This window comes from Arvicanthis niloticus, chromosome 6, assembly GCF_011762505.2.
Source record: "Arvicanthis niloticus isolate mArvNil1 chromosome 6, mArvNil1.pat.X, whole genome shotgun sequence".
In the NCBI taxonomy this organism is placed as follows: domain Eukaryota; kingdom Metazoa; phylum Chordata; class Mammalia; order Rodentia; family Muridae; genus Arvicanthis; species Arvicanthis niloticus.
The window spans coordinates 14698491-14905456 of NC_047663.1; the positions used below are offsets into that span (position 1 = coordinate 14698491).

The 206966-nt window shown below is 43.9% G+C and overlaps 2 protein-coding genes across 8 annotated transcripts; one reads left to right on the plus strand and one right to left on the minus strand.

Annotated features, from left to right (window-relative positions):
• The first annotated feature begins 18174 nt into the window (after window positions 1-18174).
• Window positions 18175-31121, plus strand: Cacng1 (calcium voltage-gated channel auxiliary subunit gamma 1). Its single transcript, XM_034507084.2, has 5 exons — window positions 18175-18498; window positions 28856-28930; window positions 29923-30060; window positions 30441-30689; window positions 30863-31121. The coding sequence occupies exons 1-4, from the start codon at window positions 18267-18269 to the stop codon at window positions 30665-30667; spliced, it is 672 nt and encodes a 223-aa protein (XP_034362975.1). The 5' UTR covers window positions 18175-18266; the 3' UTR covers window positions 30668-30689; window positions 30863-31121.
• Window positions 31122-45839: 14718 nt separating this feature from the next.
• Helz (helicase with zinc finger) lies at window positions 45840-177116 on the minus strand. Of its 7 annotated transcripts, none has more exons than XM_076935571.1 (33): window positions 177048-177116; window positions 174690-174745; window positions 169609-169665; window positions 150101-150328; window positions 147966-148002; window positions 135870-135994; window positions 133763-133819; window positions 130461-130512; window positions 129289-129364; window positions 127229-127427; window positions 126728-126835; window positions 125356-125653; window positions 117112-117379; window positions 111941-112274; window positions 111049-111179; window positions 105745-105924; window positions 104998-105102; window positions 100293-100471; window positions 97038-97156; window positions 95844-95989; window positions 94213-94360; window positions 85264-85447; window positions 82502-82730; window positions 75522-75726; window positions 70877-70928; window positions 69958-70148; window positions 67706-67913; window positions 65589-65668; window positions 61271-61904; window positions 60661-60895; window positions 58812-59328; window positions 47220-47472; window positions 45840-46397 (listed from the first exon to the last, which is right to left on the minus strand). In XM_076935571.1, exons 4-33 carry the CDS (start codon window positions 150308-150310, stop codon window positions 46063-46065), a joined length of 5895 nt encoding a protein of 1964 aa, XP_076791686.1. In that variant the 5' UTR covers window positions 150311-150328; window positions 169609-169665; window positions 174690-174745; window positions 177048-177116; the 3' UTR covers window positions 45840-46062. The 7 variants fall into 7 exon arrangements, with proteins under 7 accessions (XP_076791686.1, XP_034362538.1, XP_076791685.1 ...); XM_034506647.2 differs by lacking the exon at window positions 177048-177116 and adding an exon at window positions 176108-176187 and having other exon boundaries at window positions 104998-105099; XM_076935570.1 differs by lacking the exon at window positions 177048-177116 and adding an exon at window positions 176108-176187.
• Between the last annotated feature and the right edge of the window lie 29850 nt (window positions 177117-206966).

Below are 206966 nucleotides of genomic sequence, written 5' to 3' on the forward strand. Positions count from 1 at the left end.
AAGATTACTAGTGATTTCCCTCAGTTCTGCCCACTCCACAGCCCAGGGACCTCGCCATCCCGCGGCACCATTCCTGTCTCGTAGGACTGTGATCTGGAATTTTCTTCCCAAGAGTGAAGGCTGGCTCTGCTGGCCTCTCTGAAACCCTATTCTCCTTTCTTCTTCAAGGGCTTTTTGCATCCTGGTCCTAGGGAAGAACACCAAGCTCGAGACTGAGACCTGCTGTTCCTATACCTCTGCCCTCTTGCAGCCTGTCTGAACTCTCTGTCCTGGCTTCTTATCCCTCTTTCATACACACGTCCCCAAGTATGCTGAGCCATCAGGTCTCACAGCCTGGGGAGTTTAGGCTTTTACCAGGTCCCACCAGTGACCATAGTGTAAACTGGCTGTGTTGCTAGCCTGGAGCCAGTTCTGCCTGGAGTTAGCACCTTGTGCCAAAACGCCTGTGTCCACTGTTTATTCTTAGCCTGGAGGAAACCCTGTCTCAGCAGAAGCTGTGCAGTCATCCTGGGCTGACTCTCATGCCAGGCTGCATTTAGGGACTTGCCACCACCTCCTGCAGTCACGTGGTCACGTGTTTAACTGAGCTGAAAGTTCTGCCTCCATAATTTGCAAAGATAGGTCTGTTAGAACCAACACAGAAACCAATGCTGTAGTTCTTTAATGAAAATAAATGTCAGACCAGGCAGGCGGTGGTGGCGCATGCCTTTAATCACTTGGGAAGCAGAGGCAGGCAGATTTCTGAGTTCAAGGACAGGACAGCCAGGGCTACACAGAGAGACCCTGTCTTGAGAAACCAAAAAAAAAAAAAAAAAAAAAAAAAAAAAAAAAAAAAAAAAAAACCAGAAGGAAGGAAGAAGGGAGGGAAGGAAGGAAGGAAAAGAAAGAAAGAAAAAGGAAGGAAGGAAGGAAGGAAGGAAGGAAGGAAGGAAGGAAGGAAAGAAAGAAAGAAAGAAAGAAAGAAAGAAAGAAAGAAAGAAAGAAAGAGTTAGAAAGAAAGAAGAAAAGAAATGAAATGTCAGGGCTGGAGGTGGTGGGTGGCTCAGTCAGTAGAGTGCCTACCTTGAAAGAAAGCATGAGGACCTAAGTCCGATCCCCAGAGCTCACTTAAAGATCTCAAGCCTAAAGTGGTGGGTGTCCACAGTCTCAGTATTGGGAAGGCAGAGACATGAGTATCTCTGGTGCGCTCTCTGACCAATCAGATGCTCTCCAAGGTCAATAAAAGACCCTGCTTCAAAGGGTGGGGACAGGGCTTCTGAGGATGATCTCTATGTATACATGCACACATTTGAACCACTAACGCCCCCATACACACACAGACAGACAGACAGACATTTGTTTTATTTGTCTGTTTCGTTGGCTGGTTGGTTTTTATTTGTGGCTTTTGGAGTCAGGGTTTCTCTGTATAACGGTCCTGGCTATCCTGAAACTCGCTTTGTAGACCCAACTGGCCTCACACTCACAGAGATTCCCCTGCCTCTGCCTGCCACATGCTGGGATTAAAGACGTGTCCCACCATGCCCAGCATGTATCCATTTCTAAGAAGAAGAAAACACGAACACTCCCCGCCCAGCCCTGGGCTAGCTTCCATTCTAGCCTTCGATGTATTACGTAAGAGAAGGCCAACTAGATGCTCAACAGCCCCAAGTGTTAATGGTGAAGATAAAAGAACTTCATTTCCCATATGAAGTCCACCCAGTAGGCTGTGGAGACAGGCCCTTTGCTGTCATGCAGAGACTCATGCCCAGGCTGTGGAGGCTGCCCTATGGCAGTGGACATTGAGAGCAGATGATTTGGGTTTGAATGGAGCAGGAAGCTGTGAGTTCCTTTTCCCACAGTCAGGCAGAATGCAATCACGTCTATATCCAAGCACAAGAGAAAGTAGGGCTGTGACCTACAGGAGGAGGAAATAGTTTGGGGGACAGCTGGCCAGGCTCTACCCCAGGTGGACATCTTTGGAACCTCTTCCTGCATTTCTACTCCCAAACCTTTTAAGGCATGCTCACTTAAACGTAAAGACTTTGCCTGTGATAGTACCAACCTCTTAAGTGTCCGGATCCCCTCCTTGAGTCCCACATGGTATCTGGCCATATCTTTGCTCCGGATATAGGAGCAGAGGACTCTGTTCCAGTCCTTTGTATAAGAAGGGCCCATGTCACCCTCCTCCCAAGTGAGGAACAGGTTTGAGTCCATGCCTTTATCACACTTAGACACAACACCATTGAGCACATGACTAGCTGACCTGCCCTGGCCTAGTCCACCTGTTCATCATAGAGGAATCAATTTCAAAGGTGGGGAGAGTGTGTACAAGAAATGAAAGAAAAGAAGGCAACCTTTTTAATTTCATAACCACTAAAAGGAAGAAAGGCGTCCTGCCCAGTGACTCTCCGGTGGGAAAAGAGATTTTGCACGGTAGCAAGCACTTGCCAACTCCTGAGACATTTCTCCTTGAAGTGGATGCATGTGGGTCTTCTGGGAGCACAAAGGACGCTTCTAAATCTTGTACAGTGCCCAGAATAGCCTCTTACCCTCAGAATGGTCTGTTCTAAACATCAGTAAAGCCAAGGCAAAGAGCCCCACGCTAGCCTGGCTACAGAGAGGAAAACCAAGGCACAGAATGGGACAGTCACTCGTGCGAGACCACCCTACAGCTGCAGGGAACTTGTGTCCAGACAATGAGCCTAAGACATTTACCTTTCTAATTCCCCTTGTTCTTTTTTCCTGCTATGAGGTAGGATTTCTAACACTTTTTTTTTCCTCTTGATTATTGACCCTTGCATTTCCAAAATAGGAATTGGGGGTTAAGAAAGGAAAGGGGAAATGCCTCCTGTCAGGGGATGAAGGATAGTGAGCCTCCTTGAAGTCTTTGTCCCTGGATTTTGGAAACAGAATGCTAGTAAGATTGAACAAGGTCGGAAGCATTGCCCAGCGTGACACATGGGCATACAGCTTGGTGGTGGTGTCTTCCCTGTCTGCCCACATCCAGCAGCTGCAGTGATATGGCCAAGGGCCAGGAAAGGTCATGATAAATCCCAGCCCCTCTCCCTAGGGCAGCAGCAATGGGCAGCCATCAGCCTGTCACAATCCCATCCCTGCTATCAGATGGAGGCTGGCCACCAGGGTCTTTGAGAGAATGAATTAGATTTTAAACAAGGAGGGGCTGGAGAGATGGCCCAGTGGTTATTGAGGACCCAAGTTCAGTCTCCAGCATCCACATCAGGTGGGTCACAGCTAACTGTAACTCCAGCTCTAGGGAGTGGCTGCCTCTGCAGGTACCTGCACTCAGGTATACACACCCATATGCAGACACAAACATCTACTCTGCACATAATTAAGATGCAAATCTTTTGTAAAGATCGAATTTGAATGCTCAAGAGTGTTTACTGAAAGCTTCCAGTGTTGGATTGTTCTAGAACAGCTCTTGAGAGCCAGACCTGCCCATGCTCACTGCTCTTGGACAGCATACCTGCATCTGGTCAAGCCTTCCTATGGCCAGTTCCTTCCGCTGACAACCACTTCACCTTTCCTGTGCCCCAGACTTGTGGATAGTAATGGCTAGAATACTTGCAAGTCCCATCCAGCAGCCTCTCCTCCTCCTGGGGAATTTCTGACTTCATAAAGCTCGTGCACGGGGCTGAAAAAGCCCAGGGGCCCCAGAAGCCTGGTTGTACCAGTAGAGGACCTGTTCTGTGTAACCAAAGTGGAAGCATTGGAGCTGGCTTCAGGGGAGGGAGGAGAGGCCAGGATGGGACACCTGACTTCAGGTCCCTCTGTGAGTCCCAGATATAGCTCCTGGCTGCCCAGCCCTTGAGATAAGAGCCGTGAGACAGGAAGGGTGGGGCCATTCAGGGACTTAGAGTCTGGAGGGGAGTGGAGTACAGACTCTCCATAGAGATATGTCTAAACTTGCAGCTTTCATCAAAACTGCTGAAGGGACCTCAGAAACCGAACACTGAAGTCAAGGAAGGATCCCACCTAGTGCTTCTGCCTCAAGGGGAAGTGTTTGTTCTTTCTGGCCTTTATCCCATGATTAGCATTCCAGGGGACACTCCAGCCCAAGTGGTATTGAAGACCCCCAAACTCGGGAGACCCTTACTCAAGTCTTGGGCAATCACGGCCACCCAAAAATCACAAGACACCATACCTGGATGCAATCAGCAGAGGTTTATTAGGGAGAGTTGGCCAGCCAACGGTCAAATTGCTTGCTCACACAGGAGCTGAATTTGACAAAGACTGTCTGGCTGAGGGGCTTTTTAAAGGGGAAAACCACAAACCAGGGGAGTGAGGAGGGGGTGAAGGTTTGCTAAGGAAATATAACATAAAAATATTGGAGAATTCCAGAGGAATCCAACCTAAGTGAATCAGGGTCATGTGGAAAACACTCTGTATACTCATTCTTCTCAAAATGTGGTCTTGCCCTGTCACTTGCTCAACTATTTCTCAGTTGTTGCCCTGTCATCATGGTTACTAGTTTCTCAGCACCACCTAGGTGACTTGCATTTTTCTTTGTGGTCAGGAATGTGTCTTCCTGCTTTGGGCCTTCCCCACCCACAGGTGGGTTCTCTTCCCTGAGGCTTGAGGAATGTTAATCCAGTAAGTGTCCTCTGACTCAGGGATAATGTACTCCTCCTGGAATGTATCCCGGGGCAGTGAAGGCCTGAAATCTTACATTCAGTTCCGCTTTCTGGAACTAGTGAACCTGCATTCTTTTGCTCAGGTCTAGGGGGTCATAAAAACTTTCTATATTTTTCATGCCCTTTAAAGAGAATCCTAAAGAAAAGCCAGTATATATTTTATAAAATGATCTTTATAATTTTTCACTCTATAGTATACTCTGAATCTACAAATAAAATTATAATAACCAAATCCATATATACATATATTTTGGTTTCAAATTTTCTATGGTTAAGCTGGGCAATGGTGACTTTCTCCTTTAATCCCAGCACCCAGGAGGCAGAGGCAGGTGGATCTTTGTGAGTTCAAGGCCAGCCTGGTCTACAGAGTGAGTCCAGGACAGATAGGGCTACACAGGAAAATCCTGTCTTGAAAAGTCAAAATGAAAACAGCAATAAAAAATGTTTATAGTTAATAATTTGCTTTCAAAGAATAAAAAATTATAAGGGGTTGTCCAGTTAGTAGACCTGAGGTTTTGGATCCCCAAAACTCATATAAAAAGCCAGGCATGCATGGCAACACACATCCATACCCCAGTGCTGAGGTGGGCAGAGTCAGGTAGATTCTTATGGATCTTGACAGCCGGCTACTCTGAATAAATCAATGAGCTTCAGGTTCATCGAGAGACCTTGTCTCAAATGAAGATGGAGCGGGCTAGAGGAAGACACTCAGGGCTGACCTCTGACCTCTGCATACATATGCAAGTACACATACATACATACATGTACACACATGCACACCCGACACACACATACACGAATACACTACACAGAGATTAAAGCACACATACATGTGAGCATGCATGCATACACACCCAGAGAGAGAGAGAGAGAGAGAGAGAGAGAGAGAGAGAGAGAGAGATTCCAGAGCTGTGGCTTGAGGAGATGCCTCTGTCTGTATTTGCTGGTTTTGATCACAGGACTCTTCCCACAGAATTTTTTTTTTTTTTTTTACAAGACCTCAAGTGTCCCTGGCTGGCTTGGAAACTATACATAATAACTTCATGTCTCGGCCCGAGCAAAATGTTGAGGCCCGGGCTGCCCCAAGTTTGGCGGCCACTGTATCCCGGCCCAAGCTGCTGCTCTGGTCTGCGGGTCAGGGTTCAGCAAGAGAGAGAGTGAGGACGGACTCAAAGAATGTAGACCAGACAGAGTGTGATTCAATCCCGTTTATTCTTCAGTCTCTCTTCCTGGTCCAAGTCCCAAGTCTAGCTGTACTCTCTAAAGTGTCTGCCTAAAGAGTATATCTAAAGAGTCTGATTCTCTACCGTCTGCCTCTGCCTTTTATATGTCTCACTTCTAAGCCATGCCTCTAAGTCACACCTTTAATCATGCCCTTAGGTCTTGTCTCTAAATCTGATCTCTACACTTCTAAATCACACTCTTAAGTTACACACCTTTAATCTCACACACCTTTAATCTCACACACCCAAGGTACCTAAACCAAGATTATCAGAGTGTGCTCAGCTGTTATAGGCTATTGTAATCCAAGTCTCATGTCAGGGTATATGGCTCAAGATGGCTGCAAAGCTGATAGCCGCTTTCTGCTAAAAGTCGGCCCCCAACAACTTCAAACTTCTGATTCTCCTGTCTCCACCTCTCAAGTGTTTACATTACAGGTATATACCACCATATCCAAGTTTTATATATATATATATATATATATATATATATATATATATATGTGTGTGTGTGTGTGTGTGTATGTATATACACGTATATATGTGTGTGTGTGTATATATATATATATATATATATATATATATATATGAGTAGGGGTTGAATTCAGAGCTCTATGCATACTATGTAAGTATTCTAGCAACTGAGCTGCATCCCAGCCCCCTAGCTATATCTTTAAGTATTCTTCAAAAATATAGCTTTGCTTTGCTGTGCTGGGAATAAAACCCAAGGCCTCAAGCATGTTAAGCATGACCTTGACCACTGAGCTGTGGGCCCAACATAAAAACCAGTATTTAGTGGCTACAAACAATAGAGAGATAGATATTTGAGTGATGTCCTATTGCTGAACGTTGCTATTTGCTTACCGGCAGATGGCACCTGGGTGGAGCCAAGACCCAGGATTGTCATACTATACTTGGAGGAGATCTGGTGACCTCTCAGTCAGGACTTCCATCCTTAACCCTGAGGCCGATGAAAACCTCAGGCTTCCACACCTGGGGTGTTAGTAATTTTTCCTCCCTGTTATGACAAAAAGACCTGACCAAGGCAACGTAAGGAGGAAAGGTTTTCTTTTAATGCTCAGTTTGAGGATGCGGTCCATCATGACATGGCTGCAGGAGCTTGAGGCAGCTGGCTACCTTACATCCACGATCAGGAAGCAGAGAGAGGTGATGGGGCTTCATGCACTCTCTCCTTTCTGTTCAGCCCAGGCTCCCGGGTTGGATGGTGCCACCCACATTCAGGGTGGGTCTATCTCATCTCAATAAACTAAACTAGACCAGTGGTTCTCAACCTGTGGGACACAGCCCTTTGGATGTCGAAAGGCCCTTTCACAGGGGTCACCTGAGAGCATCAGAAAACAGATATTCACCCTACAATTCGTAACAGTAACAAAATTACAGTTATGAAAGAGCAATGAAAATAGTTTTATGGCTGGAGTTCGGGGGTCACCACATGAGGAACTGCATTAAAGGGTCCTAGCATTAGAAAGGTTGAGACCTACTGAGCTAGATGATCCTTCCCAGACATACTCAGAGACCAACCTAATCCAGATGATGTCTCACAGACACACCCAGTGACTAAGCTGTCTAGAAGATCCTTCCCAGACACGCCTAGAAGCTTTACTCCTAGGTAATTCTATATCCTAAGATGCTTCGGCCCAGCAGACCACACTCTTGCCCGTCCTCAGCCACTCCCAAGTGCATTTCCCCCATCATACAGCCCATCAGTTAACAGAGTTGAGGGGGAAATCACTCCAAACCTAGGAACATCAAACTGCCACTAAATACAGGCTGGAGGACTGACAAGATGGCTCAGTGGGTAGAGGCAGTTGCCACCAAGCCTGAGGGATGACCTGACTTTAATCCCTGGAATTTTACATCAGGTAGGGAAGCAACTCTCAGAAGACACACACACACACACACACACACACACACACGTTAAATACACTAAAAAGTTCTTAGTTTAGTTCAACAGTATCAGAGCCTCGTGGTTTCTCTGTTTCATAGCCTAGATCCCCTACTGGAGGCTCCATGGCTGAATCTAGAGTCACCTGGAAACTTGTTTCCTCAAAGATCTAACAGAGGAATCAGCATGGCAAAGGCCTCTCTCATGGCTAGAAAACCCCTCAGCATAGCATCCGGATCCAAGGACAAGTGTCCTGGTGGCAAGAAAGAAAAATGGAAGTCTCAGAAGATGGAAAAACCCTTTCTGGGCTCAAGAGAAAATATTCCTGTTCTTGACTGAGAACGGAGGTTGCAGAAGATGAGGTAGCAAGGATTCTGTGGTGGTTGCTTTCAAGACGGCCTGTCTCCGGGCATCTGCCATAGCTCTAGCTCCCCTTCCACCTCCTACCCATCCCCATTTCTACAATGCTCTCCAGAACTCCATACGTCTTCAAATCTCTCCACTGAGTTTTTTTTCCATCCACCTGGAGCAAGGGTTCCACTCCTTTCTATAATGACCCCGCCTCCCCCAAGCCTCTCTGAAGAAAGCTATCCACCCTAGAAAGGCTCCTGCCCAGTTTCCCAATGTAGCATGCTTGGCTGCCCAGCCCCAGAAGGTATATGGTAAGGGGAAGGGGAGCTCTGGAGACCCATAGGGTTCGGAAAGATGCTGGAAGAGAGAAGCCTGAGATGTGCAGCTTCCAACAAAACTGGCAAGATGATCTCAGGAACAGAAGACAGGAAAGTGAAGGTCATGCACTCCCAGACTTGGAGTTACAAGAGAAGGCATCCAGTGCCAAGTGTGGATAGCTCCAAAGCCTTCCCTTAGGCAAAAAAAAATCCTTCTCTGCAGGCATGAATGGGCATCCCAATCCTTTCTTATCACTGTCATCCTCTAACTCGTCTCCACTACTCCCGCACGTGAGTCAGAGATGGTACCTCTGGTGACAGACTTCCTTTATGCCCGAGACCCACCCACATCACACGAAAGAGGGTCATGAGGTAAGTCACTCACTCCGAATGACTGACTCTCAGCTCTCTGAGCCTCTCTCCTAGGCTGATACATATATGTACACATAAATGAATAATCCAGTAAATCACTTTTAAAACGTTAAGTACTTTGCGCTGGGGAGATTACCCTGGATTACCCATGTGGTCCTAGCGCTATCACAGAAGTCCTCATAAAGGAAAGAGAGAGACGAAGATCCAGGAATGTGCTGCAAGCAGAGGTCAGAGTGGCAGGGTTGCTGTCTTTGAAGATGAACTGGGCCAGAGGCAGAGGCGCATGCACAGAGTCTTTATCTGCTTCCCACAGAACTTCAGGGGGAGCACGGCCCATGCACACCCTCCTTTTAGCCCGTGAAGCTGCCTGAACTGTGACTCGATGGATGTGGAGTGTTTGAAGCAATGAGTGTGTGACAGTTCTCAAGGCAGCAGAAAATGAGTGCGGAGTCCTGGCCAAGCCCTCAGCACCTCGCTGACTCCCAGCAACCATCTGGGTGCCCCATCTAAGCTGTTATCCAATTCTCACAGCGGCTGCATTGACTTTCCCAGCTCCCTGGACCCTCCCTATACTTCTAGGCCCAGCATTTGACTTGATCTCTTAGATCACCAAGGAAACCGGAGGCGTCAGAAGCTAACAATTCCTATCTCTCTACTGCCTATACACTAATCTGTCCCGTGATGCTCCTCTTCCCTGCCATGGTAGAAGAGGTAATTAGCCCCCCTCCTCCTATCTGATGCCAGCCCTTCCATCTGATCCGGTTGTTTCTATCCCCTCCTCTAGAATCTTTTTTTTTTTCTGGGTTTCCTTTTTTAAAAACTTTTTTATTAATTATTAGTATCATTCTGTGTGTGTACGATGATGGAGATGTGTTAAGGCACTTATGTGGAGGTTATGTGGAGCTCTATGGAGTCAGTTCTTGTCTTCCATCTTTATGTGGGTTCTGGCACTTGAACCCAGGTCCACAGGCTGTACGGTTATGCTGCCAGCACTTTCACCCCCTTCTGAGCCATCTTGCTGGCCCTCCTCTTGAATCTTGATCAATGGTGTAAACACATTCAATTTAGGTCTTAAAACAGCAAATTAATCTTCTAGCCTACAAGCTTTTCAGGTCTTTGCTCCCCCGTGGCCTTTCTTTCTAAGGTAAGCATGTCCTAGGAATGCCCTATGCAAGCTGTCTGTCCTGCCTTGGCTGCCATCTATTCTTCAGCTATAATCATAAACTATTATTTGTGGCATTGCTTTATTGCCTGTTGGTTGTTAAAAATCAGTGGGCACTTTTCCATCTGGACCTTCATCACACCTCATCTTATTGGCTGCTGCCTTCTGGTAACCTTAGGCTTCTATACCTTAAGCTCAAAATTGCTGACTTTCATGGAATTACAATCTGCCTAGTTGTGATTTCCTCCAAATGGAGGGATAGACCTGCCATTCCATTGGCAACAAAGAGTTTAAGTTCTTGCCAATTCAAGAGCGTTGGCCAACTTGTATCTTTACTGTATATTTGGGACATTTGACTTGAACTGGCAAACTCTTTCTTCCTTGAACCTTCTATGACAACAGTGAGCCGGCTTTAGCCTCACAAGTGAGAACAATTTGCATGGCAGAGCAGTAAGAGGGCAGATTCCTGGGTGCATGGTTTCCTGGATGAAAATGATCACCCTACGACCCCACAATCTGGACTGTAACTTGAAAAGGAGACATACTACCAAACAAAGCCATTTCCTTTGAGGCTCCTGATTGTAACAGCAGACTAGACCAAGGAACATAGTATCTGAATCTAAAACCCAGTTTCTTCCTTGGGTATCACATTCTACAACATCACTGCCTACCAAAGCCTCTGTCTTAGATAGGTTTTCCATTGCTTGAAGAGACACCATGACCAAGACAACTCTTATAAAGACAAACATTTAATTGGGGCTGGCTTACAATGTCAGAGGTTCAGTCCACTATCATCATGGTGGGAAGCGTGACATCATGCAGGCAGACTCAGTGATGGAGAAGAAGCCAAGAATTCTACATCTTGATCCAAAGGCAGCCAGGAAGAGACTCTCTTCTGCAGGCAGCCAGGAAGAGGATCTCTTCCACAATGGGTAGAGCCTGAGCATAGGAGGCTTCAAGGCCCATCTACAAAGTGGCATGCTTCCTCCAACAAGACCACACCCCCTCCAATAAGGCCACACCTTCTAATAGTGTCACTTCCTGGGCCAAGCATATTCAAACCATCACAATCTCCATGACCCCAGTCTTCACTCTTTTCCATAGTCAATCTCTCACCAAATCCTTTTGTGTCTACACCTGGGGGGTTTCCAAACAGACCCTTTCCTTCTTGGCACCTTCCTTGGTTCACTTGGTGAACCTGCTGCTCCTACTATTTCACTCTCTTCCTTCACTTGCAGACAAACAGCCTTAATGCAAGTGTGTTGGTTTGAATGCAAATGGCCCCATATGTAGTTCAGACACTGGAACACTTGGTCCCCAATTGGTGGAACTGTTTGGGAAGGATTAGGAGGTATGGCCTTGTTGGAGGAAATATGTCATTGGGGGTGGGCCTTGAGGTTTAAAAAGCTTATGCCATTATGAGTTATCTATCTATCTATCTATCTATCTATCTATCTATCTATCTATCTATCTATCTATCTGTGGGAAGCCATGGCTAAGCCTTACTCTTGGCAAACACTCATCCTTGGCCCTCCTATCTACTATTCTTCTTTCTGGTTACCTTCCATGATTCACTTGTCAGTTCTCAGAACTTCAAACAAGGCCTCATAGCAACCCACCTTAGTAACCCTTCCTCCTGATCTCTAGATTTAGACAACATCCTGCCAGATAGATGTTTTTAGAACCCCTGGTAACAGAAGGCTTTGTAAGAATAACTTAGTTAGACCCCACAGCTGCAGCTAACTTCCTCCACCTGCAAACCCCTCTTTCCTTTCCTACCCCTCCCCATATCCTGTTTTTAGAGTATATAACCAGTGTGAACAATAAAAATTTTGCCAGCTTGATCAGACCTCTTGACTTGCTGTGCCGCCTTATTTTTTCTCGCATCTCAGTCCTCTCCACAGGGTCTAAGGGTCCCACTTGGTTGTCCAGCTGGCCTGGACATCTATCTATCTATCTCTGCCTTGTAGTTGTTGTTTTAAAACATGAACGCTCACCTACTGCTCCAGTGCCATGCCTGCCCACTGCCATGCTCCCCACCATGAAGGTCGTGGACTCTAACCCTCTGCAACTGTAAACCCCAGTAAATTCTTCCTTTTAGAGAAGTGTTTCTCAACCTTCCTAGGGCTATGGCAACCCTTTAATACAGTGACCCCCAACCATAAAATTAATTTCAATGCTACTTCATAGCTGTAATTTTGCTGCTGTTATGAGTTGTAATGTAAATATCTGTGTTTTCCAATGGTCTTGGGCAACACCTGTGAAAAGATCATTCAACCCTCAAAGGAGTCTCTACCCACAGGTTGAGAACCTCTGTTCTGTAAGTTGCCTTGGTCAAGATGTCTCTTTATGGCAATAAAAAAGTAATTAAGACAGTAAGATATATAGTTACTTTGCTCAAAACTCTTTAGTCAAAGCAAGCCTTGTGGCTCAGGCCTGTGACCACAGCTCCTCCAGAAATTATGGCAGGAAGATTACAGATTCAAGGCCTGCCTTGTTACAGAGTGAGTTCAGGGACCATGAATGGGATCCTGTCTTAAAAGAACAAGAGACAAGCTGGAAAGATGGTTGAGCAGGTAAAGCATCTCAAGAGAGCTTGGCCACCTGAGTTTTCCCAGAAGTCACATAACGGATAGAACAAACTGACACAGGTACCTTCTGATCTCCACATGCATGCCATGGCATGAGGCTTCCCCTGCCCCCATCATACATATAGCATAATTAAAAATTTGTGGGGGAGCATCTGGAGAGATGGCTCAGCGGTTAAGAGCACTGACAGCTCTTCTAGAGATCCTGAGTTCAATTCCCAGCAACCACATGGTGGTTCACAACCATCTGTAATGGGATCAAATGCCCTCTTCTGGTGTGTCTGAAGACAGCTACAGTATACTCCTATACATTAAATAAATAAATATTTTTTAAAGTTTTGATGTTGTTGTTTTGGCACGGGGTTTCTCTGTGTAGCCCTGGCTGTCCGGGAACTTGCTCTGTAGACCAGGCTGACCTCAGAATCACAGAGATCCATCCACCTCTGTCTCCCAAGTGTTGGGATTAAAACCATGGGCCACTGTGCTTGGTCCAATTAAAAAATAATAATTAAAAAGTAAATAAACAAGAGGGAAAACATTTCAACCATTCTCAACATTCTTATGACTATGACTCTGGAACATTCTGTCATTTTACATGGTTTCTAGGGCCCTGCAAGCTCTGACCCTGATGACCTCTTTCCCTTTACTTTCCTTTTATAAACTACATGCGATTTTTAAAATCTGGGTCCTTTTCTTCCCAGTGGCCTCCCATCTTTCAATCTACTCTTCAACTCTCTCTTGATCCACCTTGACCAGTGTCGCTATTCCTGCTTTTGTACATCCAAGGTGAGCTGTCCCTCAAATGACCTCCGTGGCTCATAAAGACTCACAGAATGAAAAAGCTTTTACCCTGAGTGTGACTGTTTGCTTCATTTAGTGTTTTAATTTAATTTGCCACTTTATCTTTAAGGATGGAGATTCAAATTAGCAAAAGAAGAGGGTCCACACAGCAGAGTTTAGACAAGACCAGGTGCGGACTTTAGCTGACCTTGCCCAGCAAAGTAATGAGGTCAAGTGTAATGTCGCGTGTCACTACATATACGAACTCCTGCCAGTCAGGACAGCTCCTGTGACTTCATGTTCAGAATTTCTTCTTAAGGTCAAATAAGGCTGTGATGCTAGTGTGAACAGCCTTAGCATTTTAGTATCTAGCTTGAGTTATACTGGCAAGGTCAGGGCATGGCACATATTTTTTCCCATGATGCTGCTGACTTTAATCATATGCGCACTCGTGTGTGCATATTCATAAGATGGTAAATAGGGGCATTTCCCTAGAAGTTCACTCAGAACACAGTCTGCCTTACTGCGCATGCACCCAAGACCAGTCCTGTCAGGATGGGCACCCTGTCTCCCAGTTCCCTGACATACCCTGGAGTACTTTGAATCGAAACCAACCACAAAAGGGGAAGTGAGCAAGAAGTTGCTAAGGGAGTAGAAACTTACTGGTTGATTAGGTCAGGCATACCTATGGTGCAGACCTCAGTGCAGGTGAGGTCCTAGGTTGCAAGGTGCATTGTTAGAACAGGAGTATGTGCATTGTCCAAACCGAGTTCCACCCCAAGTTTCAACACTATCCCCATGCTTGCCTGCTTCCATTGTGTAAAACATCCCTCAGAAACTAGAGGTGAACTATCCAAGAGTTACCAGATCGGCCACTATTGCTATTTCTAAGTCCTTGTGACCTTACACACATGGATTTTTCCTTTGGGCCATCTAGTGGATTAGAGTATATAATCTACTGTCCCTTTCTCTTAGTCCACCCACCCATCCATCCATCCATCCACCCACTCATCCAACAGTCACTTCACTTAGGAAGATGGCTCCATGAGTTAAGGTCTAGATTGAGTCATTGAAGGAGATCTAGAATGAGTACCTACTATTGCCTCAGCACTTGCCTTCTAGAAGTTTCTCACTCGTCCAGGAAAATAGATACATCTGTAGTCTACAAATAGCACTACCCTAAATCAACTGCTTGCTGTGTTAGTCTGCTCTGACCACTATTGATATAACAAAATACCACAGACTGGGTGGCTTAAATAAGCAGAAATGTATTCCCTCACAGTTCTGGTGCCAGCATGGTGGACTTTTCAGAGAGCTCAGATTCCTTGGTTTGCAGACAACTGTCTTCTCTTTGTGTCCTCATGTGACTAAGAGAGAGGCCGAGGCAGCCCTCATCTTACCGTCCCATCAGGGGGACTCTGCCTAAACCTAATTCTCTCCTCAGACCTCATCCATTCAAATATCATCGCCGTCACGCTTAGGACTTCTAGATGTGAATTGTAGGAGCCGTAATTCAGCTCAGAGCATCTGTCATAGGCTAAGCTGGCAAACCCATCATCTTAATCTCTACACCCGCTCCCTCGTTTACAGAGGAGAGAAGGGCAGCTTAAAGAGGCTCAGGTCCTGCTGGAAGCCACACAGCTGGTGTCTGGCCCAGTGGGGTGTGATCCTGGGGCCACTGGCTCTGTCCTCAGTAAACTTCCGCCCACTCTCCTGCTACCCGTGGGAGAAGCTCCCTGCCTGGCACTCCAGGAAGCCCCCAAAGCGGGCAGGCAATGTGGAAGTCAGCCGGCCTGGCTCCCAGCAAAAGTCTAGCTGTTGAGCCCCTTCCTGGCCTAGCAAGGCCTCAAAAGAAAAGGCCATGAATGTTTAATGCCTCCTCTCTCCAGGGCAGAGGACTCAGGCACATACCCACCCCCTGTAGAGGGAAATGCAGAAAGACGTTGCTAAGTGCCTGGCTTCCTTGATGGCTGTACAGTGGCATCCTAGATGACACTAAATGTACCCCTGAGTTCTACCCCATTCTAAGACAACCCCCAGAGGTAGTATGGGAGGGTAAAGGGTCCCCAATACCCAGAAATTTAAAATGTATTTGTACACTTTCACAAGCCCACAATTGCTAAAATAAAGTAATTTTTTTTTCTAGATACTTTGTCTTCAAATACCGGGTGTGTCTAGTTCCCCAAACACTGCTTCGATGGACATCAGACTCATACTGTCTGTATCTGAGGCCACCCTTTGTCCCCTAAGCATGGGACACCTAAAAGGGCTCAAAGGCCCTGCCAAGTCTCAGCCCCTCAGAGATCTCCATGGAAAGGACGGAGCGGGGACAACAGCAAGTGTCCACAAAGCATTCGGCCATAGGTCAGCCACACTTCATACCCAATTGAGAATACAGAGGTGGGGACAGGGAGAAGAAGAAGCAGAGACAGAGCGGTTTGTAAAGGAGCTCTTAGGAGACTATCCCCCAGGAACGGGGCTCTCTTGTAAAAGTGACAGTTCCGATGGAATCACACTAACACAAGCCCTTGCATGCAGATGGCAGGTCTCAATTTACCCCCATAGCCTATTCAGATCGTCTCTGCTCACTACACATCGCTGGGCCACAGATTTCTCATCTACTCCAGGATTCTTTAAAAGTTTCTCCCAGCTCCAGCCATTGGCTCAGAGTGCAGGGTATGAAATTATGACAGCCGGCTTTCCCATTTCCCTGTGGTGTGGACAAATGACACCTTGTGTCTGAGTCTGTGTGCCCTTCTCTGTAAAGTAAGAGCGACAGCTGTACCCATCTTGTGGATTAGTTCGAAGATTAACTTGACAGCCTGGCTTTTGTCTGTGGCAGAAGAGCTCTCAGGAGTGACTGAAGGGAGAAGGATTTCCTTGGCTCACAGTTGAGAGAGCTCAGTCCAACCTGGTGAGGACTGCATGTCAGCTGGGGCTCTGGAAAGGCAACGCAGCCTTTGTGGCCTGACCTGTTGCATTTTAGCATATCAGAAGTCAGAGGACTCGCTGGAAGCAGGCTGAGCCTCCATAGCTTCTCACCATAGCTCTCAAGAGCCTACCTCCAATGACTTCACTAGTCACGCCTTCCATACTCATAGCAACCAGCCGGAAGGCAGGTCTCCAGCAGAGGGCCACTTAGTCAGCAAGCACTCCCTGAGGAGAAGCTACAGTAACTATTCTCAGTGGGGTCGGTACTCCGTGATTTCAGCAACTGAATGCTTCTCCCACCTGTCGAGAGCCTTCCTAAAATGGTCATAAACATGAAGCTGGGATATTGAGGCTCATTGCCCTGCCCAGCTCTAGTTGGCTTCTAGCTCCAGTCATGTGTCAACCCGAAAAGGCTCGCCTGCTGAGCTGAGACAGTAGTAGACAGCAGACCCTCAGGAGCTGGGCTAGGAAACACAAGACCATCAGACAGGGGTCCCAAATCTTCCCATGTTCCCTACTCTATCTGCATCCAGTTTGCTTCTTATGAGTCACCTATGAATCAACCTCCTTCTATCCTTGTTTGAAAATGAAATGGCCCCGCGACATAGTCCAGTTGGTAGTGTGCCCGCCAGGCATGCACAACAAGGTGCTGGCTTGAGCCCCCAGCACCACATGAACTGGGTATGGTGGCACACGGCAGTCATCCCAGAGCTTGGGAGGTGGAGGCAGAGAGGATGAGAATCTGGAGGACTCCTTGGCTACATAGGAAGTTTGAGACCAGCCTGGGCTACATGCGAGGCTACATGTGAGGTGAGAGGGGAACAATCTTTATTGCCTGTCTCTGAAAACAGTGCAAAGCAACAGCTTCAGTCCAGTTAGCTCCTGGCCCCATCACCCTTGAGGCTGTTCACCAATGTCTGAAAAGTTTGAGAATCTCACGAGCAGAGCTGCTCTTCTGGGCCCAGTTGCAGGTAGATGACAGTAGTTTTTTTTTTTTAAAAAAAAAAAAAAAAAAAGTGGCTGGGCGGTGGTGGTGCACGCCTTTAATCCCAGCACTTGGGAGGCAGAGGCAGGCGGATTTCTGAGTTCGAGGCCAGCCTGGTCTACAGAGTGAGTTCCAGGACAGCCAGGGCTACACAGAGAAACCCTGTCTCGAAAAACCAAAAAAAAAAAAAAAAAAAAAAAAAAAAAAAAAAAAAAAAAAAAAAAAAATCATCAAAAAAAAAAAGTGACCTGTTAAGCTAGACTCAGGCCTGGGAACTAGATGGAAAGTTCCTGGGACTCAGGGGATGAGGTAGGACTTGCCACTAAAGTGCTTGCTTGGGAGGTGGGCTCTGTGGGAGCGCCTTCTGCTCTCCGGCAGACATTTTTCCTGAGTTCCTCACATACACTGGTGTTGGTAGCTGCCTTGGCAGTGTGAGACAGGAAAGTTGCGGTCAGGAACTCTTGGGGTTCTCCTTACCTGGTAATGCCTTTTGATTCTGAGCACTCGTACATCTAATGAGCCTGTTGCCTACTGCTCACACCACACACACAGAGAGAGAGAAAGACAGAGAGAGAGAGAGACAGAGAGAGAGAGAGAGAGAGAGAGAGAACCTAAGCCTACTCTGTAGATCTCTCAGGCCACTATCGAGAGCTTGAGAGTGAACCATTGAATGAATACCCACCACTATTCATATCTACTCTCTCTCCCTCTCCCTGAGCAGAGGGTATTTCTAGCCCCCAGATGGGGGGGAAAAGCCCTGAAACCTGAGCAGAAGGAATCTTCAGTGCCACACCTAGTGACAAGCATTAATAGAAGCCTTCCTCAGGCTCATGACACGTCTGAGCAGCTGCTCCGACTGACTGCCCAGTGTCTCTCAGCCCCAAGGCCAGCCCACTCTGGCTCAGTCAGGCACCCTAAACTTAGCTTCCACTCCTGACTCCGTAGTCACTGCCACTGTCGAGACGCCTGGGAGACACTGCTGCTGCCCCTGACCAGAGCACCCACACCTCAGCCACCGCCATGTCACAGACCAAAACAGCGAAGGTTCGTCTGACCCTCTTCTTCATCCTGGTGGGCGGAGTGTTGGCCATGGTGGCCGTGGTGACTGACCACTGGGCCGTGCTGAGTCCACACCTGGAGCACCACAATAAGACGTGTGAGGCAGCCCACTTCGGCCTCTGGAGGATCTGCACCACTCGGGTTGCCGTGCAAAACATAGTCAAGAGTTGTGAACACATCACGCTGTCAGGGGGTAAGGTTCCCATTTTCTCTACTTCTTTCCATTTCTTGTCCTTCCAAGACTCCAAGATAAGTTGCCTGTGGGAACAGAGTTGTTGTCAGACTTTTCTGCAAAGGATCAAGATGGAAACAGCCTGGGCTACTGTGTATGGCCAGAGCTAAGGTAGAAAATGAGGGTATTTGTCTCCAGCTCCATCTTGTAAGGCCTATGTTCTTCATCCAGTGCACGGTGCTGGACCAGTGAGACTCCAGAAACTCCTGGTCTACCAGACCAGGGACTTCTGGCCTCAGCAGCAGACACTCAGAAATACTGAGTGACACCTTAGGGTCATTCTCTCCCTACACAGACAGGCTAGTGACCCTAAGATCTCAGGCTAGAGGAAACTATGGAGCAGGCTGGCTCCTTCCTTAGCCAGCAGTTCTCAGCCTGTGGGTCGCAATCCCTTAGGGGTTCTCATATCAGTTACCCTGCATATCAGATATTTGTATTACAACTCATAACAGCAGCGAAATTACAGTTATGAAATAGCAATGAACTAATTTTATAGTTGGGGGTCACCATGACATGAGGAACTGTATTAGAGGGTCTCATTGTTAGAGAGGTTGAGACCACTGCTCCTGGCAAAAGTACAGGCAGGATGCTTCCTACCGAGTTTGTCAGGCTGTGTAAGAAGAAAGTGTCAGGTTCCTTGTTCTGAGTCCTTAAGTACTGAGAACTTCAAGTTGGTGAAGGCAAAGCATGGACCAAGCATGGGCTCCCTGGGGGTTGGGGCGAGGCAGAGCTGCCACCTGACTATGAAGCAGAGGGTCATTCAGATGCTTTGTTGAGCCTACATTTTCTTCCTTAGTTTACATAGATCAGATTCTCTGCATTTCCCTCTGTAGTGATTGAAAGGTATTCTTCCATTCCCTACCCACGCCTTGCAGGCAGGTTCCTTGCCTAGGAGCTTGGGCATTAGTGTGATGCACCTCTATTCTGCCAGCATAGAGCCCCTGGGATTCAGGGCAAGCAGAGCATACATGGTAGGTAGGAACATGCCAGAGAGAAAAGAGGCCCAGGCTGGAGCCACAGCTATCCATTGCCCTCTTAAAGGACTTTTATCCTTGTTTTGAGACAAGGTCTCCAACTAGCTATGGATCTAGACAGTTTATGCAGTGCTGGGGATTGAACCCAGGGCTTTGTGAATGCTAGGCAAGAACTCTACCAACTGAGCCACACCCTAGGCCTAGGAAGGACTAGTCAGAGAGCGCAAGGTCTATCTCAGCCTCTGTTGCACCTGTGTAAAGTGGTAGGAACATTTCTAGGGCCTCAGTGGGTCACAGCATGTGTGGCCTCCATCCTGACGTGCAGAATGGCGCCTTCTGTCCCCCTGCCTGATGCTTGCAGTTCGAGTGCTCAGTCCTGATCCTTAAAGACCCAGAAGTCTGCATGTGGAGTGCAGAGCAGACCCTCCCACCCTTTCCCTTCCTCCTCTTTCTTAGCTCTTGCTTCAGGAAACCCAGGTGTCACTCACCACTGCTGGGGATCCAGGGATTTGTAAGCACTCAGCTAGCTGTCTTGGGAACAAAGAATCTCAGGATAGAGGGCATGTGCTTGAAGGATATCATATAACCTGATGTCCACACCCCTTGGCTACTCTACACACTTGTAAACAGATGCATCATCTGGCCAATTCCCTGGGCAAGGCAAGGCAGGGCAGGGCAGGGCAGGGCAGAACAGGGCGGGGCAGAACAGGGCAGGGCAGCTTCCCCAGGATCATGTGTGAGGAGGGACATTCTGGTTCAGTCCACCTGTTCTTAGAGCCTTGTGCCTTTTAAAGTCAGAGCAGATGTCTACACAGAGAGAGACAAGCTGGCGAGGGCACCAGCCTCAGGGGACCAACAGGCGAGGCCTGCTTGCCCTTGAGCCTAAGCAGAGTCTGTTTGTCTGCCTTCTCTCCCTCATCAGCTGTGAATCACGGTGCCCACACTTTCGACTCTGACCCTAAGCTCCCCAGTTGTCTTCCAAAGCCTGTTCCTGCATCTAAACGGACATCAGATTCCTTCCACCCCTCCCTTTTCTGTGTTCCCTAGGACCTGTCTTTTCATACAGCGTGCTCGTATTTATCAACAACTGTAGTAACAGCACATCCACATAGGGCTCTGTGCTATGAGGGCTTTGTGTATATAAACTTTGGGCAATACCAGAAAAAAAAATGATTGAGGGAAAAATACACGCCCCCCCCCCCCACACACACACACACACTGAATCTTCTCTCTCATCAACAGCGACGAAAATTCAGGGAGGAAGGAAAAGGAAACAGACTCTTTATTTTCAGAACTCTGGAAATTTACCAAAATCTTATAGCCACCTGGCAAGTGCTTATTCAAGAAAAGCAGGCAAGTTGGGAGAAAGTCAATTTTAAGGTGCTTTAATTTCCTCTGTGAAAGCTACTATCTCAGTAAAACAAGACAAAGCCAAGAGAAGTCTGGCAGACACTAGAGGAAACAGAACAGGTTGGGCCTCTTGCTGAGTCCCTCTCTCAAAACACTGCCATTACGTGGAGCTTTTTTGTCATCTTGCAAAAGTCCCCAACTACAAAGCTGTGACTGGGGGGGGGGGGGGGGGGTAAATAGGTTCCACACATGTTAGACCATTCCTGTCAACTGATGGTCAAGTTAATAGAACAGGGGTCTCATACTCAAGAATGTAGACATCACAAAATTAGCTCAAACACCGCAACAGGAGCAAGCATCAAGAAGGAGGAGCAGGCTTCCTGAGTTGCCATGTTGTGTGTATGTTTAACAAATACAAGCCATTAAGAAGGGCACGGTGGTATCCATCTTTGATCCATCTTTGGTGGTATCCATCTTTGATCCCAGCACTGGGGAGGCAGAGGCAGGTGAATATTTGTGTCTTTGAGGCCAGCCTGGGCTACATTGGGAATTTTAGGACAGTCAAGCTACATCGTGAGACCCTCCCTCAAAAGCAAGCAAAAAAAAAAAAAAACCAAAACAAAACATAAAACAAGCCATGTAAAGAACTAAGATAATTTGTGTGGTACATAGAGAGGGGAGCCAGAAGCAAGAGTGAACTTGAATAAGCCTTTAGGATGTCTAGATGTGGACAAAGAAGTTTTTACATTTCTTTATCTGGGTTTTTCTTTGTTTGTGGAGGACTGTCAGCCGATGACATGAGTCGGTTCTCTCCTTCCACTGTGTGGGTTCTGGAAGACCACACTCAGGTCAGCTGGCCAGCACTTGACCTGCTGAGCCGCCTCACCAGCCCTAGCTAGACGAAGATTTTAAATCAGCCAGAAATCATATCTAAAGAATGAAAGAGGGGGAGGCCGACTCATGAAATAGACACCAATCAAGAGACAGAAATTGATTCTAGAGCATCTAATAGAAATCCTTTCACAGACGCAATAATTAAAGTGGAAAATTCACTAGAGCGATTCAAAGGCAGACCTGAACAGGCAAATGAAAAAGTCTATGACCTTTAAAAAATGTCCGCTGAGGTTCCGCGGGCAGGGTAACAGGCAGGGGAAAGGGGCAATGTCTCAGACACGTGTGAGACACCATCATATACATCGTAGGAGTCTCCGGAAGAAGATAAAGAGGAGAGGGATAATGGCTAAAAGCATCCGAAACTGAATGAAAAGCAAATGAGAAGCAAAAAAAGAAAGAAAAAAAAAAAAAAGAAAGAAAAAGAAAAAAAACCAAATAGCTCAATGAATTCTGAATAGTATAAATTTAAATGAATCCATACCTTCATACATCACATCCAAATTGGTGGAAGGTGAGAGAATGCTCAAAACAGAAACAAAGTTGTCAACTTGATGCAATTTAAAATTACCAGAGTGGCTCAGTGAGGAGTTATCTACATTAGGTTGGTCTCTGGCGTGCTTAGGAAAGATACATTACTTTGTTGCTCTCTGCTCTTGGCTATGGATGTGACCAGCTGTTTCAAATTCCTGCTCCTTCATCTTCCCTGCTATGAACCTGCAATTATAACAGCAACAGGAAATGAAACTAAGATTAGCAACTGTCTTGAGTTGCTTCTCTGTTGCTAGGATAAAACACTGGCCAGAAGCAACTCGGGGAGGAAAGGGTTAATTTCGGCTTCCTGGTTACAGTCCATCGAGGAGGGAAGCCAGGGCAGGAGGAACTCAAGGCAGCAACACAGAAGCAAGAACTGAACAGAGGCCAGTTCACTGCTTACTGGCTTGCTTTCCATGGCTTACTCAGCTTGCTTTCTTATACAACATAGGAGCACATGTCCAGAGGTGGTACCACTCCACAGTAGCCTGGGCCCTGCAACATCCACCATTAATCAAGAAAATGTTCCTGGGGCTGGAGAGACGGTTCAGTGGTTAAGAACATATTCTACTCTTGCTAAAGACCTAAGTTTGGTCCCCAGCATTCACATGGTGGCTCACAACTGTCTAACTATGCTTTCAGAGGATCTGATGCCCTCTCCTGACCTCTTCTGCCACTGAATTCACATGGTGCACATATAAACACTCATGCACACATTCACACACATAAAATACATATTTTAAAAGAAGCTGCCCCACAGACATACAGACAGGTCATTCTGATGGAGGCAATTTCTCAATCAAGATTCCCTCTTTTCTGGTGACCCTAACTTGTGTCAAATTGGCAAAAACCAACCAGCACAGCCTTTCATCACACACATGAGATTCTTGATAAGATAAACAGATTTATTTTCTCCGGAACAGCACAGAAGCTTGGAGATAACGGGAGTCCACACATAGCTGTTTACCATGTATCAATATTTGGGTCAATGATGGACCATGTGTAAAAGAATAGCCTCTTGGTGTTATGTCACCTAATGATGTCATAGTTATCCCAGTTTATGTGTGTATACTCCATAATGTTTACACAATGACAAAATTGCCTAATGGTGCATTGCTCAGAACTATCCACACTGCTAAGTGATACACAACCCCGCCAACTCATCTAATCTCACATAAACCTACAGGAGACTCATACGTTCATCATCCCAAGTCACAGATGAGGGAGGTGACGTCATCCCACATCACAAATGAGGGAAGTGATGCTAAGAAAATGTGAATAATTTGAGTGAGGTTATGTGGTTAGTGAAGAGGAATTTGTCCCTAAACATTTGTTTGCTGACTTGTTTTCCATGGCTTGCTACCCAGGACCACAAGCCCAGGGGTGGTACCACCCACAGTAGTCTGGGCCCTGCAGTATCCACCATTAATGAAGAAATTTTTCCCGAGGCCGGAGAGATGACTCAGTTACTGCATTATACAGGTTTTGATTCGACAAAGAAGAAAACAGAAAGCAAGCAGTGGTTCAACACCCACATCTTACATCCTGATGCTCCTTGCTCTCCAGAGCTCCCCATAACTTCCAATGCACTGTGCTCCTGAAGCATGGTAACTCATGAGGCCACAAGGAACCCCACATAGGATATAACATGGTCCAAGGCACCAGATCAAGAGCCGATACAAGGTGATTTCACTAGAACCCACTCTGCCATCCTCACAGGATGGAAAGGAGCTGCCTCATGTGAATTTTCCACTGTCTACAAAGAGCCATAGAAGGACCACTCTGTCCAAGATCAACACCTAAGCTTGGTTCCAATGCCTCCTGAGTGGGAGGAGGGGCTTCCCCAGTTTATAGGGGAGACTGTGTGTCAGCCAGTAAACCCCAAAAGGAGCATTCTTTCTGCCCTTGTTTCTTTCAGGTCCTGCCTCTCTAGGGCAACCCCAGCATCCCACTTCTCTATGCCCACATCTTACCTCAGTGAAAGGATTGTGGGTGTTAAGAAGAACATGATGTCACTAAGCCTGGGAATCTCTAGGGCTCCCTCCTCTACCCACATGAACTCATGCTGGAGGTTGGAGCTTTAACTAGACTCCCCCACAGAAGAACACCACTATGAAGCTCTACAGAAGGCCTTGGGATGGCCCCAGCTTAGTAATCTTAGGAATTCTGCAGGGGTGGTTAAGAGAGCACACAGCATCTTTATTAGCTTGCCAAAAGCAAATACAAGCATCATATGTGAGACTTTATTCCTAGCTCTAACCCACTAATTCCTGAGAGGTTATACATATCAAGTTATTTTCCATATATCAATTCTGTGCTACCAGTTACCTGCTACCCTGGGGATCTTCTCAGTAATAACTCAGAGCTGTCCCCTGTTACCTCAGCTTCACCTTGGAGTTCCATATGCCTGCTACTCTGGTTCTTTGAAATTGCCACCCTGGATTCTGCATAGTTGGTGACTGAACCATACATACTGTGGGGTTAGCCAGCCATCCCCTGTCCCAGTTTCCAGGCAAGTCTGAACTGAGCTCACTGGTTTTTTTTTTTTGGTTTGTTTGTTTGTTTGTTTCCTTTTAAGACAGGGTTTTACTATGTAGCTCTGGCTGGCCTGAAACTCACTGTGTAGACCAGACTGGCCTGGAATTCACAGAGATCTGTCTGCCTCTGCCTCCCAAGTGCCAGGATAAAAGGCTTGCATCACCACAAGTGACTGTGTATATTTTTAAGAATATATACACAGTACACGTTTTTACATCACTGAGTCTTGTAGAAAGAGAAATGTTAGAATCATTATAAGCCAGTTTCAGAGACAAGAGAGATGGCAGTAACCTCAGAGACTCTAATTATGGTCCTGGGTCCGCTTGGCACTGGAATAGCTGCTTGCTTGCTCTGAAGCTCTGTTGGCATCAGCACAGTAGAGGAACAGAGGGCACCAGGGCAGAGTGTGAGCCTCAAAATCTATGCAAGGGTTTTATACCTAGTATTGGAGACAAGATATGGCATCAGGGAAGCAGAAGCAGGAGGGTTGACAATCTGCAAGCGTGCACAAGACCACCCCATGCTTCACCTCTCCAACTTTACCTGTGACTAAGTGGCCCATCTAGAGCCTGTTTCAGATGATTTGTGTGTGTGTGTGTGTGTGTGCACCCAAGTGCATGCTAACACATATTTGTACACATGTATGTGCAAATTCACATGAAAGACAGAGATCGGCCTGAGGTGCCTCAGTTATTCCTCATCTTAGTGTTTGAGACAGGGTCTCCCATGGAGGCTGGAGCCCCCAGGCCCAGAGATCTGCTTGTCTCTGTCCCTCTAGCCTGGGATCATAAGTGCAGGCCACCACTATCCCACCCCCAGAGGTTCTGAGGATCAACCGTAAGTCCTCAGACTTGCACAGGAAGCACTTCACTGACTGAGACGTCTGTTTTGGGCTTTCCTTGAAGCTCAGTTTCCCAAAATACTACCATCCTTCAAAAGGACAAATATGGAGAAAACTAAGTCACATGAGACGTGCCCATCAGGTAGGACCCTTGCCCTCTGCTAAAGATGCTAGCTTGGTTGGTCTCAAGTGACTACTCCATCTTTGGGGCCAACAGGAACTGTGAAAGGGCTCGTGGTCTCTCCATCAGGCAGCCACATGGGCTGGGAGCAGATATATTTCTCACAGGTTAAAAGCCAAGAATATGGGCCTTCTTCATGTGCCAAATTCAAGAGAGAAAAGAGGGTCAACCTGCCTGTCCTCCCGACCAGAGTTGAGCATATTAGAGAGAAGCTGAAGCTTCCAGCATAGCTAACCTACCTTATCCTCACCCACAGTTGAAGATGCTTCATAGAGAAGGAGACATTATATCTGCTACCCAAGGGAAAGTGTCCCCCAGTGCCACCTGCCTAGTCCCCACAGGAATGCAACCTACTCCATTGTGCCCAAGCTCAGACATCTCTGCCCCGATATCCAGAATGTCTGTCTGTACATTGTTGTCAGCTGTGAGTGAAGCCTGGCACTTATTTGCTGGTAGCTGTCTTCCCAACATTGCCATGCAAGAGTCACCTCTGCAGCCCACCAGGGTCAACTATCTGCGGTCACCAGAGTCTCAAGTCTGCCTGAACCTCACAGTCTTTACTCTGAGGGCTCTTAACGCACAGGGAGTGAGTAGCTGGGAGAGCAGCTGACCATGAAATACACTTGAATCCAGTCAATTCTTTTTGGAGGGTTTTTCAATGGCAACTGAAATTGGCCCTTAAAGAACGAAACAGAAATGTTCCTTTGTCCGGAGGGAGACCCAGGGAGACATGTCACAGAGCGTGAGCCGTTCTGAGGCATTGATTCAAGAGGATCTACGGCTACTGTTCTCATAAATATAAGAGGGTTGCATTATGCTTTAAAATAGCCGAGGACGCTGAAAGAAAAGAGCAGTGTTGAGTCTGACATCACAACCGGTCTCCAGACACCCCAGGTAACTTGGCTCAAAAGAAAAGTGATTTAAATATAGAAGCTTGCTGCGGGGAACAATCACTGCTGCTAGGCCAGACCCCATCTCCAGGCATCCCAGTCCTCGACCCTAGGAGAAGCAGCAATTGAACTTTGGAGGCGTGGGGAGGGACAGGCTTAAGCAGCAGTAACCTGATATGGCCAGATAGAAGGAACCTTCACTCTGTTCAAACACATGATGGTGGCAGTCCCAGGCACATATCTAAAAGAAACTGGGCACCACCAGTCCTTTGGGGATGAACATTCAACTGTGGCCTGAAAGTGAAGCTGTGAATTCACACTCAATGCCACTGAAACTAAAGGCAGAGATGTCTTTTATAATAAGGGAGATGGAAACACAGGAAAGACACCAAGACAGGACCTCACATAAATAAAAAGCAACATAATTTAGTTTTCTTAGGAAGCAGAAGATAGGGCATAGGGTATAGCACAGTTGAGAGAGCATGTGCAAAGCCCAAGGCTCCATCCCCAGACTATCTAAACCAGAAGTAATGGAAGTACTTGTAGTTCCAGTACTTGATTGGTAGAGGTAGGTGGATCAGAATTCTAAGATTATCACTGGCTGTATTTGGATATACAGTGAATTCAAGGCCATCCTGGGCTATGTGAGACCCTGTCTCCAAAAAGTAGAAAAAAAAAAAAAAGAGAGAGAGAGAGAGAGAAAGAAAGAATTAAAAAAAAATCACCATTCTTCTAGTTCTTAGTAATTTATGGATAAAGAATATTGAATGTCTTCCACAAGGATTGCAACTATACTTTGGTGTCATATCTAGTTGTAAAAGAGACCAAGGACTGGGCAGTGGTGGCGCTCGCCTTTAATCTCAGCACTCAGGAGGCAGAGGCAGGTGGATCTCTGAGTTCAAGGCCAGCCTGGTCTACAGAGTGAGTTTCAGAACAGCCAGGGCTACACAGAGAATCTTTGCCTCAAAAAACTAGAGGGATGGGGGGCGGGGGGCGTTGGGAGGAGAGAGACTAAAGAAAGGAGAAAACTAGAAGTGGAAGTAGGTATAAGGTCATCACAACTGTATTTCCTCTCAGCCCCTCTCCTGCTGCCCCATAACATCCAGGTCTCAAGTCTAACTGTCCACAGTTATGATTGTCATGACAACGCCCAGTGGCCAAGAGGCTTGCTAGGGAAGATTTTGTCTGGGGTCCACATGATTCAAGTGCCGAGGGACTGAGGAAGTAGCATACAGAAGAGCCCTTTGCGGGGCAAACCCGGGTTGCCAACCTGGATAAGCATCAGAATCTTCTAAGTCTCTCTCTCTCTCTCTCTCTCTCTCTGTCTCTCTCTCTCTCTCTCTCCCCACTCCCACCCCCACCCCCACCCCCACCCCAGAAGCTCACATCTGAATCTTCCTTGATTGCTTGGTTTTGGAGACCGGGTCCCTCACCGAATTGGAGTTTGGCAATTGGCCAGTCGGCTGGTCAATGAGTTCTAGGGGGTCCACCTCCCTAGTGCTGGGACTACAGACAGCTATCACTGTACCCCACTTTTTACATGGGTGCTGGGAATCCTCATACTGTGTAGCAAACTCTTTAACAGCTGAACCATCTCCCTAGGCCCTAGAAAGCTTTTGAAAAAATGCTGTGAGTGGACCTGGGGTCCGGTTCTGGTTTGATCCAGGTCCTTCAGTCTCATCACTGTTAATATTTTGTACTGGATAACTCTGCTGTGGCAGGCTGTCTTGTGAGCTGAGAGGTTATGGTACAATTCTTAGCCTCTAGGCATCACCCAGGAGATGGATCCATGTACTGAGATCACTGGTTGATTGCTAAGCACATATACCCCCTACTTTGGGAACATGAGCCCGGGTCTCAGTTACCCCAACTGACTAATGGGCTCAGGGTTTGCACACTGTCTGCCCTGAGAATCCTTTACTCCCTGATGCTGTCTCAGCCTCCTTTGTGATTCCTTATCTGCTGAAATGCTGTGCTAAAAGTCAGGGAACAGGTTGGCCCAGATTCAGAATGTGGAAGGAGACAGGTGAGAGCCAGCCAGAGCCAGAGAGCCCCTCCATGCCCTGAGGAGAAACACCTGCCCTTTCTACTGCCTCACAGACCGTCTGCTCCTTTACAGAAAAGAACTGCTCCTACTTCAGGCACTTCAACCCAGGAGAGAGCTCGGAAATCTTTGAATTCACCACTCAGAAGGGTGAGGCCCTTGGAAGCAGGGGCGGTGGGAAGCAATTTCTGTCACAGGCTGCTGAGCCACCGGGAGTCACTTGGCAGATACTTGCTGACTCCTTCTCTGGATGAAAAGCAGCTGCAGGCTGTGTCCTGTCACATCCCTACACACAAGGGGTGGTTCCCTGCCCAGGGTGCAGACCCTCACATGTCCGCACATGCACACCCGGAAGGATCCTCATGCACAAAGCACACATACACACCGAGAGTCTTAATGCAGGGAACGTTCATGCATGTATGTATGCATGCACATGCCAACGGAACCTCATGCATGGGGCACATATACACACTGTGAGCCTTAATGCAGGGAACACTCATGCATGCATGCATGCATGTGTGCATACACCAACAGACCCTCATACATGGAAAATGTATACACACTAAAGGTTTAATAAAATGAACACTTACACGTGCACATACACACACGCACACACACACAAACAGATCCTCATATGTGAGGTACATGCAAGTATATGCACGTATACTGACAGATTCTCTCTCTCCATCTCTCCCTCACACACACATACACACACACACTCATACAAATTCTCACATGCAAAGGCACATACTCTAATAGATTCCTAGGCAGCCCACACACATCCACACATACCCACACACTGTCAATCTTCCAGAGTCCCCATGTCAATCTAAGACAGACCACCTACAGCACAATGCCTCCTTCTGCCTGTCACTCAGGAGGCCTTTGGCTCTAGAAACATCTCCAGCCATGGGATGTCCTAGCTCCTGAGGCCTTTGTTTCAGAGAACCATACACTTTAGTGCCCCGAGAAGATACGGATGAGTCCATCGATAGCACCTGGCCTCACTCATCCCCAGTACCCGGACTTTGAGTGAGTAAGCCTCGCTCAGGTGTGAAGTGGGAATTCTGGGTGTGGAACCTCGCTAAGAACCCTGAAGTGCCTGGAGAGGTTATCTTTCTGAGTCGCCCTCTGTTTTGCAGAGTACAGCATCTCAGCAGCAGCCATTGCCATCTTCAGCCTCGGCTTCATCATTGTGGGCTCCCTCTGTGCCTTTCTGTCCTTCGGGAATAAGCGGGATTACCTGCTGAGGCCAGCATCCATGTTTTATGCCTTCGCAGGTAGAGTGGGGTCCCACAGTGCCTGGGTGGGAGGGTCAGTCAGAACCCAGGTGACTCCCAGGAGGGTTGGGAGAAGCTTGATTTGTTCCTTTCTTTTTTTCCCCTCAATGACACTGATTGAAACTTCCCAGTGATTAACAAAAGAAGGAAGGAAATGTGGCAGCAGGGGTGTGTCTCTGGCTAACCTCCTACAGGAGGTGAGAACTGCAGCAGGGAGGGAGGCAATAGGCGTGGGACTACTTTTGCAGACTCCTAGGTAGAACATTCTAGAAGCAGTTTCCTCTCAGGACCAGGTCAGAGGCAGGGAACAGAGGTTGGAGGAGGACTAAGGTGGCAGCAGGAACATCAACAGTCACTGAGACGCTTGGCTTTGTCCCCAGGGCTGTGCCTCATAGTCTCTGTGGAGGTCATGAGGCAATCGGTGAAGCGTATGATTGACAGTGAGGACACGGTCTGGATTGAGTACTACTATTCGTGGTCTTTCGCCTGTGCGTGTGCCGCGTTCATCTTGCTCTTTCTCGGTGGGCTGTTCCTCCTGCTCTTCTCCCTGCCTCGTATGCCTCAGAACCCCTGGGAATCCTGCATGGATGCTGAGCCAGAGCACTAGGTCAAACCAGAGTCTTTCAGAGGTGAGGAAGGAGTTTCACATCTGCCCTGACCTCTTGTCTATCACGTGTCTCTCCCTCCGAGCTCCTCTACAAACCGTGCACATGGACACAAACCCAGACCTGCCCGGGGTCAGAGGAAGCAGGCCAGCAGGCAAGCAGGTATATGAAGGGGTCCTCTTTTGTGCCTGCCACAGGTCAGACTTGCCCACCATGCCTGTTGTCTTTGAAGATCTGGTCTGGTCATCTTTAGAAAGCTTCCAGAAACAGTCTGTACTCGTTCTGCAGTTCTGAGCATCACCAGTGTCCAGAGCCAGCTCCGCCCCCATTCTCTTTCACCATGATATGAAACCCTCTTCTGTGACCTGAACTTCCCTCCTTGGCTTCCAGAATTCCCAAGAGACGTTTTTAACTGGATAGGATCTGTGGTTTGAAATAAAAGATTTCATAAATGTTTCCTTTTTTCCATGTGCCTTGCATAGCGATTGCTGATTTTCCTGGCCATAAACTGCCCAGAACCTTAGACCCTGGAGAAGGAAAGGAATGTGTGTCCTCTGAGTTAGTGGTTTTCAACCTATGGGTTGTGGCCCCTTGCACAGGGTTTGTGTATCAGATATCCTGTATATCAGATAGTTACATTATAATTCATAACAGTAACAAAATTACAGCTATGAAGTAGCAATGAAAACAATGCTATGGTTGGGGGTCACCACAAAGTGAGGAACTGTATTGAAGTGTCATAGCAACAGGAAGGTTGAGAACCACCGCCTGGGTATTGAAGACTTTTAGAGAAGAGGCAGGGTTAGCTTAGAGGTTCTGAATTCTAACTTGAATGTCTGAGCCCTGGAATTGTTTAGAATGAAACTAGAAACCTTGTGGCTTGGGCAAGGGTGTTAAAAATAGGAGGGGTTATTTCTAGAATCATTTAGCCCCTCTCAGAACTGAAGCCCCATGGTTTCAGCCTAGCTTCTGGTGGCAGATTCTTGCTGAGTAGAAGAGGTGGAAGTGGAGAGGGAGGGTGGGGGAAAGAAGTGAGGGAGGAGAGGGGGAAGTAGGAGAAGGAGGGGGAAAAGGAGAAAGAGGGAGGGGGGAAGAGGAGGAGGAAGAGGAAGAGGAGGAGGAAGAGGAGGAGGAAGAGGAGGAGGAAGAGGAGGAGGAAGAGGAGGAGGAAGAGGAGGAAGAGGAGGAGGAAGAGGAGGAAGAGGAAGAGGAAGAGGGAGAGGAGGAGGAAGAGGAGGAGGAAGAGGAGGAGGAGGAGATTCACAGATACTTAGCACCATCATGTAAACACTGCTGTCTCCTCAGACCCTTACTGTACTGAACTTAACCTCCAGAAACAGAAGTCAGACTTAACTGTCATACAGAGAGGACCTTTTGTGGTCCTTGCAGAGAACACTGGAGTCCCTTGTGGAGCTCATTCTAGCCCATTTGGCAAGGGAAACCACCACACACACACACACCCATCTGTGGAAAAGACCTAGTCTGCCACTTCTTGTGCAGCCTCCAATATAGAGATGCCTCATGGCATCTGCCCCTGGCTTCATACGTGCATGCACGGGAGAGTGCACTGGGGGTGGGGGGTTGGGGGGAGGGGTCAAAGAGAATGGGCGAACAGGATCCATTAATCCAAAGCACACGATGGTCTTGTAGAAATGTAGGAGAGGCGGTGGCAGCTGCTGCTGCCTGACCCACTCAGCCAATGGCAGGAGACCACCCCAAAGATGCCACCATTGAATCTGAGAGAAATCCTGCTCCAAGTGAAAGAGAATGCAGAAGTGAAAACCCTTAGGCTCCCACCAGAACCCACCCTACTGGCATCCACCCATAGGACTCTCTATACCACCTACACCCCGCTACTCCATATACCCAGACTTTCCACACCTTCCTCCGAGGTCTATCCTGGTAAGTGTAGTTCTCATTCTTCATCTCGGAAACTTCTGTTTGCAACAGATGGAGACCACTACAGAAAACCACAACCACTCAATATTCAGCGCTGTGGAGCTCAGTCCCAATGGATACATCTACAAAATACTCCCATACCTAAGACTCAGGGAACACTGCAGAAGAGGGGGAGGAAAGGTTGTAAGAGCCGGACGATCAAGAGATTTTGCTGAGAGAGTGTGTCTCCGAGTAGCATCAGTGGGTACATGTTGAAAGTCTCACCCAGCCGGGTGGTGGTGGCGCACACCTTTAATCCCAGCACTTGAGAGGCAGAGGCAGGTGGATTTCTGAGTTCGAGGCCAGCCTGGTCTACAGAGTAAGTTCCAGGACAGCCAGAACTACACAGAGAAACCCTGTCTCGAAAAACAAAAAAAAAAAAAACAAAAAAAAAAAAAAAAAGAAAGTCTCACCCATATAACCATCCAAACATGTGTTGAACAAGGAGGAGACCAATGAACAGGTCAAACTGCATGAGGGAAAGCCGACGAGGCCTCAACCCTACACAAAGAACTACAGGCTTATAGTAAAGCTTGGGGCAAAAGCTATAGCCATTCCCAGGGAAGAGCACACAATTTGTTTGTCCAATCCCAAACTGTCAGCCTTGGAAGTACGCACTAAAGTGGCATTCTATTCTATTCTATTCTATTCTATCCTCAGTGGGTTATACTCGGGAGTACATACATATACATAAACACACATATGCATCCAGTAACAGCTAAAGAGTAAACAGGCCACGAATATGAAGGTGAGCAAGGTGTATGGGAGGGCTGGAGGGAGGAAGGGCAGAGGTGCTGAAATTAAAAAACCGTTACAAAAATTAAAAAAAAAACAAAAACAAAGCAAACAGACAAAAGGCTATGGTCATCTATGGCAAAGGAAGAAAGGTTTGTGACTTCATCCCACAGACAACTAACTCCTTGAAGGGACCCTGTGCCACACTAGAGAGTTTCCACACCTGTGTGTCCTTCACATAATCTGCCCCCAAAGTCCTTCTTTCCCTGTAACAGAACAGAGGTTTGGAGCTTAGCACACACACACGGACACATACACACACACACACACACACACGGACACATATACATGGACACACAGATATGGACACACACAGGGTCACACAGACATACACACAGATGAACACACACAGACACACACACACATGGACACATGGATATGGACACACACACACACACACACACACACACGGACAAATACACACAGAGAGACACACACAAGTTTTAGGGTCAGGATGGAAACATCTCAAAGGGCCCATTGTTATGTCTCCCACCATGATGGGCAACGCTGCCTGCTATGTTAAGTACTGTGTGAGCTGCAGCACAACGAGGGAGAAGTTATCTCCTCGTCCTTCAGTGCCGAGTGGCTTTAAGTAAGGTCTATACTCTCTGAGAGTTGAGAACACTCAGTGGACACCCAGAGGGTCATGAGGTTGGCACCTGTGGAGGTGACATATTCTCCAGTCCCTCGTGTGACACGCCTCTCTCCTTGCATTCTTGGAGCCCTTCCTGTTCATATGCCTTGCACTCAGCCCATCTTGGCACAGTCCACTGACCTTCCCGCTCCTAAGCTCTTTGAAGGTAAGGCCCATATTTTCTTCAGAATCATTAGAGTAGCTAGAACCTTCACTGCACCAAACCTTTCCCAAAGTCCACACAGTGTCTAGTTCCCAAAGCCTTAGGACAGGCTGTGAGGCAAGTTCCTGAGCTAGTGTTGTCCATGAACAAGGCGGTGTCCCTGAGGGAGATCAGGCAAGGCACACTTCATGCTAGAACGCCATGAGAAGGAGCACTAGAGCCCAGAAAGGCCTCTGCAACAAGAAGAGGGCTGTGAAAGGGCTCCCCCGGCTCAGCTCCCCAGCCTCAGCTGTCTCTGTCACAGGAGTGGATTCTACACACACAACACACACACACACACACAGAGAGAGAGAGAGAGAGAGAGAGAGAGAGAGAGAGAGAGAGAGAGAGAGAGAGACAGATTAGTAAGACTAAGTCAGCTGCATTCTCCTCAGTGCAGCTCAGGGCTCCATAGACACAAGAGGAAATTATTTTCGCAGCTAGAGTACACCAACAGAAGCCAGTACAGACAGATTTCCCCAAGAGCTTGGAAAGAGGAACAAAGCCACCTTTAGTTAGACTAGATCACAAACTTTTTTTTTCTCCACAGTTGATCCTCCACCCTGTTCATGAGTCAGTCCAACAGGAATCATTGTGTTACTAGATTGCATACAGGCTCACCTTGCATTGGTCAGCTTTCCATAACTATAACAAATACCTTGAGCGAATCAACTTATAAAGAAGAAAGTATATTGGCCCACAGTCTTAGAGGCTTCACATGACTAATCATCCCCTTCACTTTGGACTTGGGGTGGCTCAATACATCAGGGCAGGTTTAGCTTCTCAGCAGTTCCATAATCCCCTTCAGTGTTGCATTTCCAATGACTTAAGGACCTCAAACAAGGTCTCATCTCTTAAAGGGCCTGCCGCTTCCAATTGCACTAGAGACTTGGACTGTGCCTTTAGCCCATGGGTCTATGGGACATACTTGTCTAGACCTTGAGAAACACATGTATCCCCACAAACTAAAGTCTATTTGCTGATCACCTTCCTATTATCTGTTACTTTGTCCCAGGCTATGAAACTTGCTTTAAACTTGGTCACAGAACTAAGGAGACTGAATCTATGACACGATCTCTTGGGAAAGCCCGTGGGCTAGAGCAATCACTTCTGGTTAGCCTTATGAAACATCGGGAACACACAAACATTCCTGGGCCTTCATTTCTCTTTGAGTTTCCCTGACTCTATGTATAGAAAACAAAACTTGCTAGGCATCGTGACGCATGCCTATAATCCCAGCATCTAGGAGGCTGAGCCAGAAGAATTACGTGAGTTTGAGGACTAGCCTGAGCTACATAGCAAGACCACTGTTGAGAGACAGAGAGAGACAGAGACAGACAGAGAGATAGGTTTTTGTACTAATTGGAACATTCCTAGAGTTTCCTCTGCAAGGCCTATGACCCATACCCTTAGGCACCCACCCATATCCACAGCTTGTCATCAGTATTGTTTAATTAGGGAGCAAACACCACATGAGTTGCCTTCTCCCCTGGTTTCCTATGAGGACCCAGCCAGCCACATCCACACCCTCAGAGTCCATCGCTGGCTCCTCTGGATCACCTACCCACAACCAGCCAGTGCCACTTTGTACTGGGGGATTAGAAGCAGTCTCCTGAAACCGTTTAAATCGATTGGCAGAGCACCAGGTTTAATGAGCCGAAGGTGGGCTTAGAACACAGGTTTTCTAAGCTGCAGCTTCCAGCCAAGTTAATTACCTCCCTCTGTGGATTTCGCATCAGCCAGGGCTTTAGAAAAGGGGGGTTTCATCATGTTTCCAGGATGCTGCATGATTCTGATAGGTATATACCATATACCCATAGGACAGGCCATGCTAAAGGAAGGAGCATCCATCAAAATTAATGTAATCACAGTGTCACTGAAAGAAAACGGTCTGGGACACCCAGTATGACAGAAAATAACTTGGGGATCTCCTGCTGTCTCTACTAGAAGCCATGTGGAGTGAGTAGGGACATCACACTTTCTATGCCTTTACCCCCAGGTGAAGACTGTCACCTGGCCACACTATGGTCAGTGAAGTGGGGGAGTGTCTTTAAATTATTCTTCCCACCCAGCTTACTTGACGCTTGGCTTAGCGACCTTACTCCTGAAGGACAAGACCTCTGGCATCCAGAACTCATGCACTCTTAACTTTAATACAAAGAATGACAAGACTTCATTGAAACCACTGAGAAAGGGGCTGTCATTCGAACTGGGGAGTACAGGGAGTCGGAATTTACCTAGTCTCAACTAGTGAGTAGAGTATTCCAAAGTAGTCTTGAGGGCTGGGGTTGCAGGGCTGAAAGGGCAGGGTTCAAGACCAAGTAGGGAGCTCAGTAAGTCTGGAGCAGTCTGTGTAGTCTTCAGAGTAAGACTTGGGAGCTGAACATATGGAGTCAGTTAGTAGAGGGCTTTCATAGCATTCTCAAGTCACTGGGTGAGACCCCCCCCCCCCCAGAACCAGAAAAAAAAAGTCTTAAGGCTGAGAAGATAAAATACTTTTCATGAAGAGTGAGAACCTGGGTTCAGATCCCGGAACCCACTTAAAGCTGGATGCTCTCGCATGCATCTGTAACCCCGGTCCTTCTAGGGTGAGATGTGAAGCGGAGACAGCAGGAGCCCTGAAAGTTTAGCTTGGCATGTGACATGAGGAACAAAAGTCTGTCTCCAACAAGGTGGAAGGTAAGCACAGACAGCTGAGGTTGTCCTCTGAGCGCCACATGTGAGGTGGCATGCCTGCATGCACACACACGGACCCACACACTCACGCACACATACACACTCATACACACACAACTGCACTCTCACACACTCTTTGTCTCATAAGCAGAGAAAGAGATTTAAAACAAAAGAATCTGGATTCTTCAAACATCCAGTTTAAAAACGTAGGACATCTGTGATATCAGATGTCATGGCACATGCCTTTAATCTCTGCACGAGGAAGTCAGATCTCTACAAGTTCAAAGCCAACCTGGTAGGTAGTGAGTCCCAAACCAGCCAGCATTTCATAGTGAAACTTTGTCTCTCAAAAAAGGAAGGGAGGGAGAGAGGGGGAGGGGGAGAGGGAGATGGTGGGGGGAGAGGAGAGAGAGAGAGAGAGAGACAGAGAGAGAGAGAGAGAGAGAGAGAGAGAGAGAGAGAGAGAGAGAGCCGTGATGGTGATGGTGATGGGAACCACCATGGGTTTTCAGAGAATGGCTCAGGCAGTTGGTGGGATAGACATGACGTAAGGCCATGCAATGGTCAGTTCTTCAAACCCTAAGGATTTTCATCTGATGGGGGTTGACTGGATAAGACAAAACCATGTAATTCAAGCAGCAGAGTAAGTACTGGGCTAAGGACTCCTTGAGTACACTAGACTTACCAAGAGCATTAACACCACTCCCAACATTCCTGCCAGCCCAGCCTTCCAACTGTGCCCTGGAAGATTTCCCACCTCAGTGTTCTGATTAATCAGTTACAATCTCCACTAAAGATAAGCCCCCTAAGAGTCAACCTTGCACTTCTTCACTGATCAGGGGTCACTTCTGCAAAGCAGAGGACACAGCTCAAGGGGCCTCTGAATCCACCACACTTACATGAAAGAAACTGTTTTTCTTTTTAAAATCCAGAGGCAGGTGTCCACCCTGTCTAGACAGCACAAAGCAAAATGTCTACCTGCAGCAGAGGAACCCATTCAGTGGTTAGAGCACTGGCTGCTCTTGCAGAGGATCTGGGATCAGATCCCAGCACCCAGGGCTCACAGCCATCCGTAACACTACTTCCAGGGGATCCGATACCTACTCTTCTGACTTCCTCAGGCACCAGACACATATAGTGCACAGACATACAGTCAGAACACCCACATGCAAAAGGTAATCTAAGAAATAAATGAAGAATAGATCCAGTGCCACGGATTATAGGCTGTTGTCACTAGAAAGGGCCGACTATCTCATCTCATTCGTAACAGCAAGCCCAAACGTGGTGTATTCAAGCTGGACTAATGGTGTCATACTAACAGGCCATTAAATATAAAATATGGCACAGCAAACTGCCTGAAACCTGCTAGTGTTTCTCGGAGCAGCAGCGTCACAGACACAAACATTTTGCCAATAGACACATGATAGATTCCGGGCAATCCTCTGTGTAATTGTAGGGTGCAGTACTTGCCCGGCTTTAATATATCAGTGTATACTAGATTAACGAGCTCTCAAATTCTAAACCACCCAAGCCTACTATTAATGACTACAAGACTTGTGGAGAGAAATTCAAAACATTTGCTAAAAACAAATAAATTCCGACCCGGAGAATGAGACCTGGGAGAGGGCTCATTTTCTCCATATGTTGCCTGTCACCTGCCAGGTGACATTTATGCCTTACGGCTTTAGCTACTGCTGAAGTTGGTGATTCATGTCCCAGATCTCTGTAAAGTCTCAACCTTGCTTCTTGACACTGGGCTCTCTCGCTTGAGCTTCACGTCTGCGATGAACTTAATCAAGCATGTGCTCGCCTCTTCAACACCGTTAAGCTGAGAGGGAAAGGGGCGCTCAGAGCGAAGAGTCCACACAAAAGAAACACTCCAGATTATTAAAAAGGCATTTTTTTTTATTATAAATACATTTTAGTTGTAGCAGTAAAATACATTTTGTGTTACCATGAATCTTTTAAAACAAAAGAACTTCACAAGGATCACACCGTAGACTCCTGGGCTCAAATAAAAAAGTGTCTTAAGGAAGTAGCATGAGCTAAGGGGACCCCAAAACCAAGTTAGGAAAGAGGAAGAACGGAGAAAAGAAGAGCCTTGGTGGATAGCTTTGGGGGTTATCTTATGATACAAAACCATCTTTAAAGAATAAACTCTTCAGGTATTAGAGCCTCTCGGACGAGGTATTGGTATACCGCAAAGGAACAGAGTCATTGTTATTACTTTCGTCATAGATTATGCTGAATTAGATGCTGCATAAGTGGTGCTTGTAAGGTGAATGGACCAGGGTGGCTTTAACACGGCCTCCCTTATGGAGGCTTGTCCAGTAGAAGACCCAGAATGAATCTACTATGTGACTGATCCAATACATTGCTGACCATAATTAGAGAATTGCATTAAAAAAAATTAAAAAGAAAGATCCTGTATCACTGACAATTAGGACTCTTTACTAAAATGCAAACCCCATTAGATTTATAATTCAGAGAAGTATCTGGACCACTCTATTCTCCCAGGATCCAACTATTACATATAACCAGTACCTTTATGGGTTTCAAAGAATCAGGTCAGATGGCTGGCACAGAAATCAGATACAGTACTTGATGTACACAATGTCATATACACGGATAGAGAGAGAGGTCGTGGTCCTGATACATGGATATCAGGGACCCTTCCTCAGGGGCAGGGGAGGAGGGAAGGGGTTTCGTTGAGAAACAATCTTAGGTACAACTGACACTTTGGGACTTTAACCTGGACAAAAGAGCCCTCTGACCTCCTGAAAGATACAAAGTGGTATCATGCAAGGCAAATCGCAAATAAACCTAAGTCCCTTATAAGCTGGGAGTGCATAGAGGAAGGCTGTGCCGAGCACACCAGCAACCCGCAGCCAAAGCTTCCCGGGCCTTTTATGTAGGAAGTCCTGGGGGCTAAGAACTCTAAAGCTGTGCATTCTATGATGGTCACTGTGTATTATACTTCTACGCCTACACCATTCTACATTCTATTACCTTAAAAATAGATTTTCCTGCTAGTAACTCAGTAAATTCAAAGCCAAACTAGAAACCAGAAAGCAGAGCCCAATACCCGCCAAGCTGCAGCCCAGGCTGAACATTAAACACAACACACAAATGTAAAAATATCCAAAGACCTGTCAGGTTTATTATGTTGTAGGCAGTTTCTTTCTCAAAAATGACATGCTCATCCATGTCTGCTATGACTTAGGAGTCACTCATGGAGGTGGCGTGTTCCCCCTCAACTCTTCCGCAAGCTCAAGGTAGCTAGAGAATCAGAAACAATTGCTTCTTTCCTGCCACACACAACACCCAGGCTATCCCTAACACCTGCAGGCATGGCAGAGAACCCAAAATAACTTTGTTAACCTGAGAAACATATAACACAAAGGTAAATCCTTTGCCCCTGCCCCAACACACATACAGAAGAAGGAAAAAAAAAAAAAGATTAAAAACTATAGGCTCCATTAATTGGGGACTATCTAATGTTTCCGATGCCCCAAGTCACTGCCACCGTAGGACCGGGACTCCTGCACTAAGAGCCTGGACAAGTGCAAGTATACTCTCGGGGCATCCGATGGCTTCTTTCCACAATTATGTCTCCATGTGGAGGGATGAGGTCAGCTCTAAGCACATCCCACAAATGCACAGCTTCCAAGCAACAGCCAGGCAGCTGTGTCGCTAACAACAAACTCACTCTAGAAATGAGAGCGCCCCTGCACCCTAATGAGGAGCAGCAGAGACCCCAAAGGCAGAGAGAGCTCTCTCCACCAAAGGGCCACTTGTGCCAGGATGATTAAAATGGCCCAAGAGTAAATAAAGAGATGAACGCCCCCCCACCCCCATGACTCTCTCTAGACCAGCAGTCTTCAGAGTGGGCTCCCTGGACGGCTGTGGCGGCCACCCTGGCAGTGGCAATCTATATATACTTCAACAACCCACTCAACAACCCAGCCAGGGAAAACTGAGGCCAGATTCAGCTTCATAGTCACTTTTTTTTTTCCTTTTTTTTTTTTTTATATCTTGATCTTGCTCACAATTCTAGAATCTTAATATATGATAGTTTTGTAAATAGTTACCGCTGTATATAATTTGCCACCCTTAACCCCCTTCAGTTTCAAACATTAAAATATTAAAACAATTATTCCATAAAAATCAAAATTTTTCTTAAAAGGTAATATTGATCTCCCTTCCCGTACATCATCCTAAGGCAGGCAACCACATGCTAGTATAATACTAAATAAAGTACAGAAGAGACCTCATATGAGGTAGAAATAGCCAAAAAGACCCCCCCCAAAAAACATACTGAAAATCTCATAATATTGTTTAATGAACTCATAGAATTATATAAAACTTACTATGCTTTATGTTTAATATTTGTATCAAAATAAAATCTCTCTGTTACACCAATTGCAAGTAAAATCTGGTCTACCACTCTGATGGCTGTAACCACAGGACCTGTGGGCTTTCTCTTGAAACTCGTTTCCAAAGCTCAGGCTTTACCACTGGCTAAATGGGCTGGAACACAACAGCAGCTCCTAAGTCTAAGTCTAGAGTCTTCGGTTATGTACCTCCCTTACACAAAGCTTTTTTTTAAAAAAACAAAACAAAACAAAACAAAAACAATGAGGGTTTCGTTAAAGATGACTCTAAAGTAGGTATTTTCAGTAGGTTCGAAATACCTGAATGCTACACTAAAACTTTAAAAAAATTGTTTGACCTGATATCCTAGCTTAGAGTTGACGCTGTAATGCCACTTTCTGATGTTTTATTGAGATGCTAAACTTTAGTAAAAATCCCCTCCTTCTGTGGTCTTGGACTTGGGGATAAAACCTGACAAGTGTGAACTTAGCAGCTTCACTGTCTGGTCAGGGGGAAACAGAAAGGGCTGATGTAGTGGATGGCTCTGAAGACCTGTATGACGGCGACTCTGGGCATCATGATGTGAGAGACACACCAGTGATGCTCTCAACAGGGAGGACAAGCTGAAGCATCATTCACCTTTCCTCTAAGTTCTGGGCAGTCTGAGTACCGATCGGATGACAAGTCAGATCTACCAAGATACCTGCACCCAGATGCAAGCAGACACACAGGGCAATTAGGAGCAGGGTTTTCAACGTTAGGGGAAAGGCAAGAACAAAACAGTATCTACTTACTGAGAAAAGACAAGTCTAACTGTAAGGGGGTAGAGAGGTGGGTGGGGAGGGACAGACGGCCTAGATAATATTTTAAAGCAGTAATCTGTATGTTTTACTATATGGAAGTTTTAATTAATAGAATTTTTCTATTAATAAAACTCTCCACTATGCAATGATTCTTTCGCTCATGGGCATCTCCTTTAAAAAACAAAACAAAACATCAACTAGTTCAGGAAACCTAACTTTTACCATGACTATCGTGGGAATACTCAGATTTAACCTAAAATTGTTCTCAACACCCTGACTCACAGTCACAGTGGCTAGAGATACATTCTTCTCTGTTTTCAGCTTTGCTCTCAAAATGAAACATACCAAAGTTAGAACCATCACCTACACCACAGCAACGTTAACATAACCTATGAGCTCAAGGTTAAAAAGACACAATTAGCTTCCTCGGGACTTCAATGCCTTCAGAATGAAGAAAACCTCCTCAATCAATAGGCTCTAGAGACTGCCACATTTAATTGGGTAATGCTTATTCCTTAAGATTTCTGCTTACTTACCCTGAAGCTCTCTGGACAGAAAGGAACAGCTGATGCTTAGATCAAACCTGAACTCATCCTAAAATCATTTTTTTTTTCTTTTTTAGGTTTTTTGAGATAGGATTTCTCTGTGTAGCCCTGGTTATCCTAGAGCTCACTCTGTAGACCAGGTTGGCCTCGAACTCAGAAATCCGCCTGCCTCTGCCTCCCAAGTGCTGGGACTAAAGGTGTGCACCACTGCTGCCCAGCCCATCCTAGAATCTTGATTAGAACAAAACAAAAGAAAAAGAAGCCACATCGGATCGTTTTGTTCTCCTCACACAAGATGACCCAGACGGAGAGCATGTCTGTGTGAAGACGGGAAGACTGAGATACTTAGTCTCAATGATCAATAATTAACTACTGACTGGTTAAGGACAAGATATTGTGACGAGTAATGGCAGAGCCAGAATGGACTGCTTTGAGAAAAACACCAGAAAATACCCATGATACAGTGAATGAGGTTTATCAAATCTCATCAGGAATTTATTTTTAGATCAAGAGAGGATCAGGTCTGGGGTGGGGGAGCAAACTTAGCATGAATACTCTGAATTATCACCTAAAAGAACTGGAAAAGAAAGGAAGGAGAGAAAGGGAGGAAAGAAAACAACTCAAATTGTACTGCAATGGCTAAAGCCAGTCCTGGCAAGGACAAGGAAACGCCTCAGATAGAAAAGAAGGAAGAAATGAAAGAAAATCATAAAATAACCTCAGGGGGAAAGGACCTACCTAACAGACCTATCAAGTTTTCTTTAAAAAAAAAAAAAAATGTGTGCTTATGTATGTAAACAAACACATATATACACACACATATGTATATATGTTCCATCTGAACTCTAAAGATGAATCTAATCAAAGAAGTAAGCTACTTCCATGAGGCTGACTAACCCTGCTGATGCTACTGGGGTAAACTGCAAACATCAGCCAGCGAGAGCTCGCCATGGCTCTTCCCGGTAAGGTCTTGCTGTTGACTGTTACAAGATGCTGGGCGTATGTAACGGGCTCCTTAGAGGCTGGACGGGAAGAGAGGAGTACCGCCGGGAAGGAGGGAGCCGGGTTAAAATAGGTACTCTAACCAGAACGTGAAGCCACGGACACAAACCCTCAACTAGCTGAGGAAAAAAGAAAGAGATGGGAACGCTCCGACATTTGCAACAGAGTGGTCAAGTAGTAAGTAGCTAGTGTCATTTAGACATAGCCACGTTGAGAATGTCACTGCAACCTGACGGGTTCCTCATCCAGAGGGTCCCACCGTCAGTGTCTTATATAAGATGATAGGGTGTACATGTGACTCTAACTAAATATAAATAATTTAAAAACTGATTTTTTTTAAAGGTTCAAGTATGAAAACCAGAAAAGTAGGCAATGATCTCCTGGCGTGAGGTGACCCGAAAACTGACAGTATAGTTCTGTCTGAATTAGCAAAATGGTTCTGAACTCTTGCCTGGCATGTACTGCTGTCCTGTGTGTCTGAATGTGTGGGCGTGGGAGCTATCACCGGTGGGACATAGAAGCCTTATCATGGTTGAGTCCTACTTCTCAACTGGGCACAGAGTTAGAAAACAGAGACCTGTGGCAAAAGCTGTCTCGTTCGGCCTGAAACATGCTAGCATGTGATGGTGTCCTGGCTCACCGGATCCCTGTCCCTGCTATGATCTGTACTATCCATCAACACCACTTTAGTCTGTGGGTCCACATCTGGCCGCTCAAAAGAGGCGCGTAGCCTGAGACAGGAAGCCAGGTTCCAGTAGCTCAGACCTGAGCACAAAGGAGAACTGAATCTGAGGGGCTGTATCATCGGTACTAGAGTTTGCTACCCCTTAACTAACGCAGCCTTTAATCCCACACCGTGTGAGGTTACAGGGGCCCATGGCTGGCCACCAAAGACTAACTTCTAGTCACACAGACTAATTCTGCTCACTCCTTGCCACTTCCAACCCGTCTTAAAATGTTCCATTAAAAAGTCTTCCAGAAAACTATGCTTGAGTGATCGCCAGGAAAGTCGGGCTCTTTTGAAATATCCCCTGGACTCATCTTAGTTTAAAAAGAAAAAAAAAAGATATATTGTAGTCTCAAGATTTCTCAGAAATATAAAATTAGCTACGGGATGAGGAAATGACAAAGGACATTCATTGCTTCAGATGTGTTAAAGAACACATGAAGAGGGCAGCCTCTTGCTTCAACGTTCATTCAAAACAACTGGCAGGCTGTGGCCCTCTGCAGACAGCTGCTTAAATTTCATATTTCTAATGAGTTCAAGGGGGAATTTCTGAAGATTCAGAGGATCTGAAACATACCCTAGATTTTCATCAATTTTTGACCATTTTTTTCCTTTAATGATATCCCTCAAACAAACAATTAGAAAGATCTTAGAATTGCCATGTGTAATGTCATTATCTTAATGTAAACATCAAATAATGTACCAAAATTTTTACTGGAGGAAAAGAAACCCAAACCTTTAGTCGGCACAGGTCTTTCTGCCCTGGAGGAGCAGGCTATGAACACTTACACATGCAGGGTGAGAAAAAAGATTTTTCACTAAATTCACGCAGTTTTAAAATAGTTATCAAGTCTACTAAGCACCAACAATCCTAAAAATGCTTCAGCTTCATGATTTGTTTAAAAAAAAAAAAAACAAAAAACACTCAACTCAATGTCAAAAACAAGCTGGAAGTCTTGCTTGTCAGAAACAAACAAAACCAACTAAGCCACTGGGGTTTGCTTTGCTTTTTCTTTTTTTTCTTTTTTTTTTTTTTCTTCTTTTTTTCTCTTTCACATTTCAAAACCCAGTGGCATGCAGAATACGGGGCAAAGAAGGCCTTGACCTCTACCCTATGCTGACGGAGAGAACAGCATGTCACAGATAGTCTAAAACTCTGGAAGTTTTAGAATGCAGCATCCTGTCATTAAAAAAAAAAAAAAAAAAAAAAAAAAAGATAAGGGATTTAGAAGATGCTGCCCCTTTATTTTTTAAAAAAATTTTTAACTAAATTTAAGCAAAAATAACATACATTTGTACATCAACTGGCCATTTCTGGTACAGAAACCCAGCATGTGGTAATATTATTGAATAAATGTAAATGCTACTTAATGATTTTTTTCTTTTTAAATACATTTTAGACAAACTTTTTTCTTTTTTTATAGTTGCACAGTTAACCTCTTAGCCGCTACCTTGATGCAAACATATGTAACAATACACAAATTTAAAAATATTTTATTCTACATAAAAGCTGTCAAAATTCTGACTCACATCAAAAATGCAAAATAATGGAATATACTTTTAAACGTAGGCGCAGGTCTAGCAGCAAGGGGACTGAGAGCGCGGTGAACATTATGGAGGGTTGCACGCAGACAGAGCCGCCACCTCAATCCTGCAGATTGAACAGGAACTGCACATTCTCTGAGAAGAGCGAGGGCGGGGTCACTTGAAGTAGGAGTAGAAGCCATTGCTGCCCGGACTGCTGCCCAGGCTGAGCTCCTGGAACAGGGACAGCGGGTCGCTGCCCTTCTTAGCCTGCTCTGGTGGCGGCCTGGGCTTAGGCGGGGCCCGCAGTGCGCTGGCGTAGGACATGGCGGGCTTGTTCCCTGCTGGGCTCTGCTGGCTGCTGCTGTTGGCAGACTCTGCTATCTGCTTGTTGGGCATGAGGGGTGGGAACTGGCCAAGGTGCTGCAGCACCGAGTAGTTGAAGGAACTGGACACCTCCCCACTGTCCGGCTTCAGCTGATCCTCAGGGGGTTTGACAGTCTTGGGTGGAGCTACAAGCAGAGAACAGCGACAGGTTGAACCAGGGGCACAGCCTGCGCAAGAATGCATGGGCTCCTCCGTCTGCAGGAGAATAAGCCCAAGGGCAGACAGGCCAAGCATGCATAACTTTGTCACAGGATGTGAAACCACAACACACTTTAAACCCCTCTCATGAAGAAACACCATAAAAGAACACCCATGCCCACAGGAGCAGACACCACACGTCAGCAGGGTCGGAAGGTGTGTGGTTGGGTTACTGTGAACCAGAACATGCCTGTATCTGCAGGAATGTGCTGTTCACAGAACATGCCTGTATCTGCAGGAATGCGCTGTTCACAGAACATGCCTGTAACAGCCACTGTCCTTTCTTGTAACACATTTGCATTGGAACATTTTAGTTTTTTTCCAAGACAACCTTGCTGTGTAGCTCAGGCTGACTTTGAACTCCTGACCCTCCTCAGCCTGCCCTGTGCTGGGTGCAGGTGTGCACAACACACCTAGCCCTCACATTCTACTTGAACATGAATTAATGAGAGGAGACAGAGCTAAGCATCACATTTTCTACCACCTGACTTGCAAGGTCTTTAAAACTTGGTCCCAGTGTTACCATCGATCAACACTTAGCTTGTTTCCAATCTTTTGAAATTTAAATAACACTGTATTATATGGGGGGGGGGGAGAGAGCACACCCACACCCACACATCCTTGCAAGAACACACAGTGGCTTTTGAGCAATTCGAACGTGGGCAGGACTGATGGGAAAGTGCCACATATGTATTCAGGTGCTGAGGAGTAAAAGTCACAGCTTTCTGGAAACTCACCATTCATCTTACCTATCAACTCTCTGGGCTGACTTGTCCTGCTGGATCCATTGCACGGAATGTTCTGGTAGGGGGCAGATGAGGTGGTGTTGGCCCAGGACTCGGGGGCTGGGAAGCTGAAGGCAGGCGGGTTGCTGTGGTCCTGCGGTTCTTTGCCCTGAGCCAGGCTGTCTTGGGGAGTGCTTGCCTCTTCCACACAAGGCTGGGCTGAGCTAGATGAGATTCTTCTTTGGTACAAGGGCCGACCAGGTCCTCTGGGCTCATACTACGTAAAGAAAAGGATGTTCAGTAAGTCAGGCCGCCTACTCCCACAGCCACCACCACCTCCAGAGCCATGCTCATCTAACCTCACAAAACAAAGACAGGTTCTTAAGGAAATTCTCTTGTGCAGTATGACTCCCTCCTCTTCACCTTCTCCCATTTAAATAAAATGCAGCAGATACTCCATCATGGTGTCAAGAAACCTGGGTCAGAAATTCATCTCTGGACTGTCCCTCCCTATGAGGTCCTGTGGTAACACATGCCAGCCTGTAGGCTCCTGTACAAAGCAGTTGTCTTTAGTTATATAGTCATCCAGTTATTCTGGAGAACAGCAGCATACGTGTATGAGCTGGAGGGCAAGCTGGCTGGATCACGGAGCTCTGGAACAGAGCCACTGGGACTCATCTCCTGGACCTTCCCAGCTCCAGCCCTGCTGGCAGGACCTGCTTCCTCCCAGCTCCAGCCCTGCTTGCATTCCTGGCTGGGCCATATTTTCTCCCGATTGATTAGCTGATACACAATACTCATTACTTTCTTCAAAATATTATTTTCATATGTTTAAAACCTAATTAACATGTATCTTCTTTCTGAATTTCTTAAAACTATACAAGCAAAATTCTCTTGCCTTCTGACAAGGGCTGTTTGCCAGCCATTACAAGATGGGACCTAGCCAGGAGTTCTCCAGTTTCTTCCTGCCTGCTTGCTGATGGTACTGGGTACCCAACAGCAGGTAGAACAGAACCTCAGTGCACACCAGCCTGCCTAGAACCTAGCCAGTGGCACTGGACTTCAGGTCTTGCCTTATACCTGCAAACATTTCCTTAGGAACTGGCCTAACCTCAGGGTTACTCTGCAACAGTCCCATCCTCCGGCTTGTGGAGAACTAAATATGCTACAAACACAGGATGTTTAAGTTGATTCCTGGTGCATGTTAAAGAGCCAACTGTGATGTCATTGTTTTACTGTAAAATAAAAGACCTACATCTGATCACGACACATGGCTCTTCATTGCCCCACCTTTTCCCCGGTAATCATAAAACCCACTATTCAGCCTGGGTTCAACTAGGATTCAGTCTTTCGCCATTCTAAGTGTGTGCTGAGTGAGAAAGGGCAGCGTTGCCAGAGCATGCTGCAGGGTGCCCAGCATCAGCCCAAGGATGGAAATCAAGGCGGGGACACTAAAGGAGCAGGCAAGGGTGGAGGAGAGCCTTTCTGTCACCAGGGAGCTGTGAGGCTGGGCCACACTTGAACTAGGAGAAGTCACTGTCACCAGCTGATTTCCTTCCCTGGGTGTCTTATTTATATCCTGTCTCACATTAGGACATTTACATTCACTTGGAATTTTATTCTTTGGAGAAAATTCTTTCCCAGGGGTGAAAATCTTTCTGAAGTTGACTGTGGACCGAGACTGTGCTGCTTTGTGTCAATTCAAGCAGCACATTAAAAAGTGCTTAGCAGGAGAGCCAACGGTCCCAGAACGTGTGCATTCTCCGGGCCAGACAACCCTCCAGTGACCGATCAAATGGTTTGTTCAACCTTTTTTGTAACAAAGACAATTAGCTCTTGAAATGAAGATCAAGTGGTTTTTAATTGTCACACTGGGAGTTCTGCCCCGTTGCTGTCTGTAGGGGATCACACTCTTGAGCCTTTATGTGTGAAAGCTAATGCACTAATGTTGGCCAGGGCCTCGAAAAGAAAAAAAAAAGAAAAAAGAAAAAAGAAAAAAAAAGGCAAGTTGTAAGAGCCCTGCGGCACAGAACCCTGCCTATGGTCATACAGACCTCAGCCAGGGGCTTCATAAGCCCTGTCTTTAATGGGCAGCTGCAACAGTAGTATAGACAACAGTAGACACAGGAACCTTGGAGCTTCAATGAAGGAAAAGGAAAATCAGAAAGTTACATAAATAGAATAAAAGGAGAAATCTATAGGTACAGCTGTTGAATGCACAGAGGTGAACATGCGGAAAAGCCATCTTCATCCATCAGTCCTCAAAGGTAAAGTGGATGTGGGCAAGCAGCAGACAGCAAACGGATGGTTTACACACCAAAGAAAGCTAAGGCTGCTGCTGCTTTCAGCCTTGACCCCTAGCCTTCTCTCCTTGCAACACTGCCTGCTGCAGCCTCCTTCAGGCACTCCACCCTGCTGCCTTTTTCTTTTCCTTCCCCTTCTCTCCCTTCCCTCTCTCCTTCTTTCCTCTTTCTTTGCCTGCCTTTTCTTTCCCATCTTTCTTTTGGAGACAAGTCTCACCATGTGGCTGGCCCATGCTTGTCTTGACCACCTGGGCTCACATGAGCCTCAGTGTACAAGCTGCTGGGGCTGTCAGTGTGCACCACTGTGACATAACTGCCTTAACTTCTCTCTGAGGCTCAAAGTCTCCTCCCGTTGACTATGGTGGTGGCTGCTGGATGCTTACACATCCCTTTCAGAGGTGCAAGTTTCTTTCTACTTTGTGTGAATGTGTGTGGTTGGTGGTAAGGAGGGTGGTGAGTTGTTTGTTTCCAGAAGGGGAGCTATCTGCTGATATGAGCATATGACTTTCCCCCCAGACAGTTAACAAGGTAGGTTATACACTGATTTACTTTCAAATACTGCAGCAGGCAGATAAGGTGTGCAGGGTCATGGCGTATTCTTCTCTTCATGCCTGGCTGAATTCAATTTGCTGTTCTGTTGAGGATAGTTACATTCTTGTCAGAGAAATCGGCCTATAGTTTTCTTTTTTGTACTGTCTCTCTCTTGCTTTGGAAATAGTAATGGCAGCTTCATGCTAATAAATTGACAGATTTTCCCTTCCATTCTCTGGTGATGACTGTAATGGGTAGATTTTCTTCTTTACATATTTGGAGAAATTCACTAGTAAAATAGCTCTGGCCCAGAGAGTTAGTTCTCTCTTGAAGTGAGGTGTTTTGTTTTATTTTTTTTTTTTTTTACCATAAATTCAATTTTTAACAGCTATATGATCACTCCTATGACGTTTATTTCATCATTGGTGAGTTTTGAAATGCTTGTGGCTTTCAGGGAAGCAGCCCATCTTCTCTACACGGTTGATTTACCTCACCTATGGTGACATCCTGCCTTTTGTTCCTGGTCAGTAGCCAGTGTCCTGGCAATTTCCTCTTGTCAATCTTCCTGGGGTGGGGGAGGTATTAATAATATTAGAACACAGACTGAAGCACAAGGGTTGAGCATGGGGGAGGGGGGGGCACTACTCAGAAGAACAGACATGGCTGAAAGCAAGGGTCACAGCTCATTTTTCCAACAGGAATAAACAATTCTGTCTCTGCGCCTGCCCCTCCTAGAGAGGCCTAGAGTGGGACACCTAGGGAGTCTGTGATTAGCAGTGGGAGGGACTCCTTTCCCTCTAAGCTCCCCTTAATTTTCCATCTTTCTATCCTGCTTCAATTCTGAGACTCTGGATCCTCAGTTTTAGGGTGGCAGAAGGCTAACACCCCATTTTCTATAATTTCTACAATGAAACAGAATCATCGACCCTACCTACTCAAGGACCAAACATGATGCATGTTGAGCACAGACACTGCAATTGCATCATTTCAAGTGAGTCAAGCATGCTTTAGACAGATTCCAGACAAGACCCCCAAGATATCAGCATTTGGGGAGAAAGAGATGAGGCACAGCTTCCCCCTGGAAGGGCCTCAGGAGTCCCCCAGACCTTTACGACCATGGACTCACGGGATTCAAATGCATACGGTTCAGTAATGACATCTAGATATTGATTAAGCGGGCAGAGTGAGAGAGAAAGGGCAGAAGTTAGACCCTCGCTCGTCTTGCTAAATGCTACCTACTTTCCCTTTACAGAGAACCAGTGTTCTCTGCAGTACTGGATGTCTTCCCGAGTCTCACTTCCTGGAGTTTACCCTGCTCTTCCTTTTACAGTCCCTTAAGGTGGAGGCCCAGACTCTCACTTGCTACCTTGTTTCTTCCCTACTTTAAGCATTACACATCCCTCTGATGCTGCTGTGGCAGCAGGACATGAATCCAGACTGCTGCATTCTTACTCTCTAACACAATAAGCCATTGATCTGCATTACAGACAGACATCTGGAAAACAGGAACCAGAATGGGATTCTTAAAAGACTAGGGTCCAGATAGAGAATGAGACATCAAACAGTGTAACTACAATACACTGAAAATTCAAATACATAATGATGCTTGATTCAGAATGCTATTCAAAGTGAAAACAAGAAGAAAAAGCCTCACCAGTCACCCTTGAATCCTGTTAATGCACTGAATTACTAGCCTCAACATATTTATCTGCCTTTTACATATGACTATTTTAGTATTTAATAGTTTATTATATTCAATGTTCTCATTCACATAAGAAAAATAAATACAGAAGAAAAAATTTTAAATACTATTTGGTATCTCTATTGAAACAAAAGACTAAAGTCACAGCCATCACCAGCTGCTAACCAGGAAAGTTGTTGGAAACTACAAGCAGTGGGCCAGCTGCCTCACCTCGGCTGTCAGGTTACCATCCCCAGGGTGAGAAACTAAACGTTGTGTGCACCTTCTTACATTTGCACATGAATACACAACATTCACTGAAAACAAACCTTGTATTACATTTGCCTGGTAATTAATTTCTCATTAACATGTCATAGACAGAGGCTGACCGACTCAGCAATTAAGAACACGTAATACTCTTGCAAAGGGCCTGGATTAAGTTCCCAGTACCCACACGGTAGCTGACAATCACCCATGACTCAGTTCCAAGAGATCTGGCAGTCTCTTCTGGCTTCTGTGGGCACCAGACAAGCACACTTATATGCATTCAAGCAAAGCACTAATGCACATAAAACAAAAATAAATAAATCTTTTTTAAAAAGTCATAGATGTCTTTCTGTATCATGAAAACTCTTAGACTATCATATTTAATAACTGATTATTTATTTAAGTGAATCTCAATTTTCTTGCTATTTAAAGAAACCTCCAACTATGGAGCTCTCTTGTGCTGTACTAACATTCTCATTTAAGTCCCCACAGGCTGATCGTCTTACATTTGAAGTAGCAGACCTACAGTTTGTTACAAAGATATCTAAAGAGAGAAAGCAGGACGAAGAGATTACAGAGTGACAAAGGCTGAGGCAAGTGAAAACTGATGCCCAAAAGTGCTTTTCAAATTATTAACTTAATTTTATTTCAAATATAAAGCAAAATGAAACACCAAACCCTAGTGATATCTAAGGACTAGGTATTGCAACTGTAGACTAAAAACAAAGGTCTGTGGGTGGTGGTCTGGACAGGAAGTAAAGTGCTTGCATAACATGTACAAAAGGCCCTGAGTGCAATGGTCAGCATGAAAATGCGGGCGGGGGGCAGGGGTCAAAATAATCTAGAATAATTGCTTAAATTTTTTTTCATAATAATGGAAAAGCTTCCAGCCATTGAGCCTCTCTCACCAAAAAATCCCCATGGAAAATGCAGTAGAAAGACAAATAGACTTGAAAAGGAAACAATCCCCCCCCCCCCAACTAGGAAACGTAAACATTTTAAAATATGACAAGGGAAAAAAGAGAATTATAGAATCCTAGACATCCAGCATCTTACTAATAGAAGTCTCAGAAGGAAAGACAGGGAAAAAACAGGATGAAGATTACCAAAGGATGAGGTGACTTCAGATGGCTGAGGACCGTCTGTGACCTGGGATATTATGTCTCCAAGACATTTAGGAAGGTCAGTGAAATACATGCTGTGCCTCTCCAAGCCAGGGTACTCATCAGCCTGGCTGCAGAAGCACCTTGCGAGAAGCTCCTCTAAGGACAGGACACGTGGGAATTTGCCAACAGTGTTTCCTACACCCAAACAGTGAGTCGTGGAGGAGACACTGAAACCAAGGCGACACTACAGCTAAGAGAAGTCTGTCTGCACGGCTGTGGCATTCTGGGCTGCCTCAACTTTACTCTTCAGTGTGAATGGTTGGACTATCAAGACACCTCTTACAAGGAGATAGAGCCAGTTTGAGCAGGATATCAAACTGTTCAGAAGATCCTTCAACTTGGAGCAATGTGCTTTCTCTCTGAAGGATCAACATGACCACAATTAAGATTTTCAGCTTTTCAAAAAAAAAAGCATCAGAGAACTTTCGCTCAGCTCTTAGACAGGACTGGGAAATGAATTGCTTACTGTTAATTTCTGAGATTTGAGGGCTCAGAGTTAGTCATCTGAAAATCCAAACATTCAGCAGCTAGAATGAGATAGATTTCTAGAATGGAAGAAGAATTGCTCCTTTCACCCCCACAAAAAGGGAAAAATTTAGATGGCTAAAACTGTAACTCTTTGTCCCAAGAATACCTGCTTTCCCCAGCATCTGGTTCTGGGAGCTGTGGTGCCTCCTTGTCCTGACACTTCCTGGCCAAGCATGAGTTGAGTCCCCACCTCATTAATACTGACCCCCCCCCCCCCCGAGATAGGATCAACATCTTTGTGCCTCAGTCTCCTTTAAAAATAAGTTCCCAGAAGCTGCTGAGATGGCTCAGTGGGTAAAGCTTGCTGACCAGCCTGAGACACAGAGAATGATGCCAGCAGGTTGTCTTCTCACAACCACACAAATAAAATATATATAATTAAAAAATATATGGAAAATAATGAGTTGCCAGGTCTGCTGGCACAAGTCTGTTATCCCAGTTATTCACTAGGCTGAGGCAGGAAGATGGAAGGGGTTCAGTTCCCAACATTCCCACTGCAGCTCACAACTCTGCACAGCTCCAGTTCCTGGGAACCAATACCCTCCTCTGGCTTCCTTAGGCATCAGGTACATACATGGTACACAGACATACACATGGGCAACCATTTACAAACACAAAATAAAAATACTTTTAAAAAGTCTCCCTGTTGAATTATGACATCACTATGTCATAATTTTATATGATCATCACTTTAAAATTTTACTGTTAGTATTTCTTCATAAATATTAGACTGTAATACTAACATTTCAGAAACATATGAATATATAAACTATATACAAACTACAGTTGATAATGAACTATACATAAGAAAATTACTAAATATAGTTGTCAATTTAAGTAAAATTCCTAGCTTGCTACTCTAAGATATATCTGTAATGTTAAGCATTACAAATCCTCTCATATGGATGCGTATAAATAAATAACTGGAAGAAAGGTTAGCATATTAATGAAAACTTCTATGTTTACAATTCCGCTTCCAAGGCCAATCACTAAGGTAAAATGCCCTAGTGGGAATCCCAACTCATATTATGGTGGCAGGAGCTTCAATTAAAGCCCAATGACTCATCTCAGTGATTAGTTTTGACAACTAGGCACGAAGAGTGGTCTAGATTACTGATATATTGATCGCTATCCCTTGTTCTAGGAGGTTTACTAGACACATCCTCTACTGAGCCAAGAAGACAATAGTATTTCCAACTGGTTACACAACACAAATCACAAGCCATCCATATGCACGTCTACAGTGAGAAGAGGTGAGACTCCCAGCCCTTGGTCAGGATGATAGTCCTCCAGCATAACACTTGGCTATAAGGGAAACTCAGGAGCAACCACGGCTAGAGAACATAGTGAAACCCAAGCTAACTAATGCCCAAACCACAGGTGCTCGAGAGAAAAATGAAAATAAGCAAACTGTCCAAAAGCCAGCAGGACCTAAAACAAGGAGACTTCCTTCCGAGGCAGGGCCGCAGCAGAGGCGCAGTCATCTCTAACGCTGACTGACTGACCACCGAGCAGAATGAGCAGCTCAGGAGCATCAGTGTCCACCCACCCCCAGCAGAACCAGAGAACTGAGCAGTCTTAAGCATGCTAAGCGAGTGCTCCACCACGAGCCACACCCCTAGCTGGGATCCAACTCTCTAATGAGGCTTTTATGATAATATCATCACTGCAAACAAAAATGTGCAATTTCAGAAACCAGTTCTGATTGGTACAGTGACAATCTGAAGAGGATTTTTCATTTTCTCCATTTATTTCTTTAATCAGACTATTTCAAGTGAAGCGCATCTGAGATGGAAAACTGCGCTTTGTGCCAGTGTCAGCACGTCGAGCCTGCGGTAAACGGAAGTTCTAAACTTGACAAATCTATGGCCACTTAAGGAGAATGAGGATTTGTCTTTCAAGATGAAAAGCCTGGAAGGTGTAATAGGAGAAGCTTGCATTCATAACAATGAACAAAGCATGAGACAAAACAACATCCCAAGGGACCAGAAAAGATGACACTCGAGATTTTAAAGAGAAACACAAAATAAGCGGTAGCGAGCAGAGGGGAGAACAAGTATCACACGGGAGATCGAACTGCTTCCTAAAGGAGCAAGTCAAAGTACTTCCAGGGGTAAAATTCCTTCCAATTTAAGCCATAAATTTAATATACTTCAAATAGAAATCAAAAGGAAGTTTTAGAGGTATAAAAGGAAGAGAAGGAATTGACAATAGTCTAAACTTCTAGTAGGAAAGTCTCAAAATGGCCTCCTCTTTCCACACATTATAGAAACAGGAAGAGGAAGAGATCAGAAAGGGCTTCACATTACCTCCAGGTTCACAGTGTTGGTTACAGCATTAAGCCTCATTTGAATTGAGAGTGTCACTCTGATACAGAACAGAGACTGAAGGAGAAAAACAAGCACCAAGTCCAGAAAGTGACTTCACTACAGGATACTTTGGAGAGTGGTTTCTTTCTCAGAGGTGAGGCTATACAGTCATCATGCAAAATGAACATTTTCACACATACCAAAGTCAGCCTTCAAAAACAATCATTTGTGTATGTATGGATGCTTGCAAAAGCACATGTTCTGTGTGCATGCAGAAGCATGCAAAGCCCAGGAGGGTGTCTGGTCCTCTGGGGCTCAAGTTCCAGACAGTTAGGAGCCACAGGTGCTGGGCACAGAATCTGGTCCTCTGCAAGAACAGTAAGTGCCCTTACCCACTAGCCATGTTTCCAGCCTGGAAAACCTTTTAATGGCACCAAAAAAAAAAAAAAAAAAAAAAAAAAAAAAAAATCACCACATACAAAGCCCTCGGAGGCCGGCCATCTAAGACTGGAGTTCTGCTGACTGCATTTGCTCTTCACTGAAACGGGAGCACAATGCAATGCTATGTGAAGAATCTGTTGTTTGACAAGAACACTAGGTCAAGTTAGTGGTGAAGCGCCAACTAGTGAAGGGACGAAGACGAATCTCCACTCAAGGTAGCCGTTAGGCTTATGTCTATGCATTTTCATCCCCTGAGATTAATCTGCCAAGGTTTCTGGCAATAAAAGAATCCACAGTAGGGAAGAAAACAACTTTCTTTGAATTGTTAAAGTTAAAGAAATTGCTTTAAACGGTTGAAAATAAACAGTGAGAATATATGCCACTCATTGTGAGAGATGATTCATGCAAAATCACTTTGAACGCACAGAACTTACCCTAATACATTGAAAATGTCAAAAATCTACAATGTGGTAAAAATAATGTTTTCCTTGTCAAAAAATTTCTTCAATTGCTGCAACTTAGTCATTGCTCACGAACCTGGTCTAAGAAGCAAGATGACCAAGTGTTTTTGCAAAGCAAATGAAGTTGGTGACAAGTGAAGACGCATATTTATATACTCACAGTGACATAAAGAGACCAAACACTGAAAGCATCAGAATACAAAGAACTTCAACTCCAAAATCAGGGACCACTTAAAAAGATCAGTGATTGCAGTGGATTTATCCAGTGTGAGGTGTCACCGGCAAAGTATAAACCGTGACGCCTGTGGGAACAGGGACAGGATCCTCGAAATGGTGTCACAAGTGCACTAGCAACAGGTGAGGCACCACACCTAGAACCAGGAAAGTGGCTCACTACTTCTCCTTAAAAACAACAAACACCGTCAAATGCATCAAACCCTTTGAGCTAAGAAACTAAAAGCTTGCAGCTTCTATGAGAACATTTAGTCAAGAAACCCCAGAGAATTTCATAAAAACAACAAATTCTGTGGTAGGATCATACTCTCTGTTCTGTAGCTCTGTGGCAGCCTTGAAAGTAAAGCCCTCTCTGCCAGGGAGCAGCAAAGGCCTCATTCTTACACAACTATGATCTGCTTTGACTCCCCTCAAGACTCACTGGAAGATTATATCAGAAGACCTGTTAGCCAGCTGCGGTGGCTCAAGCCTGTAATCCCGGAGCTCAAGTAGGACAATTACTGGTTGAAGACCATCTTGAGCTCACACTGAGATCCTGTCTCAAAGAAAGATGTTTAATTCATGTTCCACAATTGCCAGGTATGGGGGTGTATGCCTGCAATCCAGGTGTGAGAGGCCAAGATCAGAGGACTTAAATACAAGACCAGTTTAGGCCACATACTGAGCCCTGGTCTCAGACAAACCAAAGTGGAACTTTGTCCTGTTTTAAGGAAACACCTCTAGCAATCACCTACCATTCCCTTTACCAGTCCCTTTCACAGCCTTGGCGGCTGTGAGCTAACCGGCAACAGCGAGACAGTGACAGTCTGCACACGATACAACTGGGAAACTTGTTTTGTTATGTATAACCGGCAACAGCGAGACAGTGACAGTCTGCACACGATACAATTGGGAAACTTGTTTTGTTATGTGTATGCATGTTTTGCCTGCAGATGTCCAATGAATCCAGAAGAAGCATCGGCTCCCTTGGAACTGGAGTTACAGAAGGTTGTGAATTACCATGTGGGGGCTGGGAAGTAATCCCAGGTCCTCTGGAAGAGCACCCAGAGTTCTTCAATGCTGAGCCATCTCTCCAGCCCCATCTTGCAAGTATTAACCTCTGAAATCACTAAAAGCTTCCCATCAGTGCTGCTGTGCACGAGTCTGAGACTTGTGGTAAAAGCTGTATCTATCTCCTGATGCTCCCTTAGCAGCTGGCCTTATGTTAACTGACAGAATGTTCTGGCATTTGGAAACTGGTCTGACTAGGTGCCTACTACTTCATAAATAACATCCTACTAAAAGCTCAGGATGACAGAGGGAGAGCCAGTGCTTGGAACTGTCACTCACTAGAAAAACCAGCACCTTTTAAAAGTACTAGTTAGCAAGATCAACCTAATAAAAGATAAGCCACTAAGGTCCATGTCCTGAGATTATTAGAAAGGCCAACACTATTCAGATATAGAGTCCTCCGATATAAAACATGCCAAAACAGTGATAAAATATTTTTAAGAGACTTCATGTTTCAAAATAGCACATACAAAATCTGAAACAGCACAGAAAGACGGATGTTAAAATATTTTTCAGAAAAGATTATTTTTTAAGGATACTCTGTCTGGTGAAACCCCCTTCTATCAAGTGGTAAACACAATAAACAGGAGCAGTGTTTGCTCACAGCCAGCTAATCCCGAGACAGAAGAGCACTGAAAGGTTTACCTCTTCTAGGCTGGGGAGCGAAGAAGCAGACACTGTGCGAGATGACAGTGGGTGAAACGGCTCTTGACCAACAGCGTGCTGATGGTTCTGGATGTGTATAAAAGGGTTCTGCGGCGGCCTGGGAGGCAATGGAGGTAGGCCATAGGGAAAACCTGGCCCTATTAAATGATTCTGCTGCAAGTTAGCAAAATTCCATGCTCCTTCCGGAGCCAGGTATTTCAGAGGAGGAGGGGCAAGGTGTTCAGATGGCAGCGAAAAAGGGGAGCCAAATAGCTGAGGTGGGAGGCGCTGTGGGAATGCTGGGCTGCTGGCTACTTCGATGTCTCTGCTGTTGTCATTAAAGTTAGCAAAGTGGCTACTGTGGTCTGTGGAGGACGGGGGAGATGGGACCGCTGGTGGACTTCTAGGCTGAACTTGTCTGTACTGCAGAAGTCTTGACTGAGGCGGTGGCATTTCAGCTAGCTCTCCAGTGTCACCTTGATCCCGATGGGATAGCTCTCTGAGTAAGTCTTGAAATCTACACAGAAATAGAGAGTATGAGGGACAGTAGAGGGGAGTCCCCACCACATTAAGGAAAGCAAAGTCAACCACGAATGTCATTTCTGCAAACCAAATCATAGGGCCTAATTAGGGTTGGCATTAATTAATCAAAAAACTGGCACCCAAGAGTCACTGGACTGGAGCCACACGGAAAAGGCGTCAATTACCTGACTGCCTTTTGGTTTTTGCTTTTGGTTGTTTGTTTGTTTGTTTGTTTGTTTTTCTTTAAACCTTTGCATGAAAAGATCCATTCTTGCTTCAACATAAAAATGGAAAGGGATAGGGAGACAGCTCGGCAGGTATAGCTACTGGCCACCAAATCTGACAACTTAAGTTAAGCCCTGGGAGACACACTGTAGAAGAACCAACTCCCCACATGCTATCCTCTGACCCCCACGTTCATACACACACACACACACACACACACACACAGAGAGAGAGAGAGAGAGAGAGAGAGAGAGAGAGAGAGAGAGAGAGAAATATAAACAAAGATCAGTAAGTAAGAGGCTGGAGAAATGGCTCACCAATGGCTCACCATCACTGTAAGAACACTTGTGCTCTTACAGAGGACCAAGGTTCAGGTCTCAGCACCCATGTGGTGGCTCACAACCCCCTGTAAACTCCAATTCTAGGAGATCCAATGCCCTCTTCTGGCTTCCTCAGGCACCAGACGTACACACAGTGTTCAGGCTATGCATGTAGGCAAAATACTCATACAAATGAAATTAAAAAAAAAATTAAAATTAAAAATTATATACTTTAAAAATAGAAATAAATGTTAAAACTAAAATGAATTAAAAAAAAAAAACTTTAGGAAGAGCTACAGTAACAGTCGGTGTTGTTCAGAGAGGATGAAAAAGCAGTTCACTGTAGTCACAGGATGCTGGCCACAAATACAGTCAGTGAGGCATAAACCCCGAGAACACCTACAGCTCCAGAAAGGTAGACATGTACCTACTAGATAGAACATTAATAATAAACTTATCATTTTTAAGTTTTAACTAAAAATTTACTAAGTAAACAAACAAACAAACAAACAATAAAGCACCCAGTCCCAGTGACGGTTTCTTTTGCATAACAGACCATAAAGCAAAAGTTGTAGATTCTCAGGGCCAAGATTTGAAATAGAGTGTGTTCTAAATTCTCCATATTTTAGAGTCACCTAAGAGAACTGTGTAGTAGCCGCCAACAAGGCCTGCACCAGGGTTCCCTGAGAACGTGTTCCAATCTGAAGCTAAAGGGATACAGCGAGGTAGACTCACTCGCACAGGTCACAATCGGGACTAGCCCTAACCTGCCTTGAGAATACCTTGAGAATGTTGTCTCTGTTTCATCGTCAGCCCTGCCGGTGACTTTCCACTCTGCCCTCACTGGCGGCTGGTGGAGGCCAATGGGAGTCTGGGGAAGATGCGGGAGATGAGGATGGTGATGGTGTGAATACGGGATGCCGCCCTGGCTCAGATAGGCATGGTGCTCACTCCACTGCTGTAGCCGTGCCTGCTGCTGCCTCAGCGTCTCCAAAGCTACATTTCCATGCACTCGATCTGCAGAAGCGGGTGTGAAAGATTGATTTTGTCCATTTGGAGCTTCAAGTTAATTTCTGCAAAGACTTTTACATCCAGACTTTCTCCACAAAGACAAAGAAACAGCTACAATTTAGTTGGGTAAAAATAAATATCCCATAGCCCAGAGCTTTTTGGTGCTGCCTCTCCTTCCTTTGTGATGGTGTATTATTATACACATATTTACACATGACACTTGAAGCCAAATTTTATTATACTAATTGGTTGGGTTTTCTGGCATTATCTGGAGACATGAGTCCATCTTGGCCTACACTAACACTGTATAGGACATGCCATGTTCAGCAAATAACCCCAGAATGCTTCATTCAGACTTGATATAGTAACAGGCAAGCTTACCCAACGCTTCTTCTATTGGCAATCCTGGAGAGCTCTCATCAACAAAGTTGTTCAAAGGTGATGCCAGGATAGGGCCAGGCTGTGTGATGGCTCTCATTGGACTGTGGCTGTCAGGCAGCCCAGAGGATGGCTGCTGCTCAGGACCCACAGCCTCTGCAGCAGGAGACTGTGGTCGGTGAGTAACTGCATTATTGAAAAATGCATTGGTGTGCCCCGCCTGAAACGCAGGAGAGAGTTGAGGTGCTGACTGTGGGGCCTGTGGAGGTGCCTGGTTCTGCTGCTGGACCACCTGATTTGGCTGGGGTGCCACCTGATTTGGCTGGGGTACCATCTGATTTGGCTGGGGTGCCACCTGATTTGGCTGAGGTGCCATCTGATTTGGTTGTTCAGGCAAATTATTCTGCTGCTGATTTAACAAGGGGTGCTGCTGGGAAGTGGGAAATGGTGGCCTGGGTAGCTGAGGAAGTGGATGAAAATGACGGCTAGGGATTGCATATTGTGTGTGTGGCGCAGGAAGAGGAAGATTTATGTGTCTTGGGTTGAGATTATCTTTTCGAGGAAATTTAGTGTTGGAATAAATAACACCAGGACGGGATTCAGGACTTCTGTTCTGTGGATTTGATTCCAAATCAACCTAAAGAAAGAAAGAAAGAAAAAATTTTTTAACTGCAGAAAACCCAAGTTCGTTGCCTTTTCATCCTTTCCCAACTATATCCCACTTAAAGGTTATAGAACAAGCCCTTTCAGTAGGGATGAGAATTGTAGGTGCAAACTCAGTTACCTTCTAACAATCAAATAAGAGCATATATTCTCATAAATTAAAAAAGATGACAGAAAACACAGCATATTAAATTTGAGTCTGAATAAGCTGCTACCATTTTCTTAGAACGGCCACTCCAATCTCTGCTGCACCGTTTTCAGTTTCTCCCTTAGAAAGAGAACCATAATTTCTTTCAGATATAAATCAATGAAATGTGCTCTTTCCCACTGATTTTATGTTTTGATATATCTAAACTACTTCAAACAAATCAACATTAGTAAAAACCCTGTCTCTAGCAACTTTCAAGTGGAAAAACAGGTACCATGGCATCTTCGTAGAACCATAATGGCAGACGACTTTTGTCATAGTCTGTAATTCTTTCTCTTTAACATTTGTGGAGGCCCTACTAAGTGCATTGTGCCTGATTCTGAAGACTGAAAGGCAACATGGACATGAAGTCTAAGTTTTCTTGTCCAGCCCTTTCTAAGAACAGCTTGCCAATAGAGTCCAGTAGAGATTATGTGCAGACACATGAGACACTGAAAAGAGGGCTCATGTGAGATACTAGGACTAAGAAACATAAAGAAGGTTTCAGAAAAGCAATGGCTTCAGAGCTGAACATTCCAAAAGGACTGGGTGCTCTAGAGAGAGAAGGGTGCTCTCACAGACTGAGCTGTTTAATCCACAGCTGAGAGGACCGCTGCACAGCGGGTGTGGGCTACACATTCTCTGTTCAGAGCTAGAACTTCGCTTCTTTCCATGGAGGTTTCCCACTCTTGACATCAGTTATACTGACTGACTCAGCACTGAGCACACGGAGACCCACCATCGGAAGGTCTGAGGTTAAAGAGCACTGCTATCTTGAAATGCAAGTTTGACTGTATGTGCTGTGAAAACCAAAAACAGTATGTAAAGTGGTGCTTTTTCTTTTCTAGCTATTAAACCAGTCCATCAACTGTTCTGTGTCACCTTGTAAGTTTCAGTGCTAAAATGGTCAGTGAGAATTGCAGGTTGTTTGCCCTGCCAAAGTCTGTAAAGCTAAACAGGGTACCTAAGAAAATGCAGCTGAACGGGGAGGAGCTGGATTCCTGACGAGCTAGGAACACTGACCAAGGCACTGAAGTTAGCTGCAATGCCAATCACACACACTCCGAGAGCAGCCACAGCTCACCACTTACACCCTCGGTCCTTGACTATCAGGCCTGGCCTTCCTAAGCAGTTGCTGTAAATGTTGTTCACGCCTCAGAACCTGACTGAAGCTCTTCATAAGTAACCATTTCCTTATACCACTCAGAAGCTGGTGGATGACGAAGCTCCATTAGGCAGGGACACAACTCTCTCCAAAAGACAATGTTGATATGTACAATCTGACCACAAACATGAGGCTACGGTTACGTGTCATTGTTGTTTATGGCTAAGTTGCTGTTTTAATTGGTCCCATTACTTGTGACTTTGATACACACAAGAAGCTCATAACCACAATATGCTATGATCTTAAAATGGGGGTGGGGGAGGCTGCAGAGAGATGTTCTCAAACATCAGTGTTTGAGAAGGTTGTGAGTGAAAAATACATGTCAGGACCCTGCAGTGGAAGCAGCAGTAACAGACAGAGTTGGAGGCAACATGGTTCTAGGTGCTGGTTTTAGGTACTTTCAAAATTAGAATCAAGATGGCTAAGTATCTGTCATGGCACTATCTTTAAATTTCTGCTATAAATCTAACAAGTCTACCTGATAACCATATTTCATTTTCTTTATATCCTGATGATTTGCTCTGGGGCTCAGGAAACATGAAAAAAGCATACTCCAAGCTCTGTTTAATTCGGTGCCTTGGTATTAAGAGGCATATGACTGAAGGGGAGCTGGGTGAAGGTGGTAGATGCAGGCTGCTTCAGACCCTGTTAGTTTACTTTCCCTGCAGCGAGCGCCCCTTGGCTGCCTCCCTTACACTGAAGTCTCTCTTACCACCTGCCAGTCAGAGATGCTCCTGGGATACTTGTGACTGCAGACAGAGAATAGCTCCTCAGGCAGAGGACGAAATCTAAATTAGAAGTCTTTATCAAGAAGTGGGCACTTAAAAGACACAAATTAGACTAGTTTATGGCCATCAACCATAGACCTCAAAGAGAAGTGGGACAACACAGAACTCTGGGAAATCACAGCTCAAGGATTCGGGTCATGAGGAGGTGAGATGGGAATGTCCTAAGATAGAACAGAGGAAGAAGAAATGTGTTAAAGAAAGTACTAGAAGTAAGACAAGCAAATGCTAAGCATCCCAGAACTATGAGCTGTATGAGACAGTCCACAGAGCTCACAACTGCAGTGAGGGGTAAAGAGCTAGGTCTAGTCTGTGCCCATGTAAGGAGAAACAAAAGACAAGGCACTAAAGGTAAATGTCAAAGAATGATGCTTATCTATCTATCTATCTATCTATCTATCTATCTATCTAAGCTTTTGTGGTGCTCTGGGCATTGAATCAAGGTCTTGTGTGTACTAGACCAACACTCACTACCACTGAGCTACAGTCCCACAAGAAAACATCTTCTGATAATCTCCTAGGCTAGAATAACTACACGGCAAGCAGGGAGGGAAGGATCGGTGGGCAGAAGAGTCTGCTCAGCAGAGAAGGATGAGAAGAGCATGGAGTCAGTGAGGTGGCTAGACCAGGGGAGACTGTAACTCCAGAGGACGTCATCTAAGGCTGGGATAACAAATCAAAGAGGCACCAGGATATATAAAATGTGAGGTTCGTTGTCATCAATTAATGACGGTGGTCGTTGTCATCTCCACATCATGAGTTAACAGGCTGGGAAGAGTCACTGAGGAACCTGAACATAGGAGCTGAGTACTGCACAAGAAAGGTAGGGAGCCAGTCCCACTGACACTAGAATGCACAAGCTTCTATCCAACACTAATTCAACCACTGACACAGTCCTCTCTAAGCTGTCCCAACACAAAAGCATGGAAGGCAGACAAACAGGCAGACACAAAGGTAAGGTTCTACACAGAGAGGACAAGGCCATGCACTAGGGAAGTCACTGCCACAGTCCTTCCCTATCTAAGGTCACTGTCGATGAGGCATCTTTTTTTATGATAAGTCTATAAAGTCAAGTCTCTTGCTGAAATAAGAAAATCCGAGGAAGAGGACTGGAGACATGATGGTCCAGCAGTTACCCAGGCTCAATTCCCAGCACCTGCCTGGCAGCTCACAACCATCTGTGACTCCAGTTCCAGGAGCTCTGATGGCTTCATCCAATCTCAACAGGCACATGTGTGGTACACAGACATACATGCAGGCAAAACATTTATATACATAAAATTAATAAATCTTTATAACTTAAAAAAGAAAAAAAGAATCTGAGGAGATACACACGTGCAAAGGAAATACCACAATGACACACAGTGGGAGAGAAGAAAAGGAAACAAACCCCCTGAACTATACTCTGAAAAAAATGTGCATAAAAGACTCAAGTGAAGCAGGAGAGGCTCTGGGCCAGTCAAATGCTCCCCCTCCCCAGCCCTCAGGACCACTCTCAGTCCTTGTGAACATCCACCATACCTGTTTGGGTTCTGTAGGTTTTTTCTCTGGTGTTCGGATCTTATTAATTTCAGGTCCAGGGTTATTTGTATCAGTTTTACCTAAGAAAATAGTTTAAAACCTCATGAATTTTCTCCAGTGAATGTGACATTTCTAGCAACTATTCAGCACTAGACAAAGCAGAATAGTTTAGACATCATGCACTTGCTGTTAAGGCTTTACATGACTGCATACACTCTACACCTGCATTCAGAGCCACATTCAGAGCCACAGTTTCTCTGCAAAATGGAAGAAGTTAGAAATGAAAAATGACAGGGCAAACAACCTGAAAATAGCAAATAAAAAAAAAAATAGTCCACTCTCTAGGAATTTACAGTCTCATTTTTTAAAAACTAGACACATAAAAGGTCTTGGCACTCCTGCCTATTTACAAAGGTTCAACACTCTGTTCAGTTGCAAATGTAATTAAGCAAAAATCTAAATAATGTATCAATCCATTCTACTGAAGAAACCTAACAGTGAGGGTTAGGATCTAAAAGCTCTCTGAAGGCCCACGTGTCTTGTTCTCCAGCCTGTGTTCTACAGGGAAGAGGAGGCCTTAGGACATGGTGACTAGACGGCAGAAGTGGAAATTCCTGCCCATCTCTCTTTGGCTTTTTGCCTTCCTACTCCCATGAACTGAACAAAAACACATGCCGTCATAATGTACAGTGCAGCCACAGGCCCACAGCAATGGGACAAAGCAAGGATGGACTGAATCCGTCAAAACTAGGAGTCAAAACACATCTTTCCTTTTTAGAGATTGTTCATATCTCAGGTACTGTGTCACAGTGACCATAAACACATAGTGAATAAAGATATTTCAAAAGATATCTAAGTTATATTTTGCAAACATTTTAAGCATAAGTAGGCCATGGATTACAGAGAAAGCAAAATTATGATCTTCAAAACCTGATTACAGTAGACTAGAGTAAGTTCTCAGGTAGGAAAAGCTTTACTCTATAAGAATTAAGCCCTGGTTCATAAAGGGCTTGACGTGGACGCTTTCTGAGAGATGCCCTAGCAGTAGCACTAGAACTTGGTAAAACAACCATCACGTAAGCTGACTACCACTGATGTCAAGAAATGAGACCAGTAAGACCCAAGGCTAAAAACCAGCGGATGGCCAGAAGATTAAACAGTGTTTAAGAAAAACTAGGCAAGCTAAGAGTAAAGCAGCAGAGACTACCAAAGCCAAAACACAGAGACTATAGCCCAAGTTAGCTTGGATTTTATAATCCACTGGCCTCAGTCTTCCCAGTGCTGAAATTACAGCCAAGTACTTGCCACCCAGTCATGGCACTATTTTAATTTTAAGGGAAATTACAAAGTATATTGAGCTAAATAAAAATAAGAAAAAATTACATCAGAATCTTGACTGTATTAACAAGGAAGACAATTACACTGAAGCCCATCTTAATCAGGCTTCTACCCTACAAGATATGTCAAAGGCTTTACACTGAAGGTCCTTTTAAAATGGTGAAAGAAATGAAGACCTAAAAAGATAGGGACACATATATTCTGTCCAGAGACCCAAAGGCTCAGTTGTTCTCAAGTCTTCCAAAACTGACATAAAGACCTAATGTAATCCAAATTGGTGGTATAGTGGTGAGTTGGTGGGGGGTAGGGGTGGTGGGGGGGTGGTGGTGGTGAGCAGAGCTGCCTTCTAATCAAAAGCCCAGCTAGTTCGTTCTTAGGTTTTTTCGTTGGTTGGTTTTTTGTTTGTTTGTTTGTTTAAGATAAGCTGACTCTGAACTGTGTATGGAAAACAGCCTGGACTAGATAGACGAGAATGAAATGGGAGCACTTAGACTTCCTGTCTTCCTAAGCAGCACAGACAAAGCTGGAGTGCTCAGGCCGGCATGTCTAGCACGAACACAAGCATGTGGCAATGAAAAAGAGCTGATTTTAGCAGGTGCTTTGAGGCAGCTCAGTAATGAGAGAACAGAGCTTTCGATAGATGGCCCTCGGGCAAATGACCACAGACAGGCAAACCAAGCCAACTTACAGGATCAGTGCTTCAGGTCTCACCTCACAAAATTACCTCAAGGACCTGGCATCAGAGCTGAAGCAACAGGTTTAATAGGATTGTGACTTACCATTTCGATTTTGCTCCTGTTGATCCTTCTCTGCATGCTGATTCTGTGGCTGGCCTAGGCTGACAGGTGGGTGATGTCCAAGACCATAAGGGATCGGCGACCCACGTCCATGTGTGTGTAATAGGTTCATATTGTAGGCCATCGCTGCCTGGTGTGTAATAATCCGAGGATCAACTGCAAACCTACCCTGGTACCCTGTCCATGGCACCTAATGATTATGAGAAACAAAGTAATTGAACTGAGTAATGTTTCCCAACACAAACTGATACAGTGTTGAAGATTAGCAAAAGCAAGTATATAGATATGACACTTTCACCCAGCTACCATGTTCACCAGTCTACAGTAGCAATGGGTAGAATTGCTATTATGTCCTTACTGGCCAAAACCTGCCTCTCAAAACACTTAGCAGGTTAGGAAAAATGAAACCCCAAATTTGCATGTTAGGAAAAACAGGGGGTTACAAAAAAATGAGGACTTGAAACTAGTACTTATTCCCCAAGATATCAAAGCAGTTTATACTCCTGAATCGTTTCCCATCCACATGGAGGTACACATCACAGATTATCATGGAGATAATCTTCTAAAGTCAAACTTCACAGTTACACAGTTTACAGACTGGGTCTAAGGTTGGAGGAAGAAACTAAGGAGTGGGTACTCTAACCTTACGTGAGCAACAATCATCCAATGCTCACTCACAGCAACACAGGTCATTTGTACTGGGAGATATTTAAATCTCTAACCCAAATATGACCAGTCAGTGAAAACACAACTCAGTAATTATGAATACATTCTATAAGCCTAGATTGGGCAGATACCCCTACACTACTCTGTTCCCCAGCTATGAGACCCTTATAACTTGAGGGTTTTCCAGACTCTGCATCTGTCCTTCTACCTCCTGCTTCCCAGTAGTCCTCTCCTTTGTCATCTTCCTCCTCCATTGTCTTCCTCCAGTCCTCTCTCTGCTCTCTTCCACCAACCTTTATTTCTCCACCTTCCCTTCTTTTGCCCAATCACTGGCTCCAGCCTTTATTTTACAAATTAAGATGGGCAGAAGTTTCACTAGAATTCACCTGTGTCATGACTCACACCTCCTCTGCAGCCCTTCACAGCAAAGGGGAACTAGTATCAAAATACAAGGCCGGGGCTAGCCACAACAGTCATTATTTTAATTAATGCTTCTGATCAACTCAACTCTACCTTAAATCACAGAGGCAGAAGAGCTCGCCTAGATACATGTAATCATTGCAGGGATGACAGTGACAACTGTGGTTATCACTGTTCTAACTGCTGGACACAGACCCTCAGAGATCTTATATCCTAAAAGCTTCTCTGACCTAGTAAAATAAAAAAGAAATCCTAACAGACAGACTATTTAAAGCAGACCATGTATCATGTTGCCAGGCTGCCCAGAAAGAAATAGCTACAATCAGAAGTGTCTGAGAAACAGGCGAGAAACCCTCGCCTCTGACAATTCCTCTGCTTGGCTGCCAGGCTGTGACCAGAGGAGGACAATGCTTGTAGTTCAGAAGTTCTCTTTGTGGGCACACAAAGGAGTGTCCAGTGTCAAAGCACTCTGACAAGATCACCGCTCACTGAAATTACCTCACTTAAATCAAATAAATTGTTTCCTAGGCTAAAGATTTTAAATTTAGAAATAGTCATGTATTTATATGTTAAAAAAAAATAACCACCAAACATTTCAAAAAGGAAATAAAAGTGGATTTATGAGTCAGATGGAAGCCCTCTAAAAACTTCTCAGAATTTGGTAGTGTGGTGCTAATGTTTCATACAGCATGGGATTCCTCAGACCAATTCAGACCCAAGAGAACTGAAGGTCTCTGGCTCCTCAATAATCCCGCTGCTTAGGAACAGTTCATGACTGAGAATAAAATGCAGAAGACAAAACAGAAACATCAATTACACCGTTCTCTCCAAAAGGCTTCTGAATCAAAACAGGAGACTCACAGACTTCTTCATAGTCTTTGACAAGCCAACCAGTTACATATAATAATACACATCTCTTTGGTCATTTCAAAACTTAAAAGTTAAACATGAGTCACTTTATGAATGCTGGAAAGGCAAACTTAGAATACAAGTGTGTGGGCATGGCTCAGTGCGCACGGCTCGGCAGTGATTGCCGAGCATGCTGAGACCCTTGGTTCGATGCCCAGCACTGAAAAGCAAAAGTTGGCAAACACTCATTGGGACTGCAGCTACTTATTTAGGAGAAAGTATTTGAAACATCCACTTACAGGTAAAGGCACCGACATAACTACATTCCCTCCATAGACAGCAGGTACGTAAAGAATACTAGTCCCAGTGTGAGGATCTATTCTCTGAACGGGGCTTGGAGATTTCCCCAAGTTTGGGTGCGGTCCAAGAGGGGGTGGAGGAGTATATGCTCTAATAGGATTGCCAATAAGTACGGAAGGATTGGGCTGAACTGAAAAACAAAAAAACAAAGAGGAGACTCAATCGCTGTACATATTGACCTAGAGAGAAATGCTCTAATCATCCAATAGCAATAACACGTCCCAGGTGAACCATGAAATCCCTCCACCAAAGAACGAGTGTGGGAGTAAAGCACGGTAGAAAACAGCAGCTCCACAGGGGCTCCACAGCAGCTCGAGCAGCAGCTGCAGCTGGGCGAAGGACGCTGTCCAAAGCCTGCAATGCTAACTTGTGAGAAGCCGGAGAAGAGTCTTCAAGACAGGGAACCATGACTGCACAACCCCGAACAGCAGCCTCAAAAATTGAGTGGACAGTCCCTCAGAATCAGGTCCTGACTTGCCACATGACTTGGGACATAGCCACATAGGGAGTAAAGATTACGCAAGTATGACCACAGCACTCAAGATCATTCTCATAAACTTTATCTTGAAACATTTGTAGGACAGAAATCCCCATGAACACTGATGTACAAAAGGCTATGCATGCTGGTTGCTACAACCCGGCCACCACTTCTCAGAAATCAACACACTGTCATGAAAGAATAGAGAGCTCACTAAGAATTCGAAGCTCATATTTGTATATGCCTGAGAGATTGGGGGGGGGGGGTAAAGGAAGGAAGAGGAGAGGCAGATGTGCAGACACAACGCTCTTTCTCATAGCAGTGTTGTCTTAATTGCGTCTTTCAAAAGCAAGTTTTCTGAGGTTAGTTTTTCAACTCACCAATTCCATCACTCTGGAAGTGATCATGCTGGGGATGATGGAGGCTTTTCACCTTTAAAGACAGAAACAAATACATGATAAAGAACCTAAGCATGTCTTGATATTAGAGAACAAAGTGCTTCCTTAGTATACGCAAATGAAATATAAATACCCACAATTAATATTTTTGAAGTACAAGAGTGTGTCAAACCAACTTTCTTTAGGTCCATGCCTTTAGGCAAGGTTACTGCATCTTCAGTTTTCTGCTTCAAAACTAATGACATCATCTAAAATCCTTTTTTGTTTTGTATTTTGAAAATTAACTTCAGTGTCTGTGTGTGTCTGTGTGTGTCTCTGTGTGTGTGTGTGTGTGCGCGCGCGCTTGAAAATGCATCCATGTGCTTGTGTATGAGCCTGCATGTGTGAGCCTGAACAGAGTTGTAGATCGGTGCTTATGCATAGAGGGATTCAATCTCTCAGAGTTTAATTTACAAGAGTTTGGGAGATGCCAGGCTTATTTTGTAGGTGCTAGGATGTAAACTCCCATCCTCGTCATTATGCAGTTTCTCAGCTTCTCTAGCTCCTGCTTTGTTGAGACAGGGTCTCATGTAACCTAGGCTGGCCTCAAACTGGCTAGGTAGCCAAGGATGAGCTTGGTCTTCTGATTCTTCTGCCTCTACCTCCTAAGTGCTTCCATTACAGGCATGGCACCCATGCCTACTTTTATATGGTGTTGGGGGGATGAGGGGGGACTTTATGCACTCTCCCATTGGAGCTACATTCCCACCCCTCAAATTCTTCTTCAACAAATTTTGGTTTGGTTTTTTAATGTAGCCTAACTGGCCTGAAACTTGCTATAACATAGCCTGGTCACAAACTCATAGTGACCCTCCTGCCTCTCTGCCTTCAAAGTGCTGGAACTGCAATGAAATATGCCATCAATATAACTCCAATCTATGTCTATCCCATGGTAACATCCCTAAGACTGCTCTAAATATGAAATGAAAAAACATAAAAGTTGTTTTCAAAAAGGAAATCCCAAGTGTTCTCCTCAAGAAGACAAGAGCCATACTAACACAGTATGATTTTTGTTTTTTAGTATGATTCATAGTATCTCAAAGAATTCAATTTTCTTTGAAAAAGCAAGAGACCCTGATGATTTTTCGAGAGACTTTAGTTAATTGCTAGGAGGTAGTCTGGCAATCGAGCTCAGAAGCACCAAGGACACACAGACGTTAATACTGCAACTGCACTTCCAGGGAGTTACTCAAATGAAACAATCAGGGATCTAGGCACAGTGTTCCTCATCTATGTGTGATAGATGCTTAAGATCCAAACACCCATCACTGGGTCCTTTATCAAATAAGCAACAACACCCAGAGTCCTATGGTGATGCATTAGTCTGCATTAGATGATCATGGTCACCGAGGAGATGCGTATCAGTCTTAAAACCATGAAGACCTGGATTCTGCCAACCACCTGCATCAGTGAGGAAGCAGATTCTTTCCAGGACATCTGGGAGCTCTGTCAGTCAATAGCATGGTCCCAGCCTTGAAAACGCAGAACAGAGAAATGAAACAAGCCAGTTCCAACTGAGTTGATAGATCCATGTTCTTTTTTAAGTCCCTCCTCTAATATGGTATTGAGCAGCAGTGGAAAGCTGATATAAAGGTAGCCATAACTGACGTTCATCCTACTTTTAAAGTGGGCAGCTTGCTAGCTGGCAGACAGTACTCCGGGTGCTATGTGATATACTAAAGGAAAAAGCAAACAGGATCCTGTCACACAGAGGTGTCATGTCTTTATGTCTAATCCTACACTCAATGCAGCTCAAGGAATACAGCTACCCATCATACTTTGATTTAGTGGGTAAATTGTAAGCAGTAGATCTGCTTGGTTTGAGCAAAATACAGTTTGGTAGTTTATAATAAAAATCTGAATGTAACAGCCAGCTAGAGCTAACTATGTGCAGAAGTTATTCTATAATTCTTAATTTCATCTGACAATAAACCTCAGCATGTGTGCTCACCGTTGCTAAGATGCTACTGTGGGATCTTTATAAGCAAATGCAGCTCCCATCTTTTATATCTATAAACAAATGTAATTTTTATCTGCTATCATTCATTTGTTTAAGTTTTCACCTTTTTCATCACTCATTCTGTTCCCCCCTCCCTTATTCAGTCAATAAATGTTCACTAATTGGGAGGACAGGAGAGACTGCCCAATGGTTAGGAACATAAACCGCTCTTGCAAAGAACGTGATTCAGTTCCCAATACCCAGGTCCAGTAGCTCACAGCTGCCTGTTAGCTCCAGTTCCAAGGGATCAGACACTCTCTTCTAGCCTCCACAGGCATTGTATTCACATGTACAAACACATACACAACAAATAAACAACAATAAAGGCTGGAACCAGATACAGTAGCATACAACTTTAATCCTGGCACACTCAGGAGACAGAGGCAGGCAGGCAAAGTCTACATATTGAGTTCCAGTGATACATAGATCCTATCTTTTTGAGATCCTATCTCAAAAAGAAAATAAAATTTGTCTGTCTGTCTATTTATGTGTGCATGTATATATGTGCGTTGTGTGAGAGGGTTTAGGGGTTATCCTCTTCCCTCCATTGTGAGCCCAGAAAAGCCATCTCAGGTCATTGTGTTGGCATCCCAAGTGCAACTTTTACATACCCTAAGCTCCTGTGGTCCCCTACAAAAATGTGCCCTGTTCTTTTGTGTCCCATAGTCTTTGTAAAAGCTTGCTATAGTTTGGATCTGAAATGTACCCCCAAAGACTTAATCCTCAGCAGGTGATGGACCCTGTAAGAGAAGGGGCTGAGGGGAGATCTTCCAGTCAGAAGCTATGCCTCAGGGGAACCTGTGGGACCTGGTCCCTCCTCTGTCAGTTGTGCTTCCCATCTATGAAGTGGTGGGTCCCATCAGGACAAGCAGCATCTGAACCAAACAGAGGGGCCAACTGGTCGCAGACTGAAACCTCTTAAATTGTGAGACAGAACAACCTTAGTACTTTGTAAGTCAGTGATACCTGAAATTTGCTATAGTCACATAACGTAGAGCTCCCTCACTGGTTTATAAAAATGCACTTTTCTCAGACGGTGTGTCATGTAGATATCCTTAGCACTTTGTAAGTCAATGGTATCAGGTACTCACTACAGTCATGCATACATACAGCACAGCTTCCTTATTGATCTAAAAATAATGGATTTTTCTCAGATGGGGTGTTATGTAGCCCAGGCTAGCCTGAACTTATAACGTAGCTCTTCTGATCCTCTTGCTTCTTGCCTCCCAAACACTAGAATATCAGGCACACGCATCACCAAAAAGTACTTCAAACATCTATTATAATCAGATATTCTAGGCACAGAAGCCAGGCAATAACCAAATAAAAAACAAAAAACAAAACCAGCCCAGTTGAGCTAGCTTGGGTTTTATTGTTGTTACTGGTTTTGTTTACATTTTCTCTGACCCTCCTGCCTCTATGTACTCGGTAACATCCTCAACAAGAAGCCCATGGTGTGTCTCTGACTCCATGTCCTGCTCTGCCATCCTGACATCATCCGAACAACATCTACCTCAAAAGGCATCAGGCTAGCTTGCTTATCTATGCTTCTAGCATCTAATACATGACACACAAGAGCAACTCATTTGTGCACAATGCTTTACCCTCCAATAACACCACATCACAGAAGCAAAACAGCACGTTTTAATTAAGCTACAAACATGACCCTAAAAGATGTTTGAAATATTAAGTCATCCATTATTGCTCACATGTTAGGTATAAGGAAGACCAATGCTAATATACTCTTTAAATTCAGATAGTAAGCTTAATTTTTTTATAAAGTCAATAAAGTCAGCAGCAGACTGCAGTGAATCCTACATGTGAGAGAATCTGCTTTTCAGTATGCTAAATGCAAGAATTTTCTTTCATGCACTGGAGCAAACAAGCCAGCTGTCTTTGCTTAAAATAACTGTGGCTCAAAATTGAAAATGGCCTTGACCTCCCGCTACCCCCAGCTCTACCCATTCCCAACAGGCTGCTTCCAGACTGCAGAACTATTTCATCTTCAAGAATTCAGCAAGTTATCTCAACTATATCTAAATTCCACTTGAAATGAAACGGCTGCTTTTCTTTACTCAAAAATTATTTTAAAACTTAATTCCTGTACATAAGAGCGTGTATGAACATGCTTTTAAGTGTGTCACTGGGGATAGTAAGGTGGGTCAGCAGGTAATTTGCTCAAAGATAGAACTGACTCCCCCAAGTTGTCCTCTGACCTCCTTCCTCATCTATGCATAGCACAGGTGTCTGTCTGTCTCTGTCTCTCTCTCAAATTAATAAATCTCTTTAGATTTTTTTTAATAAAAATAAAACATGTAGTAGTCCTTTAAGCTGTGCTTCTATTCATATTAGCTGCCAGTACTATGCCTATCAGCTAGGAATGCTGGGAGGATAGGCAAAGGGTACCGGAAGTTGTCAGCCACCTCACATGTTTAGAGGATGACTGAACAGTAAGCATGGTCCCCACCAGGCTATGCTGTCAGTCACCAACCTAAGTCTGGGGAAAGTTCCTTGCAAATACAGCTGGCCACCGAATGTGACTTCTAACTCCGACAGTTTAACAACAAGCCAGTGTAGAGCAGGCTTTACCTTGGGTGGTGACTGCTGCTGTCTGCTGCTGTTTCCTGAATGCTGCAGTCGTAAAGCCCGGGGGATAAACTCAGGAGCCAGTGGATTCAACACATAAGTCTTCTTGAGTTCTAAAGCCTCTAACTGGGCCTTGATCTGTTCGAATGTGATCCCATGCAAGCTGTGGTTTTCATGGCACAGAGCAATAAACCGCTCCCAAAACTTTCTGCAGGAAAGATTCAGAAATTTAGGTTATAAACACCAGTAGATGAATGCAAGTAACTAAAGATGATTTCAAATTCTGCCCACTGCCCCACATTGGAAGCCAACAATAACTAAATCTTTTAAAACCTATTTTTAATGATGGTTCTTAAACACTTTTACCTCCCTTGAAGCCCACCACCCACCAGAGGTAGTGGGAAAGAAAGAATGCGGGGGAAGAGGACCTGTTTAGAAACTCCCATCTGTGTTGTCTGGAAATCGGCAGTTCAGTTTACAGGTTAGTAGCAGCAGCTCAATCTACTCACACGCACTTTATGGATACACCAGCAGTCTAGTTTGGTAGAGTCTGAATAGTAAACAAGAATAGGCAGTGATGGTGCTACCTAGCAGAGACAGCCAGGCCTCAGCCTTGGCTAGTGTCAGCAGGAGAGACCAGGAGGGACACCAAGGGAAGTTCTCACCTGTGCCTCTCTCGGAGAAACAGGGATCAACAAAGACACAAGCCCCACAAGTGTTATACAGCTAGTTCTCTAAGTAGGCCTAGTTCTGTCTCTGTCACTGTCGGTAAGTCCTATTTATACCCTCCAAACATCACATGTCCTCTTGCCTCAGCACATGTGTCTGTTTCAATTGACATCACTCTGCCAATCGGTCTGAATCCACAAAAATGACAAAAAACTACAGCATACTACCAGGAGTTTTTTGGTGTATTTCTCTCTATGAAGTGCCAACAAATACAGCTCAACTACAAAATGTAAGACAGACCAATACAAACATGCTATTAACAAAAAATCCTTCATCATGTGTCCTTTCAGGTGCTCACTTTAACAGAACATCTTTTCACCTATGTCTGCTTCAACAAAATGTTCCTTCACGAGTCTACCTTAGTCCTAAAGTTCACCTAAGTCCACTTTAGGAAAACACTTCTTCACGCATTTGTCCCAACAAAACACCATCCAACACAACTGACTCTCCAAAGATTCATCCCACCTCAAACTCTTAAGCCTAATATTTATCTAAGTACAATGTAGATAGAATCTTTCTCAATGACAAACGTGTAGATAGCCTGGGAGCATGCAATATATAACAAGACCATAAGAAACTTTGGCTCATCCATACTAATACAGAATCACGTGTTTCTGAACCATGTAATGAAGCTTTCAAAACTGAAAGTAGCTCAATTTATAGAACATCTGTACCTCTAGTCTTATACAAACACATCTGCATACATGTATTATATACTTATAATGATACATGCACATATACACATCTGCAAACAGTTATACTCTGCATAACAATTAGTCACACCATATTGCATACACTAAAGTGATGGCTTCTGCCAAACAATGTCATGGTTGTCCTTCCGGTATGTGTAAATATTTGCTGTGACAGTCATTTGATGGTAACAGCACCCAAAACTGCCTTTCTCAGAACTCACCAGTAAATAACAAATGGACTGTATCGATATACTACATTCATAGAGAATTAGTATGAATTACAGATAAAATATTAGTATGAATTACAGATTAGAAGGAACCTTATATGGGGCTAAGGAGAAGACTCAGTTGGTAAAATGCTTGCTGCATAGCATGAAGACTTGAGTTCTGAACTAGAATACCCATACAAAGGCTAGGGTAGAGCCTGTAACCCAGGAGGATCCAGGGAACTGGTGAGTCCCAGGCGCAGACAGCTAAAATGGCTCCTGCAGAGTTTTGAGCGCAGTTTGCACGCCGCCCTCCTTTCCCTGACAGAGCCATGTGCAGACTCATTGCCACGGAGAATCGGGCCATTTGATGTGCACCTGCACGTGGCAGGTTCTGAATGGGACAGGCATGGAATAAAAGGACTGACGTTAAGGGGATGGGGGATTCCAGAGAGAAGACTGTAAAGGGTTCCTGAATAAACTGCGTTGAGAAGAACTCCAAGTTGTGTTGTTCCTGTCTGCTGGCCGGATAGAGAAGCAACACAATGAGACACCCCCATCTCAAGAAAATCAGGTGGGATGGGTAGAAGAGCATTTGACCCAACTTTAGTTTCTAACACCCACATCAGATGGCTTGCAACTCTAGCTCCTGGGAGCTGGCTTCTCGCCTCTGTAGACCCCACATACAAATGGCACATACATACTGACACAAAAGTAACAAGGTGGAAAGGGAGGAAAGTATTTTGTCAGACTTCCACAAATACATGCGCGCGCATAAAACCAAATCAGAATATAAACTGGAGCCATGAAGAAATAATGCACATGAGGATTCTCAAAAATAACCAGCTACTAATATATTTTTCTCTTAGAGATGCCTGTCATAAACACAACTTATAATATCAACCAAGTGCTAAGAGCTAAATAAATTATGGAAAATAGAGTTTGAAATGTTGGGCAAAACAAGCCAACCTCAAAAAAAAAGAGTCTAGATTTAAGAGTGAGAGAGAGTGCACGTCAGAGCAAATGGCCCTGGCTGTGTCTCTCACTGCAGTGTTCAGTGACATCTGTCATGTTTCTCCTTGTCCTTGATTCCTTGTCCACAGCATGGAATAAACAGTATTAACAACATTCCTTATTGCATTTCTCATTAAACTTCTTACTTCTAAACTTTCAGAGAAAAACACAGGGAGAAGGGTTCCAGAGAGCACACAGGGTTTTCTGCAGCCTAGGTAAGCATGTACTATTTCTTACAAAAACAGTCGGGCAGGAGGAGGGGGTGTTGTTTTGTTTGTTTTAAGGGAGCACATTCAATGACATGTATGTGAAAGCCAGAGGACAACTTCTGTAACAATGGTTCCCCCTCTAGGTTTATGTGGCAAAGGCCTTTACCTGCTAAGCCATTTTGCCTATCCCCAAAGTTTTAAAGCTGAAAGGAAATTAGGTTTTCCTCGCCATAAAAGCTCTTAAAAGTATTACACTTCTGTGTGTTTATGAGTATATGCAAGTCTGTATGTGTACATGCACGCACATGTGCATGTGTGCCGTGGCATGTGAGTAGAGGTCAGAGGGTAACCTGTGAGCTCAGTTCTCTCCTTCCTCCATAAGGATGAAGCTCAGGTTGCCAAACTGGAACCAGGAGCTGTCACTGAGCCACCTCAACAGGACATCAGGTCCCTTACAAGGACCACTCAAACTGGCATCATGAGGAATTTTTAACAGAAAGTAGAAGATCACATGAGAACGTTGAGTGTGTCCATGGGGATGATAATTCACAATTGGTCAGAGGCTTCCATCCTTAGCATACCCCGTTACTATGCTGACTTTTGTTGTAAATAATGGCTAGAAAACCACTTCTGTCCATTCACCATAACGTAATTTCACATCTGAGAAAACATGGCGCTACTTTTCCTTTTATGTATGTGACTGAGTGCCTGTGTATAACTGTGCCCCTACATGTAGACAGAGGCCAGAGGTCAACTTTAAGAGTCAACCTTGCTTTGCTTTGATTTTTGGTTTTGTAGACAAGGTTTCTCACCATCCAAAAGTGAGGCTAGGCTGCCCTACACAAAGATTTTGGGGGACATGGGGGGAAGGATGTCCTCCTGTAAGTTTAACAGGTAAATTGAACAGGTCCTCGTGCTTCTGACCCAAGCACTTTCCTGACTATTTCTCTAGCTGAACATTGCTTGTAATAACTAAAAAGCATGAGCCAAAGTAAGTATGTCTTAAGTTTGTATTAGTTTTGTTTTCATTCATATAGATATAGATATATAGATAAGTATTCCTTAACTGTCTTTGGAACATACTGAGTATCATGCTTGGGTCATTTTCTATACATGCATTAAATGTTTATATTCACCAAGTTAATGAAATGTGCTAATGATGAAATCTGCTCTAAGGAAGAATTCCTCCAAGGCTGTGATGTGGAACAATGACATCACTGTACCGCCTGCTCTCACCACATCTCTCTCCCTGACTTCACACAGTTTTGTCATGCAGCCATTCTTTCATGAGAAAGGCCTGAGTTTTGAAGTCCCTCTGACAAGTGTTTTATAAACCACATAAGACCTTCAGCATTTTAAGTTAAATCCACTGCGTCAGGCTGCCCGTTTAATATGAAAACAAACAGCCACACTGGACAGATGCTGATCTGACTAAATGGAACAATGTGTGCATAGCACACAGGGGGCATCCAGCAGGGATGGCGGTCAGAAGCAGCTGTTGCATTAATATTTGCTAGCAGGGAAGGAAGAAGTTCATTATATCTTTTTCAGAGTAATTGACATTCTGTGCAAAACAGTAACAAAGAAACCAAGATTAAGCTGGTGTAATACAGAGGGATCACTTCTGGAAACTCCAGTGACACTGAGAATGCCACATTACTCTCTAATAAACAGCACACAAGGTGGGAGATGCTGAAGAAGCCAAGTTTCTAAGAATTCGCCCATCCATTCTGACAGGGCCTCATGTCACACTGCTTCCTGGACTCAGCCTGTACTGTTAACTATACTGGCTGTTTGCAAAGTTGTTATTATTGATTTTTATCACTATCAACCCATGAACTGGAACGATGATTTAAACTATCCAAATGACAGAGGCAATCAACATTAGTATTGTGCAATCTCTCCCACATCTCAATAGTTTATTACTCCCCAGTAAACACTCTGCTTAGCACATGAATTAATTTCGGTCCTTTGTATACCCAAGATGCAGTTGGAAATAAGCCATCAGTGGACCCAGCTTCAAGCTAAAAATTAGCCTTGCCCAACTCAACAGCAGGCCACAGGAAGAATTCTTCACCTATCTGAGTAGAGAAAGTAATAACTTCTTCAACGTAGCGCAGAGCTGTTTGCCTCCACATCTTTCTACTTTTTACTTTCTGATCATAAACATAAACGACAAAACACCACAGCATTCTAACACTAACCACCACACTTTGGGTAGACAGCTGAGTCACTAAAGCAAAACTCTCAGGACAGGAGTGAAGGTAGGAGACTCGATAACACACTTAGTCCTGACTGGTGAGGTGGTTTTGCAGACAAAGTGCCAACATGAGGCTCTGAGTGTGAGCCCCGGAGCGCAGGTAAAGGTGGAAGGGGAGGCCCAACTACACAAAGTAGCCTACAGACATCCAGACCCAGGCTGCGGTATTAAGGCCCACATGCATGCGCGCGCGCACACACACACACACACACACACACACACACACACACAGAGACAGAGAGAGACAGAGAGAGAGAGAGAGAGAGAGAGAGAGAGAGAGAGAGAGAGATTTCTACAATGCACTCCTTTCCCCAGATGTTGTCGTTAGTGATTATAAAAAAATGGCAATCAGTTTTCAGACATAAAACTGATACCATGTGACCACAGAACTGATCGTAGGTGAGCTATGAAACCTATGAGCTTTATTTTTTTTTTAAAAAAAGAAAAAGTTCTTCCCTAACCTAAGAAGCAGATTCTTTAGTTAACAGCTTTCCCTTGTAGAAGATACTATTAACACGGGGCTGCACAGATGGCTCAGGGGAAAGTAAAAAAGAGCCAGTGTGGGGGCCCAACCTGTAATCCCAGGACTGAGGAGTGGGGGCAAGAGGCCAGAGAAGGAGCTGGGCAGGGACAAGGTCCTTAGCCAACTGGTGACCCCAGGTGGAGCTGGTGAGAGACCTGCCTTGAAACCATGAGGTGGAGGGGCTGGAGCCACAGCTTGGTGCTTAGGGACATTGCTGTTGTCCTAGAGGACTATGCTTGGTCCCCAGCATCCTTATCAGGTTGTTCATAACCACCTGTAAGTCTAAATACCTGCCCTCATGTACGCACACCCATACACAAATATATACATACAATATAAAATAAAGATTCATTATAAAATAAAATAAAATGGAGTGGAGAATAATCCTAACATCGATTAATCCCAGCACTTGAAAGGCAGAGACATGAGTATCTCTGTGAGTTCAAAGCCAGCCTGGTCTACATAGAAAGTTCTAGGACAGTCAGGGAGACATAGACCCTGTCTCAAACCAAACAAGCAGAAACCTTAAAAGAAAATGACTACAAAATTATCAAAACTTAGAACTGAGAATTATTAGAATGCATTATATACATATATGAAATCATCTAAAATAAACTTAAGCATAAAATTAAGTTTTTATGAAATTAAAATAATAACCAAGCAAGGGTAGTGGAGAGGCAGTAGACAGTATACAATTTAAACGACTGAAGGTGCACAGAGACATGTCCCAGCTCAGACTCTGGCACCAGCTGCCCCTCTGCCTAAAGACCTTAGCCACAGGCAACCACAGAGCTCACCCTGTCACTTCCAAAGTCAGCTCATCAGGGGAGTCAGCCTGCTGAGGAGGCCTCCTTTGAGCACAGCCTTTCTAGTCAACACTTCACCTCATCTCTTACCCCTAAGTGCTCCTCCTTCCTCTCCCTCCCCCTCCCCCTCCCCTCTCATTGATTTAGTCAAATCCTACACGATTTTCTCATTCAGTTTGTTGTCAGTCTCCTTTCCTACCCTGTAGAGTGTAACCACCACAGCAACAGAGATGTTTGTGTGTTTTGCTCACTGACCATCTCCAGGCTAGAAGAGTGCAGAGTACAGACTCACTTGGGGGCATCTGCTGACTGCTCACAGACTGAAGTACATTAAGGTCTACCTGCTGCCTGCTTACTGACTGAAATGAAACATGCATGTATCATCAACAGATCTAAATAACAGATCTCTCACTAATACTGGACATCAGGTAACAGTAAGGCAGATTTTAATTCACCATGCGGTCGTACAAACAAACACATGAATAAAGATATAAATTACACCATGTTTCCCATTTAGATTCCCACAGTTCAGTGATAGACTTACCTACACCTTCCAATAGAGCACAGAGCAACAGGGTCGCCCACCACAGCAACCAAGGACTGTGCTCTGGTGATGGCGGTATTGAGAAGCTTGTAGTTGGATAGAAAACCATAATCTAAGTCCTCGGTGGAGTCCTCCAGAAGTTGCTCTTTCTTTTTAATTGGTGTCTGCTTGTGCTTGCAAGTGTGGCGTGTGCGCACTGTGCTAAGAAACAGAACTCTGAATTGCTTTCCTACAAAAACATTGGAAGAAAGACAGATCATCACCCTGCATCACTGATACAGTAAATCTTACATCTTTAAAATTGGACTGGCTAAACCACAGGAGCTGGTAAAGACACCAGAGAGCCCAACCACAGGCACAGCTGTAAGTGCACGGCTGCTCTGAAACTGTGGCAGTTCCTCAAAAGTGAAACAGTGACCATCTGATTCAGCGAGTCCACTTCAGACAAATCCCACAAGACTGCAAGCAAGGTCTTCATGAGGTCCTGCACCCAGGCTCACAGAAGCCTCCATCACAATGCCAAAAAACGTGACCCAGTGAGCACAGACAAACCAGTGTGATTACACACAAGTGACTCAGCTAACACATGCTACTATATGAATGACCCTCAGAGGCACTACATTCAGTGAACAAAACCTAGTCACAAAAGGACACATGTAAGTGGAGGGAAAAAAAACGTAAACTGGACCCCTGAGATCTCAATGTGTCTGACCTCATGCACTTTGGGTAAGAGCTACTCAGGCTGAACTGCCTGAGTCTAATTAGAGAGGCCCCTAGAGTAATCAAACTCCCACAGAGAGAGGAGAATGGACTAGCGTTAGCCAAGGACGGAACGTAACGGGAGGTATTATTTAATGGGCACAGAGTCTCCGTTTGAAAAGATAGACAGCTCCTGGGATGGACGGTGGTGAGGACTACACCACAGGAATGCACTACTGGCCACTGAACTGCACATAAAATGCTCAAAATAGTTAAGTTTTGTTGTGGATATTTTACCATACACACACACAAAGGTTATTTTATGATTCTGTTTTGCTTTTGAAAACATGCCAACTTTGTCTTACTAAATTGCCAAGGCCTGCTCTAAACGTGGTCCAGGCTGGCCTCAAACCCCGTGTTTAGGATCCTCCTGTCTTGGCCTCCTGAGTGCTCACATCCCAGGTATGTGCCACCATGCCTCACTTCATTTTTTTTTAATCATATTGCTGGAACCAATCTCTGAGATTATCTAGGCCAGTGTCCACCCAACATGGCAGCCTTCTCCTTGAAGCAGAGCCACTCAGTCTCCTGCCAAGCAGAGCAGACACATCTGACTTCACAAAGAAGCTTTATACAGTCTGGCTTCATAACATTTGTTTCTTACAATAATCTAACATCCCCTCATTCTACCGCAAGGCTCCAAACATTTGATCTCTAGTTTTCTCTTCTTTAACCCCACATTTTCACCTGCTCCCACCCATATGGATATACAACAGAGCATAGGCTGGCTTACATCTAATCTTTGAGCAGAGCATTTGTGTCCATTACTAAAATAGACAACTGAGTGAGGCTGAGACAGGGGTAGAAGGGAGCTGCTTGCTCCCCAAGATCCAGACACTGGGTTACTCTTCCTGTTGCACCATGCACTTAACACTATTAGACTTTTTCTGGTGTTTACAATAGAATACTGCTTTATCTGGTCTGGAGGCATAGGTGCTGGTGAGCCGGTCCCAAGGACATGAGGCCTAGCCAGAGTACTGCTGGGAAGCTCATCTGGTGGTGCAGATAAGAGAGTGCCAATACACTGACCAGCTGTGCCACCACCCAGGCCCACATCTAGGACTCTGTGATGTCCCACCCCAAAATCTATACCATCTACAAATGTTTGGGTAAAGTGAATGGGCCGATCCTGCTGTTCCAAAGCTGCAGGATCTCCATGACACAGGACAACAACAGAATACCTGGGAGGAGTCCTGATGAAGATCCAATATTGATGGTGTCACAGAAGCCAGAGATCTTGAGCCAGACCAATGCTCATTGCAATGAATATTTGCAAGTGAAGGTGTGTGGACAGAGGGATATAACTGTGGGACACACTGTGACACACTACAGTTTCAGTGAGATGTTTTCTATGCTTTATTTTGTTGTTTATTTTTGTGTTTTTTTATTTTGAGGGGAGGTTGGAAGGACAAAGGGCAGATCTGAGGGGATGGGGATATATGATGTGAAACTCACAAAGAATCAATAAAAAGAGAAAATAATAATAATCTCATATATTTAAAAGGCACAAAGTTTAAAACAACTCATTTCATGAACAGTGAAAACAAGTATGCAGATACCTAGTCACTTAAGGAAGTCTACAGATAATATATTTCAAATTAATCCCCAAATGTAATACAACAGCATGTATTATGTTATATGTTGTTATAGCTATATCATACAGATATTGTGGAATTACATAACTATGGTAATAGATAAAGTCAATTTGTTAATACGATATATCCTTATTTGGGTATTGGAACCTTAATAAACATGTAAATTTAATATTTAAAAAACTTGTATCATTGCCAGCTCAAAAAAGTAATGATCTTTCTTTCTTTCTTTCTTTCTTTCTTTCTTTCTTTCTTTCTTTCTTTCCTTCCTTCTTTCTCCCTCCCTCCCCCTCTTTCTTTCTTTAATATTAGATTTCTTAAAGACCTAAGATTACTTAAGGGAATTAGAAACCCACTATGGACACACCTGCAGACCTGTGACCAGTGTGACGCACTCCAACAGGCACTGACCTTGGACATTGAGCACCCTTTCTACATTCACATCTGAGAGCCTCTTCTTCCGAAGCTCGGCTCGGATTCTAAACACCTGGTCAGCGTATGGAGTCACCACACCGATGCTGCCGTCATCCAACTTCCCCCAAGCCACTGGCCACTTCCGTCTCAGCTCTTCTACACGCTCCACCACTTCAAATACCTTTAAACAAGCACATATGTTAAAATTACCACTGGGGTTTGGGTGTCTGGGTAAAGAATATGGTAACTGAAAGAGACTGGCACAGGAACACATTTTAGCAAATGCCATTTAAAAAACAATCTATAAATGGGAGTAGTACATTGCTGACAAGAACACAAAAGATAACATTGTTGGCACGTTTCAAACAATAAAATCCTGTAATAATTCCTATAATAATGTGACTAGTAAAAACACTAAAACTAAGACAATGTGCTGGGCAAGTGGCCACACCTACCATGACCTCGATTCTTAAAGTAAAAAGGGCTGAAATGTCACAGTAAAGCTGGGACAGGAGGGAAGCAACTCTACACTACCTTCGTGGTTCTCAGTCCTCTACAGAGCAAGCCAAGGAAACTACCCAACCAGCCAGAAGGTTCTTACAGACAGTCAGTGCACCAGAGTCCCAGGAGGGCAAGGCCTGGTATTGTCGCCCATCCCCTACTGATGTAAACCATCCAGTAGCTGCTAGGTGACACAAACCTCTGCAGGGACTAGACAAATTCCAAGTAGACTTTCAGAATCTGTTCCTACTTATGATACAAGTTCTAACTGGCCACCGCATGAACTTTCTACAGTATTGTATAAAATAGGTTGTTTAGACCCTGCTGACTGGGTTACATAGAGTTTTTAGTATAAGTTGATCTACTTTATTCAATGAATTATCAAAAAGTTTCAATGTTTGGCACAGGCTAATGAAACATCTTCCTTAACTCCTAAAAGATTCTTACTTAGAAAAGAGCCCTGTCTGTCTATCTATCCTCTTTCTTTCTATCTATCTATCTATCTATCTATCTATCTATCTATCTATCTATCTGGCAAGTTCTCTATCTATCTATCTATCTATCTATCTATCTATCTATCTGGCAAGTTCAATCCAGAGCCAGAAAGACTCTAGTGGCATATAGCTAAAGTAGAAAATTTAAATGATGTCTTCTAACTATAGTATTTATTTACTATTTAGTATCATTTCTATTTGAAATCACAGTGTCTCCGACAAAAAGAAATATTAAAAAAAACTTGTCTTTGTTCATGTGGACAGACAGAGGTCAGTCAAGTGAAACACAGGAGACATTCTGATACAAAACCATCATAGAGGCCACTGTGAAGCAATACTCTATAACCACTAGCCTATCCTTCCCCTCCATTCATATTCTTACATTTTAGGTAGCATAAAATGGTAACACAACTGCCTCCTGACAGATCTGTTACAGACTAGTCAAAATCAGCAAAGACAGTAGAGATCAAAGACCGTATAAGCAAGGAAGAAGCATCTAGTTAACAAAATCTGTAGACTCTGTAAGAACAGTGAGCAGCTGGGGCATTCACCCAGGGGACTGCTTCCTGAACTGTTTCAGCAGCCAATTTCCATCTCCCTCAGATCCCTGTGTGGAAGGAGATACTGCAGGTGGTTTTAGCAACCAGTAAACACTGGCAGACTCTATTTTCCAAAGATCACCACTGCAAAAAGTCTACAAAGCATCTGGCAGCAGCTGCACCTGTCCCATCCTATGGCACAGGGAGAGCTGAACAAGACCACAGGAGAATGGAAGACCCGTGGCAGGCAGGCGGGCGGCCACCTGGAAGACACTAGTGTATGCTGACCAACTCAGCTGCCATCTGGACCTAGAGCCAGTGCTTCAAGCTGGTCCACCTCAACATCTACTCCATCTACAAGCTACTGGAGTGTGTGAAGGAGCTGGTGCTACACAACCAGATCTAGGAACGCTATCAAGGATAAAAACCTGAAGCATGGCTGTGATTGAAGCTGGGACCCGACATGGGACCACAAAGCAGCTCTGAGGAGCCTGAGAGACCCACAGAAGCTCTCAGCGGAGACAAAGCAACGGCAGAGGAGTCTGCAGGCTCATAGTGTCCCCAGAAAACTAGAGATGGGCAGGTCCTATGGGAAGACACTTTTTTAAAGTGGAAACTGGAAGGAAAACTAGAAAGATGGCAGAACAGAGCCATGTGTGCCAGGGAGGTACCAAAGGGTGTGAGAGCAAAGTGATATGGGCAGTATACTGCCCATGTCAGAGACCATGTCAATGTTCATGGTCCATGTTGTGGCCAAGGGCTGCATGGATGTCTGTGGTGTGTACTACCACCAGAGGCCATGTTAATGTTCATGTTCTGTGTTACCACCAAGGACCATGTTGATGTCCATGGTCTGTGCTGCCTCTAATGCCATGCTGGTATCCATGGCCCTGCTGCCCAAGTAAAGGCCATGTCGATATCCACAGCCCAAGCTGATACCATGGGAATGATAGTGTCTGTGGTCTGTTTTGTAGCCAGAAACCATTTGGAAGCCCATGCTCCATGCTGCCACTGACTATAAAGGGGCAAGGAGGCTTCTTTTGCAGTAGTCTTGATGACTGCAGACACGGATGAAAGTTAGAGACATATAAGAATTCTGTGGCAATTTCTCTCCTGCCTCACCTTACTTTCCCCCCAAAAAGAAACCATCTAAACAAGAAGTCATTGAAGAGAACTCCTCAAAATTGTGATAAGGATGCTGAAATGTAGCTCTCTCCAACTGATGGCTTCTGGTGGGAGGGAACAGAGGATGTCTACACTCAGTTTTCTTTAAGGGGCTGGCCATTGGAAGTTGACCATGCTCCAGTGTATATGAGCAACACAAATTAGACTTAGTATTTTTTTTTTCTTCTTTTATTTTGGGGGAGGTCACAAGGCTAGGGGCTGGACTTGGGAAGACTGAGAAGTGAATGTGATTAGAGCACATTATATGAAATTTCCAAATAATCAATAAAAACATTAAGTTTAAATAACAAACACACAGCAGAAGAGCACAGTCCTTCTCAGGACAGAAACCCTACTCAACATTCATTCAGCAGCCAGCAATCATCATTGGCCCCAACTGTCCTTGATCTAAATGCAGAAGATTCTACTGGAGGCTGGAGAGATGGCTCAGCAGTTAGCAATCCTCTCTAGTCCTCCAGAAGACCTGAGTTTGGTTGCCAGCACGCATGGGGCAGCTGACAAATGTCTGTCTGGGACTCCAGGGGACTCCAGCTGCAGAGGATCTAAACCCTTCTGGACTCCCCAGGCATTTGGACTCACATGCACATACCTACACTTTGACACATATTAAAAATACAATTTAACCAGGCAGCAGTGGCCCACAGCTTTAATCCCAGCATTCAAGAGGCAAAGGCAGGAGGATCTCTTGAGTTCTCAGTTCAAGGCCATCCTGGTCTACAGGGTAAGTTTCAGGACAGCCAGAGATACACAAAGAAATTCTGTCTTGAAAAGATGGATGGATGGATGGATGGACGGACGGACGGATGGACAGACAGACAGATAATTAACAGCAAAAAGCAAGCCTCACAAGCTGGCAACACTTTGCCAAGAAAGCCAACTTCAGTTAGATCACAATTAGAATAATTTGTGCCCGAAAACTTGAAAGACAAATGAAAAAACAGTACTCCAACAGCATCCAACAATCTCTGCTGACCGAGGGACTCAGCAAACAGGAGGGTCAGAGTGTACAACCAAAAGTAAGAAAAAAATTCATGAAGAAAAAAAAAGGAGTATCATTAAGTTCCAACATGTGCTTAATATTAGAGAAGATCAGATGAAGAAAAGAAATAATGTATTAAATGTATTCAAAGAAAATCGGTAGGAAGGCTTCTGAAAAAATTAAAATTATAGTGACCCCAAGAGGAAGCTTCACTGCTTCTGGGGACTAGCCAAGAGAATCAAAGTCAGCTTGAAGAGATGCCGTCACACCTGACTCACCACTGCACAGATCACAGCAAGGTGTGGGGTCAGCCAGCTGTCCACGAATGGATTAGCAAAGAGTGATATAAATGTAAGTACGCATGCACACACATGGGTTTGATTCAGCCATCAAAAAGAAAAAAAAAAAAAAAAAAACTTATGCTAGGTTTTCTTGTGTGGGGTAGGGAGCAGGCAATGGATGAACTGGAGATCAGCAGAGTAAGCCTGAAAGCCTGAAATAGACCAACCTCACAACAACAAAAGTTTACGTTACCTCTCATGTGTACAATGTAGGGGGAGAAGAAAGAGAACAATTATCAGGAATAAGAAAGGGGAAGAGAGGTGCCGGGCAGTAGTGGCGCACGCCTTTAATCCCAGCACTTGGAAAGCAGAGGCAGGTGGATTTCTGAGTTCGAGGCCAGCCTGGTCTACAGAGTGAGTTCCAGGACAGCCAGGGCTACACAGAGAAACCCTGTCTCGAAAAACCAAAAAAAAAAAAAAAAAAGGAGAAGAGAGGAATAAACATGACCAAAGTACATACATGATAATGCCATAATGAAACCTGTTACTCTATACAAGTAAGACATACTAATAAAAATGTCAAAGAGGTACAGGCCTTTCATCTCAGCACTTGGGAGGCAGAGGCAGGTAGATCTCTTTGAGTTTGAGGCTAGCTTGGTCTACATAGTGAGTCCCAAGATAGCCAGAGCTACACAGAAAAACCTGTCTCATATGTGATTTAAAACACATATAAATATAGTGAACTTATGCACCCAGACATAGCACAGTCAAAAGGCTCAAAGTCAAAGAAAAAAGTGAAATCTTAAAAACAAGCATATTTACAAAGGGACTCTAATAAGATAAAGACATAACTTCTCATCAGAAAAGAGCAAAAACAAACAGACAGACAAAAACGGAGGCCAAAAAGACAAGAAGAATTCACCACGGTGGGGGAAAAATTGACCAAAAATCTTACATCCAGCAAAACTTTCAAAACTGGGGCAAAATAAAGACATTTCCAGATAAACAACACCTGAGAGAATTCCCAACTAGCAAAATAACTGGCCAGAAATACTAACGACCATTCTTGAGTCTAAAACCAAATGTCAGCAGCACACAGCAGTGCACATCCACAGAGTGCACATCGGACGTGACCCGGAGCACTACAGAGCACAGCTGCTCCTTTCCTTCCTCCCCCAAGTGATCAAGAACATGTAGAAAATAATGAATGTCGAGCCACAACATGTATAAACGCACTATGTGTGACTGTAAGCACAACATGTATAAACGCACTATGTGTGACTGTAAGCACAACATGTATAAACGCACTATGTGTGACTGTAAGCACAACATGTATAAACGCACTATGTGTGACAGTAAGCACAAAAGAGGCAGCAGAAAGTTATGCCAGGCGGTCACACAAACCCATCCAGAGAGGGGAAGAGATTGCAAACACTTCATAGATATTAATATAAGGCAGGTAGGTAGCTCAGTGGTAGGGCACACAGATAGCATGCTCAACACCATGGATCTCCCCATAAGGGGAATGTTAAGTTATAAACTCTGTATGTTTGTCCCTTTTCTTCTCTTGGAATTTTTAAAATAGAAATATGCACACACAATTTAACAATTTATTAAACATTGACAAAATATGTATGAAAATAAAAGCTGAAAGGGGGTGGATGTAGAGCTATTTAGGGGATGTTATATATTCAAATAATATCACTGAAATTTAGTTACATATACCTGAAATGGATTCTGATTAGATACATACTGCTGGCCCTAGAGACAACATTAAACAACTAAATATAAAATGCACGCATGTCTGCTTATACATGTACTTACATAGTTTAAATGAAATTTTCCCATCTGGGCTGATAAAGATCCCCGCCATAGACTAGCTAACAAAACACCAGAACCAGCAACAAAAAATCCTCTTTTGAGTTATTGGTCAAGGTTGTCTAAAAGACTCCCAGTACAATATATAGGCTACAGCTGTTACCCAGAAGTGGAAGATAAATCCCTATTGCTGAAGACACCATACACTATGAACACAGCTGGATCAAAGGTGAAACCTCCTCCCTGAGGACAAGCTCTCATGATACAGGAAGGCACCATGCAATCTCCCAAAGGGAGAGCAACCAATTGTCCAATCCAGTTACGAACCATAATGACCAGCATGACATGATAACCCTATGGGTACAATACTGGCACACATGTCTTAGCAGTAACCAACAGCTCTAGAGTTAAACTTAAGACCCATCCAACAAGAGGAAAATCATTCCTGGGAATGGAAACCTAGCCACCTACCCAGGACTAGTAAAGTCATGGACCTTGGAGGAAAACGTACAACCAACACTTTACTAAGCCAGCATAAGCCAGTATAGCTACATTCTAAATTTACCCCTATATCCAGATACAAGTGTGACTCTCACTCTTCAATCAAGGAAACTTCTTACCACTACAAAAACCAAGTGGATCAAAATGCAGAGTTGTAAAGCCCAGTTCCAACTCATACTTATCCACAATACAACCCCTGCACCCAAGGCTCAGGAACCACTGCAGAAGGGGGAATGTAAAGATTGTAAGAGCCAGAGAAAGAGAAAGTTTGCTATGAGACTTTGTCTCCTAAAAACATCCAAGAAGCTAACCCATCAAACATGACCACTACACATGACCTGAACAAGGATAATAGTAATAGACAAGCTAACAGGAAGGGGGAAGTTCACTGGGCCACAATCCTAGACCAAGAATTATAGGCAACTGCTGAGAGCAAGAGAAAAAGTCTTCCCCAGGGAAAAGCACATCAACCGGTTACCCAACACCAAATGGTCAGCCCTGAAAACACACAGACAAGTAACTTCATACAGACTGAACAGGCTGTATTTATATAGTTAGGGATAGATACAGATAAAGACAGATAGATGGATATACATACATACACACACAAACACACACACACACACACACACACACACACACGCCCACATCGATTAAGAAAAAACGAGGCCAGGAATTTCAAAGACAGTAAGAGGAAATATGAAGGAGAGGAACTGGAGAAAAGAAAGAGAAGAGGAAAATGATATAATTAATAATCTAAAAATAAGTTACAATTACAAACAAAAGTAGCAAAATAAACAAATACATTAGAAACCAAATATACATGTATACATATAAATAAAATAATTAAAGAAAGGCCAGCATTGCAGAGCATGACTTTAATCCCAGCATTTGGGAGGCAAAGGCAAGCAGATGTCTGTGAGTTCAAGGCCAGCCTAGTCTACACAGTAAGTTCCAGGCTAGCCAGGAATACATAGTGAGACCTGTTTTGAAACAAACAAAGTCTACCCTGTAATGCAGGGGGTATAAATATGATCAAATATATTATATATGTACATGAAATTAATGCCATTAATTATCTAATTAATATTCACTTTAATGTACATGAAATTAATGCCATTAATTATCTAATTAATATTCACTTTAATTTTTTCCCTTGGGATTCAGCTGCAGTAAACCAAAACCTGGTTTTCCATCCATGGAAGAGCCCCTGGGCAATGTACCTCAAAATTTTTGACAGCAGTAACTCCCAGAACTAAACAACCACGTCCTGGTTAAGTTCAAAGTCACTTGAAATTTCTCTAAAGCCGGGCAGTGGTGGCGCACGCCTTTAATCCCAGCACTTGGGAGGCAGAGGCAGGCAGATTTCTGAGTTCGAGGCCAGCCTGGTCTACAGAGTGAGTTCCAGGACAGCCAAGGCTATACAGAGAAACCCTGTCTCAAAAAAACAAAAAAACAAAACAAAACAAAAAAATTTCTCTAAAGCTACATGTCTAATATTTAAAGGTCACAAAAATGTTGTCTTCCCCCTTTCACAATATAAAAGTAATCCTTTTCCAAAATACTCTGAATAAAGTAGACAGTCCAGAGGAGTTGTGCGATACATATCCGGCAGCTTGGAGAGTACCTGAAAACAGATTGGGAGGAAAAAGGCCCAGTACCCTTTTGACTGAATCCGATCCCTTGTGGTTATGATCCCTGGTGCTACCCTCAAACCGTCTGGATTTTAGGGTCCTGCCTGTTACTCTGTCAGCCTTCCCACCTATCATGACCAGGGCACTGGCTTTCAGCCTAGGTACAGAACAACAAAGGAAAGCCAAAGGCCACCATCAGCCTTGCAATACCTAAGGAAAAGTTTACCTGTTCTAAAACTAAATGGTACAGACTAATGAAAATGTCAGGCTTCCTGCCTTGGGCTAGGGTTTGAGCAAGTGGCACTGATGGCTTTCTTGCACTGAATTCTAACTATAACCTTCTGATCAATTTGTAAAGGGAGATATAGATGTAGATATAGATATAGATATAGATATAGATATAGATAGATAGATAGATAGATAGATAGATAGATAGATAGATAATGAGTCGTGTTATGTAACAAAGGCCATTTCTCTGTAAATACAGCGAACAGAATTTAGAAATTTGGTCCCTAAAGACAGCCATACACTTCCTCCATCTTAGCTACAGGCTTCCTAGACTGCCTGCCTGTGAGTGACCCTTCAGGCCATCCACATGCTCTCTGGAAACCAGAAACTGGAAGAGAAACCTTGGCAGGCTCAAAAGAAGCCATGAGGTCAATACTGGCAACCATGTGGACTCTCTGAAGCACAGGACTCTGTGATTCAACACTTCCTAATTAAAAAGTCTGTCTCCTATGAGTCTGAGCAAGAAATTTAATCAGTCTGTTTTAGATCTGAGCCAATAATGCTCTGTGGCAGAATGTGTTGGCTTTTCTTAACAAAGTTGCATTTTCTGTTTTAATATTACTACAAAAAGAAAATCAAATCTTTACTTCTTATAGATTCATCTTAATAAATAAATATAAAGTTTACTATATTTTCTTGTAAAAGAAATCAACAAACTATGTCAACCCTGAATCCAAAACAAATGCTCAATGGAATCAGAGCAGAGAGTATTAAATCAGAAGGTACCTCTGCATTGTTATAGAACGCCGTGCTGTTCTTCTCTTGGACATCCTCCCCCCGTGCTGTAAAGAACGTAAGTGGGTAGAAGTCTTTGTGAGCTGGCTGCTTCCCACTGGCCATCAGTTTACCCTCATAGAAAAGCTCGGAGGTATAGCTGCGAAAAAGAACAGAGGAATCTGTCAGCCAAACCCATGTTACCTACAAAGACTCCGTCAAATTCTAATACTAATTTATGCCCACAATTAATTTTTGTCCAAACACCTGTGATGCCAATAATGTCCTAAGAACACTGATAGTGATAACAGAGAAGGTCCCTATACACCACTGTTAAATGCATTCATTTTGTAAGAAATGAAGCCAGAATACAAAGAAAATGAGAAACGTTCACTGCTAGCTGAACACTGTGCTCTGTGAGGAAATCCCCTAAGCTGCATGTTCTTAGCTAACACATAATTCCACGCATGTGGCTCATACACCTCCATGTGTCACCTAACAACTCTCTGGTCAACAATGGACCCCATGGTCTACATGGGAGCTGAAAGACTCCTAGTACAACCAGCACACAGCACCAAGACAGCTCTGTGTCTGTGGTTATGCTGGAGCAAACAAACCAACAAAGGACAGGGATGCACAGTACGTCCTATTCCAAATAACTGTATAACCGCCCTATGTTCTTGCTGTATTTTATTATTTCAGAGTGTATCCTTCTGACTGAAAACACCCCTGTAAAGGGCTCGGTCATGTCGCACAGGCAGCCTCATATGCCTCATGTTTCTTTTTCCATGAGACTGAGTTAGGAGACTGACAACACTGTTGACATCTGTGAAACACACTCTATGAGGTTCACACAACCACAAAATTTAGTGACAGTCCTCAGACTGCATCCTATGCATAAGGGATGTGTAACTATTCATCCAAACACAAAAACACATGGACTCAGATACAATACACCAACTGCTGTCTCCAACCTTGCCAAAAACCATGCTGTCTAGTCCTAAACCCATCACTGACTACAAATGGCCAGCAACCATGGAAGAGCATTGTCACTGCAGAAGATGACAGAACACAACCTGTGCAACTGCTCCTAGGGAGATCAGAAATGGTCTCCACGGGCATGACAAAACCATTACTAAACTCTAGGAAGCTTTTACAGAGTTTGTTTCTGGCAATGCTCTGCTCCTTCAGCTGGATGCTGGTCACAGGACTCGTCATTCAACTGTCCTATAGATGTGTCTTTCACATGTGTACTGTATTTAAGAGGACTCTTTTTAAAACTCGGCATTAGAGATTTTCCCCCTTGAAATTCCTTTCTTTCCTTCTTTTAGAGCAGATAACAGAGGTATGCCATTTTTCATATAGATTACATATTAAGTCATAAAAAATATATCTATATAAAAACTCACAGAAAAATATTCCAGGCCCAGTAAAGCCTTTAGTTTTAGTACTCAAACTGCCTTATTTCTTATGAAGAATCACAACTCTGGATTTTCAGGTACTCTTTTAAAAACAACAAGTTAGGCATAGTCTGAAACACCCAAGAGACCACAAATAAATTATCTGTGCCTGGCCATGTGCTTGCCGGGTTCCCTCCCACAGCCCACAGGAAGTGTGAGTCAGAGGGGACAGCTCACACCTACTTGATGATAGCTTCATGGGAGCGATAGTTCTCACAGAGGAGGATCCTGCATGGAAACTCGGCGGGGTAATGCTCATAGAGTCGGTCAAGCAATGAAACATGAAGGTTTCTCTCCCTGGCAAACTCGCTGTAAACAAAAGGACTGAGCTGTAACAGACAAACATACAAAGAAAATTTAACCAGATTATATAAATAGTATTTTTTAATCTACTTATACACTAAAACTTCTGTATTTATATCTTATGTATTTAACATACTAAATGCAGGAGCAAGCCAAAAATTAAAAACAAAAAACAATCACTCATATTGTCTACAAACCATTTTACTACTCCATGGAACTAGACTAGAACTCCCACTTCTCAGTGTAACGCAACAACAGTATCTACAGTTATGCCGTCTCTCCCACATAACAACTTACTAATTTAAAGAGAATTAAGTCAGTTACTTTAAAACCAAAACTGCTTTATACTAGTAATCAATTGCTTTAAACTCGTCAAGTGACTACAGACGGCAAGCAACCCTAAAAGAGAAGATGACGGAACACAACCCACAGGCTTCCAAAGATCTGAAAATGTTTTCCATGGGCATGATAAAACTAATATTACTAATTCATATGAAGCTATTATAATAAACTGGGGACTGGTGAGATAGCTCAGTGGGTAAAGGTGCTTGTCATCAAACTTGATGCCCTGAGCTTGATCCTGGCATCCATGTGATAAAGGAGAGAACTGATGGCTGTGAGCTGTCCTCTGACCTCTGCGTGTGCACCAAGTATGTGTGGGCACACACACACTAAGAATAATATTTTTAAAGGACTTGCTTAAAAGATAAAATAATAAATTCAGACTGGATGTTGTGGCACACACCTATAATCACAGAACTTAAAAGACTGAAGCCATGCTTTGAGGCCAGCCTGGGCTACACAGTAAAACTTTGTCTCAATAAACAAGTAAATGCCTCAATAGACAGACAGACAGACGGACACTATGACAAATAAGTATTAACAATCAGCAAGGCTTTCTTCCATAATGAAACCTACTACTCTATATGCTAGCCATAAAAATTAACTCTAAAGGTGCTGGAACGAAGGCTGGGAGGCCAAGAGCACTCACAGGTATTACAACTGGTGTTTTAGAAAATAAAATATTAAACACCAAAATATAACTCACAAAACAGGGACTAAAATGACACCTACCTGCATATGATCACCAGCCAAAACAATCCGTGTGTTTTTAGTAGCTAAGGCTAGAGGCATAATGGTCTCACACTCCATGGCCTGGGCAGCTTCATCTAACAGAATGTGCGTAAAGAACCCTAGAAGATATACCACAGGAGAATACCGTCACAGAGCAATTGCTTCCTGCTCTGCTAGGCAAAGCTTGTTTAGTTAACCCAAGTCATAAGTGCTCTAAGGCCAACCTCAATCTAGACAATCAGCTTAAAACAGGATTTTTTTTTTTTTTTAAAGATTAGGGGCTGGAGAAATGACACAGAGGTTAAACTCCAATGTACTGCTCTTGGTAGAGGACCTGAGTTTGTTCCCCAGCACCCATGGTGGATAGCACATAATCACACAACTCCAGGAATGTGACACCTTCTGGACGCTGTGGGAAACTTCACGTACACACCTGTGTACACATGCACGTGATCAGTGCATGCACATGCACACACATATAAAAAATAAATGTTTTTAGTATTTTTAAAAGGTTAAAAAGAATAACTATGTTTTCTTTTGTTAACATTTTCTCAGAAACTGCATAAATCATAAAACTGCTGCCTACTACTTAAGCGGCACCTTTTCTAAAAGTGCCTGCCTGCCTGCCTTTCATTCTAGCCCTTTAGAAGCAGAGGCAGGCAGATTTGAGTTTGAGGCCAGCCTGGTCTACAGATTAACTTCAGGAACAGCCAGGGCTACATACAGAAACCCTGTCTCAAAAAAACAAAAAAAGAAAAAGAAAGTAAAGAAGAGAAAGCAAGTGGAAGGAAAGAAAAGGCAATTAATCAACCAATCAACCAATCAATCAATCAATTAAAGTGACTTAAATTGAGTCTTAGTTCTGTTAACTGTAAGATAATCACCATAGGGTTGGAGTGAGAATAGACTGGAATAAAATGTAACAGTACCTGCAGACCCAGTGAACACAGCTCTACCCCAGCCCTTCCTAGCCACTCCCCTCTCACCAAGCAGTGCTGCAGCAGCTAACTCTGTCTGCATACACTGCCAGGTATCAGCATCTGGGGAGAAGGTGAGTAAACACTCCCAAGCTGACCATCACAGACCCAGTTTGCAAGGACGCTGCCACTGTACCCTGACCTCTGAACACATCCTTGGATTGCCTCACAGCGAGCCAAGAGCTACAGGCAGGGAAAGGAAGTCTCATCTAACAGGGTCTTCCTTTGTGCCCAGGTTAGTCAGCTCCCTTATCGATTCCAACGCCTTTTTACCATTAAACCTAGCCTCAACAAGAAAAAGTCAGCTGCCAATACCTTCACTTAAGATAAATGTAACCTTTTATCTTTAAGTTCTTAAACTCCAGGGGCTCCAGGTGTCTATACCCTAGGCCAAGTACCAGAAATGTAAGTGACAGGAGCAGCCTGTGCCTTCCAGGGACTCAGACATTCAGCAGAACATGTCAGTGGCCTTAAAGGCAATTCCAACAGAAGTTAACAATTACAGTGAGAGCAGGACAGCCCTGCTGAAGAACCTACTGGAGTGACTGGACCGTCTTCTCATGCTCAAGTTCTACCACACTCAACTCACCAGCTTAGATTTCTGTGCTCATATAAATCAGACTGAGCTGGGCACGTTGGCACACACCGGTAAGCCTAGCACTCGGAAGGCTGAGACAAAAGAATGTGAGTTGAAGGCCAGCCTGGGCTACATATCAAGCTCAATGCAAGCACGAATTACAAAGTAAGAGCTTGTCTCAAAAAAAATAAAAAATAAAATAAATAAATAAATTAAAAGTTTAGATAAATGAAAAGTGATTTTTACATAGTCCTAACATGTACTCATAAGCTTAGGGGCTAGAGAGACGGTTGAAGAGAAAAGGGTGCTTACTGCACGGTAATAAGACTAGAGTTCTGTAGGGGTGCTATTTAGAAAACAGCGCCTGGTTCAGCTTGTTCCCAGACAGCCACCATGTTCCCACTGCTCCTCGGCTCTGACTGGGGCTCCGGCTAGTTAGATGCTAGTTAGACCCACAAGACGCCAACGTGGGGGATAGCTCTGTCAATCCCCCACACTGCATCCACAAAGCTCAGCTGAACCCCCCGACAATATCTACCATCCTCACAGTACAGTAGAAAAAAAGACTCTTAAAGCTTAATGATTATCTAAAGGATTTATATATTTAGAACTGCTCAATTAACAAGATGCCCACACAATTAGAGTTGTTACCCAATATCTAACCTTTTGATAGTAGTTGCTACCCAGGACAGCTTTCGACCCATCAGTGTGTTCTCCATGGCTGATAGCCTCCTTCTTCTCTTCCCCTTCCTCTATTTCTCCCCTCCCCTTCCTCTTTTTCCCCTCCCTTTCCTCTATTTCTCTCCCAGCTCCGCCTCCTCTTCTACTGCCTAATCACTGAGCTCCACTGTGAATACAATGTAGCAGAATAAGTATCCTGCTACAGAGTTCTGTTCCAGCACTCACACAATAAGCAGGGCATCCCGCCTATACCTGTAGGCCCAGCTCCAAAAGACACACAGAGGGGATCACTTGGGCTCACTGGCTTCTGACCTAGCCAAGAAAACCTGACCTCAGATATGCAGAAGACTCTGCCTCAAAGGAATAGTCAGAGTGATGGGAGAGACACCTGAACGCCTCTCTGGCTTCCACAGGCACACACAGTCACCTGTGCATGGAGACACATAGACACAGACATGCCTATAAACCCACACAGGCGCACACACACACTCACTTGTGCATGCAGATAGACAGGCACACTCTAGTTCACCTGGGCATGCAGACACATAGACAGACACTCAGACCCACACAAATAAATTCTTAAAAATAAGAAACCTTAATCAAGTACCATGACTGCTATTTCTACATGATGCAAAGGCAACTTAGCAAAAACCTCAACAAATCACACACACACACACACACACACACACACACACACACACACACACACACACGAATGCACGCACACACAACTGTCCAAATTTGAACTGATCAATAGTGAACAGATACCACCTAGAGAACAGGTGGAATGGCAAATGTTTTTCAGTCAAGGGCCAAAGAGCTTCTGTCCCTGCAGAAGATCCCGCTGTAGCTTTGCATCATAAAAGCAGCCACAGACAAGAAACAAGTTAATAAATGGACACAGGCAGCTGCATTCCGGTGAAAGAGACACCTGGCCAGATGTGGCCCACAAGACAGCACTTGTCACTGGAACACATCCTCTAACCCTGGGAGACAACCACCTGTGGTGAGTGGGCATACCAGGTTCAAGGTCCAGCTGGCAGAGGTACTGAGAAGTGTTCAGTGTGACCACCACCACTCGATGTTTAAGAATATCTTCCTTCTGGGGCATCTGAAAGGTGGAGTGTGCGCTTGAGATCAAACAGTACTGATGCACGACTGGGTGGACAGTCTTCACCCAGCGATTTCGGAAATACACCCTACGAGAGAAGACGGCACCTCCTGTTAGAATGTTCATAGTAGCTGATTATTAAATCACTGCACTGTCATTGAAGAGTACAGTGCCAAAAATTAACAACTAAATCTCATAATCATTCAAACCCTATTTAAATTTGAGTATAAAGTTTGTAGAGTTTAAATTTGCAGTACAAAGCTGCCACTATATGCCCACTGCATGCCCATGATGGCCTTCCCTATCAAACAGTTTTAAAAGATTTCAACATAAACTATAGGTGCCACCACAAAGTATATACCTAATTTTTTAAGTATTCAGACTAATCTTGCAACAGAATTAGCACACAAATGTATGTTTTATGAGCAACGGTTTTAAATTAAGTTTGAAACCTTCTATTCTTAAATTACCTTTTTTACCTTTTTCAATTATAGTTTTACTAAAATGTACTTGACTCAAATTTTAACTATTTATGATAATACAAACCATGGAATTAATAATTATGTGCTTAGGACATTTTTACTTTAGAAAATTTTGTAATAATTTTATTTCAGAAAAGTTCTTAAAATTATTATTTCAAAGGCCTTGGCTTCTGGAATCTGAAGATAAATTTTGAATAATCAAAAACTCTTAATGCAAATCTTAAGAAATTTCATCAAGTAACTATAGTAGAAAATATGAACAGGCCTCAGCTATAGATTACTCTGATGTACAGATACAACCTATACATCCAGCCTCCACTATCCCCATCCACCCACATGACAAAGACCTACTGGCTGCTGACTTTGCTATAGCACATAGGCGGAGTGCACAGGCTCTGGAGCAAGCACAGAGGCTTTGGCTTGGCTCTGAGTCTGATAAAAAGCCATCAACTGGACAGGGCAGCTGTAATGCCTCATGGTGCTAAATTCTATGATCTCTGGGCAAAACTTACTTAGGCAGAGTTTAAGGGCAGCATACTTAACAAACAGACAGGGGTAAGGATTCCAGTGTGTGCTGGCTTCTATGATATAAAAAGCTACTCTTGTGGCCAACTCCAATGCATCTGCATGATGTCAATAGACTTGAACATGGAAAGACGAGCTCATGATGTCCCTCATATACTCATACATGTGGATTCTAACCCGATCCTGAGGGAGGTGGAGGTGAGAGCAGGGAACTGAAGCAGCAGAGGACCAAGTCAGGAAGGTTAGTGCCAGGGTATAGACAGGAGAAGATGGTGGCTTGGGCAACACAAAAATAACAAACTGGATTCACTAGATCTATTAATACAATGCCAGCAGAATTCATAAATGAACTAGTGATAAAAATTAAGGCAATGGATGATTCAGTTTTGTTTTTAAAACAGAATCTGAGCCAGGCTGGCCTCAAACTCACTACACAGTGGCTGGAGAAGGATCCGTCCTACTGGTCCACCTGTCTCTCCCTCCTGAGTGCTGGATTACAGCCACAAGCCTCTAGCTTTGGAAACTGCACGAATGGCAGTAGTGTTTACAAAAGTGAAAAAATAAATAAAACAAATATAGCAGTTTTCAAGTCAGAGTATTAACAGTAGCAAAGGATGCGTTTAAGGTCATTATCCAAAATATACAACTGAGAATATAAATGTAGCTCAGAGGTAAAGCTTGTAATATGCTTAAAGCCCTGGGTTCCCAGCACCACAGGGGAAAAAAAGACATACAGAAATATACATGAGACAGTATATTTACATATTTCCTAGAAACAAAACAATCCACATATTCCATATGACTTAAATTTATCCTTAAAACAGCAGATGATCTAGTATATATAATTTTAATTCACTGGGGTCTTGTACATGTAATAAATTCATATACAGTAAGCAACTACAAATGCTACTACTTAGAACAGGAATTGTCAAGAAATGATGATTCCCCCATCTTTTTTTTTTTTTAAAGGAAAATCTGTTTCTTTAAAGACTATCTATCCAAATGGCAGCTGCCATCCACTGAGCAACAGCACTTCCTATGGATGACCCGTCCCACTGCACTATGACAGAACCTTATCCTCAGAGCCACTAGCAAAACTGAAACTGCTTTCCTCATACTTCTCCTCCTTGCTTTTGTGTTTCATTTGTTTGTTTTATAACTTTGAGACAAACTTTCACTGTGTAGTTCTTGCTGACTCCTTATACAGACAAGGCTGACCTCAAATCTGCAATGTCTGTCAGCTCTGCATCACAAGTATAGATCACAGCCACTTGCTGCCCCATCTAGCTTTTTATGTGCTTTAAAAAAATAATCTCTAAATTCTATTTCTTTTTGTTTGTGCATATGGGGAGGAAGAAAGTCTGCACATATGTGTGGTGTATGTACAGGTGTACAAATCTTCCAAGTCTAAATAAAATAAAAACTGAAACTCAAATCTAAAATGTCTAAAACTTCCATATATTTTAGGTTCAGCTCAATTGGCACTACAAGGAATTGCATGAATTCCCATCCTAAGATGTGTGCTCTCCCATATTCACCAGAGTGCAGAGAAGCAGCCAGCCTGTGGTCAGCCTTGCTTCCTAGCAACAGTCTTTCTTCTTAGTTATCTATGGACATCTGGTGCCCCCTTGTGTTCTGCCTCTTGCATTAAGGAACAATTCCAGTAAAGCCTGGCTAGGAGTGCAGCAAGCCACTGCTTAGTACAGACAGGCCTGTGACGTTGCAAAACCCTCAGACAAAGCTGATCTTCCAGAGCAGTGGCTCATTCTATCTCTCTATCTCTCAAATCTCTCGCACTACTATCTACTATTACTGAGTAGGAAAACTATCAGTTATTCTGAGCGAATATTATAATGAAGTGTAAAAATTCAAGACTATAGCTCAGCCTCATCTGCAGGGTAGCACCTTTCCTAGAGAGAAAAGCCACACTAGATGTGCAGGGTTGCATAAAGCAAACACCCAGAGAGCTTGGCATTTCCCCGTTTTACACTATTTACTCCATAAAATAACCTGAACCTTACATATAAAATTAAATTATTTTTCCACCTTGGACTTAAGAATTCTTAGAATCAAGAAAAATATGAGACAGGCAGGGCAGGTTTTTTGGACCACTCTGACTACACTGTACTGGAAAATCAGTTATTATTACACATATATTACACATCATAGTAAATTCTCAAAGCCCAAAATAATTCCACATGGAAAGGCTGTATGTATAACCTAAAAAAATAACGGAGTCTACGCCCTCAAACGTCAAATACCCTATGCTACATAAGGGCTTCCCTCAAATGTTTCTAAGTCAGGAGCACCATGACATCCTACACTGCCACAGAACTAGACTGTTCATACACCACACACACACACACACACACACACACACACACACAAGCACACAAGTTCTACCAACACTACACATAAATAAAACAATGCACTCTTCTTCCCCTGAGAGTGAGAGCAGGCAGGGTAAAATGCTAGCTCCTCCTCATCCGCTGTGAGGTCAGAGGTTAGAGTCTACAGCCTCACTGTCACTGCATCCTTCAGTAAAATCTTCACTTTGAGAATAATAAGCATGCGAATGTTATCACTACATATAACTGGATCTACTACTGTGGTAGTTTCTGCTGTCTTCCAGAGCGAGAGGCATTTGTGTTAACATGTTACACCACTGCCCTAAACACTCTACAGCAAAAGAACAACACGGTATGGGCGTCTGTGTTAGCATGCTACACCACTGTTCTAAACACTTTCAAAGGGGTTTGGTCCCAGGAATTAAAGAATTAAACAGCATAACTTCATGTTTCTAGGCCTGGGCTCAAGTAGAAATAAGGGGTTAATATAATATGGATCCAAGTGTGGTTAAAAATTAATTTTTAAGCAATAATTAATAATCATTTATACAATTAGCCACTATATACAAGTTTACAAAATGGCAAAACTAAACATTAAGTCATATAACAACAAAAGCAAATGACAATAAATATGATTCTTCATTGTTTTCTGAAGAAAAGGATTTTTATTTTCCCAAAATCTGTATATAAATGCATTTTATGTTCACGTATAGTCACTGAACCTTTCTACAACAACCTGAACTTTCCTTTGATGCCCTGTCTTGTACGTGGCAGCACACAGCCTGGAACCCATCCTCAGTGTGCTACAGAGATCATTTCTGTGCGTTATGCTTCTCTAACGTGTGGCTTCCAGGAAATGACCACAGTTAAAATTTTACTCCCATAAGGAGCTGTCATTACATGACGACTCTGCTGTGCACAACGTGCCAGAATCTTAATCAAACTCAATTTGATTTAAGTGAATCACTTTTCTTATGCTTTTAGATGTACATACCAAAAACTACTCCAACCATAACAACAGTTTGACATGGAAAACTTAAAAAAGGATGTCTTTCTGTATACATAATGTTTCAGAAATGGTACACAATTTTTACGTTTTTTTCCCTTAATGTAAAAGATTTTTTCCCAATGACATAACTTTCCAAATGCCAATGTGCAGTTGAGGCTTTAGGTGCTTCCAAAGCCCTGACATCTTTACAGACACCTTTTCTTAAGAACAACAAAGTACAATACAGATACATAATAAGCCTTAAAAATACCTGAGAGGTCTTGCCTGGGGATTGCCTGCTTCTACATAGGGATGTAAATAATCCTTTATGTAGAGGTCAGCAGCACTATTAGAATGGGTGCAAATGAGAATCCTGCTGAAATAAATGGTGCAAATAAAAAGAATGATACAACAAAAGCTGGTCAAGCAGTTCAACACCAAGAAAGCAGTGGCCATCTTACACGTCCATTCCCTCACCCGCCGACACTCCACAGCCCACGGTGCCATTGGGAGTTATGTTACTCGACCCTAAAGAGGAGCTCCCAAGTAACTTCTACATCTATCCATAGTAAGTATTTTTAAACCCAGCCCTTGGAGTTCTAATATACCCATAATGTCTTAGCAGACTTGAAGTTTTGACAGCTATGTCAAATTACCTTTGTCTACACTGTCAACTTGTTCTTGTTATTTAGGAGGGAGGCGTGGTTTTGTTTTTTGAGACAGAGTTCCTCTGTGTAGCCCTGGCTGCCCTGGAACTCATTCTGTAGACCAGGCTGGCCTTGAGCTCAGAGATCCAGCTGGCTCTGCCTCCCAAGTGCTGGGATTAAAGGCAATGAGCTGTTATGCCCCGCTTACATTGCCTGCTAACTTTTAAAACAGCATATTCTAAGAGAATACAAACTTCATTGCTTGGAGGCTAAGAACAGGCTAAAAACTGTCTCTTCAGCCCTCACTCTCTCTCTAAACAAGAAGAGAGGTTCCGCCTGGTGAAGAGACAGGCACGCCCCCCTCAGCTCACCTCGTCTCCTGCTGCTGCAGTATGTGCTTGACGGCCTGAGCCAGAGTGAAGGTTTTGCCTGTGCCGTAGGGTCCGATGATAAGGACGGGTGGCAGCTGGATGGACAGCGGAGTGGTGATGGCCAGAACAGCTTCCTTTTGTTTTGCATTTAGTCGAGGATCCAACTGCTCGTCCCACTGTCTGTAGGAAGTGCAAACCTGTCTTAAACACGCACCTCAGTGGTGTCAGTCCCAGGACACACTTCTCCCTGAGCAGCATACTGTCTACAGAAACCCACGAGTACTCCCAAACCTCTTCAGATTACTGGGAGTCAAAGGAAGGTGTTCTGCCATGAACTCAAAACTAACCTGAGTTAGACTCTAATCTAAAGAAATCAAACGTTTGTAATCTATTTGCTGGTGATATTTCAAAAATGCAGAAAACTATTTCCCATAATGAGGAAGCTTCCACTTCCTCCACAGCAAACAGAATACCAAAAAACCAACTATCTAAATTTCTACTGCTAACTTATCGACAGGTCTCTGGATGGCTTACATCACAAAGAAAAGGAAAAAAATCTGCATCTCTTTGGTTAAGAAATATCGGTTTTTAAATATTGATTGATTAAGTGGCAGTTTTATAAAAGGTATCAAACCCAGAAAAACAGAATGTTTTCCAGTAGTCTCACACACAGACCACCCACACGGCCCCTCCTGTCAGAGTGATGAGCACCTGCTGCAGTAGCTAGCACGTGGACTGAAACTTGAGCTCTCTCACGAGTGCCCCTTCTGTGATGGACTTATGATTTGAAGATTTAAATGGATACCAGATGCTGAGACAAATCAAACTAAGGAAAGAGTCAACAGTATTCTTTGTCACAACTCCAACCAAAGTACTAAGTACTTCATCAATTTCGGTAAAATGGTGAACTACCATGTGTCATGTTGGGTCTGGGCATGGTAGTCCCATGCCCAGACCCAACATGACACAGACACTTTCATGGTTGCCCCGAAATCATCCCCAGCACCCTTTCCCTCTGCCTTCCTGCTCTACAGAACCTAGCTAAACATAACACTCTGCTTCCATGTTGTTCCAGGAGGAAAAGAGGTGCAGGCTAACAGCACTCCTGAGGCCAGCACTCCTGACCCGGGCCCAGCCCTGGGTTACCAACCCTGGGTTACCAGCCGCTGGGCTTCTATAACTCAGCCTAACTTACAACTGCAGGTCAGCTCAGAAAATAGTTTCATACACCCATACCTGACCTGGGCAGTTCCAAGATCCCCTGCCTTCCACATCCCTTCATCTGTCTACAGACGCATGAACACTGGCATTTGATGGGTGTCTTAAAGCCAAATGAAATAAGGCATCCATTTACGTGAACTAAAATAGTCATGTAAAGTTGTTTGGAAATATAATTGCATAAGAGAAGTTCAATCCACGTTACCTTCTATTTCTACCTTTTCTGATGATTTCAGAAAAAGACACTGGTTGAGTAATATCCATTAAAAACAACACAGCACACACTAACCACTTCCACCTGGGAGCATGGATGAGTTACAGAACTGTGGACAGAAGACTGTACATTAACTACAAAGCTAAGAGATTACTGACAAACTTACAGGATCAATTCTGTTGTTTGTCTGTATCTCTTTACTTAATTAGGAACCGATTCTGCTTATCAATTGTTTCAGTGTGGTGAGGGCCAGAGCAGATCAGAGACTTTATCAATGTCGGTCACCCTGTAATTTCAGGCAATGAATAATGAATATGTAAAGAGAACCAAAGATTGAAACAAACTAACAACCTGCAGGAGCTGGTTCTCTTATTTCACCATGTATATCCTTGAAATCAAACTGGAGCCTGGCCGGGCAGTGGTGGCGCACACCTTTTAATCCCAGCACTTGGGAGGCAGAGGCAGGCGGATTTCTGAGTTCGAGGCCAGCCTGGTCTACAGAGTGAGTTCCAGGACAGCCAGGGCTACACAGAGAAACCCTGTCTTGAAAAACCAAAAAAAAAAAAGAAAAGAAAAGAAAAAAAAGAAACAAACTATCGTCATTGTACCAGCATTTAAAAAGAGAAAGACTTGAACATGCTCACTATGATATTATAGTTCCTACAGTTAAAAATATAAACTTTCTCCAAGTCTACTCTCAGTGTAAAAAATTGTTTTGTGGGTTTTTTTTTTTTTTCCTTAGCTGTGTTTTGATTTTTTTTTTTTTTTGACAGGGTTTTGTTTCAAGATAGGGTTTTTCTGTGTAGCCCTGGCTGGCCATAAACTCAAAGACCTGCTCTGCCTCTCTGCCTCTCTGCCTGCCTCTGCCTGGCTCTGCCTGCCTCTCTTCTACTCTCAGTGTAAAAAATTGTTTTGTGGGTTTTTTTTTTTTTTCCTTAGCTGTGTTTTGATTTATTTTTTTTTGACAGGGTTTTGTTTCAAGATAGGGTTTTTCTGTGTAGCCCTGGCTGGCCATAAACTCAAAGACCTGCTCTGCTTCTCTGCCTCTCTGCCTCTCTGCCTGCCTCTGCCTGCCTCTGCCTGCCTCTCTCTGCCTCTCTTCCCCCTCTGCCCCTCTGCTTCTGCCTCCCAAGTGCTGGGATTAAAGGTGTGTGCCACCACCACTGGCAAATTTTTTTTTTTTTTTGTTTTTTTGTTTTTGTTTTTTTGTTTTTTCCAGACAGGGTTTCTCTGTGTAGCTCCGGCTGTCCTGGAACTCACTCTGTAGACCAGGCTAGCCTCAAACTCAGAAATCCCCCTGCCTCTGCCTCCCAAGTGTGCGCCACCACCGCCCGGCGGCAAAATTTTTTAAAGTGAGTAAAAATTCTTTTCCTCCCAGCACCAAATTAACTCTCAGTCTTCCGTGTTCTGGCCCAATGCACCCTGCAATTATTGTCCGGGATACACGCTCAAGAACAGTTTTGCAGCTTCACTGTCTACACTCCCTGATTCCAGAAAAGAGTATAAATGGCTACAGGTACCTCAGTGTGCCCCCAGACACATGACCTTCCACTACTGTGCACACTGCAGTAGTTCAAGTCTAGTCCTGTTTGAAAGCATCTGCTGCGTGATGTTTGCTGCATGACATCTGCTGCGTGCTGTCTGGTATCTTGACATGTGGGCAGTTAATAGTACTGTTAGATGCAATGAGCATATCAAGTGACAATGCCAAAAGCTTCACAAGGGTACCTCACATTTGAAACTAAGCTTCCTCTTTAAACCTGAAATTGATATTAACATCAATTTACAAGATCCTCTTGATATTTAGAGTAAATGAGACATGGCCTCCTACTTTACAGAGCTCAGAGTCCAGGGGAAAGTTAAACTGCACACAACTGACAAAATGGAGGAAATAATTCTGGAGAGCCCAGAACTGCTGGAGCCTGGATTAGGAAACGCGCTAGAAACTGAGCCGGAAGCATCCGCTCATCCACCTCAAGAGTAAGCACTTAAGCTGATGTGACGCTAAAGGACCAAAGGATCTACAAAAAGCTGATTCTGAGCAAAGACTGCTTGGCAGAGAAAGCCACACCAAGGTGAAGAGGCAGAGACACACAATGAGTGATAGAATCAGAGTCTCATTGAAAAGGTCTGAGGATCTCACACATCAATATATTTAAAGCTAATAGGCCAGACTCCTAAAATGGCTAAGGATGGTGGATTCTTTGTTCCATGGATTTTACCACAATGTTTAAAAATTTTCAAAGGAATGAGAGAAACATAAGGAGCCAAATCAGTATAGGAAGGCACAGATAAATGTCCAGGCAATTGACATTTCATAGCCCCTAACTAGAGCATGGGGACCGAGAAAGAAAGAAGACAGCACTGGACTTTTAGGCCGGATTGTAGCAGTGAAGTGAGACCCTGTGACAGAGCTCAGAATCACACTCTGATCCATGGAGATGTGCACATGATGAAATGTCATGGTTATTTTAGAAAACTAACTCTGGGAGAAGTATTTGTGTTGGACTAGACAACAGAGGCAGACAGCAGGATGGACAACAGAATGGCACAGAAATAGTCCAGGCTTAACTTAAGCAGCAGCTGTAAGAATGCAAAGAAAGATGATGCAAAGAAGCTGAGCCCAGTGAGAGCTGGATGCCCTGGGCTCCTATCACCAGATCAGGACAAGGACAACTTAGGACAGGGAGCAACAAAGTATCAGGGACTAGAAAATGCTGACACCTGCTGAGAAATTTGGCAATAAAAAGAAGCGGGGGCCGGGCGGTGGTGGCGCACGCCTTTAATCCCAGCACTTGGGAGGCAGAGGCAGGTGGATTTCTGAGTTCGAGGCCAGCCTGGTCTACCGAGTGAGTTCCAGGACAGCCAAGGCTATACAGAAAAACCCTGTCTCAAAAAACCAAAAAAAAAAAAAAGAAAAAAAAAAAAAAAGAAAAAAAAAAAAAAAGAAGCGGGGTAAGGCAGAATGGTAGCTTGTTCTAAGCACACCATGCATTGTTCTGTCTTTAGAAGCAGAGCCCTAGAATGTTGAATGAACTCGTATGTGCCACTTTTAGGCCGGATTGTAGCAGTGAAGCATCCAGGCCTCTGTGTTCACTCTTCACTTGTCAACATCCAGGTATCTTGGAGATCAATCGGTAAAGACACCAGGACCTCTGTCAGCAGGATAGGGCCACCACCCTGCCAGGCAGCCACCCAACCTTATCTGTATTGTCAAAAGACACTTCAATAGTAACATCATGTGAGCTAGGAAGGCAGAGGTTAGTGGAACAGTAGCCAGTGACAAAGATAAACAGAACATTCACACAGCTCCATACTCTTGGGACAAGCCAGTCTTATCTGCAGGTGGAGGTGACAGAGGTAAGTAGATCGACAACTGTACACCTCTAACTTGACAGCAGTTTCTGAAGAAGAATCGTCTACCCATTCCCTTCACTTTGCTAGATCACAATATCACCTACACCCCAAGATATATACTATGTGTGACCCACTGTAAAAAGGCCATGATCATCACATTCAAGTCAGTCTGGAAATATCCCGAACTGCTCGCTGTTCTATTAAACTGTGACCATTGAGAGAAGCCACAGAATTAACTTGTAATATAAATGCCAAATGTTTCATTCATGACCTGACAAACATAGGCTTGAGTTCAGTATACTGGCTTGTATCCCAGCACTAGAGAGGCTAAGGCAGGAGGATTGCCACAAGTTCAAGGTCAGCTTAAGCTACATAATAAGGTCCAGTCCAGCCTGTATGAGACCCTGTCTTAAAGGGTGGAAGGAAGGCAAACAATCAATAAAGTATGCTTGAACTGATATAGGCACTCAATTTAATATTAACAGTCTTCTTTTTCTAAGAATCTCTTTTCATACCTGTTGGGACTCCAAGGTATGGTAGGAGTCATACTGATGTCTGGAAACAAAACAGCATTGTCCTTAATCCTGTCTAGTGCATAATGCATTTCACAGAGGGGTAATCGGTTCAACTGAAACTGAAGCTCAACCTGAAATACAAAAGGAACATTTGTACAAAAGACTTCTGCCTCAACATAGATATCAGCAGTACACTAAATACTTCATGGAGACAACAGTTTCCAGGACAAGCTTAGAGTTTCAAACTATGTAATTAGTATCAGTAATTAGTACAGAAAACATTGGCCACATGTGTTAGGGACTGTAATAAGCAGCTGCGATGTATGATGATCTTATGTGATCATACTAATGGTATACATGATATTATTAACCTCATTTCACATACTGAGAACTGAAATCTTATAAACACCAGATAAAGGGTATCTGAGCCCATCATGCCCATAGAAAATACATTTGATAGCATCAGAACAAATGTGCAATACCACGTAGTATCATGTGTTGAGTGATAATCAACCTTATAACACTGTACTGACTGACTATGAATAAGGGTCCCTAAGTGTCCTATTTTTAAAAGTGGGCTAGCTTTCTAGTTAAACATGGCAAACTGAGCATAGGCTTCACCCAACACCATTAATGCAAAGAGAAGGGAAGCGGGCACATGCTGATCTCATGGCTCTGGATGCTGCAGTTTCCAAACCATCTGCTCTTCTTCTGCTGAGGTCAACGTCTAGAGCGTCTACAAGACTGGAACATACTTCATGTTCCTCAAACTCAAAGGTGACCGAAGCTGTAGTTCCAAACAGCCAGGATAAGACTTCAAAGTCACACACATCCTGGTCCAGGGGCACAGGTGAACACACCTGGGGAAGGAAGGCACTGCCTGCAAACATACCTGGGTGTCACAGTCAGGCCGCAGACTAAGCTCCTCACAGCATTCCCTGGATATCCTTAAAAATACATAGTCTTTTGTTTTTTCTTCAATAGTAGCTTCATAAACCTTCTCTTTGGTTCCCTGGGACTGGACAAGCTTCTCTTTAGGGACTGGTAATAAATAAACAGCATTGACCCTGGTCATCACCAGCCGTCCAGCCAAAGTGTCTTCAGACAGGGTTTCAGTAAGCTTAAAACGACCAAAAAGTTGTCCATTCTGAGCATACTTCGCACCCCCAGAAACTCCAGTGAGCATGAAGCTTGCTAAAATCTGCAATTGCACTTTAAGGTTGAACCTAAATCGAAAGCAGAAAACTAATTTGAGTACTTCTCATCAAAGCCATAAGAACTAGAAAAACACAACAAAGAAATTCAAATATAAACATATGGAATATAAAACTTTCTAACAATTCTACACTGTACAAGTTAGCACATATATATATATCTTTCTGTCTTAAATCCAAGCTGAAGACAAGTTACATAAGCATTAGCTGTGTTGAAGAACAAGCATTTTTAAAAGACTGCATGTGGCCCTGATGGGCCTCAGTGGGTAAAAGTGCCTGCTGCCAAGCCGGAGTTCAATCCTAGAACGCATGTGGTGGAAGAAGCAAACTGACCCCATATGTCAGCCCTGCCTCTCAGACACACACACATGCACAACCACAAGTAAATAGTTCTTCTAAGTCTGAGTAAACTATGGGTGATCTTTAATAAAGTGGAATACATTACTAGGAAAATCTGTTTGAACACAGTTGAGATAATTAAGAATTTAATAGCACCTCACCCAGGAGGAAAGACACTGAACTTAAAACTCCAGTGGACTTCAGCTGAGTGCCTGACAGGTAGGTCTTACTAAAAGAATCCAGACACAACGTTCTCTGTCAGTAATGCTAACAAATAACTACTGAAATAAAAGTCTACCTGTTAGTGTAAGGAGCGTCTGACTCTCATGCAGGAATTATGGAGGGGGAGAAATAAGCCTATTTTAGTAGACAACTGTCAGGATACTCATGCACCCATGTGTGAGGATATTAACATGAGCGACTATGCACCTGAAGGCATCACAGACGATCAAGACTAACTTACACAGTTAAAACCACTTACAGCAGGGGGTGGAGCGTATCACACACCTTTGATCCCAGCACTAGGAAAGCAGAGGCAGGTGGATCTCTGTGAGCTCAAGGCCAGCCTGGTCTACAAAGCTAGTTCAGGACAGTTAGGGCTACACAGAGAAACCCTCTCTTGAAAAGCCATAAATACATAAATATTCATATAGAACCTTGTGTCATGAGTGGCTCTTTAAATACAGCTGCTGTCCATACACTGAGAAGAACCTGGGTGATTAAAACCCGCTCAGGGTTGGGAGAGACAGATAGCACTGTCTCTAACACACTTCTGACTGATGAGACCTCTCTGTAGCTAACGGTGATGTCCAGGCTTCAAATCGCCTCCCTTGGACTTTACAGACACCCTCCTCTTTAAACTCCCTCCTCCTCGGATGTCCAGGGACTTCCTGCAAACTGTCCTCTATTCCTCCACTTCCATCTAAAGACACCTTCTCAAAGGCCCAGTGTGCCCTCACCTTACTCTCTAATGGATGCCTTTGTTTCTGCATTCTCCATGCCCAGACATGTAGCACCAAATAACCTTTGACCCCTCCCATGTATGTGTCTCCAAATCAATGCTTTCACGAATTATGCAAAAAGGCTCCACCATTCAGTTGCATGTCCATGCTAGCCAGGCAGTGGTGGTGCACGCCTTTAATCCCAGCACTTGGGAGGCAGAGGCAGGTGGATTTCTGAGTTCGAGGCCAGCCTGGTCTACAGAGTGAGTTCCAGGACAGCCAGGGCTACACACAGAAACCCTGTCTCGAAAAACAAAAAAACAAACAAACAAAAAAAAAGCATGTCCATGCTAAAAGCTGAGTTATGCTAACTGTGCCTCTCTCACCAGCTGCCATTCCTCCACCATACTGTCACAAAGCCCTGATTCTGGGGGCATCATGTGTTCCTACTACTGGTTAAGTCACTTGCACCTCAGACTTTTTAACCTGGATAACTGTAATAGATTCCAGCGGCAGGTGCTCTGACACTCTCTTCTGGTCTCCTTGGGCACCTGCACTCACATGCAAATACCTGCACATGCACACAAAGACAGACACAGAATTTAAAATAAGAAAAATCCTTTAAAGAACAGCACTTTGAAAGTTAATAATTCAAATACTTTAAATACAAAACACACCCTAAATGAACAAAGACAATTCTTTCCACTGCTGCACACCTCATTTTGAATCATCTTGAAGTGTATGCAATCTCAGCCTTCCCAGGAGGCAAAATAACAGCCAACAAAATTTCCAACTGCTGTAAAACCACTTGGCTAGCTCCTAAGAAACATGGAGGGACCAATGCCAGCATTTGTTAGCTCATTATCTCTGAAGTGATATTTTAATTTTCAAATTCCAGAGCTATACAGTAAGTTTGGTTTCATGAGATTTTTTTTCCAACTACATGAACAAGAATCAGACCAGTAACAAGAGAAGGCCTGGTCTACTGCTGCAGAGGAAAAAGCAAGGTAACCCTCGGAGGGAAGCTGGGATGTGGCTCCCACCCCCCACATCCACCCTAGGCCTGTGGGCAGGCAAGCACAGAGTAGGGTGAGCGAGCACTGAGTAGCCAAGCCAGTCAGGCTCGTACTGCATAGGTTAAGGAGAAGCACAGCTTCAGTTCATGTCTGTTTCCTTGGTTTTAAGATTTAGTCTTATTATTTTTAATTATGTTTATATGGAAGGCATAAATGTGTGTGTCAGGGCTCCCAGAGGCCAAAGTGTGGGATCCCTGAAGCTGAAGTTAAAGGCAGTTGTGGGCCACTCGATGTGGGTGCTGGGAACAGAAAGTAGCTCCTCTGAACCATCTCTCCAGCCCTAAATCCTATTTTTCTAAAGACTGTATCTCTCAGAACTGGACGGCTTTCTTCCAAGGTAGAATCACTGCATATCAACACATGGCTACGTTTGTTTTCTTTTTAATGAAGCCAAGGAGCCTGAGAGCCTCTCATAATTCAGTAAGAGGAAGTGCACCGTCCTTAGCACCTGCACACAGAAGCTTTTAGAAACAGCCTCACGCTGTGGCTCAGAAACTGCTGGCTGGCTGGCTGGCCTTGAACTAATGATCCTCTTGCTTTGTTTCCTCCGTGCTAGGATTACAGGTGTGTAGCACTAGGCCCCACTCTCCGGTAAGTTGTGCTCTTTTTTTTTTTTTTTTTTTTTGTAAACAGAATCTTGCAACAAAGCCCTGGCTGGCCTGGAATTCACTAAGCTCCACCTACTTCTGCATCTCAAGTGTCCAAATGTTGGGATTAAAACTAAGTGTCACTGTGCCAGGCATCTGGTAAGTTCTATTCATCCCAATACTCATATAATATTTTTCCTAAGAAAAGATATTATAATGGGAACAACACACATGCATATTCATGTGTTAATAAATACAATTTCTGCAGCACAGACTACAGGCACAAACCTTTCAAGATTTACATAAACGGGAGAAGACAGCTCAACAGATAAAAGTGTTAGGTGCCTGAGCTGAGTTCAATCCCCAGAACTCACTCAAGAGACTGGATGCAGTAGCCGTGACCTTTGGTCTCAATGAGGGCAGAGACAGAAGAGTTGGCCAGAAGCACACATATACAGTGTGACAGCAAAACAAGAGAAACCCTGCCTCAAAACTAGGGTGGAAGGAGAGGCACAACCCTGAAGACTGTCTTCTCACATCACGTGCTCACTTGGGCACTTAGTAGTCCATAGTCACACAGAGATAAGCACACACATTCACACACATGCACATAGACTAAATAAAATCTTCAAAACAACGATTTATCTAAGTGGGCCAGCACATACCTGAAACATGAGCACTCAGGGGGGAAAGGGGAAAGGCTGACAAGTTCGAGACCAGCCTATGCTCTACAGCCAGACTCCAGAGAGAGAAAGAAGCACAGAGCCCAAAAGGGCCGAGACACAGTCCCAGAATGCCGAAGATAAATTACACTCACTTTTCACACTGAGCATAAAGAGACACTCTGACAGGTTTATCCCATTTAACCTACAGAGCAGCACACCATACTTCTGAGGTTTACCTTTTCTTTTTTGGATAGGAGTTTCTGAATCTGTTATTAATGATAAGGCAATTTAAACAAAAAAGTGTATTGGCTAGACTCTATTTAAAAGGAAAAGTTATTAAAATGTACTCGCATCTCATTGAGGTTCAATTTTGAATACTCATACTATTTTACCTAAACAGAAGAAAAGTACTTTCAAATAACAATGGCCTTTTTAATGTTTCACTCGCTCACACTTTGATTTAAAACTACTTCTCTTACCCTGATAAACTCTGGTTTCAGCTCTTGGTGTGTGGCTGTAGCTAAAACATAAGAAAGTGAAGCACTTACAGATGGACATAATGACATGTCATCATCAAATCATTTTCCTCTATCTATCTTAAACCATTTCATTCTTCAAATAACTTTCAAAGTATGTGGCTTGCTTCCATGTTTATTCTTTTATTCCACAAATCCATAGTAAGTTAGGTGCTTACTATGGCCTGTACTCACTGTAAAACTTCTCAAGAGCAGGGACAGTTTTATACTCCCAAAGTGAGTAGAGCTGGTTCCAGAGTAGACACTCAGTAAGGTTTTGTGACACACACACACACACACACACACACATACACACAAAAACCCACACACACTTAACACAAGTCTTACATGCACTTCCATTAAAGACAGAATCCAGAGCACCAAGGGTGCTGGTGTTGGCTCATGCCTGTAACCCTAACATTCAAGAGGCAGCAGCAGAAAGACTAATGAGAGTTTCAAGGCCAGCCAGGACTTCACAACAAGACCCTGTTTCTAAATTAGTTAATTAGTTAAATAAAAAATACAGCTAGTGAAGCACAGTTATTTTAATACCCATCTCTACTTAAGCATGTCTTCATTATAAAGTTAAAATCATCATTATAAAGAGAGAAAAAGGAAAGGAGTGGAGAGGGAAGATGAGGTGGAAAGAACGGAGGGGGACAGGTGGAGAGGGAGGACGGAGGGGGAAGGGGTGAAGAGGTGGGAGGAGGCGCTCAGAGAACATACCTGCTGACTTCTTTATACTGGGCTATCTCCTCAATATAAAGCAGGTCGTGCAGCCGTGACTGATAGTTTGTCTTGGTCAATGATTTGTCTAAAACGGACTGTGTAAACAGCTGGTCAGCAGAAAGAGGAATTTGGTATCTGATCAAAAGGCTCTTCTCCAAATCAGTAGTTTCATTAGGTTCAAAATCTACAATAGTCTTAGAAGAAGAATCCCAGCGCTTGGCTGTGGTTAGCAGCTGCTGCTTTGCATGCATCAGGTATTCAAGATCTACACAAAAACATGGAAGACATTCATAAAGGAACATGACATCAAACTCTCGGATGTGTTCAGTACTCATTTCTGTAACAGTTTCATATACCTGAGGTGAGACTCTGAGAGATAAGCAGCACAGAACTCAGACAGTACTTTCCCCATACCACACATATTTTGACTATCTTAACAAAATACATTATTAGGAATCCATATAAGAGCACCTTTTTATATGTTAGGCTGGATCATGCCACAAAGAGTTATTTGGGGAAATTCGGAACTAAACTCTTCAGTGAAGAGCAATCTGATGTACAGGAGAAAGAGATGACAAATTCCTAGTGTGACAGACTGTACCACATGAGGCAGAACAGTCCCTTTCCTCTGCACCGTAGCAGGACCTGCCCCATAAACACAGAGAATAGAAGTCTGCAGAGCTCTGGGCTCTGCTGTCTGGGAGGACGTCTCTCAGCCAACAGCACCAATCCTTTAGAAGACAGACAACACTGTCGTCTCCATGACACATGTGACTGGAAGCCATATATATGCCACTTCTTAAAGTCCATGTTAAACTGAACAAAATTACACGGTAAGCAGGGTTCAAAATCAAGAACTGAAAGAGATGTAACATAAACTAGCAAGGATGAAGCCACAGTGAGCTCACAGTGCCCTACCTGAGACATACTCAGTGGAGCCAGCCCACATTAGAAGAGCAAGAGTTGGCCAAATGATGAAAAGTTGTTCAATTGACTCATTAGGCCAAGATTCAGTTTTGGTGTAAGAGGAAGACTTCCCTACTTCAGACAGTGCTCAGGGAAAGTTACACTAAGCTATGTCTGAATTAGAACAGGCAAGGCTGCAACCTCTCATTCAGTTATTGCTTCAGCATGTTTGTTTTATTATTTTGTGGTGCTGGAGATGAAACCCAAAGCCCAACATATCTACCACTGAACTACACCCAAAGCTCTGACACTGCAAACTCTAGATGCCACATATGCACAAAAACACACAGTCACTCACAAATAAATTTCATGACAGTAGCAAGTATCTTAACATCTTAATAAAAACATATAAAGAAAGGCTCTAACTTCTAATATTGACCCTTGCGAAAGCACTTTTCTAAGAATGGTGCTGTTCCTCATATGGTAGCATAAGCACAATGATCACGCCGGTAAGGACGCGCTACCTATTAAAACTACACTTCAGACTACTCTGGGGGCTGCAGAGATGGCTTGGCAACTAAGAACACTTACTGCTCTTTTCAGAGGACCAGAGTACGGCTTCCAGAACCCAAGATGGATGACTTACAGCCACCCATAACTCCAGCTCCAGACACCCTCTTCTGACATCCATAGATACCAACACAGAGAGGGGCACAGAGGGAAAGAGGGAGGGAGAGGAAGAAGGAGAGGAAGGAGAGACAGAGAAAGAGATGGACAGACTCAGAGACAAAGAAACACAGAGAGATAGACAGATTTAAGTAAAGAAATGCTCTTCACTGGATTAGGTATGGTGGCACACAGTGTTAACCTCAGCATTTAGGAGAAAGGCAAATTTCTGTGAGTTCATGGCCAGCCTGGTAAACAGAGCAAGATCCAAGCCATTCAGGGCTATAAAATAAGACCCTGTATTAATAAAGAAAAATAGTATGTAGAAGGATCTCAAACTTTTATTATAAAGTGGGAAACTTACATTTCATAATTATATTTTTATTTAAGTGAATTCAGACTATGTTTAAAGCAACACATTCTCATGTCATTTAAAAGTCACTGACTATTCCTGTGTTCCTTAAGGTGCTTGGACAATAACAGACCTAAAATGGTCTCCCAAGACCACTGTTGTAATGTTAAAATCTATACAAATTATACAGAAATTCAACTTCTCTACTTCTGACTAGAGGTATTCAGATTTTGGGGACATGGCATAGGCATGTTTTGACATTTTATGTAGATAATGCCATAATTCGTACTTTGGTTTTAGGAAATTACTAGAGCAAGTAGCACCACAAAGTTTTCAAACAATGTTACTTTTTATTTCATTTCTTTTTTGGGAGAGGAGGGTGAGAATTTCACTGTGTAGCCCAGGCTAGCCCAGAACTCATGGTTCTCCTAAGCCTGGGGATTAGGTTATGAGGCACCGTGCCCAGTGCTCTGTTAATAACTATGAAGGAGGGGAGAGCTATAGTCATAAGAAGGACCTGAGAACAGTCCAGGTGTGCAGCCTCAGAAGACAGTGTGTGTGAATGGCTGCAGGCTCCTAAGAAGAGGTTTGCTTCACAGAGCTAATTCTCACAGGAACCTGAGTCAGCTTCTACCTCTGCTCTTCATTCCTCTTACTTAAGGTTTTTTTTTTTTTTTTTTTTCCTTTTTTCTTGCTTTTGAAGGTGGTTTTGGGAAGGGGAGGTGTGGGGATGTTTTAGAGAGACAGACTTCCTCTATAGCTCTATGGCCTAGAATCTGTAGTCATAAACCAGCCTCAGTTTCTTGACTATTCTTGTCTACTGGAATGAGAGGTGTGAGCTACCACACCCTGCTCCAGTCCTCTTACCTCAAAAAAGAAAAAAAATCTGTTAAACTGTGTAATGACCCACCACCTAATTTATAGTGCTTAAAAGTCTTGAGTGACACTTATGGAAAAGAAGGGAAGGTCCCCCCATGAGAAGATGAACAGATGCGATCCTACGGGTGTGCTCACTAATCTCCAGCTGCAGCCCCCACACCGGCGCTCAGCAGACTTAGGTAATGCTCAGGACTGCTGAGCCAGCTCACCTATGGCATTTATGTTCCCTCAGCCTACACCGTCTTCAAATGAACCACACTCTGGAAAAACAACAACTGACCAGTTGGGAGCCAGCATTCACAGCATCGCTCAGGAGGGCTCAACAGCACCTATTAGCAAATAGTGCTTATTTATTGTCCTAATTCATTGTTCGTTACTGAACTAAAACCCTTCCTTAGTTAATTTAGTTTTTTAGTCGAATTAAAACCACAGCTCCATAGATTCCCCTCCCCGACACTATTGTTGGTATGTGGAGCATCCAAAGCTGTTTGATTTATGGGCCGAGAGAGAAGTAGGGAATTTCTTTCTTCTAGTAGCTGTATGGTGATCTTTAAACTGTTAAAGAAATGGGTGGGACTTCAACTGTACTTTCTTCTTAAAATTCAATTGTTTTCCTTGTTGGTGAGATACTGAGGTTCAGAAAAATACACTATTAAATTGTCTTCGGGTAAACTTGAATAATAACACTCAGAATGTGTGATAAAAGGCATCCGTGAGGGAAGGAAGTTAGCAAGCTTTCCTTGTGTACTGTGTACTCACTCACTCCAACTAATGGGAAAGTTTGCAATTGTGTTTTGGATGTCTGGAAGCAGCATATTGCCATGTGACTCTACTGTGACTCTCCCTGAGTCACACTAATGCAATGAAATACCACCATTAGTCAGTATGAAGGTGGCAGCCTTTGGTGGCTGAGGCATACTAGGACTGAGGGAGAGAGGGCAGCATTCCTTATCAGATGAGCTACTAGTCATGTCAGTGCAATGTTGGTAAGAACCCCAAGCTAACAGATGGGCCAGTAGGGCCAAATATTTAACTTTATGGAAGAAGCTTGGACATTTTCAGCATGATTTAAGTATAAGACTTGTGGCTGGTGAGATGGCTAAGTGGTTAAGAGCACTGACTGCTCTTCCCAAGGTCCTGAGTTCAATTCCCAGCAACCACATGGTAGCTCATAACCATCTATAATGGGATCCAATGCCCTCCTCTGGTGTGTCTAAAGGCAGCTATAGTGTACTTATATACATTAAATAAATAAATCTTTAAAAAATATATTTTAAATATATTTTAAAAAGTATAAAACTTGCTTAGCAGTTATGCTGGCTAGTTTGTCAACTTGATGCAAGCTAGAGTCATTTGGGAAAAGGGAGTCTCAGTGAGAAAAATGCCTCCATGGTTTGCCCTGTAGGTAAGTCTGTAGTACATTTGGGTGGGAGGGCCCACCCCATTATAGGCGGTACTCCTCTGCCCCCAGCTGGACTGGTAGTCCTGATTTCTATAAAAAAGCAGACTGAGCAAGCCACAGAGATCACAAAAGTAAGTAAGCACTCCTCCATGGCCTCTCTATCAGCTCCTGTCTGCCGGTGTCTGCCCTGTGAGTTCCTACCATGACTGACTTCAATAATGAACTGTGGATTTGAAGTTTAGGAGAAATAAATTCTTTCCTCCCCAGATTGCTTTTAGTCATAGTGTTTAACACAGCAAGTGCAAGCTCAGATAGACTCTGTACCAGGAGTAGGGGGTATTGCTGTGATAGACTTAATCATGTTTTGAGGATTGTAGAAGGATTTGGGAACTTTGCGCTGAAAACGGCACTCACTAGGTGCTTAGAGCTCATGGGCTGTTTTGTGGGACCTTAGAAAACAATGTTGAGAGCAAGCCAATAAGCAGTGTTCCTCCATGGCCTTCATATCAGTTCCTGTCATCAGGTCCCAGCCTTGAGGTCCCGCCCTTATTTCCCTGGATGATGAACTACAAGCTGTAATATGAGTTAACTCTTTCTTTCCCCAAGTTGCTTTTAATCGTGATATGTTTTCACAGAACTATAAATCCTAATGAAGACACCAATAAGTTGCCAATCAAGTGGAAGAGGCAAGCAGTAAAGACAAAGATATTTCCCATTCAAGTTTCAGTTTCTCTTCATCAGTAAATTTCTTTGCATGCAAAAATCAAGTTATATTGTAATTTATAATATTTCAAACACAAGACAAAACCCAGACCTGCTTCAATTCCCAACCACATTCTCAGACCTGTACCTGGAACCCTTTTTTCATAATTGTCCCAATGAGGTAAAGAAGATCAGGCTATGACCCTGTTGCCAGCTCGGCAAGGCAATTGATTGTCTTGCTCTTGTGTTTCTGGATGCTGTCCACACAAGCATTCCAGGACATGAGAGAAAACCCAATACTGCCACTTTACTTCCAGCAGCTACGAGGAGTGTAGAGAATGCTAGCTGAACTTCTACCAAGTCCTCGCCTCAAATTCTTTGCTGACAAGAACTCTGTACTAACAGTAAAAAAAATACTGAATGTGAATATATATATGCATATATATATTAATTTAAGGGGCTGCAAAGAAAACAAAGTAGTTAGAAGCACTGATTGCTCTTCCAGAGGACTTGGGTCAATTCACAGCACCCACGTGACAGCTCATAACCAGTTGTAACTCTAGTCCTAGAGAATCCAGTACCCTCTTCTGGCCTCTGTGGGCACCAGTCATGCATGTGACAAATAGGCATGCAGGCAAAATACTCATACACAAAAATAAAAAGAAAATAATTTTGAAAAAATTTAAAAGCAACTGGAAAAGGAAGCAAATAACATGCTCTGACTGTCTGCTGTTGTTCCTCAAGCGTCCTGCTAGGACTCACATCGTACAGAAACAATACATCTCCACAGGAAAAGGCCCTGGAACAGAGGAGGAGGACCATAGTCAACGACATCAACTGTAAGGATAAGGAAACTAAGCTGGGTGCAGTGGTGTGTACCTGTAAACCTAGCACACAGGAAGCAGAATCAGGAGATCTTTATGAGTGAGTTCCAGGACAGCCAGAGTGACATAGTGAGAGTTTGTTAAAGAAGGAGGAAGAGGAAGGGGAGGAGGAGGAGGAAGAGGAAGAAGAAGAGGAAGAAAAGGAGGAGGAGACAAAGAAGATGAAGATGAAGAAGAAAAAGAGAAGGAAGAGGAGGAAGAGGAAGAAGAGGAGGAGGAGGTTGGAAAGATGACTCAGCAGTTAAGAGCCATCTTCCAAAAAGACCAGGTTCAGTTCCCATACTACACTGGAGAGCTCACAGGTACCTGTGACTCAGCTCCGAATAATGTCCTCTTTAGGCCTCTGGAAAGCACACTCATACCCATGGCATGTGAGCACATACATACATACATACATACTCACACACACATACACTAATATAATAACAATAATAATGACAAATAATAAAATTATCAAATCTAGAATCAGGCTGGAAAGATGGCTCAGTGGATAAAGGCATGTCCACCAAGCCTGACAATCTGAGTTTGAGCCCTGGAATCATAGGTAGAAGAAAACTGACTCTTGAAAACTGCCTTCCACAATTGTTCTATGGCACATGTGTGCCCCTCTCCCAATCTGCTTGGAGGAAAGTACCTTTACCTGCTGAACAATCTCGCCAGCCTGAAAACAACTCTTCTGAATGTCCACTATGAGCTAAATATGTACCTCTTACTTCCAGTCCTCAGACTCACCTAAGGAAGGTTTACTACTCCATTCTCTAAATGCTGCCCATCAAGCCAGAGATGTTAAGACCTCCACCCACAGCCATAGAGACAGTAGAAAAGCAGGATTCCCGCCAGCTTGGTGTGACATACCACTGCTCTTCTTCCAGAAGCAAAGTCACTTACAGCAAGCGATCAAAGCGCCCCTTCCCTTCCCCATCAGACCTAAGTCACCTTAAACCACTACTCTGAAAACAAACTTCTAAAACAAATTCCATCTGGACACCAGAGAAGTCATTCTCTTTTCTTTCTACAATTTCCCCTCCTCCTAAGGTAAAACAATGCAGCTCTGAAGCTCTGTGCGTGCAGTCTCACCCTTTCCTCAACAACAGCCCAGAATTGATCTCTCATGGCACCGAAAGTATTTTCCATCTAGTCCTTCATAAAAAGATTTGCTACACCCTATGCTTTTATTTTTATTTTATCTACTGACATGACTATTTGGCTATGGAAATTAGCATTTTTGTTCCTACCGAGAAAAATGACAAAATTACATACAACCAAATAAAACATAAATGGAACCAAACAAGGCAGAAAATGAGGTAAAATGAAGTCCAGGTTATATAAGCATACACAAAGAAGACATCACCTAACTGCAAAAGCTTGGCACAAACCTAACAGTGAAGGCCAGGCATGGTCACACACACTTGTAATTCCAGCATTGGGGAGGCTGAGGCAGGAGACTGGTGAATCTGAGGCCAGTCTGGCCTACTTAGTGAGATCCTGTCCCAGAAAAAAATAATGAATGAATGAATGAATGAGTAAATAAACAAACAAATAAATAAATCTGTTAACCTCAACTTACAGAGGGAAAAGAGAAAGACAGAACAATTTCACCACCTGGTCCTCACCCCAAACCATTAACATCCTAGTGTCTGCTCATGAGAAGAAAACTGTTCCAGGTTCTAATGGACAGGTCACAGTGGTACTTGAAGATAAACAGCCTCCACATTATGGCTAGTTGCAGTTAGCACAGTAGCAAGTGTCATATACCTCACTACATAATGTTATTAACAAAATCCACTAATTGTTCAACAAATTAAAGCATCCAGAGCCACAGAAGTCTGGGCTAACTGCCTTCTCTGTTGGATGCAGGCATCAAATTTAGGCACAAGCAACAATATACAAAGCAAATTAGCTGCAGTGTCAAGCATACGGGTATTTCTGTGCTGAAACCAGGGACACTTCCCAAACACCAGGCAGATCCTGTTGAGACACCCTGCCCTCCTTAACAGTAGTGAAGGCACACAGGGACATAAGGCTGATACTGAGGACTTAGTTTCAAAGATAATGTATTACCATCAGCAGAGCTAGCTGACCACTCAGAAGGAAATGGAAAGACACTGTAGGTATAGACGTCATCACCAGTAGAAAGGCATTCTAGTCAAATACTAAAAGGTTTGGCTATGCTAAAATCATCTTACTTGAACATGAAACTGCTAGATCAAAACAAACCTAATTACCAGCTCATGTAAGTTAAGTTAGGGGCCTGAAGGTGATTTGCCTGGCCACTGACTGAGGAGGCCAACCTGACCCATTTAGTGGCCATTACACAGTGAACAAGTCAGTTAACATGGGAATGTTTCTTTTTTATTCCCTACCTGTCTGTGGAATATTTAGGGGTCAGTACATATCTTTTAATCTTGCCTTTTAATACATTGTATCAGGGAAAAGAGTCTAAATATTACCTTCTGTAGACGCTGCATCAATCATTACTCTTTGCATGAGTACTGGCTCCAATCCAAAGTCGAAAACTATGGTTTGGCGAAAAGTTCCAAATATTTCTGTGTTAAATGCTATCCCGACTTTATACACGTAATGATCTAATCCATTTTGGGCCATCTTTCCTCCTATCCATTCTTGACAGTTCTCGGGGACTTCTTGTGATACCTGGGTAGTACTATCTCCGGCAGATATGGCACTGATACTAAAGTGAGGACGATGAGCGTCATAAAGCAATGCTACCCGATACAGCATTCTTGCAGGCTACAAGGAAGTTAAAATAATTCATTGAGTACAAGGGGGTGAAAATGCAATTGTAATTGGGCTCTTCAATGAAAACATTCCTGGAAGGGCCTGCTACACTGCATGTTTCTAAGGTGCTATGATGTACAACAAACTATGCTCACAAGCTACTTAAGAATAAAAGAAAAAATAAAATAAAACAAAAACAAAGACAAAACAGAATGGTTAAAGCAAAGTTTCCAAAATGATATAAGCATGCTCTATCAACAGCCTCCCTGGACCTTCTTTCTGTGTTCATTCATCTTTGCCTGTGGCAAAATCTGCCACCTTAGGTCAATTTCTCAGTATGCTTAGACAGCCTCGCGCAGGAAGCCTTCGCAGGACAGTTACCCCAGAGAGTACGGGATGGGGTTCAGGGCTAAAGCTAAACATTCTTAGACTCTCCATCTCACAATGCAGATGGTCCCAAGAAGAAATAGCATCAAAAAGAACACAAGACTTCTCCAAGTGAACATGCTCACTGAAATGTTAACTCCTCGGATCTTAGACTATCCATTGTAGTGTAAGAGGAGAGGCACTGCAGACAACGTCTCATACTGAAAACCCCTCTAGGGCTGGGGACTCAGCTCAGTATAGAACATGTGCTTAGCATGGGCAAGGCCCATGAAACATAAAAGATAAAAATAATAAAGATACACTATTACAGAATTTGTGCCTTCATCAAATGAAATACAAAAATAGATTTTTGTTGAAAAAAACTTAGAACTGCCAGATTAAATAATTAAATTATGAAATAATTTATTGTAAGCCATGAACCCCATCCATGTTCCAAGCTTAGAAGGTAATATATGTCAGACTTCTTCACCAAGTAATTAAGAAAGTGTCCTACATAGTTAAACAGATCTTTCTTCAAAGTGGAAAAAGTTCTATTTAATGACTGACATACAGAAACCCACTTTGACATAATGCAGAGCCTACATACAATGTACTCGGAGTGAAACATTTTCAACATTCTCTTAGCAGACATTTAAAGGTCCAATAGGCTTCAAGAAACTGAACAAAACTGATATTCTTTAGTTAGCATGAGTGTCATACCTTACAGGTCAGAGCAAAGGTCCAGGTCTGGTGGGATTTTTTGGTGTTGACGGTGACCGACAGGTCAGGGCTGTGCTCCACCTGAACTCCCTCTATGCATTCACTAAGCTGAAAGTAAAAGTGATTTCTGTTATGGTGTGAGGTTGGAACCATCAGTGAGAACCCAGCAAAGTAGCAAGTGTCGGCCATGAGCACAGACAGCACACTCACAGATCAAGGGATGTCACACACTCCCTCTGGCCATTCTTACAAGAGTGACATGTGATGCAGTTAAACAAAACTGAGAACCAAAACCTCCCTGAATGAAGGTCATTACCACAGGAGCTGCAAACCTCCAGACAAATGTTCGGTTTCTGCCCTGCATCTTAACAAACGGGCCAGCTTTGGTTACAAGACACACGTTCTTAAGTCAACTAAAGAAATATACTACTCTTAGCATATCTTAGAAAGCAGAGCCCAGCACGCTGTTTAGAGCCAGACCAGAGGTCCGTCTGCACTTACCACTTTCTCAGGAGACAGTGAGCTCATCCACTTTTCTATCAAGGTCTCCATGTAGCTGCCTGAGAGCTGTTTATTCTCACTTTGCTGCTTCAGTTTTATCAGGCGTGAGGCGTATCTTTTCTGCCATTCTGCTAGTTCTTCCTGGGAATGTGCTGAAGTACACTGGGCACCATACCTACAGATTCCTTGCTCTAAAAACCTAAGCAGAATGGCAAAGACTTATCGTAAATTTCGTTCAACGGTTTAAAGATAACTTCCACCATTTGCCCTCTGCCTCCTCATTAACAAGACAAACATCCTCTGAGAGGCAGGATTTGTCACTGTCAAGTTCAATGAAGGGAGTAGAGAGTGGCAGACCAACATTCATGACAGTGAAAAACGTCAATCCACAACCCATAGTTAATCATAATTAATTCTGATTTTCAATTTTTCATTATTACCCACTGACTGTGTTCTTAGAAACACAGTGATCTTAAAGTTAAAGTACAATTCTGTACTGAGACCCCTCTTACCAGAAGAACACATGCTTTCTCTGTGTTCTGCTAGACAGCTCCTCTCAGCACAGAATCTTCCTGAAGCAACACTGACATCCAGTGGGCTAGCTGTTCACACAGCCATAATCTGCTTCCCCAAACTGCCTGAACACTCCGCATTTGAGGAACTGTCCCGTTGTGATCCTTCTACCTTTCCATTAGGATATTATGTTTTTTCTCTTTCTGTATTACTTCACTGAAACTACTAGCTAATGTTAAGTTTCAAATACATTTAAGAATAAAAGTTTTATGGTTAGAATCAAAAATTCATGTAATATTACTCGGTTCTTTTCAAGGGGTAAGTACAGAAATGTTGACGTCGAAGGACACAGAGCTGATGGCCCCTTCTGAAGTGACCATGAAACACGTGGACCCAGAACAATGCTGGTGGCTAAATTGTTTGCTTCAAAAAACCAAAAACAAAAACAAAATGTGCAAAATAATGTATTTGCCTGTTGTGTATACAAATCTTCATGTTGCAGGAATGTATCATTCTACATTTCTAAATTATTTCACTCCTTATCCATAAAGAGCACGGGCTGCTTTTCCAAAGGACACAGATTCAATTCACAGGCCTAGAATGGCAGCTTACAACTGTCTATAACTCCTGTCCATCACTGTCTTTGGTACGCCATGGGGAAACAGGCACACACATGGTACACACACACACACACACACACACACACACACATGCAGGGAAAACACTCATACACATAAAAATAAATTTTACAAAACTCTTTCCCTCTTTAAAAAGGGGTTCTATTCTTATCTAGACTCTAATTCTAAGGATCATGTTCTATCTCTAATAACTTGGCACCACCAAGACCTGCAGTGTTTAGTATTTCTGTTCCTTATTTGCACTACAAAACCAAGAGGCTGTCCTGACCATTTCTCATCAGAGTGCATGTCAGACCCAGGTCACTACGCCGAAGTCCAGGCAGCAAGGTCTATGTAAAGCCCCACCAGCCACTCACTCTCATGAAAGGAACTGAAGAGCCCATCTTTTAAAATGAGGCTTCGATTTAGTGTGTACATTTTTAGAAATAATTAGTAATGAATTACATAATTAATTCTGAAAATGCTTAAAATACAAGGTACTCATAAATTCCTTTTATAAGAATTACATGACAACACTTCTTTTAAAAAAGTTATTAAAATAGTTGAATATGAGTGGTTTTATGCTCTCTTTCAGTTTATAGGAACTAATTTCACCTCCAATTACCACATCTAAGTAAAATCCACACTAGAAAGAGCCACAATTAAGTTCAGCAAACATAGCTGACTTCTGAACAGAGTCTTCACAGGCTACATGTGCATGCCGCTGTGTAATACCAGTCACATGGGCTTGCTGCTGAGCTGCACAGCTACTGCTGCAAATAGGAAATAAACCACTGCCCTTGAACATTATCCTTTTTCCTTCTTCTCATATTATCCTCTTTGAATTTAAATCACTGTCTTCAAAAAGTGGAAGAAAGCTATCTATCCCTTCCTAAGAGCCAGGTAATTTGTTTCAAAACAATCCTTTACCTTTTACACAAGGTGTACTCCTCACTGCTGGTGATCCCCCTGGGTGGCGGGCGGAAATGCCAACCATTACAAGACCCTAGGGAGGAATGCAGACATAATCACATCAGGTGAGGCTACCAAGTCGTTCCAACATCTTATGTCTAAGAAACACACCTCGACGTGTATCATCCCAGATGATATGAAAAACACACGGCAAAGGCGCCTCTGCCCATCAACTAAGTTCTCTGCGGGCAGAGGCCGTTACCCAGCAGCTAAATCAGGCTGGTGGTCTGAATCTGATCTGGCAGGGGGTGGGCTTCTTCCCAGGGTAGTACCTTCTCTGAGAACTCAGGAGAGAGGCTGGTATGCGTCATTCTCAAGCACAGATGCATATCTATGAGGAACTCCTTCCGGAATGAAAACTGAGTCTGGGAAGGAGGTCTCCTGCACAAACTACAGACTCTACCACTGACACTGACTGAGAAGCTTCTTTAAGATCTGTTTGGGGCACATCACCTCAGCATACTTCATAACACAAATGAAGCTCAAACTGTTATGCATATATAGGAGCTAAGTGCACATATTTCTGAATACAAATGGCTTGATTGATTTAGATGAAGTTCCAAATAAGCAACAGGAAAATAAGACTTAGAAGAGAACGGGCAAGCAGCCATTTTCTATTTTCACAAGGGTGTCCCCCAACCTGTCCTCAGGGGACAAAAAAGATATTTTGCCACACTAAGCTTACAAGTTGTGCTTCAGCCACGACAGGAGAACTACTAACCCTTAATAAATATTCCCTCTAACCCTGAATACAAGGATGAAGATGCAGTCTGAGAAGCCAGTGTGTGTTCTATGAAAGTCACTACCCATGGAATGGGAACATCAGACCAAGCTGGGGGAGCAGGCTCACTGTACACACCTGTGATCCAAACACTCAGAAACAGGCAGGGGGGAAGTGTCAGGCTCAAGGCCAGCCTCGGCTACACAGTTACCAGGCAGTTATCTCTCAGTTATCTTAGGAAAAGGTCCCAGAGAAAGATCTGCTTTCTCACCCCTACTTCTGAATGTTTAATAGCCTTTCCTACATTTCCAATTAGAGGGACTGAACTTCCCACCAATTCTTCAAAAAAGCAGCAAGGGCTGGGCTGGACTAAGAGTCGCCTGAAGTTATGATAATACTAAGTGCTTACCTTCATCTAAGTCTTCCACATGACATCCAGACAGGACATTACTCGTTGCTGTCTGCAATTTTTCAAATAAGAGAGAGATATAAAATTAAAAAAACAAAAAACAACACTGACTGATGCTGGTTTAAATTTGGACATTTTCAACATTAAAAATAAAAAAGGTGGCTGGAGAGATGGCTCAGCTGTAAAGAGCACTTGCTGCTCCTACAGAGGACCAGGGTTTGACTCTGTGGTCACTGCCAACACATGGTACACACACATACATAAAGGTAAAATAGAAATAAAGCAAATATTGAAAATATTTTTAAAAATAAAGAAAAATTTGTCTCTTTGGAAATTTTTGGTAACAATTTTTCGCTCTTTCTGTTTCACCATAAAAGCATAAAAATGAAGTACTTGCCAGATACCCTTCCTGCAATGTAAAAGCAAATTGTTGGCTGAAGAAAAGTCTAAATTCTGACTCCCTGAATTGGAGGCCATGTGCTGGCCTCACTCTCCAGCCTAACACCTGGAAAACAACCAGCAAGAGGGCTCCTCTCACTCATGCAGGTAACAGTGTGTTAGCAACTGGAGCCTTCCTGGACACTTCTTGCCGTGTCTTCTTCCGTCTGAGACAGGTCTTCCTTCTACAATGAGCTGCAAGACTGGGGTCTCCTCTCTCTATCTTCCTAAGACAAATAGCTCAAACACATGTAGCTTTGACTTCATCTTGGGCTCCACACATTCAGGTCTGGCTGAGCAAATGCCATTACTGCAGTTAGCAACCCTGCAGCATCATACCTGCTGGCTCGCTGCTGAGGCTGGGAAGATCTGCCACTAGCAGCACACAGCTGGCCTTCAGCATTCTTATCACCCCCACCAGAGCATCTCTCACACGGCAAGCAGACAGTGGGTCACTTAAGTGTTACACAGTATGTCCAAAACAAATTCATCACTTCACCCCAAATCTGAACCCCTCCAGTATTCATCTCAAGGGAAAGGAGTCTTCCCATGAAGACATGCTGAAATCTCATCTCTGGACAGTTTTTATTACATTTGTTTTGTATGTTTGTAAGTGTATGGATACACACGGCACAGCAAGAGTGTGAAGGTCATAGCCCAATATGCAAGAGTCGGTTCTCCTTCTACCATGTGGGTCCCAGGAATTGAACTCCTATCAAAGCAAGTGTTTTTACCTGCTGAGCCAAGTGGCCAGCCTCAGGCTGGCACCTTAAAAGTCATCCTAAAATACTCTATCCTAAGCATTTTCTAGTCTGCCCAAGCAGATCTAGAACACCTCTCCATCTGTCATACTGTCCTCCCAACTGGCTATCTGCCAATATCACCTATATCAAGTCTCCTCTGGTCTTCCCTCATCTGGCCCAGCTCTAACAGTCTGACCTCCACAGTTTCCCCATGGTATTATCCAATCCCCCCTCCTCCTGCTTGGGTTCAGTCACTATGCTAACTAACCATGGCCTGTCCTGGATTCACTTGACCTACCTGCTTCTCCAATTGGCCCCCCGGGCTTCTTGTTAGCCATATCTTGGCCTTTCAAATTCAAAAGGAGGAAACCTCATGTTAAAATGAAATTTGGAATGTCTTATACCACAGAAAGGATGGTGTCAATGCTAACTGAATATATCTAAAATAATACTGTCGCCATCACTGCTGTACGACTGACAAACTGAACTTTACAGATGGGATTGATCAAATCACCAGTTTCTACAGACGTGTCTGCCATTGAGGCTGCTAATGAGCGTGTTTCTAAAGGATAACCCAGCCGTCGGTCAAGTGGATTGAATATCATGAGTGTATGAAAACAAATAAACCAGGAGGAATAACTTATGCCACAAGCACTCTAGGATTCACACAAGATCCACTGAAAGGTCACTCCTAAGTTCTATGATCGAGGTCTACACAGCATGAATACAGAAATAATATCTGAACTAGAGGGACAGACACCTCCAGCTGTGTTAACAAGGAGATCTCATGGTGCCTCAACTCTAGACCTAACTACAGACAACTGAGGAGTGCCAGGAGGGAGAGAATTAGCCCTTCCTAGGGAAGAGTCCACAAACTGGTTATCCAACACCTGAAATCATATACACACAACTATCAGAAACAGAAAATAGAAATACAGGCCATAAATTCAAGAGAGAGCAAGGGCAGGTACTTAGAACAAGTTGAAAGAAGGAAAAGGAAAGGAGAAAATTATGTATTTGTAACTTCAAAAATAAATGGCCCAAAATATATAAATAAATACTTAAAATGGGAAATCAAAATAAAAACCTTTCTATCTGCCTGGTCGAGCAGTGCATCCTTACACGCACTGCGGCCCTGTCGAGCAGTGCATCCTTACATGCACTGCGGCCCCACCTTCCACATGTCCTGCAAGTGCTTCCCCAGAGTACTTCTGTCCCTGTTGACCTTGATACTTATCATTTTCAAAGAAATAAAAATCTTTTAAGTTACAGATTTCCCTGTTGCTTAAAAAGACATGGGTGATTTAAAATTTATCTTGTTTGAATTTTCAGTGCTGTGGTCTATAACTGCACGGAATAATCAAAAATTAAAATTTCCCAAGTACCTTCTTTTGGGGAGCATAAATAACTAATAAGAACAACAGGGATGGGAGTAGGAGGGATGAGACTCCAGGTATAAAGAGCTTGCTATGCAAATGGGAAGGCTTCCAGAACCCAGAGTGCAGATCCCCAGAAGCCATGTAAAAGCCCAGGGAAACACAGTGACCTCCTATAATTCCAGCACTCAGGAGGCAGAAAAAGGGATCCCAGAGACAGCTGGCTAGCTGACCAGCCAGAATTGGCATTCTACAGGTCCAGCAAGAGACCCTGCCTCAATAAATAGAGAATAATCAAAGAAGATATCCAACACCAACCTGAGGCCTCCAAAATGAATGTGCACACGTCCACACTCACGTCCACACATCCATGGGTTGCCCACACATTATGAATACATATGTGGTATGAATACAAACCACACACATATATACACGAGGAGGATGAGGAAGACAAGGAGGATGAGGAGGAAGAGGAAGGAGAAAGATGAGGAAGAGGAGGAGGAACAGGAAGAGGAAGAAGAGAAGGAGGAGAAAATTACAGACAGAACAAAAGACCTGGAATGCAGAGGAGACCTGAAGAACCGTGTTCTGAGGGTGAGACCCAACCTAGTTACACCAAAGGTCCCCTTGTCACCTTGCATATTGGCTGACACCACCAACAATGTTCAAAATGCTAACATCCATGGAATGCTCACTGACTCAACTGGGTTTGATGGGCCCAATGAGATCCCTGAAATGGACTCACCTCTGTTTCTGTGAGAAGCATCTTGAGTCTTGTCAAATCTTTCGTTACCATCCCATTCTGCAAGGGTGAAGTGAAGACAGGAAACTCTCAGTGCACCAGCCTTACTGTCACAGCTCAGCTCAGCTGTGGTTGGTTACCACAGCTCTCCTGCCCCCTTCCTCCACACTGCCACTCTGTCACTAAGAAGCTGCACGCAGCTGGGGAAAGGGAAAGGCCTAACAGGAACAAAGACTTGGTTGTCGCTTCTGCTAAGTACACACTCTGCAATCTCTCATGCACCAATGTAAAATAATCCCAGCACTCAGAAGACAGAGGCAGGCAGATCTCTGAGTTTGAGGCCAGCCTGGTCTAAACAGTGAGTGCAAGGCAGCCAGAGTTACATAAATGAGACCTTGGCTCAAAAAATATTTTTTAAAGTTCCATAAAATGGTTGCCAAAACAAAACATTAGAAAAACAAACCTAACACTATCCCTCTCCATTGGTGCTAATGGTTTGTTTGTTTGTATATGTGAAATGCTGAACTCAGTGGTTATCCACCAGTCAGAAAAACCAGAGAATCAGTATAGTGCCTAAAGATGGACCATTCATTTTTAAAATTTTTGATTTTCAAATTTCAGAAAATTTGAAAATTAAAAGCAAGTTACTTTTCACTGGTTTTAAATTTAAAAAATGCAACAGGTAAACAGTAAAATAATTAACTTACCAAAAAAAAAAAAAAAAAAAAAAAAAAACACCTTTTAAGGCTGAGCACACCTGAACTGCTTGCAAGGTAGGTGGCTTGCAACTGTGATCCCAGCACTAAGAAGGATAAGGCTAAATGCGACCCCGCTTCAAGAGAAGGGAAGAATACACAACTGCATCTTGACAACTATTTAGACCTAGCTATATTGCTTTGCAGTGCTCACATGTGTAAATCTTGTGAAATCAGAGATATCGCCAAATTACGGAAGTAATTCAGTGCCCGGGAATTCCTTCCAAGTTCACGCACCCCATAGTAGGTCAGTAATATTACACTTCATAGCACACTAATACTTTCTATTTCTGTATGGTCACCAGCCGTGCTCTTGGTTTTCAAAATCCCTACCGACTTAAAGCATAACTGATAGAGTTTCCACTTCCTGCTAACTATACACTTTCTTCTTTCTCTGTTTTCATTTTGATGCCTGAAAATACCAGGAAACTTGTAGCAGCTATCAACAAGTGGAAAAAATTCTTTCTTCCAAATTCCTATAAATTACCAACTCTATGAAGCTGCATCTTAGAAGGACTTCATTATAGCAAAAAAACAAAAACAAAACAAAACAAAAAAAAACCCTAGAAAATTTATGTATTTAAAAAATCAAGTCTAAATATAACTAGATAGTTCCACAAAATAAACATAGTAACACACATACATTTTCAGATTCTAAAGTAATTACTACTCAGTTTAAGCATATTTAGACATATTATAAAGTAAAGAGTTGAAATTACAAATGCTGGCTAGGTACAGTGGCACACACTCTCAACACTAGGAATGCCGAAGTAAGAGAACTGTGAGTTCAAGGCCAGGCTGGGCCATAATGAGACCAAGTCTCAAAAAGACAAAAACTAAGAAGCCAGGTGTGGTGGCTCACATATGCAATCCCAACATTCTTAAGGCTGAAGCAGTAGGATCACGCTGAGCTTGAGGCCAGCCTGGGCTACATATTAAGATCTAGTCTCAAAAACACAAGACCAACAACAAGAACCCTATAAGAAATAAACAAATATTAACATTTTAAAACCCAAAGATGGTTTCAGCCTCTGCTCAACATACCTTTTAAGAAAACCATTTGGACTGGTGGTAGTGGTGGGACGCTAATTTAATCCCAGTACTCAGGAGGCAGAGGCAAGTGGATCTCTGTGAGTTCGAACATGGTCTACAGAGTGAGTTCCAAGGTAGTTGGGGCTACGTAAAGAAACCCTGTCTCAAAAAAACAAAAATCTTGGGATTTTCATGAACTTAGACATCTGACAAAAGTCCATTGTCCACTAAATACACACTCTGTTCCTCCTATGCTCCTGAGGAGTCGGACATGAACGTCTGCAAACTCATGAGCCCACTCAAACCCATGCTCATCAACATACCAGAGACTCCCCTGACAGTGACTTGGCAAGGATGGAGGACACAGGCTGGAGCTTCCCTTTCAGCTGCATGCAGCACAGCACTGCCCGGAAGGCACTCTCTCCCTTGGCCAGTCCTTCCCCCAGCACTGCCAAGGAAGAAACACATCATTAGCTGCAGGACACTCGGACAATTTTCTTGCTTACAATAGAAAGCCATCCTAAGTGCAACTTTGTACATGCTAAGAGTAACTCCAGACAGAAGAAAAAAGCAGTAGGCACTTTCTAAGTCAGGCATGCAAGGACAAGAAGAAATGTGGCAAAGAATGGGTGAACCCTACAACAGCTTCAGCCATCAAAACCTAGGGAGATGTCCTCTAAAGTTCTCCAGTGGGCAGCTGGGTAAAAACTTGTCAGGTTCTGTGCCCAGCAGGAGAACCACATCAGCGCTCAATTGTGGACCTCAGAGAGTAGAGAGGAGCTTCAATATGTCCCAGGCAGAAACAAGACAAATGTTTCAGGTGATATGCCAGTTACCCTGATCACTACATATCATATCCATGCCTCAGAATACCACACTCACACATGGGTGAAATAATTGCCAATTAAACAGAAAGAAAACAAGTGGTTGATGTTTTTAAAGAGGCTCTAGTAGGGGATGACAGTGCACATCTGTATCCAGTTAAGCAAGAAGCTGAGGAGGAAAAAACTGAAGCCACCTGATTCTGGCAAAGACAATATAGAGACCATTTCGGATAAAAGTGCTTGCTATGTCATTTCAATGACCTTAGTAGGATCTATTGGACCCCTTAGTAGAAGAGAACCAACTCCCAGAAGTTTCTCTATGACCTCCACATGTGCAGCTTCATACACACACATGCACACATGCTCACAATATATACACAATAATATTTTTAAATTAAGTTCTTTTCCAAAAAAATATTGTTTAATATATTACGCTAAAAGAGGGCTTTTCAAACTGCAGATTTATTAGTTGACCAAACCCTGTCCTATTAAAATGTTTAAGAGAAACTGCAAATCCCAGGCTGGCTGTAGTTATATTGATAGAGTGCTTGCCTAACACACACAAAGCTCAGAACCCAGCACTGTACATAACAGTGCACCTAGCTCCACTCCTGACACTAAGGAGACAGAGGCAGGAGAATCAGGAACTCAGGATTAACTTCGCCTACACAGTGAGTTTGAGGGAGAGGGGTTGGAAGAGGCAGAAGGAGACAAAGAAAGGAGATTTCTCCCTCCTTCCGGAAAGGAGGGAGAAATCTCAACAATGGATATTTCTACATAGTTAGCTTTTAGGAGCTGCAGAGATAACTCAGTGAGCTTATTAAGAGCACTGATTGCCCTTCCAAAGTTCCTAAGTTCAAGTCCCAGGAACCACATGGTGACCCACAACCATCTGTAATGGGATCTGATGCCCTCTTCCGGTGTGTCTGAAGACAGAACAGTGTACTCACATATATAAAATAAATAAATCTTTTTTTAAAAAAAATAATAAACCATTCTAAACATATATGTGTGTGTTTATTTTATTTTGAGCTCTCCTCCCAGGGCTGCAAAGATGGCTTAGCAGGTAAACATACTTGTCACTGGGCCCTGGAACCACATTGTGAAAGGAGAAAACCAATTCCTACCTATTGTCCTCTGACCTCTACCACTACACAATGCTATAGCAATCAGATATCTACAGTTCAAGGTCAGCCTAGTCTACACAGTAAGTTCTAGGCCAGCCAGGGCTACACATTGACCCTGTCTCAAAATAAATCAAATAAATAATCATAGACTCTCTTCTAAATATCAGTCATTTTACTTCTTTATAATAAATTCATTTGCCACACAATAATTCATAAAGATTTGTGGAAAAACAAAAAACAAAAAACAAAACAAAACAAAAACAGTATATAGAAACAGACCCAGGGGCGCTGGAGAGATGGCTCAGCAGTTTGGGGGACTTACTGTTCTCACAGAGGACTCAAGTATGGTTCCCAGAACCCACACGGCAGCTCACAATACAGTATAATTTCAGTTTCAGGGGATCCAATACCTTTTTCTGGCTTCAGTGGGATCCTGCATACACGTGGTGTACATAAACTTACACAGGTACATACTTACATACACATAAAAGTCAATTAATTAACTAAAAAAATGGAAATTTGGCTGGCATTTGAATCCCTTTAATCCCAACATTTGGGAGGCAGGAGCAGGCAGGTCTCTGTGTGTCTAAGGCCCAGCCTCATCTACACAGCAAGTATCAGCCTAGCTAAGGCTACACAGTGAGACCCTATCATTTTAAAAAATAATAATAATAAAATAAAAAAATAAACCAAAGGGTTTCACAGAGAGACTAATCATCAGTAAGATCACTGTTTGCTCTTCCAAAGGACCAGGGTTCAGTTCCCACCATCCACATGGTGGCTCACAACCATGTCTAACTCCAGTTCTAGGGAATCTGATGCCCTCTTCTGACTTAGACACTTCTGACACTAGGCATGCACATGGTACACATGCATATAGGCAAGAAAAAAAAAAAACCACTTGTACACATTATTTTAAGAATTAAAAAGAAATCAAACAGACTCGAAAAGAATAGAAGGCCTAAATCAGGTTATTAGCCAGAAGGTGAAATGGTCATCTGCTACAGTATCTAAAGTTCTGACATAAGCAAACAAAGAACACAGTGGCAAGCGTCTCACCAAGTATCCTTGTTGATGATTTTTCATAACACAATTCTCCTGCACCTGACAACCTTACCATCTGAGGACAGCGGGCTTGGGGCAGTGTTTGTTATGTTTGATGCCCTGTGTATCACAGCCCTCTGCAGATGCTGCCTTCATGAAAACATAAGATGGTGAAACTTGAATACTGGCACTAATTCCTCAGTACACCTCAACTGCTTCACTGTATACAAGTAGGAAATAATTCGACACGGAAAAAAGCAGATAACACAATTAGCATAAATGCAAACCTGAATCAATCCTGACTCTCCAAAACACTACAAAAGGTTCTGATGCCATGTACCTGCTTGAAAAAAGCTTTTACTTTTATCACTGTTAAAACAGTATGTGCAAAAAAACAGCCTGTGTGAGCTGGGCTGTGGTGGTGCTCACCTTTAATCACAGCACTTGGGAGGCAGAGGCAGGCAGATCTCTATGAGTCCCAGGCTGGCCTTGGTCTATAGAGCAAGTTCCAAGACTGCCAGGGCTACACAGAGAAATCTTGTCTTCTCTTGAAAAACCAAAAGCAGGGCTGGAGAGATGGCTCAGTGGTTAAGAGCACTGACTGTTCTTCCAGAGCTCGAGTTTAATTGGCAGCAACCACATGGTGGCTCACAACCATCTGCAATGGGATCTGATGCCCTCTTGCACAGTGAATACATAAAATAAATAAATCTTTAATTAAAAAAAGAAAGGAAAAAGAAAAACCAAAAGCAAACAAACAAGCCTGTGTATGTGCACAGAGCAGGAAAAGACTCCATTGCTTAAAGTGTCCTCAACTCCCTCTTCATTAAAGACCCTAAGCTTCCAGAGAGCCACCTGGTAACCAAATAAAGACACTCTCTGAAGAAAAGCTGAGTTTAAATGGGCTTTTCCTATCCTGAAACTCTCTTCTCTCTTGCTCAGTTTCAGAAGTCAGTATCTTGAGATCTCTGTTGCAGAACTGTTTTTGTGGTTAATTTGCTGGCCTTTTATTGTTCTTACTAGCTGGCTCACTGAAGAAGACTGCAGACACCCTGCCTCTCTTCTGAAGTGGAAACTTAAGGTTCTTTGGAGAGTCAGTTGTGTTGGATGGTGTTTTGCTGAGGCAAACACATAAGGACTGTTTGGTTAAAATGGACACAGGTGAAAGGCTAAAGCAGACTGGGAAGTAACACTTTGTTGAAGCAGACACAGGAGAGAGGATGTTCTGCTAAAGCACATGAAGGACACGTGATGAGTCTTTGCTAACAACACACGTGTACTGGTCCGCCTTACATTGCATTGTTGAGCTGTATTCGTCGGGACTCCACAGACTTGACCTGATTGGATGCACGTGCTAGGGTAAAACCCATGCTGAGGCAAGGCACATGGAGGACACGTGATGTTTGGAGGGTATAAACAGGACTTGATGGAGTGAGGAAGACAGAGCTTGGCTTGCTGGTACAGCTAGCTGTGCAACGCTCGTGGGTGTTGTGTCTCCCCTGATCTTCACTTTGCAGAGAGAGGCACAGCAAAGAACTTCTACTGGTGTCCCTCCGGGTCCCTCCTGCTGACTCGAGCTGAGAGGCTGAGGCCTGGCTGTCTCTGCTAGGTCTTGTCACTGCTGTAGCTAACCCAACTCTAGCAAACTGTACTGCAGGTGTATCCATGGAGTGTTTGTAAGTGGGTCGAGCTGCCGCTGCCTGTTAACCTGTAAAATGAACTGCCAATTTCCAGACAACACAGTTGGGAGGTGCTCCAAAGAACCTTTCTAAACAGGTCCACTCCCCCCACCCCACCCGTATCCTTTCTTTTCTACTACTTCTGGTGGGTGGTGAGCTAAAAGGGAGGTAAAAAGCATTTAAAAGCCATCATTTAAAAAAAATAAGGTCTGAAATAATTAAAGTTACACTCTTTTGTGTCTGCCCTATAAGAGAAAGCTCTATTTCAAATGCTAACAGGCTCTTTCTTTCTCTTGTCACTGGCACAAGAGCCACTGAGATTTCACAAGGCAAGGTATGCTCTACCTTAAACTCCACCTATGCACAAATTATGCCCAAATACAATTTCAGGTCTGAGGCTGTAGCCCAGTGGTAGAGAACTAACCCAACATGTACCAGGCCCTGGGTATAACCCCCAGTCAAATGCACATGGTGACACACACACAAGTAATATGAGGTTAGCACTAATAAGTACCCAATCAGCACTAATGTGAGATTTCTTTTACAGTATCACTCACAACAAAGCACAAGTGGCTCAGACCTGTAACTGCATCTACATTGCAGCCTGGAGTTCAAGACCTTCTTTGGCAAGATAGCAAGTTCAATGCCAGCCTGGGCAACTTGGCAAGAATTTGTCTCCAAAAATAAAACTGAAGATTTATGTGCAACTATAGTTGTTTAATTAGTAAATGCCCTAAGAAGAGTCGCTCGAAACTTGACAATCCTACAACTGAGTTCACCCTGGTTCTGGTTTATCTCCTCCTCCACATCAATTCACACTAAGCAACAACAAAAGACCTGAGATTAAACACTACACCTTCACATCTCTTCTCAGTCTATAATTTAAATACAAGTTCTGTGCATCGGACTGGTGAGGCGGCTCAGTGGGAAAAGGAGCTGCCCCCAAGCCTGGCAGCCAGAGTCTGACCCACAGGGTGGAAGGAGAAAACCACCAGTTATTCTCTGCCCTCCACATGCACACTATACTTACATATGTACATGCATACATAAAATACAGATAAATGCAACAGAAATGAGCTTTATGTACAAATATTAATAAACATTTGGGGGAAATCAGACTGAAAGCCAAAATCCAATTCCATAAAGCCCTCAATTCCTATTAAGAGATCAAAGGTGAACCAGTGAAGTCCCAGCCTGGACAGATCTCAAGAGCACTGAGTGAGTAAATACAACCATTTCAGGTCAAACATGCTACATCTCTGCTTGGACAACATCTGCAAGATGACACATGACAGATGAGAGTGGCTTGTGGTTGGTGGGGGTCAGGAATGGTAGCAAGCATTGGGTGTAGGACAGACAGCAAAAGTGAGGTCTTACGGTAACAGAACACTGTGCTGGGGTTGTTGGTGGCTATGTGAATCAGCAGGTGACAAAGGGCACATGCTCTACACGCTGGTACTAACACTAATGTATTATCATATTACTCATTTACTTGTTGGTGCCAGGGTTGTTGGTAGCTATGTGAATCAGCACATGACAAGGAGCACATGCTATACACACAGGTACTAACACTAATTTATTGGTTTTGATACAGTAATAGAGTGACAGAAGTCAAAACTATCATGGAAAAGTATTCGAAGCATACAGGCGACTTCTCCTTACAACTTGTCAACCTATAATTGTTTCAAACTAGGAAAACTTAAATTCTAAACTCCTACTGGAGAAAAAAAAAAAAACTTTGTGTCTAGAAAATGTCTTCTTTAAGAGAGAGCTGAAGAAGCAGCTCGATGGATAAGAGCAAAGCTTGAGAAAGCAAAAGGACCTGAATTTGAATCTCCGGCACCCACATAAAAGCCAGGTAAGGCCACACATGCCAGTAACCCTGCTGCTGAGGAAGAAGAAAGGAAAATCCCAGAACCTCCACAGCAGGCCAGACTAGCCAAATGGCAAGGTTCAGTCCGGGGAGCTGGCTCAGCAAATGAAACTCTTTGTTTGCTGCTCATAAGAGGACCCAAATTTGGTTCCCAACACCCGGTCAGGCAAGCAAATAACTGCCTTTAACTAGAGACCCAGGGGATCTGGCATCTCAAGCCTCCATGATATGCATGACATCAGCATTCAAGTAACATACCCACATACAGGCAAATAAGCGTTGTGGTGATCTGAGTAAGAATGGCCCCTATGGGCTCATATATTTGAATGCTTGGTCACTAGAAGTGGCACTATTTGAAAGATTAGAAAGTACTGGAGAAATCGTGCCACTGGGGGTGGGCTTCGAGGTTTCAAAAACCCATGCCTAGCACAGAATCTCTCTCTGAGCCAGCAAATCTGGATGCAGCTCTCAGCTACTTCTCCAGTACTATTTCTGTCTATGTGCCACCGCATCCCACCATGACGATAATGAACTCTAACCTCTGAAACTGTAAGCAAGCCCTCAATTAAATGCTTTCTTTTCTAAGAGGAGCTTTGGTCACAATGTCTCTTCACAACAATAGAACACTGACCAAGACATACATAACTGAAGATAACAAAATACAAAATACAAAAAAAAAAAAAAAAAAGCCTCTGGCTTTTTATTTTTAGAATAAAGCGGTGCTTTTCTTTCTCTGTGTTCTTTTCCTCATTGTTCAGCATGTAAAGCCCTGAAGTAGAGACACATAACAGATATGGATCCAGACAGCAGCATGGTCTCCTACCACAAAGTCTCACATCAAAGCCACAGTCCTGCTCACAACTGCCTCTGTGCCTTAAACAAGCTGATTCATCACACACAGCCTGTTTCCACAGCTATAAAACTGAGAAGACAACAGGATTAAATAAAACAATATATTTCAGAGGGCCTGACCTGAGATAGTATGATTAAACACTATTATCCTATCAACTAAATATTTGTCCAACAAAGCCTTCTAATTAATATAAAAACTACAGATTCTCCTTGACTTAACAATGTTGTTCCAGCCTGATAAAACTCAGTGCAGATTGCAAATAATGTAAACCAAAGTGAATTTAACTTTTCTCCACTCTGGTAAATTGCCTGTGCTTCTGTGCACTCTAATTAAACTCACTGAGTCAACCGAAAGGAAACGAAGCGTGGAAGGAGACTAGTCAGTCGGATGGAAAGGGTCAGCTGTGTGGGAGAAGACGGAGTATATAATGGGGTTAATACGATCAGAATACATCAGGTATGTATATGAAGATGACATGATGAAACCCATTACTGTGTGTAATTAACGTATGTTAATAAAACACTTTTTCTGAAGTACATTTAAAAGCTGGAGAGATGGCTCAGGGGTCACAAGCACACACTGCTTGTCCAAGGTACCTGAGTTCGGTTGCCAGCCCTGTCAGGCAGCTTACCACTTCCTGGAGCTCCAGTTCCAGGGGGTTTGACACCCCCTTCCAGGTTCAGCCGACATCTGCACTCAACTCATAGACCCACACAGACACATACATATACACATAATTAAAAATAAAGTGACTATTTTTAAGTGCCTTTAAGGGCTGGGAATACAGATCACCTTAAAAATGCCTGCCTAACACACAACCCTGGGGAGATAGTCTGCCACCACAACCAAAAAATAAAATAAAGGCCCAATTTTCCCAAATACCCCAACTAGCAACGCTAGCAACATAATACACTTGCTGCAGGGGACTGGTTACTTGGCCTCTTGATCCTGGAGCTAACCAGGACCTGTAACTCACTATAGCTGCTCAGTACGATAGAGATCAGATCACACTTCAGTAGCCCTGAAAAGAGGCAAAATTCAAAGCAGAGCTTCGACCAAATACTTCCTGTTCCTCTGCCACCATAACACTGAAACGCCATAAACTGACTATTTTAACTCCAGGATTGTGTACCTATATCTAATCTAAATTCTTCTGAGAAGGAAGGTAGTTAAAGATGTCAACACCTCCCCTAGGAAAATCACCCAAGGCTCATTCAGTAACCTGCTGATTTCTTAGGTCCTACCAGCCAGCTACTAGGTTGCAACCAGCAACCATCAAGTGCTTCACAGGTCAAGTATCACTAACATGAATTTGTGATGGTGACTTTTTAGCTTGACAAAACTCTTGGCTAGGGTTTCAAAACTGTATACCTGATGATGTTTATAATAATCAGGGTTCATCTAAAATATCAAAAATCATTAATTCATTCAATTTGTTAGTATACAAAGTCCTAAGGAGCTAGTAAGGTGACTCAGTGGATAAAAGTACTTGACGCCAAACCTGGTGATCTGAGCTCCATCCTTGAAACTCACATGGTGGAAGAACAAGCCCTACTAAGTTGCCCTCTGGCAGGCCCTACGACACACAGGAGCACCCATATACCCACATGCACATGCATACAATAAACAAACACATGTAACACTGGGGAGAGAGAGGCAGGTAGATCTCTGAGTCTGAGGCCAGCCTGGTCTACAGAGTGAGTTTCAGGACAGTCAGGGCTACACAGAGAAACTCTGTCTCAAAAAAACGCGCCACCACTGCTCAGCACAATATTTTAATCTAACAAAAACACAAAAAATATACATACACACACATATTGTGTTAATGCAGCAATGGCCTCTGTGTTTTAGAGATACATACTGAAACATTTAGAAGTCATTATCTCCCTATCTACAGTTACTTTAAAACATTTTAAAACACAGGGCCAGGAAGACGGCTCAACAGGTAAAGGTGCTTGCAGCTGAGGCTGATGGTGTAAGCTCACTCAGTGCTCACATCCCACATGACAGAATGAAAGAAAGAACACTATACACTTCCTCCAGATGCCAGTTACTAACAAACTGTGTACCCATCCCTCCATAAATCCATTCTAGAGCTCCTGTCAGATCAAAATAGGATTTCATACGAACATATGGATGGAGAACAGAAACCCATGGCAACTGAGAAGGCCCTGACACCACATATGCCAAATTAGTACCTTCTGAGGGTCATCAAGTTTCTCTAAAAAGAGAACACACAGTAACATTAGCAACAATAAAGGTCATGAATGAGGACAGTTTGCTAAGAATGAAACCAATTTTAAAGAGATTCTTCCACAAGCTAGAAAGTATTTACCTACAAGGTGCACTACACTAACCAACTTCACAGAGCTTACTAATTCCCAATTGCTCTTGAAATTGCACTAGAACTGCTGATGGCTTCAAACTCCCTAGATACTAAGTAAAATAAATTATAATAAGCTTTTAATTTTATATGTATACATACATGTATACATAAGAATTACTTAAGAAGGGCCAGGCATAGTGAAACACATCTAATCCCAGCACTCAGATCTCCGTGAGTTCCAGGCCAGCCTGGTCTATACAGGAAGGTCCAGGCCAGCCAGAGACTAACTCAAAAACATAGATAGATAGATAGATAGATAGATAGATAGATAGATAATTGCTTTTTGATTTAGTGATATTCTGTGATGTTTCGAGAGTAAGAATTAAATAAATCTGATGGTCACTGATACCTGCTTCTTGGCAATAGTATTCAATACAACATAATGTATCAAAATCAATGTAGTTTGGCTAATGAGCTGTTTATTTTTAAAATGGCACATACACACATACATACACACACACACATACACAAGTTACAAAAAAAAATGCAAACTGACCCCACAACAGAAGAATGAGCATCAGACTCTAGAAAATGTACACAAGGCAGCGTTGGTCTGAGGTACTCATCTGTTTTTAAATGTGTGTAATTTTAAAATGCTAAGTAGCAGAGCAGACCTGCTCTACATGGTGAGTCCCAGAGGAGCCAGAGCTATGTAGAGAGACACTGTGTTTATATTAAAATAAGGAAGAAAAAAACTAAAAACAAACAAACAAAAAAAAAAAAAAAAACAGCAAAAACAAAATTTCCCCTCACCAACATTTACTCTTCCATGACTTTTCACAAATCTCATCATCTCCTGGGAACTTTGTGTACATATTCCCAAATGAGAAGACTGTGTCAACTTCTCAAGAACTCAGGAAAGTGAAAGTTAAACAGACAGGACCAGTTCTTACACCTGAGATAGGCAAAGTTTCAAAACTGCAGGGTTTTGGCATCAGGAGTGCCGGGAACTTTTGCACATATTGCAGAGGGCAAGAACATGTCACACTACATGCTGCCGGCATCTATACAAACACCACCAGTACACAGTTATCCCAGAAAGCCGACGCTCAAGAATAGATATGAAACAATGGCAACAGTAAGCAAGAATGTGTTTATTAGCAAGTGGTTTGTAGAGACAAAGGACAAACCAGAACCTGCTGGAGGCTCATCAGTTGGGGAATGACGACTGTGTCACAGGACACAAGGGAATGCGCACCATGAACTGCAGGCACTGCATTAACACTAACTTGAAAGGCAGCCATGCTACAGCATAGGAAGCAACGCTGTATTAAGCATGTTCAAGTTCGTTTTTGTTTGATTTTGTTTCTTAAGGTTTTTAAATTTATTTTATGTGATGTTTTGTCTCCGTGTATCTATATGAACCCTGCTTGTGCCTGGTGGCCACAGACGTCAGAACAGGGTGCTGGATCCCCTAGGACTAGTTTCAGAAGTTTGTGAGCCACCACGAGGGTGCTGAAAACCAAACCTGGATCCTCTGCTAGAGCAACAAGTGTTCTCTTACCCACTAAGCCATCTCTCCAGCCCCACTTTACAATTATTTGCTAAAGGGGAAAAAAAAAAACAATTTATGTATTCTAAGCATCTGTGGTTCTCAGTACAGTAAAAGGCAGGCTTACTAAACACACGTCTCCAGATGAGACAGACTTCACAGTTCTCTATATGACATTGTATCTGCTTAGTGTTTTTTAGAAATGTCCAAGGATGACAGGAATATCTCTAATTCTAATTTAAGTCCCAAACTACTGTAATTCTATTGCAAGGTTCATAGAAAGGCCACTGACCATTAATGACTAGTGTGTAAAATATGCCCTCATGTATCACAGAAGTATGTAGCATGACTTGATAAGGTGTAAAATAAATATTTAATTCTTTTTTAAAGTTTTGACACAAAGAAATAAGGAGGCAAAACAAAAACAAAAAACCTAATATGTCAAATACCTCAGGCTGAACCCCCAGTTCTGGATAAATGAAACATGACTTACATTATCCAAGCCACTGAGCTGTGTGAACAGCCCAGCATGAGAGCGTGGGAAGGCACACTGAACCCTTCACCCTCAGAATCCTGGACACACTACTGAGATGCAGCAATGGCCAGGAAAAAGATTTCCACACAATGAATACTTAGAGAATGTGAATCTTACTGGTCTCAACTTCCAGCCACAAGAAAACAGGAAAGAGAACTCCAAAACATTCCAGTCATACTACTAAGAAACATACCCTGACTCTTTTAAAAGAAAGGACAGACATTTTCAATGTATTAAGTTTAGCATTTTTATCAACATGTGATGCATTTCTTAAACACGGCACTTACAGAGTTTAACTCTGTCCAGACTTTAAAGGACTCACTGTAACCGCTCCTTGAGGGAGCGAAGGGGCACGTGGGACAGGAATGTCAACAGTCATGCCCACATGCTCACCTGGTATATGCCTGTCACAGCAGGAAACACATCAACCCAATTCTTCTCTGGATTGACAGTAAGATAGGATTTTTTACATTACAATTGTTTCCGAAATTGGCAGATGAAAATTTAAAAAAAAAAAAAAAAAAAAAGTCAAACCTTAAACTTTGTTCACTTTAATAATTTTTAAAAATCTTCGAATCAGAAAAGGGTCCCATTTTTTAAACATACCATGCCTACAATCTTCATCAGCTTGCCCGTAGTTTTTCTACAAAAAGAAAAGACACAAGGTAAGTGGACATGCTTCAAAGGCTGCTTTTAAGATCAGCAGCACAGAGGAACAGAGCTTCTCTGAGGAGAACCTTGAGCGCTGTCAGTCTAACACTCACAGGGATGGCTCATGCCCATGCTCTCTGAGGCTCACCTCCTCCACACCACAATGCAGCTGCCCTGCACCCACTCCCACAACATTGTTACAGACTCCAGCTTCTGAGTTATCCACAACCTCCTCCTGCAACCTCCTCTCCTGCTGCCAACGGCTTGACTGAGAATTCCCACTGCGGCGGTTGTGTCTACCTCCTTCCCAGCAGTCTCTCCTCCTCGCACCTATTTCTTTCTAAACCAACCAACAATCCACCTCCACACTTCTTTTACTCTACCACACCTTTTCACATTTCCTTTCCACTGATTCATTCCTAAACAAACATGCTATTATTTTTCCCAACTTAAAAACATTCTGCCTGAGCCAGAGGTGGTGGTGCACACCTTTAGTCCCAGCACATAAGTAGAGACAGGCAGATCTCTGAGTTTGAAGCTAGCCTGGTCTACAGAGCAAATCCCAAAACAGCCAGGGATAAACAGAGAACCCCTAAACCCTGTTTTGCAAGGGGAAGGAGGAATTTAACAGAGATGACTCAGTGGTTAAGAGCACTGGCTGCTCTTCCAGAAGACCTAGGCTCAATTCCCAGCACCCACACAGTCTGTAACTCTAGTTCCAGGTGATCTGATACCCTCACACAGATACAAATGCAGACAAAACACCAATGCACATAAGGTAAAAATAACTATGATTTTAAAAAATAAAATTAAAATTAAAAAAAAAAAAAAAAACTAAACTTGTAACTTCTACTTTTCCACTGGCTCCTTTCTTTTATTTAACTCTGGTGCTTGTGATAGACTTCTCTGGAAGCTTGCAAACCTTCATTCCAGAGGCAGAAGCAGGAGGATCACCCAGCTCCAGGAAACCCCGTTCTTCTAAGTGCTCAGTCAGAGAAACTCAGGGTAAATGACTTCACATGACAGAGCCCCTATTCCCTGCACTTGGTGTCAGGAAATCGGTTCCTACACAGAACAGGCTGCACTGCTGTTTATAAACTGAACATTGAGTCTCGGTCATGTTGGCCCTGGGTCATCCCAACAGTCCCCAATGGTCCCCTTGCATACATTCATATCCCTTTATAGTCTGTTTTTGTTTCTTCTTTGAGACAGGGTCTTTCTACATAGCCTTAGCTGTCCTGGAATTCACTATGTAAAGGGAGCTGCCCTTGAACTCACATAGGTTCTCCTGCTTCTGCCTCCCAAGTGCTGAGATTAAAGGCGTGCACCACCACCACCTGGCTTTTTTTTTTTTTTTTTTTAATAGTCTGTTTTGAAAACTAGTCTAAGGATTCCTGGTGAATCAAATCCCACCCCTGCTCTGCCCCAGCTGCTGCAGCAGCCCCCAATCACTCCTATGAATGATTCAGAAGGCCTGACAAACTCCACTCCCCTACCTTTCCCCTCTCCCCTCACTCGCTCTACCTGAGTCACACGGGCCCAGCTACTGTTCAAATCTGACTGTGATGCCTCTGCTTCAGGGTCCCTGCACTTTTCCCTTCCTCCAGATCTCCACATACCCACCCTCGTTTCCCCTTCCTATCACCCTCTCATTGACTGGCCCTGGGCAGCCTGGGGAAATGCCATCTCAGGCACGGCTGCTCCCTGGTTCCTGGGCCATCTCCTTTCAGCATACTGTCAACCCAGTGCACAGCCACCTGCAACAGCCAGTGCTTCTATCTGTCCCCCTACTAGACTGTGACAGGAAGAAGGCCTCTCTCTCTCTCACCAGTGTACCTGTGGAGTTCCTAGAACAGTGTCTATCAGACAGATGTGCTCGATAAACATGTATTGAATAAGTACCATAACACAATTTGTAAAGTTTTAAGATATAGTTGTTTGCCATTGAGAATGTTCAGCAATCACCAGGTATCTCCCTTGTTATCTGTTCAGGTCCAAGCTAGCTCATCTGTACAGAAGGTGTCTCCATGGTCCTTGTAATTACTGGTCCATCAACAGCTTGTCACTGGTTACCAACAGCATTCACTCACCAATTGCAAGAATGAGGCAATTCTGTAAAGAAGACTCTCGATTTTGATGCGCTCAATCTCCACTGGGCACGGCCCTGTGAAGTCTGCCATGGAGTACTGGCCAAGAGAGAGCAGGGCATCTGTGCAGTGCTGGAGGGCCATGTCATAGTCCTGCCTTTGCAGTGACGCACACGCTTGTTCACATGACCTTTCAGCTCTTCTGTCTTCCATGACTCAGGGACAAAAATCCTAAACATGAGAAAGAATGATGTGACTTAAAGACTCAGCAGAGGGCTGCAGACATGGCTCAGCAATTACGAGTATTTGCTCCTCCTGTAGAGAGCCAGATTCGGGACCCAGGTTCAGCTCCTAGGCAACTCACAGTCAACTCTAACAGCAGTCCCAGAGTCTCTGACGGCTTCTTTAGGACCCCGCGTGCATGTGGTGCACACACACTCGGAAGCACACACAGAGGCAAAAAATGTTTTCAGATAATGAAAGATCTTAAGAATATTTGTTTAAAAAAAAAAAAAAAAAACAAGACAAAGATTTAGGAGTGCTTATAAACTCTCTCCCCAATCCCAGGCCCAGCAGCTGACTGCCCAATGGAGAGCGTCCTTCAACAGGCTTCCTGGTCACAGCAGCTGAGCAGCAGCTGGAGACACTGTAAATCTAATATCTATATTTTATGAAGCCTTTATTTACTAAGATACATGCTAAACTACCCACGGTAAGCCGACAAGTTCAAATTCTTCATAACTGAAGAATGAATATATGAATGCTACAAAGTACAGATAAAGATTCTACTTTTTTGACCAAAGGAGCAGAAACATTTCCTGTCTAAACCTTCAAGTTTCAGCCTCTCTTTAGTCTTACACTTCTGACATTGAAAAAAAATCAAAATCCATGTTGTGTAGAATTTTTTCTCACATCCTTAAAAAAACTAGCCAAAGTCCGAGCTGGGCATTATTTCAACTCCACCCACATTCCCAGAGGGCCAGGCCATGTGCGAACAGCCCCAAATACAGAGATGGCGCACGAGGTCACTGCTTTCCAGGATCTCAGAGGTTAGCGGAGGAGCAAAGCACAGGCTACCAAAGACCAGAAAGACTCAGTCCATCGGAGGCATGAGCTGGATCAAGAGGGGAACAAGAGTTCACCGTACAGACCACAGCAGGAGCAAACTCCAGCTTTGCAGAGACAAGAGACAAGCTGAACTAGAGGACTCAGTGGGTAAAGGCACTTGCCACCCAATCTGGTGGCCCATCAATCCCTGATAAGCACAAGGTAGAAGAACCAATTCCCACAAGTTTTCCTCTTACCTCTATACATGCACCCACACATGCACCTACAAGGACACTTTTTAAGACATGTTTTTAAAAAGGAAGTGTTCAGCTGAACTCAGCAAGAAGAGATAGACCACACTTTAAACTCAAGATGCCAAAGAGCAGTAGGGTAGGGTAGGGAGAACTCTGGGTAAAATACCATGAGAAACAGAGGTTCTTCCCACCAGTAACAACGCATGCAGGACAGGTTGTAAACAAAGTCAGAACCTATCAACGGCTCAATGGCAGAGCCCCTGGCTAGCATGTACAGGGTTGAGTTTGATTCCTGGGGCTATAAAAGGGGAAGTAATCTATCAATGTCAGTCCTCTGAAGGACAGTCAGTAGGGGAATAGCAGCAATGACCACTGAGGGCACACTGGAGTCTAGAGCCAGCCCGGTGAAGAAAGGTGATTGCTGCCATACTAACAACTGGAGCTGGATCCCAGGGTACCACACAGTAGGAGCAAACCAACTTGTCTGACCTCACATGTGGTCTGTGGCAGGTGTGAACACCTTCATTCACACAAAGTAAAGCCTTTTCTAAAATATGTTTTTGTTTAACTAAAACCCAAACAGCTGGGCATAGCTATGTGGGATTTTTCTGGGCTGGATTATTTGAGGGAGACCCACAGTAAATCTGAATCATGTGAAGTCAGAAGATCAACCCCACTGTAGTCCACACTTCCTGGTGACAGTCTACATAAAGGGACAGGGAAGGAGAAAGCTGTGCTTTTTGCCTGATTGTCCTCACTCACATGGGAGGGCTCAACTGTCCTGCTGCTAAAGTACTCCTTTGCCAGAGTAAGAACCTACTACTTCAGAATTCCAACACAGATGGAAGACAGGCAGCTCTCCAAGATGGGGACTGCAGCACTGGATAGGGATACCTAAGACATCTAGTCCTGAGGATTGAACAACTACTGGAGCCCTCACCTTTCCACAGGAGATAGCCATTGTTGGACTACTTGGGCCACAGCCTATAAGCCACTCTATTAAATCCATACATATTAGTTCACTCTATCAGAGGGAGGAAACCCAGTAAAATGGCTCAAGGAGACAATAAGAGGGCCAGTAAGATGGCTCAGTAAAGGTGCTTCCTGGAAGAGCCCACCAGCTTGTCTGACCCACATGTCCCACAATGGAAGGAGCTCTGACCCCAAGCAAACATGCACTGTGACGTGTGTTCACACTGGTGTATAATAATTAAAACGACAGCAGGAATTCAAGCCTGCTTCTCCCTGTGCCTTCACTGGGAACAGAAGCCTGGCAGATGACCTGGCTGTAAGAAGTGGCAGTCACAGTACTGCCTCAAGACCAGCTCCTGCCAACCCTCCTCCCTGCCCTCATCAAGGCTGTAGCCAGCTCTGCTTGCTCAATTCTCTTAGCCTTTCTTCTGCTCCGACAACCTCCATGTTTCCCGTTAGCCTTATGGAGTCCTTCTGTCCCGCCACGGCTTCAGCCTACAGCAGCAGGTTTCTAACCAGTGGGGTGGGTCGCAACCCCTTTGGGGTTGAATGACCCTTTCATAGGGATTGCCTACGACCATCAGGAGACACAGATACTTACACTATAATTCAGAAACATAATTATGGTTATGAAGTAGCAACAAAAATGATTTCATGGGGGTCACCACAATATGAGGAACTGTTTTAAAGGGTCACAGCATTAGGAAGGTTGAGAAGCACTGGCCTACAGAAATGCTCTTGGCAGGCATCTCCAGCTCCAACCTTGATAACCTGGCTCTGCCCTCAATAAGCTGTTCTGCTGCCAAAAACTGCAGTGCAGGATGAGAGGCATCAGAAGTGAGCACAGCCCGGCAGCTTCCCATACTGTTGATATTGCAGAAAACACAGAGGCCCTGAAGGAACAGGATAAGAGGAGTCAAAAGGGGCACCATCAGTATTTGTCAGCAGTTAGCAAACACGAGTAGTATAGAAGATGCAATACAATATTCTCTAACTTTCTCAATATGGAGAGAGAGAGAAAGAGAGACAAAAAGAGAGAAAGAGAGAGTGTGTGTGTGTATAGAAAGGCACATGAAGGCTAAAGGTCAACATAAACATCTTCCTCAATTACCCTCAACCTTCCTCTGAGACAGTGTCTCACTATGTAAACCAAGTTGGCCTTAAACTCACCTCTGTGAGTTTAAGAGATCTGCCTATCATCATCATCGTCATCGTCGTCATCATCATCATCATCATCATCATCATCATCATCATCATCACTATTACTGTTGCTATTATTATTACCTAATGGTGTCCACAGAGGCCAAAAGAGAGTGTCTGACCCCTGAGATTGGAGTTACAATTTTGACCCACTATGTGGGTGCTGGGGATCAAACCAGTCTTCTGGAAAAGCAGCCTTATCTTCCTTTATCACTCCAGCCCCTACCCTCTCCCTCTAAAATAGTGGGACTAAAAGCATGCACCATAGTCAGCCTGGTGTCACCTGCCTTTAATTCCAGCACCCAAGAGGCAAAGGAAGTGGATCTCTGAGTTCAAGGCCAGCCTGATCTATGATAGTGCCTAGGACAGCCAAGGCTACACCATAAGGCTCTGTATACAAAGATACGCCTCACTACGTCCAGTGTCCTTTTTTTTTTTTTTTTTTTTTTTAAAGATAAGATCTCTTACTGAATCTGGAGTTTATCAATTTGGTGAGGCTGGTTGGCTAAAACCTCCAAGGATCTGCCTGTCTTTGTTTTTCCAATACTGGATTACAAGTAGACACTACCAGGCCTGGCTTTTCCTTGGATGCCACCATCTGAACTCAGACCCTCAGGGTTATATGACAGGCCTTATAAACTGAGCTGCTTTTTCCCAGCACCTGGAATTTTTAACTGAAAACAAAATATGGTTTAAAATGTTTATACTTAACATGTTAAGTGTTAATACGTTTTAGCTTTTTGGGGTTTTTGTTTTTTCAAGACAAGACTTCCCTGTGTATCCCTGGCTGTCTTGGAACTCACTCTATTAGACCAGGCTGCCTGCCTCTTCCTCTCAAGTGCTGGGATTAAAGGCATGCGGGCATTACCTGCTTTTTCTGTTTTGATTTTCTTTCTTCCTTTTTCTTTCTTTCTTTCTTTTTTTTTTTTTTTTTTTTACAAATCATTTAACATAAAACCTATGTTATTAACTAACTAGATAATTAAACAAATAGATTACATCTCTTCAGTCTTTTCCTACTCTCTTTTCAAACTCCCTCAGCTTCCCCTCCGCATGCTATATAATTCCTAGTTGAGTTTAAGAGAGTTTAAACATTTCAGTTACGGTTTGAATTTATGTCCCTCATATAAACATGTATTGACTTGGTAGAATCAATTATCAAACAAAAATCAAAAACTATTATTTCTGGATTGTTGCAATAACTCTGCCACCACACCTAAGACCAGCATTACAGGGGCTGAGGTGACAGCTCAGCAGTTAAGACCACTTTGCTGCTCTCTCAAAGGACCCAGATTCAGTTCCCAGCACTGACGTGGTGGCTCACAGCCCTCTGTAGCTCTAGTTCCCAAGGATCCAATGCTCTCTTGGATCTCCATGAACACTGTATACATATAATACACACACATGCAAGTAAAACACCTATAATAAAAATTCAAAATTAAATCTTTTTTTAAAAAAAAATAAGAAAAGAATGGCATTACAAAACAGTCACTAATTTATGGCACACACCAGAGATGTCCCCAGAAACACTTGGGGCTAGATACCTCTGTGCTGCAGATAGTTGTTCCGTGTCTGTTGAACAGCACCTCAGGCTAGACACCACACCTAGACGCCCCTCCTAGACACAGCAGAACGTCTGCCAACTTGTAATAATGAAAACTGTCTCTAGGCATTAACAAGATCAGCCTCAGTCAGGAACTGATAGATAAGCAAGTAGATAACAGAAAGGCAAGCTATGGCAGATCCAGCTACCAAGAAGACTGAGGCAAAACAGACCCAACACTCACAGCCTGCCTGGACTAAGAAGCAAATTCAAGGGCAGCCTGGACAATTTAGTAAAACCCTGTCCCAAAATAAAGTAATTAAAAGGGTCTATCAAGACGGCTTGGTGGGTAAAGGTTCTTGAGGCCAAGACTGATTATATCCCTGGGACCCACACAGTGGCTGTATCTCTAAAAAGTACTTTTACATTGTATTTCTAATGGTGTGTATATATAAGGATCATGTGTACACAAGGCAGGTATCCTTGGAGGCCAGAGGTGTGAGATCCCAGGGACTGGGAATTGAACTCAGGTCCTCCAGAAGAGCATCAAAAGCTCTTAATGACTGAGCCAGCTCTCAGCCCCAGTTTTTTGGGTTTTTGAGACAGAATCTGGCTTACAAGTCAAGAGCCATCTGTGCAGCCCTTTTCTTTTTAAGATTTATTTTATTTTTTAATTGTGTATGTGTCTGCGCATGTCTGATAAACACAAGTCTGAGGAACAAGAGGGCTGGGCTACACCCAGTGGCAAGTGTTTGCCTGCCATTAATAAAGTCCTGGAATAAACTAAAACCACAGGAAAGACACAAACCAGGTACCAAAACACAAATCACCCCGCGAAACTCACAGCCTGTATCTACACAAACACTATAAAAACAAGTAGCAATAAAAACAAGCTAACACTGTCCGAGCTACGTGTTCTCGGGAAGTAACACAGTGCCCTGATGCGGAGCACTCACCAGCTCTGTGACCTGAGCAGGAGACTTAACCCAAGTTTCTCAATTTACCATCTGGAAATGGATAGTAAGACCTCCAATGCCTCCCTCCTTTGGTTACTCTGTGGAGCATCAAAAATGATACTTGGCAGTGGTAATTCCCCTAAACTTGCGAATTTTCACTTATGTAAAATGGAAATCACTTAAACATTCAGTACTTTGCAGCTAGAACTGGTTCAGAGGTTAAGAGCACCTAGGTTGTTTCCCGATGCCCATAGGTCAGTTTATAACTGTCCATAACTCTACTACATGCTGGCAAAACACTCATATGCTAAAATAAATATATCTTTAAAAAGAAATTTAGGGTGGGTGAAGAGATAGCTCAGTGGTTAAGAGGGTTGAATATCTTTCTGAGGACCCAGGTTCAATTCCCAGCATCCACATGGCATTTCACTACTGTCTGTAATCCCAAAATCGGATGCTCTCACATAGACATACATGCAAGCAAAACACCAATGCACATGAAATAAAAAAAAATAAAATGTTTAAAAAACAAAATAGAAATTCAGATTTCTTGCACTTGGCAGACAAATGAATTTCTATGAGTTCAAGGCGAGCCAGAGCTACAATGAGACTCTGTCTCAAACAAACCAACACCCGAAAATATAAAATAAATTCAGTACTATTATTAAAGAAAATAAAATACCATTCATTCTATGTGACAACTTCACCTACTTGACAAAGAAATGATTTCATCTCAGTAAACAGGTAACGGTTGTGCGGGCCCAGCCCCTACCTCCACAGACTCCATACTTACATGCACAAACCCACATAAGAGCACGTGCATACACAAACAGTAAAAAATATAATAAGAGCAGGCATGATGGCGTATGCCTTTAATCCCAGCACTCGGGAGGCAGAGACAAGTGAACCTCGCAGTTCTAAGGCCAGCCTGGTCGGTAACAGAGGGAGACAGGGCTTCCTAAGAGATAAGAGAGAGATCATGCTTCAAAAAGATTAAAGTAACAATAATAATAAAATAATAATAGTAAAAGAAGATACTCAACATTATTAGCCATCACAAAAATGCAAATTAAAGCCAGGATTAGCTATCACACACTGGAAGAGATGAGTTTAAAGGGTTGTGGCTAGAGAGATAGCTTGGCAATTATGAGCGCTTGCTGCTCTTCCATAAAGCCCCAGTTTTGGTCCTAGTGTGTACCTATCAAGGGGTCTGGAACACCCCTATAACCACAGCTCCACAGAAAGCTAAGACAGGCTTTGGGCCAGCTTGTTTCCAGGCTGGCCAGAAAAACACAAGTCCCCAGTTCGAGACAGATTGTACCTCTAAAGGAAGAGGCAGAGTGTGACATCACCTGTACCTTCTGGCCTCCACACATGGACACGCCCATACTCACACACTGACATACATGTTTCAATAATACCTCTTGTTCTAACCACTCACCCCAAGACAATGAGAACCAAACTTACATAGAAAACCTGTAAGTAAACCCCAAAACAATGAGAGCCAAACTTACATAGAAAACTTGTAAGTAAATGTTTACAGCCACTCTATTCAGAATTGCTAAAACTAAAACTCAAGCATCCTTTAGCAGCGAGTGACTGAACAAAGTGTAGTGCTCCCTCCCACAGTGGAAAACTACTCAGCAGTGAAAAAGAACGACCGATAACAACCTGGGTGAAACCAATGGCTCTGCGGCAAAGGTGCTTGCCATCCAACCTGAAGATGTGTTAGATTCCCAGAGCCCACACGGTGGAATGAGAGAACTGACACCCAAAAGTTATCCTCTGACCTCAGCATGCAGGCAGTCAGGCAGATAGACAGACAGATACACAGACACACAGAGAGACACCAAATAAATAAACAAGAATATTAATATTAAGAGCAGAAAGCAGTCCTCCAGCTTGCAGACTATATGGTCAGTGACAGGCCAGGGAAGCACATGCTCAAGCATGGGGCAGGGAGCTCTGCACTGGAGACTGACTAGAGACTGAGGGCTGCCTAAACCACATGTGCATTAAACTAATGAGACTATTCACCAAAACAAATCAGTTCTTCTGCACATGGTGGCACACACCTTTAGTACCAACACTTAGGAGGCAAGAGACAGGTGGACTCCATCAGTTCAAGGCCAGCCTGGTCTACAGAGCTAGTTCCAGGATAGCCAAAGACAGAAACTCTGTCAAACACAAACACACACACACACACCAAAAAACCCTCAAAATGAAAAAAAAAAAAAAAAATAGACACAAAATAAGAGGGTTACTAATAAACAAAAATGCTTGCATTCACCTTCCTCCTCCTCAGGCTGAAAAGCAAGCATACAGCCTCAGAAGGAGTAGTTTCAAATAAGCCAACTGTTGGAGGTCATCTGGCACAAAACATAGGATGCTTTTGAAGAATGCCATCCTAGCTGGATGGCTGGTCTGGGTCCAAAGTAAATACTGGAGAAAATGAAATCAATGGTGTACCAGAAGGCAGCAGGCAGACTTGCTGGGACCAAGCACCTCTGTGACCGTAACAATAATCAACAGACCACCTTAAATTAAGTCGTGAAATCTACTCTTGTTTCTTTGAGAAGCTTTGGAACTCACTGCTTTGTTGACCAGGTTGGCCTCCAACTCAGAGAGACCTGCCTGGTGGTATTAAAGCCACAAGCCATCACGCCCAGCCTATTATTATCTGAAAACAAAAACATTACTAGGTGTAGTAGCATACGTTTGTAATCCTAGCATTTAGGAGGCTGAAGCAGGAAAATGCCACAAGTCCAGAGCATCTCCTAAAACAACACAAAAGAAGGGGCAAAGGAAAATGCTCATTCTGTAAAGTATCTGAAACACAAGAGTGAAGACCCGAGTTCCATTCCCAGCTTCCACATTTATAACCCCCGCACTGGAAACCCTAGGGCTTGCTTGCCGGCTATATTAGTGAGCTCCAGGTCCGTAAGAGACTGCCTCCAATTTATCAATAAATAAGCAAATAAATAAATACATAAATTTTTAAATGAAGAAAGCAACTAAAGAGGACCTCCATTACCAGCTTCTGCCTTCACACGCGTGCACACACTGTGCATACAAACATACACACAGATACAAACCAACCAGTTGCATTCCTTACACTAACTTCTCTTGTCAGTGTAGCCACAGTGCTCTTTCATCTCAAAACCTCTAGGATTTAAAGAGCATCAGCAACCGTGATCAAACTCCAGGGGGCAACAGCAATAACCAAAATGTCATCACTCGAAAGTCAGGACAATTTCCACATCTGTCTTCTTTCTCTCTATCAACACAAAACTGCCTACTTTACAATTAACTTAAAGGACCCATATGCATTTGTAAAGGTTTAGAAGACTAATAGCTATATTCAATTTCCTCTCTTCTTTCACTGAAATTACTAACAGCCTTCACTGATTCTTTTTTCATTGTGGGAGGTGACAGGGGTGTCATGTCAGTACTGGAGGTTGAACCTAGGGCTACACATATGCTAGAAAAGCTGACTGTATCCCCAGACCCATAACTGATTCTTAATCAGAACCCCTGAGATATCCTACTTTTGGATTATACATCTTATGTATACATAAACAATAAAGTCATAGAAGAACTTAAAAGACAGAGTTATCTACAAGGTACTTGGAGTTAAGGGATGTAGCTCAGTGGCCTGCCTAGCATTCATGGGTTTCGTTTCCAACATCATATAAAACTGGACAAGATGACATACACCTGGAATCCCAGCACTCAGGAGGTGGAGGCAGGAAAATGAGAAATTCAAACACACTCTCAGCTACAGAGCAGAATCCAAAACCACCACAGTCTAAAGCAGGGCTGGTAAGACTAGCTCAACAGACAAAGGCACTTGCTGTCAAACCTAAGACGTGAGTTCAAGCTCTGGGACTCGCATGTTGAAAAGAGAGAACTAAATCCTGTCAAGCTGGCCTCTGACCTCTCTGTGGATGCCATGGAATGCACCTGACCACATACATGCATACAGGCATGCACACTCAGCCAGATAGCCACACACACACAAACAATAAATGTAAAAAAGACTATTAATAACTGGACTCTAGTCACAGTAATCAAAAAAATTAATAGGTTTGGTCATATTAAGTATATTTAAGTTTCTTTACAAAACAAAGAATATAAACATTTTAAAGAGAACTACTAAAAAAATTGGAAATCCACACTTTTTAAGCTAGCCATGTGCCTCTATTTTGCCTGTGGTATTTCCAGTAATACCCTAAAATAAGACATACTACAAAGTCAGTGTGCTATGACCACAGGAAGAAATCCAGACTGACCCACATGACCTTTCACCCTCCCCGCCCGCTGAGCGGCAGGGCCTGGCAGACACAGCAGAAAGTATGAGGTCTGCCGAAGACACAATGCACTGGGCTGGGCTGGCTTGGAACTCACTACACGGTGCAACTGTCATGATTCCTCTGGGAGAAAAAGCTAAGAACATTACCCATGGCGGGGGGTGGGGGGGGACGGGACGACATGGGGGGGGGCAGAGAGACATGATTCCAAGATGCCCACCAAGTAATGCCCAAGCTCATTACTTGGAACCTGGGTCACTCACAATCTGACCACCACCTTAAAGTTCTCAACACCACACACACAGACCCCAAATACAGGCAGACCTCTAGAAAAACCGATATCCTACCCACAATGTTCTTCCCTGCCTTGCTCTGTTCCTACCAACATCCTGCCCTGCTTTCAGTGACCACCTCAAACCAGCCTGCCTGCCTTCAAAATGACCTGGAGTTACTAAAATACCAGGCATCCCCAGAACTGTCATGTATAGATTCAGCTGTCACTAGAAGGCCAGCCATAAGAAGGAAGACAGTATTAGCTTCTTATCATCTGTTTTGCCCAGACTGGGATCTCTAATGGCTCTATGGAATACACAGGCATACAGCAAAACAAAATTGTATTTATAGTAATATACTTACTATACAACTAAGCTTGCCTTTTTCTCTAAAACAAAAATCACTGAGCACACATACACATACACGGAAGGAAGAAAAGAAGGAAGGAGGGAAGGAAGGGAGGAAAGGAAAGAAAGAAGGGAAAAATAAAGAAAATGCAAGAGCCAGTGAGACAGCTCAGTCCTGATGATCTGAGTTCTATCCTCTGGATTCACATGACAGAAGAGAACTGACTTCCTGTAAGTTCTCAGCAAACTGTCCATTGATTATGTGCATTTGTGCATGCACACAAACTCACATGTACACACAACAATAAATGTAAAAAGAAAATTTTTTAGCTCTAACCATACAAGCAGCACTGGGAAAGACTAAGCCTCTGAGAGAAAATTAGAAGAAATCAAGTTTATCAACCACATTCTACTTCAAATTCCCTCTTTCACAAAGTAGTAATGCTTCTAAACTCCAAATGGATCTCAATACAGCAAAGAAAAATACTTTAGAGCTGGGGAGATGGCTCAGCGGTTAAGAGCCCTTACTGCTCTTCCAGAGGTCCTGAGTTCAATTCCCAGCAACCACATGGTGGCTCTCGAACATCTGTAATGGAATCTTATGCTCACTTCCGGCATCCAGGTATACTTACAGATAGAGCACTTATTCACATAAAATAAATAAATCTTTTAAAAATACACGTTTTATTTTTTGTATGTTTCATTTATTTGAGATAGACTGTCACGTGGCATAGCTCAGGCTAGCCAAGAACTCACTGTGTGGCACAGGATAGTAGAATCTCACAGCAATCTTCCTGTGTCCACCTCTTGATTACAGGCCTAAGCCACATCAGGACCACAAAAAAAATCTTTTAAATATATAAAAGAAACCTGAAGGACCTTCTATGATCTATTTTGGTAATAATTTGTTCTTATTTAAGAGCTAAAACTGGGATTTTTTTTCTACCTATCACTGACTTTTCCCTAGCTCATTCTTCAAAATTGCTACCACCTCTAGAGATAACCTTGTTTCAGTAATTCCAAATTATTTCCTAAAGAGTCTGAGTTTCCTCCAAAACCATTCAACACTTCTTTTAATGAATAAAAACACACCCACACTGAGAAGCAAGCAAAGCACACTAAGGAGATCTCGGGCTGGCAAGATGGCTGCCTGAAGGCCTGACAACACTGGTAATGTGGAGAGGGAACCAAAGGCCACGTTGTCCTTTGACCTCCACTCAGCACAACAGCAACAGCACCCACACACACAGTTTTGTTTTCTTTTGTTTTTCTAAAGAATGAATTCTAGCAAAGACAGCTGCTTTTTCTGATGGGGTCTGCAGCCCAGGATAACCTGGAACTTACAATGTCACCCAGGCTAGCTCCAAATTCCAGATCCTCCTGCCTCAGGCTCCTGATAGCTGGGATTGCTGGGGTATACTAAACTGCCTTGATGACCTTTTCCGATTGGCTATGGTGGTTCACAGCAGCTGAGAGCTGGGATTGCTGGGGTGTACTAAACTGCCTTGATGACATTTTTACTGTAAGACAAACTTTTCTGATTGGCTATGGTGGTTCACAGCAGCAGACAATTGCTGAGAAGAACATGGCAGCAACATCACGGGTTCCAGGCCAACCCAGGATTTCTCACTAAACCCCTTTCTATATTATTATCTAGTATTTCTGCATTTTACTGTTATAAAACTGCTTCTTTTGTATTTTTTCCTTTCAAATATTATCCATATCAATATGCAATAGAATTAGTTCAAAGGAGCTGAGCTTCTTAAAGAATAAATCAAAATAAAAGAGCCAACTACCTCATTAAAACAAGAATGCTGGCAGGCGTTGTGGAGCGCACATTAATCCCAGCACTCAGGAGGCAGAGGCAGGCAGATCTCTGAGTTGCAGGCCAGCCTGGTCTACACAGAATTCCAGGCCAGCCACAGTGGCATAGTGAGACTCCACCTCACAAACAAGAACAGTGTACTGGAGGCAGGAGTGATGGCTCAGCGGTTAAGAGCAGGAGGTGCGGTTAAGAGCAGGAGGTGCGGGAGCTGGAGAGATGGCTCAGTGGTTAAGAGCACTGACTGTTCTTCAGAGGTCCTGAGTTTAATTCCCAGCACCCACATGGTGGCTCACAACCATCTGTAATAGGACGCAATACCATCTTCTGAAGACAGTGTACTCATATATACACGTAAGATAAATTTTAGCCCCATCTTGAGAAAAACAAAAACAAACAAACAAACAAACAAAAACAACAACAGAGAGGCACTATCCCAGAGGAGGACCCGGGTTCTATTCTCAGCACCCACATGGCAGTTAACTCCATTTCCAAGGGATCTAATGCCCCCTTCTGGCTTCCGTGAACACTATACATACATGGTACACAGACATATGTGCAGGCAAACACCTAAACACACAAAATAAAAATAAATAAACCTTTAATTAAAAAGAAATAGTGCATGGGGCTGGATGTGGTGGTGCATGCCTTTAATGCCAGAACGTGAGAGGCAAAGACAGGTGGCTCTGTGAATTTAGAGCCAGCCTAGTTTATGCAGCGAATTCCAGGTCAGCCAGAGATATATGAAAAAACCCTGTCAGAAAGAAAGAAAGACAGACAGACAGACAGAGAGAGAGAGACAGACAGAGAGACAGAGAGACAGAGACAGAGACAGGGACAGGACAGCTGCTGAATCGTAACAATGTTCCTTAGGTCTGACAAAGGTGCCATGGAAATTGGAAATGCTCACAGTGGAGTGGGAAGGATTGGGTGACGCTTACATGAGAACTGTGTTCTACATCTGCACCTCCTCTGGAAGTCTGAGATTACTCCAAATGTTTATTGAAAGTAAAAATAGGAAGCTCTGAGTAGTACCATCGTAGTTTCTCTCAATTCATCTAGCCTGTATAATTTTCAACAAGGAACAAGTTTTATTGTGGCGAAAAATAAAAGGGCTTTAAGTCTCAGGAGACTTAGCCCAAGACACAAAGCTGAAGCAACTAGAAATCCTGCAGCAGCTTCACCCCGGTATTCCCTCCTCTGAAGCTCTACTTCTCGGGTTCTTCCCCACTTTCCCTTACTATGTCTAAGACCAGGGCTGCAGTGATGGCTCAGAGGCTAAGAGAACTTGCAGAAGACCTGGGTTCAGTCCCTAGCACCTCATGGCGGCTCAAAACTGTTCCAGGGGATCTGATGCCCTCTTCTGACCTCCGTGAGCAACAGACACACACATGATATACAGATATATAAGTAGTCAAAACACTCAGACACATATATATGTATGTATGTAACAGTCTTCTAGAAGAGCAGAAATCAAACCATGCTACTTTCCTTACAACCTCAAAGTCTGAGGTCATGAAATCACTTCCAGAGTGTGGCTCACTGTAGGTGATAGGGAAGGGAAAACCTCTAGAGTGGAAGAGACTGTTAGATTGGAAGAGCCAGGCACTCATGCATCCCTCTCCCCACATTTCTACGTCTACAGCTTTGCATAGTAAGAATGTCTAGATTAAAAACCCATCATCGTCTCCACATGGTGTCACTACCAGCTCTCCAAGCACTGACACTGGAGTGAGGACCTTCTGCATTTTTAGGATGAGGCTCCATGGAACCTATCCCCATGTCTACTTCTTCAGGCTCCCAACCATAACCACAGTGTCACCTGATTTAAAGCACAGGACCCACTGTTCTGCCTCCCCACCCCCATCTAACATTCAGCACCTCTCCCCCATCAGTCTTCAAATTACTCCTTACATTCACCACTACTTTCCAAAACCACCAACTTAATCCAAGCCCTCATAGCCCTCCCTTAACTGCCATGAATCCAAGTGTCTCCTCTCCGACACCCTCCTCCTCCCTGTGATTAGGGTATGCATCCCAAGCCACTCCATTCCCACCCTACCCCAGACTTCTTTCCATACCCTCTTCTTTCTGTTGCTCTTCATCTGCATATGATTTACATACCACCCCTTCAGGCTGGAATGTTCCCTGATATCCCAAGCACTTCGTGGGGTGCCACACTGGAATCCCCACCTCATTCTCATCTGTTCTTTCATTCCTTGATACTCTTAAAAAGCTGGTTAGTTCCTTCCAGCAGGCATGCCATGGACAAGTTAGGGATGTCCTACTTCAGTGCTCTCCTCAGCCACAAGGGGCATCAGAAGCCCTAACTGATCACACACACACACACACACACACACACACACACACACACACACACGGTGCATGCCCCAGGATAGCTGAAGCTTATGGTACATGTGTCCAGTAAGTAAGTAAGTGCTTGCTCGATAAGGTGAATCTTGTAATCATCGACTGTCCCCTTCGACCACAATCCCCAACTCCTCTCACATACTCAGACTGTACCTTAATGAAGCTTTTTCACTGAGCTCAGCCTGGCTACCCTTCTAACAGTCATCCACAAGCTGGTTATATCTGCCTTTCCAGGCAAAGCCACATCAATTTGTGTAACTATGCACCAGAAAAGGACAAAGATGACTCAAATAGGCAAACACAACAGTAAAGGTCAATGAGCTAGCTCCTAGAGCCATTTTACACTACTAAACCAGCAAAAAAAAAAAAAAAAAAAAAAAAATGTTTACAGGACAACGGACTCCTATTAACCTTAGAGAGCAACTGGAAAATCTGTATTTGCTAGCCATATAAACTGGCATGACACCCTTGCTGCTACTGTAAAACAATATACACCAAAATCTATAAAACATTCATTAATATAAATATCTTTAAACATAATAGCATACTCCAAAATTTATCCTCAAGATACAGTCAGAAGATGTGTGTTTATTTTCTTTCCACCTACAATGATGTAGATTCAAGGATTAACTGATAGGACTGGAGAGATGGCTCAGAAGTTATGAGCACTGGCTGCTCTTCCAGAGGTCCAAAGTTCAATTCCCAGCAACCACATGGTGGCTCACAACCATCTACAATGGAATCCAATGCCCTCTTCAGGTGTGCAGGAATACATACAGACAGAACACTCATGTGTGTTTGTGTGTGTGTGTGTATGTGTGTGTGTGTGTATAATATGTAAATAAATATATTTTTTAAAAATAGGTTAAGTGAAAACCAGACAGCAACATAAATAAATAATGCAAGACAGACAGACTTGGCAATGCAGTTCAGATGGTAGGCTGCTTGTCTATCATGCTGAAAGCCCTGGTTCAGGTCCCAGGACCACATTAACTAGCATAGGAGATAAAATCACGGTCATGCTAGGCTATATAGAGTCTGGGGCCAGCTTAAGTTCAAGGGAATTATTTCCATGTGTAAATTAAAATTGTAAAATTTCTTTTGTTTATTGAAACAGGGTTTTTCTCTGTAGCCCTGGCTGTCTTGGAACTTGCTCTGTAGACCAGGCTAACCTCAAACTCAGAGATCTGCCTGCTTTTATGCTCCCCACTCCCCCCAGTGCTGAGATTAAAGACATGCACCACCACACTCAGCTTAAAATTATAAAATTTAGCCAGCAAAAAAAAAAAAAAAAAAAAAAGCCAGGCGGTGGTGGCACACGCCTTTAATCCTAGCACTTGGGAGGCAAAGGCAGGTGTATTTCTGAGTTCGAGGCCAGCCTGGTCTACAGAGTGAGTTCCAGGACAGCCAGGGCTACACAGAAAAACTCTGTCTCGAAAAACAAAACAAAACAAAAAAAAAAAAAAAAAAAAAAAAAAGAAAGAAAAAAATTATGAAATTTATAACATGAAATGTTCATCAACATCCAGTAAGTTTTTAAAGCATCAAATTATTACATATCATAATTTAAAGTACAAACATTTCGAAATGGAATGTCAAAAAGAAAAACAACTATTTATGGGTAATAAACCCAAATACTGAACAATTTCAACACTAAGAAAATTCCAGGGGCTGGAAAGAAGGCTCAAAAGTTCAAAACAGGCTCTGCTCTTGTAAAGGATCAGAGTTCTATTCCCAGTACCAATGTCAGGCAGCTGACAAGGACCTGTAACTAACTCTCACACTCTCTCTCTCTCTCTCTCTCTCTCTCTCTCTCACACACACACACACACACACACACACACACACACACAAAATGTAAAAGAAAAAAAAAAGCTCCAATACACCCAGGAAGCAAGGGCCTGAAACAAGAGCCAGGCAGTCCTCTGCTACATGCTCACCCAGAGCTTGTGTGCACTCCTGGTCCAGGTTACCTCCACCTCAGTTTTCCATTTTTCCTGTTTTTGAAACAGGGTCAATTCTCCTATCTCAGCCTTTCTAGTGCTAGCTTTTTATTAGATTGTGAAACAGCATCTCAGGATAGCTTGAGATTCCACACATAGTTCAAGAGGCTTCAGCTAATAACTCTCTAGTCTTACCAAGTCCTGAGTTATACACAGGACCCTCTTTGCCCTTCTCCATCTTACTTTTTCTTTCTTTTGTTTTTCTTAAATTGCTTTGTTTTTTAGGTGTTTTTTTGTTTGTTTGTTTTTTGTTTTGTTTTTTTTGAGACAGGGTTTCTCTGTGTAGCCCTGGCTGTCCTGGAACTCACTCTGTAGACCAGGCTGGCCTCGAACTCAGAAATCCACCTGCCTCTGCCTCCCAAGTGCTAGGATTAAAGGCGTGAGCCGCCGCCACCACTACCCAGCTGTTTTTTAGTTTTTTGAGATAGGTTTTCTCTGTGTTGACTTGGCCGTCGATTTGTAAACCAAGCAGGCCTCAAATAACAGAGATCCTCCTGCTACTGGCTCTGAGTGCTAGGATTAAATCATATGCACCACCACCTGGCTAACTTAGTTTTTCAATGGCCAATAATTCATGTTACATAGACTTCCAACCATCTCCACAGCTGACAAATCACATGCACACATACTCAAGACAATGGTGTCTTAATGCCACATTACTGTGAACTTCACAAGTATACATGCTGTGTTCATGTCTCCAGGAGTCACAAGAACACTCTTCCGACTCAGCAATGGACTGCTGGAGGGAGAAGACAGCCATGAGGACACTTCAGAGAACCAAGGGCCAGGAAGCCTGAGGACATTAAACAGACAAAAGCCAGGTGTGGCAGCACCTGGTAATCCTAATAATACTCAGGAGAGGGAGAGGGGAGGAGCCTAAGATTGGAGGCAGCCTGGGCTTCACTGCAAAAGTCTCTCTTAAAACAAAAGTAAAAGTAAAGAATGTTCATTTATACAAAGTACAAAAGATAAAACCTCAAGCTTATACCTAACAGAAGTATGTGCCTAACAGAAGACTACTGTTGAAAACCCGCAGAAAGTAAGTTTAGAGCCCAGCGACAGAGTGTGTGTCCTGTGTGCTCACAGCCCAAGGGCATCCCAGAGCCAAAATCAAACTTCATAGTGCTAGTGACCTCCTGGAGAACACAGGAGCTATGGATACAATTACAGTAAAGCCCTTGACAAGCATGCACAAGGCTTGTGTTTAATTCCCCAGCATTGCAAAAGAAAAAAGGGAATAAAACAGTGATACAGAGAGATACAGATATACAGACTTAGGGTTTTTTTTGAAATAGAGTTTCATATAGCCTACACTGGCCTAGAACTTGCTATATAGTTGAAACTAGCCTTGAACTCTCACCCTCCTGCCTCAACCTCCTGATTGCTGGGATTAAGATACATACCAGGGGCTGGGGAGATGGCTCGGCGGTTAAGAGCACTGCCTGCTCTTCCGCAGGTCCTCAGGTCAATTCCCAGCAACCACATGGTGGCTCACAACCATCTGTAATGGTATTCAATGTCCTCTTTTGGCGTGTCAGCATACATGCAGATAAAGCACTCATATACATTAAATAAATAAATAAATAAATAAATAAATAAATAAGATATGCGCCTGGCTCTGTAGCGTTCCTATTTTAACATCAAAGACCAAGATAACAGACCAAAAAAATTGTTTAACTGTCTTTAGTAAGTAGTCACTTCAGTGAAACAAATAATTTGAAGGGTTGATAGCACTAAGTAAAAGCAGTATAATATTTAGAAAGAAAGTCCCACCTTTTGTTTCTTCTACTGGTATATTCTCAGTATCTAAATCCTCCAAACTGAGCATGTACATTATGCATTTTATACAAGTGTGTATATGCACATAGTCATGACCCAACATCAAGAGAAAGCAATTCAATACTTGGCCTTCAGAACACAGGATGGTTAGCACTTAAGAATGTTGACATAGAAACTGGTAGATCTCTCCAGTTCCAATCACATGAGACAAAACTGGACCTCTGGACCATTCCTCATTCAGAACACAAGTCCGAGGAGAAGCCCTCCTTGCTGCCCCACACTACACTGACAGAGCGGCAGGCGTGCTTGAGTGCTGGCTCTGTCCAATCTGTTCTGAAGCAGCCAAGTCAGTTAAGTACCCCAGCCCCAGGTCACCTGTCTGACCCAGTAGTGCATCACTCCACCTTGTCCCATGTCATCCTTCTAGCCAGACATTCTTATCAAGATGAAGTCTCCGAACATGGCCAAGGTACAATGACACATAGGTATAAAAATGTCACCATGAAACCCATCACTTTGTATATTAAAAATTAACAAAAGGAAAAAGATGAGATGAAGCCTCTCCCGAGTCTCTTTTTTCAGGCATTGCTGAGCCTTTTCTCCTTGTAACACTCTCCTAAGCCATCTCTACTTACCTGCAGTTCACTGCACTGGGTATCACCCAAATAGCCCATCAGAGCTCTTTATAATTTCTGAAAGAGAGAAAACAGCCTTTAAATATCACAGTTTGCCAGCTGTGCTGACACAGACCTGTAACCCCAGTACTCGAGTGACAGAGGCACCCTGATTTAAAGCCTGATTTGATCCAGGCCATACATTACAACCCTGTCTCCAAAACATACAGACAAACGAAATCACAAGAACAAATCAGCAATTGGCATATTATTGCAGAATTGTCTGTATCCTATTTACAGCATCTGGTAACTCCCATAGACCAAATGGCCTGCTGCAGCCTCCTGAGATAAAGGCTTTCAGGCTACTACTGAGTCACATAACCTGGGGCGAGGCAGTTTCTCCAGGCCTACACTTCCTCATCTGGGAAATGGAAAGTTGGGAGTAGAGTGCCTGCCTGGCCTTAAAGTCCTGAGTTCAATACCTAGAACTAGCATGAAGACACATGTCTGTAACCCCAGTACCCAAGAAGGAGGATCAAAGGTTCAAGGTTAGGGATGGGGAGATGATTCAGACTTAATGCTCCTGCAGAGAGGATGGGGATTCCCAATACATGGTGGCTCACACAATCTGTAACTCCAACTCTAGGGGATTCAGAGACCTCTTCTGTCTCCAAGAGCATCAGACATGCATGTACTACACATACAGATAAAAGATTCAAATACATAAAATAAATCTAAAAATAACTTTTATTGAAGAAAGAAGGAAAGAAGGAAAGAAGGAAAGAAGGAAGGAAAGAAGGAAGGAAGGAAGGAAGGAAGGAACGAACGAACTGTTCTCTGGGCAGTGGGGGCACATGTCTATAATCCTAGCCTCAGGAAGGCAGGCAGTTTTCTGTGAGTTCAAGGCCATCCTGGCCCATAAAGCAAGTTTCAGGATAGCCAGGACTACAGAGAAGCCCAGTCTCACAAAAAAAAAAAAAAAAAAAAAAAAAAAAGTTCAAGGTTTGCTTCAGCTACAGTTCAAAGCCAGCCTGGATTACAGGAAATTCTGACTAAAAAAAAAAAAAAAGAGAGAGAGAGAGAGAGAGAAAAAGCAAAAGTAACCAAAGATAAAAGAGCAAAGTTTAGCCAAGCAGTGGTGACATACACCTTAGACCCCAGCAGAAGCAGAAGCAGGCAGTTTTCTGTGAGTTCAGTCTGGTCTACAGAGTGAGCTCCAGGACAGTCAGAACTACACAGAGAAACCATGTCTCAAAACACACACAATAAATAAAATAACAAAACAGAAAATAAAAGATCAACAAAACAAAACTTTACCTAGCCTGACCATAAGACTAACCATCTAAGACTAATAATCTACAGTTTGACAGTAGCTTGTCACTAATGCTTCTCGTCACCGCAGAGAAGAACAGGGATCCAATGTCTATTTTAATGGCCATGCCTGCTGAACTTCTCCCTCTATTTCTACTGTTGCCTTACACTTTAAGATCAGAGGCCTTCCAAAAACTAAATGGCACATATAATGTCTGTGTAAATGCCACACGTATGCAGTTACCCACAGAAGCCAGAAGAGCTGGAGTTACAGGCAGCTATAAGCCACCCAATGTGGGTGCTGGGTACCAAACTCAGGTCCTCTAGAAGAGAAACAAATGCTCTTAACCATTGAGCCATCTGGTTCTCCAACCCCTTTTTTATTTTAAACCATATATAAATACACACACACACACACACACACACACACACACACACACACACACGTGTTGCTCAACTTACCATATGCATGCATGATTTTTTAAACTGTATTATTTATAAACACACCTGACAGGCTGTGTTTACAAGAGCGCTTCCACCATAAGGTGTATTTTCACAACGCAGAGTGAAAAGTGAAAGGGCCAATTCAGACATGAGCAGACAACTCAGCCATCCACACTTCAGAGTGCAGTCAGTGCAAGAGAGGATAAGGACAGGAGAGAGGGCTCAGTGGGTAACGGTACTCACTGCATAGGCCTGCCGACCTGATGTCAGTCTGCAGATCCCTCAGAAAAGTGGAAGCAGAGAGCCAACTCCACAAAGTTGTCCTTTGACCTCTGCACATGCATACACACACTAAAACTTCTAATTAGATATATATGGGGGGGGGGGGGTGCGCGCGCGCGTGCCCATGTGTGAAATGATTCAGGTATTTTATTCAAAAGCAAGACAAATTTCTGTCTCACCAGACTTCCTGATCTGGAAATGAACCCAGGATGTTTACAAGTGTGAACAAATTAAGACTTTTGATTTAAATTGGAAACTTTCGATTTCTTTCAGGTAACTGAAAGCATAAGAAATACTTAACATAAATATAGCATAAGTATTTATACATATGTATGTATGTATTATATGTGTGTGTATCATACAACATGAATATAACATATATGGAAGTAGTCTTCATGCTATACCAACGGTAGTCTTAAAAAGAATACTGATTATCAGATTCTGGATTTTCAAGTCTTATCTCGGCCACCCGTGCAGCGGCAAGAGCAGTGTGTTGTGCTGCTGCGAGCTTATGCTCCAGAAGCCATCCTGATGCATCCACACACTGAAGGGACCAGTAGGCTGATGTGGACACTCTCAACATTACACTTGTCTTCTAAAATACATTTCAAAATACGACTTAGCAATCCAATTACACTTGCAAGTATGTTTACCTACTTTTATGAAAATAAACAACGCTGAGAATCATATTTCTTGTACTGGGCCTGCATTTGGACTTGAGTGACAGACAATTACAGGCTGGTTTGCATTCAGTGTTAATGTCAAGCCTACCTAAACAGAGAACACAGGTACAGTTCTAAGATTTAGTCAACTTCCCTGAGGACCCCTGTGCACTAGCCTCAGCTTTTCATGAAAACCCTGCACTTTACAGTTTTCTTCTAGACTTTTTTATTTTATGTGTTTATGTATGTCTGTGTGTCACTTACATGCCTAGTGCCCAGGGGTCAGAAAGGGGTGTTGGATCTCCTGGAACAGATGATTCTAAGTGACCATGTAGATGCCGGAACCTGAACCCAGGTCCTCTGCATGAGCTTTTAACCACTGAGCCAGCTCTCCAGCGGATGTGCAGAAGACTTTAGACTTTCACAAGGCTCTCCACAGGCAGGAATGGCTTCGCCTGTTCTTTAGCATTGTTCCCCAAGCCACTGAGAACTGGACAGTCTGGATATATATGCAGACTTTAAAGACAGTGATGACTCAATTCATTTAAGCTATCTGAAGATGAAATTTCTTACTAACCATGGCAAAAGGTAATAGCTAACAGAGAGGTACTAGACTGTATTAACTGACTCCCCCACAATACAACCTTACCTAAAAATAGAGCCCAAACTTATCAGCCACAAGACAGCTAAAAAAGCCTTGTCTTTACTCAGCTCAAAGACAGTCTTCTACTGTACTGTAACCTTTGACACTATGGTATTTCCCATTTTAGAATACTTCATGTTACAAGCTGCTTGGTGGCCAACCAGCAGCTTCACTTTGAGGAGAAGAATAATAGTTGTCTGCATGTGTGGAAACTGTGAGAAAAATGTCTCAACACAATTCCAGCTGAGGAACAGTGGCCCCACAGGATCACCTACTCTCTAAGTACTCAACTTTTAAAGTGAACATTTCTGGGGCAAAAAACAGATCCATGGCTCCTAGCCACAGAACTACCTATTTGTTTCGAACAAAGCAAGAGGAGAGTGCAAACTGGGAGGTCTGAGACAAGAACATGGCTCCATCCACAAGCTGAAAACAAATTTAAAACTCTATGTTTGCTCTGCCAAAAATTAAAATTAAAATAGACACTGCTGAGTTTCAACCCAAGTAGACATGCTATGCTCTAGAAGACTCTGGATCTCTGTCCACCTCCCTTTCCCAAGTCCCCGCTCCCTTTATTGTATTTTAAGGGCAAAGTGACAACTGTATGCTTCAAGCTTGAGGGGCTGGGGAATACAGCTTATTCTGAAAAGGATGTACTAGATACGAAAAGCTGGTGAGGATTTCAAGATCTAAATGCCCAAATGTGTGTGGTGGGGGTGGGGGTGGGGTAAATAAATCTACACTAAATCAACTGACCATTAATTACTTATATTTCTCTAAAGCAGCCATAGTAAGGTATCAATAAGTTGAGAAAATGGTTGAAAACTATAACAAGCGTCTCTCTCCCTCCTACACAGTACAAACTGTTCACTAATGTAAACAGTTATACAAATGTCCTTTAAATCCAAGGTATTACACCAGGAATTACATTAATCCCAGCATTCAGGAGTTCAAGGCCAACCTTGCCTACTTAGCCAACCAAAGCTACAATTGTAATTCATTCATTCTCTCTCTCTCTCTCTCTCTCTCACACACACACACACACACACACACACACACAAAGTATTACATGACAATAATATGAATTTATACACCAGAAATGATCAGAAGTGACGACAGAGTAGTCATATCCCCGAAGCAACACAGAACTTAACACTATCATTTCTGTTCCTAAGTACTATCAGACATTTACTATGCAGCTTTGGAGAAAACAGAAGGGGCTGAGGATGTGGCTGAGTGGTTCTGCACTTGCCTAAGATGTGTGAGGCCATTAGGTCTCATACACACCAGCACCACAAAACAAAAAGTAAAAAAGTAAAAATAGAAGCAACTGCTGGCTGAAAAGTATTATTCCTGATGGAAAAGGATATCCTTCCTAAGCATCCCACAAACTGGGTGTGCAGATTTCATCCACCCAATGTCTTATACTCAGTGTGGAACAAGCAATGGACATGAAAACAGATCAAATCCAGACCATCCAATTAAAAGTTACACAAGGAAATGTGAAGAGGCAAACTATAATTCCTCCTGGAAAAGACACTGATCAAGGAGAGCCACAAACAACATTTGGCTCTAGGTAAGCTTCACTATGTATGAATAAGTTGAAGCCACTAAAAAGGATGGTATGTCTTCCCTAAATCTAGCCTTGCCCATATCCCAGTTAGCGGACTGATCTACTCGGGAGAGGAGCTTCACCCTGACCCTTGATTTGGTTACAAGAAAGAGGGGAAACAGGGCGTAGTTTTGAACTTCAGTCTCACCTTGCACATCTCACCGGCTCTGTAGTTCATTAGTGATCAATTACTTCATCCAATTCCTGGGGCAAACAGAAAAATAGAATATGGCTATGCAACACCAGTTGGAGTTGTTACCAATAACAAACATTTTATAGCCCTTTTTATAGCCCTTTAGTAAAAGTACATGAAGATGTCAAGTGGAAAAAGTTATTTAAAAAAAAAAAAAGGTACAGTATGAAGCTTTGGAGGGGAAAAAAATTTGCTTCTTTTACCTAAAATTGAAAATATTTTCTTTCAGCACTAGATTAGAAAAGTCTTCAACCTTAAACTTAATAAACTCATCTATTCTGCACTGATTAGTCTTGCTTTCCAGAATAAAAAGAGGGAGGAAAAATAAAGGAGGGAAAAAAAGTTATTCACATGAGTGACGAGAGAGCAAAATCAAAATCAAGAACAAATTAGGCCAGATAACTTCTCCCTCTTCCCCCGGCCGCTCCCGGAATCCACTATCTCTGAAGTTACACTTTTGATTATATTAATGGCTTGCCTAAAAAGTGTAACTTTGCAAGGGAGAAAGAATGCCAATTTCGGAGTTCAACAAAAAACTTACAAGGTTCCCAACCCAAAAGGAATCTGAAGACTCTGGCTTCCAGCCCTGTCTGAGAGGACCCTCGGCAAAGGCCAGGGGACAGAAGACTCAACTCGTTTGGGGGAGAGAAATCACAGTTCCTAGTTAGAACTGTTGTGTCGAGCCCTTGAGGGGAAAAAAGGGAGAGAAAAGGAAAGAAAGAGGCCTTTTGAGACACCTCCAGGAAGAGATAGTGCATTTGTTTTTGTAGATGTGCTCACGGGCCACGCACGTCCCAGAAGGGGGGCGGGGAGAGGGGGACCACAGTGAATCTTGGGCAGAGCCCTCTGCTGGGGAGGGGCGCCCCCTGACCCACTTTTCTTGCTGACCCCTTCCCTGGGGTCGCCGCCCCACCCTGGATGGAAAAGCTAATCCGGAGGGCTGCACCGCGCGCGGCGTGGGAGGCCGCCCGCTCCCCACCCTAAGCCGCGACCCTGGGGCGCGGGGCGTGCGGGGACCCCGGGTCGGCCCGTGCCGGAGCAGCCTCGCGCGGGCTCCCGGGTCCCCCCGAACCTCGGGCGTGTGCAAGGACCCCGGGGCCACCGCCTGGGTCCCTGGCTCCTCAGCCCCCCAGCGGAGGGAAAAGGAGATTGAGGAGGGGAAGAAGCAGTAAACAGCTCCAGCGTCCGGGCCTCGCCTCTGAGAGAGCCCCGCTCCCCAGGCCCTGCCGCCAGCCGTCGGAACCCCCTGCTGTCCCCGGGGCCGCGCTGTCCCGGACCCGGAGCACCGGAGGAGAGTCCAGGCCTCTCCCTGGATGGCTCTGAAGGCTCCTGAAGCGACCCGGGCAGCGGAGAACGGGGAAGTCAGGACTTACCTGTCATTACTTTCTACGCCATCTTGGATCCACTTGTCAACGTCCCCACAAAGCATTATGGGTAAGAAAGAGCCTTTAAAGTGACTCCCCCCCTCGGCCCCCGACTCCCGCCTCCCGCCGCCGGCGCCGCCCCCTCCGGCCGCACCTCCCTCCGGAAAGTTGGCCCCAGAGGCCGGCCCGGCCCCCTTCAGCGCCAGCGGGACTTCTCAAGGAACACCCCCACTCACACACCCAGTTTTCCAACTGTGCCTTTGGGGTGTTCTCTCTCCCCCCCTACCCCAATCGCCCCTATCCCCTACGCGAGCTGCTCTCTGCCCCGCCGCGATCCTGCCATAGCAGCCAGATATCCTACTCCTACATTCAATCAACGCGGAGTGTCCCGGACGCGGGTGGTGTGCGAGCCGGCTAGCGGATGCTTAGATAATATGCAGGGATGCATGAGCGCATGCATGCGCACGCCTGCGAGCGGTCCCCCAGCTCCAGGTCCTTTCTAACGCTCGCGCTTCCCGCCCCGGGGCATCCGCCACGCAAGTCGCACCCGCGCGCGGGGACAGTGTCGGTATCCTTAGGAGCCATTCTGGGGCCCTAAGATCCCAGGAACTCAGTGAAACGCCGAGTCAACCCGCCCGCAAAGCGTAACTGGGGTCTGGGAAGGTTAAGCTAAATGCAACTTTTACCCCCAGTTTACTCAGCCTCGCGCGGTCTCCTCCTCTGGGGGGGGGGGGTAACGTGATCTGCGACCCTCTAGGTCGGAGGACCCCTCCCCTAGGAATGTGGCTTTGGGCTCCGTAGGATTCTGCCGGGTTAGAGTCCAAGTTGTGGACTGTGACTTCCCCATGCAGGTAACTCAGGGGAACCCGGCTGCTGAGTCCGGGTGGGGCGTGGATGCGCGCCTAGGCTGGGAGGGGGTCCCCAGGGCGGGTTGGGGGACAGTGCCTACCGCATTCCAACTGTCCTGTTCCCACAAGGCGGCGACCCCAGGCGGCAGGACAAGGTAGAGGGCGGGCGCCACGCTGGCTCCGGGCAGAGAGAGGAGGGGGATGTCCAGAGTGGCTTGGAGGCGACCAGGACGCAGGAAGTAGGAGGCGACCGTGCGCCAGCAACGGACCTTTGCGAGCATCCCGCGGGCATCTGCTTTCTGGTTGCAAGACAAACCCCGCGCTTTCCCCGCCCCTCCCGTTTGCTTCAGGCCAGCGACACCTAGCTCAGGTGACCACCCCCTTTGCTCCCTGAAGTACCAGCTTGCAGCCCTTGCCCTGCCAGAAATGTAGGTCTGTTCATTAACTCCCCACCCCCACCCTGTATGTTCTCTTCCTCCAGTGTCAGCATTGCTAAGTTTGAAAACCTCTAGAAGCTCGCCTTCCCGGAGCGAGATTTGTGTCCAAAAGAAAATGCTCCGAGACTTCCGGGTAGATCCTGTTGTTTAGCTTTAGCTAGGGTTTAATCCCCAGTAATAAATAAATAAATAAATAAATAAATTTCCAACACACCAAAGCTTGTGAACAAAATGCTGTTAAATGGTTCTGTAAATTCAATAATACTGTGGGCAATATGCATTATCACCTAAACACTCTCTTTTCGGTGCAAGGGGAGGGTCAGATCTGCCTTTTTTTAGGCACCTCTGGATCCCACCAGAGGTGTCTAGGTCTAGCTGGGTGACTGCTGACAACCTCTGCCCGTAGGGAGCCAAAAGCTCCACCATTCTATTGTCTCAGCCTGAAGAGACAGGTAAGGTGTGGACTCATTAAGGGATTGGCCCCGGGGTCACTCTTGAGGGAGGGAGCAGGTGAGTCATTCCAGCGGACTAGGAAGAGGGAGGAACCTCCCCCTGAGTCACTCTGAGAAGCTTTTCAGAACTTTTGAGAAGCTCCAGTTGGGATGGAGACTGGATCCAAGAACTCTGGACACCTCTCCGGTGGTCAAGGTGTCCCTTACTGGTCCCTTCGCTCTCCCTGCTAAGGAAGACTCCCACATCCAGTTTCCAGGGTACCCTAATTGCTCCACCTCCAGTTCCTGCATTTCTTTAGCCAGTAGGATGCACTAATGTAATGATTGGCAACTTCAAGTGGGCGATCTGAGCTTCCTTGTAAGTAAGTAATCAACCGGAGCGCTCGGGCTATGCCTGCCAAGCTGCCTCTTTGGTAGGTAGTCTTTCTTTGCTTTAGAAAAGCATTGGCCCAAAGACAGGCTCCATTTATGTCACTGCCTCTAGTGTGTTCTGGCAGGTTCTTGTCCCAGATGCCACCTGTTTACCTGTGTTAAGAGAACCTCCTAACTCCCTGCTCCGGGCCTGCTCTTAAATTCTGATGTCCATCTGACCAACTCAGATAAACATTTTTATTTCACATTTGTGACATACAAATCAGGCCATATGACTCCCCTTAAGTCTTCCAGTCACAATTGAGATGGGCCCAAGTTCCCAGCCATGGCCTACAAGCACAATATGAGATTGCCCTGTCTTCCCTCCCTCCATGATGAGTCCAGTGTGGCCTCCCCTTTCTCTACATCACCCCAAGTTCTTCCCCTGAGGAAAATATTTCCCTCGATCTGTCCATCAAAAGCTCATCATCCAGGCCTCTCTGTTCATGCGGCTCCTCCAGAAGGACCTTTGCCATCCCCTTAAATGAAACGGGCCACTCAATTACCATTACTACCGTCATTAGAAATTGTCTTATCAATTTGTTTTTTATCATCTGACCCACTCCCATAGATGTTTAGCAGATATTTGCTGACAAACTTTTATCAGCGCAAGGCAGTAAGGAGACAGTACTAACGTCTGAAGTGGACTGACCACCTTTTCAGATGGCTCTCATTATGTTCAGCTGCGGACAACTCAGCTGCTGTTAACTCGGCTCTGTTCTGCTTCTGAACTGATTGACAGCGGCAGCCCTGATTCCCTCTTCCTTCCCCATCTTCTCTCTCTCCCATCACCCTCGGCCACACCTTGTTAGTTTGGAGACTGCCAGGATTCAGTCTAGGCCTCTCTTCTTCAGACATATTGTCTAGTCAGCTCTTTCCTAGAGTCCTAGTCATCCCTTCTGGAGGACCCTAAAGCTCTCTGTTTCCGTTAGACTGGCTTGAGAGGAAGCTTCCGGAATCTGCATGTTTCTGCTTTCCAATGACAGGGTTATAGGCATACCCTTCTTTTCCCAGCCTTTTCTGTGTGCGTGTTGGTGATGTGAACTCAGCTCCCCATGTTTGTACAGCAAATGTTCTTACCCACTGAGCCATCTTGTGAAAGACAGTTCTAGCCTAGAAGGGGATCCTCAGGATCCATCATCTCAGGTCACCAGGCTTAGCAACAGGCACCTTTACCCACTGAGCCATCTTGCCAGCCCTCTTTGTGTTTTTGTTGGGCTGGCCTAGAACTCTCAGTCTTCCTGCCTCAGCCACTGCCTGCCCCTACCGTGAGATCTGCACCACCACACCCAGCCCTTCAGCCTCCATTTCTGAGAATCTTCATGGCTCACAGCTTTGTTTTCAGTATTTTGGATTGTCCACACTCACTTCTGACCGTCATTCCCATTTTGCTGTAACAACTCCAGGGCATTGCTGCTGCCTCTCTGTCTTCTTTTAAATTGCAGGATTCTTACACAAAAGCCATATTTCTTTCCCAGTTTTGTCTTATTTCATGAGGCCTTTCCACCTGACTTAATAGGTGTTTGCTTACACCTGCAGTGGAAGATAACCTCATTATAACTCTAAAGTGGTTTCTAGAAAAATTCTTCGAATAGAGACTGAGATGGCTCAGCAGTTAAAGCAAGCATGAAGAACGGGGAAACTTAGAAACTTAGAAACCCCAGAAACTTAGAAAATGCCCAGTAGGAATGGTGGCCTCAGAAGGTAGAGACAGGACAGTTATGAAGAAATAATGAGGCCAGACATAATGGAGTATCTTACTTCAGCACTTGAGAAGTAGAGACAGTTGGATCTCTGTGAGTTCAAGATCACAGTCTGTACAGTGAGTTCCGAATCAGCCAGAGCTACCTAGTGAGACCCAGTCTCAAACAAACAAACAAAAAAGAAAGGAAAAGAAATAATAGCAAGGCATGATGGGAAGGTAAGACAAGAAATCTTGCAGCCAAGAGTTTGAAGTCAGTCAGAACAGAATAACCAAATCCTATCTTTAAAAGGGAAAGAAACAGATAATAATTATTGGAAGAATAAATTAATAAAATCTGTGGTTGAAACATTTGATATTTGATAACAGTGAATGTCGATGAGGAAAGGTTGGCCATTGGTGACGTGAGAGTGTTTCAAGGCTCTTATATTATCTGAAAATAAGATTCAAGCATCAGTGACTGTTAGGGATCAAGTAAGCAATGCAGGTTGGAAATCACAGGAAGAATGGTGAAAGTGAATGAAAGCCAAGCTAATTATGGGGAAACAAGTTGAATAATAATATTAAGTTCAAAAAGGTGGCAAAATTTAAAATATGTAAGAGAAGAAGAAGGAGGAGGGGAGAAGGAGAAGGAGGAAGAGAAGGAGGTATAGGAGGAAAAGGAGGTAGAGGAGGAAGAGAAAGAGGAGGAGGAGGAGGAGACTGTCAGAACTCCAAGATGGCTCACTGGTTAAAGGTGCTTGCTGCCCAACCATGTAAGTTCTCCACAGGACCCATGTAAAAATGGAAGGAGAGCGCCACCTTTACAAACATGTCCTCTGATCTCCATGAATGTCACGGTGTGCTCTTCACACATTATGTGTGTACATAACTTGACTATTTGGAAACCTTTGCTGTCAACTTAGGGAAAAAAGCTTGCCATGTTGAGTTGGTATTGTACAAAACTGAGTAGCCAAATGGGTAAAAGTTAATATTTCTCATTTGTAGAGGAATAACACTATATTAAATATATAAGGTCTTATTTATGTGGGTTTGATTGCAGAAACTAAGAAAGTATTCTCTAAATAATGGGAAAAATAAGCTTAAAAATAACAGATTATCCAGGCAGTGGTGGCACATGTCTTTAATCTCAGTACTCAGATAGCAGAAGCAAGCGGATCTCTATAAGTTCCAGGCCAGACTGGTCTACAGAGAAAGTTCCAGGACAGCCAAGACTTCACAGAGAGACCTTGTTCCAAACATACAAACACACACACACACACACACACACACACACACACACACACACGATAAAATTGGTGGACATCGACAATTCCACTAATTAAACCAGAGTAGTCAATTAACTCCAGATTCAGTAAGAGACCTTATTTGAAAAACACCAAAAGACACCAGATATTGACCTCTGGTCTTCATATGCATAAGTGTGCACACTCTATCCACATGTGCACACACACACACAAACACACACACACACACAAAGAAAAACAACTCAGCATGATGGCACACACCTTTAATCTCAACACTCTAGAGGCAAAGGAGGTGGATTTCCAAGTTTAAGGCCAGCCTAATCTACATAGTGAGATCTAGGACAACCAGGGCTATGTAGGAAGACCCTATCTTTAAAAAAGAACAAGAAGGAGAAAGAGAAGGAGAAGGAGAGAGAGAGAGAGGAGAGAGAGAGAGAGAGAGAGAGAGAGAGAGAGAGAGAGAGAGAGGAGGAATACTACAGGCTGGGGATGTAGCTCAGGCTCAGTTGTGTGCTTTTGGAAGATTCGCACCAAGTTCCATCACCAACACCTCACAAACAGGTGTTGTAGTCACCAGCACTTGGGAGGTGAAGGCACAAGAATCAGGAGCTCAAGGCCAGCCTGGGATACAGGAGACCCTGGCCCCCCAAAAACAATGCAAAACCATAAGGATGATAATGTACTCAATTAACTAACATGTCACAATTCCAAGTTTCCTACTTATACAGATAACCACAAATACATCAACAAAAAGAGTATGGAACTTCAAGAAGATACTGAAAAATCTGCAGTTGGAATAGAAGTTATCTTTATCCTTAGCTATTAGGACAAAATTAGTAAGAAAGAAGTGTGCATGTATGGTATGGACAAACACGCTTTAGCCAACTGGACATATATAGGACAGAGCACCCTCCACTGCAACTCACGAGTTCTCAAATACACACGGAATGTCTTTGAAATGCTACAGATAGAACAAGTCCCAACAAATTTCAAACGATTCAAATAGAGTACATTCTCAGACAATGATGCAACTCAGCCAGAAAATAAGAATTTTAAAAGGGTAAATAGAAAATATCTAGGCCCTAGTTTGCTCTCTGGTGCTGTGATAAAACACTATGACCAAAAGCAACTTGGAGAGGAAAGGGTTTCTTTAGCTTATGCATATCTTGAGTCAATTCAGAGAAAGTAAGGCAGGAACTCAAGCAGGGGAGGAACTGAAGGAGAAGCCATGGAGGAATGCTGCTTACTGGCTTGTTCTTCATGGCTTGCTCACCCTGCTTGCTTATACAACCCAGGACCACCTACCTGCCTAGAAATGGTACTTCCCACCATGTGCTGGGTCCTCCTACATTAACCATTAATCTCCAAAAAAGCCCTACAAGCCAGACATGGTAGCAACACACCTTTAACCCAACACTGGCAGAGGCAGGCTGATGTCTGTGAGTTCTAGGCCAACCTACTCTGCATAGGAAGTTTCAGGAACAGCCAAGGCTACATAGTGAGACCCTATCCTCAGTGCCCGCGCACGCGCACGCGCGCGCACACACACACACACTCTCTCTCTCTCTCTCTCTCTCTCTCTCTCTCTCTCTCTCAAGAAAGAAAGAAAAAAGAAAACGGAAATGCCCTGCAGGCATTGTGATGAAGGTATTTTCTCAATGAATGTTTGTTTCTCTTCTCAGATAACCCCAGCTTGTGTCAAGTTGACAAAAAAAAAGCTAAACAGAATGAACAACAACAACAAAACTATGTGTTATGTCTTAAGACATTATGTGTTCAAAAATTGTGCATAATTTTAAGCAACACAAATTTTTAAAAATAAAAAATTAATGAAAATAGGGGCCTGCTGGAGAAAATGGCTGAGTAATTGTAGCACCTACTGCTTTTCCAGAGGAGCGGGTTCAATTCCAAGCCACCACATTGCAATTTACAACTGCTTTTAACTCCAGTTACAGACATCTGATCCCTTCTTCTGTCTGCCCTCCATGAGCACCGGGCATATATGTGACACACTTACATACGCGTGGGCAAAATATCTATACAAATAAAACAATAAATAAATCTTGTAAAATGTAAATATTACATCAAGGTAGATCAGCGCTGTAGGTCAGCGGTAGAATACTTGTCTAACATGTACAAGGCCCTGGGTTGCATCCTTAGGACCACAGTCAATCATAAATGAAATATGACATCCTAAAATTGAGATGTAGCTTCAAAAGAATTTATTTATTTTTCTGTTTTTGTTTGTTTGTTTGTTTTCCAGTTCTGGGAACCAAACCCAGTGGCACACACATGTGAGACAAATCCTCTACCACCTAGCTACATACCAAATCTTGTTTGCAATTTTTTGACTAGGTAATGAGTTAAGAGTTAAATTTTTTCCAGGAAGTGGTGGCTCATGCCTTTAATCCAAGCACTTGGGGGGCAGAGGCAGATGGATTTCTGAGTTCAAGGCCAGCTTGGTCTACAGAGTGAGTTCCAGGACAGCCAGGACTACACAGAGAAACCCTGTCTTAAAGGCCCCCCCCAAAAAAAACAAAAAGTAGAGTTGAGTATGACTGAAATACATTTGAAAGTGAATGTAGTAGAAAATAAGTATTTCTTGTGCCTTTGACCTTCAGTGCTACCTAGAGTATAGTTACTAATGAATATTCGAGGACGGGGGAGCTGGCTCAGGGGTAACAAAGAGTGCTTGGTATGGAAGCAAGAGGGTTTGAATTTGAAGGTCTAACAACCACATAAAAGCAAGGCATGGCCACGCCTTAGTACTTAGTACTTAGTATAGCCTTAGTACTTAGGGGCAGAGATGGGCAGGCCCTGTCTTGGCAGACTTGGAGCCTACCTAGCTCAATCGTGAGTTGCAGGTTTGGTGAGAGATCCTGTGTCACAAAGTAAGGTGGGGAGGGATAGAGGAAGACACTGATGTACTCCTCTGGCTTTTGTATGTGCACACACAAGTGCACTAATCCCCACACATACACACGTGCATGTATGCACATGTACAACACAAACACATACGTTTTTCCACAGGGCTTTTTTTTTAATGTTTATTTTTATTTATATGTGTGTATATGTGTTTGTATAGTGTATGCCATGTGGTATGTGTGCGTGTGCGTGTGCGTGTGCGTGTGTGTGTGTGTGTGTGTGTGCCCATAGCGGCACCAGAGCTTGAATAGCAGGCAGTTATGTAGTCCTGGCGTGCATATTGGGAACTTGGATCCTCTCAAAGAGTAATACTTCCTTTTGTCTCCCTCTCCATCTCCATCTCCCTTTCCCTCTCCCTCTCCCTCCTCCCCACCCCCCACCTTCGAATATACATATAAGTGCAAGACAGAGGAGTGGAGAGGAGATGATCTCACTATGCAATCCTGACTATGCCTGCAACTCTCTGTGTAGACCAGGCTGGCCTGAAACTCAGAGATTCATTCACCTGCCCTGCTTTTTGAGTTCTAGGATTAAAGGTATATTGACACCATGCCTGGTTCCCTCTCAGCCGCTGAGCCATCTCTGCAGCCCCTCTGGAGAATGTTAGGACCCAGTGACCAGGGCATGCTAGGAAAGACAAATCACTGTACTATGTCTTGCACCTAAGCTGTTGCAAATGTAAGCAGTAGAAGGAAATGCCAGGTAAAATTCTTAGTGATTCTCCTTCCCAAAGGGTGTATACTGTTCCCAGGGGACATAAAAAGAATCCCATTGAGCCAGGTGGTAATGGAGGCAGTCCCTGGCTTTAATCCTAGTACTTGGGAAACACAGGCAGGTAGATCTCTGTGAGTTCGAGGCCAGCCTGGTCTCCAGAGCAGACTCCAGGACGACCAAGGCTGCACAGAGAGACCCTATCTCAAAAACCAAACAAACAAAACCACAATACAACACACACATACAAACAACACACACAAATAACAACAACAAAAAAAGAGTCCCATTGAATTAAAACTGCTTAGGTTATTTGTGCTGTGCATGGGATAGTGTCCGATGAGTGGCTAGCCAGGGAAGCCTAGAAGCCCCTTCTACACACACACACACACACACACACACACACACACACACACACACACACACACAATATAATACACATACTATTACTATTGGTTTTGGTTGTCTAGAACTAGATGGTAAGACCCTGTTGCTAAGAACATACTTCACTGCAGGAGAACATAAAAAATGCAAGCTGGAACTGAGTTGGAAGCATCTTCCCCAGTGATTCCTTTTTATGGTGTGGTGCCACAAACTGAAATGTAGTACAGTAGATGAGAAAAATGACTCATGGTCTCACCCAACAATGGACCCTAAGAACTACAGTATCAACCTGACAATGAATATGTGCCCACATGTAAAAGAGTAGCATGACCCTGTGAGAGTACCCAACCACTGCCTGATTGAATCTACAGCATGAGCCACTGCTGGCAATTCTTGCCTGCTGCCTTGAACCTGCTCAAGAGCCCAGGCCTGGCCCTAGTGTGTTCATGAACATGCTAAATGTTCGTGTCAAAATCATGAGGAAGAAGAGAGCCAACCCCCACAAGTTGTCCTCTCACCTTCACTTGTATGTGTCAGCCATTCCCCCAACCCCTGTGTACATACAAAATAGAATGAATAAATTTTTAAATACTGAAAAAAAGCTCGGATTTAGAACATAGAGAAATGCTATATGCCATGTCGTGGTGGTGCAGCGGGGAGAGGCAGAGGCAGGAGGAGCTCTGCAAGTTCAAGGCCAGCCTGAGCTTCAGAGCAAGTTCCAGGCCAGCCAGGGCGGTTACACAAAGAAACCCTCGTCTTGAAAAACCAAAGGGGCTAGGGAGAATTCTACAGATCAATGAGGAGGGAAGAAAAATAAGTATCAGAGAAAGAGAGAATAGCCAAATGACCAGTAGCTATTTGAGAGTGCTCAGCTTCACAAATCAGCGACAGTAAATCCTAAAGTCATGAGGAGCCAACACTGCACCCCCACACACAAGATCTAGAATGTGAAAGACTGGCCCTTGACTAGCTGTCCCTGGAGGTGTTTGGGTCAGAGCCCTAACAGCCAGGCTTGTTCCCCCACCGTATGCAGTGATGACGAGGAAAAAAAGGAGGTGTGTTCAGTGTGGGAAGACCAACACACAAAGAAGCCCACAGACCCCCAATCCTTCTTTGGGGCCTTGACATAAGGTTTCGACTTCAATAGAGGATAAAAGGCATGCATGACCAAGCAGTCTTGGTCAAGGTACGGACCCACTTCCTACAGGTGGTCTGATGATGTCAGAAATTTTGAAATCTTCCTGGGAGTCAAGTTTCCCTCTGGCTGGCAGCAGGAGCCTTCTTCACCCTGCACGAGAGCCTAATTCCTTGAGGGCCATTGTTTAACTAATCTGATAGCCAAAGGGAGGGGAATGCACATTTCCAGAATATCTTTGTTCCTGCTGGGACAGTCAGTCCCTTACAGAGTGGTACTGAGGATGCAAAACAAGAAATCTTTCAGATCTAACAGGGAGAACGAACTGGTGAAGGTACTTTAGCAAACTATTGGCCAGTGTCTTTCAGAGGTGACCCCGACCCTAGAGAGGTGTTCAGTGGAAAGACACAACCCTGTGTGTCACAAGACATGTTCAAGCCTGGAGCTGCTCCTCGCCGGTGGACCCCTCATCCAGAATGAGTGAGGTTCTGGGTGTGGTCCCCAGCACCAACAGAGAGAAAAAGAGAAAACTGCCCATCAAGATGTGTATCACTGAATAAAGGCACCTGAGTTTCTTCCAAAGGAAAGAACTGTTTTACCCAAGATATCTCTCTCCTCTCTCTCTCTCTCTCTTTCTCTCTCTCTCTCTCTCTCTCTTTCTCTTTCTCTCCCTCTCTCTCTCATTGTTTGTTTATTTATTTATTTATTTATTTATGAAAGAGAAAATGTATTTACAGGGGCCAGCTGCTAAAACATCAACTACGGCCAAACCTGAGGACCTGGGTTCTATCCCTGTGCCCCACATGGTGGAGTAAGAACTAACTCCCGGAAGCTCCCCTCTGACTTCCATATGCATGCACACAACGGAACCTGTGCACATACACATACAAATATTTTTACATTTTTAAAAAAGATATTCACAAATGTCCACAGTAGCATTATTTGTAGGAAGTGGTTCTCTCCTTCTACCATGTGGGTCCCGGGGATTGAACTCAGGTCCTCAGGCTTGGGCACAGATGCCAAGTTGGAGGAATAACAGACATACGAATCTGGAGTAGGTTGTGTCGATGGCCAAACACACATTTGAATACCATATATACAACAGTAGGGAAGCATGAGACATGGGTTCACAGTCAGCAAACATGAAAGACTTCCCGGAAACTGCTGAAGCAAATACAACACTGGAATCCAGACAGTAAGTCCTTTTAGAGAAAGTTCAGAATGCAACCAAAACCAAACTACACCATCAGCTAGCTGGTCCATGCTTAACAAAAAGATAATGATGTAGAAAACCAAGGTCATGGCTGCCCCCAGGGGAAGTCGGAGGATGGATAAGGATTCTCCATTGCTTGCAAGTATTTGTTTCTGACACTAGGCTCTTGTTTGGGGGTGTTTTGCTTTGTTTGTTTGTTCTGTTTTTTTTGTTTGGGGGATTTTTTTTTTTTTTGAGACAAGATCTTTCTTGATAGTCCAGGCTGGTTTCAAATGGGAGACTTTCCCATCTTAGCCTCCCAAGGTCTGAGATTATTGGCTTGTGCCACCTCCACGTCCAGTGACCGTGTTGTTCTTGAACGGAATTTTTTTAGCGTGGGTCCCTACTTTGTAATAAAACAGTGTGAGCTGTGTTTCCCACACTTTTTATTGAGAGGGTCGGATTTCACAATGAAAACCGTTAAAAGTGGAGCTAGGCATGGCAGTGCACGCCTTAATGTCAGCACTGGGAGGTGAAAGCAGGTGGATCTCTGATTTTGAGGCCAGCCTGATCTACAGAGTGAGTTCTAGGACAGCCATGGCTACACAGAGAAACCTTGTCTTGTGAACAAAACAAAACAAAACAAAAAAAATGTTGAAAGAAAACAGAAAAGAAGGTATTAAAACGCTGGACTCAGTGTGGGCAGAATCACATGGTTTCCCCATCTGTGAACACACAGATCATACACAAGCTCGTGCTTCAGGTTATCTTTGTATATTCGGAAATGTATACTTTAAGAATACTGAAGGGAGGCTCGTAGCTGGTTTACTGCTCCCCTAACAGATCACTGTTGGGGAAAATGATCTGAGAGATGAGGTAAAAGACCTACTGTGAGTAAGGTTGGGTCTCTCCTGCTTCTTACCAGGAGAGCACCTCAGTCTGGCTGGAGAGAAAGAAGCAGTAAGTCTGTAAGGTGACCAGAGCCAGCCCCAGAGCAGGCAGGAGGGGCTGTCATCTTAAGAAGTCACTGTGGTATCAGGGGCTGGGACAGGGAGGAGGCAGTCCTGCTAAATGGGTACAGGACCTTCCCTTCTGTGATAAAAGTGTTTGAAAATTAGATAGGGCCGGGCAGTGGTGGCGCACTCCTTTAATCCCAGCACTTGGGAGGCAGAGGCAGGCAGATTTCTGAGTTCCAGGACAGCCAGGGCTACACAGAAAAACCCTGTTTCTAGAAAAACAAAACAAAACAAAAAACAAAACAAAAAAAGAATTAGATAGGGGCCATGGTTATACCCTGCTGACCGTGGACTTGCCCTAAATACTGCTAAAACGTTAACAATGGCTAAGTGTTCTTGTTTCAAAACAGAGTCTTTACTTGTAACACTGGCTGGCCTGGAACTCACTATGTAGACCAGGCTGGCCTTGAACTCACTAGCCAACCTGCCTCTACTTCCCTCATCAATGGCATGTGCCACAATGTCCAGCCTAAAAATAGCCAAGTTCAACCCCTAGCATTGCAAGAGATTCCTTGGTTAGTTAAGTGAAATTCCTAACTTTGAGTCGTGGAAGCACATGCCTGGCACATTCTGGAACTTCAAAGATGGGGGCAGGAGGATAGGGAGTTCCAGACCAGCCTGGGCTCAAACCAAACAAAAACAAACAAACAAACAAAACCTGCAACAATAAAAGCTGGAATTTTATCTCAATTTAAACCTTTTTTTTTTTTAACTCAGAAAATATGTTTAAGAAACAAAAGCATTGCCGGGTGGTGGTGGCGCACGCTTTTAATCCCAGCACTTGGGAGGCAGAGGCAGGCGGATTTCTGAGTTCAGGGCCAGCCTGGTCTACAGAGTGAGTTCCAGGAGAGCCAAGGGCTACACAGAGAAACCCTGTCTCGAAAAAAACAAACAAACAAACAAACAAACAAAAAACCCCAAAACAAAAAAAGAAGCAAAAGCATTTTCTCTTTGCCCACTGAGGCAGAAATCTTGAAGCAAGAATTTACAGAATTTCTGCTGTGCCTGAAGCTACCCACAGTTCCTATTTCTTGCCTTCAGGTTCTTATTTGTGTCTATTATCAATAACCTTCTCTCTTTGACGTGTGTATGTGTGTGTGTGTGTGTGTGTGTGTGTGTACACGCGTGCGCCCGTGTGCACTTGTGTACCTGTTAGAGAGCATTGCACGCCTATGTTCAGCGTGCTCACTGTATACGTGTGTGTGCTTAGTGTGTGGGTGTGTTGCAGTGTAGGTGTGCACTGCGAGTGTGTGGTGCATGTGTGCACACAGCTAACTCAGACCGTCTGTAGGCTTTTGCTCTCGCAGCCCTGTACTGCTGAGTCTGCATCTCTGCAGCCTGCCCTCTAGCTGTCCCTGACAGGAAGCCAGGCTTCCTGGGGTCTTGAATCAGCAGCACAGGAAGGAAATAGAGGCTGCAGAACTGTCAGATAGGACGCAGCTGACTCCAAGGCGCCATCCATACCTCCCAGAACAAGTCTGGAGCAGGTTTCCAGACCTGGACCTGAAACCTTGGCATCAGAAACAGAAGCATAGACTTTGCTTTGTGCTGTCCCCGCAGACCTGAGCCACACTCCCCAAGGTCAGTCCTCAGCTTTTCAGCTGTAGTTTCCTCCCTGTGAGGCAGAAAAACTAAAACAGCCTTTCCCTCAATTGTTGTGGCACTCAAAGTCTTTAAAAAAAAACAACAACAACAAAAACACTGGCCAGGTGTGGGGGCACGTACCTTTAATCCCAGCTCTCAGAAGACAGTTGCAAACAGATCTTTAGGAGTCCCAGGCTCGACTAGTAGAAAGTTCAAAGCAAATGGGGTTATATGGTGGGACCCTGTTTCAAAAACTTCAAGAGTACAAAGGACATCGTGTGTGTGTGTGTGTGTGTGTGTGTGTGTGTGTGTGTGTGTACATGAGTCCTATGGCATGTGTACAGAAGTTAGTCTTTGGGAGTTGATTCTCTCTCATGGAACCCAGGAATCAAACTCAGGTTGTCACACGTGGCAACAAGTGCCATTGCTCATTTAGCCATGTCACTATCTCACCTGTCCTTATTTATGTTTATTTTTTATGTGTATGGGTGTTTAGCTGGATGTATGTGTGAGTGCCAGGTCTATGCCTCATGGTCAGAGAAGGCCAGGAAAAGACATCAGATACCCTGGTATTGGAGTTATAGATGCTTGTAAGATACAATGTGGGTGCTGGGAACTGAACCCAGGGCCTCTGTAAGGGCAGCCAGTACTCCTATACAATGAGCCATCTCTCCACCCCTCACCCCTGTTCTTAAAAAGATCTCATTCTAGCTCAGGATGTCCCGAAATTCACTATGTGTCCCTAGGCTGGTGTCAGATCTGTAGCCATCTTCCTGCCTCAGCCTTCTGAGTGCTTTGATTATAGGCATGTGTCAATATCCATGGCTTGCTGTATCTGATGTTACAGGTCTCATCCAAGCTGAAGAAAGTGATGGAGTATGGGATGTGTGTGTGTGTGTGTGGTGGTGTGTTCTACATCTATAACGAATCACTTGTCAAGCCTCCCTCTCATCTGCTTTGAAACTGAACTGTGTTCCTTTCAGTTTTGGTTTGATCTCGATGTCTGGTCTGATGCAGAGATGCCCTGACCGTGGCCTTCACATCGCTTTTTACTGCTTTGGTTAACATCTGGGTTTCCCCTCCATTCTCTCTGGGAAGGACAGTCTGGGGTACTCAGAGGAGTCTTTTCCCCTGGAAGTCACTACAAGCACTTGACCAGGAGCCTCTCTTTTAAATGTAACTATTCAAAAGTGTTCAGGTTTGATTTGCAAACTATTTTGCAAAATCTGCAAAAACCTATCAGTTTGGGATTTTGAAATTGGCACAGACAGTCTACAGCAGCGAGTCCTCATGAAAAGGTAAGGACAGATAACTGTAAACAAAGCAAGATGCAATCTCTCCAGGCTTCCGTACGGTTGGCTGTTTTTTTGTTTTTGTTGTTTAGGGTTAAAATATATACATACACACACACACACACACACACACACACACACTATATACATTCCCGATAGCTGCCAGAGAAAGGGTCAGAGAATTGAATTGCTGTTAAGGACAATTGTGAATCTTGTGGGTGCGGGGAACTGAACCCAGGTCCTATTCAGAAGCAACAAGTGCTCTTAGCCAATGAGCCATCTCTCTAGCCCTTCAAGGCAGAGTTTTGCTTTTATTTTACTTATTTATGTATTTATTTATATTTATTTTTGAGATAGGGACTCTCTCTGTAGTCCTGGAGCTTGCTATGTAGACCAAGCTGGCAAAGCAGGATATTTTAAAAACCTAAAATAAACAGTTGACGTGGGAATGGGTAGGTGGGTTCATACCCCACCTGTTTGTTTGGGTGTAAGCAGGCCTGTGGAGGCCAGAGGCTGATACCCAGGGCCTTCCTCTATTGCTCTCCAGTAATTTTTGGCAACATGGTTTCTTCCTGAACCCCTAGTTTACTAATTCAGCTAAAGCAGCTGACCAGAAAGGTCCAGGAATCTTTCTCAGCAGTGGGATTTCAGATGACAGTCATGTTAGACTTTATACTAGGGCACTGGAGATCTGAACCCACAACAAGTGCTTTACCCAAGAAGTCATCTATTTTCCAGCCAGAAGAAGAAGAGGAGGAGGAGGAAGAAGATGAAGAAGAGGAGGAAGAGGAAGAAGAGGAGGAGAAGAAAAAAGAAAACAAATGTAGCAGTGGTGGCGCACGACTTTAATCCCAGCACTTGGGAGGCAGAGGCAGGCGGATTTCTGAGTTCGAGGCCAGCCTGGTCTACAAAGTTAGTTCCAGGACAGCCAGGGCTATACAGAGAAACCCTGTCTCGAAAAAACCAAAAAAAAAAAAAAAAAAAAAAAGTAAATATAATAGTGAGTCCTAGTGTCTCAGACAACAGACCAGAACCACCAGCTGATTTATCAGTAGTTATTAACATTCCTTCGTGCCCACAGTTGGTCTTCTTTTCAGTCCAGCCTTTCCCCGCTCCACCCCCTTCCACCACCGCCCTTGAAGTGTGTTCACAAGCCTGATTGAGTTATACGAAGGCTTTGTTTGAACTCTCGAGAGTTTCTAACACTCCAGACAACAATGAGGAGTGGATGGTATTGGAGTATTTTCTTTTACATCAATAAAGCTGAACTCTTAGAGATGAGAAAGAGGCTCCGGCACAGGGATCGGGGGACCAGCACAGAGCCAACCAGTGCAGCCTTAGGCTTCTCTGCTTCCCTTGACATTTCTGGTCTGTCCCTGCCACACTTGGCCCCTGGGATGGTTAGACTTGACACAGCCTAGAATGACCCAGAAAGGAAGCCTAGATGAGGAGCTATCAAGATGAGGTTGGCCTGTGGGTGTGTCTGGGGGGATTAGTAAATGTGAGAAGACAGCCTGACAGTGAGCAGCACCAGTGCCTGGTTTTGGCTCCTGGATTGTAGAGTAGAGAAAGCAAGCCGAGCACTAAGCATGCACACATTCATTTTCTCTCTGCTCCTGGCTGTGGATGTGCGGCAGCCAGCCACTGAAGTTCCTCCCGCCTCAGCTTCCCTTCAGTGATGGACTGGATGGAGCCTGAGATTCAAGCTAAATAAAATAAAACTCTTTCTCCCTGAACTTGCTTTTTGCTGGGAGCATTTTTGTCATAGCAACAGCAATAAAACTTCTCTCCCTCATGGACTTCTTCTTTACTTCCCTTAACCCTGTTCACCAAGAGGTTCAAGAACTTGGGGGGTGGGGGGAACCAACCCTATTCTTACATAGTGTTTTATTATTATTAATAATAAATTATATCAATGTTAATTGACATTTGTTAATGGATATTTATTGATGAGTATGAACTATTATTATTAACTAATACTAATGTTTTTGTTCTCACTAGGTGCCTCAGACTTCCTCCTACCCATGATCCTGAGAACTGGTGTTAGAGGTATGTAACACCACACTTGCTTTACCCAGGCTTCTTATCTTTCATTCCCACTTTCCAAAGCCCCATTTCCTCCTCCTCCTCTCTGGACACATCTCTTGTCTCCCAGGCTCTCCAGCCCCAGATCTAACATCCTTTATGCCTTCAGGTGGTCATACTGCCACTTAAGTCACAACTGAGATTGTCCAATGAAAGAGCTCTGGGATGGCCCAATGAGCAAGCCTGGAGACTTGATCCAGACCCCTAACACCCAGGAGGTAAACTGAGAGAAGAAGCTGATGCCTGTAACCTGGGGGTGTTCCAAGGTAGTCAAGCAGCTCCCAGGAGCTTAGTCAGTCACTCAAACCACAGAGCAAGCTCCAGGTTCAGTGAGAGACAGTCTCAAAAATTAGACCCAGAAGCCAGGGAGTGGTAGTGAGCACCTTTGATTCGAAACCCTCAGTAGGCAGAAGGAGGTGGATCTCTGCAAGTTTGAGGCCAGCCTGGTCTACAGAGAGTGAATTCCAGGACAGCCAGAGCTACACAGAGAAACCCTGTCTGAAAAAATCAAACGAAAAGACCCTGGTTCCATTTGCAGCATCTACATGGCAGCTCACAACCACCTGCAACTCCAGTCCCAGAAGATCTGACCCTCTTCTGGTTTCCACAGGCACCAGGCACACACATGGTGCACAAATATACATGCAGGCAAAGCCCTTATACAAATAAAATAAAAATAACAATAAGGCAGGACCCTCAAGATGACTCAATGGGTAGGGGTACCTGGAGCCATAGTTGACAATTTAAGTTTTATCCCTGGGGGTAGAAGAAAACTAATTCCTTCAAATTGCTCCCAAACCTCTAGGTTGCACAGAATTGCATACCCCTACCCCATTAAGAAAGAAAGAAAGAAAGAAAGAAAGAAAGAAAGAAAGAAAGAAAGAAAGAAAGAAAGGTTTAAAAAAAAAAAAAAAAGGTAGAAATTGATTGAAGACACCTGGCAATGAAACTTGGCTTCCATCGCGCGCGCACACACGCGCACACACACACACACACACACACACACACACACACACACACACACACGTCTGTAGACAGACAGACCATACACACAGATTACCCTAATTTAGCTGGCATTACAACACAAGTTTGTCACACACCTCAATATCCATTCTCTTCCCTCCTGTTTTTCAGCTAGAATTCAACCCACAGGTTTGGAGCAGTAAATAAATTGCCCCAGAACAAAGAGTTGTTACAAAAGATACTGTGGGGGCGGGGAGGGCCCCAGGTTAGTGGCAGGAGCCCTCATCTGGCTTGCTGAAAGCGTGGGTTCAAGTCCCCCCTCATAAAAGCACTTGTAACTGGGTGAGGTGGCCCACACTTAGGACACCAGCACTGAAAACCAGAGGTAGGAGGATACGTTCACTTACATAGCCAAGTCTGAGACTGCCTGGGCTACATTAGAGCTTATCTAAAAAAAAAAAAAAAAAAAAAGGAAGGAAGGACAGATGGATGGATGGACAGACAGACAGAAAGGAAGGAAAGAAGAAGGAAGGAAAGAAGGATCAAGCCATTACATTATTATTTGTGAGATGCATGCAGCTCCTTAAAGAGGGAGACAGAACGTCTCTGTAGCCAGATATACATTCTGAGATATGGAATTTTTAAAATCATTTCCAATATACACAAAATTTACCTAACCTATGCACAAGCAATAAGATCCAGGATGGTTTGGTAGAGAGAACGGAAATAAAGTAGGAATTTTTTTTTTTAATTTCTTTGTTTGTTTTTCAAGATGGTCTCATTGTGCAGCCTGCTCTGGTGTGGCACTCACTGGGTAGAACAGGCTACTCTTATGATTAATCCTGTCCTCTGGGGTGGCTGGGATAATGCGTGAGCCACCATGCCTGGCTAATGTAAGAAATGCTAAGGACTCCAACATTTTTTTTAAAGACAGGATCTCAACTATGTAATCCTGTCCAGCCTAGCATTTACCATGTAGTCCAAGTTGGCCTAGAACTCACAGAAATCCACCTGCCTCTACCACCACAGGCCCCCAAGCCCCTTATTACAATGAAGTCTTATAATCAGGAAATGAATCCTGTTCATTCCAGCTCACTCACTCACTCATAGGCGGGTTTCAGACTTTGCCAGTTGCCGCCTTAGCATCAATATCCTTCGTTGTGGTGGTTGTCCATCCAGCTGCCTGTTTGTCTTTCTGAGGATCAGACCCCAGGCTTGTGCATGCTAGGTGAGGGCCCTCTCTCAGGTAGACTCCAGGCCCTCCTCCTATTTTTTTTCCCCCTCCATTATCTAGAAGTGCTTCTTTTCCTCCCGTTCCCAGCCTTGAGATTTTGGAGAAGTGTCTTTTGTTCCCATTAGGAACAGCTGATACTTCTGTCCTGATTAGACTGGGTCTGTGCATTGGGGATGGGCTACTCCCTAAGGAACACAAAGCCAATCTCTGGGCATCCTAGGAGAAGGCAGCCTCTGTCAAGTTTGTCCCGTGGGAGCTTTGATCATGGTCACGACCGACGGTGTCTGCCAGCTTTTTTATTTTCCTACTGCAAAGTTGCTATTTTTCTCTCAGTAAAATTAAATGGTTAGGGCTGCAACTCAGTGTTCGGATGCTGGCCCAGCATGCCTGAGGCCCTGGGTTTAATTCCCAGCATGATGAAGAGAAAGAGAAATAAGAATAATAATTCCAGTTCCAGGGGATCTGATGCCCTTTCTGACTTCTACAGAGACCGAGTACACATATAGTATGCATACATACATGAAGGTAGAATATTCATGCACATAAAATAAGTAAACCTAAAGAGGGAAAAAATAAGGACATGTAAACATGGCCAGGCTCAGTGATTTAACCCTTAATCAAGTGGTTCTCAACCTATGGGTCACAACCCCTTTAGGCTCATATATCAGATAGCCTTCATGTCAGATATTTGTATTATGATTCATAACAGTAGCAAAGTTACAGTTATGAAATAGCAATGATACAATTTTATGGTTGGGGGGGGGTCCCACAACATAAGAAACTGTATTGGAGTCACAGCAGTAGGAAGGTTGAGAACCACTTCACCAATCAGATGCAGAGGCAGGTGGATCTTGGTGAGTGAAACTCTTTCTTCAAAACAATCAAGGAAACAAAGAACTGTTAATCAGGGGCCGAGGAGAGGGTTCAGCAGTTCAAGTGCTTGCCACTGTAGGCCTGACAACCTGACGTGGATTCCCAGAGCCTATGGAAAGCTGGAGGCATTGATGCAACATCTTGTAATCACAAGATGCCCTGCTGAGGGATGGCACCTGAGGGCCAGCTAGCCTGGTGAACAGCAAGAGAGACCCTGTTTCCAACAGAAGAGAGGATGAGAATCAACCCCTGGCTCCATGAAAATACAACTCTTCTTATATACATATATATGTACCTGTGTAGTGTGTGTGTGTGTGTGTGTGTATGATATTATGTATCACCCATCAAAACACTGTCAGGTATCCTGTTTACTATAGAAACAGTTACAGATCAACTCCAAGTCCACTTTTTAGGCCTCAAACTTAAAACCTTTCTGTATGCACCGGCAAGCTCATCAGTAGCTAATGCCCCCATCGAAGTCTTTAAGTTGCAAACAGTTTCACTTTATCTCAGAGTCAAATGTTTCTTAGCTAATCAGACTTCCTTTTTCAAAACCAGACAAAGAAGACACACTGAGTGCGGTATTGAATCCATATCCAGCCCTTTACCCAGTTCAGGCCAGCGGGATGATTCAGTGGGTAAAGATACTTGCAACCAAACCTAATGACGTGAGCCTAATACCAATCTGAGGCATCATAGGGAATTTCAAGCCATCCTGCCCTAGCTATTAAGATCTTGTGTTTAAAAGACAAAAAACAGGGTAGGGAAGTGAGATAGTTCTGTGGGTAAGGATGCTTGCTGTTGAACCTGTCTACTGAGATCAATTCCTGTGACCCATGTGGAAGGAGGGAACTGACTCCTGACTCTTACAGGTTGTCCTCTGAAGGCTGGGCCAGCAAGCCACCTCTGTGGTCTATCCTGCACCCTTGCTTGCTCTCTGTCTCTGCAGAGCTCCCCTTCCTAGAACGTGTGTCTTTCTGTGAGCAGCTCCTTTCTCTGAGCCTAACGTTTTGTTTGTTGGTCTGTGATGAGCCAGGGCTAGCCCAGAGCCTCTCACATGATAGGCACCCCATCCAAGACTACAGTCACTAAGGTCCACCTGTGTTGTAGTGCCCCTCACCGAACAGTGCACCCTTGTAGAGAAGTGACATACAGTATTTGTTGATGGCTGGCTGTTCCTCTCTGACTGTGGTTGTGTGAAGTCTTCACAAGTCTGTTATGAACATGCAATTTCAGTTCTCTGGGAGTGGAAGAGCTGGATTATGTAGCAATTTATGTTTAACAATTTGAGAAATTGCCCAACTATTCTCTGCAGTGATTACACAACTTTTCATTCCAACAGTGATTTTGAGTTCTACCTTTTCTACATGCTCACCAATTTGTGCTTTTTTAAAAATTAATTTATTTTGATTGATTGATTTGTTTGTTTAGAAACAGGGTCTCATTGTGTAGCCCAGGCTGTCCTGGAACTCACTTTGTAGACCAGGCCAGCCTTGAACTCTTGAGATTCACCTGCCCATCTCTCCAGTGCTGGGATTAAAGGTGTGCACCACCACCACCCAACAGAGAAACCGTGTCTTGAAAACATCAAATAAATAAATAAATATCATTTAAAAAAATTTTTAAAGACCTTGATAATTTAGGTCTCACAATTAGGGCTATGATCTATTTTGAGTTGATTTTTCTGATTTCCTGAACCAAACTGAATGACCTCACCACCCTCCTGGTTTCCAGGATGGGTGTCGTTTTTGTTTTTGCACATAGCTCATCATGGTTCAGTTTGTCTGGAGAACTCTAACACATCAGTCTAGAACCTAACCCCACTGGACACCTAAGCAACAGTGTTTTGTCATCATTTCTTCAGACATAAAGGAAGATCCAGGAAACCGATATATAAATTCAGGAATAGCCAGACAGTGGTGGCATACACTTTTAATCCCAGCACTTGGGAGGCAGAGGCAGGTGGATTTCTGAGTTCGAGGCCAGCCTGGTCTACAGAGTGAGTTCCAGGACAGCTAGGGCTACACAGAGAAACCCTGTCTCAAAAAAATAAAAAAAAAAAAAAAAAAAAAAAAACCTTATGAAAATTGTTTCTCTCCTTCCACCATGTGGGCTCCAAAGATAGAACTCAAGCCCCTCCGCCTGCGAAGGTGTCTTGCCGTCCTACGATGAGGACTTTCAACCATATCATTCCATCAAAATTCTTGCCATTGTCAAAATTCTTCTGGATCTTTCTGAGTTCCTTCTCCCAACCAGGACTTGATGTTTCAAAGCCTCCTGGGCTCTGTCTTTGGAGATTCAAAGTGTGATCTCAGAAGTGTTTCTGCTGCAGGCTAGAAGATCAAGTTAAGGCCATGACATCACTCCTTACTCAGAACTCCAAAAGGAAATCGTACCCCCTTTGCTCCAAATCTGCGTCCAGTTGTGAACACAAGGTCTATGAGGTGGCACAGCAGGCGGAGGTGCTCTGCACAGGCCTAATAACCCTAGTTCATCCCAGAACCCATGTGAAGGCATGGGGCAAGGAAGGATTCCCCAAGCTGTCCTCTGACCTTCACTCTGGCACAATGACTCAAGTGCCCCACACACTAATGATCAATGAATAGATGGAATCCCGAATATGATTGTATTTATTTCTCCTTGGTAATCCAGGAAGTGTCTAGAGGATTCGTTGATGTCCCGGGAAGAGAAATCTCCTGTAGACCCTGTTAGCACTCTGTCTAAACTCCACCCCCACAGTTAACCTAGCAACAGCCAGGCAGGCCTGGCCCCCTATAAAATGGGCTGCTTGTCCCTCCTCCCTCTTTTGCTCGCTTGCCTTCTTGCTCCTGCTCTGTCCCCTTGCCCCTTCCCCATTCCCTTCCCCCCTCTCTCCACATGGTCATGCGGGAGGGGGGGGGGCGTCTCTGTCTGTCTGTCTCTCTCTCTCTGTCTCTCTCTCTCTCTGCCTCTCCTACCCTCCTGGCTCCCCTCCCCATGCCCTGAATAAACTCTATTCTATACTATACCGTGTGGCTGGTCCCTCAGGGGGAAGGAATGCCTCTGCATAGGCCTGCTGAGACATCCTCTTCCCCCATACCTCACCACACCCCCATAGACCATACCCCCTATTTTTTTTTATCTTTTTATAAACACATCAGACCCTCCTCACCCTTAAACCTCCTTTTCCAGCTCCTTTCCTAGTGACCACCCTTCCCACACACACATCAGCAAACCCCGCCCCCCATTTCCACCCTCTCTGTGTCTTAGAGATTTCCCAAGACTCTGAGGTCAAAGGTGGTTGATGGCTTTGCTCTATGGCCCTCTACTACTTCTAAGCTCCTGGGGGATGTGAGGAGGGAGCTCTTGTTTCAAAGATGGGGAGATGACTTAAGGTAGAGGCGGGGGTTCCTGGAGGTTGGGCATATTTGCCCTAGTATATTCAGAATCAAACATACTTTGCCTTAGTTAGTTTTCTTCGCAAACTCTCCTGTCTGGACAACAGAGAGGCACACGTTCTTGTTACCAACATGGCTTTGACTCTGCTTGCTGTAAAGTAATGCAGGAAGATGATCTTCACTCATGGCCTTACCTTGACTGGCAGTGTTCTATGAAAAGTCCAAATCGCTATAGAAGTTTCTCCCCCAGGTAAAACAGTGTGCTAGCACTGAGGTATACCCCCAGTTGGGAACTCTTTTCAATTGGTGTGAAATGAAAGTCCAGCTCCCCCAGGCTAAGGACAACTTTGATGTTTTCTCCAGCCTGCATGCCTCACCCGAGACTGGGAAAGCCCCAGGAAGTGAAGTTTGCTAACTTCTAGAAATTGAGGCACCATCTTCTGATTTACAACAATAGCTCCTAACCTTCCTACCTTTGTGACCCTTTAATACAGTTCCTCATGCTGTGCCATAATATTTTTTTTTCATCGTGACTTTATAACTGTAATTTTGCCACTGTTATGAATTGTAATGGAATTTTCTGATGGTTGTGAGGGGGCGCGACCCACAGGTTGAGAACCATTAGTCTATACACTGCCTGTGTTGTAGCTGGAATGGTTAGCCTGGAACAACTGCTTAACAGTGTAAGGGTAAAATGATTCAGAAGAGTCGCTGCAAAAGAGTTTCCCAGGCCTCCATCCTGTGGCCAGAGGCAGGCTCTAAAAGAGTACTGAAGAATTATCTAATCGACCTGGGAGGGATGGGAAGAACATTCAGAACTAATATCCAAAAACTGGGGTTGAGGCTGGGGTGGAGCATACTCAAGGTCCCAGGAAATTGTAACAGGCTTGTGTAGCAGAATTGGATACATTCTAAAGAGACGGTGTATTCCTCCTTCGGCTATCAGACTATTTAGAGAATTAGACCTCTCCCCCTGGAGCCTCCTGCTGAGAAATTGCTCAAGCCTTGGGGGCCACTCCATGAGTAACTCCTATCCAGGGAAAAAGTTAACACCTTGTCAGATGACCTTGCAGTTTTCCTTGGTGCTGAGACAATGGAGGGGAGGAGCTTCACCTTACCTTATGCACAGTTCTTCCTTTTGACTTAATCTCTCTCCCTCACTTCTAAATCCCAAAGCTAGACTTGGAGGTCACTAGGTCTCTCTGTCCCTGGTCGCACTGCAGCCACACCCAATACTTTTTCTTCTTTTGCTTTTCTTTCTGGTTCTGTGAAGCAAGGTCTCTCTATGTAGTCCTGACTGTCCTGGAACTCAGTATGTAGACCAGGCTGGCTTTGAATTTGAGATCCACCTGCCTGTCTCCCAAGTGCTGGGATTAAAGGTTCAGGCCACCATGCCTGACTTTTTTTTTTTTTTTTTTTTCCCTGCCTGATGTGGGTGCTGGGAAGTGAGCTAGGGTCCTCTGCAAACAATGTCTCAGTGGTTAGAGCACACATCCAATGTCCCAGTCCCATCTTTTATCTCCTCTCCCTTCCACTGAACCCCTTCTTTCTGACCAGATCCTAATTTCATTTCACTTTTTTCCAAAAATAATATTTTATTTGTTTGGTTCGTTGTTGCTATTATTGTTTTTTGAGACAGGGTTTCTCGTTATAGCCTTGGCTGTCCTGGAACTCACTCTGTAGACCAGGCTGATCTCGAACTCAGAACTCACAGAGATCCACCTGCTTCTGCCACCCTAGTGCTGAGATTAAAAGCATATGCTGCCAGGCAGTGGTGGTGCACGCCTTTAATCCTAGCACTTGGGAGGCAGAGGCAGGTGGATTTCTGAGTTTGAGGCTAGCCTGGTCTACAGAGTGAGTTCCAGGACAGCCAGGGCTACACAGAGAAACCCTGTCTCGAAAAACCAAAAATAAATAAATAAATAAATAAATAAATAAATATAAAAAATTAAAAGCATATGCCACCATAAAAATGATCTTTTTAATTGAAATGGATCTCACGTAGCTCAGGTTGGCATCTAACTCCCAAGTGCTGAGATTACAAGCATATACCATCATTATGATTGTTATTGTTCTTTGTTTTGTTTTTGTTTGTTGTGGCCGGCTACTTTCACTTAGAGTCATCTGCACAAGCATGGGTGGCAGCAGTTAATTTCCTTGAGCAGAGACAATCAATTAACCAGTGGCTACCCCACTGGGGAATAGACTTCACCCCAACAACCATTAACTACCAATACCTATCAGGGAGGGTGTGGCCTCCTAAGCTCCTCCCCTATCCATTACAGGATGCTAACAGCCTCTTCTTCTTCTTCTTCTTCTTCTTCTTCTTCTTCTTCTTCTTCTTCTTCTTCTTCTTCTTCTTCTTCTTCTTCTTCTTCTTCTTCTCCTCTTCCTCTTCCTCCTCCTCTTCCTCCTCCTCCTCCTCCTCCTCCTCCTCCTCCTCCTCCTCCTCCTCCTCCTCCTCCTCCTCTTCTTCTTCTTCTTCTTCTTCTTCTTCTTCTTCTAAGATTTGTTTTTATTTCTGGGCTAGGCTTGGCAGGTCCAGGATTGCTTTCTTGCTTTGCAAGCCTAAGGGTGAGTTCAATCCCAAAAGTTGTCCCCTCACCTAATGTGCAGGCCATGCATGGCCCAGAAGCATATACAAATATATAGCAATCACCCTAATGTGCAGGCCATGTATGGCCCAGAAGCACATACAAATATATAGCAAATAACCAAATAAATGCAGTTATATAATAAAAAAGAAAGAGAGGAAGAGAAATAAAAAAGAGTATCAATGAGAAATCCCACAGAGCAAGGGTGTGAGCCATTAGCCTACGCTTGCTTCGTCTCTTTCTGGACTTCTCTCCCTAGCATGTGTGGTGACTGTATATCCACCTTACCCTACAAGAAAAGAACAATACAAGTCCAGTGTCCAAGGAAAAGTCAGCCAGACAGGCTTTCTCAGCAAAATAACAAGGCCTAGACAAATAAAGCAAGGGCAAAAGATTCTTAGGTCAGAAAAGAATTCTGTTTGAAATCAGGATGGAAGTGGTTATCCAGCCATCCAAACCCATGGAGTGACCGCCACAAAGACTGAACATTCCTGTGCACTGGGGTCTGGGTGACCCGAAGTATTCATGTGGGAGCTTCAGTTGTAACCAGCATTCCACTTTGGGCCACATGCTATTCACAGGTGGTTGCCCACAGGGATAGGCAGATGGGAAATCTTAATGCCCCCTCTCAAGTTTGCTGCGAGCCTCAAACTGCTCTAGAGAAATTATGTTCCAAGGTGGGAATAAACAAGGAGAGGTACTCATGCCTAAGTTATAAAACATTGGTGAGCCAGTCATGCCTTTAATCCCAGCATTGGGAGGTAGAGGACCGGCTCATCTTTGTGAGTTCGAGGTCAGCCTGGTCTACACAGTAAGTTCCAGAACAGCCACAGCTACATAATGAGACCCTGCCTTGAAAAAAACAATGTGTGTGTGTGTGTATAGTTTAGGGGCTGGGGATATTGATCTTCGGTGGAATTTTTCTCATGCAGAAGGCCCTGGGCTCAGTCCTCAGCACAATAACCAGGCATGATGGTGCATGCTTGTAATCCCAACACTACTATCCCAAGTGGCAAGGCCTGCCTTGACTAGATAATGAGCCAGCCTGGGATACCTGAAAAAGCCAACCTCTTTCTAAAAAAAAAAAGCTTGTGTTTGAAAGTATAATGAGGGCCAGGTGGTGGTGCTCATGCGCCTTTAATCCCAGCACTTGGGAGGCAGAGGCAGGAGGATTTCTGAGTTCGAGGCCCAGCCTGGTCTACAGAGTGAGTTCCAGGACAGCCAGGGCTATACAAAGAAACCCTGTCTTGAAAAAAACGGAAAAACAAAACAAAACAAAGTATAATGAGTGTTGTTAGGGACTGGGAAGTCAGGAGAATGGAGAATTTTTTTTTCTTTAAGATTATTATTATTGTTGTTGTTGTTATTATTTTTAATGTGTATGGGTGTTTGCTTGCATGTCTGTCTGTGCACCACATGTGTACCCAGTGCTCAAGGAAGCTAGAAAAGGGCATCTAATCCCTTGGGACTGGCACAACATATGTTTATGAGCTTCCATGTGCATGCTGGGAATTGAACCCTGGGCCGCTGGAAGAGCAGTGGGTGCTCTAACCATTGAGCCATCTCTTTAGCCTAAAATAGGTCTTGATACTCTGCCCTGGGACTCATACAGAGAGTCATGTAGAGCATTGAAGATTCCCAAACTTCTTCCCAGTGCTGGTGTTACAGACTTGCTCCTCCACATGGAAACAAGTTACTTGGCCCACGTTTCTGGAGGTTCTGAGTCCAAGACCATGAATTCAGAGAGGGAAGCTGAGGGCATCCAATTAGAGACACAAGTTGGAAATAGCTTGGTTAAAAGCAAGTGGTCACTTCTGGAAGTTGGGAGGCAGAGACAGCCAGATCTCGGTGATTTCCAGGACAGCTGGAGCCATGTGGAAAGACCTTGTCACAGAATAAACACCAACAGGGCTGGTGAGATGGCTCAGTAGTTAAGAGCACTGACTGCTCTTCCAGAGGTCCTGCGTTCAAATCCTGGCAACCGCAATGGTAGCTCACAACCATCTGTAATAAGATCTGATGACCTATTATGGGGTGTCTGAAGGCAGCTACAATGTACTTATATATAATAAATAAATAAACCTTTGGGCGGGAGTTACTCCGGATCGGGAGGGAGAAGGGAAGAAGAAAATAAAAACCATAAACAATGTGAAAGCAAATGGTCATATCTCATATAGGAATCCAGAGAGAGACCTGAGTCTCACAATCCCGTGTTTGTTGTTTGTTCTTTTCCTCTTCCTCCTCTTCTCTTCCTTCTCCTCTTTCTCCTTCTCTTTCTCCTCCTCTTCCCCCCTCATCCCTTCTGTCTCTCTCTCTCTCCCTCCTCTCTTTTTCTTCCTCAACAAGGTCAAACCTAACCTGGAACTCTATATACACCATGCTGACCTTGAACTCACAGTGATCTTTTTGCCCCTGCCTTCTCGGTGTGAAGCACCATAAATTCTCTCAAACCTCACACTACTTAAAATAGTGCCAGCCCATGGTCAAGCCTTCAACCCCAAGGGACTCTGCACACGGACTGTTCAGTAGTCTCTTGAGATACCATTCTTGTCATTAGGCCCTCTCTGGACAGCTGATGATAGGGGCCAGGCTCAAAGGCTGTCTGTCACTCACAGCCAGTTCCTTCCCTCTCAGGCCAATAGAAGGGGCTAGTTCCTCAGTTCATGACAGCTGAAGGAAAGCTGTGTGGAACTCCACAGCGAGATGTTTCTTACTTTCTTACATGCGCGCGCGCGCACACACACACACACACACACACACACACACACACAGAGAGAGAGTAACAGGAAACATCTTGGCTGCCAAGGCAGGGATTTGAGTTTCTTTGGCTTCTCGAGCTGTTTTTGGCTCGAGGCCATCTAGGGAAACTGAGCAAGTACATGGGTCCATGGAACTTGGGCTAGATCCATCAAGGACACAAAAAACAGATTATCCAGTCCTCTCCCCCAAGTGGAGCAGACAAAAGTGCCGTTGATGCTGAAGCCGTGGAAAGCTTCACAAGGGCCCATGGGAGGAAGCTTGGCATGGGCAACTCCGCTTGAACCTGGAAGGCAGCAGCGGGCTGGGGGAAGATCCAGGCAGTGCTCAGCCTGGGCAGCGAGTAGCCTGCATTTGTCAGCATGGCAGGAGAAGCACTGGCTGGCTGCTGACTGCCTGGGGCCAGAATTCTCTTGCGAGGGATATCACCCATGGAAAAATGCTCATGATATAAATTTTGTTTGGTTTGGTTTTTAATTACATTGATTGATTGAGGCTGAGATCTGGCAAACGAGGGTCAGAGGACACCAACTCTTTCTTTCTATCATGTATGTCCTGGGGATTAAACTCAAGTCATCAGTCTTGGCAGCAAGCACCTTACACATTGAGCCATCTTACCAGCTGTTTTTGTTTGTCTGTTTGTTTTTTGAGACAGGCTCTAATGTAACTCAGGTTACCAGCAAACTCGATCCCTAGCCCAGAATGACCTTGATCTTCCAGATCTTACTTGCTGAGTGCTGGAATTAACAAGTGTGTGTCTCACACCTTTCTTGTGTATGGTGGGGGGTGGGGGTGGACTGAAACCAGGGCCTTGGGCATTTAGGCCAGTCCTCCACCCACTCAGCTACATCCCCACCCACACCCCCTTCATGATGTAATAAATGGAAAAGTCAACACACACACTTTACCTATATAATTTCTATATAATAAAAACTCTTGGGTCTGGAGAAATGGCTCTGCGGTTGAGAGCACTGTTCTTCCAGATGGCAATAACCAGCAACCACACGGTGGCTCACAGCCATCTGGTGCCCTCTTCTGGTGCGCAGGTGTACATGCCGATAGACCACTCACGTTTAAAAAAAAAAAAAAATCTTTTCTTGGTCCCGTGAGATGGCTTTGCAGGTAAAGGCGTTTACAGCCAAACTGGACAGCCTTAATTCCTGAAATCTGTGTGATAGAGGGAGAGAAAAGGTTCCCAAATGCTATCCTCTGGCTTACACACACACACACACACACACACAGAGGTGAAAACACAATACATACATACATACATACATACATACATACATACATACACGTTTTAAAATTTTTCCCTTGGTGGAGAGGTGTGGGGAGATAGCATGCATGAATTCAGGGTCTTGTATAGGCTAAGCATGCTGTCTACCTCTGTATCACATACAGCTCTCAGCTCCCATCTCTTCAGACCCCTCCCCCACCTCTTAAAAGCACGGACCGAACAAGAATGGAAGGAAATGTATCAGTATTTGGGTAATAGGACTTTTCTTTTTTTAATCTCATCTCTTGTGTCTGTTTCTAAATTTTTCCCAGTGCCAGGGAGTGTTGCGTGATCACTGTGAACACATTCTATAATAGCAGACACCACCCCACCCTGCACTGAGCCCGTAGACCCTCGGCATGGGGAAAGGTGG

Bases quoted from the DNA above. Each gene is read 5' to 3' on its own strand.
- Helz (XM_076935571.1), bottom strand. From the start codon at position 150,310: ATGGAAGACAGAAGAGCTGAAAGGTCATGTGAACAAGCGTGTGCGTCA. The intron at 148,003-150,100 runs GTGAGTGAATGC...TTCTTTTTGTAG, and splicing joins TTGCCTCATTCTTGCAATTG to AAAAACTACGGGCAAGCTGA. The intron at 75,727-82,501 runs GTAAGTCTATCA...TCTTTCCTGCAG, and splicing joins TGCTCTATTGGAAGGTGTAG to AAAGTTTTGGGAGCGGTTTA.
- Cacng1 (XM_034507084.2), top strand. From the start codon at position 18,267: ATGTCACAGACCAAAACAGCGAAGGTTCGTCTGACCCTCTTCTTCATC. The intron at 18,499-28,855 runs GTAAGGTTCCCA...GCTCCTTTACAG, and splicing joins ACACATCACGCTGTCAGGGG to AAAAGAACTGCTCCTACTTC. The intron at 30,061-30,440 runs GTAGAGTGGGGT...CTTTGTCCCCAG, and splicing joins CATGTTTTATGCCTTCGCAG to GGCTGTGCCTCATAGTCTCT.